The 228,410-nt window shown below is 48.6% G+C and overlaps 9 protein-coding genes and 1 long non-coding RNA gene across 38 annotated transcripts; 5 read left to right on the top strand and 5 right to left on the bottom strand.

Annotated features, from left to right (window-relative positions):
- The first annotated feature begins 13,564 nt into the window (after window positions 1-13,564).
- On the top strand, window positions 13,565-45,433 carry LOC120370368 (mucin-2-like). Its single transcript, XM_039484951.1, has 5 exons — window positions 13,565-13,781; window positions 33,922-34,383; window positions 35,998-36,303; window positions 36,522-36,688; window positions 42,923-45,433. Exons 1-5 carry the CDS (start codon window positions 13,703-13,705, stop codon window positions 42,965-42,967), a joined length of 1,059 nt encoding a protein of 352 aa, XP_039340885.1. The 5' UTR covers window positions 13,565-13,702; the 3' UTR covers window positions 42,968-45,433.
- A 6,838-nt stretch (window positions 45,434-52,271) lies between these two features.
- LOC120370021 (golgin subfamily A member 5-like) lies at window positions 52,272-79,648 on the bottom strand. Of its 14 annotated transcripts, none has more exons than XM_039484021.1 (12): window positions 79,372-79,648; window positions 68,269-68,359; window positions 66,273-66,303; window positions 65,646-65,806; window positions 63,764-63,845; window positions 63,026-63,206; window positions 62,863-62,930; window positions 61,073-61,149; window positions 59,320-59,420; window positions 56,052-56,146; window positions 55,107-55,241; window positions 52,272-52,481 (listed from the first exon to the last, which is right to left on the bottom strand). In XM_039484021.1, the coding sequence occupies exons 2-12, from the start codon at window positions 68,332-68,334 to the stop codon at window positions 52,345-52,347; spliced, it is 1,134 nt and encodes a 377-aa protein (XP_039339955.1). In that variant the 5' UTR covers window positions 68,335-68,359; window positions 79,372-79,648; the 3' UTR covers window positions 52,272-52,344. The 14 variants fall into 14 exon arrangements, with proteins under 14 accessions (XP_039339955.1, XP_039339956.1, XP_039339946.1 ...); XM_039484022.1 differs by lacking the exon at window positions 68,269-68,359 and adding an exon at window positions 78,362-78,393 and having other exon boundaries at window positions 66,273-66,306; window positions 79,372-79,647; XM_039484012.1 differs by having other exon boundaries at window positions 66,273-66,306; window positions 68,269-68,408; window positions 79,372-79,647.
- Window positions 72,126-86,306, top strand: MMACHC (metabolism of cobalamin associated C). Of its 2 annotated transcripts, none has more exons than XM_039484025.1 (4): window positions 72,126-72,411; window positions 80,812-81,006; window positions 84,595-84,747; window positions 85,505-86,306. In XM_039484025.1, the coding sequence occupies exons 1-4, from the start codon at window positions 72,322-72,324 to the stop codon at window positions 85,814-85,816; spliced, it is 750 nt and encodes a 249-aa protein (XP_039339959.1). In that variant the 5' UTR covers window positions 72,126-72,321; the 3' UTR covers window positions 85,817-86,306. The 2 variants fall into 2 exon arrangements, with proteins under 2 accessions (XP_039339959.1, XP_039339960.1); XM_039484026.1 differs by lacking the exon at window positions 72,126-72,411 and adding an exon at window positions 79,624-79,728.
- A 3,744-nt stretch (window positions 86,307-90,050) lies between these two features.
- LOC120371103 lies at window positions 90,051-94,837 on the top strand. The gene is made up of 3 exons (XR_005584141.1): window positions 90,051-90,220; window positions 93,248-93,390; window positions 93,650-94,837. It is a non-coding gene; the product is annotated as an uncharacterized LOC120371103 (long non-coding RNA).
- Window positions 91,624-114,311, bottom strand: LOC120371102 (HORMA domain-containing protein 1-like). Of its 6 annotated transcripts, none has more exons than XM_039486624.1 (13): window positions 114,070-114,311; window positions 105,158-105,244; window positions 104,443-104,587; window positions 103,623-103,686; window positions 103,252-103,288; window positions 102,264-102,284; window positions 100,986-101,012; window positions 100,340-100,407; window positions 99,751-99,902; window positions 98,787-99,025; window positions 97,076-97,109; window positions 95,636-95,685; window positions 91,624-91,914 (listed from the first exon to the last, which is right to left on the bottom strand). In XM_039486624.1, the coding sequence occupies exons 3-13, from the start codon at window positions 104,534-104,536 to the stop codon at window positions 91,855-91,857; spliced, it is 846 nt and encodes a 281-aa protein (XP_039342558.1). In that variant the 5' UTR covers window positions 104,537-104,587; window positions 105,158-105,244; window positions 114,070-114,311; the 3' UTR covers window positions 91,624-91,854. The 6 variants fall into 6 exon arrangements, with proteins under 6 accessions (XP_039342558.1, XP_039342554.1, XP_039342559.1 ...); XM_039486620.1 differs by having other exon boundaries at window positions 105,171-105,244; XM_039486625.1 differs by having other exon boundaries at window positions 104,443-104,567; window positions 105,171-105,244.
- Window positions 114,312-121,980: 7,669 nt separating this feature from the next.
- PRDX1 (peroxiredoxin 1) lies at window positions 121,981-129,829 on the bottom strand. 2 transcript variants are annotated; one of them, XM_039486279.1, is made up of 6 exons: window positions 129,681-129,829; window positions 126,942-127,058; window positions 125,927-126,080; window positions 125,445-125,567; window positions 124,223-124,353; window positions 121,981-122,395 (listed from the first exon to the last, which is right to left on the bottom strand). In XM_039486279.1, the coding sequence occupies exons 2-6, from the start codon at window positions 127,045-127,047 to the stop codon at window positions 122,310-122,312; spliced, it is 600 nt and encodes a 199-aa protein (XP_039342213.1). In that variant the 5' UTR covers window positions 127,048-127,058; window positions 129,681-129,829; the 3' UTR covers window positions 121,981-122,309. The 2 variants fall into 2 exon arrangements, with proteins under 2 accessions (XP_039342213.1, XP_039342214.1); XM_039486280.1 differs by having other exon boundaries at window positions 129,578-129,714.
- A 26-nt stretch (window positions 129,830-129,855) lies between these two features.
- AKR1A1 (aldo-keto reductase family 1 member A1) lies at window positions 129,856-168,094 on the top strand. Of its 4 annotated transcripts, none has more exons than XM_039486276.1 (10): window positions 129,857-130,040; window positions 144,937-145,032; window positions 154,537-154,656; window positions 157,277-157,428; window positions 160,279-160,474; window positions 162,190-162,389; window positions 163,268-163,340; window positions 164,906-164,992; window positions 167,805-167,919; window positions 167,989-168,094. In XM_039486276.1, the coding sequence occupies exons 1-9, from the start codon at window positions 130,008-130,010 to the stop codon at window positions 167,868-167,870; spliced, it is 1,023 nt and encodes a 340-aa protein (XP_039342210.1). In that variant the 5' UTR covers window positions 129,857-130,007; the 3' UTR covers window positions 167,871-167,919; window positions 167,989-168,094. The 4 variants fall into 4 exon arrangements, with proteins under 4 accessions (XP_039342212.1, XP_039342210.1, XP_039342209.1 ...); XM_039486277.1 differs by lacking the exon at window positions 167,989-168,094 and adding an exon at window positions 138,593-138,844 and having other exon boundaries at window positions 129,872-130,040; window positions 167,805-167,975; XM_039486275.1 differs by lacking the exon at window positions 167,989-168,094 and having other exon boundaries at window positions 167,805-167,975.
- A 4,794-nt stretch (window positions 168,095-172,888) lies between these two features.
- LOC120370926 (nuclear autoantigenic sperm protein) lies at window positions 172,889-189,808 on the top strand. Of its 6 annotated transcripts, none has more exons than XM_039486270.1 (15): window positions 172,889-173,036; window positions 175,724-175,780; window positions 176,621-176,731; window positions 177,369-177,449; window positions 178,306-178,415; window positions 179,170-180,141; window positions 182,736-182,818; window positions 184,709-184,794; window positions 184,955-185,028; window positions 186,221-186,409; window positions 186,615-186,781; window positions 187,723-187,779; window positions 187,883-187,954; window positions 188,972-189,100; window positions 189,639-189,808. In XM_039486270.1, exons 1-15 carry the CDS (start codon window positions 172,987-172,989, stop codon window positions 189,690-189,692), a joined length of 2,292 nt encoding a protein of 763 aa, XP_039342204.1. In that variant the 5' UTR covers window positions 172,889-172,986; the 3' UTR covers window positions 189,693-189,808. The 6 variants fall into 6 exon arrangements, with proteins under 6 accessions (XP_039342204.1, XP_039342205.1, XP_039342203.1 ...); XM_039486269.1 differs by lacking the exon at window positions 172,889-173,036 and adding an exon at window positions 173,275-173,410 and having other exon boundaries at window positions 184,718-184,794; XM_039486268.1 differs by lacking the exon at window positions 172,889-173,036 and adding an exon at window positions 173,275-173,410.
- An 87-nt stretch (window positions 189,809-189,895) lies between these two features.
- On the bottom strand, window positions 189,896-208,991 carry LOC120371031. Its single transcript, XM_039486472.1, has 17 exons — window positions 208,764-208,991; window positions 208,147-208,239; window positions 206,516-206,702; window positions 206,306-206,412; window positions 204,984-205,124; window positions 203,982-204,136; window positions 203,608-203,728; window positions 203,288-203,404; window positions 202,433-202,530; window positions 202,094-202,306; window positions 201,323-201,503; window positions 199,304-199,486; window positions 198,583-198,840; window positions 197,609-197,677; window positions 195,540-195,623; window positions 193,909-194,022; window positions 189,896-190,033 (listed from the first exon to the last, which is right to left on the bottom strand). The coding sequence occupies exons 1-17, from the start codon at window positions 208,989-208,991 to the stop codon at window positions 190,004-190,006; spliced, it is 2,379 nt and encodes a 792-aa protein (XP_039342406.1). The 3' UTR covers window positions 189,896-190,003.
- A 3,762-nt stretch (window positions 208,992-212,753) lies between these two features.
- Window positions 212,754-227,562, bottom strand: CCDC17 (coiled-coil domain containing 17). Its single transcript, XM_039486471.1, has 15 exons — window positions 227,356-227,562; window positions 223,406-223,558; window positions 222,408-222,470; window positions 221,530-221,659; window positions 220,943-221,099; window positions 219,934-220,056; window positions 218,914-219,047; window positions 218,476-218,607; window positions 217,160-217,273; window positions 216,649-216,866; window positions 215,661-215,743; window positions 214,883-215,098; window positions 213,933-214,155; window positions 213,479-213,589; window positions 212,754-212,915 (listed from the first exon to the last, which is right to left on the bottom strand). Exons 1-15 carry the CDS (start codon window positions 227,560-227,562, stop codon window positions 212,754-212,756), a joined length of 2,226 nt encoding a protein of 741 aa, XP_039342405.1.
- Between the last annotated feature and the right edge of the window lie 848 nt (window positions 227,563-228,410).

Below are 228,410 nucleotides of genomic sequence, written 5' to 3'. Positions count from 1 at the left end.
ATGAATGCATAAGCGGGTCGGGGTGGGGGGAGGAGAGAAGTGGGTATACTAAGCCGGAGTAGGGAAGTGTTATTACCGCTGTCTAAGTGAGACCATTACTGGAATATTGTGTTTGTTTCTGGTGTCCAGAATTCGTAAAGAATTTGACAAACTGGAAAGGGTTCTGAAAAGAGCAACAAGAAGGATCTGAGGTCTGGAAAATGTGCGTGAGAAATTTGTCTTGAGAAATAAAAGAAGTTTAACAAAACGAAGATTAAGAGCTGACTTGATCCCAGTACCTAAATGAGAAGAAAATTTCTGATAGTAAAGGACATTTTTCATCTAGCAGACGAAGGCAGAACAAGCTCCAATGGCCGGAAGCTGAAGTTAGACAAATGAAAGCAAGAGATAAGGTGCACTTTTTTAACAGTGAGGGAGTTAACCTTTGGAATAACTTACCTAGAGATGCGATGATGGATTTTCCGTCAGCTGAAATTTTTCATTAAAATTGGATGTCTTTCTAAAAAGATCAGTGCTAGCTCAACCAGAAGTGATGGGCATGATGTGGGAGCCACTGGGTTAGGATCTCTCATAGTGGTCCCTTCAGGCCTTGAAAATCTCTTAATTTAAGGAGGTCACTTCTGGTAATCATAACATCTACAGTCTGGGTATCCTGCACTGATACCACAACATCCTAATCACTGTAGACATGATCACAAACCCACTTGTGTTAAATGATGCTGCCAAGCCTGATCCAGCAAAGCTCTTAAGATGTGCTTGAAGTTAAACAGCTGCGTAAGTGCCTTGCTGGACAGGGGCCAGAGCACTCAGCATGTTGTAGGATCAAGTCTAGAATAAAGTGACTAATTATTATTATATTTGATTTGTATTATCGTAATACGCAGGAGCCACAGCTCTCCACTCCTGTCTTCTTGCACAAACGGCTCTAACACCTCTGGTTTGTAACCGCTCCTGGGTACTTTATCTGTGTTTTACCAACCACTCCCCTCTCACAGTCCCATTCAGCAAGTCTATTTACAGAGTCCTACAATCATCGTTACTTTTTGCCAGAGCCTGCTAGCGTCTCTCCTGCGTGGCCTTCCTGTGTCCCTTCTCTACTCTTCAGCTAACAGGCTAATTCTTTCCTTAGCTCTCCCCAGGTCAGGCTGATCTAACTAACCACCCTTCCTTCAATCAGGAGCTCCTGGAGAAACGAATTGGATTTTCAGTGACCAGTGTGCTTCAGCTGCTGGTTCTCAGTACTCTGTCACACAGCCCGTCATGGACCAGGACCCCAGCGTGCTAGATGCTGTACAAATCCCGAACACAAGGACAGTCTCTGCCCCAAAGAGCTGACAATATAAGTATAAGACAAGACAACAGATGGATACAGACAGACCAACAGGGGAGTAACAAGGAAACAATAAGTGTCTGTCAGAATTACTCTGTACTGGATAGGCTGGCTCAACTGTATTATAGATCCTATACTACTAACGGCTAATGCAGTTTTCCTTTAGCTCAAATGGTAGGGGTCTACACTGTTGTATTAGGAGACTCTGAGTTCTATTCCTGCTGTTGCCACAAAATCCCCAATGACCATAGTAGTAACTAGTCATCAGTAGCCATGCAGTTGTGAAGATAATGATTATTTTGCATTCATATAACACCTTTTATATAAATATCCGGAAGATATGACAAAGGTAGGTATGTATTCCCATTTTGCTGGTGGGGAAACTGAGTCACGAAGAGAGGCCGTGACTTACTATCCCACAGTCGAGGGGTGGCAGAGCTGGAAATAGAATCCAGGAGTGTTGACTCCCAGCCCCTGCTCTGGACATGAGACCACCTCAGCTCCCTTTGATCTCGAGTCTTACTTCAAAAACAGTGTCTCTGTAGCTACCTATATGATGGTAGTGACAGCTGAACCTAAAAGGTTGGAGGTTCTGTTTGGATAAATTTGGGTGCTTTGCCAGCCTCTCAGGTTTGCAAAGCCAGACCAGGATTCTTCCAAGGACACAGGATTTCCGCAGTGTTTCCTGGTTCCAGCTGGGCTGGAAATACCATGAGAACAAACCTGAGTCCGGGCATTTTGGACCTTCCAGTTCCCTGCAGATAGAGAAATCCCACCGTCCCTGCCCTGGTACCAAGAATTGGGGAGATGCACAAAAATGACAATGAATGATGTGAAAAGTTAAAAGGACGTTTTCAGATCCTGAAAAAGAGGAATGTTTGTCATGAAGGCAGGGGTGGGAGTGTCATATTTAATTTGAATTGGTTGCTTGAATGCTTCTCGTTCCGATTAAATTCTGCCATCACTCCTCAAAAATTAGGTGTCTGTTTACGTCTGACATAACTGCACCACTAGCTAGGGCTTATCTACATGGGAAAGTTTTACCAGTTTAACTGGTACAATTATACCATTATAGTTATACCAACATAGTTATACCAGTATAACTCCCTGTGTAGACATTTTAGTCCAGTTTAAGAGAGTTCTATTTTTTCAGTTTAGCTTGAACCAAAGCAACCTAAACTAAATTGAAAAAGGCTTGTAAATGTGAATAAGAATGTCTGCATGGAGACTTACACTTTAAATTCACACCCTACCTTATACTGGGATAACCTCCCCATGTAGACAAGCTAGAGTTACCTGTGGAATTTGTTCCTGGACTTCTCCACAGAAGGGGACAATATGGCACTCAGATGTCTCAGAAATTCCCCAGAAGCAAACAGGCCCAATTCAATGGAAAAATGTTAAACAGACATTGTAAAGTAATTTAGAACCAACATATATTGCTGTTTGGTATTTCTGTTTGGATAGGCTCTAAGGATCACAAATAGGGACCAGAGTCATTATACTAAGCAACTTAAAAATGTAATATTTATAAATTCTAATAAGACCAGACACATTTTAATGAAAATTGTTTCTTCCCCCCAATGGAAACATATTTTGGGGGAGAAAGAGGTTTTTAAATATCCCCATACCATGTTTGCAACCAGCACACCACAGCACTGTATTAGTGAATGTGCATCACAAAATGAAACTGACTAAAACCAGACTAATCTGGTTTCCATATGACCAAGATGAAGGAAGTATAAATAGCTAACAAAAGGTGAAAATCACCTTGTTCCTATGCAGAGACCTGTAGTGGGACATAAGTGGTGCAGAGGCATCACAGCCTTCAGTGATGAAAAATCAACATTTTTACATAATTTTATTATGGAATAATCTTCTGAGTAAGAAACACCATTAAGGAATATTTTGTTTTTAAATGTAATGGGCCAGACTCCACTCTTACTTACACCAATGTAAATCTGGAGTAATTAAATTGAAGCCAATAGATTTACACACAGATTTACACCTGTGAAGAATTTGGTCCCTGTTGTGTGTCGATCGTTTTGTTTTGTTTGTTTGTTTTCACATTGTCCTTTTACTATCTGCCGTCCTTGCTGAATATCAAATAGGACAGCATGTGGAATAAAGCCTCCAGGGTGTCAGCAACAGATCAAACTCTCAGGATTTGAAAAGGCTTCTTGATGAGCTCCTCTGGAAGATATTTTTATCTATTCCACATCCCTTGATGTGATTCCAGGTGGGCTTTTCAGATGAGATGAGATTTATTTGCAGACAAAAAAGAATTCCCACTCTGCTTTCAAGTGATAGAGCTAAGAGCTGATGCAACACGCGGTCCTCCTTCCCCTGCCTAGTTATCTCGATGTTTGCATGTTTCTAGCCACATGGACAATTCTGAGCATTGGCAGTTTGAGTTCTTTCCTCTGTGGGCCTTGTATAGACTTGGATTTACAGCTCTGATGATAGAGGGTGTTAGCTACCATTTGCTAATTGACATGTTTGAAAAGTCTAGTGTGGGGAAGGCAGCATAGCACATATTAAAGTCTAAGGGCGTATCTACACTTAAAACTAGTGTGCTCCAGTGAATGCTACCTATGCTGATGGGAGGGGTTCTCCCATTGGCATAGGTAATCCACCTCCACAAGAGGTGGTAGATAGGTTGATGGGAGAATTCTCCTGTCGATATAGCACTGTCTACACCAGGGGCTAGGTCATTTTAACTGCCTCACTCAGGGGTGTGGATTTTTCACATGCCTGAACCACGTATTTATAACAGCCTAATTTCCTAGTGTAGACCAGGCCTAAAGTAGACTTTATTTCAACTGGTTTAGCACATGTTAAAGGCAATGCACCTTGTCTACACTGGACTTTTCAAACATATTACTAGTTAGAACATATTCTAACAACACTCCTTTCCCCCTAGTCTAGACAAAGCCCAAGGCCTGGTCTGCATTAGAATTTACATCAATATAGCTACTTCTGTCAGGGGTATGAAAAATGCACACTCCCGAGAAATGTAGTTATACCGACCTAACCCTGGTGCAGACAGCAATAGGTCAATGGAAGAATTAATTCGTCAACCTCACAACCGCCTCTTGGGGAGGTAGATTACCCACACTGACATGAGAACCCCTCCTGTCAATATATGTAGTGTCTACACTCAAGGGCTACAGCGGTGCAGCTGGGCCTCTGTAGCATTTTTAGTGTAGACAAGCCCTAAGCGTACGTCTACAAAGCAAAAAAAACCCTTGCAGTAGCGAGTCTTGGAGCCCAGGTCAACTGACTTGGGCTCATGCTGTGGAGCTAAAAATAGCAGTGTAGACATTTGCCTGGGGCTGGCATCTGGGCTCTGAAACTCAGCGAGGGTGAGAGTCTCAGAGCCCAGACTCCAGCCCAAGCCCAGGCATCTACACTGGTATTTTTAGACCCGCAAGCCGCGTCAGTTGCAGACCTTCCCTGGGTAGCTAGAGGGTTGTTGCAGTGTGAGGAAAGCCTGGATTAGAAACAAATAAAGAACTAACTGAGCAGATAGATATTAATGGCTGGGCAGCTGGTGTGCTGTGAGCTCAGCTTTTTGCGCATTGTTCCCTGGTGTTCCCCCTGGGTGTTTTGTCAGACCCATCTGGTGTCTCTTGTCTTATACTGGCCTTGGCTTGTAAGGTCTTTGAGGCAGGGACCATCTGTGTGTGGAGTGCCTAGCACAAGGGCATTCTGGCATATGGGTGGGGTTCCTAGGAGTTACCACAATATAAATAATACATTAAAATGCAATAACATCCGCTGGGTTGAGACAATGTATTCTTGATAGGGGTTATAATCACTGTATTTCTCCCCCCCTCGCCTCCCGCCCCATTTTACGGGACATGTTCAGGTTAGAAGTCTGAAATTTTATTACCAATAACACCGAGATGATCTCGACTGAAAGAGTTTGAAAAGGCAGATGTCATTTTGCTCCACTTATGCGGTTTATTGTCCGCACTTTGCTCAGCTTGGGGCAGTGACACATCACCGCAGGGGAGTGATATCTGTGAGCCAGCTTCGGGGCAATCTCATGGTGTACATGAGGGCACCAAAAACCTCGCCCTCTCTTTTGAACTCCTGTTCAGGGGCAGCCAGAGTCCCAGAAACTCATGTGTTTGCTGACGCTTCCACTGTGAGCAGTGAAGGGAGGATGATGGCGGGGGGCATGGCCCCAACCCTCTCCATGAGCCTGCAGAAGAGGCCAGGCACAAGAGGAAGAGTTTTCTTCACCCTTCCCAAGGTGGACCTGCCATACCACGTTCACGCTCCAAGAGGAATTCTTGCTGACTCAAAGGGCAGAATCTTTGTCCAATGCAGGGGTCAAACTGGAAGGAAAACGGCAGCGGGACTTATCCAAGCTCAGAGAATCTTCCAGCAAGTGACCCGTGCCCCATGCTGCTCCTTGGGCTTGGCAGCGTTTTGGTTGGAGGAAAGACAATAAGGGCTGGTATCTCCCCAGTGCCACCTGGCACCAGGCTTAGAGGTGAGTCACAGTGCATGCTGCAGTCTGGGTGCCCGCTTCTCCTTTCCCACCCGCGGAATGAAATCATTAGCAGTGTTGACATTTAAACTCTCCTCAGAGATCAGCTGAATTAACACTTCTCTGAGATGAATGGGGCAGCTCACACCTCTCAGAGTTAGGGTTGTTGTCTGTAGACTCATGTCTGCTTTCCTTGCACTCTGTTCACATTCGTTACGTTTTCTTCGCAACCATAACAGCTAGAGACTTTTTTTTTTTCAGTTGAAAGCTGAGGTTCTTTAGAACAAGACAGCAGTTTGATAGAGGGGCCAGTAGGCCGCACTGCCACAAATCGCTCGAATCCAAACCCTGACCCTATGTTAGTTGCCTCAATCACGTTCAGTTGTTGTCTGTCTTTAGGGTCTGCTGCTGTTGGATTCCTCCCCCGATTCGTGGCAGTCCAGCCTACTGGCCCCTCTTTCAGACTGCTCTCTTGTTCTAAAGAACCTCAACAGCTGAGAAGGAAACACACCACACAGCGGTTCCTTAACTGAACTCCCCTGCTCTTCCTCCCAAAGGGTAGGGAGGAAAAGGAGACCCTGTCCTGTGGCTAAGCTCCCAGATTTAGTGCTCCCCCAGCCTGCCAGCTGTTTAGCCCAGTTCCAATCCCCTGAGTCATCAGAGCCACCATGCTTGTCATGTCTCCCCAAGTATAGCTCTGGAGCTATTCTGTCTGATCTCTTTTACTGAACTGCTTTTATCCTTTCTTCCTTTCCCCCTAGGTTACGTAGCAATGAAGAGTCCTTGTGGGGAAAAAGATGAATGAGGAGCGATAGACAGAGGGAGAACAAGAAGCCTCCAGCCTTGTAGCCAGGCTCACTGCTTGCGTCACAGTTATCAAAAATAGATTAATGGCATCTCTCTCCACATCGGAGGCAATGACAGAGGAGATGTAATAGCCTGGAAAAATGCAGAGCAAATGCTCCCTTTTGCTGCGCTGTTAGTGACCTGGAGGCATCTTCCCTTCTCTGACAAATTCCTCTCCCTGGGTTGTGATTTGCTGTTTATCAAAACTTGCTTGTCTTATGCACTGACCCTGAAAAAAATAATCCCCCGGGCTATCTTTTCTGCTTTTATTATTCTGCTGCCAGCAATGTTCCCCTTGGTAACAGAATCCCCCTTCTGCAAAGGGTTTATAACTTAGCCATAAAGAGTCCCACTTTTGAGTAGCACCCCAGGTTTAAAGCATCTCCAGAAGGGATATGTAGTGCACACAGTTTGGGTGCCACGTCGTTATGTCTGTCTGATCAAAGATGAATCCTGATTGCCACCAACCTTTCTGTGATCAGAATGGAGCTAGTAATTTTATCGAGGGCACATGAGGCAGAATAGAATCCCACTCGTTCGTCTACAGAGCTATAGGGCACAGCAAGATTAAGTGACTTGCCCCAGGTCATGCAGCAGGTCAGTGGCAGAGCCAATAATATACTCTAGATCTTCTAAATCCCAGTCTAGTGCTTGGAACTGCTGCTTCTTGCCAATGCACCAAATGCTCTCTCTCCCCACACTTCTCCCATGCAGCCTCCTATCCTGATCTTGTCCCTGACAATATCTGCATGACTGATGTCTGAACAGCTGTCGTGTGTGTTGTAGTGTGCAACCAATCTGTGGCCACCAAGGACTTCACAATTGTCATTATGTTGCACTCACTGACTGCTTGGAAGGTCACGACAGCAGTGGCAATAACACTCAGAGTCTTCAGCTCTGCTTGCGATGAAGGAAAATATTGTATAATTTTTAACTGTACGGGGCCTGTGAAACACAGCTGAGCCATTCCAATAGAGGCCAGTGTCACAATACTGAATTTATGTGTCTCTCCCATAGTTACAAGCTGGTAGGTTGTCTCTCTCCTGCTCTTTCTAATTCCCTTGTTTTCTCATGGTGTATCTGCTTCCTTGCATTAAATTACATCATCATAATTACAATCTCTGGTCTGGTTCATGCATTGGTTTTAAGCCAGAAACAAGCAGACAGAAGCTAAAGCACATTGCAAAACAGAACATGACTTTGGCAGAAGTCAATGCATTGATCATCGCGTGTGCAACTTTATTTCAGAAGCTGCTATGGATACCACATGGTATTTTTCGCTCTGTATTCATTGTTCTTCTACCTCCCTCAAGCTGTGAACTCCAAGTCTTCTGCTAAATGGAATGAAAGACTAGATTCACTGTAGCTTCTAAGTTCCTTTGTATCTTCCGCTGATTACTGTCCTGTTTTGTACATCCAATGATAATATTGAATCACAATAATTAACTCTGCACCAGTAATAGAATGAAAAATAGCTTTCTAGTGTTTCTCCAGTGATGGAAGAGCAGTGTCATCACAAAGGTGGTGTTACTTCTATACAGTAGCTTCCTGTGTACTTTCTGTATTCTACAGACGTGAACATACTGAGAGTGCTCAGTTATGTGCATTAATAATAATTAATAATGAGCAGAACTAACTCCACCAGAGTGGTCCTTTGGGGCCATCTGCCTTTCCCAAGTCAGGGTAAAGGAGGAGGGTTGGGTGTGGGGCTAGCAACCCCACCTTGTAAAAAATCAATTTGCTACAGAAACGCCAACAATAGAGATAACAGAGGCTTTTATCCTGGAAAAAGAAGGGTCTTCAACTCGAAGACGCATGACACTGGGTGGTGAAAGCCGCGAGGAAGCCACTAAGCCGATCACCCTTCTTGCAACTAGAAGGATTACCATCGGCACATGGAACGTGAGGACCATGTACGAGTCAGGAAAGATGGCGCAGGTTGCAGTAGAGATGAGGAGCAACAACCTGACCTTACTAGGTATTAGTGAGACAAGATGGACACAAGCTGGACAGAGGCGACTGTTGACAGGAGAGCTGTTGCTGTATTAAACACCTGGCAACGTGACCTTCAGGCTGATTGCACAAAAATGGGCTATACCTGGAACCAGTTAGAGCAAATGGCCCAGGATAGAGGACTCTGGAGATCTGTTGTTGGCGGCCCATACCCCGACTGGGGTGACGGGCATGAATGAATGAATGAGCAGAACTGGTAAACGATAGCAGTGACCTGTAGGGGGTTGCCTTTGCACATATTTTGCAGGTTATTTACTACCCGCCTCTAGGGCAGGGGTTCTCAAACTGGGGATTGCAACCCCTCAGGGGGTCTAGAGGTTATTACATGGGGGGGTCACAAGCTGTCAACCTCCACCTCAAACCCCGCTTTGCCTCCAGCATTTATAATGGCGTTAAATATATTTTAAAGTCTTTTTAATTTATAAGGGGGGGTCGCACTCAGAGGCTTGCTGTGTGAAAGGGGTCACCAGTACAAAAGTTTGAGAGCCACTGCTCTAGGGCATAGCAGCATGATGCTCTCCATAATCTTTATGCTGTTGAAAATATCTTGCATCAAGTGTCACTGCTTAACTAAAGCAAATGGACTGGTAACCTGGACAACTGAAGGCCTCTCTAGCCATAGGACAGCTGTAACATATATAGTTTCAGTGTCTCCAGAGACACCACTTTCCAGAGAAGTGAGGAGTTAGGAGCTTGCAAGAACTTGGCATGTATTTCAACAGGATATTAGAGACAGAAGAGCCAGTGGGTTATATACAGTCATCCTTAGCAGTGACTTCCTAGGAAAAATCTGCCCTTGAATCCATCTTAAATCTATCCACCTAGATGTCCTTATGTTGTACACCATGACCACTCAGAATACTGTGGTGGAAAAAACTCAGATGCTGTTATTCCAAAAGTACAAATGATCTGCCGGCAATAGAGGGTCTATGTACAACACAAAGTTGAGCAATTCTGATTACATCCAGTAGAGGGCAGTGGTGCACATACATGGTGTAACGGCAATTTCTTGTGATATCTTTGGGGGATCTTTCTGTCTGAAGTTTATGTATCATTGTGAGTCAGGGATGGTATGTGATTGCATGGGGGCGGAGAACCAGGGCTTCTCCAGAGACTAGAACCGTGGGAGGTGATTAGGCAAATTCACTCAGGCGGTAACGCCTCCAGCGAAGTCCCAGCACCTGGAAAGGCTCGCCTAGACTGGCTCCCACTGGATTATCCAGAGACCAACAGACAAAGAAAGGACTGTTGGATAAATAGCCTGAGTTTAAACTGCTCAGGGCCTTCTTTCTGATCCAGCCAACGGAAAAGACTTTCTGTCCAAGTTATCCCCCAATTCTTCCTGGAAAGGTCTTTTGCCTACAGCGGTCCCCTAAGACCAATGGGTGACCTCTGGTAAGCTTGTAGCATGCTTGCAGGAACTTGTATTGTTTTTTTAAAATATGTTTTCTGTATAATGCTTTTACCTCAGGAATAAATTGTGCTTTGTTAGAAAGGGCTGTGTGGGAACTTATAACAGCTGGCAACTTCGCTGTTCATGGGTTTGCAAAGAGAAAGCAAAGTGCAGATGCTGGCCTGTTTAGCCAGTCTGGCTTGCTGGGGATATCCCAGTGTAGGCAGGGAACTGTGCAGCCTGGGAAATCCCTGGTCAGGAGGGAGAGAGACATGGATCTCTACCCAAAGAGGTGACAGCTGAGGAGCTGAGTGCCTAGCATGGGTGCCTTTGGTGGACCACAAGGGGGAATACAGGTGCAGTTGCCCTGAACCGTGACACATGGTAGTGCAGTAGCACCTAGGAGCCCCGGTCACAGACTGGGACCCCACTGTGCTAGGACCTGTACAAACACAGAACTTGCCCCAACTAAAATATACACTCTCATGGCCACCTGACCCCAAATATGTTCTCTTGGTTGTTACAACTTTTTACCAGATTCTAACTATGATTTCTAAACAAGATTACCACCTAGTCACTGGGAAATTTAAAAAACAACAACAATTACTTCTGTTTTGCTCGGATCCATACAAATACCACTCCGTACTTCCGTCGGTGGCTCAGCAGCAACAAGGAGCTACCAAACATCTTTCCAAGAGTTCTGGTGATAGTCATTGGTGACAAAGTTGTTTGATAAGAGTCTATAATTTCAGCTGTTGTTAAACCCAAAGAGCCATGTTAATTTCAATCCCATTCATAACTCAGTAGAAGCAAATCTATCAACATTTGCCAGATGAATAAAGAAAGGCAAAACCATTTGGGGAAAAGTAGTTTTCAACCTTTTTTATTTGGGCCCTGTCTAGGTGTCAGATTGGAGAGTGAGGAAGGAAGAAATTGGAGGACTATACTCAGGCTTCATCCAGCCACAGTCCCAAACTCTGTCCATAATTCCAGGACAGGCGGCTGTTTCTGCTAAAGTGATTAGAAGTAAAGTAGTTTAGAATTAGGCTTCAGAGTTAAACCCCCCTGAGATGCAGTAGGGATTTTCATATCTCTTGGATCTGTTGCTTCAGGATGCCTGTCTGCAGACTCAGGCAGATAACTGCATTATGTCACATGGGTGAAGTTTTCCTCATAACCACAAGGGCTTGAAACTGAATTTATTTAAAAAATAAAATCTGAGTCTGCAAAAGCTGAGAGGGCATCAGAGAAGCTCTAGTTCTGCATGGCATGTGCCAGGTCAGTTCCACTCGTTGATGGAACTGGTGGCTAACAGGGAAAAATTACACTTTAGGCTGGAGAGCAATGTGAACCAAACTATGCTATGGCCAAGCCCACCTCAGCTAGCTGGCAGCATGGCTTTATAATGTTCCCTATTTTTAAATGTTGACTAGACAGGTGAGGCCAATTTTCAAAAGAGCTTAGGGACAGATTTTCAAGTACTCTGCATTCACACCTGCTGTTGGATCCAGCATCCACTGGGGTGCTTACTAAAGGCCGGATTTGCAAGAGCTTAGTGTCCAATATCCACAAGATGTTTAGAGCCCCTTTGAAAAAGATGCTCACTTATTTTGATGCTTCAATGGGAACTTGGATCCCCACTTGTAGGTGCTGAGCACTTTTGAAAATCTTGGCTGCAGATAACGAGGGTGTGGGAGAGATCTGTTCCAAAAAGATCAGTCTGATAGGATGGGAGATGGGGTGAAAAACCACCACCTTCTAAATCCTGGCCCCGGAGCAGCTAAATGTGTCTGTTGACCTGGGAAACAATCAGGGAATAAACAGGGCTAAGGGCATACATGACATGGAACCCTGTCAGCAGATGAAGATCTCTCCTAAGACATTGAGCATTCTGTCAAAATGTTGTGCAACAAGTATCCTTGTTCCTCTATCCCAAGAAAGGAAGGGGGTCATCAATGGGCCAAATATCAGAGCATAATAAGGCTCCTATCTCACCCCTTGGCTGCGTGTCCACCCCCCTCACCTTAGCCAAGCCTTATAATATATAACATAGTATGGACAATGGGGTAACTCCTAGGGCTCCCCCCCCCAAATAAAGGCAGCTCTGGCCAATGACAAAGAGCCCGGCCTGCCTGGGGTTAGAAAAGGTGATTGGTGGAACAGGAGGACATAAGCGGTGGTTGTGGGGTGAGGAGGGCAGATCAGGGGGGTGCCCCCTGGGAAGGCCCCAGCAGAGGAGGGAGGGGGAGGACAGCAGTGCAGTTCAAAGAGGGGAGCACCTGGGGGTGAGGGGCAGGTTAGAGAGAGGAGTCCAGGGCCATTGTATGTATATGGTGGGGTAACCCGGGGAGGGCACAGGGTGTGGGGCAGAGGATCATGGGTAGAGTGACCAGCTGTCCCGATTTTATAGGGACAGTCCTGATTTTTGGGTCTTTTTCTTATATAGGCTCCTATTACCCCCCCATTCCTCCTCCCCATTTTTTACACTTGCTGCCTGGTCACCCTAAGCATGGGGGAGGGGAGCAAGGGGGGCAGGGGCAAAGGGTCCTCCTGGGGGACAGGTGGCCGGGGGAGTCCCAGGGGAGGGAGCACAGTGGGGCTGACATGGGGAGGGGAGCATAGTGGGCAGGTAGGGGATGGGGTTCCCTGGAGCACAGGGGAAGGGGAGTCAGGGGTGTATGTGTGGGCTGGGCATAGGGAGGGGAGCACAGGGGATGGACAGGGAGGGGGCTTGATTGGGGGTTCAGAAGGCAGGGGTCCCAGGGGACAGTCAGGGGTGGGGAACACGGGGTTAGATGGGCGGGAGCACGGTGGGGGCTTGGGGATGGGGAGACAGTCCGGGAGGGGCAGTCAGGGGTGGGGAGCACCGGGGGTTAGATGGGCGGGAAGCATGGGGAGCTTGGGAGATGGACCGGGGGCATTCAGGGGTGGGGAGCACGGGGGTTAGATGGGCGGGAGCATGGGGGCTTGGGAGACGGACCGGGGGCATTCAGGGGTGGGGAGCACGGGGGTTAGATGGGCGGGGAGCATGGGGGCTTGGGGATGGGGAGACGGCCTGGGGAGGGGCAGTCAGGGGTGGGGAGCACGGGGGTTAGATGGGCGGGGAGCATGGGGGCTTGGGAGACGGACCGGGGGCATTCAGGGGTGGGGAGCACGGGGGTTAGATGGGCGGGAGCATGGTGGGGCTTGGGGATGGGGAGACGGCCCGGGAGGGGCAGTCAGGGGTGGGGAGCACGGGGGTTAGATGGGCGGGGAGCATGGGGGCTTGGGAGACGGACGGGGGCAGTCAGGAGGTGGGGAGCACGGGGTGGGGTTAGATGGGCGGGGAGCATGGGGGCTTGGGGATGGGGAGACGGCCCGGGGGCAGTCAGGGGTGGGGAGCACGGGGGTGGCTAGAGGGCGGGGACCACGGTGGGAGGGGCGGCCCGGGGGGCGGGGAGCACGGGGGGGCGGCCGGGGGGGACACGCCCAGCGTGTGGGGCACGAACCACGTGGCAGCAGCCGCCCGCCCCGACTCAGCGCCCGGCACCGAGACGCGACGGCTCCGAGCCCCCGCGGCCCCCGCCCGGGTCCTTGTCGCCCCGCGCCGCCCGCCGGAGCCCGCCGCCCCCAGCCCGGCATGGAGGGGCCCGGCCGCGCCCTGCTCCGCCTCGCCGCCGCCGCTTGCCTCCTCGCCGGGGTGCTGCTGCCGCTGCCAGGTACCGCCGCCGCCAGCCCGGCCCCCCCGCCCGTACCGGGGGGGCACCCAGCCAGCTCCCCCCCCTCCGCCTGTTCCCGGGGGGGCACCCAGCGAGCTCCCCCCCATCGCCGGTTCCCGGGGCACCCAGCCAGCTCAGCCAGCTCCCCCTCCGCCTGTTCCCGGGGGGGGCACCCCGCCAGCTCCCCCCTCCGGCTGGTCCCGGGGGGGCCCCCAGCGAGCTCCCCCCCCGCCCGTACCGGGGGGGCACCCAGCCAGCTCCCCCCCCCCCGCCCGTACCGGGGGGGCACCCAGCCAGCTCCCCCCCCCGTGCCCGGGGGGGGCACCCAGCCAGCTCCCCCCCTCCGCCTGTTCCCGGGGGGGCACCCAGCGAGCTCCCCCCCGCCCGTACCGGGGGGGCACCCAGCCAGCTCCCCCCCCTCCGCCTGTTCCCGGGGGGGCACCCAGCCAGCTCCCCCCCCTCCGCCTGTTCCCGGGGGGGCACCCAGCCAGCTCCCCCCCCTCCGCCCGTACCGGGGGGGCACCCAGCGAGCTCCCCCCCCGCCTGTTCCCGGGGCACCCAGCCAGCTCCCACCCCTCCGCCTGTTCCCGGGGGGGCACCCAGCCAGCTCCCACCCCTCCGCCTGTTCCCGGGGGGGCACCCAGTGAGCTCCCCCCCCTCCGCCTGTTCCCGGGGGGGCACCCAGCCAGCTCCCCCCTCCGTCCGTTCCCGGGGGGGGGCACCCAGCCAGCTCCTCCCTCCGCCCGTACCGGGGGGGCACCCAGCCAGCTCCCCCCCTCCGCCCGTACCGAGGGGCACCCAGCCAGCTCCCTGGTTCAGCCCGTGCCTGGGGGGGGGCACCCAGCCAGCTTCCTCCCTCTGCCCATTCCCCGGGGGAACCCTGGGGGGCCCACCCAGCTCCCTCCCTTGCCCATACCGGGGGGAGGCACCCAGCCAGCTTCCCCCCTCTGCCTGTGCCTGGGGGGGGGCAGCTAGCTTTCCCCCCTCCACCCGTGCCCAGGGGGGCACCCAGCCAGCTCCCCCCCTTTGCCCATACCGGGGTGGCACCCAGCCAGCCCCCCCTTCGCCCGTTCCCGGGGGGGCGCACTCACCCAGCTCCCTCCGCCCGGCTCCCCCCTTCTCTGCCCATACCCAGCCAGCTCCTCCCGGGGGGGGGCACCCGCCCAGCTCCCCCCTCCTCCGTCTGTGCCCGAGGGGGACCTGCCCAGCTCCCTCCTCCGTCTGTGCCCCAGGGGGCACCCGCCCAGCTACTCCTCCTGTGCCCTGGGGGGCACCCAGCCAGCTCCTCCCCTCTTCATCCGTGCCCAGGGGGGCACCCACCAGCTTCCCTCCACCCATGCCCCAGGGGGAGATCCACCCAGCTACTCCGCCCCCTCTCTGCCCATACCCAGGGGGGCACCCCGCCAGCTCCTCTCCCCCACCCATGCCAGGTGGGGAGCACCCTTCCCTCCCCTCCTCCCCTGCCAGTGGTAGTAACTGCGCATGGCCCCCAGGGGGCCAGCTGGGGTGTGGGGCCGGTGCATGGTGCCCTCACCACCTCCGTGGGTTGGAGCCCTAAGCACTGCCCCAGCTCCAGGCACTGCAGCCCGCCGCCCTCTGCACAGCTGGATGGGTGCCTGGCTGGCACCTGAGGTCTGCACCGGGCAGGGCCGGAGCTGGTCTTCCCCTCTGGTGAGGGGTGCGCATGGTGCCAGAGCAGAGTGCCTGGCGCTGGCTCTCCCATCGCCTGGGTCCGATCCCATCCCGCAACGCAGGCGTGTTGGAGGTACGCGGGTCACCTGGTGAACGCCACCAGGAGGCAGGGATAAGCTCCCTTGCCAGTGCTGTTCACCCAAGCTCCTGCTGGGAGGTTGGCCCAGTCAGAACCTGCAGTTAATGTCTCTCCACCTCTTACCCATCCTTTGAATAGACAGGTGGGATTCATCTAGATCAGTGGTTTTCAAAGTTCTTGGGCTCTGTACCCCCTTCCAAATAACGTAGTCTACAGCGTACCCCCGTCTGAGATAGGTGTATTGTTGTGACCCTGTGATTAGACTTGGCAATCTAATGGCAGTCCTCCATTACAGGATTTTACTCGCGTACTCCCCAAGAGCTTGTGTACCGCTAGGGATACGCGTACCCCAGTTTGAAAACCACTGATCTAGATCCTTCTGGGGCTGAGTCATGGATCTTCAAGCTATAGATTTTGCCGCTACTGCCTTCTGCCCCAGGGTGCTCACCCCCGCCTCTTGCACCTCTTTTAGACTTCTTACAACATACATCAGTGAGAGCCGAACAAGACACCGCTGCTCATGGTGCTGATTAGTGCCCTCGGATTGTTTCCTTGTACACCTGTTTGCTTATTCTTAGATTGTGCGCTCCTCGGGCAGGGGCTGTTTGTTCGGTGTTTGTACAGCTCCTAGCACAGTGGCATCCTGGTCCATGGATCAGGCTCTTAAGTGCTACAGTAAAATACAAATAAATTGTTTAAAGGGGATTAACAAAGCTAAGAAACCCTTCAGTATTTGATGCTGAATGCCTCCCAGAACGCAGCATGTGTCTCCCTTCAGTGCATTGGTAGGGGGGTTGCTGTTGCAGGTTGTGGGGTTAGGAGACCTGAGTTCTGTGTAGGTCCAGCGGGACCTATCTTGGGGGTGGGAAGCAGTGACTTTACAGGGCTGAGTCATTCGCCTTCACAAAGTGCTTTGAAGTCTGTGGATTGAACCTTCAGTAGAAGGGCCAAACAATTAACAGTAACTTAAGTACTTGCCTCTGCTTGCTGTGGTGCCAGCATGGACCCTTCATGAGATACCAAATCCACCATTTACCAGCACAGAGTTGGGGTGAAGTAAACCCGACACTTTGGAGAAGTGATCAGTGTCCTTCGCTCAGAGTTGTGTGTAGCTCTTATGCCTAGGGGATAAAAACAGGAATGCTAACTTTAAAAAAGTGCTCGAGTTGTATGAGTATTAGAGAGCATTCTTTCATTCTTGCAGTTTATACTAGGTACTCACAAAACTCACGGGGAATGAACAATCACTGTTAAAAGTCACATGCTACACATAAGTTGACCCCGTATCAATGAGACTAGTTAAGAGTTAGGGGAATGTTTCCATATTCCAGAAGGGGGACTAATTTTGTAAAGCACTATTTCAGTAGTGGGATTTGTCCTTGTCTGTTTGATCTAAGGATTTAGAGAACCTTGGTCGGAGCCCTGCCTGCGTGCGCGATAGTAATCAGTAGCGCACGCGCTAGGGGCTCACGCTGAGTGGGAGCTAAGGATTAGGGGGAAGCGTTAGGTCTCTGTGGGCCTTCTGAAAGAAGAAGTGGCAGAGATGGGGAAGTATGAGGGCCTGATCCTCAGCCCACTGAAGGCAGGGGAAAGTCTTCCATTGACGTCAGTGGGCTTTGGAGCTGGTCCTAAGCAATTAATGTGCTGAAATGACGGGTGGGGTATTTAGCACATAATACTAAAGGAGGGTATGGATGGGTTGACTCATCGCTGGAACCTCACCCCCGTACCCTGGCATGACAGACTCTCCCCCATCTGGTGCTCCCCACTGACAGCTGCTATGGCCCTGTAGTGGTCAGCCTCTTCTCATGCCAGCCCTCCAGCCAGCTCAGATTTGGACCTCTCTCTCCTGGGCCGATAAACGGAACTCAAACGTAACTGCTCCCCCTTAGCAGGGCTCGTTCCTTGGCAGACTCTTCAGGGCGCTAGTCTGCAGGGTCGGTCTCCTGGCCTGGTGCTGAGCAACACCTCCCAGGGCTTTCCCCCTGAAGCCCAGCTCCTAATTCAATAGTGCTTCTCTCTCCTTCCCCCCTCCTCCTAGTCAGGGTGTTTCTGCACCATCTTTCCCTGTGGTCAGCAGGGGAACCCAGGCCCTTCCTCTCCCCTGAGTTCCAGTCCAGGGACCCTGCAGCGAACAGCTCAGGTCTGCTTCTGCTGCCTCCCTTGACTTCTTCCTACTGTGGCCTTCCCCACAGCCCCCTCCTGGGCTTCTGTACATCTGCCTCCCGCTAGGCCCTTCCTGGAATCTCCAGCCACCACAGAGAGACTATAGGATCCTTTCCCCTCTGGGCTTCTTCCCTTTATGCTCATCACCCACCTCCTCCTGCAGCTGGGCCTCATCTTCAGATGGGCCTTCCCAGCCTTGGTGCCTTCATTAAGCTCTCTAGCTCCAGTTTAACCCTTTTAGGGCCAGTGTGGGGTAGATACCCCATCACATGAGGCTTCTTTCTTCCCTAGCCCCCTGGTAACCTGTTTCAAGGTATAAGTGGGTGATCAGCTGGGGATCAGAAAAATCTCCACTTCTGGGCTACAGCCAGGTACCGTCTGTGGCATTCTTCATTCTTTTGATTATTTGCTTTTGGCCACTGTTTGCCCCTCTGTCTGTTCTAATGTGGCAGTTTCTGTGTTCCTGGATCCTTAGCCAGAATCCGAGATGCAAATCTCTTGAACTTTGGGGAAGTTCTGGTTAGGATCCAAACTTCTTTGCAGGTTGGGCCCATCTTTACTTCAAGGGGCTGAGCCCTGACTGGTGCCAAGGGCCTTCAACCCCCAGAAGTCTTGGATGCTCCATTTGTTAGAGAAGAAGCTTGTCTCACAGGATCTGATGCCAGAAGGGATGTCACACTTTCTCCTACCTCACACTGGACCTACGTGAAAAGCTGTTTGTTACTTACCCCTGCCCAGAATGTGACTTGTGCAGCCCATGCCCCTGCCAAACTGCTTGTGCGCTGTGGCTGATGCGGGGTCGCTCAGAATCTAGGCTCCTGGGGAGGAGAAATCTACTGAGGATGACACTGGGTTGTGCCTTGCATGATGTGTAAGCAGTTGTCTGGGGGAGAACCCCCCCGTTTACTTTTCACTTATTGTAGAATTGCAGGGCTATCAGAAACTTGCATGTAGGAGCTGCCATGTTCAGTTGAGCCTTCTTTATCCTAGATCTGTGTAATTCTTCTTGTTGGTCCTCACTGCAGTGCCCCCAGACGCACATGGGCAGGCGCAGAGACGGAAGGACATAGTAACATGGTTGTGGCTTTGCAGTGGGAATATTCACTCCCGGCCTAAGCTAACCTGAGTGCTTGGACCAGGCTGCTGATCCATGTGGATTAATTGTGCAGTGCAGACATAGCCAGAGTGTGTAACTTGGTTGACTTAACACGTGATCCATGTTAACACCTGCCTCCTAACCACACTCCTAGCACAACACTTAGGCTGCATCCTGGTTCTAACAGCTTTGCTGCTTCTAGCAGTGCCTGGGTAGTGAGGTGAGACAGTCCTAGCTCTCTGTGCAGGGAGACAACCTGAAAAGAGTCCACCGTGGGAGACACCCGCAGGCCTCTGCCCTTGGCCCCAGCAGTTGAGGCAGTAAAGGAGAGCGGCCTGTGTTTTCCCAGAATGCACCAGCACAATTACACAGTGTGGTGGGTGTATGACCAATGCACAGTTGCACTGGGAAAAAATCCTGTGTGCATGCATTGACTCGTATCGGCTGTAACCACATCATAGTAGTGTGTCTGTATTTTGACTATGGTAAGATACCAAGCTCCTCTCACAATCCTAGGAATTGTCATATAGGTTTGGGACGGTGGCCATCTAGACCAGTATCTTGTCTGACAGTTGCCAGTTCCAGTTGTTTCAGAGGAACTGCAACACAATCTGTAGTGGACAGCTATGGAATAACCTGCCTGTACAGGAGGCTTTTTTCCTACTAGCTGCTTTCTCAGTTAGCCATTGGTCAGCTTATGACCTGGATAGGAAGGTTTATCATTACATCAGGCAGGATTTTTAGACAGCTTGTGAATGAGATAAAGGATGTTCCAGCAGTGAGGGAAACAGTTCAGTTCTTGCTCTGCCACTGATTTCCTGTGTGAGCTTGAAAGTCAGGCTTGGTCTACACATAAACGTTTTGCTGGCATAGCTGGGAATGTGAAAAAATATCACCACCTGAGGAACCGACACAGCTGTCCTTGCAAAAACCCCTAGTGTAGGCTCGGTTATATTACTAAAAACCCCTTTTGGCAGCATTGCTTATTTAGTTGCCCATGCAACCATAATTCAGTCCTCTTGTGTGCTTTATGATCCATTCTTTAACTACACAGTTGTGTGCTATTTTTTTCCATGGGACCTCTGCCTCCTTCACTGCGCAGAATAGACCTGTTCTGGGGTGGAGCAGGATTGTGCGCCAAGGAGGTTGTTGTTTATAGGATCCCTGCCTCATCTGTTGTGGAAGGTCTGTAGTGATGCGGCAGGGAATGCAGGAAGAGAAAGGATGGGGTCATGGTTAAGGCAGCGGAATGCTGCCCTGGAGAATTGGATTCTGTCCCTGCCGCTGTCACAGTGTGCCTGTGGGATGGTAGTCAAATCACCTTAAACCAAACTTTTCACAGGAGGTCACTAATTGTGTGTTCCTCATTTTCTGGGTAACTGACTTGAGACCCTGGGATCTGATTTGAAGAAGGACTAAGCAGTCGCAGCTGCAGTTGCAGTCGGTGGGAGCTGTGCTTTGAACACACAACGTGCTATATCATGCTAGGCATCTCAATTAATTGATATTTTTTGAATCTCTCCAATGGGGATAATCACATTTCCTCATCTCACAGGGGTTGGGAAATGTAATTGCAGTGTGTGAAGCACTCAGATACCCTACGGATGGGCACCACAGAAGAGCCCACGAGGAAATGAATAATGTCTTCAGAGCCGGGTTTGAATAACGTGCAGTAAATAAGACCCAGTGCAATACATTGAACAATATGGGGAAAACAATATTGAATAGCTGTTCATTGATTTTGCACCATCTGTCCTTTGCCCTAAATGAGGCTGAGGTCCTGTGGAAAAAATAATATCTGATCATCTAATTGACGATTGTGTCGTAATGCAGCTGCACAAGGAAGCTGGATTAAAGTTGCATGAGCAGCCTTAATTCTGACTTTGCCTAACATTGAAGTTCTTGGCTTTGCAGCGTTCATGTTCTTTTAATGTAGGTTTTTGTGTGTGTGTGTCATCTAGAACTCAGGATTTTTGGAACATCCTTTGACCCTCTTTGCTTCTGTGACCCCATTTCCACCAAGGAAACTTTCTAAAAATTGCCAGCGGTAGTCACCCTGCTGCAGCTCCACCAGCACTTGCAATGTTGGGATCCCTAGTGCAGGTGAGACTTTGGCAGGTGCTAAGTGCTGCCATTAGGGGTAAAACTTTCTAAAGTCCTTAATGCCCATTTATAGAAGTTACTCAGGCTCCTGACTTCCAGCCAGACTCTGGCTTGTCTAGTCACAAGAGTTTTACTGCTCTAACTATATCGCTACAAGCTTTAGTATGAGCAAAATTGTACTGGTATAAAAGTGCCTGTATGGAAAGGAGAATAAACTACTGGTGCAAGGCACTGCAATGCCCCTGTGACTGTGTCCACATTAGGGCTTGTACTGGTTTATGTATTTCAGTTAAGTCCCCTTCAACTGACATAGTTGAACCAATACGAAGTTTATGTAGACCAGGCCCTGGGAGCTTCTGTCACTTTGACCTTGTTCCCCTAGACCAAGCTGAGCAGGGCTGCATGGAATGGCTGGGGCAACAGCCCGCATGCCTATCCAAGGACTTCCAACGTTGCTAACACTTGGAGGAAAACTTGTACCTATCCGGTCCCATTGCTGCAGTCGGGCTGGAACTCTGGCAACGTCTGCCTGGTGATAGGTATTTAAAGTGCTAGAGACTTGCATGCACGCCCATTTAAAGACCTCTTTGTTTTGTTAAAAAAACCAAGGGACTTGGGAGGATCCCTCTGGAAATGTTCCGGCTGCTGCCGGCTGTTTGTTATAACTCGCCCGTTCACTCTCTGCTGAGAGAGCAAGGATTTGGCCTGTGTTAGCGTCTGTCAATAGTGTCTTTCTTTGCTGCCTTTGGAAATCCGCTTCCTTTGGCAGCATTGGGCTTGATTTTAAAAATAAATGTGTAGAGTATTTTGGTCCATGAAGCCAGCTTGTTCTCCCGGCCACCTTGGGCTGTGCTGGGGTTGCTTTGTTTGTTTTGCTCCCGGGATAGACGTCTCCACTCGCAGTCTGGGTAGGGGCAGCAGCAGTGCATAAAGCTTGGATTGTCACAGCTCCAGTTCCCTGCCATACGGTCTCATTGCTGCCCTGAGGAGAGAGATGCACAGAACAGTGGTCTGCACAGGAGTTAAGATGGAACTAGCTCACCTCGCCAGCTCTGCAAGGGAGGTGGAAGGCCTGTGATCTAAGAGAGCCGCATTTACAGCCCAGCCTAGACGGAGGAGCTTCTCTTGGAGGGCGGGAATGTGGCCCCTGAAGCTAGCACCACTTTGGAAGGGAAGAGAGTCCCGCTCTAAAAACTCCACTTGGGCCAGGTCACCGTTACAGGGTGAGGCTGCACTTCAGATCCTGTTAGCCCCCCTTGAGGGCACCCCCTTGCTGCCTTCCTCTCTCTCTGGGTGGAAACCACACGGTCCCACCACTCATAGGCTGGCTCTCTGGGCTCCAGCCCCTGGTTCACCAGCTGTCAAGCTGACAGGCCCAAGGGAGTTTGCACCTGCAAACCTTTTTTTCCCTCCAGGAGCCTGTGATAGCAGCTGATTAAAGGGACTCGAATAGCTTCTTCAGAACAAAGCCTTGTTCATTCATTCACCCCAGTGTGCATGGCAGTCAGAGGCAAGGCCGGTCCACCTGTTTCCCCTTAGGTAAGCCTTAGTCGTTCATTGCACACTTTAGAAAGTCCCATTCAGCCATTACTTGTCTCTCTAGGCTGCAGTTAGCGGAGCAGCTCCTGACAGCCCGTTGAAGGCTCCGTTCTTCCCTAGGCCAAGGGAAGGTTTGTGTAACCCCGCTGAGCCTAGCTTCGGGTCTGGGACGAATCAACCAGGCAGGGGACATTTCCCAGTTAATACCTGCCTCATTGTTTCTTCTGTGACCCTTCTTCTCTGGACTGTGCCGCATCTTTGTCATTGATTCGCTTCCTCCTCACGGCCTCCTTTAATTTAACTCCCTGCTGTCAAACAGGATAACCTCAGACAGGCAAACTGCGGCACGTCAGAGCTAATGCACAGAGCTCCCTCACTCTCCACAGGGAGCAGTAACCTAGCATGGCAGGAACGTTTCTGCAAGAGAGTCTCTCCAGAGAGGAGGATAGTAGAGGGGGCCTGTGATGGTGATGGATGGGAGAGGCGAGTGGCTCTGCTGTGACCCCTCTGCCATCCTTGAATCAATCCATCGCAATTTGTTATGAAGGGTGAACAGTGTTTCCTTTAACAGTGAAATGTGCTAGTGCTGTGAAGCTTTTGTTTTAAAACTAGTCAGCCCCCCCTCCTCCCCCGGCATATGTCTTAGTGAGGGAAGTGACCAGGATTGTCTGGGTGGCGAGCAGTGCCCAAAGATGGAAGAAAAAGGAGCTCAGAGTAAGGTGGGGGAGCAGGGATCCCACCCTGTGACACTGCAGGGCAAGCTGAGATGGGCTACAAGGGAGCAGGAGAATTTAAGGGGGGCACCGTGCTAGGTTGCAACAGACTTACTGTGTGATGTTGGGCGAGTCCCTTTACTTCCTGTGCCTCTGTTTGCCCATCTGTAAAAGGGGGCCGTGGACACTGTGAAGTGTGTGAAGATCTGTAGATGAGAAGGGCTGGGTGGCATTAGTGCCGAGGAGCAGACTGGTTCCTCTGCCTCCACGGCCCAGGAAATCGTTGGCCACCATTGCGGGAAACGCCAGCAGGGCTGCCAGTCGCGGGAGTGGTTTTTGTGATGTGGACACTTAGCCCCTTATGAAACCACCAGCTCATTTCACACCGGTACCCAAGCAGCCATCGGACGGTAGTGACCTCTGGTCCTTACTACCCATGGCTGGATTTGGAGCGGTAGGAAAGAAGGGACTGATGCTGTAATCCGTCCCCTAGCCCTCTGGATCATCCAATTCCCCTGGTGGGGTTTGGTTTTGTAGTGGGGACGTGGGTGAGACTTGTACTTGTTGTGCTGCTGGATAGAGAGTTATAGCTGGCTGGCCTCCCCGCTGATGCAGAGGGGCCCCATTGTGGCGGTTAGATTTCTGGTAACACTCCGAATGTTTTCTTGCTGGTGGCTCTGACTCTTGTATTTTAAGAATCAAGGCCAGGTTTCAGCTGGCGCCAAGTCTTCTGTCTACTTTTAGATTGATTAAGCTTGCAAGTTACAAGAAAGAACCAGCTTTGAAATCCCAGCTGGATGGGCACCCGGAGGGCAATCCCCGCAGTCCCTTGTGGGGAAGGGAGCCCATTCGCTATAGCTTGGCCTATGGACAGTACCCAGGTGTGAACTAAACAGGGGTGCAAGGCTTGGCAAGAGGAGATTCCCAGAACCCCTCTCCCAGCGGTGAGGAGCAGGGTGTCATGCTCTCACGGGATCTTTCACCGACTGGCAGCAAGGACGTCACTTAAACGAGAGCAGACCTGAGCCAGGCCTTCCCATCCTTCGCCTCAGCATTAGGTGTGGGGCCTCCCCTTGCTAAGCCGTTGCCTCCCCCTCTGAAGCGATACTTGTTGACCCTCCCACCTGTGCTCAGCATCACAAACAGCTTCTGAGCTTTGCACTTCCCATTACACCACCTCTGAGTGTCACCATACCCCGGGGGTGGCCAGCCTGCGGCTCTGGAGCCACATGCAGGCTCCTTGTATAGGCACCGACTCCAGGGCTGGAGTTACACGCACCAACGTTCCAATGTGCCGGGGGGTGCTCCCTGCTCAACCCCTGGCTCTGCCCCAAGCCCCAGCCCCCACTCCACTTCTTCCCCCAAGGCCCCCGCCCCTTCCCAAGTCTGCTGCACCCTTGCTCCTCCTCCTCCCCTCTCCCCCCAGCCTCCTGCACACCACAGAACAGCTGATCGTGGTGGGCGGGAGGCGCAGGGATGGAGGGTTAGGTGCTGCTGGCGGGTGGGAGACACTGGGAGCTGCTGACGTGTTACTGTGGCTCTTTGGCAATGCACATTGGTAAATTCTGGCTCCTGCTCAGGCTCAGGTTGGCCACCCCTGCCATACCTGATCAGACCGCTGGTGTCTCTAGGCTGGTCCCTGGCACCCCATTGGAAGGGCTTAGTGCAAGACACCTCCCCCAGACAGGGCTGAAATGCATGTGAGAGGGGGAATGGCTGTCCACTGGCACTCTGCTTCCTGTAGGTGCTGGCTAGGAAGTCAGACTCTCCTGCTGGCAAGCGTGCGGACATAGGGGCTGGAACTAGGGGCGCTGGGGGTGTGGTAGCACCCCGTGGCTTGAAATGGTTTCCATCAGATTGGTTCAATGGCTCTCAGCACCCCCCACAATACAAATTGTTCCTGCCCCCCCTGCACACTGTGACCCTTCCTGGGAGGGTGCGTTAGCACCCGGGAGCGGGGGGGGGGGGCAGTGGCGCTACCCTGCCATTGTCACAGGAGACAGTTCTTGGCTCTTCACTCTCAGCGGCTGTTGAGACTGTCACATCGCTATGTAAGCTGTCTCCCTCCCATGCCTCTTAGGCTTGCTCCTTCCTGGCTTGTCGTCAAGCCCAGGCACTGTGTCTGGTTCATTAGGACTCTGAGTAACTCATTAGCCTGGTCTTTATCTCATTTAAATATTTGCTTGGGTAATTTTAGTGCCCATGAACGGAAAGGGCTGGTGGCCTGGCTCTAGGGGTGTGCGGGTCTTTTCCTGATATGCAGCTCTCGGTGTGCCTGCATCCCAGCCCACACCACCCCCTGCTAGTCCAGTGCTGGGGCTCTGAGTAGAGACGGACACTTTTACCCTGTGCCTTTGGTTTTGGGGGGGTGGATTCTGGGGAAATGAGACCGGTTCCACTGAACTCCTCCCAGAGCAGGTCATGCAGCCTGAGGTGGTGCATTTCCCCATGGTGCCAGCTAGTGCCTTCCTGGCTGCAGGCTGCACACGTACACACGCAGGAAACCTTGTCTGGGCAAGTGTGGTCAGGTTCAGAAAGTGTCTTCAGAGCTGGCGTATAGGATGCCAGCTAGAGTTGTTTGAACGCTGACTTCCCTTGGTGGGGGGAGGGCGGGTTGGAGAGTGACTGCGTGTTCACTAGTTATATACGTAGCTGTATGTTTACCATGGGCTGCAGGAAGTGCAGGGTTAGTGATGCAGCCTTTAAGTAAAGCAGGATTCTCTGACAGAAGAGCCTTAATCCTAGGGCTGTGGCATAGACTCCTTGATCATTTTCTGATGGAGAAGGCTGTGAAACCCTGCACCTGCTGACACAGCCCCCAGCTGCCAACAGCTGCTATCTGCCTACCAGGGACTGGTCAAGCCTTCTCTGCCAACATCTCTGCACCCGCATCCTCAGTCCAGTACTCCCACCTGCAAACCCTCATCAGGAGCCCCACTTCCACAGCTCCTCCCCCAGACCGGGGTAGAGCTCCAAGTGGAAGGAGAAGCAGAGTTTGGGGGGGGGAGGGGGCAAAGAAGAGGCACAGAGACTTTCTGCCCCGTCTCCTTAATGCCCGCTGCTGATGCTCACAAACTCCTCCAGGACAGCTGCTGCCCGAGGGTTAACTTACTTATCTTGATGCTGAGTGATGGAGTTTCCGCAGAGCCAGCTGCTGTATTCCCACCTGTGCTACGGTGCAGGGGCTAGGTCTGTCCTGCTTCCTGGGCTCATGGGCAGGGGGCTAGCAGTGACCTGTTCTGATAGATTCCTAGGTTAGGCAGGGGAACGAGGACCTCGAGAAAGCACTGGATAGTCCTTTAATGACCACTGAGTATTAGCCGGGGTAGCCAGGAGCATATCAAGATGTGGGGTGGGGTGGGGAGGTGAGTTGCAATTGCTCTAAGTCTCGGAAGGGACTCAGTGCACGTGCTGCCTCCCCCTGTTGAAACCCTCCAGATCTAAACACCTCGATGCTGCAGATAAAAGAGAGGGCACATGCAGCCTTCGCGTAAGGCTGCCAATTCCAGTCCAGCCCAGGTCAGCAGTGCCTGAAAGCTTTCCCAAAGGTCCCCCAGATCAGGAGCTGCTGGGCAGGCCCATGCCTGGTGGGCAGGCGTCCCTTCTAACAACCCATCTCAGTTGGTACCGGTTGGCTTCCTGGGCAGAATCAGGTGCCACAATGTGAATGGGTCAAGGAGATTGATCTCCTCACGCATGGGCTTCCCAGGGCAGGGTTGAGGGGGAGCGTAGAGGCCCCTTGCCCTGCCGTTGTATGTGCTGTATCTGCTCGGTGGATAAAGAGGGGACAAGCGAGCACCTTTCCCCAGCGGTGATTCCAGTGGGGAGAACACAGAGAACAAGAGAAAGATGCACTCAGACTGCTCTATACTGAAGGTCCCATAAACCCATCAGACTAGTTAATGCAGTGCCAGACAGTCACCTGCCCCCTGTGTAAAAGATACGCGTCGGAGTCCCTCTGACCCTTGCTGTGCGTTTGATCAGGCTGTTGCTGCTTTATTGACTGGAGCTGGAAATATCTGCCTGAGCATCGGTTGAGATTTACTCCTGGCCCCTGGCCTTTGGAGGAAGATCCAAGTCCGTTGTCCATCACTTAGGGAGCTGGGAGGGCACAGGCCTTGCTCGGGGGTTGAAGGGTCACGTGGAGCTGCAAAGTGCTTGTCAGCAGAATGCTGGGCGTCCTGAGAGTCTATGACAGTGGTTGGGTTTAAATAGAAATCTGGTCTCTGCAGGCTGGAACCAGCTGTGCCTCCCACACAGCTCAATATCAAAGGGCTCACAGGGGGAACAAAGGACCCTGCTACCTCTGTCTTCTCAGCTGGGGAAAGGAGCCTGGGTCCAGGCCCAGCTGCTGCTGGCCACGCCCTAGTTTAATTCAGAGAGTGGCGCTTCCAGCTTTGGATCTGGATGGTGAATTGGTTCTGAAAGGGAGCACAGGGGCTCCTGGCTGGGATTCCAAGAGACAAGGCACATGGAACTGGGGGGCTCTGGTTCCTCAGGCAGACGGGAGGCCGTCTGTCCCTGTGTGAGGGGAACGCTCCTTGTCTCGGGGATGGCCTTGCAGACCTTGGCTCCGAGCGGAAGGCTGCCGGTGCTGGGAGATGGGGGGTGAAACACGCTTTACATTGGACTCTCCAGAAAAGCCCAGGCACAAAGCAGAAGCCTTCAGAACAAGGCCCAGCAGCAGCTCTGCTTGTGCCCCTGGTGCAGACGTCTCCAGCCCCACCAAGGAGGCAATTTAGATCTGGAGCTGGTTACAGATTCTTATGTGTTCATAAACCCCTCAATCGCTTCGCCTGGCGCACTGCAGCCGGATTGCTGGGGCACGGCTATGAAGTCTGAGCTAAGCCTTTGCACCTCATGCTCAACTGGCGTCCTTCTTTCTCCTGCTGTACTGTGGCACATTTATAGTGTATTAGCCTCAGAGCTGGTGTTAACTCAGGTTAACCCTGGAGATCTAGTACTGTAACAGCACTGCACCACAGAGCCGTCTGCAATACCTAGCTGGCTCTCGTCCTTAGCAGATAGCCCTCTCCTCTCACCACGGAGTAGGTGCATTTCCTACCAGTGTCTGCAACGGGGTGCATTTTTTCCCTCAAATGGTTACAACCCTCCTCCTCTAGGACTCCTCTTGGTCAGGAAACTATCCCCTCTGGTTCCCCAGCCGGAGGTCACTGCAAGGAGCTGCATCTTTGCTTGTGTTGGTGCGCTCTTTGCCTTCCCTGAAGTGCCGGTTTCCTCGACAGGAGAGGCTGAACCCAGTAGTTAGAGAAAGTGCTGGATCTTTGGGTGGGAGAAGGGCTCTACAACACATTTGGTATTCAACAGAAAATAGTTCACTGGTCATCATTAGGTTTCAGAGTTAATGTCCAGTGAGATGAGTGAGCAGCTGTTATGCTGCTGAGCTGTTGCTCCAAACTGATCAGAGGTGGTTTTTAAAAGTGATCACATGACAGTCAGAAATGCTGTAGTGTTGTGTGTCGTAGGTGGGTGCAGTCCCAGAGCACTGCCTTAGGGTCTGGAATGGTCCTGCAGGCACCCTGCCTCAGTTTCCCCTTGAATTCTGAGAATAACCCACTTATACCCACCTACATCCAGAGTACAATATTCCCCCTGCCTTGGGACTATTTTATTCAGATTAACCAGCTTCCCTCCCCCCAGAGCTCCCTTTTAGGGTATGTCTACACTGCAATGTAAGCCCAGAGTTTGAACTCATGCTCAAGCCTAACCCTCCTTCTGTCTACACACAAATCACTCTAACCCAGGGCTTGGATACAGGGTCCCAGGACCCCATGGGGGTAGAGGGTCTAAGCTTGGGTCAAGATGGGACCCAGGGCTCAAGCCCTTATTCCTTTGCAGTGTAGATGCAGCCCCACTGGACTCATGTTCTGGGAGTCCGCCAAGAGTATCCCACAGGCTGATTTTTCTTTATCCTCTGGACAGTCAAATTTGGTGGACAGTCAAGTTTTCACTTACGGCACCATGAACAAAGGGCTAGAGTGGCCACATCTTGGAAGGGTGCTAGGAAGTCCGGGACATGGGAAGTGGGACTTGGCTCACATAATGCAGTGTAGATGCTAGAGCCCTAGGTTAACAAACTCAGGGTCTGCTGCCTCAAATTATTGCTAGCCCTGGGCTTACACTGCAGTGTAGACATACCGGTAGATTCAGGGTTTCACAGCCCTCCTTTCTGGGTCTGTGCAGTTCCAGTCCTGGCCCTTCCTGTCCTGTAGACTCTCCCCATAGGTCCTAGCTGAGTTCTTCCTGTTGGTCTCAGGAGCTTCTTCCTTGGCTTCGCTTGGAGACTCCTTTTTTGGGTCACCCACTCAGCTAGTCAGGCTCTTGATGCTCTCCAGGTGGGTTTAATAGCCCCACTCCTGTTTGTGCTGGCTGGGAGAGAGGGGAGCCTTGCCCTGCCCTCTCCAAAGCACCTGGTGTCAGGCCCTTACGGGAACAATGATCTAGGATAGCCCTGTACCTTCCTTCTCCCAGATGCCAACTGCCTCCAGGACCATCTTCCTCTCTTCCAATAAACTACCTCCTCTGGCCTTAATGGCCACAGCATCCCATTAAAGGGTAAAGGCCGTGCTTTGCTCAGCCAACTATGAGCTGGCTGTAACCGTGTACTGGTTAGGAGCAGGACTGAGTGTTTCGCTGTCAGCGGTGCAAAGCCTCTCCTGTAGCTCAGAGCCCGAGGGTCTGCTTCTTGGAGCGACAGCTCAGAGTTCTGCTCTAGCTGCTCATGCGATGTTCCAAGTAGCCTCGGTGTGCACCACAGGCACAGCCAAACAGATCAGTGGCTCCAGCTACGCACAGCTGCTTTTAATACCTTCAAGTGCCCCTTTACGTGCTGCTTCCCTGTACCAGGCCCTCTAAACCACAGCTCCAAGGGCAGGTTTCCACTAACACCACGCAGCCCCTCAAAGACAGTTGCACTAAGATCCCTGCGGGCCACACACCTCAGTGATCTTGCTGGGGCAGCAAGAAGAGACAAAGCCCAGCCCATCTCACCCAGATCCCCCCGTGAGTTCCATATTCCCCCTCTCCCCTGCAGGAGGGAGACGAGAACCCCTCCAGCTTGTGTGTGTGTGTGTTGGTTGGGTATTGCTGAGAGCCATCTGCTCCCTCAGCACAGCCAGGCGGCTCTCTCCAGGCAGACAGACTCTGTAAGGCCTGTGCCTGGGGACAGCACAACCCCCAGCAGCGACAGGAGGGCCCTGCCTGCCGTGGGCGTGGGCAGGGGGTACACAGGGACAGATGAAGGGGTTTCTTGTACCCAGGGGTCTGTTGCACCATGAGACAGCAGAGACCAGCTCCCCCAAGCAATATAAATCTCCAAGAGCTCCCCCAGCCCAGCAGCAGCTAAAACCCGAAGGCTGTTCGCATAGACAAGCCCCTACCTGCACCCCCAACACCTGCTCACTCCCAGGAGCGCGGTCAGCCCCCGGTGCCAACTTCCCTACAGCGGGCTGAAGAGCAGGGAGAGGAGCTGGTATTTCAAGGGCCCCCAGTGCCTCTCCTTTCCCAGCATGCTTTGCCATGGAAAGCGCGAGAGTCAGGCCGTCCCTTTCCCTACTCCGAGAGGGCCTCAGCCAGCCTCACGTGGCTTAGGCCTTCCTCTAAGACGTAGAGCAGCAGCAGGGCTGCTCCGCACCATGCCCTGACTCCCTCCACCCATCCGGTCTGAGAGCAAAGCTGTTTCCTGGCCTCTGCCTCTCCCTGGAACCACAGCACCCCAGTCTAGCACTGGGGAACTCAGCCCCCAGGCCCGGGAGCTCAGCGCTTATGCAGCTTCGCACCTTCCTGTGTGAGGCCGGGCCAGTCCACCCAGCAGCGGCAATGGGGGCTGGAGATCGTGGGTTAACCCTGCACCCTGCTTTGGGCCAGGCTGGGTCTCTGAAGCTTGGACTCTAGGGGCACTTTGCTCTTCTGGCCTCTACCTGGGAGCCTGCCCTGTCCTTGGAAAGACGAAGCCGATCCTCCCCCCTCAGCTCCCCCTTCTCCAGCTAGCTGGCTGGGTGAGCATCTGCACGCATCTCTGAGCAGCTTCCAAACGGGGAACAGGCCTTGTGAGCCTGGGGCAGTGCTGGCCCCCCAGCCCCTCTCCTCTCGCACCCCCTCCTCCTGCCCCCAGACAAGTACTGCCTGTTTACAGGGTGTGTGTCTGTGTCTATCGGGAGAGAAGCGGGCGGGTGTGTATGATGGGAGGATCTATTTATTCCCAGGCTAGATGGCTGAGTGCGAGCGTGGCCTCAGGAGCTTCTGGCCTCTTACCAAGTGCTTGTGAGTAGGGCAGGGTAGTGGTAGGCACACAGCACTTCGCACCCAGCTTGATTCTTGTCAGAGGGCAGCTGGGCTGTCTTAGACCGTCACACAGCGTGAGCTTAGCGGGTCCATCTGCCAGTCCCTAAGCCCCTACTTACGCCTGTGTATTTTTCAACCCTGTTATTACTAGATCTTAGTCCTCTGCTGTATATTTCCCTTCAGATATTTATAGGGCTTTCACAATCCCATAAATACCATTTCCTTTAGCCTGTATAAATTTAGCTCCATCAGCCTCTCCCTTCTAAGGCCTCGGCTTGGTGCCTTTTGTTGGATACACACACACTCCCTCTCTCTCATGCCTTCTTAACGTGCAGCCTCCCTGCTGAGTCACCGGCTTCTCTCAGCTCTGTCAAGAGATCCCAACACGGTGCTGGCGGCGTTTCTCCACAGTGTTCCTTGGGAGCCAGATTTGTAAGGGAGACATGATGGGGGGGAGGGAGGGGTCTAAGCTCTTGAAACCAGCCTAAGCTGGACTGATGCAAATTGCAGCGAGCTTTACCTACACTAGGGGTTTGTACTGGTGCCAGGCCGCTGATGGCTGGAATCAGGGCAAGACCTATGTGAGTGTAACTTACACCGTCTGGCCTCTCACTATATATGGTGCACCACTTGGGCTCCCCTCTGTGGCCGCAATACTGCCAATACGTGCGTGCAGTTGGCATCGGTGGTATTATTAGGGTGACCAGATAGAAAGTGTGACAAATCAGGATGGGGTTGGGGGTAATAAGCACCTGTATAAGAAAAAGCCCAATATATCGGGACTGTCCCTATAAAATCGGGACATCTGGTCACCCTAGATATTATACATGTGCTTAAAGTTAAGCGCATGAATAAGTACTTGCAGTATTTTCAGAGTCACGGCTGTCCAGGATATTGTCCCGCATTTTGTAGGTATGGGGTGCATTCCTTGTTGCTAGATGTACAACTTCGCATTTGGCTGTATTAAAACACATTTTGTTTTCACAGACTAGCTTACTGAATCATCCAGATTCCTCTGTATGACTGCCCTGTCCTTCTCATTATTTGCCATTCGCCAGTCTTTGTGCCAGCTGCATATTTTATCAACAGTGAATTTATATTTACTTCCAAATCACCGATGAAAATATTGAATAGCATCAGGCCTAGTACCCTGCAGAACCCCGCTATAAACATCCCCATTCAATGATGGCTCCCCGGTGACAGCTGCCTTTTAAGATCTGTCAGTCAGCTCTCAGTCCATTTAACATGTGTTTTGATATTGCATAGTGCTAATATTTTAATCAGAGTGACGGGCTACATTGAATTAAATGCAGTACAAAACGTATTTATTACGTGTCTTTATCAACCAAATGTATAATCTCATCAAAGTGAAATCAGATTTGTTTTGATAAGACCTGTTTTCCTAAAACCATGTTGAATGGCATTAATTATATTCCCATTAGTTATTTATTGAATCCTGCATCAACTTTTCCATTATTTTGCCCAGGATAGATGTCAGGCTAACCAACGTATAGTAAACCGGCTCATCCTGCTTGCCCTTGTTGAATACAGTATTGGCCCAATATTAGCATTCTTCCAGACTTGAAATTTCCCTGCTATTCCAAGATTTATTAAAATTTAACATTAGTGGGCCAGAAATCTCAGTCAACTCTTGGAATTCTTGGATGCAAGGTATCTGGGCCTGCTGATTTTTTAAATGTCTATTTCTCGTAGATGCTGTCTAACATCATTCTCCTTCTTTACAGATACAGAACAGAAATATTTATGGAACATTTCTGTCTTTTCTACATCATTAACGATTTTACCATCTCCATCTAGTAATGAGCCTCTATCACTGTTAAGATTCCTTTTGTTTCTAATATATTTAGACACCTTTTTAATTTTTCACCCTCGTGTCCTTAGCTTCCCGTATCAATATTTTACCCTTCATAACCTCTGATTTATAATGATTGCTATCTACTTCCCCTTTTTGTCCTTTTGTTATGGTTTATTAAAATTTATTTTAAAATGGCACCTTCACTTCCCGATTGAACCAGGGTGGGCTTTTTTTTGCCGTCATCCTCTTTGTTGACTGTGGAATTGTGGCTCTTTGGCCTTCAGACACTCTTCTTACTGAACTCCCAGTATTGAGGGGAGTGTGGAGAGTTTCCAGTCACGTCCATCCTTTACAGTGCGATAGGAGTGGGAGGTTTGACGGTGGAGCTGATGTGGCTCCCTCTGATCAGGCATCCTGCCTTCGGTAGAGACCAGCGCCTGCTGCTCCAGAGGCAGGCTTGCTGCCCGGACCCCTTCTCTGGTCCCTGGTGTTTGTGCGATGCTGTATGCAGCACAGGCCAGCTGGGGATTGGTTCCTGCCCTCCCTCCCCAGCCCGCCTACACCCTGGGTCCCCTATCGTGTGGCATGGACATCACCCCTTTCAACGTTTCTCTCTTTCTTTCCTGCACTAGGAGATGGGCAGGAGACCCTGACTGACCAGGCGGTGTCACCAGCTCAGCCGAGCACTGGGCCAGGCTCACTTCCACTCAGTGAGGCTGGTGGCTTCAGCCCGGAGGCGACCACCCCTCCTGTGATTAGCGCCGATAAGGACGGGGCGGCCATACACCCCAGTATTAGCAGCCCCCGCGCTGTCGAGCTGGACGAGTCCATCCCACCCGATCCCAGCGGAACCACCACCAAGGGAGCCAGGCTGCAGACTCCTGCCCCAGCCGTCTCAGCGGATGCTACGATGGGGCTTCAGAATAAGAACCAGTCGGCCAACAGCAGCTCAGAGCTCCCCACTCCGGCTCTGGCTGCCAACACCTCAGATGCAAACCAGCTTGGCCAAAATGGAACAGAGCCCTCCAGCCCCACGGGGCCGACTGGCACCGCGACAATGGCTACAACACATCCACCACCACAGGACGCGCTGGGTGAGGCTTCTTGCTACCCCGCCGCTCACCCGTGCATAGGGGGCACTTTCTCCCACAGCACACCCAGCCTGGGGACTTAAGGCCTGGCCCCGTGTGGTGCTGAGTGCCTTTCTACCTTTATTGACTTTGCCTGGAGTCGGGGGCACTCAGCACCTCACAGGATTGGGCCCTTGGTAAGTGAAAGGGGGATCCTGACGCTAGGGCAAGTGGGAAAGGTTTGCGGCAGCTGCTGGTTCCTCTTTCATATGCAGATAGGGAACCTGCTCCCTAGCTTTTACCACATCAGCCAGCTGTCCTGGCAGGGGAAGAGTTATAAACCGTTGCTGCTAAAGGCCCTTACATCTTTCCTCAAAAGTACAGCAAATTAACCCTTTCCTTCCTAGGTACACGCACACTCACCCAGGGGCTGAATGCTGCTCTCCTTTGTACCCGCGTCACTCCAGAGCGGCTCTTGTGACTGTGGTGAGGTCACACCAGTATGAGAGCAGTACCTGGCCCGGCTGGATTTAAAGCAGGATTGCCCAGCTGGTATCTGGGGCTGGCAGCTTGCACACGCAACCCCTAACTTCTATAGCATGGGGTAGATAGAAGCTAACACCTCCCCCCCAATCATCAACGAGAAACTGTGAGGAAAATCCCAGCATGCAGTGCGGCTAGGTGGCTCTGAGCAACAGAGCGCATTGCATGCTGGGATCCTTACTGGCAGCAGGGCACAGCTGCCAGCCTAATCTCTCTTCTCTGGCCTGACGACGTTTCCAGAGAGGCTATTGCTGTCGATTTTAGGCCTTCTGTTAAAGGAGAGGGTGGTCAAGGGTGACCTGGTCTGCCACACTGCCCTAAAATCCCATTGGATGGCATGGGGACTCTCATTGACTTGGTTTTCTGGGCTTTGCTGCTGATTAGAGGGGGGTTCTTAGCTCAGAGACATGTTCCCTTCAACACGCCTGGGCTCTGAGGGGGGCTCTCTGACTCTGACAAGTTGTGAAATACTTACTGATTTGATGATTAATCTGTACGGCATTTGTTACTGAGAGAGGTGGGCAGGCTCTCCCCAGGCACGTCCGCAGGCTACTGGGGATCCCTGCTTTTCTGGGGCGTTGTCGTGGGGATTCATCTGCTAGGAGATGAGCACCATTTGGTGGCCACATGGAGGTGATGGGATGTAGCCATGGAGAGTTGTGGGGGAGGACGAGACAGAGTTAATGACCTTTTCAGAGTCTCTCAACCTCCAGAAGAAGTAAATTTTCAGTGGTGCTAAAGAATCTTCTTTGATGGGGGAATCGGCCTGCTAGCCTGGAGAGGCTTGAGATGCCCTCCCAAGCCTTGCCCACGTCCCACCCCACTCTGTTCTCCGGCACAGAGCCAGGGCTCCAGTTGGTGGCCCTCTGAATAGCTCGACACAGAACAGCAGGGGTCTCAGGGCCTCTCCACTGCCTCCCTGAGGATTCCAGGGGGAACCTGGAGCAGAGAGAGCTCTGGGCTCATGTCAGGGGCTGGGCATGGCCGGTAGGTGACAGCAGCGCTGCCTGCCGCCCATTCCAGGCCATGCAGGGTGGGGATGGGCAGACTCAGGATTTCACCTTGTAGATAACTGCCTCTTTTTCTTCTGTGCAGCAACAACGAGCAGCGCCCAGCTGGAGCCTTCTGCATTCAACACCTTGGGGCCCACGACAGGGAACCCTGAACCCACCCCACAAACAGCCCAAGAGAATGCCACAGAGGAGAGCACCGCAGGGCCCACCGTCCCTGCTGCCATGACAACAGGGAGCACACCTGCAGCTACCACCCCCAGCACCACCACGGCAACCCCCAGAGCTTCCTCCCCCAACAGGGCAGCCACAACAGCTGCAGGGCAGCCATCAGCCGATCCCGTGCACGAGAAGGCTTCTGTGTTGGATGTGGGCGACGATGATGGTCAAGGTAAATGCTCTCGAGGCCCCAGTGCTCCCATCTCTGCTCTCTCTAACTGGTTATTGAGAGCGCAGCAAGGGCAGGGGCATGGGAGAGGCATTTGACCTGTGGGTTTGAGCTGGGGGAGCCCTTGTGGTGCTGTAGGGCAGAGCCCAGGGGGAGACGGGGATTGGCTGCTCCAGCCCTGGGGACCTTACCCTCTTGGTACCATCTCCTCCTCTCTGCAGACCTGCCCAGCTCCGCTGTTGCCGGCAGAATGGGGGCCAACCCCCTGGTGATTGGTGTCATCTCCATGTTCGTTGTCATGGTGGGGATCCTGGCCCTGGTGGGTTTCCTGAGATACCGGCAGCGCCACAGCCGGATGGAGTTCCGGCGCCTGCAGGACCTGCCCATGGTGAGCAACGCCCCTGCCCTGCCAGCCATGTCCAGGGCCCTTGTGCCTTGAGCTCCTGGCTGGCTCCCAGCTGTGTGGCCAGGCCACGCTGCAGCTCCCCTTCCAGCCGTGACAGCAGTGATGGCGACAAGCTGCGCAGAGGGAATTCGGCTCATTCCTCATGCAAAGGAAGAGGTGCCAGTGACTGGGAGGGGTATGGGGCTTGGGGTGGGGTCTAGAGAGCCTCCTCCAAGGTTCATTGCCAGGATGTCAGGTGACAAGAGATTTAGCGACAGGATCCACCTTGCCAGCCCTGTTCCAGAAGACAGACAGACAGTGTGAAGGCAGCCTGACATCCTGTGCCATGGTTCCCCCATGGTTCCAAGTAGAGTCAGTGTTTTTCCTCACTCCTGCCCTGATGTGTTATGCAGTGTTCACTCTGTGTAGTCTCTGAGATACAAAGTTCTTCTTCGAGTAGATGCAGCCATGTATTCCAGTCAGGTGCATGCGCGCCCAGCACACTGAAGCCAGAGAAATTCGCCTAGGAGCACCCGTAGGGGGCAGTGTGCACGCCTCATGGCCACAGCCCCTCCCCTAGCTACATGAGGCAGCGCTGCTCTGAACTTCCCTCAGTTCCTTCTTATCACCCCTCGGCTGGAGTCAGAGCTTAAGGGTCTTAACCTCCCAATATCTCAGCGAGTTTAGTTTTTCCCTCCGCTAGATAGCCCTCACCAGGGTTTAAATATTGTCCTTTGCGTGGGGAGCGATCCCCACACACGGTGCCTGCTCTGTCTTGGCGAGACCCACATTAAAGAGCGTTGTGCGATCTGCACATCGTTCAAGGGACAGGCCCAAGGGGCTCAGGGCCTTCGCCTGACGCAGCACCTGCTTCAGTCCCAAGGCGCGCGTCGGGTTGGAGATCGCCTGCGGACTCCGAGCGCTGCCGCTTCACGTTCCCGAGCAGTTGCCTCCCCAAAGAAGCGGAGGAGCCCTTCCCTGTTGCCTCTGCCAAGGAAAAGGTTGCATAATACCACTCCGGACTGCTCCAGATCTCGGAGTGACTCTTCTGCCTCCCCAGGAAAAGCATGGACTGCCACGGAGTAGGTGCCGGCCTGGGGGATGGCACGAGTACCGCTAACCCTTCTGAGTAGGGAGCGTAGAAACCTTGTACCGTTGACTCCCGTTCTGGCCCCCGGGTGTCTGTTGAGTCTGGCACCAATGAGGGAGATGCCAGTACCGACTGTTTCCAGGTCAGTGGCATACCAGGCAGCTACAGACCTCCTTTGCCTTTTGGTCCTGACCTCTTCTTTGGTCCAGGGCTGTGTTGTCTGTAGCCTGGTCAGTCGACTGAACGAGCCACTGAACCCTCAGGTCTGTCTGCACCGCACCCCAGTGTGCAGAGCCAGTACCAGAATCGGTATAGGGGACCTCGGGAGTGGGATTCTGCCCAGCAAACGCTTCCATGGCGGCTTTCACCGCCCTCGACATAGGTACCGTCAAACACTCCCATGCTGCTGCTCCTGACTTTGGGATTGACACTGCTTCCGGCACCGGCATGCTCGCTGACGACAGTACCACTTCCATGGGCAACGCCTCGTTCTGGGCAACAGACGAATCGGTTACTCGCTTCTTCTGGTCTCACTCCACGCTTATCCCCAGGATCCCAAAGCTCCCCAACCTCTGAGTCGGAGCTGTCATCCTCCCACGCTCCATCCCCTGATCAGCACTGGGGACCGCTGACAGACTATTATGGATTGGCGTTCTTCTCCGGCTCGGTGTCTGCTGGCTACCAATGCCTTATCCGTGCCAGCGGCCTCCATGGAATCTGTGGGACGCTCCTCCTTTGCGGAGGTCCCACCCTGTCTTGCTTGAAGGCGAAATCACTGGCCAGGTCTGCAGTGGTGACTGTCAATCCGCTGCAGGCCCAAGCCTCCGTAGTTGTCCCATCCGGGTCCGTCAGCCCTTTAACAGGATCCAGCTTTGGTTCAGTTGAGGGCCTCGTCTCCGTCTCCAGACGATGCTGTGCTGCCTCACTCATTCTTGCCTTCGATACCGGAGGATTTTAAGGTGTGCTAAGACCTTTTGTGGCATGTAGCTGCTTCCCACAGTATCCAAGTGGAGTTCTTGCAAGAGAACACCCACGAATTGGTGGACATCCTGCAGCCGTCTGCCCCTGGGAGAGTCACCCTCCCTATCAGTGATACGCTCCTTGAACCGGCTACAGCCCTCTGGAGCATGCCGGCTTCGGTACCACCTGCGGCTAAGCAGAATTTGGGCATTGCCTCAATGTCCAGTAATCCATTGAGGATTTGGCCTTTGACGGCCAAACACTGTTCTTGGACAAAACTGACAAGATGCTGCGCTCCTTCAGGGACTCCAGGACTCCCCGGCAGTCTTTGGGGGCTGACCATGCAGAGACATGCAACAGCAGCAGCAGACTTTCACTCCTCCAAGGCACCGGGGCTACCCCAGAAAGGAGCATAGTTCCCACAGGAGGAAGCAGTCGGGCTCAGGGTTCGGCCAGTCCACATGCCCTCTCTGGAACTTCCAGTGGTTGCTCCTCCCTCCTCATCTCCCCACTTCGGGGACAGGCTGGCCCACTTTCACAATGCTTGGGGCTCGACTGCTACCGATAGCTGGGTCCTAAGCACCGTCATGTCGGGTTATGCTACCCAGTTCCTCCCCATCCCTCTTCAGGGACCCGTCTCATGAGATACTGCTCTTCGAGCAGGTCCATTTTCTGCTGGCTTTGGGAGCAGTGGAGGAGGTTCTGCTGGAATACCAGGGTCATGGCTTCTACTCCCAGTATTTCCTCGTATCCAAATCCATGAGAGGAGTAAGACCTGTCCTCGACCTTCACAGCCTCAACAAATATCAGGTACATGAGGTTCCGAATGGTCCCTATTGACTACTCTCCCTGCATGGTCTCAGAATGACTGGTTTGCTGCTCTCGATCTTCAAGATACCCACTTAAATGTGGCAATTTTGCCAAGCCACAGAAAGTTCCTTCGGTTTGTTGTGGCAAAACACCACTTTCAGTGCACAGTGCTTCCATTCAGCCTCTCTTCTGTCCCCTCCGGTTTTTATCAAATGCATGGTGGTTGTTACAGCATCTCTCGGGAAGAAGGGAATTCACATCTTCCTGTATCTGGACAGCTGGTTATGAAGGGGAAGTTCTTGTTCACATCGGCATCACAGTGCACTTGCTCAATCATCTGGGTCTCATTCTAAACACTGGAAAGTCAGCCTTGGCTCCCACTCAGAAAATAGAGGTCACTGGGGCCCTGTTAGATTCCACGACGTCGAACGTTTCTTCCAACTGACCATTGTCAGCCAATTTGCCACCATCTTTGCCTTAGTCTGCAGCCTCAGCCTCCCACAATAGTTCAGATGTGTCTGAGGCTCTAGGGCCCTGTGTCTGCTTGCATGCACATGGTCCGGTTTACAAGGTTGCGCTTTTGCCCCCTTCAGATGCGGCACAGGATGGTCTACAGTCTTACTCTTCGCCCTCTAGACAGTTTGGTTTGTCTTCATCCACTGGTCCTGGACTCCTTGCCGTGGTGGTTGTGTCCTGAGAACATTTGCCAAGGCGTTTCCTTTGTCTGGCCCTTGCCAACCAGGTTGGTTGTTACTGACGCGTCCCTGATGGGTTGGGTTGGCGCACCTGGGAGTGCTGACAGTACCGGGGCTGTGGTTGGAGTGGGCGGCTCGATATCAATGTGCTGGTGTTGCGGGCCATCCACAACGTATGCTGTGCCTATCACGAGATTCACACAGTTCCCACTGCCATGTATTATGCGAACAAACATACAAACAACTCCAGGTGGTTTTGCCCAGAGGTGATCAGGCTGTGGCAGCTCAGTGTTAAGGAGAACGATCCGATAGCCGTTCACCTGCCCAGGGTTCAGAATCATCGCGCGGACTGTCTCAGCAGGTGTTTTCCCCTGAGTCACAAGGGGTCCTCGAAGACTAGGTCATCTTCACAGCTTGGGGCATCTCGACAATCAAGCTGTTCGCTACAAGAGACGACAGGAAATGTCACCTGTTCTGCTCTCGGGGGTTCCCTGTCTGACTCTTTCCATCTAGCTGGTAGCGGGCTGTCCTGTATGCCTTTCCCATGATCTTGATCATCCCTCAGGTCATCCTGAAGTTCAAGGTGAATCAGGCCAAATTCATTCTCATTGCCCTGGCCTGGCCAAGACTGTGCTGGTTCTCCGACCTTCTCGCACTGTCTATTCAGCCTCCCATACCGCTGCCTCCTCATCCCAACTTACTCAGAACCAAGGCCACAACTCGCATCCTCTGCTCAGCTCCCTGGATCTCACAGTGTGGCTGCTGCATGGCTGAAGCGGGGGAAAGAGCAGCACTCGGCAGCTGTCCAAGTCCTCCTTAACAGTAGAAGACCCTCCACCAGGATGGCCTATTCAGTGAAATGGAAGCGATTTTTGGTGTGGTCATTAGCCCGCAGAATCCAACCGTGGCTGCCCCTTCAGTCACCGTGGCTTGTGTTTAGTTAATTGAAAGCACGTCTGGCAGCAGTATCAGCATTTCATCCCCCCATTCAGGGAAGATCTGTCTTCTCCAGTGCCATGGTAGCAAGATTCTTAAAACTGCTCCTTCGTCTACATCCCCCGGTCAGAGAGCTGGTTCCTCTGTGGGACTTTAACTCAGTCCTAGCGGCCTTAATGGGACCTCCATCTGAGCCCCTGGCATCTTGTCCCTTTCCACTTTTGTGTCAGAAAACTGCATTCCTGGTAGCAAGGACCTCCACAAGGAGAGCATAAGCATTGCAAGCTCTGATGGCAGAGCCTCTTTATACACAATTCTCCAAAGACAATGTGACTTTACGACCACATCCAAAATTTCTGTTTAAAGAGGCTTCTCAGTTTCATTGGAATTGGGCGGTACCTGTGTTCTTTCCTAAGCTGCATTCATCTCCGGAGCAACAACGTCTCCATACTGTAGATGTCGGGTGATGTCTAGTCTTCTGTCTGGACTGGACTAAACCGTTTCATGCTTCGTCTGCCTGTTTGTGTTATATGCAGATCAGATGAAGGGTCAAGTAATCTCTTCACAGGCGATCTCCAAATGGATAACACTCTGCATCAAGACACCATATGAAATAGCTTCAGCTATGCCCCCCAGGTGTGACTCACTCTACTCGGATGCAAGCAACGCCCATAGCCTTCCTCAGTGACTTTCCATATTGGATGTTGACAGGGCTGCTACATGGTCGTCGATACGTAGGTTCACACACCATAACTGCATCTTCCAGGGTGGAGGCAGGCTTTGGTAGGCTTAGGTAGACTCCGAGCCCTGCCTCCTGGGAGCGTGGGGGGAGGCACTGCTTGTGAATACGCATCCGCATCTACTCGAAGATGACAAAACGGTTACTTACTGTAACTGTGGTTCTTTCAGATGTGATGCAGGTGTGTTTTGCACAACCCACCCTCCATCCCCTGTGCATTGGGCTCTTGGGTCCTGGCATTCAGTGCAAAGGAAATGAAGGAGGGTAGCCAGGGGAGGGGCTATAGCCACAAGGCATGAGCGTCACCCCCTACGGGTACTGCTAGGCAAATTTCTCCAGCTATGGTGCGTTGGGCCTGCATGCACCTAAGTGGAACGCACGGCTGCATCACATCTCAAAGAACCACAGTTACGGTAAGTAACCATTTCATACCGGTCGTCCTGCGTAGTGACGCCACAGAGGAACAGCGATATATTCACCATCCTAGGCATGGTGTTTGCCTCGCGTCCTTCCACAGAGACCACCCATCTGTGTGATGAATCCTGCTGATGGGGGACCTCACTGGCCAGACTGGTGGTGGCCTTGAGGGGGGTGGGATGAGGGAAAGGGAGCCTGGTCCCAGCACACCTCCAGGGAGATACTGGGTCCAGGCCTCTCTCTGAGACTCTCCTCTGCCATCTGAGCTGCATGAGTGGGCCTGTGGGGGAGGGGAGTCTCCCAGCCGTGTTCCCACACCTGCCTCCTCCAGTCCCTTCCAAAGGCCATAGGAGGAAGGGAAGGTAGCTCCTCCAGACAGGGCGAGCCCTTGCCAGGGGCTAACGGAGGCACTGCTCGGGGAGCACAGGGGCTGGAAATGGCAAAGCAGCTACACTGTGAATGGAGGGGCTGTGCACCTGGCACTGGCTGGACCCCTCTTCCCAGATGCAGCAGTACCCCAGATCTGGACCACTCCTCCTCCATGCCATGACGTGACAGACACTGTGTGTCTTTCTCGCCTTTGCTCATAGGACGACATGATGGAGGATACGCCCCTCTCCCTCTACAGCTACTAGGCAGCGAGAAGAGGACCCTCCATCCAGGTTTGGGGGAGCGCTGGAGTTCCCTGAGCAGTAGGCGCCTGAGGATCTGGTCCAGGAAGATCCCCTGAGGATGGGGGGAAGGCGGCTCTGGTTTTGCACTTGACTGAAACACTCATTGCAGATGGGTGGGTTGGTTTGTTTGTTTTAAAAACTTTTGTAAAAGTTTGGTTTTAAAGTTTATTCTGAGAGCTGGAGCCAGTTAGAGCCCAGCACTGGCCCTTCCCTCTGCTCTCCGTACGCCGAGTGTCCTAACCCTCCTCAAAATGCTGAGGAGATGGGAGAGGGGCTTTTCACTTTGCATTTTAGCCTGGCGGTCAAGCTGATGTTTTGCTGACAATCTCTGGAGAGGACTCGCTTGGAAGGCTCAGAAGCTGCTGCTCTCAAAACGTGCCTTGTGTCAGGAGATGCAGGGTTGGTCCTCACAAGGCAAGCAAAGGAGAATGTTACTTCCCACTGGGAGACAAGGGCAGGGAGCAGACTGGCTTCCTCTTGCTTTGTGTTTTTTTGCACATGTTGTTCCTATTTGAACTTCAGCAGTGGGATCCACTCCTGAATTCCCAGAGAATCTAGCTGGACTGTGGTAAACTGCAGTCCTCTCCTTGCCCCCTGGCTGCGGGAGGAGACTGTGCCCCTAGGGATGGGCTGGAGGTTTTTCATCACGCTGCAGAGGGAGAGAACAAACGTAATTGGGGCTTGTGTGGCCTTGTCTTGGGTGGGACTCTCCTGTCTGTCTCAAAAGAAAACAAAATCCCTGGTTCTCTCCCTTGAGGCAGCAGCACAAGCCTAAACCATTCCCCGCAGGCAGGCTGGCCCGTGGTCACCTCAGCGTGTGAAGGGAACATGCAGGCTCTTCTCCTGGGTATCAGAGAGTCGCTTGTTGCACTTAGTACCTGCTCTGAGCTCTGGCGGCTGCCCTCCGTGGCCTGCGCCATGACTTCCCTCCCCAGTACTGCGAGCTGGGAGCTCCTTAGTTCACTATGGAAATAGCCTTGCCCAGGCTGCTTGGTGGCTCTCAAGGGCACTTCATGCCCCGCACCCCCGAACTAGCCTTTGCTATTGTTTTGTGCCTTGTCCCCCCCAGTGTGTTGGGTTTGGAGGTCAAGAAATGCTGCTTCTCTGCTTCTGAAGTCCCTTGAGCAGTCCCAGCGGCTGCCAGCTCTGCCCCTGCGTCTCCTGGGAGCCTTTGCAGCTGCATAATAAGCAAACAAACAGGAGCGGGTCTGGGGATAGCCAGCTGCCTTTGGGCTCCCTAGGGACAAACGTTAGCATGTTGGGCAGGATGCGTCTTGTCCGTGTGTGCAGCTGGAGAGAGGTTGTGTGGCTTTTTCTGTTCTGTGTTCCCACCTGTCCCCATTCTCCAACACACACACACACACACACTGGGGTTTCTCTCTTTCCAGACAGTGGCTCCTGCCTATTTCTACTTCCTATCTTGTTACGCCTTCTGAAGGCTCCTCTGGGTCCCGCTCGGCTGTGCCTGGGCAGTTACACTGTGGGCAGCGGTTGGCGAGGTCTCGCTGTTGAGAGTGATGCTGGGATAGTTGGTATAATACAAAAGCCTTGTTTTTCTCAGGTCTCAGCTTGTTGTCTTGGTTCGAAGGCAGCCAGTGCTCATGCTCCCTCAGGCCAGCAAAGTCTGGGGGAATTGTGGGCAGACAGCATCTCTTCCGGCAAGGCCCCTGCCCCGTGAAGTTGCACCATTTTCACAGCCATGCTATGCCCACATTAGCTTTCGGGAGGGCCTAGTCTCCCACCAGCAGGGCATAGATAAGTCCTATCATTGACTTTAATGGAGATTATTCGGGCCATGCAGCTGGAGAACTGGTCGTCTGGAACCAGGGCAGATGAGCTGGAGAAGGTGACTTCCCCACTCCCTGCATTGCTCGGTGGCTTTGGGAGTAGCTGGTGAAGAGATCATGCAGTAGTTAGGGTTTTCCTGTTGGCTGTAGAGTTTGATCTGTTCTCTGTTACCTGTGATGAAACACACCCAAAAGTAAATGCAGGAAGGAGTGTATTTGATTTCCACCACCCCACCACCCACTCTTGTTGTGTGAAAATTAGAGGGCAGTTTTCACAGGCATCAAACTCCCAAGTTGGAACCATAGAAATTTCACCTACGCTGCAGCCTTGTTTCCCCGGCTGGAGGGCAGGGTGCTGCCAATTTTTGGCACCAACAGATGCACAGACAGTGCTGATGGAAATAGCGGAACTTCCCCCTGGCTGAAACTGGCACAAGGGTGTCAGTGGAGCTGTTGTTGCCGGAACAAGCCGCTCTGCACACAGCTTGAAGGGAGAGGACTGACTGTCCCAGCCACGCCTGCACCTCTGCCCCCCAGGGGCGGGAGGGGGTGGGGAACAGAACTCGCCAAACACCAAAGTGCAACTTTCTTTGTAAAATATGTTAATAGTGGATTTTTCTGCAATAAAGTTACAAATGCTGAAGGCCTCACGTATGGTGATTGCACTTAGCTCCAGCAACTGGTCTGAGTCGATCATGTGCTGCACAGCAAACCCGGTGATGGTTAAATGACACCCTACCATATTTTTTTGGTTTGAAGATATGTTCTGCGAGTCAGAAATGCAGATCAGGAGATCTCCCAGCGCTTAACTGAAGAAACAAGGTGTTGAATCCTTAACAGGGAGAATTTCTCTCTCAAGCAACAAAGCACACTCAGTTTTAAACAGAAATATTCACACCCCATGCCCCCGTTCAATCTGATTTCCCTGCCAGGGCATACGTGATGTAATCCTATCAGTTCTCCAGGCAGCCATGCCATCTTCTAGGGCGGATTCATAGATTATAAAGCCACAAGGGACCACTGTGATCATCCACACTGACCCGCTGCATCACCACAGGTAAACACAGCCTGAACTACTAACCCCTTTCACAAAGGGAAATAAGAACACCCTTCTCTTGTTACAGCATCATAAGGACACAGAAGGAGCAGAATCACTCTTTCCCCCCTCCTTTACAGTTCACTTTTAAAACAAGGCTGGACAAAGCCCTGGTAACTGTTTTCAAATGTGTTAAGTGCTGTTATAAAGAGGAACTGAAGGCAGGACAAGAGGCAATGGGCTTAATCTGCAGCAAGGGAGATTCAGGTTAGATGTTAGGAAAAACTTTCTAACTCTAAGGAGCTAAGCTCTGGAACAGGCTTCCCAGGGAGGTTGGAATCCCATCACAGGAGGTTTCTAAGAACAGGTTGGACAAATACCCACCAGGGAAGGTCGAGGTTTACTTGGTCCTGTCTCAGCGCAGTGGGCAGGACTAAATGATCTCTTGAGGTCCCTTCCAGCCCTACTTTTCGATGAATAGACTGCAGGGAACAATCCTGCCCTGCTCAAGGATGGGAGTAGTGACCTAGTGCTGTTTATCTGCTAAATTATAATTAAAATATATTAAAATACAATTTTAATGCGTAGATTTGTCTAATACAATTCACAATTACATGGTTGTTTTCCATCTCCCATTTCTGGGTGCCTGTAACAGGGATATGATCACAGTGTATAGCTTATAAAACTCCTTCAGATGAAAAGTGATATAAATTCAGGCTCCTCAAGTAGCATCCCACTGGGTGCTCCACTTCAGGCACACGTATGCCTCTCAAGACCTGGGTTGGAGATTTTCTGTTAGCAGTGTGGGTCCTGCCCGCGCACACGCTCTATACAACCTCATGCTGCACACCAAGGGTATACAGAGCTGCATGGGCGAACAGCCCGCAGTTCCTTCTCTACAGCCTTGGCCTGAGATGGAGCCTTGTGGTGCCTGAGCGTGTTCTACACTTGTTCTTTTAGTTTCATGTTTCTAGTTCCCATTAGTTGTCCGTATTGGCGGGTAGTGATCGATCTATCGGGGATCGATTTATCGCATCTCCTCTAGATGCGGATAAATCGATCCCCGAACGTGCTCCCTGTTGACTCTGGAACTGCAGCTCACAAGAGGCGGAAGCGGAGTCGACGGGGGAGCGGCAGCGGTCGACTCGCCGCCGTCCGCACAGCCAGGTAAGTCGACCTAAGATACGCCAACTTCAGCTACGCGAAGTTGCATATCTTAGGTCAACACCCTCCCCCAGTGTAGACCGGGGATAAGCGTATCCGTTGCTTGGGAGAGTCTGATATCTAGCTGCTCTCAAATCTAGAGCACACAAGTACTGGGAGACCAAACTGAGGTTTCTGATGATGGCGTGCTCCCTTTGACCTGCTTCCGAGTCAGGAGACTCACTCCCCCGTATATCTGTCTCCAGACAGATCCAGTGCCCCTTCGACCTTGGCTCCGGTCTCCCCTAAAAGGGTGAAGACTTCAGAGGACTCAGGGAAAGCTCTGAAGAAGAGAAGCTTAGTCTCCCACCACCAGGAGATGGCTCCCAAAAGGCCTCGATCTCCCACTAAGTCTGTGCCGTCGGAGGCCTCGACTTCTTGGTTTGGTACTGTGAAGGCGAAGGATTCTTCCTCCGGTACCAGCAGGACCAGGAGATCCCAGACTGCTTTGGAGAAGCACAGCTGCAGCAGGCCCTGGTACCGTGTATGGAGGACAACGAGGTCCAGGACAGACATTTCTCTAAAACAGCACCATCTACATTAGACTTACCAGTGGTGCTTTCTCACTTGTCTCTGTCAGTACTGGGAAAAATTCAAGCACTAGACGCCTTCGGCCCCAGCATCTATGTGCTCCATGTTAACGGTACCATCCAACTCACCCGCTTCGTTGGTACCCACCGGAATTCTGTTGCACCAGAGACTCGTCAGGTTTAGACGAGCCAGAGTCCTCACTGCTTATGGATACCGAATGACTATTGGTACCAAGACCCCCGTCGCTGGATTACCATTGCTTCCCAGTACTGCAGGACTCTCCTCCTTTTTCTACTGGGGCCTCCCTGCTGGAGGACACTGAGGAAGATCTAAGATGACTCAACACATGTGCAAAGTTTCAGAAGTTCCGGGTGGTGATTCTGGCAGCTGTATTTCCTTCTCTAGAGGCAGAAGATTGGTTTTTGGCCCTCGACCTACAGTCCGTTTATTTCCATGTAGCGATTCACCCAGCACATAGGAAATAACTATGTTTTACCAGGGGACAGGCACATTTTCAATACTGAGTACTTCACTTCAGCCTCTCTTCAGCTCCAGAGGTGTTCTCAAAAGTTCTAGCAGTAGTGGCACTTACCTTCAGCAAGAGGCAATTTTAGCCTTTCCGTATCTCGACAACTGACTACTCGAGGGCTGATCTTACAAAGCAGTGCTGACCTCCACCCAGAAATCTCCTGCTTTCTCCTAGGACTGGGGTCTCCAGCTAAATGCAAAGTATCAGAGGTGTAGCCATGTTAGTCTGTAAAAAGTGACAAAGAGTCCTGTGGCACCTTATAGACTAACAGACGTATTGGAGCATAAGCTTTCGTGGGTGAATACCCACTTCGTCAGACACATGTGTAGAGTGTGTGTGTGTGTGGGGGGGGAATGGACACTGCTAACAAAAAATCTCTGATCGAGGGCTTGAGAGGCGCATGCACACCTTAAGTGGAGCTCCCGTAGGGGGAAATACCTCAGAGAACTGCAGTTACTGCACAAAGTGAGGAACCTCTTCTTTTTATTGTCCTGTGAGCAAATGTCACAAAGACATAGTCTTCCTCCTGTGAGCAGCAGCCACAGATCAATGCTGAAGGCCGAAGCTTTAAAAGGGTTTCTGCCCTATTTACCATGCACTGCTGTTTCAGGGAGCAGGAGCTCAAATCAGATCAAGAGGCAAAGTAGGAAATTTTCATTTTGTTGTTAGGTCCTATGAATTTGTGTGAAATGCAGGACTTTTTAATCATGCCACTAGCACAGTAGTGCTCTGGGCTCTTACTCCAGAGTTTTTCCCTTGGGCATGGAAAATTCCCAGCATTATTTCATATAACCCCACAAGGGAAATCTGGGGACAGCAGCCCTAAACTGTTCCCTTTTCCTGAACCCTCTACAAATGTGGGTTCAGGAAAAAAAGATTGCCCAACCTGTGTCAGTATTGCCCCATGTAATTGCCATAACTCTGATCAGTTGCAGCAGGGAATAAGAGGGTGCTCTTTCCCACGCCCCTTGTAAAACAGAAGGAATCCTTTGTTTATAATCTGTAAAAGAACTAAACCAGTGACCATGCTGACGTTCCAGCAAAGCTTAAAACAAAGATGGAGAAATGCAGTTGCCTAACAATGGGCCTGATCAGCACCAGGCCCCAACTCTCGTGCTGCATTCAGGGCTAGTTAATACTCACAGATCCTGATCAATGGGAATGGATTTTTTTTTTTTTTGCACTGAGCCATTTATGCTAGAGCTGCCCTCATGTCTCCAGCATTGAAGTGAAGAGTCCTGCCGCCCTGCCACTTTGCTGAGGAGGGCATGCTAGCTCCCACCTCAGCTCCAAGAATCAGCCATGTCTGGCAGCTAACTTTTAGAATGATCTGAGAAGATGGTTCAAGCACTTAGTCCTGTTCATTGTACAATAGGAATCCTGTTAATGTTGGTTGTGACACTTAGATTGTGATCAGGTCTCCTGCTACGTTGATTCTGCAACATCAAAGGCCCCCTTACTAGAAATAACCACATTTAAATAAGATGGGGATCAGCACCATTCTGATCTGAGCACAGACAGGTCCTTGGGCTAGTTGTTTCTCTCACTCACTCACTCACCACTCGCTCTCTCTAACAATTTTTAGCCTCAACCACAAATCCAGCATGATCACAGATGCCATAGCATTAGGGTGACCAGACAGCAAGTGTAAAAAATCGGGACGTGGGGTGGGGGTAATAGGCACCTATATATGACAAAGTTCCAAATATCGGGACTGTCCCTATAAAATCAGGACATCTGGTCACCCTAAATGGCAGTCGCAGCCATAAGGGATTAAAGACACTTTCTGCAGAGCCCCCAGTTCCTGACCTTGCTGTTGGATCCAGCCCAGCTCAGCTAAAGGAAGAGGTAAAGAAGTTACTCTGTACTTCCCCCGGCTGTAAACCAGCTCTCCCTGTTAGGAACTGCCCAGAATGAGTATGATCTTGCAGCACTGGCTTTCTGCCAACAGTCTTTCAACTGTAATGCAACATCTGTTGACTTAATCTCCCACAGGCTAATTTCCCCCTCCCCCACCACCTAATCCTCCCTTTCTGAAGCACTTTTACCCTGAAATTGGACACACTTCCCGTTCACACAGGCTTTCCCAGCAGCTGAAGGAAGGGAGATGAGTGCCATCAGCCCTACTTGATGTGTTCTTAACAACCTGTTGTGTCAGCACCACAAAGACTCCGGATGCTAAATGACAGGCTGTGCGTGGAACAAGACAAGGCTTGCGCACTCTGGAATGCATCCCTGAGTCGGTTTTAAGCCGTTAGTGTGACTCAGCGACTCATTAAACAGTGTTTTATTGGGCGCAGCTATAGACAATTGAAATTAGTGTGGGACTTCTAGGTTCTAATCTTAGTGCTGCCCCAACTCACTAGTAAATTACTCAGTGCCTCAGTTTCCCCATCTGTAAACTTCTTGCCTGCCGTGTGGCGCTTTCAGGGAAAATCACCTCATTCGTTTTCAGGCAGCCTAGTTGTCGTCCAGCTCGGAGACCATCCAGCCCAGGTGCTGGGCAATGCTCCATCATTCCCTTGGGCCTTGTCCAGTTTTAGTTTCTGGATTGCAGGGCCATGAGACAGCGCCAAGTCCCAACCGGGCTCCAGCAGAGTCTCACCTCCGTCCAGGCAGGCTCTGGTATCCCAGCTAGTGGCTGCCATTCACTCCCTGCAGTCCTCCCCAAGGAAGCGGAGCTGGGCAGTTGGGAAGCAGCTGCTCCCCATTTAGAAGGCGACTGCTCTCAGCCTAATCTCTAGAGTGGCTGCAGCTACCACCGTGAGAGGCACATTGTATTAGCACCTGAAACAATTCCTGTCTTTCCACCCCCCACCCATCGTCACTCGGCCAAGGCCTGTCTCATTAGCAGAGTTAACCTCTGCCCCTCCGTCATTTCCCTTGCTCCTCTCTGGCCTCCGACCAGGGTGGGAATGAAGTTCTGGCAAGGAGATGCCTAGCACTGCCCCCAGTATGGTGGCAGGGGTCATACCGCAGTTATTTAGAGAGGAAGCACTCACACCCTGCACCAGCCTTCTGGCAGCCCTCCCCCGTTGCAAGATCATACTAAACATGGCATCTACTCTCACCACAGCAGGTCTCTAGCAGGGGCACCGCTGCCCGGCTTTCCTGTCCCTTCCAGGATGGGAATTGTCATTATGCTTCCTCAAATATACAAACTAAATGGCACTGGAGCACTTTCTGCCTGTGTCTCTGCTCTGTTGGTCCTCGATGACTCAGCTGGCTGCTGCTACTCCCAGTTTAGCACCAACAATGAATTTCATTAATAGGCTATTTATTCCCCCGGCTGGCTGTTCAAACACTGAGCTCTACCACACTGCACTAAACAGTGTAACCCCCAAATCAGTGCCACCTCCCTTTGCTACCCACTTTTCAGGATGAGCAACACTGGTATCGGGGAAGGGTAGGAGGCAGGAAAAGGTTAGTGGCATCTCTGCATCCCTCCTGTTTCACAGCCCCTTAGACTCCTCCTCTCGCTCACTAATGCTGGACCTGGCATGTCAAGCACACCCACTCCTCGCACTCTGACTCTCACCTAACGCTCCCCCTTCCTTGCCGTTGCCCTCCCCCACCCCCGGCTATCAAGTAACTCCTGTAAAATCAGAGTAGTTACTTAGGAAAACTTTATTTAAAACACCCCAGACATGCAAGGCCTGAAGAATGGGAATGGCAGGATTTTAGGCCGCAGCCTCTCTCCATTTCAGCTGTCTTCTCCTTAAAGCAATTTTCCCTTTATGAATGACATGAAAACACTGTTCCAAGAATGGAGCTTTTAAAACCACTTCAATTACCTGCATGGGAAGGGATTTACCAGCACCTGGCAAACTCAGCTGCCACTTAGAGGCTTCTTGGCACTTACCTGAGTAAATGTATGGATCACCTACTAGGGCTCTGTTCCCCACCCATGCAGAGAGGGCAGAACAGGTCTCCATATACGTGCCCAGCACTTTAGCTAACAGAGTTAGAACAGATCTTACAACCTAAAGCTCAGGAATGCACAGCCCAATCGGTTTCTTCTGGAGAGTGCTTGAAAGTCAAAGTCAGTGGAGGTGCAGACTGCCTGACACCAGGCTGTGCCGAGCCCGTCTCCCCGCAAAGGGATCACTTTGGGCCACTGCAACATCCCTCCACCCCAGCCGCCCAAGTGGCTGACAGTTCAGAAGAGGAGCCTGTCCATTTTGAGACGCCAATTCCCTTTCCATCTTTAATTTTTCTTATTTGACAGAAGGGGGCTTTCTTTGGCTAAGCATTAAAGATCACTCAGATTAAGTTCAGGCAGACTGTCAAACAGGTCACTGCTGAGGTCCTCATCCGACATGCTTCCAGCCTCCTCCTTGGGGGTGCTGTCCTCCAGCTCCAGGCTTGGGGTGGAGAGGTCTTGGGATCCTACAGACACATCGCAGAGGAGTTAGCCATACTCCGGACTCTGAGGCTCAAGTCCTCATCATCAACCGAGAAAAATGGCCCCCGACCTCCCTGTAACTGCAGAGTGATGGCAAAGCTGATCTGCTGCTGGTTTGGAGTCACCAATGAACTCGAAGCAATGCCAATTCGGCATCTACTCAGGCAAATACAAACACAAGAAAACACATTGACAATGTGGGTTTGACTAATTTGTATCGGCAAATATTTTTTTAGTCATGGCCCCCTGCCTCCTAGCAGCCTTTGGGCACGCCACTAGGATATCAATATTTACTACCAATAAGATAGGATAACTAGCTTCCTCTTATGAAATGATGCCTGTTACCTGACCCAGGGCTTTGCTGATCAAATGTTAAACTCAGTCCCTGGCATGTGCCTGCAAGTAATGTTGGAGGAGGGAATTTAACCCCTTGATATGTCCTGGGGAGATTGCTTAGCGAACATCCCAACAGCAACTGGACGTGTTACAACTGCATCTGCAAAGCTGTTAATTGTAGCAGCTTTCCTAGTAAAGACTGACTCAGCGGGATCTGTACTTCGAAAAAACAGAACTCAAGACAATTTCATGTCCCTTAAAGCCCCCATTCACGAGAACCTTAAGCATCTTACTGAAGTAGGGCATGAATTTCCTCTAAAAGAACGTTAACCCCTTTGTTCCTGGAGCTGGGAATTCCCCCAAGGCTAAGTGTTAATGCAAACAAAAGGGTCTTTAACACCCTGAAGCAATGTTGAAATCCAAAGGGATATAGAGTGTGGAAGATGAGCCTTTCGAAAATCGCTGATTTTCACCTTCCTAACCTCATTGGCTGAGTGTCAGCACCAACCAAACATGGAGTGACATTAAAACCTGACCTCCTGGCACCCCTGGGGAATGCTAAGTATTATTATTATTGGTAGTATTATAACTGGCCCTCATACTGCAGCTTAACGTTACCCTGAAACAAGACTGGAAGGGAGGCTCAGACAACGGACACCATAGGGCACCACAGTTTAACCGTGATCCAAGTGCTTTGGATGCCAGTGTCACAGGTCCGGTCAAGCGCCCCTCTTGGCCACTCACCAGACTGTTGTAAGCCTCCAACGTCTGAACAGAACCCATGTACTGTCCCTATCTTGGGGGCCTCTAGGCTCACCCACAGGGTGCAGATCCACTATCTAGCACACCCTCCTGAGAGCCCCTGGGAACCAGTGGTGGCCACTCAGGTTTTTCTTCCTCTTCATCCTCCTCCAACCCCCTCAGCTGAAACACTTCCTCTCCCAGAACACCAGCCGGGGGGTGTTCTGGGTCTGTCGTTTACTTCTTCAAGGGGCGTGTTAGGAGCAACATGCAGCGCACAGACTCTTTGCAAAGGACTCTAGTACCACAGCTTGTTACTTAGCTGCACAAGAAATACACCGATAGATACAAACAATAAACTCTATTTGCATTTCCCTGCCTCAGTTTCCTCACTACCACTCAGCTTTCTAGGATCAGAGTCCTCTGGGGCCATCCAGGGTCCTGCTGCAGTGCCTAGATTGTGTTCTGAAACACGGAACCTTCTCTCCCCGCCTCATCTCTCTGACCCTGGCTGTTCTATCTCCTTACCCTCTCCTGCCCAAAACTCCTCGTGTGGCTCCCAGGGGCTGTTTAAACTCCCCCATTCTCACGCCTGTCTTTGACCTTTCCACTCTCTCCACTTCCCCCACTCCCTGCAGACAAGTTGGGGAAAGTATCTTCCGGCCTCAACTAACCCATTTTCATTCAGGTGTTTCCACCTGGATAGGCAGCCATTAAATTCTGGCCACCCACCCCTGTCCCTAGTCTGGACAGACCTGACACAAGCATGGTGGATACCATATATACAGAAAGACATTCCGTGATACAAACATTTCTTAACAACTTCACAACACTGATCAGTTCACAAGCTGTGTAGCTGGAGTCCCCAAATCATCACCGCCAGGATTCTAGATTGTCCTTGTCAGATAAGACGCTTTGGTAAAGGGGGAAAAGTGAAGTTCTCCAATGCAGACCACAAACAGTCTCGATCTTTAGTACACAACTTGGACAGACTAGATAGCAGCACGCAAAGGAAAGTCTCTGGGTCACTGCACGCTAGAAGATACTGTCCCTCCCTCCCTCCTCAGGGCTGCCACTCAAGAGTAAAGATGTGAGAGGCTGCAGTATGCTCTATTTTATGCAAAATCATACTTCTGTTTACACAGCACCTTCCACCTGATTAGGCCTGACACCAGACAGACAAGGAGCCCTGGAAAGTAAATCTTAAGTAGAGAGCTGGGATTAGAACCAAGAAGTCTGACTCCTAGTCCAATGCTCTGACCATTAGACCATACTGCCTCCCATAGTCAGATGCCAAACACACACACCTACATTGGGCACGGCCTTAGGGCTCTTGTCAAGTTGTGAGTTTGATCTTGGTTTGGGCATTACAAATACTGCAACACTTTTAGGGACACCAAACAGGGACTGGACATACAAAGAGATTCCCCTCTCCCCACAAGGCAGTCACACATCTAACATCCACATTCCCGCTGAAAACAACTCTACTCTTAGGGTATCAAGGGCTTCTAAGCCTGCCATACTTCTCTTACCTTCAGGCTCCTTAATCTCTGTGGCACTAGAAAGCTCGTCAGAGCTGACATCTGTGAGACTGAGCTCAGAGGCAGAATCATCACTCAGGGAGGAAGAAAATATCTCCTCTTCTCTCGACAAATCATTGCTTTCCACTAAGAGAAACACACCAACAAGCAGGATAAGTTAAGAGCTGAGCTCATGGTTAAAGAGCATAGGCCGGATTCCTCAGTCTTCATAAGCAATACAACCATTCTGGTTTCATAGCATCGTACTCCTACTCTGCACTGGTGTAAATAACTGAACAAAGGGATGGAGAGCCAGGCCCTGAATCCTGTAAATCGAGACTAGACGTGCACTGGACACGCACTGGGGGCAATGCCCCTGCAATGAACTCTCCCATCTCTGACTCTGTGACTAAAGACAAACCAAGCAGGATCACAGGAGAGATGAAGGAAACAGAGAAGCCAGCCAGATTCCTGGCTATCCCCGACCCGTAAACTACTCCTTGCCCTTGGGAAGTGATTGTCTGGAGAAGGAGTCCAATAAAGCAACATTACTAGAATTCTCAGGACTTCCAGGCTCTCTGCTGCAAGCCAGGGAGTCGAGCCCCCGTTAGAGCCAGGACTTCTGAGGCTTTCAGGCAGGGAGCCTGGAATCCCTGACATGGGAGGGCTGCCCAGTCACAGACCCAGGAAGCCCCCTGCTCCCTGGCCCCCAGGCAGTCCGCATGGTGGGGCTACCCCAGAACCATGGACCCTGGAAGCCCTGGGCTCCTCAGGAGCCCACCACCAAACCAGGCAGGTTTCCATTGGAACCCTGCCTGTGATTTGATGAAAGTTTGTCAAACCCAAGGATGTTTCCACTAAACATTTCAGGTTCAACAAACCAGCATTTGCCAACGAAACTCTATTTTGTGAGAAAATTCCCAACCAGGTCTACCAGAGAGGACTAGCATCACTTACTCCCATAAGCACTTTCCTTTCCTACGGGCTTAGTGTATGACTTCTCTTCCAAGGGCAGATTTTTCATTTGGTCTTTCAGGTCAGTGACCGTGGATCTGATTGAAACAAAACCAACAACGCTGATTAGCTCCAGGGACTGAAACAGCTGCCAGGAGAGAGACAAAATTCATTCTTGGGATTTTCTGCAATGAGCAATTTTGGTAAACTCATAGTTCAAGGTGGATTCAGCTCTGCTGAGCAACTCATTGTATGTGGGGTGTGGGGCATGGGGGGCAGGGAGACCTGAGGCTTTTACAGAAAGGGAAAGAGAATCAATACTTAATTACAGGAGAACTGCAATTAAATCTCATTATTGGAGATGACTCACTGAGTTAACATAACATCCTCCATGGTGGGTTATTATAGTACAGGAGGCAAGTTTGGTTTCTGATGTCAGAGCAAATTCATCAAGGAGATTCTAACAACAGAGTCATGCTGGACCATGGATGTTTTCACAGATGAATTTTCCACTAAGAACACTAATGGTTATTTATGGATTTTGGGGAGTAGGAGTGAATATAAGTGACTAACGGGGGTATCAGAAGAGAGAACAAGAAGTCAGGACACCTGGGTTCCAATCCCAGCTCTGGTACTGTAACCCTTCCCCATCTACCTCGCTGGGGTGATGGAGAGGAAGATTGTGAGAATGAACTGTGTCTGAAAAGGGCTTTGAGATCCTTGGCTGAAAAGCACTAGGGAATGCCTAATGTTTGTAGTATCATTCCTCATCAGTCTCCCTCAAGGAGAGACCTGGACACGGCTCCTTGCAGAGCCAGCCAGTGCTACATGTGCCCATCAGATGGGGCACTGCCGAGTGATGTGAAGGGCTCATGGCTGCAGGGGCCATGCATGCGTCTCCAGTGTCCCAGCTCAATTCTATTTGCAATACAGGAGAACCTCAGTGTTAGGAGCATCAGAGTTACAAACTGACCAGTCAACCACACGCTGCATTTAAGTACGCAATCAGGCAGCCGCAGAGACCCCAAAAAAGCAAATGCAGCACAGTGCTGCCTTAAACGTAAACTACTGAAAAAATAAAAGGAAAGTTTAAAAAAAAAAAAAAAGATTTGACAAGCTAAGGAAACTGTTTCTGTGCTTGTTTCATTTAAATTAGGATGGTTAAAAGCAGCATTTTTCTTCTGCACAGTAAAGTTTCAAAGCTGTATTAAGTCAATGTCCAGTTGTAAACTTTTGAAAGAACCAAAGTGTTTTGTTCAGTTATGAACAACCTCCATTCCCGAGGTGTCTGTAGCTCGGAGGTTCTACTGTAGTTATACTCTGCCTTCCTAGGCTCCTCCCACCCCATGCATTTTCAGGTGGATAATATATGCGTCACATCCTGCCCCAAACCCAGCCTTTTGCCACCCCTATTTTTTTGCCGCTAGGCACCAGCTTGTTTTGCTGGTGCCTAGAGCCGCCCCTGGCGTCACATCCTGCCCCAAACTGTTGTAAAGTGTTGCTGTTGGGTGGTAAAGAGCCTACCAGGTGCTACCCCAGTAGTGACGGCATTGCAGTGGTGGGTGTCACCACGTTGCACATTGTTTGAGATCCTTCAGGATGAACGGCTCTATGCGATACTGCTTGGCATTGACTTACCTGCTACATCTCTAGAGAACACAGGGATTCCAAATAAAGACCTTTCAGGAACAAATATTTAATAAATAGTCCCAGCTCTGCTGTATTGCAAAGGTCTTCAGTATCAGCCTGATGTTAATGAATGGACAGAGTGCTCCCCTAGGAAGGGAGGTCTGGGGCACACCATTGAGGGAACACTGCCTGCCAACTGAAGGGGTGGTTGGCATTCCTGTGACACGTTATCCCATTGTGGCACCTGGGTGTGTGGGAAAGAGAGTTAGAGACAGTGGCACACACAGAATCCCCAGATACCCCTGGGTCAGCTGGGTTGGAAAGACAAGGGCACAATTAAAGGAACAGTAGCACAGAGCTAAGAATCACTGAAGGGAAAGCTCTAATGTCACCTTCCTCTCCAGGGAAAAGGCCAGAGCCTGCAAGGCCCAGCTGTGTGGAGATCACAGCCAAAAGTAGAGTCAGTTTCCTTTCTCGGCACGGTCCATCATGGGAATGTGACAGCACAGGAAAGCAAGAGGAGAGCCGGGTCGTGCAGGGGTTTAAGGGACACAAGTGGGCGTCTCTTCAAGAGAAGAGGCCCCAGGCAGAAGGGAATTCCTGCTGAGCTGATAGAAAAGGAAAGAACTAAACAGGGGAATCACCACTTTCTGATCAGCGCCACGTGGGTTCACTCCGTGAGTGACAGAGAAGGAGCTTCAGAAGTCAGCCAGTGCCCGTGGTAGAGGGTTTGTGGAGGGGGAACATGAGCATGCTTGCTTACACAGTGTATAGCCACGTGGACTAGAGGGCACAGGAGGGCGGTGAGTAGATATGGAGCCTTTCATCTCCAGGCCAACAGTCTAGGGTCAGCCCAGAGTAGGAACAGCAAGAAGTCATTCACACTGAATGCTGCTGCTCTTTCCCTGTGTGAAGTGGGGTACTCAGTCTAGTTCAAGGTATAGGTATCTCCATCACAAACAGATACCATCACAACTGCTCCCCTAGTCTGCTGCCTCAGCAGAGAGATCAAAGACTGAATGGATCACAGAGCCTGAACTCTCCATCTTCCCCTAGCTGGGACTCCTCTCCTAGGCAGTGGGCAAGCTTGAACTGAGCTGCCCACGTTCTGGAACCTCCAGGGCTCGCAGTTCGGCACTTTATGTGTTTAAAAACCAGAATACCTCATTGGCCAAGGTGCTGGATTGCCAACCCTGGAGATGGATGTTATCTATCCACCAAGCAGGTACAGTGATGCCCTCCCCACACTGCCTCAATAAAAGGTCTCAATCGTGACCCGCAGAGACCCCCTCTAGAAGCAAGAGAGGAATTCAGCTCTGCCTTCTCTGAGGGTCAAGCAAAGAGTCTATTAGTGTTAGTTGTGATGTGGACACCTGCCTACTAGCAACTAAGCTGATATTACCCACAACTCCTTTCACACGGGGGCACTGAACAGTGGTCACACAGCAGCGTGCACACTTGTGCCACTCCCATGTGGTTTGTGGTGAAATATCTCTTGGATATACAAAGAGCTGCACTTGCAGCTGATGTGCCGAGCTCAGTAGGGTGAGGAATGCACCCCATCTTGCCAGCAATGCATGGTGTGTGCACACATGTGGTGCCACATGTCCCACAAGACCCGTGGAAGGTGCATGTCCCCTACCTGATGTGGCCGAGCTCCTGCTGGGTGCTCCGCGTCTCCAACCTGGCTTTGTCCAAGTCATCAGATTGAGTTTTGTGACTGTTCATCAAATCTTCCAGCATCTGTGGATGAGGGGGGACAGTCAGTCACTGCCAAAAGGGCACCCCACAGAGAGCCTCTGATTCTACACTGCAGTGCTGAGCCCAGCAGAACATGCATGTGTGACTTGCTCTCTGTACAGACCTGGAACAGCCTGGGGAAAGCACAGCTGACACAAAACATGCCATCCATGGCAACAAGCACTTCACCTTTCCAACACAGAAGGCGGTGGGCTTATGTTCCTTTACAGTTTGGTGTGCTCAGATCAAGATGGGGTACAGCATACTGGAACCTGTACCCCTTGACCCAGCCTCCTTAATGGAAATTAGGGCCACACTGTAGATCTCTGCTCTCCATGCTTGGCCCACTGACTGCATTTTGACCAACCATAATGTATAAAAACCACCAATCAGTTTGAGAATGTGCTGCCAGAGTCTCTTGGGCAGCAGGTTATGGGGGCTACTTGTCCAGAAGCGCTAGACAGCAGGTGGTTTCTAAAAGGGTTAGAGGGGCTGCAGCTAGCTGGGAAGTATAGCCAGGTCTGACTGTTAGCGCCAATGTATTTTAGGCCCTTCACAACTCTGCCCCTCCCTACTTGTCCATGTGTTTCCCACCGCATTATCTCTTCTCTCCCTCTGCTCTGCCAGCCTCAATCACAAATGTCTTCACGCCTTATGCATGGAATGCTCTCCCTGCTAAGTGACCCATAAGGGCACTGCCGTTGTTCCAAATCCTTCCAACTTCTGCAGTGACATCTACAAGAAATCAACCAAGTCCTGGTGGCTATGATGGGGCCAGTCAGAAACTTTTAGATATATATGCTGGCTTTTTTCTACGAACATGAACACTTGTATATATTTTGAATATGCTCTTCTCCCGAACCCTTCATATATCACTTGTCTTCTTACATTGTTAGCTCTTTGAGTCAAGGACTGCGTTTGTCATGGCACTACTGCAATACCAATACCAAATAAAAATAAGCCATCCTCTGCAGACTGTAACCATACTGATCTTAGTTTTCAGTATTGTCTGATAAACACTTACATTACATAGGAAAGAGAACTGCTACAGTTCGGCCTCACGATTGAGTCTCAGTGTTTAATTTAATTAATGTGGCCCCTTATGAACAGGGATTACAGTGACCCCTCCCCATAATTCCAGGTACACACAGGAGTTGGTTCTAGCCTAAGGAATAAATACTGAAATCAGAAGCACACTGGAAAACACAGTAATATCCTGGTGTTGATTAATGTAGCACCAATAAACCTTTTAGATTATGTTAACACAGGAAGCCTGAGAAATAACGGTTCCGCCATATGGGAACAGATCATCAAATCCATGATCTTTTCTCCAGCCTTCAGAGGAAGATATAAAACTCCCATAAATTTCCTGGATAGTTTTACAATACTATCCAAAGAGAAGATATACTTCCTGCCCCCAGCTGGTGATCAGTATACGCCAGAAGCATAAGGATCGACAGCCAATGTCATTTACTCTAGCCGCTTGCACTGCAGCTGCTATTCATACATGTGCCTAACCCCTCTTTTAAGAACTTTACTTATAATTTTCCTATCATCTGGAATCAGTGAGTTCCACAGGTTATCAAACTATCACATGCTTTAAAAATGCATGTAATGATTTTGCCTGGGGAAGGTGAACCTGTAAAGCTATGTACCTTGCAGTATCGACTTTGAGTTCTCTTCATTTCATCAGTTTCAGACATCTGATTGACTAGATCCTCCTCCTGTCGGTCTAAGAAGGAAAGCAATGTAACTTTACATAGTGAACTGGATTGGTTTTGGCCACAGAGCTGAGTCATAGCAGAATCTACTTCTATTCTGTGCCTGATTTTTAATAGTCACCTCAGCACTCACTTTTCTCTGTGCATATTCAGTCAAAAGCTCAGTGGGCGCCTCTCATGCCAGGACTACATTCTACTGAGGAACTCACGTGAACAGCAGGAGCAGCTGCCAGATCTCCATGGGACTCTCATACAATACCCAGATCTATTACTTTCACAGCTCTATAATAGCACAAATGGGAACGCTGTTATTGACACGGAGCCCTTTACGTACCGTTCGACTCTGACAAATGACTCTGAAAATGACATTGGTGGTTCCCCATTTATTGCCATTCAATGACTATATTTGATGTGCTCAGTTTATAGTAAGTAAAAAAGATGGTTATATTCCTTTCCCCTACTCTGTGTTTTGTTTATTCAGACTGTAAGCTCTTTGGGACAGGGACTGACTCTCACCATGTGTTTATACCGCACCTAGCACAATGGGGACCTGGAATGCAAACGAGCTGCTCCAGTAAACTCAGCTTGGCATCTGAGAGTCAAGCTAGGTTCCTTTTGTTTCATGTCATTACCAAAGATTCTGCACCTCAAATTCTGCCTTTGGTTACAGGTGGGACACTTAACTGCCTCCACAGAAGCTGCTGCAATATAGGGAGGGCAGAATTTAGCCCATAACTGGAGATTCTGTTTATGATTCAAGAGCCAGAATAGAACCCAGCTCCCTCTCCCATGGTTATGTCAGCTCTGCACCCCTAATTGGAGTGAAGTAGTTAAAACTTAGTTACTACAAACAGACGATCTGACTGAATGGTGCTTATGAGTATGAAGGGGTCACTTACACACATTCACTTTGAAGAGTAGAGAGACAGTTTGATAATCTAAAACCAAGGCATTTTCAGGACTGTCTCTGGTCTATGCCCAGTCAAGGTACACCTCTACCCTGATATAACGCCACCCGATATAACACGAATTCGGATATAACGTGGTAAAGCAGTGCCCCGGGGGGGAGGGGGGGCTGCGCTCTCTGGTGGATCAAAGCAAGTTCGATATAATGCAGTTTCATCTATAACGCGGTAAGATTTTTTGGCTCCCAAGGACAGCGTTATATCGAGGCAGAGGTGTACCTGACATCCCATAGCATCCTTGAGAAAGGCCCAATAATAATAATGGCAGCCAGCTCTCACATAGCACTTTTCAGCAGTAGATCTCAAAGCACTTTACAAAGGAAGTCAGTGTCATTGTCAATTCCCTCCCCCTCTTGCCTCTCTAAGGATAGGGCGAGGGTGAAGTTTGAAAAACAGCTGCAGAAGTGTATTGCAATGCACCAACCATTCATTGAATGGACCCCATCTCTCAGAGCGCCACAGTGCAACACACAGAGTCAGACAGAGTGGGGAGACCCAGTGCATGTTCCTCTCCCACCGCTCTGCCCATGCCCTGGTGGGAGTCTGACTGAGCTAGCAAGCCCTGTGCATGCTCCCACACTTCCCCTCCAACTCTGCCAATTCACCACAGCATCCCCTACTCTTCCATTCCTGAGCAAACTGTCCACTACAACAAACAACATGATGCTCCTAACTGCAGGCTGCTTCCCTCCCACTTCCAGTCATCTGTCAGGCCCACAGGGCAGGACCCGCACTGGGAGCAGTCCAGAGAACACTCACTGAGCTTGTGCTTCAGTTGCTCCACTTCTCTCCTCACACACTCATATTCTCGCCACAGGAGCTTTTTGCTAAAATAAAGGAGAGAGAGGGTTACCCCCTGGGGAAAGGAAGCAACAGCCTTAATTTCCTATGACTCACACGGCTATAAAGGCCCAGAGCTGACCTCTCATGCACCTCCTGCATGACGCTGGAGCTGGGATACAGATCCGGGGTGCAATCTCCATCCGGCTGGTGAAACACTTGCTGTCGCAAGTTACGAAGCTCGCTTTTCAGCCCTTCCATTCTCCGCCCCAGCAGGGACTCCAAGCCACTCTGAGGGCTGTTATGCAATCGACCAACCTCCTCTGCAACAATAAACAAAAGGACAGAAAATGATTAGGCTTCAGCTTGCAAGGGGAAAGGGTGGGTTGGATAATACACAGTACAATGGTCTTAAAAGTCAGTTCACTGCTGATGTAAGGCGCTGGACTGACCACACAGAGCACTGGGGGCCTCTGCTGATCCCCTGAAATGGTACAGCATAATCAGTACCAGTTCAAGAGCTCCCTTCACCACTCTGCCGGCACACTCCGGGGGCATAAGGGGAGTCCGGTCTTCATGGCATAGTCTGAACAAGTGATACTCTTGGGCAGAACACGTGAGAGATGCAAACCAAGTGTTGGGTTGTAGATGTAAAGGTTGAATTCCATAAGGGTTAGAGCAAAGGACTATGAGTTGGAACACCAGGTTTCTACTCTAGGTTTGAGCTCTATATATTCAACAGAGTAGGGAACGGGACTGGGCCCCATTGGGGAGCTGCACTCACAGCCTGTTGTCTCATCAACAGGACCCCAAACAGTCAGATGGGGAGCAATCGCTGAACATCCCAGAATGACCGCAAAGCCAAGGGACTCATCAGTACCTTCCAGATGATGGATCTGCTGCTGCTGGAGCTCCTTCTCCTGCTTCAGTCGATTTACCGACTGGGTGAGGGACTCAATGACCTGGGGGGAAAAGCAGAATGAGAACAAGTCTCACATGGAAATAATTTAGTGCAGGAAAGAACTCAGTTGCTTTGTGCAGTTTCAGAAGCTGGGAATGTTGTAGGGCACCTCGAGACTGACTCTAAAGCAACCATACTCGGCTGAGTAGGATAGAGGGGCTTCCAAGGAATCTCCTATGACCCTCCTTGTTGGAAGGATGAAGGCTGTGATGAGGGGCAGGGAGAAGATTCAGCACTCAAAGGGATACAGGGGACCTCCCAGAGAGGAAAGGAAAGTGAGTGCTCCTGGGAAGTTACTGTGACGGTACCTCCCATAAGGCTTGATGGAAATATGCTTAGAATGTGTTTTATGCTACATACCCCATGTAACATATCTCCGTAAAGGTTATGATCTACTGAATGTATTAATCCTATTTGTATGCATGTATCATTTTTGTATTTGAAGTTATGAATATTGACTCTGTACTGGCTTGATTTCTAAATAACCTTAGTAGAGCATTTGATCAGTTCCTGGAGAAAGAAATGTTGAAATTAAGTACCTAATCAAGAAACACTTAAAGGACAATGGATCTTGGAATGCTCCAATCCACATAAGAAGTCTACTTGAAGATGTTCAAGGTAGCATGTAAACAATGGATATTACCTGTAAAAACTGAGAGTCATGCATGGACATGTGACTTGCCCAGGTGACTCCTAAACTCCATCTTGGAGCTGGACTTTGCATAGGAAAGAGGAGGGGGTCTCCACCCACAAGAGAAAGTCTATTTAAACCCCTGGGAGACCCCTCCATTTTGTCTTCAGCTGGCTAAAGAGGGAGCCTCTCCATGCCCCAGGATACCGGAAAGAAACTGGAACAAAGGACAGTGTGCAAGGGGTGCGAGTGATTGCTGGACCCAGGCTAAAAGGAGATTAGTCTGTAAAAGGGAGCATTCTGGAACTAGTGAGGATCTTATCTGTATTCAGTTTGATTAGACATAGATTTATGCATTTTATTTTATTTTACGTGGTGACTTACTTTGTTCTGTTACTACTTGGAACCACTTACATCCTACTTTCTCTATTTAATAAATCACTTTTTACTTATTAATTAACTCAGAATATATATTAATACCTGGGGGAGCAAACAACTGTGCATCTCTCTCTATCAGTGTTATAGAGGGCGAAAAACGTATGAGTTTACCCTGTATAAGCTTTATACAGGGTAAAACGAATTTATTTGGGTTTAGACCCCACTGGGAGTTAGGCATCTGAGTGTTAAAGACAGGAACACTTCTGTGAGCTGCTTTCAGGTAAACCTGCAGCTTTGGGGCAAGTAATTCAGACCCTGGGTCTGGCTGGAGCAGATGGGCGTGTCTGGCTCAGCAGGACAGGGTGCTGGGGTCCTGAGCTGGCAGGGAAAGCAGGGGTAGAAGCAGTCTGGGCACATCAGGTGGGAGCTCCCAGGGGGTTTCCGTGATCCAACCCGTCACAGTTACTTTCCTTTAAAGGGCACATGAAGTGTCCCTGCAGCTTCAGCCATGTGCTGGCAGGAACTGGGAGTGCTGCAGAGGCAACACACTCTCAAGCAGGGTGATGGGGAGAGAAAGGAACACCTCAAATCTTCATGTGGAGACCTTTCAGCTGTCTCAAAGAGCAACATTCACTAGCTCAACAGGGAGAGACTTTTCCCATCGTGTGACAAAGAGAGGCTCTCCACAGTCCAGGGCATCCAGTGTAAGGAGTGTGTATTTTATGCTCGCTAGTTAAACCTGTCTCTTTCCCCTTAGTAGAGAGACTAATGTCATTAGCACTCTGGAGTTACCTTAGCTTGTGAATGCAGCTGACTGCTGATGGCTGCAAGCTCCTCTGTTGCCATCCTGCAGCGTGGAAGACTTAGGCAGGTAGGACACGGGTGCTGAGATCCAGCCAGAGACTCATCAAATGCAACTTTCTCAGTGTTTATTCTGTCAAGCAGCAAATCCACTAAGAGATCAAAAGTAACGGGAGTTACCAGGGCTGCAGGGAAGGGAACCCATTTGTTTACCACACTGTTAAACTTGCCTCAGTTAGTGCCTAAGTCAGGGAACTTGGAAAAGGTCAAATTGAAGTTTTAAAAAGCAGAAACTAGATTCTTTCTGATCTCTGCTTGAATTATACAATCACATGTAGAGTCATTAGAACAGGCAGGTCTGCACACCATGGAACCACTATATGGATAACCAATAAGAGGGGCTTGAAATGGCCATTGCTTTGCTACATGGGTACAGAAGTTACCTGGATTTTAAACCCAAGGCATCAACAGCTCTTACAAAATAAAAATAAAGGTATAATCATCCATTTGAGACACAGCAACAACACATGCTTGTACAATGCAATGGATATTCCTACAGAACCTCAATGCTATGGTAGCAAGTGCTTTTCGAAATGCTTGAGACAAACAGGTTGTTACCTTTGGAAGAGATGCTGGTTGTGTTCAGACGCTGCTGTAATAGAGAAAGAGAAACCAGATTAAGTGGTAAAGACAAAAGGACAGGGGAAAGTTACATACACAGGAAGGAGTGGTAGGGTACTTCACACTCCTTTCCACAGTGGATCTGTCTTCAAATCGAAGCATGTTAACAGCAGAGGACAGATTAGAAAGTGCCCTCATGTTCTCAATGGTGACTCCTCAAATCAACTAAATTGCAACAACAGTGATAGAGGAGTGGACAAAGGTACAGAAGGGGCAAATCCAGGAGGGAAACTAGTTGAAACAGGAATGAATTCAGGGAATTCATTCTATGGTCTGTGTTATACGGGAAGTCGGACTAGATTTCACAGTGGTCCCTTCTGACTTTTTAATCTATGAAAAATGTTTGCAGACATGTTTTTAATTATGTGAAACAATTACCGTATTAGGTACATCAGGATAGCCACAGAACTTGGCAAAATCTAACAGCATTCCTAGAGCTCTCTCTAGCCAGACTGAAACTGCAGTGCAAATGGGTCCCTTCCCCCATGGCTGATTACAGAGCCCAGGTCTACATTAGCGAGGGGGCGGTTTCAACCTAAGATATGCAACTTCAGCTGGCGTATCTTAGGTCGACTTACCTGGTCGTGAGGATGGCGGCGAGTCAACCGCTGCCGCTCCCCCATCGACTCCGCTTCCGCCTCTCGTGAGCTGGAGTTCCGGAGTTGACGGGGAGCGCGATCGGGGATCGATTTTATTGCGTCTACACTAGATGCGATAAATCGATCCCCGATAGATCGATCACTACCCGCCGGAAGACCTGCCCTTAGGAGTAGCACCAGTAGCTTAAAAACAATAGTGTACCTCTAGCACCCTCGATAGCCCATCAGCTCCCATTTTATAGATGGGGAGAACTGAGGCAGAGAATAGTTCATGGCTTGTCCAAACAGTAAATTGGGGCACAGGTTGGAACAGAACTCAGCAATCCCAAAGCACAGTTCCCCACTCTAAGCACTAGACCACTCTCCCCCTAATGTTATTGCTGCCTTCTCTATAACACAGCCATCTGTCCTGGCTCTAACGATAAAATAATACATCACAGAGCTGCATGTCATACTACCCACAAACTGGCTCCCTTTCATGTCAGTCCATGCTTTTATGGGGTGGATATCGCAGCAAGGCCTGACAAAACCCGAGGTGCTCATCTGCTGGTCTTTAAAGAAAACCACTTGCATGTATCCAAAAGGGCACACCCCTTCCTCTGAACTGTTGTATAATAAAGGTTCTGCAGGGCTGACACAATAATCCTGCTCAACAAAAGATCCAACTTTCTTGGGGAAGTCAAGAGAATCTCTCTTCACTGAAGGGACAACGAGCTGCACAGAGGACCTTGAGGACTTAATTTCCGTAAGTATCTGCAGTAAACACGGAGGTGGATTTTATTTTGGCAAAGAGGCCTGGATTGTGATGTTTGCAAAGAGTGGACACCCATCCAGTTCTAGAAGTTGCTTATTACACAGGAATTAGGTGCTTCCTCTCAGTCCAGTGCCCTATCCATGCTGCATTCCCATTTCATCCCTTTTCTCTTCTAGGGCCTTGGATCACCCTGAGAAATCGCTCCTTCCTCCTGGACATTTTTGTCCTTGAAATATTTGCAGAAGCATTTCCATTTTCATCCCTTCTAGGGACACTGGAAGCCTTGACTGCTCCAGTCTAGCACTGAAAAAGACCTGTGTGAAAGTAATTTTTCCTGAATCCAACTATTAGCATGAAACATTCAGCCAGTCTCTAGAGGGCAGGGAACTCTACAACAGTTACAATATGTGGAAGTGAAATACTAGCCAAAGCAGCTACAGAAACCAGTCCTGGTGACTTCATCTACAGCAATGTTACCAACATAGTTCAAGGAACCAAGGGATCCAGAACTTGTTTAAATAGGACTTTCCTGGAGTGAGTCTAAGCCACAAGAAAGAGATGACAATGCAGCTGAACTTGCCTTTATTTTAGCCACGTTGCTGTCTGTTGCAGTCAGTATGGAGTTGAGCTGTGTGTCCCAGTTCATGTGGCTGGTAGGCAGGTGCTTTTAACTGTTTACCAATGACAAAGTAATCTAGGATCAACCCTTGGTGTATAAAGCTGAGGGATGGAACAGAGGATGGTGAAGATAGTTGGATTGACCTGTAAAACCATCGGCAAAGAGATTTTTCTCCCTATACAGTCTATGCTCCTATTACAGTTAAAATAAATATACATGTATAGTAAGAGAAATAAATGGGAGGATATAAGACTGAGGACAAAGTGCAGGGTCTGAAAATCCTGAGACTCCCACATAATTCACACCCAGAATGGATTTCATAAGCTAGGCCTGATGGAGGCTCACTGGTACAGGGCCAGGGCAGTGCAGAAGCAGACTTCCATACAGACCATCTCCTAGGGCCAAGCACAGCACCCTGCCATAGCGCTGGCGATGCAGTAAAATACACACCATCCACTTTGTGTGAGCCTTAAACAAACGCTGGGGCAGGGCCATGCCCTGTCCTCAGAGTGGTGGAGGAGGCAGGGAAAGCCCAGGGCTCCCACCATCTGCACCACTACAGACACAGAAATCTGCCAGACGGTTTCAGGGTGTTGGCGGGGGGAGGGTCAGCCCCCCTGCCCCATGGGGTGTGAAATCTCAGAAGGGTCTGGGGAGGTGCCAGCGTGGGGGAGCGCCGGAGAGGCATATGGAGGGGCTGGCAGAGGGGCCTGGTGGATGGGTGGGGTGAGGTATCAAGGGAGTGGGGTGGGGAGCACGGCAGAGGGTCAGAGTGGGGTTCTCTGGGGAGGTGCTGGCAGAGCGGTGGGGAGGGAGGGCTGACAGAGGGGCTTGGCAGAAGGGTGGAGTGAGGGGGCTCTGGGGAGGTGTTTGGGGGCCTGGCAGATAGGCAGGGTGAGGGGGCTCTGGGGAGGTCTGGCAGATGGGTGGGGTTGGGAGGCTCTGGGGAGGTTTGGGGCTGGCAGATGGGCAGGGCTGGAGGGCTCTGGGGAGGTTGGGGGCTGGCAGATGGGCAGGGCTGGGGCTCTGGGGAGGCATTGGGGCTGGCAGATGGGCAGGGGCTTTGAGGAGGCATTAGGGGCTGGCAGATGGGCAGGGTTGGTGAGGCATGCGGGGCTGGCAGGGCTGGGGGCTCTGGGAGCTGGCAGACAGGCAGGGCTGGGGGCTCTGGGGAGGTTGGGGCTGGCAGATGGGAGGGAGGCATTGGTGGCCTGGCAGATGGAGAGTGGGGAGGCATGGGGCTGGCAGACGGGCAGGGTTGGGGGGCTCTGGGGAGGCCGGTGGGGCTGGTGGGCTCTGGGGAGGCATTGGGGGCTGGCAGATGGGGTGGGGAGGCGTGGGGGCTGGCAAACAGGCAGGGCTGGGGGCTCTGGGGAGGTTGGGGCGGGCAGATGGGCAGGGCTGGGGCGGGCAGATGGGCGGGGCCGTTGGGGAGGTTGGGCGGCTGGCAGACATTGGTGGCCTGGCAGATGGAGGGTGGGGAGGCTGGCAGACAGGCAGGGCTGGGGTTGGGGGCTGGCAGGTGGGCAGGGCTGGGGGTTCTGGGGAGCAGGCAGACGGGTGGGGCTGGGGCTCTGGGGAGGTTGGGGCGGGCAGGGCGGGGTGCTCTGGGAGGCGGGCAGGTGGGCGGGGGCTCTGGGGAGGTTGGGGGCAGACAGGCAGGGCTGGGGGCTCTGGGGAGGTTGGGGCGGGCGAGGGGCTCTGGGAGGCGGGCAGGGCGGGGGCTCTGGGGAGGTCTGGCAGATGGGTGGGGTTGGGAGGCTCTGGGGAGGTTTGGGGCTGGCAGATGGGCAGGGCGGGGCTCTGGGGAGGCGGGCAGGCGGGCGGGGATCTGGGGAGGTTGGGGTGGAGGTGAGGCGGGCAGGCTCTGGGATGGTGGGGCGGGCAGGCAGGCGGGGCCTCTGGGGAGGTTGGGGCGGGCAGGCAGGCGGGGCTGGGGGCTCGGGGAGCGGGCAGGCGGGGCTCTGGGCCAGACGGGCAGGGCGGGGGCTCTGGGCAGGTCGGGGCGGGCAGCTCTGGGAAGGTCGGGGGCAGGCAGGCGGGGCTGTGGGGCTCTGGGGAGGTTGGGGCGGGGGCTCTGGGGCGGGGCGAGGGGCTCTGGGGAGGTCGGGGCGGGCAGGCGGGGCTCTGGGGCAGACGGGCAGGGCTGGGGGCTCTGGGGAGGTCGGGGCGGGCAGGCGGGGCTCGGTGGGCGGGCAGGCGGGACGGGGGCTCTGGGGCAGACAGGCAGGGCTGGAGGGCTCTGGGGAGGTGGGGCGGGCAGGCGGGGCGGGGGCTCTGGGGCAGACGGGCAGGGCTGGGGCTCTGGGGAGGTGGGGGTGGGCAGGCGGGGCGGGGGCTCTGGGGCAGACAGGCAGGGCTGGGGGCTCTGGGAAGGTGGGGCGGGCAGGCGGGGCTCTGGGGCAGACAGGCAGGGCTGGGGGCTCTGGGAGGTCGGGGCGGGCAGGCGGGGCTCTGGGGCAGACGGGCAGGGCTGGGGGCTCTGGGGCGGGCAGGCAGGACGGGGGCTCTGGGGCAGACGGCAGGGCTGGGGCTCTGGGGAGGTTGGGGCGGGCAGACGGGACGGGGGCTCTGGGGCAGACGGGACGGGGGCTCTGGGGCAGACGGGCAGGGCTGGAGGGCTCTGGGGAGGTGGGGCGGGCAGGCGGGGCTGGGGGCTCTGGGGAGGTGGGGGCGGGCAGGCGGGGCGGGGGCTCTGGGGCAGACAGGCAGGGCTGGGGGCGGGCAGGCGGGGGCTCTGGGGGCAGGCAGACAGGCGGGGCTGGGGGCTCTGGGGCAGACGGGCAGGGCTGGGGGCGGGCAGACGGGCGGGGCTGGGGGCTCTGGGGAGGTTGGGGGCTGGCAGGCGGGACGGGGGCTCTGGGGCAGACGGGCGGGGCTGGGGCTCTGGGGAGGTTGGGGGCAGGCAGGCGGGACAGGGGGCTCTGGGGCAGACAGGCAGGGCTGGGGGCGGGCAGGCAGGCGGGGTGGGGGCTCTGGGGAGGTCGGGCGGGCAGGCGGGGCTCTGGGGCAGACAGGCAGGGCTGGGGGCTCTGGGGGCGGGCAGGCGGGACGGGGGCGCTCTGGGGCAGACGGGCAGGGCTGGAGGGCTCTGGGGAGGTGCAGGGGCGGGCAGGCGGGGCGGGGGCTCTGGGGCAGACGGGCAGGGCTGGGGGCGGGCAGGCAGGCGGGGTGGGGGCTCTGGGGAGGTCGGGGGCGGGCAGGCGGGGCTCTGGGGCAGACGGGCAGGGCTGGGGGCTCTGGGGGCGGGCAGGCGGGACGGGGGCGCTCTGGGGCAGACGGGCAGGGCTGGAGGGCTCTGGGGAGGTGCAGGGGCGGGCAGGCGGGGCGGGGGGGCTCTGGGGCAGACGGGGCGGGGGGGCTCTGGGGCAGACGGGCAGGGCTGGGGGGCGGGGCGGGGGGCCCGGGGCTCTGCGTCGGCCCCGCTGTCTCTGTGGGAACGAGGCCTAGGGCGGAAGCGGGGGGGTTTCGGGTCCCGGCGGCGATCCCGGGCTCGGGCCGAGCTGGGAGGCCCCGGGCGGGGAGAGGGTCCCTACTACCGGTGCCACAGGCTCCCGGACCTGGTGCGCGGCTCCGGCGCCCTCTGGGCCCCGCTTCTCTCCCTCCGAGGGTTTCAAAACGCGCACGGCCGCCGTCGCCGCGCCGCCCTGCCCGGGGGCTGCTGGGGGATGGAGTCCGCCCTGCGCGACCTGGGCCGGAGAGGAACGGCCTCAGGACTACACTTCCCAGCAGCCATGGCGCCATGGGCGCGGCCGGCCGCCCTGGTGCCGCCACCGCCCGCGGTGTCTCCTGGGAGACGCCGCCCTCTTTGCAGACGCCGCTGCCCTTCGGCGCAGGGCACGATGGGATATGAGGCCTCCCTGCCCGCGCCGCGCGCAGCCATAGCGCGGGAGCGGGAGGAGCCGAGCGTTGCCCGTGGGCAGCCGCGGGGTGCGGGAAGAACTCGCTTTCCCATGATACTCCGCGCGCAGCCATGGCGGACGGGAGACTACATCTCCCGTGAGCCCCCGCGCGATGGGCAGCATGGAGCCAAGTGTGGCTGCGCTGGAGAGGCGGGTCCGCGGTTGCCTGTGCGATTTCGGCTTCGAGGTTTCTCCCCTCAAGGTATGAGCCGCGTGGCTGGAGCGGGGGGCGGCTATGGCCGCCAGGCTGCCTCGGTGGTGCCCACGTGGCCTGTGACATCATGCAGCTAGCGCTGTGACATCACGTGGGCACGGTGACGTCATGCAGCCGCACTGTGACATTCCATCCCCACGCCGGCCAGTGTTCGTGGGGCAGCGGGTGGACGCGGTGTGTGGGGACGGCGGCCGCCAGGCCAGCCGTGAACTCAGGCTCTGGTCCCGGTCATATTGCAGACGTGGTGGTGTCATTGGCAGTTGCCAATGGGGAAAACGGTGGCTGTCCAGTGGATTTTAGAACATAAGAACAGCCGTACCGGGTCAGACCAAAGGTCCATCCTGCCCAGTATCTGTCTACTGACAGTGGCCAATGCCAGGTGCCCCAGAGTGAACCTAACAGGCAATGATCAAGTGATCTCTCTCCTGCCATCCATCTCCGTCCTCTGCCGAACAGAGGCTAGGGACACCATTCTTACCCATCCTGGCTAATAGCCATTTATGGACTTAACCACCATGAATTTATCCAGTTCCCTTTTAAACGCTGTTATAGTCCTAGCCTTCACAACATTTTGAGTCAACTGGGGCACAGTGGACCTGCACACTCTCTCTGCCCCCTGCAGGCTGTATCCCGAAGTATAGTATGTTGGTGACCCTGTATGGAAAGTACATGGTCTAATTACTTCTTCACTACGGCCAGGTGCTGGAAAAGGTGGCACTGAAGTGATGAGCAAGATGTTGTAGGTTTTCACCCAGACATCTTCATGTACTCCTGAGTCTGCAACTCTTCCTGAATTACATTTTGTTGGCCAGGACATCCAGGCATGAACTGAGTTTGCCCCATATCTTGCTGCTTTTTGTCCCTTCACTTATGCCCATTTTCATCTTATTTCCACTGTCATGCTGTTTAGACCACCAGGGAAGGTGAAGTGCACAGTCTCCTTCAAAACTGGCATGAGTGCCTTTCTATAAAGGGCTGATCCTGTGAGAAGCTGGGTGCCTCTTGAAAGCTGTGTAGGTCCTTTGACTCCCAATGATATCGGTCCTACCATAGTGTAGTAGCAACCTGTCCTCTGGAAAAGCAGCAAAGAGTCCTGTGGGACCTTATAGACTAACAGACATATTGGAGCATGAGCTTTCGTGGGTGAATACCCACTTCGTCCTGTCCCCTGGAGGATGTCTGAGAGCTCCGAAGTGTATTGCATCTCCATCCTTTCAGATTATTTCCAAAACTGCCATGTTGTTCTTCAGAGTGCATCATGGGACAGCATTTTATTTGCGGCAGTTGATACTAGGGGGCTTCTGAGAAAGGCCAAGTATAATTTTTAAAATGTGTGGGAGGAAAAAATTCTCCATGTATGTTGTGAAAGGCGTAATCTTGTTGAAAGTACAAGGAAAGAAACGGAAACTAGCAGCTGAAAAAGTCAGAGAAGTTGGCTGGAGAACAGCAAGAGCAGGAGATAAAAGTGGAGGAAAGTGTGAGAAGGGATTGCATGACTTCACAGATGAGCTGCACAAAATGATACTAAACAGATAATTGACTTCTGTTGAGATTAACATCAAACTATATTGTCTTGAAAGTTAAATATTGACAATAGTCAGGTAACTGACTACTGTAGAAGTAAAGTTTTTTTATTGACCTGAGAATTAAATATTAACCCAGGCAAAGGTGAAACTAAGATTTGCCACCAAGGTCAGTGAATGTTGATCTTCACAGAGAGACAAAGTCATTATGTGCCAAGGTACGTACATTCTGAAAGCCTTCATCAGGAATCTCCCTATTGAAACTGTGAATTTCTTAAATGAAGCTTTTTTGTAAACTAACATTTTAGGAGAGATGAAGTTAGGTGACTGACAAATGAGACTATTGACGACTGCTGACAAACCAATCTGTTAGGAAAAAGAACAAGGATTACTTGTGGCACCTTAGAGACTAACAAATTTATTTGGGCCAAAACCCACGTCATCAGATGCATAAAGTGGAAAATACAGTAGAAAGATATATATATAGAGAGAGAGAGAGAACATGAAAAGATGGGGGTTGCCTTAACAACTCTAACAAGACAAGTCAATTAAAGTGTGCTATTATCAGCAGGAGGAAAAATCACTTTTGTAGTAATAATCAGGATGCCCCATTTCAGACAGTTGACAAGAAGGTGTGAGTAACAGTATGGGGGAAAATTAGCATGGGGAAATAGTTTTTAGTTTGTGTAATGACCCATCCACTCCCAGTCTTTATTCAGGCCTAATTTGATGGTGTCCAGTTTGCAAATTAATTCCAGTTCTGCAGTTTCTTATTGGAGTCTGTTTTTGAAGTTTTTTTTGTTGACGAATTGCCACTTTTAGGTCTGTAATTGAGTGTCCAGAGTGGTTGAAGTGTTCTCTGACTGGTTTTTGAATGTTATTATTCTTGACATCTGATTTGTGTCCATTTATTCTTTTGCGTAAAGACTGTCCAGTTTAGCCAATGTACATGGCAGAGGGGCATTGCTGGCACATGATGGCATATATCACATTGGTAGATGTGCAGGTGAATGAGCCCCTGATGGCGTGGCTGATGTGATTAGGTCCTATGATGGTGTCACTTGAATAGATATGTGGACAGAATTGGCAATGGACTTTGTTGCAAGGATAGGTTCCTGGGTTAGTGTTTTTGTTGTGTGGTGTGTGGTTGCTGGTGAGTACTTGCTTCAGGTTGGGGGGCTGTCTGTAAGCTTGGACTGTCTATCTCCCAAGGTCTCTGAGAGTGAGGGATCGTCCTTCAGGATAGGTTGTAGATCCTTGATGATGCACTGGAGAGGTTTTAGTTTGGGGCTGAAGGTGACTGCTAGTGACTCCCAGAAGCAGTGGCATGTCCCCCCTCTGGCTCCTATGGTAGGGGCAGCCAAGTGGCTCCACATGCTGCTCCTGACCCAAGCGCAGTCCCCGCAGCTCCCATTGACTGGGAACCGTGACCAACGGGAGCTGCAGGGGCAGCGCCTGCAGACGGGGCAGTGCACAGCGGTGCCTGGCTGTGCCTCCACGTAGGAGCCAGAGGGGGGACATACCTCAAGCAGATCCCAGAAGCAGCGGCAAGTGCTGCCTGGAGCCTGCACCCTGACCCCCTCCTGCATCCCAACCCTGATCCCCCTCTAAACCAGGGGTCCCTAACGTGGTTTCCGCAGGCGCCATGGCGCCTCCGGGGGCATCTTAATGCGCCTGCGTCCTGGCCCCCGGGAGAGCACCCGCCGAAATGCCGCCGAATTTTGGCAGGGACGCCTCTCGATGATGTCACTTGTCGACAGCAAGCGGCGTCATTGGGAGGCGTCGCCACCGAAATTCGGCGGCATTTCGGTGGGTCCTTCGTCTGGTGCCAGCCAGACGAAAAGGTTGGGGACCACTGCTCTAAACCTTCCTGTACCCCCACCCCTCATCCCCAGTCCCAGCCCAGAGCCCTCACCCACAGCTGGAGGCCCCCTTCCACCCCACTGCCCCAGCCCAGAGCCTACTCTCACAACCCAAACTCCTCATTTCTGGCCCCACCCCGGATCCCGCACCCCCAGCCGGAGTCCTCACCCCCTCCCGTACTCCAACCCCCAATTTCATGAGCATTCATGACCTGCCATACAATTTCCATACCCAAATGTGATCCTTGGGCCAAAAAGTTTGCCCACCCCTGATTTAAGGGCACCTCCTAAAATGTGCTGAGTGCTTTTTGAGAGGGTCCTTCACGTCCTTAGCTTGCACTGGCTTCAGCAGGATGACTAAACATGGACCCAGTCCCGCTTTCAGTAAAGCCAATGGAAGGAATCCTCAGTGGGCATTGGAGCCTGTCTGTGGGAATACTGATGCGGGCCCATAGCTATGAAGAGACAGTAGATGGCGCCGCCTCACCAAGGTTTTAGCACTGAGCAGAAGAAATAGCTCTTTCTATAGGGTCAGAGGGACTTCTCCTGTAGATAAAGCTCATCATATGTTTGCCAGGTCCTGGGCCTGACAGAATGCAGGAAATTGCACCTGGTATATCACAGTATTTCTAGGGAACTTGGAGACTTTCCTTTGACAGAAAATAAATCCATACCCGTCCCTATCCCCACAGCCTTTTGCTTGGCACCTGCCCAGGAGTAATGATCTGTACATTGGAACCTACAGAGAAGCATACTGCATGGCTAATAATGCAGTTTTAATTTATTATTAATTATTATTATTGTTTTATTGTTTATTTTATTATTGTAAAAACCCAAACATACAAGATATCTGTGTGTGGGATGGTCCCCATTGCTCTTCCCTGGTGAAAACCCCCACATAGTATTTAAAAAAGATAGTCCTTCAAAAAGGATATTGAGGGACAGTAAGAATACATTCATCCAGGGCTTTGGAGCGGAGCTGGAGCAGGGAGCAGCTCCGGAGCAGTGGAGCTGCAGGTTTTTGCCTGGAGCCAGAACACAGCTCCAAAGCCCTGCATTCATCATACCATGTTATTTCTATACTAGTAGTTAAACTGGATCATGACAAATAACATGTGCAACCTCTTTTCAACACTGTGTAATAACGTGCAGACCAACTAATTATTTAAACCAGTGGTTCTCAACCGCGGTTACACATACCCCTGGGGTACGCAGAGGTCTTCCAAGGGTACATCAACCCATCTAGATACTTGCTTAGTTTTACAACAGGCGACGTAAAAAGCACTAGCAAAGTCAGTTCAAACTAAAATTTCATACAGACACTGACTTGTTTATACTGCTCTATATACTATAAGCTGAAATGTAAGTACAATATTTATATTCCAATTGATTTTATAGTTATATGGTAAAAATAAAAAAGTAAGCAATTTTTCAGTAATAGTGGTTGTGACACTTTGTATGTTTGATTTTTTGTAAGCAAGTAGTTTGTGAGGTGAAACTTGGGGGTGTGCAAGACAAATCAGACCCTGAAAGGGGTACAGTTGTCTGGAAGGGTTGAGAGCCACTGATTTAAACAAAGGCCAAAACAAAACTGATCTCCATTTTACTGGTGTCAGTCCTGAGTCCATTGAAATCAATAGTTACTCCAGATCAGTGGTTCTCAATTTATTACGGCCCACAATGTGTTACCTGGGCTGCAGGGGCCTTGTGGCATGGACCCCTGCTGAGCGGGGCCGGCCAGCTGCCTGCCCTAACCACCCCTCCATGTTTGTAATTGGTTTCTAAAATATAAAACCTAAATATGGAACCATCTAGATATTTAAGAGCAATCTCCATTACCCATTACAAAATTAAATGCTCAGTAACACTGCTGAAGCCGGCTGCCCTCACTCTGCTTCCCCCCCACCCCCCACAGGCAGGGGTCGAGAGGTTATTGATTGTCTTGTTTCACCCACATAGTAGTTGTTGGGGGCATTTGATGCACTGGATGAGGGACACCACCTGTTGTAAGATAGGCATATGTAGGACACATGGATCTTGAAAGGTGTGTTATGGGGGGTATTTCTGAGCAGTAGAGATATGTCTGCAGGTTTTGCATGTCTCAGGGTCTGGTGCCGGTGCTGCTTTGAGTTGGTGTGTCCTGGTCTCACACAGACTCTGGTTTCATGACTCATTACAACAATCTGTAACCTACCAACCCTCCTTTGTCCTATAACTTCACGCTGTTAATTACCCAGGTCATTTTAAGGCAACTCCCGTCTTTACATGCTTGCTGTATTTTTCACTCCATGCATCTGATGAAGTGGGTTATCTCCCACGAAAGCTTATGCCCAAATACATTTTTTAGTCTCTAAGGTGCTACAAGGACGACTCATTGTTTTTACTTCATTTTACGTAGTTTCTTGCGTTACGTGTTAACCCCTTATGCTTAACAGCCTGTCCCACCTTGTGTTTAGTTGTGATACCCTGGCTTCCTTTTCCAGACCTGAAAAAGGGTCTGTGAAGCTTTCCACTAACAGAAATTGGTTCAGTAAAAGATATTACCTCACCTACCTTGTCTTGCTCATATCCTGGGGCCGGCATGGCTACAACAACATTGCAAACGTACATCAAATATTGATTATTTCAGCCAGCCCAGATAGATGTTGGATCAATAGAAAAAGAACTACTGGGATGTTAATTGCCCTTATTCTGTTTGTTTTTAATTGTTAATTATCAGGATAAAAAATTAAAGCATAATTTCTCTTTTGGATCTGATATTCCTGAGAGCACCGTACAGGAGTATAACCTCAGCTATGACCTGATATAATAGAGGAAGCAAGAACTGTTTTTTGACCGTTTGTAGTAGGCTATGTTAATTCTGGAACAACAAGAGCTTTATATGTAGCAAATGAAATATTGAGGCCTTTCCTAGCTAATCTCAGGATACAATACTGGTCTGATGGCCCAAAGGAAACAAGGTCTTGTTAGAAGTGATTCTTCTAGCATTTGGAGCAGGATCTGATACCTTCCCATTTCCACAGAAAGACGAAGCAGAGTGAATGGAAGAAACGGGGAACAAAAAACGCTCTAGCTACCAAATGAAAGAATGGTTGCATTGTATCTCCTTTCAGATACAGTTCTCATATTTCTAGTGGCATCTTATTTCTTGGTCTCAGCTGCAAAATCAACAATCTTTAGATTCAATTATTTCTTCTGATTTTTCTGAAGTCTCAGTACAGCATCTTAAACTGACCCAATTTCTAATTAAACAGTGGGACTGACTTTGTAAGGCAGCTAATTTTACTGTAAATTTCATTTTCTTTCTGGATCCTGATCCTGTGTGGTGCTGTGTACCTCCTACTCTCATTAGAGTCACTTGCACTCGTATTTAAAGCTGCTCAGCACCTTACAGTTTCTAAAACCACTACCCTCCTTTTTAAATATTAGCCATGGCCTTTATGACCTCCTAAGGGGCAAAACTGCAAGAAGCTAATAGAGTCACAGGGTCCTATGTGAAAGAATAAACTTGCTATGTGTAATACGTTGTTTGTGTATTATGCTAGTATTTTTAGATTTATTACCTGGCTGTGCTTAGCTCTCCTGGGGCCGAGTCTCTGTTCTCCTGCTCATGTCTCCCTGCCTTCTTGGCTTAATCTGCCCCCTCATTTCTAATACTGTCAGCTGGGCTGCATTATGACCCATCCAGCCACGAAGGTAACTCTTGAAATCTGGGAGCATCATAATGTGTGTGATGCACCTGATGTTCCGCTGAGGGATTATTGTGCTCTTGGGAGCATCATGTCATTTACCTTCACAAATAACGGTTTATGCCTGGAGAAGTAAAGCATGTGGCCTGTCGTGATTGAACAGAAGTATCGATTTCTTTCCAGCAGCCTGTCATGGCCCTTATGACATCACAAGGGGCAGGGCAGCTGTGTGTGAGCATGCTTATTTGATCCTTGGGTTTTGTTTTTTTTTTAAAAAGGCCACCCCCTCAACAAAAGGGATGGGCCACAGAAAACAAGGATCAGCCAAACAATGGAGGACAAATAACAAAACACAAAACAAAAACAAAACAAAATCCCACACCCAGCTAGGAACAGGAGTGAGATCACTGGGTCAAAATAAAGGATCCAGCGGGGACACCAGTCAGAGAATCCCAGATAGTGTCGACCACCTACGGCTCCAAGAGAGAATCGAGAGGGGCAGTGGATTCCACTCAGAACGAACTCTGTCCCAGTGTGTGAATGGTGAAGTGCCGGGAAATATGCTCCACAGTCACTGACAATACCCCCATCCAGCCTCCCCCTGTGTTAGCAAGAATGATGTCAGAGAAGCATTTCTCATTATTTCTAGTAAACTGGCTTGTGGCAGAAATGGGATGTGAACTCTTCAGCTCAGTGCTGTAATTTGTAATTTCTCTGCCTCAGTTTCCCTATCTATAAAATAGTGATACTGATGCTCACCAGCCTCAGTGGGGGCCTTGTGAGGCTGAATTAATTGACACTTATAAAGCGTTTTGAGATCTTTAGAAGGAAAGTGCTACTGAAGGGCCAAGCATTATTATCATTCAATTATATAGATGCAGTAAGCTGCTGGACCCTTGTCTTGAGTGATGAATAACTGTGGGAAGGAGGGGAACAGAGAAGACATGATAACCAGGCATTTATTTCAAGGATCTGATTTGCATTGGCAGGTCTGGCTGGTGAGATTTTTAATGCACCCGTTTCTATGGCAGGGCTGGCCAGTATAGGGCTCAGTGCCACATAAGGCCATCCTTTTTTTTTTTTTTTTTTCCATGTGGAGGTGACCATAGACAGTAAACCCCGACATGCAATGCTCCCTCTTGATTTGAATGGAAGGCCGTGCATTCTGGGATCTGTAGCCGGGGCAGGCTGCACATCCGCATTACATATGAAGATAGCCACAGTCTCTTTCATGTTATGAAATTCTGCGAAGCCACAGTAGGACAAAATCTAGGGGTCTTTGTTCTAATGGATGTTTGTCTTTATTTGCTGAAGGTTGGGTGGTACAATGCTGTTCTTCAGCCGTCCTTTCACCTCCGATACTCCGAGGACACACTGGCATTCATTGTCCTCAGCACCCCCTCAATGTTTGACAGAGCCTTTAAACCCTTTGTGGACAAACAGCTGCTGAAAAAACTCAATGACCCAGTGGATCAGTGTGTTTCTTATCATCTGTCACTTGTGAAGAAGGTAAGAACCTTTGAAAACAGTGTCCTCTTGCTATTGAGAGTGCAGCCTAGTGGCTAGAGTGGGAGACTGGGAGTCAGAACCCTTGGGTTTATTTCTGTTTCCTGGCTGTGTTCGTCACCATGGGAAGTCACTTATCCTGCCCGTGCCTCGGTTTCTCAATCTGTAAAATGGCAATAATGATATTGGCCTATTTTATGGGCGGAGAGTTTGTGACTGAGGTTTTTTTAAGTGCTTTTTCATGCTGCCAGGCTCACGGTTAGAGTACCCAGCAGGGTGTCGATTTCCTTTTCTCTCACACGCAGCCTCTTTTATCATTATATCCTTGGTATGTACATGGTGCTCTATGGGCATGGAGTAAAAACACAAAGCTGTTGTTGGATGGGTTCAGGGGTTGGGGTGATGGTGTTCACCAGGTCATACAGAAAGAAGGTCAATGTGGGTCTGCCCCACCATAAGGGAAATGGGCCTGAAGGAGTGAAAGATGTCTGACTCCTGCTTTGAGGCTGAGAGGGGAAGATATGGCTGACAACTGACACAAGCCTCGATCTGTGCTTTGGTGGAGGCTGCACCTCAGTGTTGGAGCTGAGTCGTGGGGCTGGATGCCCTTGTGGTACCAGAATCCAGCAGGACGTTTGGGGCCTGATCCAAAGCCCATTGGAAGTCTTTCCACTGACAGGAGGCGGATTAAGGTTTCCTGGGGCCTTGGCCCAGAGCAAGTGGGGTCCCCACAGCCCCACCCTTTTCTGCTCCTTCCCCGGGGCCTGCCCCTGTTCCACCCAGGGTCCCCCCCCATTCCACCCTCCGCCCTGCAGCCCACAACCCCTTTTGCTCCTTTCTGCCCCCTCCCCCGCAGTGCGGCCCCAAGACCAGAGAAGCTCTGTCCCTGTGCCACGGCCCCGGGATCACAGTGACTCCAGTCCTAGGGCCGCAGTGGGGGTCCGGGTCCTGGAGCTTCCCCTACCACCCCCCGTGCTTCTGTGGGGGACTAGGGTCGGGGTGCTGGGGCTTCTCCCACCCCGCCCACCTGGCGCTTCTGCCTGAGAGCAGGGTCGGTTGTGGGGGCTTGCTCTGCTGCCCTGCAGCTTCTGCCAGGGACGGGTGGGGTGGGGGCTGCTGGGGGTGGGTTTCCCCTACCCCACGGTTTCTGCTGGGGACAGGTGGGGGCCACTGGGGGGGCTTTCCCCATCCTGTAGTTTGGGGCGGGGTCCTTCCCCTGCTCTGCTGCTGGGGAGTGGGATCAGGGCATGGGGACTTCCCCCGCCCAGCCCTGCTGCTCAGTGGGGTTGAGGCAAGGGGGCATTCACTTGCCTGGTAGCCAGGGCTCTGGGCTTCTTTCCCTGGGCACAGGCCTTGTCTTCTCAGTGGCTAATCCACCACTGCCACCGACTGCACTGAACTTTGGAACAAACCCTTAGAGGAGATTGTCCTGCTGAACAGATCATGCAAGCATGTATATAACTAAATGTTTCACTAAATACAGAAAGGAACTTGCTGACAGAGGAGTCATCAGAGCCTTTATTTCTACTTCTATGACCACTGCAAACCTGAATCGAGACACTGTAAATCAAGGATGGACAAACTACGGCCCGCGGGCCAGATCCAGTCCACCAGCCATTTTAATTCAGCCCTCGAGCTCCCGCTGGGGAGTGGAGTCTGGGGCTTGTCCCACTCCGGTGCTCCAGCCGGGGAGCGGGGTTGGGGGCTGCTCCACACGGTTCCCAGAAGCAGCGGAATGTCCCCTCTCCGGCTCCTATGTGTAGGGGCAGCCAGGGGGCTCCACACACTGCCCCTGCCCCAAGTGCTGCCCCTGCAGCTCCCGTTGGCCGGAAACTGTGGCCAATGGGAGCCGCAGAGGCGTCACCTGCGGACAGGGCAGCGCAAAGCAGAGCCGCCATGGGGGAGACATGCCGCTGCTTCCAGGAGCCGCTTGAGATCAGCACTGCCCAGAACCTGCATCCCTGAGCTACCCCTTTGCGCCCTGCCCCAGCCCTGATCCCCCTCTGAACTCCTCAGTCCCAGCCCAGAGCACCCTCCTGCACCCCAAACCCCTCAACCCCAGCCCCACGCCAGAGCCCGCACCCCCAGCCAAAGCCCTCAACCCCTCCTGCACCCCAACCCTGATTTCATGCGCATTTATGGCCCGCCATACAATTTCTATACCCAGATGTGGCCCTCAGGCCAAAACGTTTGCCCACTCGTGCTGTAAATCCTCAAAACTGCATAGGAGTTTTTGGTAGTGGTGATACCCCATGTTACGACTTTAGAGCTCATGGTGTGACAGAAGATTTCAGAATGGAGACTTACAAAAAAAAATTAAAACTTTCTCGCTGAATATCTCCATTAATCAGGCTGCGTTGGCTGTTCACTGGTATCTTTAAATGTAATTCAGTGATACAGTGCTGGAAGATTGCAAGGCTTACTATCTAATCTTTGGGTCTCCTTAATCCTCTATTTCTGGGTGGTTAGCATCTCCCCTGTGGGAGCTGACTTCCTTTCAGGTGAACCCAGGGATTTAGGTTGTAGTTCTGCCTGCAATTCACTGTGATCACCTTAGCAAGTCCAACTTTAGTCCAGCACCTGCAGACCTGTTCTCTGAGGGCAATGACCGTGTTAATCAGTGACCAGCCAGCCTCAGTAAAGTACAGTAGTTGTTCATAACAAAAGCATTACAGAGAAAATATATGATAGAACAAATGGCTTGTACACATGCTTACCAGGTATCTACCATGTAAGACCTTGCTAGGTTTCAAAGTACTAAGTTCAAACCTTTCTGCAGGATCTGTCCTTTGTCATATGTCTGTTCTTGGATGTAGTCAGAGTGACCCCTCAGGCTGGTCATATTATACAATTCTCATGTCTTTGTTTGCTAGCCGACTTCAATCAGTTAAACCAGGATATGCCATTCCCCAGGTGGGTGGGTCCTCTCTAGATTTGTTTCCCTGTCCAAGGATTTGCATTAATTACCCTCCAGTGATTTTAGTTCCTGTAGGAAACTCCAGTGATTTAAGTTCCTGTAGGAGAAACCAGCCCTGCAAGTACGTATTTATAAAGCTAATACAGTCTTTGAGTGTTCTGATTCTATAGCTCAGTTCACAGGTTGATAGTTCACTCGTGCTTATGTGATGTCCCCCCACCCATTACTGCGTGGCTTGTCCTGTTTTAAAGAAGACATTAATCCCATCGTGCCGGCTGGTTACAATACAAGGTCAGAGGGGAAACCGAGACACAGATATCTTTTCATTAAAATAAATCAGAAGTTTCCCAGTTCTCCAGTGTCCACTAGATGTGCTGAGTTCTATCTTGGGAAAGGAGGAGAGGAGGGACATGCCAAAAAACTCCCTTATAAGGGGATGAAACTCATTCATAATGCACCTTTCACTGTAGGGTCAAGGCGCTTAGTATCTGGAAACTAAGGATCACTCAGAAGTCATGTATGGAACAGGGCCTGATCCTGCAAGCCCGTTGATTAGAAAGAGGGAGTTCAGTAGCCAGCTGAGGGAGGGAGCTTCAAACCCATTCCCCGTATCTCCAATGTGCCTGTAGCCAACACTTTTCAGTACTTCTGAGCTGATGCTTTTCTTCCTCCAGAGTCTCCCTGACCAGAGGGTGGACATCATTTATGATTATGAGATCCTGCCAAACCGGAAGCCCAAGTTTCTGGCCCAGACAGCTGCCCATGTGGCTGGAGCAGCATATTACTACCAGAGGAAGGATGTGAGGTGTGATCCCTGGGGAGAAAAGGTGAGCTACAAACCATAGCCCAAGAGTCCCTCGGGAGCAACTGAATGTAAAACTTTCGTTGGTTCACTGATTCTGTCTTCAGGGAACTCATGAGGTGTAAATGTGACAGTTATTTGAAGTGTGTCTGCCATGGAGTCCGGAATTCTTTGGAGTGGTACAATGGGCATAACTAGGTGAGGAGAGATAAAATTGAGCAGAGGGAAATGTAGGCTAAATAGGAGGGGAAATGTCCTGATCAATGAGATTTATTAACTTCTAAGGGAAGAGGTGGAAGACCAACTGCCTGGGACATCTAAATCTAGCCTAGACAAAAGCACAGACAAATGTAGCGTAGGGAGAAATCCTGGCTGAGGACAGGCGAAATGGGCTAGAGAACCAAATAGGCCTTTTCCATTTCTCTGGGCCAAATCCTGCGATCCTTACTCAGGGAAAACTTGCATCGTATTCAGTTTTTATTTTGGAATTTTAACAAGAGGCTCCTGAGATCCCCCTTCCAGCATATCATATTTGGGGGTGTGAGGGAGAGGGGTGCATGTGCATGCAGGTGTGTGAACCAGATAAGGGGAATCTAATATAATAATGTTTCAGAGTCTAAGGTCAGGAGGGAATTCCTCTTTCTTCTCGGACAGCACTGCATCACTTGGCCATGTGCATTAGAGGTTCTCTCAAAGGCCCAGAGACTAGGCACTGCTAGCGGCAAGACCAGCCCTTAGATATAGAGCAGCACGCCTATACCAGTCCTCTTTCTTCTTTTCAGAAGATCTATGGTGTTTGTATCCATCCCCGGTACGGAGGCTGGTTTGCTATCCGAGGTCTCCTCATATTCCCAGATGTTCAGGTGCCATTCCTGGAGCAGGTTGCCCCTGTTGATTGTGTGGCCTCGGAGGAGAAGCGAATAGAGCTGCTGGAGAAATTCAATTTCCACTGGCGGGACTGGAGCTATAGGGACATCATTGAAGTGAAGGAACGGTACTCGGAGGAGCAGAAAGCCTACTTTGCAGCTCCTCCAGCAGAGAGATTCAAATGGCTAGAGCTGCAAGGAGTTGTGCAGAGAAGCGCGTACTGCTGAGTAACACGGTTCTGAGTGTGGGGCAGGGAATGAACAGAGTGCTGCTCACAGACGCCCGCATCCTCCATAGCCATTACGAAGGGGTATGTGACGGTTCAGCGGTGGCAGATCCCACATGAATCAGTACTGGGTTTACAATGGCACCATGGTGCCGGGGCCCCAGCTTGGCACAGCCTGCTCCACTTTTGCTGTGCCTGAAGCAGCTGGCTTCTCTCTACTCCCCCCTCAGCTGCCCCTTCTCCACTGCTCACTCCTCTTGGCCCACTGAGGGGTCCTCTCTGCCTCCGTCACAGCAGGCGACTGTCTTGGGAAGTTCGAGGCTCCCTCTCTCCCCCACCCATGCAAGGAAATGCCTCCTCCACCACAAGCACCATCAGTGCCAGGTGGGTAGGGCTGGGTGGGGCCTCGGGGGACAGGGGCCGCTCTGTGCTCCTGAGCTTCAGTGGTCCCGCCCCCTTGCACTGTGCTGGGAGGGGAGGATCCCTGCTCTGCACTGGCTCAGCAGGGTCTTGGGGGCAGGGTGTGGGGGAGTGGGTCGGTGGGGGGGATACTGGGATGTGAGGTGGTGGGAGGTGCTGGGCAGTGGGGGAGTTTTGTGTATTTTGGGGTGCTAGGCAGTGGGTCTGTTGGGGGGTGTTGTGGTGGTGGGGCTGTGGGGAAGGGTACTGAGCAGTGGGAGTGACGTGTGTGTTGGGGTGCTGGACAGTGGATGGTCTGTGTGGGGTACTGGGCAGTTGCGGTGGGGCTGAGGGCAGGGGGGTGCTGAGCAGAGGTGGTGGTCAGGATGCTGTGCATTTGTGTGGGGGGTGGGTGCTGGGCATAGTGGTTCCAAGGGGTACTGGGGTGGGCTGCGTGGCACTGCATGGACCCACCCCCACAGGGAAGGGGCACACTGGCAGCACAGGGCTGGGCGGGCCAGTGTGCGTCTAGCGACTGCCAGTTTGTAAACAGTGCCCTTGCACTGTGCGGAGCAGGACTGCCCCTGCCGTGCCATGCCCCATTGCCCCGGCCAGCCCCTTGCTCCAAGGACTGACCTTCCCGTGCCATGCTCCATTGCCCCTAGAGGAGCCCACAAATGCTTGGAGCCGAGCCCGCAAAAAGTTAATCCGGCCTGCATGCTCCATCTCAATCTAGACGCCTGCCTCTTGGATCAAGATGGAGTATTGCATGCTGGGGTTTGTGGTCTGGCCCCATCTTGTAGAGGAAGGTGGCTGCAGTCTGCTCCGTGTTCTAGCTAATTAGGACTGGATTCCTCTGGCTCCTGGTAAGTTACCATTTGCCCTTCAGTTGGGCAAAGTTCAGGCGCCCGTGAGGCTGGGAAATCCAGGCTGCTCTTTAGAAACACCGATTATTTGTGTTCTAATAGGACTTATTTTTTTAAAAAGCTTAGTTGTTATTTTTATTCTATTTAATAATAAGGATTTACTGAATTGTCTGCAACTGAATTGTGAAATCACTTGCCTCTTTGTATGACCTCAGAGGGGAGATTTTTCAAACATATCTAGCACCTTTTATTCTGTGATGCAGTCTCTCAGCGGAGTGAATGTTTTAAAGGACACTGTCACTTTCAAATCTAGTCTTCTTCACTCAGACTAGGAAAAGGAGCTGGTTTAACTTGATTGAAAACCCCTCTTACTACCACCACCCCAAAATCACAAACTGACAAAACATTTAACACTGATGTGGACACAGTTCAACACATTTAGTTCAATTTTAGGATCCTGCTTCAGCTGTAACTTCACATGGTAGAATGATGTGAAAGCAGTTGCACTGTGTCTATGCAGGTGCAAAGTGGGCTTTTCAATCAAGATCAAGCTTGGTTAGCGGAAAAAAATTTTTTTCTTCTGGTCTTAGATAAGACCCGCGTTGAAGTTTTTCAAGTACTTCACTTGCCACAGCCACATTGTGTGTGGGGAGGGGGGGGCTCAATACGAAAATGGGAAAGCTTCCTAATTGAATAACTAGGGGTATCCACAAAGCTTACCATATGTGAAATGCTGCCAAATGTAAACAGGCTGAAAAAAGAGAGAGACTTTGATTGATCTGTCTGTTACAGTGATCAGAGGTGTTACGATATCTTACCCAGTGATGCAAGTCAGATGGACTGTGTCTTTTTATGTTCACTGACCTCAAAGGAGCACTGGAAGTCAGGGATTTATTTATTTAGAAGCCATTTGTGAGGCCAGAACCTTGTATGATAAACTGACAATTAATGGTGAAATTTGAAAGGCTGCTTACTTCTTGGGCTCAATCCTGCAAGGTGCTGAACTCCTTCTCTTTTCCTTGACATCAGCAGGAATGTGGAGGGTGCTCTGCACCTAGGTTGTAATTTGTGCTATGGTTCTGCATTGTTTGTTGTTTGGTACCCAGACCCTAAGCTGTCCTTCAGTAGAAGACTTTGCCATAGGTCAAAATGAGTTTTGCTCTAAATAGAGCAGTCGGTTTGCTCACCAGCTGGGTTGCTTGGTTCAAAAAGTCTTCTGTCTTTGCAGCTCATCCTGCTTCTGTGTTACTTTTCTTCCTGAGACCCTCCCCCCCAGCTCATGCACAGCTGATATTATTTAATGTATTCTGTCATGGTCTGTGCTCAGCCTCGGTCCTCTTGCAGCAGGGCTACAAGCTTCAGTGCCTTTCTGCCCTTCTTCACACAGCCTAGGAGTTGGAGCGTTCCAGTTCCCAACAGCATCTGCTTTATAAATCACTTGCATTCAGTCACTGTGAGCTCTGCCTACTGCCACCCTATAGCAAAGCAAACCCTTGCTCACGTTGGAGGTGAAGGTGTGTCCATGGCATAGACGTCATGAGGAGCCCTGCCAATTTCAGGGCTCAGATTGAACAGCCCAAGTGAACAAAGTATGGGGCTGGGAGACAGGGACTCCCAAGTCCTAATCATAGCTCAGCCATCAGCTCTCTTCCACACCTTCAGACAGGTCACTTTACCTGCCTGTACCTGACTTCCCCAGCTGTAAATTTGGGGAATATCCCAGGCTCTTCCAAACGGGAGTGATAATCTTCATCGCTGGTTTTTGAAATGGTATTAACCTTATTACAAGGTAACATTTGACACAGTAACATACTGAGGCACATCGTTTAGCAGTGCCCTTAAGTGGATACTGTTACAATAATTTGCTTTATGGGCTTTTATTACAACACTAATTTCTATAAAGTTTATAAGGCAAGATTGGAATTTCAGATAACAAGTTCTTAGTCAGTTTTTTGCATACTCGGTTTAGGCCGAGATTGCGTAAACTATCGTTTGCCTTGGACCTTTCACTACTTTAGCTTTCTAAAGAAGAACACACACAGGTGGCTGTAGTTGATCGTTACAAAGTAATTGTGAATATACTTTCTGGTGAGCTTCAGGAGACACTAGAAGCAGCTTGGAATCATTCTGCATATTTGGGGTTATTGTTACATTAATAGATTTGCATGTGTCAGAGAGCAATTTGGCTATGACTAATCATTGTGTGGTTGTTGGATTATGAGTATTTAAATTCTAAATTTCTGACTTCAGAATTACTTCTGGTTGAACTGTTACAAATGGTCCTTCTATTTGTTGATTGGAATGCAACTGACTTGGAATATAATAATGGCACATATTAAAGGAACCATATTAGTATGCGAATCACCCTCCCAGAATATAAAATGGAATTCGATACATTTACCACTTGTGATCAAACTTTGGTTTATTGTTTGAGTTGTTATCCGTTTGCCCATGTTGAACTCTTTGTGTTGAAATTAATTCAATAAATAGTAATGCTATCATATTCATCAGTAGTTTACTTTAACTTATTTACCTCTATTTTATTTTGGTTAATGAAACTTAGAAATATCTAAATAGTTCTGAGTACTGAGTGTACTTTTGCATAAGCAACATAATACTCAGTGAATTTGTTTGGGAGCTTGAGATGCTCAGCCAAGAACTAACCGTTATGTTTTTAACACACTGAAAATGTTTACACCCCTGAGACATAGAAGCAAATAGTTTCTGAATGAGAGAAAGTAGGAGTTGAGATCAGGCAAGGTATGACAACAGGCACAGTCAGAGTTTTTAGAAAAAAAAGTTTGTTCAGGAGTATAGTGAGGCAGACTGGCCTCCCTCTGAACTCAAGGGAGCACTACACTCCCCTGGTGGGCGAAGCCAGCCCAGCCCCACCTCCCATCAGAAGCAAAGGGGTGTGACGGGAGGTATAAAAAGCAGGTCCTGCAGCTCAGTTGGGCTGGAGTCGCCGGAGGAGACAAACACCTCCTGCCCACTGCTGGGGCTGGAGCCTCAGGAGGGCCCCTGCTGCATTGAGGACCTGCCTGAGCTGCCAGAGCCACCAGATGACGGGCACCGAAGAGCTCCCAGGACTGCCAGTAGCAGAGTACCCCATGGAGATGGAAGATGACTCCGAGCCACAGGTACACCACGAAGAGAACGTGGGAAGGTGTCCTGGGACACTAGACTGTAGTTTTGTTGTGTTGTTGCCTGAACCCCGATCAGTGTGTTTTGGGTGGATCCCCGCTGATCCAGTGGGGCGGAACACACCATCACTGTTAGGGTCCTGGGCCGGGACCTGGTGGAGTAGGGTGGACCCAGGTCCCCCTGCAGCTGCCCCACCCCTGGGGTGGCTACCTCCCCTCACCTTAGGCCAAGAGGCCTGCGTTTGTCTGCTATCTGCCTGATTTAAGACGACAGGCGAGAGACTGTTTGGTGTTCCATCCTGCCTGAGGGCCTGAGCCCTGTGGACTGTTTGTTTGCTGGCTGCCTTAGCTGAGAGGCCTTGGCAAAAGCCTGCTCTGCGCTCTGCCTGCCAGAGTGCCAGAGCCATAGGCTGTTTATTTGCCAGACGCAGCAACACAGAGTGGCCTCCCTCTGAACTTGAGCCTGAGGGACCACTACAAGGGGTAAATCTACTTTATTTGTGAGTACCTTACCAGATCACTTGTATAACAAGAAACTAATATATCAGTGCGCACCACAGGAGGATTTAATTTTTTTTTAGATCTTGTAATAATTTAGAGTTAATAATAATCCATGAAAGCCTCTAGTACTCAGCAAGATATCATTGATAGTTAGTAACTTTTCTTCAGTAGCTCAGCTGTAATGCTGGAGTCCTGCAAATCTGATCAATAATTATTGGAATTCTAATTTGCTAAAGCTAACCCTGTTCATCTTTGTTATATCTGTCCTGATGCTTTGATTACAGCATAGGAATAAATCCTTGGAAGTGCTGAGAACCTAGAACTCCCTTTGATTTAAGTAGGATTGGTAAATGCTCTCCATCTTTCAGGAATTGTCCCTTCAATGTTCTAGCATATCAAAAACCTGACTAGGAGAGCTGCATCAGAGTGCATGCTCCTTGTGCTTGTGGTACTCATCCAATTCCATGGAGCTCTAGAGGAGACCGACACAATTCTCTAATCATGAATTACTCAATTCAACTCTGGTTGACTTCAAAGGGAATTGGATTGTATCTTTTATGCCTTTTAATAACCAACTTACAGAGCCTCACTGTTGCAGGCGGTCACTTTCCCTTCCTGCTAGATGGAGGTACAACACCAAGACAGTCTTACAGAAGTAAATAAAAGTTCAATATATCTAGGAGATTAAAGGGAACCCCTACTGTGAAACTTTAAGAACTGTAGGGCGGAGTCTGACCTGTTGGGGCAAGGTGAGGAATGAATCATTCTTGGATTCTGGGATACCACCATGAAAATGTATTTAGCTGATTTCAAATGTCAAATTAATGGAAGCACTTAAAATTCAGTAATGAAAAACACCAAGCCTAGCTGTTCGGTCATTGTATTTTGTAGACAAATTATTTTTTCATAACACCTTTTATTTATAAATGTTCAGTAAAATAAGTTACTTTTTCCCTTTAAAAACAGTCTGAGTATATTAGAATTGGAGACTGAAAAGATTTAAAAACAGCTGCTTGAACTAAATTCCTTCTTCAGTTTGAAAATAAAAATCTCTTCAGTATATTTCAAGCAACGAAAATACTTCTTGTGGGCTTAGCTGAATTCAAAGTACTTGCACATGCATACATTCCTTATTTATTCTTCTTTTTCTTCTTTGATAGCTTCCTCTTTCTTGTAGCTTCATCATTGACCTTAAAAGGGAAAAATGCAGGTTTTTATATAAGGATTGAATAAATGGTGGTAACTATTGATTAGACAGGTGCCTGTTATAAGATGAACACCAAGAAATATGGAAGAAGATAACTGAGGGCCTAATCTTTCTCCCACTAAAGTCAACCAGAGTTTTGCCACTGACTTCATTTGTGGAAAAGTAGGCCCTTATTTTATGGATATAGACCAGGGGGCTGGAGATTTCCTGGAGAACTCCCTATTCTCCACTTCCTTACTCCTCCTTGTTGCAGCAACCCTCCCTCTGAGTGAAAATGGCTCTATACCGTAGATGCCACTGTGTGTGTCAGCCAAAAGTGTTCACTTGAGGCAATCGCTGCCTGTAGGGGCTGAGCACTCTCTTTCTACACTGCTGGATCATGGGACCAGAGTCTGGATCCACATGGTAGTTTGACTGGCTTGTCACCCTTTGCCAGAAGCATATTTTTTCTTGTTTACAATATTGTATAAGTGGACTCCTTATTATGGTGGCTAGAAACTTTGGTGGCTATTAAACATGCGCTAAATCCTGGAAAATGTTCACTGACTTCAAAGGGAGTTTGAGCAAACACTGAGTGAGGACTTCTGTGTTTGGTTGTTAACAGATTTCATGGCACTTATGAGTATTTTGTTTGTCCCGCCCCATGCAAAGAGTAGCATTAAGAATAATATGACTGATAGCTGACTTTACAGACTATGGTTCCAAATCTGCTTCCTTTTAAATCAAAGGGAGTTCTGCCATTAACTCCAGTGAAAGCCAGCCCTAATCCTGCAACCTTTACTCTCTCACAAATCCTCTTGCTGAAGTCATAGTGAGTTCTTACATGATTGGGTTTTGCAGGAGCCAGTCCTTTAAAGCGTGCTGAAATTTTACAGCATGAAGAAATTTTCTATATATATTTAAAATAACAACCCAAGAGAATAGATATGCTTTTAGCACAGGGATTGGCAACCTCTGGCACATGGCTCGCCAGGGTAAGCACCCTGGTGGGCCAGGCCATTTTGTTTATCTGCCGCATTGGCAGGTTCGGCCGATCATGGCTCCCACTGGCCGCGGTTCCCCGTCCCAGGCCAATGGGGGCAGCGGGAAGCCATGGCCAGCACATCCCTTGCCCACGCCGCTTTCTGCTGCCCCCATTGGCCTGGGAGGGGAACCGCAGCCAGTGGGAGCCGCAATCAGCCAAACCTGCCAACGCGGCAGGTAAACAAACTGGCCCGGCCCACCAGGGTGCTTACCCTGGCAAGCCGCGTGCCAGAGGTTGCCGACCCCTGTTTTAGCACAACATGGCAGGAGTGAGTGTTTTTTCCATGTGGGAGACCCAAATACAGGAGGGGCAGCAGGAATCCAACTTTGCCCAGCAGCGAAGCTTGCATACATCACACAGAGAGAGAGCTGTTCCAGAAGGGCATAGAGTTTACTGCTATATGGGAACAGCAGAAAACACTCTTTAGAGGATTTGGTAAGTACATTGATTTCAGTTGTCTTCAGTTTTGCCACCTTATCCTAACTTGCTTAAATTCAAAAAGCATGTATTTACTTGAAAGATTTATGATTTATAGAAGTAAATTTTCGAAGGCACAGAAGTTACATGCACAAATCATGTAATTTATTAATGGTAATTTTGTTTACAACTTCCGTGCTCAGTTGTTAAAGTGATTCCTTCATGAAATCTTTAAGAAATGTCTGTGGAGACCAGCATAATCTATTTCTATTCACAGCGCTGTGATTTTTGACTGGGGCTGGAGCCATGCCTGCAAAAGCTTGGGAATTTCAGTCCAGTCTGAGGAAAAATCCCCTATGATTGTCTGCCTTGTCCACTTTTCAGCCTCTGGGGAAGAGCCTCCAATCAGAACAATTACAAGAAGCATCCAAGAACTTTTTGAGGAGTGGAGAGGGAGCTGGCAACACCACTCTTATAGGAGGGAGTAGGGAGCAGACAGACCCCAGCAACTCAGGGAGGCCTGGCTCTCTGGGCCTCCTTCCATGCTGTGAACAATAGATCAGTCTGTTCTCTGTTATACCCCCTCCTCTTTTCATCCCTGTCACACCAAGCTTGAGAAGGGGATGAAGAGCCTCTGAAGCCCCTTGTGGGTGGACAGGCTGTGTTCAAAAATCAAAAGGCAGTCAAAAACCACAGCATAACCTTTTTCTAAATGTCCTTATTTTGGGGATGATCTCGTGATTTTTTTGGTGTCTGACCCATGATTTTTGAACTTGTGGGAGAGGCATTACTGCATACAGGGCATTTGGAACTGAAAGTGACAACACAAACTTTACTACAAAAGGTAACATAGTCTTAGGGTTAGAGCCTCGCTCCCACTCCAGCCCCTTTACACTGGGAAAAAGGGCCAGGGTGGCATAAAGGGCTCTAAAAGCCTTGAATCCAGTGGAGGGAGGATTGCCCAAGTACTGGAACTGTGGAAGGCAGCTAAAAGGCTGACTTCTGACAACTCAGCAGCTGGGCTGGAGCAGGAGGGAGCACTAAGGAGATTGTAGGAAGGACTTCTACCCATGTGTCATGGAGTCATGGGGTATGGTTGATGCCCCAGCCTGTAACCAGTAGTTTGCCAGGAGTGGACCTGAGGACCCACACAGTTCCAGAAGGGCAGGCCTGTGGCCTCCATGACTCCTGAGACTGGTCCTTTAGCACCAGTGATCCCTGTGTCTTTCTGTGGCTCCCTGCAGCAAATCCAGCCAAGCCAGAGTCCTGCAAGAGCTTGCACTGTGTCCCTTCAGGGTGCAATGCTCTCAGTGAGAAGCCTTGATGATATAATATAAGTGATAGAAATGAAGTTACAAAAGAATACAAACGTCAGACAAATAGGATTATTCTGCTCAGTTTTTACTATACAACTGATTTCACAATGACTAGAAAACAGTAAAGGCTAAATTCTGTGCTGGTGACCAGGGGCGGCTCTAGGAATTTCGCCGCCCCAAGCACGGCGGCACGCCGTGGGGGGCCTGCTGGCGGTCGCCGGTCCCGCGGCTCGGGACCTCCTCCCAGGCACGCCTGTGTGGAGGGTCCTGCTCCGCCTCCAGTGGAGCATCTGCAGCGCTGCGTCTGCGGGAGAGGGGCACAGCGACAGGACAGGAGACCCTCGCCAGGTCAGGTCGTCCAGAGGGTCCACCAGGGAGCCCAGCGGACCAGACGCGCCGCGCTGCCTGCCCAGGGACACCGGACCTGCCTGCCCCCCCCTCCGCAAAAAATGCCGCTGCGCGCACGCGCTGTCTGGAGCCAGCCCTGCTGGTGACCAAGGGAAGAGAGGGGTCAGGCAGTCAAACTATATGACCACTCAAGTCTCACTAATCCCCCCCAGTGGCCTCTGATATACATGGCCATGGGAAATCTTGCCAGGAAAATTGTAGGCTTATGTACACAATCCCCCATGATTGCATACCCATAATGAGTGAAGTTTCAATTACAAGAGTCAGGTTTGGCCTAAAGTCCAGTCCAGTGAGAGAGTACCCTATCAGGTATAAGCCAGCACTGCGTACTATGCATACACTGGGCCTTTAAGAAGTAGCAGCAAACCACACCTTACAGCATAATGAGCAAGCCCCGTGTTGACAACCCATTCTCTTGCAGTGGGATGACTATGCTATTATGACTGTGTACTTTACAGCATGTTTGATTACACAGAGCGTTTGTGCTTTGGCTTGTATGGGGCCACCAGGATTTGGCTCTAAATAGACTATGAACATACCTTGTGGTATTTATCAATAAATTCCTCTTCAGATCCTGGTGGTTCATATTCTAAAAAAGACATTTATAAAAATACATTTATCTTTTACCCCACTGAGATTTTATTCTACTTTGTACACTAAAAGTTCTGCTATTTAGAAGATTTTTATAAAAATTATTTGTATGTGTTTATATTCATGGACATTATGCTCATCACTAGTACTTCAGCACTTTTAAACAATTTTTATATTGCTACCCTTAGTCCTGTGAGGTAGGTAGGTATATTATCTCCATTTTACATGTGGATAAACTCAGACACAGAGAGGTAAAATGATTAAGCTCACATATTAAATTTGTCGCAGAGCGAGAAACAAAAATCAGGTCTCCTGACTCCCAATCCTATGCCCTACACACAAGACCTTTTTTTCCTATGTGAAATGCTCTGATATTAAAAATAAATACTGAATTTAGCAAGTCCTTTCAATCAAGAAGACTTCACCAGGATTTTTCTAAACAGGCAAATGGAATGATATATAATTTGTGATGGTGACCTAGTGGTTGAAAGGTCTTTATTTTTGATTCAGTTTTAAGATCATCCTTTTTGTTCTGTATTTAAAGATGACATCTTCATTATCAGCAAGACAGCAGTTCTTTATTACACCATAATTATGATTTCCTGGTTTAATATTCAGATTGTGCTTCCCTTTAGACTACATATATTAAAATATTCAGAATACAGGTGCCATGAATTGTTGAGTGGGGAAATATAGGAAAAAGTGGTCTTAATGCAACTTCTCCATTGGTGCTGAAGCGTCTCATGGCGTTCTCTAACAACCGTGTATGAGTTTGGCCTGTTGCATCACGTCACTACCACTACTGTTTCTCCTTCATATGGGTGCTCCATCCACTGGTGAAAGTGGCAGTATTTGTTATATTTTTTTTCTAAGGGCATCATTACACATTTATTCAAATTGTATCATTTGATGTGAAAACAGAAGAATCAATGAAAAATTAAAATATGAAATAAGCTTATATTTCAAACTGTAAATATGGTAAAACTGTGTCCAGCAAGGACTCAGTTGTAATGATGGATTTACATTTTCAGTAGCTTGTGTGTATGATGTTTACATGATGATCGGTCACAGCCATAAAGGTAAAATAAATGGTGCAAAAAATTACATATGGTTCTATTCTATTCCCATTGAAATAAACAGCAAAACTCTCTGACTTCAAAGGGAGCAAGAGTAGGCTTTAAATCTAAATATCAGCTAAAAACTAGTGTAATCTTAAAACAAGAGAAAGAAGAAATGCCTTTTTAAAATGTAAAATAAACACCATTACAAGTCTCGACTGTACATTCAAATGTAGCACAGAGATTAAAAAGTAATTGATAAATACTTAAATGCATTGTGCAAATTGTAAATACATGTATTTAGATCTAAACAAAGAACATGAAGCCTACCTGTATTAATGTATTCTCCTAAAGTGTCCCGCCTCTTTAAAGGAAACAAGTACAAATAGACTTTTATTAAAATTCAATATTTGACATAAACCAGGATTAAAACAGATATCACCATACCTTGTAATTTGAAACCTATTATACATTAGTGGCTCTCAAACTTTTTTACTGGTGACCCCTTTCACCCAGCAAGCCTCTGAACGTGACCTCTCCTTATAAATTAAAAACGCTTTTAAATATATTTAACACTATTATAAATGCTGGAGGCAAAGCGGAGTTTGAGGTGGAGGTTGACAGCTTGCGACCCCCTCATGTAATAACCTCGTGACCCCCTTAGGGGTCCCAACCCCCAGTTTGAGAACCCCTGTTATACATGGTATGAACCTAAGAAGTCCAACAGGAGCTGACATCACTATATTGAGAGTATGAAACCCATTTAGCTGAAGGAGGGAGGGGAAGCAATTTAAAACTTTTTTGATTTGTATTTGCTAATACCTATTTAACTTAAATACCCTATAAATGTTTGAGAGAAAAAATCTGTGTATTTAAATTAAGCATCCCTGCTTCTTCAGTTAAGAGCTGAGAAAGCTCACAATAGATGGTTGAGACCTCTGAGTAGTCCTCCAACAAAAACAAAAAAGATAAGGCTTGACATTTCTGAGATTAGAAACACAACAAACCTTTTTTAAATGTGTAAAAAAAAATTCTGGCTTTCTTTACACATCATAAAGAAAAAAAGGCACAAATGATATAATCAAAGGTTTTTATGCAGATTTAGTAGTTGGGTTGAAATGTATTTGTAACAAGAAATGAGCCAGAAATGTTGTATTAAAAGTACAGGTGAAAAATGGCATTAAAGGTAAAACAATTAAGTAGTTTAAATTTTAAGATGAATAATTCTATATACAATAGCTAATTATTTATATTACCCTCATCATTGTGCTTATATCAGGCTAGTCTACTTATATATTGGACATAAAATCCTCTAGGAGACTAAGGCCATATTCTCTTTTACATTAAGTCCTCTTCATGCTACTCTGGCAGTGTGAACAGGCCTCAAAGTAGGGGTAAACCTTTTACATTGCCAGAGTACTGTAAAGGCGCCTTAATGTAAAGAGGAATCTGGCCGACAGTTGTGATGTGCAGTACTGGTTGTTGTATACTGTATATCTACCTAGGATTGCCAACTTTCTAATTGCACAAAACAGAACACTCTTGCCTGGCCCCACGGCCCTGCCCCTTCTGTGAGGCCCTGCCTCCACCCACTCCAGCCCCCCTCCCTCTGTCGCTCACTCTCCCCCATCCTCATTCACTTTCACTGGGCAGGGGCAGGGGATTGGGGTGTGGGAGGGGATGAGGGCTCCAGCTGGCAGTGTGGGCTCTGGGGTGGGGCTGGGAGTGAGGGGTTTGGGGTGCAGGAGGGGGCTCAGGACTGGGGCAGGAGGTTGGGGTGTGTGAGGGGATGTGGGGTGTGTGCTCTGGGAGGAGGCTTGGGGTTGGTATGCGGGAGGGGGTTTGGGCACTGGGAGGGAATTTGTTGAGTGCGGGAGGGGATTCCTACCTGGGGCATGGGGTTGGGGTATGGATGGGGGTTGTGCAGTCTGGGAGGGAGCTAGAGTGAGGGAGGGGGTTCTGACCTGGGGTAGGGAGTTCGGGGTGTGGGGAAATATAGTGATGATAAAAAGGAACATGAATTTTTGCTAGGTATTTATACCTGTTCCTTTTCTCTTTCTGCATCTTCTCTACATTCTTTCAGGATACCATGTATATCCATTGAATCTATCCTCTCCTCTCTTTTAAGAATCTTCAGCTTTAACATATGGAAAGATGTTTCTATTTCTCCCACCTTCACATGCACAGGAATGCCTTCGAATAAGATAAACTCTGACTCTCCCTCTTTAAAGCCAGGAGGCTGGTATTCTGGAGGGGTCACTATTAAAAACAAACACACACCTGAAAGAATCCTCTTGCTCATAAATGCACTACATTAATAATAATTCATCATTATTATAATTAATAGTAGTAATAGCGGCTCATTTCTAAAAGTGGGCAATTCTATTTGTATGAACATGAGTCCTTAATTCCTTTAAATACCAATAAGAAACAGGTACATATTTAAAAAAAACCTGTGGTTTTCAAATATTTACAATTTAGTTGTCATTTTATTGTGGCATTATGGAGACTGATCAGATGTTTACTTTAAGTACATGTTATGTAACTAAGGACAAAATGTGGAGTATGAAGATCTATGATGATAAAAATTGAAGGTCATTCCCACGCCTGAAGACTCACTCTCTGATATCTCAAGGAAAATTTAAAACTAATTTTATTAGAGAGAGTTCTGCTTTTCATATCATACTTATTATTTATTTATAATACAGTAGTGCCTAGAGGCCCCAGCTGGAATTGGTGTATCCTTCTGTTGGCACTGTGCAAACACAGATAGAGCTGGTCCCTGCATGGAAGTACTGTATTTACAATATAAATACACAAGAGACAAAAGGTGGGAGAAAGCAATGTAAAATATAGGCAAAGTGATAACTGGTACATGTCATGTTAATTTTACTTTATTTTTTGTCTTTTTTCTCTTTTTGTGTAAAAATGTATGTGTTCCATTCTATTCAGATTTTTTGTTTGTTTGTTTAAATAAAGTTTTACAAATAAATCCTAATACTTGCCATCTGCATAATAAAATAGCTTCATAGTGAGAGAGACATCATTAGGAAGGGAAACAATATTTTCCATCAGAAAATAGAGGTTATTAATTAGAAGAAGACAGGTCCTCTTTATGTCTTCTGTTGCATCATTTGTTAAATTAGTTTTCTTATTGCTAGGGGAAAAATAAGTAAGGAGTTGTAAGGATTTATCTGAAATTTAAAATTCTTTATATACAGGTTAAAGTAAAACATTTTAGAATACATATACATATTTTATCATACAGAAGATCACTATTTGCAAGAAGTCAGGTGTTTCAGTCTTCCTTGAACTGGTGAAATCAAAACATTTTGTCACTTGTGATAACTTTAGAAAGGAGAACTAAATAAGTTTACAGTGTATGCTATAGGTCAACAGTATGGAATATTGGTATCATTCTAACATTTGTGCTCAATTCTTTCTTACAAATCACTTAAAAAAATACGTTCAATTTGTGTGCACAAATGCTGCTGAATAAAGCACAGATTAATTGTTCAGTGGATCACATCTTAAGAGATTATTTTCCTTTTTTAATGTTTTGTCTTTCATAGAATTAATTCTATAGCTATTCACCTGAATACATCCATCTGTGGTCCCTTTGATGTATATCTGAATTTAAATTGATAAGATTCTATCAAGTTCTAAATATGAACAAAAATACAAAAGATACTAATTACAAAAGGGAGACATGATTCCTTCATAGTAGTGTCAGTTATGATCAAGGAGCATTTGCTAACCATTATAAGGTACCTTTAGTGTAATGTAAATCTTAAGCAGCAGTCAACAGGTTTATTTTTCTAATTTAAAACATAAAAATTTTTAAACTGGTTGAACAGAACTTTTTACAGTCTAGACTTTTTAAAAATCAATGTTAAAATAAGATTACTTTATTTCATAGCAAATTCTTGATTCATAAAACTAGCTGCATAAGCAAATTGATGAGGATCACTGAATATTTCAAAGTAAATGGTTGAAGCTATGTTACTTGAGACATTTAAAAATTTACTGGCCAAAGATCTAAAAAATATACTGCAGGGCACAATCCTGCATTGGCAGGTGAATGGACTAGATGACAGTGTATTTTTCCCCCACCACTACAATCTTAACTACACTAGTAAGCACTAATATAATCTATTTGTATTGTATTCTTAGTGTAAGTAACACGTCACTCTGATTTTTACTGTTATTTGACTAGATTCATATATTCATAGAGCCTTACATTTGGGTTAGCTGTGTCCTTCTGTACCTGCAGGACATTAAGAGGATACAGCATTTTAAGGAGCAGAGGAGGACAAAAACACATTTTTGTTCTTCATTTTTATTTAATTTTAATATTTAATCATAATTTTGTTGATACTGATATAAAAAAATCAATAAAATATATACATACACTTTTAAGTCTCCAGCAGCTCTACTGGGTTGATAAATTAATTTATCTAAGTGCTTTGTACATGTGGCTCTAATCTTTCAAGCATAGAAATTCTGATCTGGCAGCACAGCACACCTTTACATTAGCATCCATTCTTTGATCCAACCTCCACTTTGTAGAAAAAACTCTAACCTGAGGTCAGGAAAACTTAATAGGTTGCTCCCACAAAGACAATGGCACAAAGCTCTACATAGACTTTTTAAATTGGCACATCTTGGAGGAAATAGAAGCATGCCAGTAACATGATTATCATTGGCTTGAATACATTGTGCTAGCAGGTTCTCCCTTTTATTTCATACATTGCATAAATAACTATATTAAGCTGAAAGCAATTTATTTTGCAGTCACAGTAGAGCAGGGGCAAAGTCTGATGTCAAGAAAGAGCCACATAATGGAAAATTTGTTAAAGCACAGTGGTTTTCACATTTTTTTCACATTGTGGACATTTCCCCTCCCAGCCTCCACATTCTAATTTCATGGCATTCCTGTTGCCATTCCTAGTTAAATTAGAAAACAAGATAATCAACTAAAAGTAGTAATTCATATTATCTGCAGTAGTATATATTATACAAATGTATAACTTCCCTTTGACAAGTTCTTTAAGAGATTTTGCAGTAAAAAACAGTAACCGATAAAGTGAAAACCATACTTTGAGTCCTTACATAACAATAACCAAACAGGGTCTCTCCTCACTATCTTTCTGATATGGTAGAAACCTGTTAAACAGATAGAACCTGATCCTCCGCCCATTAAAATAAACAGGAGTGGGATATGGCCCATGAACATATTGCCTCAAACTTCTGTTATTTTAAGTGGATTCCTTTTACAGGTTTTCACCTAAGTGAACTGTTGTTTTATGAACTATATTTTTGTATAATACGTTGAAACTGGATTTAGAGAAATTAGAAGAGTAAGAGAAACATCTAGTTGCAATATTTTTTGCTTCCTGAGCCAAATTAAAAAGCAAAGTTAAACTTTTACAATAAAAGCACAAACTATAGAAAACAATTAGGAAGGAAGTTACAAATAAAATCATAACATGCTGTAGACATATATATACATACTTACTCCGAGAATCATCATTTGCAGCTATTAAAAAAAGAAAAGAAATGCAATTTAAGGTAACTACACAGTTTTTAAATGTAAGTAGAGATAAAGAACAATTATTTACAAATAACCCTTACATGCCCATTATGATGATGTATGGTATTACTGTAAATGCAAGGAGGCAATGGGATTTTTATAAACAGATTATTTTCTAACTGAAGTGCATAATTTCTCAATCTCTGATCTATTTACACTGTTTGATAATTGTAATGCATTGATTTGTAGGGCATGGTGCATGTATTACAAAAGCTTAAAGGCATTCTGAATAGAGAGGAGTGGGGGATAAAGCAGTAGTTAGGGGAATAAAGCAAATTTTTAATCTGGTGAATTTGTTAAAGTGGAAAAATCTTCTTATAATGTAGAGTTTTTTTGTTTGTTTTTATAATAATGAACACTTCATCTCAAATCCAGGGTGGCAGCAGCACACTGGCCAGCAGAAGAACCGGACAAATTACTCTGTTCTGTGTGGGTGCGGTACACAGGAATTGTTCTGAAGCAAACCCAGCCCTGTACAGACCCTCCCATAATCCCCCTTGGCCCTACTGCAACCTTCTCCTAGTGTGCTGCTGTGCAGGTCCTCACAGAACTGAATTTAGCTCTCTGCCACACAATGGATGTGCACCTTCTGCTTTTCTCTCTGGAATCTTGCCCCATCCAAAAATTTTCCACCACTTCCACTACATGGGACTCTCCACTGATCTGAGGATCTGATTTACCTACTTTACTGTAGCAAAAAAGGGCCTGTCTTCACCCAGGAATTGGCCACTATACCTCACTTCATGCCCTGCCATTGCCTGGTGCATTGGCACTTATGGTTGAGACTTCAGAGTGTGTATACACTAAGAAAATTTGTAATAGCTTTTCAGCACCAGCATGCCCCACACCACCACCAAAAAAAACCCCGCAGCTATAACTATATAGCTATATAGCTGTAACAAGACTGACTTACATATTTTTTTTCTAGTGCCTCAAAGCATCCTTTCATCCTGGAGGAGGAAATAGTTTTAAATGTTTAGATGAAAATGAGCACATTCCTAATATAACAGTGAGCCTGATCCGAAGCCCTTGCTAAAGATTGTTTTCCCTCAAAAACTTGTTTTATAAAAAATAAATTAAATTGTTTGGACAGCAAGTGATTTAGTTTAAAACAGTGTATATACTAAATTTAGAAGGGGGCAATACAAAATTGTGTAAAAAGTACAAAAACACTAGGAAAGGTGAGACTACAGGTGGAAAAATGTTGAAAATTTTATTTAATAAATATATGATGAACATGTGTATAAAAAGGAAATATGGTGTGCTGTTTAACTGTGTACATACCATTTAACAATTTTGGATACTCTTGGATAGATGCTGTCTTCTCGCAAAACTTTAACACACAGATCTGTCGCAAAAACAGAAGAGAAATATTCTTCATTTATAATAAGAGAAACAGATGAAAAACATAATATGTGGAAGAATTATTTCCCCCTACTTTTACATCCGCTCCAATCAAGTTATTATAAACTCACTTTAGTTAAATTGGTGTAACCCCCTAGTGTGGAGCTGTTAACGTTGATATTATCAGAACAATCCATACATATAAAAATCCAATGATATTAATATAACTGAGTCCACTCTAGGAGGTTATGCCAATTTAATTAAATCAGTGCAAAACTATATGTAGAGGAGACCTTGGGAACAGGGACACAAATTAACCACTAAACAGCCAATTTCACTAAAATATTCATGATAGGTGAATACTAATAAATTTATTTCATTTCCAGTGGCATTCTGCCTTAGAGAGGGATGAAATATTATATTTTATAATTTGTAAAAGTTACATGCTGATATTTAAACCATTCAAAATTTTATTTTTGCATGCCATATTTAGATAATATTTTTTAATACTGTGAAACCCATGATTTAGTAAAATAGTAAGCCGGTTACATACAAGCTCATATACTATGGTAATGATAATGAGTAGATAAAATACATATATACTTATATTTCTTCTTCTGATTATACCATACAAGATATTTTGAAGAAATAAATATTTAAAATAAGTACCACTGATTAAAATCAGTTTTACAAGCATGCAAATTAGAAAAACATATGCAAACACATAAAAAACAAGATTTAGAAATCATTATCTTTGTACCTTCTAAATAATGGGTGCTGTATGCATCTTCAGGGAAAATTCCACGTAAGTAAGTAATACCTGATACTGCAACAGCCATTATTCTCTTCACCATAACTAGAGATTGCTGATGTGTTTTTATCTCTCTGGGAAATAAGGTAGCCCACTCATTTTGAAAACAAAAACAGTAACATTAATTGCAATAGATATGTATCTTGGCACATGAAAAATATTATTTAATTAATATAGAGTTCAAAGTAAGTTAAACCACAGAGGTAGTGTATTACTAGCATGTCACAATGCTGAAATTAGAGATGGATCTGAACTAAATCTTGGTATGAACATCAAGGGAATTTTAGGGAAATTCAGAACCAGATCTGGATCCATACTGGGCTTAAATACAACCCCAGATCTGATTGCTTTTGAACTGTGGGAAAGATCAGGTCTGGGAATGGGCAACAGGGGATGGATCACTTGATAATTACCAGTTCTGTTCATTCCCTCAAGCACCTGGCATTGGCCACTGTCAGAAGACAGGATACTGGGTTAGATGGACCTTTGGTCTGACCCAATACGGCCATTCTTATGAATACCAATTGCCAAGCATTATGCTCTCATGTGGTTTTACCACACTGTAAACAGCCACATTAGTCTCGCACACTGCCAAAAATGGGTGAATTGGGCACAATGTAGTTCAATTAATTCCCACAATAATTAATTTGATACAAACACATACATTTAGTTCTTACCCCACAAGTATCTTGTTTCTTGGCTGTTCTGAATTTCTGTATTGTAGCCATTCACAAATATGCTATTAGGGTGTCTAAACATATATAGTTATTGTAATTGGTTAATTTGTCAACTATAAAAAAATCACTCATCTCTTTTTTTAATCAATTCAAGATTTTGATATTGCTTCCAGTAAGTAACTAGGTACCAAGACTAACAATATACCAAAAAACAGTAATCAGCAGATAATTATATATTCTTCTTCGAGTGATTGCTCCTATCCCCCATCATTGTAGGTGTGCGGCGCACAGCGCGGCGGCTCTTTTTTTTTTAGCAACTCCAACGGGCGCGGCGCGGCTGGGCGCGCCGGCGGGCGCGGCATGGCCAGCGTATATACCCCAGCTCAGTTCCTTGCTCTCAGTTTCCTTCTTCCTTCCCGCCGTGACGGTGTAGGTAGGAACAGACAGTCTCCCTCCCTCTCCTCCCCTAGCTATAGCTGTTTATCCTATTTACTAAATATAGTTATGTTTTTGTTTTTGTTTAGTAATAGTTAGTTAGTGGCATATTTCATTAGGGAGTCTTCTTCTTTAGCCCTTCTTTTCTCTTGGCGCGGGCTTGGCGGCGACCGGGACCTTCGCCCGGCCCGCTTGCTTGCCAGCTCGCCCGGAGTCGCCCCCACGCGCCGCCTGCGCCCGCTCGCGGAGTCACCGGCGGGACGGACAACCCATTTGCCTGCGCCGCGCGCCTGCCTAGAAGCGCGGGAAGGAAGGAAGAGCTCGCGTGCGCTGACCGGCCCTCTCGCCTCTCACCTCCACACCAGCGCCGCCAAGACTGAGGACGACGCGCGCGCGCCCCGCGCTGCGCGCGCCGCCGGCCGCAGCGCCGGCACCGGCACGAGGCAACACACGCACGCACCGCTTCAAAGCCGCCTCCGAGTGCGCGCTCAAAAGAAGGCGACAGCCGGGAGACGGGCCCGCAAAGAGACCGTGCCGCCCGCCCGCCGTGAGTGCTGAGTGCAGCGTGCACCGTCGCGCACCGCGCACCGTCGCCGTCGCGACGCCGCCCGACGCGCCCGAGCGAGTGACACCCACACGAGCCCGAGCTGAGGGCCGAGCCAGCGGCGACTGCGCCCACCGCAAGACATTCGCGACGGCAAGACATTCAGCGGGTGCAGCCGTGATGCCGGCAAGTCGCAGCGCTACAAGTCCATTGGGAAGCCACTTCAAGCGCCGTCGCCCCCGCCGCGACGCGCCGCCCGCCCGCCGCCGCCGCGGTCCCGCCGCCGCCGCCGCGCGCTCGGATCGCACCACACCCTCACGATCACGGCCGCACGACATCGCGCGCCGCCGGGTCGCGCGCTCGCCGTCGCGCTCCCCGCCGGCCGACGTCGCGTCGCAAGCGAGCCGGTCCGTCGCGGCCGCCGTCGTCGCGGGCGCCGGCACCGCACCGCGCAGTCGCTTTCGCGTAAGGCACGCCGACAGGCGCCGAACGCCGTCGCCGCGGCCGCGGCGCACGTGCTCGGCAGTCTGCCACGCCTGCCGCACGATCCCGCGATCGCCGCCGGTCGACCCCGAGCTCCGGGGGCCGGGTCGAGGCTCCGGGGCCGCGGTCGAGCTCCCGGGCGCCCGGTCGCCGACGGGCCGGCGCCCGGTCGAGCTCGGGCCGGCGGTCGGGCCGGCACCGCGCGCGCCGGCGGCGCGCCCGCCCGGCACGGCGCCTCCGGGCCCCACCGCCCCTCGCCCCCCCCGCCACCACTCCCTCCTCGGCGCGCTCAAGAGCCTCCTTCGCGTCGCTCCCCGGGGGAGTCCACCACCCAGCCGCCTCCCCACCCTCCCTGGGGCACATGGACAGCAGCAGGGGGATTCCGGCCGGCCCATGGACCAGCCGTGGGGCCCCAGGCCCCGCCCCCACCAACCAGGCTCCCCGCACCCACAGCCACCATAAGCAGCCGCACTCCCCAGCTCACCTCAGCTCGCACACGGCTTAGGTGGACGCTCGGACGCCGCCGGCACGGGGTCCACAGGTGGCCTCCAGGCGGGGCGGCCGGGTCCGGTCCTCCCCCCTCCCCGGTGGGATCGGCCCGACCGCCGACAAGACCCTGGTAGGACCTCCGAGAAGGTAACAGACCTTTGGCGAGGACCTTCCTGACGCCATCAACTTACCCATGGAAGACCCCATGAGGTCGAGGGGAGGGAGGACGACCCCATCACGGTCCCGGACGGCAGGGCACCCCAAGAAACTCCGCCTTCATCCGCCGAGTCCGCTCAAACAGTCTCCTCCGATCGGCCTTCCTCCTCCGGAGCCCGAGCGAGCGGGTAGTGAGAGATACCACCGGGGTCCGGACTCGGACTAATACCTGTATGTTCTCTAGCGGTCCAATCTGTCAATGACAGAGCGACACGGCGCGCCGCGGGCCAGCCCAAAAGCGCAGCCCAAAGCGGAGTCCCAGCGCATGGCGACAAAAACTACTCAGCGGGCGGCTCCAAAGATATACATTCAACATAATGGCTCTTGGGCTACATTGCTCACATCTTGATTTGCCTATTCAAATTGCAGGTTTTCGCAGCACTGGAGGAAGGAATTCTCGGCACGCCGAACCTGGAGAGAGCTGGAGCCCGGCAGCAGGCTTCACGGGGCAAGGCGGGCAGGTAGCGGGGGACCACTCAGGGCCAGGACCATAGAGGCACCTCTCGACTGCCGCAGCACAATCCTCCACTTCCAGCCTCTGTCCGGGTCTGAGACTACGCACCAGGACAGGAGACGCAGATTTCATTTTTCCTGGCGTTCAGAGGCGTCCCCGCATTCAAACAAAGAATGCAGCCCCACATCGATCCGCACATTAGACGCCCATCAAAGGCCACCCAAAGGCGCTCCCTTATCGCCCGCCTTATCAACAGGCCCGCCCAGGCCAACCCCGGCCGCGCCCCTCGCCCGCAGACCATCAGCCGGACTCAGGAACCAAAGACGCCCAAAGCAATTCCCCTCAGGCCGCTTCTCGCCGGGCCACGGGGGCTCGGGAGTCGGCCCGCCTTTCTCCTTCGATCAGGATCCACCCCTCCTGTTTTCGCTTTTTCAGATCGCTTTCCACCCGGTTCAGCTCCGATCGCTAACTTGGCTTTCAGTACAGTTCAACACGCTCCCACTCCCAACCGCCCCCCTCCTCAGCCCCCCCTCTCTCCCACCTCTCTCTCTCCTCCCTCTCACGAGCCTCTCCTCTTGCAGGAGCCCCTCGGAGGTCCCTCCCACTGAGGCAGGGAGGTCTATTCCAGATCTTCCTCAGCAGGCAGGGATTCTCTTCCATCCACCCATCTTCCTCTTCCGTCAGATCTTATACCTCCCATCTTAGACTCTCCCTCCAGCCTCGCTCAAGACCCAGGCAAGCCCGCTCTTCCTGGGATTGGTGACCTCCCCTTCCTCAACAGATACCTGTGCAAGACTGGTTTCGATGCCCTCACTTTCATGTGCCTATCTACCCCCCCTGGCGCTTCCTGCCGTTCCGGCTGCCTGCCGCTTCAGATGCCCGCGCGCGCGTGTCACCAACTCTCCCTCGGCCTCCCGCTGCGCCAGGTGCCAGGCTGGCCCGTCGCCGCCCGTGTCCTCGGCCGTCGCTCTCCACGCGCCGCCGCTGACTGCTGACTGATTGGGCGCTTCCTCGCCTGGTGGCGAATCGGCCGCAGATTTCACTGCATCTGTTCCGGTCTCTCGGCTCTCTCCTTGTGGTAGACACCAAACCGAAAGTTCCCCTAGAAGAGTCGAGTAGATCTGAGTTCCGGTCCCAATCTCCACAGAGCGTGGCCCGTTTCTGGTCCTGCCGGAGCTCGACAGCCTCTCAGCGCGATCCTGCCGGGCCCTCCAGACACAACGGGCACCGCTGCCGCTCGCCTCCCTCGGTCACATGGCAGCTCCCACATCTCCCTGCGCGCTGAGACGACACCATCGCCCAAATCCAAATGTGGCTGGCGCCGGCCCGCGCGCGTGCCTGCTCCGCCCTAGGGTAGCTGGTCGCCTATCTCATTTCCAAATGTGGCTGGCGCGGTGGTGCGCCGACTCGGTCCACGAGTAGTTCGACGCGCCGCCGTGCCCCCCCCGCCGCCTGACGACGGGGCGCCTCCCGCCTCGGCTTGCACGAGGAGGGCACCAACTCGCCGCCCCGCGCCGGTCTCCTCACACCTCTCGATATCAACGTCCGAGAGCTGGCCGAGAGCAGGAGGCTAGCCCACCTCACAACCTCACCTCACCTGCCAGCTCCTCTACAAGGCCAACACTACAGCCACCCTTTAGCTCAACAGGCAGGGCTTGTCTCGGCATGGCCTCTCTCCTCCCATTACACGAGGGCGCTCTCTTGGCCTCCTGTCTCCGGCCCATCTTTTATGTCTGGCGTTTCTCTCGGCTCGCGCCAGAACTCAGCGCAGGCACGCTCTCAGCTGGTCACTCGCCTCCACTTCTGAGCCTTCGCCCCCCGCCCTTCCCAGAGGGCTTTCCCCCTCTAGCCCCAGTTGCTTCAGACCTCTTTCCTTCCCTTCACCTCTTCGGTTCCTCCACAGGCAAGAGCAGGATCCATCTCAGCAGCTGCCTTTCCAAGATCGCGTTTCTTTCCTCTCAGCGGCCTGCTCCTCCACGCCGTCTCCCAGTGTTCCTCAAGATCCGCAGTGTCATCTCCAGCTCAGGAGAGAGCGCCGGACGCCCTCGTCAGACCGAGCCCGCTTCAACTGGCCCTGAGGTCGGCTCCGAGAGCTCCCCCTCCCGGAGTCCCGAACCCGCACCTGTGGCGCTCGGCATAACGGACCTCCACTCCTCCCCCCCGCGAACCTCCACACCGAGGCTCTCATCGCTTGATCTCTGCAGCTGGTTCACCCAGTGGTTGACCGACCTGCAGACATTGCATCTTGCCGCCTGAAAGCAGACTGCTTTCAAGAAAAACTCTTCTTTGGAAGCTACCAGGCCCCGCCGAGACGAGAACTTTGCTCTCTATCAACCACTCCGAGATAGACTCCCTTTCAATTCCCTTTGTCTTGGTCTCTCTCAAGCCCCTCAGTACCTCTCCTCCAAATCTCACCCTCCGACTCGCCTCAGGTGGTTCTCCAAGCTCCAAGGCGATGGTCTTTCCATTCCCCTTAAGGTGCCCGGGATGCTTACGTCTTTACCCTGGTTCTCCGGTCGACCCTTCTTAACCTGCATGTTTCGAGACCGCAGCGACCGCCTCTGGCTCCAACCCTTGCTGCTGAGCCCTCGCCCTCATCTCATCCCCAGCTCTCCTGCCCACCCTCCTTCAGGCTTTGGGCCCACCTCCCATGCTCTACGGAGGGCCCTCTCCCCCTGCGCCCAGTCCAGACACTCCTCGCCCCTCACACACTCGCCTGGGGGCCTCCACGCTCGGCCTTCTCCCTCAGGCCCCCAGCCCCCCCCCTTCCGCCCACAAGGTGCAGCGGTCTTCTTCAGCCTCACCGCCTCCTCACTCGAACTTCGCTTCCATGCCTTCCCCCGGCGCCCTGCTCGCCGCTCTTCTCAGCCGCGCCGATCGCCTCCCGTCTTGCGTACATACCCTTTACGCGCGCTGAGCGCGAGCCCACCTCCTCCTGCGAAGGCCTCCGGTGACTCCTTGCGCCAGCCGTTCTCGCAGCTCGCCGTCCCGCTCCTGCCTCAGTCTCCCACTTCCACGAGGGCCCACTGCCCTCTCCGCGCTCAACTGCCTTGCCATGCATCCCCCACATCTGTAGGCCACCACTGCGGCTTCACCCACCATCCACAGCCTCACCAGCCGCTCTGGTGCTCAGTGCCACGCAGTTGAGACAGCAGTCTGGGCGGGCACTCCACGCCATTCAGTCCCCCGCCTCCGCGCTACTGCCGCACCTGCTGGATGGGAGCCCCCACCCTCTTATAGGGAGTGGGAATATTTAACACCTACATGGAATGGATTATCACCGAACTCGAAGTTCTCGATCCATTTATCAACCTCCGCCCTCCCCCCTAGATGTGTTGATCCTTGTCGGAATCTAACCCAAGAAGGAACTGACACGCCGGACGGGCGGGTGGGGTGCCATATGGCCGCCAGGCTGGCGGCGCAGCGGCTGCCATGCCCGAGGCCCCGGTAGGGCCGGGCTAGCCCGGTTCTCAGGAGCTAAGCGCCACAGCGCGCGTGCTATGGAACATGGACTGGAGGGAGTGGACTAACATCACACAGATCACGTTTAAAGCCATTACTGTAGGACAATTTAAAAATATGGAACCTAATGTCAAATAGGGAAAATATTGTTTACTCATAGACCTTAAGGTCAGAAGGGACCACCATGATCATATAGTCTGACCTCCTGCACATTGCAGGCCACACAATCTCACCCATCCACTTCTGTAATAGACCCCTAATCTCTGGCTGAGTTACTGAAGTCCTCAAATCATGATTTAAAGACTTCAAGTTACAGAGACTCAACCATTTACACTGGTTTAAACCTGCAAGTGACCCCATGCTGCAGAGAAAGGCAACCCCCGCCCCACCTCCAGGCCTCTGCCAATCTAACCTGGGGAAAAATTCCTTCCTGACCCCAAATATGGTGATCAGTTAGACCCTGAGCATATGGGCAAGACCCAGCAGCCAGACACCTGGGAAAGAATTCTCTGTAGTTAACACCAAGCACTCCCCATCTAGTGTCCCATCACCAGCCATTGCAGATATTTGCTGCTAGCATTGCCAGATCGGTGACATGCCATTGTAGAAAGTGTCATCATACCATCACCTCCATAAACTTATCAAGCTCAGTCTTGAAGCCAGTTAGGTTTCTTCCCCCCACTGCTCCCCTTGAAAGGCTGTTCCAGAACTTCACTCCTTTGATGATTAAAAAACCTTCATCTAATTTCAAGCCTAAACTCGTTGATGGCCAGTACACATATTTTATGTATAAAAAGTTATAGATTACAAATAGAGTTATGTATAGGAAAGATTTTTGTCTGTTAATTGCTAATCAGACACTGGAGTAAATTTGACCAGTTAGTTAAGCCCCCCTATATAAAAAACTAAATTTCCCTACAGCCAACATTAGGATAAAAGGATTTAATTAATTTTAATTCAAATGTTTTGGGGGTGGAGGAAACGGGGAGACCACCATAAGAACGGCCATACTGGATCAGACCAAAGGTCCATCTAGCCCAGTATCCTGTCCTCAGTCAGTGGCCAATGCCAGGTGCACCAAAGGGAATGAACAGAACAGGGAATCATCAAGTGATCCATCCCCTGTTGCCCATTCCCAGCTTCTGGCAAACAGAGGCTAGGGACACCATCGCTGCCCATCCTGGCTAATAGCCATTGATGGACCTATCTTCCATAAACATATCTAGTTATTTTTCGAGACCTGTTATAGTCTCGGCCTTCACAACATCCTCTGACAAGGAGTTCCACATCATTTATTTTATTTGATGCTTGAAATCCCACATTATCTGAAAATCTAATTCAGGATGTACTTTGTTCCATTTTTTAGCAACAGCGATGCAAAGGATCACGTGCAGTGACAAATGGTTGTTTTTCTGGGTTTTTTTTTACTGTGTATAATTTTGTATTACCAATAAAACATGAGAGAAGTATGGAAGTCCTTTTTGTCTTGTATATTTCAAACTATTCACCTTGGGAAACTGAACACTTTATACAAGCCTTTAGAGAAACCTCAAATCTACACCAAATTTTCTGCTGCATTGGGATTTTTTTTTTAACTTTTTGAGTAGTTAATACCTGGTCCACCCTTGGCTACACTTACAAATTTGCAGCGCTGCAGCAGGGTGTGAAAACACACCCTCTCCAGCGCTGCAAATTGCGGCGCTGCAAAGCGCCAGTGTGGTCAAAGCCCCAGCGCTGGGAGCGCAGCTCCCAGCGCTGTCCGTTATTCCCCACAGGGAGGTGGAGTACGGACAGCGCTGGGAGAGCTCTCTCCTAGCGCTGGCGCTTTGACTACACTTAGCGCTTCAAAGCGCTGCCGCGGCTAAGTGTAGTGCTAAGTGTAGCCACAGGTGGGGCACAGTATTAAAACATCTGTTGACAAGAGAAAGGTTTTAAAGAACTATTTCAACAAAGTGATGCCTGGTCCATAGTGTGGGTAAAAAAGCAGTGTCTATGTGGCATTTGGGGTTTCTTTAAAGGCTTGTATGGGGGTTATTTAGACTTTTAAACTGGCCTTCACGCTCTATAATATAGAGTCTATACTGTCTTACCATACATTATCAAGTCAAGTTCAAGGTTTCAATTCTTATTTTAAAGGCATTCCACTCAGTGGCCTCGGCCCAGCATAGCTAAAACATCACCTAAAGCTTTGGGGCAAAATTGTGGAAAACAATGCTGCTCCTCAGGTACAAAGGAACTTTTTACCATATGGGTAAAAGGCATGTCTGTGCTTTCTTAGGGTCCAGACCCCAACACTGACCGTGGAACAAACTGCCACAGGAACTAAGGACCAACATAAACTTCACCACCATCCACTCCCAAGTGCCAGGCACATTTCTTTAGCCTAACTTCTCTTCACACAAAGCAGCATAGACACTTAAAAAACCCCAGCAACCCTATGAAAACAAATCACTGCACTGTGCATGCAATTCTCCCCCTGGGGCCAGGATGAAAGAACCACACATAAGTACTGGAAGGTGCTCAGATATTACAGTGATGGTAAGGGCAGTAAAACATATATGGCAAAGAAACAATCGCTTTCATGTGGGAATCAGTGCCATTTACATCTCTAAAACCAGAGTGAAATTGAATTAAATCCTGCCCCCCGCAAATATTGGGAAATTCACCCAATTTAATGGGGGGAAGATGTAAAGTTATAACTGAGGTTACCAACGTCTGAGCATCTGAGTGAGATGTAACATAACGAAGCCACAGGCCAAATTAAACTACAACCCCACGTGACCTTTTCTAAATGCCTCATTGACAGACAGACACACCCTAGCTGTGAGGAGCAGTTTGGAAGATGCTTTTTAAACGGGGAGCCCAGGAGTTATACACGGCCTCCTGATAGATAACGAGCTGGAATTGTGTACAACCCTGCAACGTGCCCCCAGGGCGGTGAGCTGCGAACGTTATGCGGCTGCCCCCAGAGAGACGCGGGGGGGACTAAGGGTCAGCAGCGCGGCAGAGGCGCTAGGAGGGGCGCGCGCGCCTCCCTGCCTTTCCCTAGGCGCTGCAAGGCGCGCGCCCCCGAGCCCCTTCCAACGGCTCTTTAACTGCTGCCGGCCGGGGCTGAGAGCGGCTCGCGCCGCAGCGAAAGCGCGGGAAGAAGCGGAGGTTCTTCTCTCCCTCCCTCGCAACGTGAGGGGAGCTTCCCCCGGCCCTCAGCCTGGCTGCCGCTGGTCGAGCCCACGAGACGCCTGCAATTTCCTGTCAAGGAAGAAAATAAAACAAGCAAACCCAGAGACTTGCAACCAAAATTGATTAAAAATAAATCTCTTAATTAGCAGAGGCAGAGCTGCTTGGGGTCAGAGTGAGGCTCTTCCGCTCCAAGGGGGAAGGGGAGGAGGCGTAGAGGCCTCCCCCCGTGTGCAGTGCACCCCTAAAGCCCTTCTCCCGCATCTGTCGTCTAGAATAGTGGTTCTCAACCTTTCCAGAGGACTGTAACCCATTCAGGAGTTTGATGTGTCTTGCTTACCCCGTCCCCCCAATGTTTCACCTAATTTAAAAACAACTTGTTTACAAAATCAGACATAACAATACAAACATGTCATAGCACGCTGTCATTGAAAAATTGCTGATTTCCCCATTTTTACCATCTAATTATAAAATAATTTGAATAGAAATAGTGTGCTTATATTTCAGTGTATCGTGTATATCAGGGGTCCCCAACGCGGTGCCTGTGGGTGCCATGGCGCCTGCCAGGGCGTCTAAGTGCGCCCGCGTACTAGCCGGTGGACAAGCATCCGTTGAAATGCTGCTGAAATTCGGCGGCGATGCCTCTGGATGACGCCGCTTGTCGGCAGCATTTCAGCGGATGCTCGTCCGCCGCCACGGTCATCTGGCTTGTCGTCGTGCCCGCCAGACTAAAAAGGTTGGGGACCACTGGTGTATATAGAGCAGTATAAACAAGTCAGTGTCTGTATGAAATTTTAGTTTGTACTGACTTTGCTAGTGCTTTTTACGAGGCCTGTTGCAAAACTAGGCAAATATCTATATGAATTGATGTACCCCCTGGAAGACCTCTGTGTACCCCCAGAGATAACTGGTTTAGACCCACTGCTCTAAGTCAGGAGAAGGGTGCATGTGGGCCTGTGGGGTGATCCTTAGAGAGCTTGAAAGAGGGAGGAGAGATGATTCTTAAGGAATTCCTTTCATCTTCCCCCTACAGGGCAGACCCTAGGGTCAGATTGAGGGATGGAGCTTTTGAGCGGGCATGAGGTGTCCTGTTACATATGTGGGGGAAGACTTTATGACCTCTGTATCTCATCTGCCCACTTTAGGGAGAGATTCTCAAGGAGACTGATTGAGAGAGCTAGGTGAGAAACAAAGGCTCTTAAGCAAAGTAAGCTGTCATGGGATAAGAGGGTGTATGAGCCTTAAGGGTATGCCTTCAGAGATGGGTATTGTACATTACAATATTGGGATATGATCATCAAGGAAAATACACCAACTTTTACTCCACTAGGACTTCACCATGTTACAGTAAAAATTGGCACGTGCTGCTCTGTCTGCAAGATCAGGCCCTGATATACACATATGCTATCAAAAGTTGGCACAACTTCTATAGGAGGCTGACCAGACACCAAGTGTGAAAAATCAGGACAGCGGGTGGGGGGTAATAGGAGCCTATATAAGAAAAAGCTCCAAATATCGGGACTGTCCCTATAAAATCGGGACATCTGGTCTCCCTATTCTATAGTAACTAACAGAAGCAACAGGGCACATGGGACGGTTTGCAAGAGTGGGCCTTTATGAAGGGTGTACACACAAAACCATAAATTGGCACAAGTCTCATTGATTTCACTGAGACCCTATGTAAATATAAGGGTACACGTGTTCTGATTGTAGGATCAGGTCATTAAGTCACATACATAGAAAAATCCAATATCTTTGGAAGAACTTCCTTTAGGTTTATACATTTATTTCTTTAACGTTTTTGGGCCAAATTCAGCCCTGATGGATGTAGGCACAACTTATTTTAATTTCCATAGGAGTTGCACTAGTTGCATTTGGTACTATGTTTTTACAGAACAGATCAATATCTCATACGTGTATATTTCATACATTCCTGATTTCAAGCAGATTAGCCCAATTTAAAATTCTTGCTAACCCAACTAAAGCTATGAGAGCCTCATTTACTGAATTCAAATAAATGTGAAGATATATATGCCCCTAAACACTGGAATGGATTAATGATTAATTTTCTTTATACCATTAAGCCATTTAAAAAAAAAAAAGTCATGAACACTCTGTCACAAGCATTCACATCAAACATACAAATATTTCCCCAAGTAACCCTTCAGGATATTCCAGTCTCCACTCCAGCTATCTGATTCTAGAAAGTTATTTATTAAGCACCATTGTCTCTTTAAAATCAGGAATCACTGCTTTGGTTTTATAAGTGATAAGCAAATTTAGATATCACTCATCCATCTTCACGTATTTGATGCTACTTCTACAGAGTTAAAAGAAATGATAATCTGATTCTACAAAGGATTTCCCATAAAAATTTACCCTATTTTCTTGAAATAAGGAGCAAGTTTCTAAAGACGCTTTTCTGAAAAATATATATAGGCTGTGATTTTTCAGATGTGTTGAGCACTTGCAGCTCCTATTTACTACAGTAGGATTTGTGTGTGCTTAGAACCTCTGATATTAATTCATTTTAGGTAGTTCTAAGTCATAATTCCATCTGCTTCAGCAGTGATATAACTTGTTCTACTGCTTGAAGATCTAAAGCGTTACACAGTAAGCTCTTCAGATCAGGGACTGTCTCTTCATAGATGTTTGTACAGCCAGGAGCACCGCCAGCTTTTTTGGTGCCCTAGGCAGCAGAAGGTCTCGCCCCTGAAATACCGCCCCCGACAGAGGCGTCAGAAGGTCCCGCCCCTGAAATACCACCAATGACTGGGGCGGCCGAAGATCCGGCCACCGCGGTCGCCGTCCTAGGCGGTCGCCTAATGGGTTGCGCTGGCCCTGTGTACAGCAAGCACTAAGCATACCAGGGCCCTTAATCCCAAATGGCAGATCTGCAAACTACTGTCAACACAAAACAAAGCTTATTTTATTGACAAGTTGACTACCAACAGCTTTTATCCAAAAAAATGTGCACAGGTTAGACTTGCTCTGGGCATCAGTCAGGACTGCATAGTGAAGGAGGCTGTTGTCTACAGGACAGTCTGGGCTCCCCTGCCCAGGCTGAAAGTGTGATATAGGGACATCCTGAAACTGGAGAGATTAGCTCCTCCTTTAAAGGAAGTATATTCATTTTAGTTTTCTCCATTAATCCATAGTAGGGAGTTGCTGCATCCTCCTGACCTCACCACCAATTCCTCACTCTGGATGTCTTACTGAGACTCACAGGGATTCCAAGGACTACCCTTACAGCTAACTGCACAGGGCACAGATTATATAGGGAGCATTCCTCTTCCAGTGGCTCCTAGTTCCCTATCTTTATAATTTTCAGATTGTCCCTACTGTACCCCTTGGGAAGTGCAGACTCACTCTTGTAAACCATTGTCCATAGTTCCACTTTCCAGGGCTAGATGCTCTCCCAACTCAGAGAGGGCAACTGGTACAATCTCACAATCAGGACCAGCATATGGGAGAAAGAGAGAGGAGAAACAACAAGCTGATATAGAGGAACAATTGATTCCAACTGAAATATCTTTCTCCTTCCCTGATGAGGCTGTCAGTCCACCAACATCTTGCCTGTCAGACTATTTAAAAAATCTCCAAGGCCTCAAGACATATGGCTGAGACATCCGACATCCCACTGGAGATGGTTAATAAGTCTCAAATCGTTTGATATTTTAAACCCCTCTGCACCCAGAAGACTCACTATGCTGATCAACAAGGGATATTGGAACTAGCTAAGTATTTGGGGCAGACCCCAAGCTACATCTAAAAGAGCTGATAGAGGATACTAAGACCTGGTCTATAGTACAAAGCTATGTCAACATAAGATGCCTAGAGTTGACTGAGCTGTGCACATGTCTACACTTAATTTGTCTCCCACCAAAGTAAGCGGGCCTGTTATGCCAATGTAATAAACACCATCTCCCCAACTGGGGTTTGAACCATGGTTGATGTATATAGGTTGACACAGAGCGTGTCTAGATACCATGTTATCTATGTTGACCCTAACGGTCCTGCAGCAGCTGTTTCACAATGCCCCAAAGTGACCGCTCACCATTGTGAACTCCACTGTCCAGGGAGTCGCGGAGACTGGAACACGCATCCCCTGCCTCTTTAAAGCCCCACAAGTTTTTGAAATTCCTTTTCCTGATTGCCCAGCTTGGCCAGCATACCTAGCAGCTCTCCATTGTTGAGTGCAACAGCCCAGCTGACCATGCTGGCTACAAGCTCCAGATGCACTCCAGCCTGGAGTAAACAAGAGAGATTGGACATCCTGAGCCTGTGGGGAGAAAAGGCTGTGCAGGAACAGCTCTGAACCAGCCATAGAAACATCAACATGTTCAGCAGATGTAGAACTGCTACAACAGCATTGCCATGTGAAAGCCAAGGAGCTGTGGCAGGAATACCAGAAGGCCAACAACTGATCCAGTGCCAAGCTGCAGGCCTGCCACTTTTACAATGAGCTGCATGCCATGGTCAGCGGAGACACCACCACCATCCTGCACACCACCATGGATACCTTCAAGGAACCCAAGTCACAGGCTCCTGCCCTGAAGAGCAAGAAGGAGGAGGTGATCAGGGAAGAGGAGGATAGGGGACAGCCAACTGGGGGATCCAACTGTGAGTGAACCTAGACTTCTTTTTGACTCCATTGCTGTCCAGCCAGTTCCACCAATCAATGCAGAAGGAACCTCATGTAAGTGTACACAAGCTTTCCATTACAAGATCCCCTCCCCCCAAAAAAGCATGACAGTATTTGACTTTTAATTAATGTACTCATGCTAGAAGAGGCAGTGGTACAACCAAGAGAGGTAATGTTGGTATTGCTTTTCAGTCCCCTTGAGTTAGGTGAGGTGGATGGGGAGGGGAGGGGTACATGTGCCATGCATAGCAGTTTGTTTATGTACAGTGGGATGTCTGTTGAATCCTCCTGAAATATCTTGATGAAACTTTCTTGGAAATCCTCTGCCAAAGGTTTCTAGGGATGGCTGCCTTATTTCTTCCTCTGTGGTAGGACAATTTCCTATGACAGTCAGAGATAACTTCAGCAGACACCATTGTAATACCCAGGCTAGCAGCATATGGGGTCTGGGTGGCTTTGGGATACCATCAGCAGCTGTGCTCTTTGCTCTATGTCTATCTTACCTAGAGCCTTAGTATCCTGTCATTATAGGGCAGGCAAGCCTGGCTTCTTCAAACAGAGGAGACTGTTCCCTCCAGCAGGTGCCTGTTCCCCCTCCTCTCCAATAACAGGAGTTAGAGACTTCTGTCTGGAGTTCTAACTCTTTCTAGTCCTTTTGACTCAGTAGTTGTAAGCCAAGTTTTGTAACTGACTGGAACCCAGAGGTAGGCTCCTTACAGCAAAAGGTTATGGCAGTACCCAAAATTTTAAGTCAGAGGTGAGCAAACTACAGCCCGTGGGCCATATCTGGCCCACAGGATCCTCCTCCCTGACCCCTGAGCTCCTGGCCTGGGAGACTAGCCTCCTGTTCCCCCTCCCCTGCAGCCTCAGCTCGCTCTGCTACTGGTGCAATGCTCTGGGTGGTGGGGCTGTGAGCTTCTGGCGCAATGCAGCTGCAGAGCCCAGCCTGAACCAGTGTGCTGGCAATGGTGTGCCAGACAGCACAGTAAGTGGGCAGGAGGGGTTGGCTAGAGGGCAGGGGAGTTTGGGGTGGTGGTCAGGGGTGTGGATAAGGGTTGGGGCAGTCAGAGGGTGGGGAATGGGTTAAATGGGGGCAGAGGTCCCTGGGGGACAGTCAGGAAGGGGGGGTTGGATGGTGGGGGCAGTTAGGGGACAGGGGTGTGTGGATGGGGCAGAGATCTCAGGGGGGCATCAGGGAATGGGGGAAGGGTGTTGGATGGTGCAGGAGTCCCAGGGCAGGGCCTGGGCCACAACCCCCTCCCCTAACTGGCCCTCCATACAATTTCCAAAACCTGATGCAGCCCTTGGGCCAAAAAGTTTGCCTGCCCCTGCTTTAAGTAGTTAAAAGATGTCATCTTATCTGGAGCCATTATTGTGTTTTCCTGAAAGCCAGTTGATTTAACACAGTATCAATACTGTATACATCATATACACGCCTCTACCCCAACATAACACGAATATGATATAATTAGTAGCCTTCTCAGTTCAAAGATAGGGGAGATTCAGGCCTTCATGCCAGGTGCCCCTTATACAGAGTTTCTTATGAACTCATTTCAAGTTCCTGCCCATAAGACTTTCAGAATGCCACATGAACCTCCTAACTTTCTTACAAACCTAATTTCACACACTTCTCTTAAATAGAACAAAGCAATTTAGAAACACCTGGATTGTAGCCTTGAGGTTAAATGTCAGTGATATTTACACATGTGAATTAGCCAGATCAGATACTAGTGGAATGAGCTCTAATGCTTAAGTGTATTCAGGGACATTTGTCAAACAGCAGCTGAGGCTGCATATTTCTAAAGTTTGTAAGGCAGCTATGTGAAGCTCAGTCCACTTTTACTAGACACTATTCTTTAATAGAGGCTTCCAGATCAGATGTCTTCTTTAGAAAGAATCTTACTACCCATCTCCAAACAAGGAGTGGTCTGAGAGAGAGGGATCCATGAAGACACATGTGGATTGTTACATGACCAGCAGACACTAGTTCTTGGAGGTTTGTCTATATGGATCCCACAACCTCCCCTGTGCATTTCCTGCTCAGAGTCCTACAACATTGGGATAATACTGTATTGGCAAAGAAATAATTGGGATTACTTTTTTTTTATATAAATACCCTCAGGTGATGAACACAAGGACATCTAGGATGTAGGCCCCAACAGACACTGCTGTCCAAAAAGGATCTCTTCTCATGTGCACCAGATGTGCTATGTGTGGACAACACATTGAGGAATCAGTTACTGTAAGATAAATTAACTGTTCTTTCCACTCCTGGCTCTGGAGGGGAAGTGTGCTTACTGGACAGAGACTTGGCTGGGTAAGGGGACTGAAGGTAATAAAGGTAATAATTGGAGATATACCAATCTTCTAGAACTGGAAGGGACCTTGAAAGGTCATCTAGTCCAGCCCCCTGCCTTCACTAGCAGGACCAATTTTTGCCCCAGATGGCCTCCTCAAGGATTGAACTCACAACCCTGGGTTTAGCAGGCCAATGCTCAAACCACTGAGCTATCCCTCCCCCAACTGAAATGAAACCTATAGAGAGAGGACTGGCTAGGTGCAGAGACTGGGATGAGGAGCCAGGAATGGGGAACAGATAGGATTGGGATAGAGACAGGGATGATGTCCCTAGCCTGTTTACCAGAAGCTGGGAATGGTGGACAGGGGATGGATCGCTTGATTCCCTTTGTTCCATTCCCTCTGGGGCATCTGGCATTGGCTGCTATTGGAAGACAGGATACTGGGCTAGATGGACCTTTAGTCTGACCCAGTAGGGCCATTCTTATGAGACAATTTAAAGAACCTGAATGTTCATTTGCACAATGGACCAAAGGAAAGGTGTTATTTTCAGAGTTGCTTCACATCCCTAAGTCACTGCTGGAATTCTTAGAGAAACAATAGACTGTTCCAGTTTCTATGAGTTTAATAGTTACAAAATATCAGATACATCTGGTCTACATGCAACACTGACCCAACCACTTACACTGCATTGGTCATTGAAGTCAACAGGGCATGATACACAAGTATTGATCATTAGGATTCTATATCAAGGTATTGTCAGTAAGACTAGTAAAAAGGATTGTTGACTCCTACAGACGAGACTTCTCTTGACTCACAGTATACAATCTTTAAATAGTCAGAAAACTCAACAAAAAAAAAACTTTATGCTCTTGTTCTTTTCCAGAAGGCAGTCTGAGGATACTAGTCTAACACAGTTGAGCACAGATAGCAAGTTTACTTCTGCTTGGAGAAGAATTCTTTGCTTTTCTGAACATCAGGTTTGATTGTTTCACTCCCAGGTTTCCAACCAGCTGGGCAAACTGAAAGAGAAGAAGTTTTATTAACGGCTTGTAAAAACCATATCTTACAGGAACTTCTACAAGAGATCAGAGCATGCCAGCAATTCAAAAAGATGACTGCAAATACACAATATGATTGCAGCAATAAGTAATTGTTACTGCCATTCACCTTTGACACTTCATCCTGTTTTAATTTTATTTTGTGCTTCAGTTATCAGTGACCAAGGAAGTGAGAGAGAGAACTTTAATTCTGGCATTTCCCAACTTTTAAATGCTTTTACAGCTATTTGCTGACTGAGGAATCCTAGAGGGGAAATGTACTCTAGTGGTTTAAAGCCTTCTGCCCCAGTTTGTCCCTGTCCTTCCCCACCTCCAAAACTCCAGCCAGGCTGCTTCTTACTTCACTGCCTGGGCACCACCAGGTGACAACCGAGTACACAAGACAGTCTCCCTGCTCAGTTCGTGTCTAGCACCAGTGGCCGGCAGCAGCTAAAAGGAGCAAGTGTAGGGAAAGTATTACTCAGTCTCTAGAGATGGCATACACCCAGCCTGGTCAGCACAAAAAAAAAACCTGTGCTGCAATGGCACAGGCCTAGTACAGGCATAATGTTTGGAGACTTCAACAGTAAGCTTGGAGCATGTGCCAACTTGTTTTTCAGAGGCTTCTAACTTGGACAGCAATCCACTCAAAATTTGACCTACTGGAAAGACAAGCACATCCTTTAATCCAGGGCAGAAACACCAGCAAATTGAGTCTGCCCTAAAGCATGGAGGGACTAGTGCTTAACAAAATGGTTGGAAGAATTTACTGTGGGCAACAACAGTATTTTGCCCTAGTTTTGTTCTGACCCATTTAGGAGACTAAGATAGAAAGATTCAGCCTGAGGGAGACACCTGGAATGAAAATAAAAATCGCTCAATGGGTAGTTGAAGTTCAGCAATTACAGTCTTTAAGCAGTGAGCAATTGTTTGGTTAGAAATAATTGCACTGATTCATCTGCTTTTAATTATGGACATAATTAACAGTGTTAGCTACCAGAATGGCAAGTTCTCATTAGAGGTTCTTTAATGGGTTTGTTTCAACACAGATTCCAACCTCCAGCACCACAGAATATACGGACAGAATGCAAGAGGGAGGCTTGAGCCACTGGCCAGTTGCTCTTCTGCCCTTCCTAATTTGATTTGCCCCATGACTACAGGGAGAGGTGAGATGCAGACATGGACAGCTGCCATGCCCATCTGCCCAAGCCTTCCCATAGGGTGCTTTATCAAGCCTGGGGAGAGATGCAGCCTGCCCAGGAATTTACTAGGGAGCCACTGTAATATTACCCAAGTCTTGCATAGTGCTTTTCATCCATAGATCTTTTCAGTTGCATCTAGTCCATCCCTGGAGGGCACAAGGTAGTACAGCCACTGGTTAAGAGTACATTTGTTCTTCAAAATGTTGGAGGGTATAAGCCACTGAACTAGATCAAGCAATGTAAGCAGGTAGCAGTTGCTTGATGTTACTGAATAAGTGCCCAATACCAGAATTGGTCATATTTCTAAGTGATGTTTGTACATTAGTTGAAGCAATGCTGAGAGATGAACTAAAATAGAGGTAAAACAGGATTGTGTTGCATTTTTACAGATAAGAAAAATATATAAGACAAGTTTGCTCTTTGTTTTTTGGGTGCATTTTGAAGTTACTTCCAACTAAGTAAGTTTTTGCAAAAACATGCAAGTGCCTTGAGTTTACCAAGGCCCTGGCTATGTGGCATAATCTTACCAACTGGAAAAGCAATTTCCCTTTACAAGAGGAAAAGGGGTACTTTTAAATACTTCAAGCAAACTAATGCAAGAGCTTACCTTCTCCATGTTTATCTGTGAACTGGAAAGCCTGGACTAATCTGAGAGTTTCATCAACTGAGCGGCCAACAGGGAGATCATTGATGGTGATTTGACGCAAGATTCCCTTATCATCAATAATGAACAGGCCTCTGCAGAAAAGCACATAAGTAGTTTTGGACACAAGTAAAACAAAGAACAGACTTTGAAAAAGAAGAGTTTTTTTTATTAAGTGTGATACTAAGTTACTGAACTTTTCAAAAAAAAGTCAGGCTGCACAACAATATTATCTCTTTATGTAAAACACTGAAAAGTGTTTGTTCCACACTACTACATTGCATGCTTATCCTCAACACAAGCTAGAGGTGCCAGGAGAACAAATTCTCATCTGGAGACCATTTATAACTCCCATTGCAATAGGAAACACCCAGGAGGAGAGCCTTCCATGCATATGAATCAATGTGGAAAAACACAGAACAGAGGAGGAAGGTAGCAAGGGCAAGGACAGGGAAGCTCCTTTCACATGGATGAATGGAACACTCATGTCAGAGACCAAATGAAGCCTCCTTTCAAAAGCAATATTGAAAATTAGCAGGTATTTGGTTGCAGTAGGTTACTTCAGTGGCCTCACCTCAAGATTAGAGTTTAAGCTCTGAATGGCAGGCCACAAAAGATTTGGTGGTCTTCCAGACCTACCATATAATCTGAACTCGATATTCAAAGCTGTGTTATGAGATGTTCAGTTCCTTAGACTAAAATAGCAGTCATTAGGCAGGAATATACAGGAAGCTCACACACCCAGCTTGATATTTCTTTAATTAGGCTAGCATTTAAATTTCTATAGTTCACTGCAAATCTTGTGTGCTTTGCAGACTACACAGTGCATCACTATGGAAACAGTGATTTGAGTGAAGAGTGGCAACTAGCTAGTATGCTGTCCAATAGTGACATGGGTTAGGAAAAAGGAAGGCAACTTCAGCTAAAGAAACCAAGGTGTGAGCAAGTGCCTTTGGCATCCAAGCTCACCAGGCATATTTGAGAAAGCTTAGAGAATTTTAATTTGAGCAGGGAAGCAAGCAAGCTAAAGATGCAAGCTAAAGTTGTTCAAGATTTCCCAAGTACCTGCAAGTTTTAGGGTTTATTTTGGTAAAGACACTCCAGAAGTTCCCCCTCCACACACACTTCTATTTGACGTGATCTGTTGATCACAACAGTTATGAGGATACCCTGCCAGCAGCCTTACCTGTACGCAATACCTTCATCGTCTTTTAATACTCCGTAATCTTTAGCAATTATGCGTTTTGTATCTGAAACCAGTGGAATGTTCATGTTACCCAATCCACCCTGCTTCTTAGGAGTATTGACCCTGAAGAGGAAGATGAGAATGTCAGGAAGGAGAGGACATAGCAGTTCAGGAAACTACAGGAGTACAGTGTACCTGTGCTGGAATACCTATACTTTTTGCAGAATTAATATTGCAATTAACTGCATAGTTAATGTCTTGGGGAAAGGTGGTAACTGCAGTAGTTAAGCAATATTCTTAGGTCAGAAGCCATTTCTATTAATTGTTATTGATCTCAACAAACACTATTATACAATTGCTGCTTGCTAGCTTCGCTGTAGATTTGAGTACAGCAGAGAAATTAAGATAGATCATTTCTTTTTTAGTATACTCTGTACAGGAAAACTAGTATAAGTCACAAGCATTAAAAGATGGATGCTTACCAGGCAAGGTGACAGAAGTGAGAGTCAACAGAAGCTCCAATTACTTGACAGTTAAGTTTCTTAAATTCATCAGCCCTGTCACTGAATGCAATAATCTCAGTTGGACAAACAAAGGTGAAGTCAAGGGGATAGAAGAAGAACACAATGTATTTTCCTAGGGGAAAAAAATAATCACAAAATTGGTCCTTTGGGTAAGTTACACTTCCTTAGACAGTTACAGTAGTCTCAAAAGCACAAGCATACAAAGACAGACCATGTGTATTCCAATTAACAATTTGGTCAGGACTGTTTCTGCTTTAGGATACCTAGAGCAGAGGACCTCCTGTTCTTCTGTCCATACAGAAGCTGCATATTTGGCTACAAAATGTTCAATTCCACTGTAGTACATACTATAACAATACACCAAGAACATTAGAGACCAAGGACTGAAGTGTTTCATGATTTTGTGTGTATGTGTTTAAACAAAAAACAAAAAAACCACACAAGTCTTGCTCTATTTCCCCCGCCCCCAAGGCAGCCAGTTTTCTAGTGCTATAGAAGAATACTGCTTCCAGCTAGCTAATTAAGATGGGAAAGCACTACAATAGTTCCATTTTAAAACTATTGTTTTGACTGTTCCAAATATTTGAGATATTGGATCAGCTCTTTTTCTGGAGTGATAAGCAAGCCAAACAGGTCTGATCCAATACATTTTAGTGTAAATTAAGCTCTCATTAAAGTTTAGGATTCACATTTGCTACCACCAAGCATAACATGGGCAAATATTGCCAGATTCCTCACACAGCTTTGCAAGTGAAGACTGATGTATACTTGTAATAACCCTACCATGCTAGCTCTGGCCTTCTCAGATCAAATCACTGCACAAGTTACATTCCAAAGGGGTAATTTAAAGGATTACTGCTAACCCTGACTTTTGAATCAATCCAAGTCACCAGAACTGAAATGCAATACACATGTAGCCTTGTGGAAGAGGGAAGTAAGGAATCTACAAGTGCAACTGTATACTGTTACTTACCTTTATAGTCAGAGAGGGTGATGTCTTTGAACTGCCCATCTGGCATCACAGCTGTGGCTTTGAAGTCAGGGGCTGGTTTCCCAATAAATGCATTTCCTGCAGACATCTTGATATGGGCTAGAATATTAGAAACATGTTAGACAATGTAGCTTTCTAGGCACTGTCAACCCAAGGAGCAACATGCAGTTCTGTCATAATAATCCAGTGGGTTTTTTTTAAAGATTGGAAACTTCTGTCATTTATATTGACCATGAGTTCAGTGAGTAAATTTAGTTCGCCAAAGCCTCTGGTGCCTAGGTATCATGTAGCTATACTAAGTAGGATTTTTTATTTATTTATTTTAAGAAACCTCTGTATTGACTGACATGACAGGTAGTGGCTATTGCCATCAATTTTACACACACTATGTCTGTTTAGGAAGAGGAAACAAATCCAATCCAGGTATCAAGACCAAACCACTTGAGACACTACCAAACTGAGTTCATACAACCTTAATAAGATTCCATGGACTAGAGTTGTTCCTCTTCTGCCCTCTGCCACATGTAATTTAAAATGCATCATGCACACAGTTAACATATGAACTTTGAGTTCACCTACAGTCCCACTACAAAATTCAAGATCTGAAAAGAAAGAAGCTGGCCTGCCATTATACTAGTACTGTATGCAGCATGACTCAGAGACAGAGTTAACAGATCCAACCCACACAAGGAAGCTTGTCTGTTCCATGTTCAGAATAGATACATGCAGTGCAAGACCTTGACCATTCCACCACACTATTGGTTTGATAACCATCTTCCTAGGCATACTGTACTGGCAAAGCTTATGTCCTTCCTCCAGTTAGAGTACACCAAAGATTGTTATAGCATAAGGTTAAAAGCTTCCATTTTATTTGTTAGTGAAAAGGGAGCTGTGTGTGCATGTAAAAAAGCCACACAAACTGGAAAAATTTAGGAATGCAAGCATTTTACAACATGATGGATCACTGTATACTATGATTGTTTATTAATTCAGACTTAAGCTGTTTGTACTAGTTCTACCAAGTTAATTATTTTATTGTAGTGCTGAATTAGCAAGTTTGTGATTACAAGTGCTTTCTCAACACTACAGAGCATTTACTTCTTAGAGGTTATTTAAGATTGTGCAAGGGCAACAATGTCTCTTTTGTTCAGTCTAAGGGAGGTGGATGTGTTGCAGGATTGTCAGACTCCACTTTAGTTATTTCAGAAGTTAACAAAATGCTTCTGGTGTCTTTTCTGCTTTTAAGAGCTTCATGCCTGTCTAAGGGTAAACATATTTAAAGCCCTATGCACAGTATCAAGCTGCTTTAGTTTCAGTAAAGTTACGTTAGAATACATCTTTAAGAAAATGACAAGTTTTGTATGAAATTTGTTAAGCAACATTGTTGTTAAGAATTAACACTCAAGTGAGAAGATTGCATTATGATTCCCCACAGCATAATTTCTACTTTGTTTGGAGTCTCTGCCATGGTATGGTATTATCACAGCACATGGCAACTAACCACAGAAAACTATCTGCCATACTCTATGTTCAGGAAATGCTGTTAAAATTTAGCTAGTGTGGTGAAGACACCCAATGCTCAATATTATGTTATTTCCTTTCAATTTATACACCATTAAAAGCAGCTGAGCTTTGCTCCAAGCACTGTTAGTGATTTAAAATGACATCAAATATAGTTTTTAAATCAGCTCATCCTAAATCTTCAGCATCCCTACAGCATCAAAGGCCAGCTGAAACAATTGAGTCCTGCAGCATCCTCTAAAGACAAGTTCAGGTTATGTGAACCAGGGGCGGGAGGGGATTCCAGAAGACACCCTGCCAGCGGCCCCCCTAATGGAAGTAGAGATGCTGATACCAGTCACAATTGTGGTACTATCCCTTTTACATAGATAAAACGTCTGTTCTACCATGGCTAGAACGAGGACACAGTTGTGCAGTTTTGAGACCATTGAACTAGCTTCGCTAAACATGGCTGGCTGAACCTTGCTCCGGAGCCAGCTCACCCGCGCCGAGGAACTCCAGCCACAGAAACCAAGCCGGGCATTAGTCCTAGCGCTAGATAAGGCTGGTTCCCTCCACGCTCCCCAACTTCGAGAGAGCCTCCATCCAAACCAGATTTCCCGGAAGCTGGAACCCGAAGGGGCCAAACCAGATTTATTCGCTAAACTTCTGCCATTCAAGGATTAAATAGCCTGCTAGGCCAGTGGTGTATCCAGCCAAGAGAAAGCGCTTCATTTCGGGATTATAACATGCCATTTCAGGGCCGCTTGAAGAGCATTTGTTTCCCCTACTCCCGGGGAGAAGCTACCCTAGAGCCAGTATCACAATCCTCTGATGGCGATTGGGAGAGCGCTCCCGAAGTTGGTTCCCCTAACACTCCTGCGCTTTGCTCCTAGAAAAAAAGCGCCGCATTAGGAGCGCCATTCGTTTCAAGGAGCCAGATTCGTTACGAAGGCGATGGAGAGTTATTCAAGATTCATCCCCGCAGGCTACGCTAACAACAGCTTTTCAGATTGTTCTAGCTAGAGTCTCTTCCCCCCTCCTCCTTAAAGGGGAAAGGGAGCGGGAGCTTGTAGGCTTCAACAGATTTGGTGTTCCTGGCAGAAAAATTAGCTCACCATGCGCTGCTCTTCAGCTCCCCCAGGTGCGGCACAGAACAGACAAAACCTGTTACACCAGAATTTAAATTTTGCTGCAGGCAGATAACTGAAGGACACTTACATAAAGGAAAGGCGGGCTCCTTAAACGCCACTTAACACGCGCTGAGACCAGATCCACAGGCTAACTACACTGCCTGCACTCAAGCGCTGTACCTGTGATTTTATAGCCTCCCGGATCTCGCGAGGAAACAGGGCAGGGTGGCGAGGGGGAAAGGATAAAGGAAACTCACCCAGCCCCTCCCCTCTCCCTTCTCCAGACGCTATGGCTGCAGCGCCAGCATGACTTTGCAGATTTACACAGCTTCCCTGAGTGTTTCGTTAAGGGAGGACGTGCATGAGGTTATGTAGAGACGGAAGCAGCCTTAGTATCCCTGGCGTTGCAAACTGAATGAGTGGAGATTTCAGTCTAGATACTACAGTGGTATGTGCTTTAGAAATGTGCAGTATAACAGTAATAAATGTTTGATCAATTTATGGGAAGGTGGTTTCAAATGGCTCTTAGAAATCCGTTGTGAGCTTCCATTGCAAGAGGAAGAGATCATTAAAAACCGTTTAAATTTAATTTATAGTCTAGTTAGCTAGCAGTGCTTTACCACTTGTGACAGGAAATATTTTAGACTTTGGGGGAAAGTAAGGTTGATGGGGTTTAACCTGTACCAGTGAGGTCAGTGGAAATTTTGCAATTGACTTATTTAAAAAATAGAATTGGGCCTATATTGGCATTATAGTATATAAAATGTTATATATAAATATATATATATATAGGACTAAATAAATCATTCTCACTATATTATTGCAAGCAGTCCCACTAGCTGTATCTGTGCTAGCCTTTTGCTCCTAATATTTCTTGCCTGTGTTCTCACTGGTACAGTTCCATCAGTGGAAGCATTTGGGGTAGGGGTAAAACTGAAAACAAAATTAAAGGTGATCTCAGAGCTCTGACCGGGACACAGAGCAGCCCTCTGCTGGAAAAAGCTAAATCTTCCCTTGGATGGGGTTTGATCCTTTAATTGAAATCAGTTGAAAGAGTGTTACAGAGTTCAATGGACTTTGCATCAGGCCTGTGGAGCAGCTATTCTGAAGGACAGGCAGAGGAAATTCCAGGACTAAATGGCCTGTGTGAACGTCTACAACAAGTGTTGTGAAACTTTGGATCCAAGAATATATCAAACCGACCTTCTGTTTGGTTTAGGCACACAATGTTAAAATTAGGGCTGTCAAGCGATTAAAAAATTAATTGTGATTGATTGTGTGATTTAAAAAAAAAGTGATTAATCATGCTGTTAAACAACAATAGAATACCATTTATTTTAAATTCATTTGGATGTTTACTACATTTTTAAATATATTAATTTTAATTACAACACAGAATACAAGGTGTACAGTGCTCACTTTATATTTATTTTTATTACAAATATTTGCACTGTAAAAACAAATTTTATTTTTCAATTCACCTCATACAAGTATTATAGTGCAGTCATGAAAGTTGAACTTACAAATATAGAATTATGTACAAAAATAATTGCATTAAAAATAATGTAAAATTTTAGAGCCTACAAGTTCACTCAGTCTACTTGGCCAGCCAATCACTCAGGCAAACAAGGTTGGTTACAATTTGCAAGAGAGAATGCTGCCTGCTTCTTGTTTACAATGTCACCTGAAAGTGAGACCAGATGTTCACATGGCACTGTTGTAGCTGGTGTTGCAAGATATTTACATGCCAGATGCACTAAAGATTCATATGTCCCTTCATGCTTCAACCACCATTCCAGAAGACAGGCTGATGATGGGTTCTGCTTAATAATGATCCAAAGCAGTGTGAACAGATGCATGTTCATTTTCATCATCTGAGTCAGATGTCACTAGCAGAAGGTTCATTTTCTTTTTTGGTGGTTTGGGTTCTGTAGTTTCCGCATCGTAGTGTTGCTCTTTTAAGAATTCTAAAAGCATGCTCCACACCTTGTCCCCCTCAGATTTTGGAGGGCACTTCAGATTCATAAACCTTGGGATGAGTGTTGTAGCTATTTTTAGAAATCTCACATCCCTTCCTTCTTTGTGTTTTGTCAAATCTGCTGTGAAAGTGTTCTGAAAACGAACATGTGCTGGGTCATCATCCGAGACTGCTATAACATGAAATATGTGCAGAATGTGGGTAAAACAGGAGAGGAGACATACAATTCTCCCTCCTAGGAGAACGGTCACAAATTTAATTGACACATTTATTTTTTTAATGAGCATCATCATCATGGAAGCATGTCCTTTGGAATGGTGGCCGAAGCATGGAAGGGGCATATGAATGTGTAGCATATCTGGCATGTAAATACCTTGCAATGCCGGCTACAAAAGTGCCATGCAAATGCCTGTTCTCACTTTCAGGTGACGTAAATAATAAGCAGGTAGCAGTATCTCCCATCACTGTAAACAAACATGTTTGTCTTAGCGATTGGCAGAATAAGATGTGGGACTGAGTGGACTTGTAGGCTCTAAAGTTTTACACTGTTTTGTTTTTGAGTGCAGTTATGTAACCAAAAAAAAAATCTGCATTTGTAAGCTACACTTTCTCGATAAAGAGATGGCACTTCAGTACTTGTATGAGGTGAATTGAAAAATACTATTTCTTTTGTTTATCATTTTTACAGGGCATATATTTGTAATCAAAATTAATAATATAACGTGAGCACTGTGCACTTCTTATTCTGTGTTGTAATTGAAATCAATATTGAAAATGTAGAAAAACATCCAAAAATATTTAATAAATTTCCATTGGTATTCTATTGTTATAAGTACGATTAATTGTGATTAATTTTTTTAATGGCAATTAATATTTTTTAGTGAACTGCGTGAGTTAACTGTGATTGACATGTCACAGATAAAACCTCAGCAATTACAGTGCTTACTTTAATTATAGTGCTAAATCCAGCTAGCAGAAACGTTTGTTCCTTGTCTGCACTACAATTTACAATCATATTAGCTAGCTCCTTAAAACAGAAATTCCTACCTAGAGTAACCCAAAGAGGTTAACAGCAGCGCTGCCTGCCAGAGCAGCCTGGAGCGTTGCTCCAGAGAAATCCAGGACCCAGTGAAGCTTTGGCACTGCAGATATAATGTCACTGGTTCAGCCAGCCTCCTCCCCCTGAAAGAGGAGCCAGGAGAGACTGGTTCCTCTCTGGTACCACCGCTGGAGCAGCCCAAACACTAGGGCTGTGTCTGCACTACATAGTTTTAGTGATGCAAGTTACATCGGCATACAGCCACCGCAGTTAGTATATTGCTTGTGTGCATGCAGACTTCGCTCTTTGCATCAGTGCTGTGTGCTCTCACCAGGGGTGCTTGGATTGATGCACAGTGGAGTCTACCATGGGCAGGTATCTCAGTGAGCAACTTGCCACTGTTCAGCAAGCTGTCTTTTGGGTGGTTTTGGCAAAGCATGGTGGGGGCATAAATGTTCAACTTCCCATAATTCAATGTTCTCCATCCCATAATATCATTTCTATCCCATAGTTTTCACATCTATTTTCAATTTCCCACACACCCGCACTGGACTTATTTCTGTCTGCCATCTCTTACAGAAACATAGAGCCTCTGCAGCTTTGTACTATTGCAATGAGCATAGCAAGCACAGGATCTATTTGCAGAGAACATGATGATTTCTTTGAGGACAGACTACTGTGTGACATAGTGCAAACCAATTCAGGGTTGTTGGCATTCACAGAGCAGCTACAGATGGTGGAACACCATTTCTGGGCCCGAGAAGCAAGCACTGACTGGTGGGATAGCATCTTAATGCAGGTTTGGGGTGATGCGCAGTTGCTCCAGAACTTTCAGATGCGCAAGGCCACATTCTTGGATCTGTGTGCTGAGCTCGCCTCAGCCATCCAATGCAAGGACAACAAACAGAGCTGCATTGACAGTGCAGAAGTGAGTGGCAACCATAGGCGCCGACTCTGTGGGTGCTCCATGGCTGGAGCACCCATGGGGAAAAAATGGTACGTGGTGAGCACCCACTGGCAACCCCCCTATCAGCAACCCCCCAATCTCCTAGTATTTGCTGCCTGCTGGCAGGTCCCACTAATCAGCACCTCCTCTTCCTTCCCTGCACCTCTCCATTGTAGTCAGCTGTTTTGTGGTGTGCAGGAGGCTTTGGGAGTGAGGGGGAGGAGCGAGGGCATGGCACACTGGGGGGAGGGGGCAGCAAGGAGCAGGGCTTTGGAGGAAGGGGTGGAGTGGGGGCAGGGCCTGGGGCAGAGCTGGGGGTTGAGCATCCCCCGGCACATTAGAAAATCGGCACCTGTGGTGGCAACCACACTGTGGAAACTTGCAATGCCATATTGCTACCAGTCAAGCGATTGACTGGTATAGGAAGTCACCATAGGAAGACACCATAGGAAGTCATTTTGGAGCTGGAAAATTCACTGTTGGTGCTGTAGTCATGCAAGTGTGCTGGGACATTAGTTGTCTCTTGCAGTGCAGGACTCTGACTCTTAGCAATGTGCAGGACTTAGTGGATGGCTTTACAGTTATGGGGTTCCCAAACTGCAGTGGAGCAATAGATGGCACGCACATCCCTATTGTGGCACCAGAGCACCTTGCCACAGAGTACATCAACAGAACGGGCTACTTTTCCATGGTTATGCAAGCACTTGAGGATCACCAGCAGTGCTTCATTGACATGAGTATTGGCTGGTCAAGGAGCGTGCATGATGCTCACATCTTTAAGAACACAAGACTGTTCAGAAAGCTAAAATCAGGGACCTTCTTTTCTGACCAACAGATTTCCTTTGGAAATGTTGAAATGCTTGGGGGATCCTGCCCATACACCGGGCACCTTGACAGAACCAAGGAGAGATTCAGTTACAGTTTTGGCAGGTGCAGAATGCCCGTTGAATGTGCTTTTGGCAAATTGAAAGGGTGCCAGCATTGTTTACTCGCCAGATTGGATCTCAGTGCAAAAAATATTCCAGTGGTTATAGCTACCTGTTATGTCCTGCATAATATTTATGAAGCAAAGGCTGAGAAGTTGCCTCAGGAGTAAAGGTAGAGGGGCTGTCTGCTGAATTTGAACAGCTGGACACAAGGACTATCGGACGAGCTCAAAGCAGAGCTCTATGGCTTAGGGAGGCTTTAAAAGAGCATGTTAACAGTGAGCCACAGTCATGTGCTGTGGTGTACTGTGCTCATCCTGGCACTGCAGTTTGGGGGCCTGTTTGGTGCTTGCTGCACATCTGTGTGTATGTGCAGCTAAGAAAATGTTGAGTTGCTTGGGGTACATGTATGACTACACTGTTTGCCACTGATCCTCTGGGTAGTGAGCATACAAGCCCATTATTTTCTCTGCCAGCAGGCATTATGCACCATGTGTTGTAAACTAATAAAGATGAATCACTTTCAAAATAAGAACTTTATTCAGTTATGAAAACAGCACCTAACAAACAATCTGAAGGACATAATAGTAAATAGATTTTTAACTTAAAATTCAGAACCTTAATAAACAAACAAGGGACAGGAATAGGATGACCAGATAGCAAGTGTGAAAAATCGGGATGGGGGTGGGGGATAATAGGAGCCCATATAAAAGCCCCAAATATCTGGACTGTCCCTATAAAATCAGGACATCTGGTCACCCTAGACAGGAACATTGATGTCCATTGTAGCTACACATACATCAGCTGTGGCTCTTGCGGGTCAGTGCATGCGAAGCTGTGGTTATCCATGCTTTCCACCAGTGTGGAATGGTAGGGGTAAACGTGCTGGCTCTGAGGCCACGCTGAATGGTGAGGCGGGTGTAGGGAGGCACTATGCTGCAGCACTCCACCAACTGCAATGGCAGTCAAGCCTGGGATTGTTGAACCTAGAGGTCCACAAGAGTCTGCAGATCTGTGTGTAATAATGGAGAAGCTCCATTATGTCCTGGTGCGGCTCCCTCTCCTGTTTCTGCTGGGACTCCTGGGCATTTCTCCTGTCCACTCTTTTCTTCTCCATATAGTCTGCGATATTCATCTCTAGTCCCTCTGTTCAAGGTCTGATGCAGCACCATCTTGCAGGATCTCACAGAACATGTGTTCCTGTGTCCTCTTTTTTTCTCCTCTTTATCTGGGTCAGTCCTTTGACTGGTGTGGAGGGGAAACACCTTAAGGCCTCAATGGAGGCAGCTACAGATAAGACATGCAAAGATACCATTGTCAGTATAGTATGTACAAAAAGCAAAACTGAAGATTTATAAATCCCCCCTTCCCTTGCTCACCTAACATGTTAAACAAGATATGCTTCTGAGTACTTGTTCACAGCACTACTAACAGTTCCAGCCATGGTGAGTATGACCTGCCCAGGGTGAGGGAAACAAGGAGGGAACTGCTTGGTAGCATGAAACTATGAGTATAGGGCACTGGCAGTGAATACTGGCAACATTTTACACAGGTGGTGGTTTTAGCTGATATCTCACTCCTGAGGGTAACAAAGACAGAGAAAGCACAGCTGAAGTTGCCTGTATGCTGCTAACCTGCCAAAATTATTGCCCAATAGTGTGGGAAAATGTCCTACCAAGAAGGAAGAAATAAGGTTGACATCCCTAGAAACCTTTAGAAGCAGATTGCGGTGTACCTCCATAAAAGTTTCATTGAGATATGTGAGGAGGATTCAATGGACATCCCGATGTACATAAACAAACTGCTCCCCACAGCTCTCCCTGACTAACTGTACAGGGGAATGAAAAGCAGGTAACAACTCTGCCTCTCCTTGTTTCTTTACCTCTTTTAGTATGAGTAAATTAATTAAAATCAACAGCTATGTCCTGATAAGTTTGGGGAGTCATACTGTAATGGAAAATTTATTTACACACTTACCTGAGGTTCCTTCCCTGTTTCAGGCTTACCTGTGCTCAACTGTAGGTGCTGGCTGGACTCAAAAACAGGTCCAGGCTCCCTGCATAGCTGGACCCCCCTGGTTGCCTGCCCCATCCTCCTCCTTTTCCTCACTGTTCATGGCAAGGGCCTGTGACTCAGGCTCCTTGGAAGTATCCATAGTAGTGTATTGGGTCATGGTAAAGTCTCTGCCAAGTATGACATGCAGTTCTTTGTAAGACCAACAGGTCTGCAGCTCTGCACCCAATTGATTGTTGGCCTCCCTGGCATGCCAGAATGCATACTGTTCCTTGGCTTTCATCACATTGCGCTGCTGCTGGCCACTGTCGTGCCCTTTCTCCTGTATCCCCCTGCCTTAGCAATCTGCTTCTAGATGGCAACATTTTTGTGGCCGGCTCGGAGCTGTGCCTGTACATCCTCTTCTCCCTACTAGTCTCAGAAGGTCATAGAATATCAGGATTGGAAGGGACTTCAGGAGGTCATCTAGTCCAACCCCCTGCTCAAAGCAGAACCAGTCCCCAACTCAATCACCAAATCCCTTAATGGCCCTCAAGGTTTAAACTCACAACCCTGGGTTTAGTAGGACAATGCTCAAACCACTGAGCTATCCCTGCCCCCAGCCCAAGGCCAATATTTCCTTTCTACTGCAAGCAGGAGCATGTCTGGAATATGTAGCTGGTATGGTCAGCAGCACAGTTGCACACAACAATGTACCATTACTGGATTAATAAGAGAAAACTCCCAGCCTACCTGTAGAGATGTTAAGGTAACAAAGGTGAAAAAAAATCATCATATGTTGTCATAGTCTCAGTCTAATAGGCATTTAGCTACCATTGATGGGCTTCAGAATCAGTTAGGTCTAGTAATATTACCTTTTCAAGCTTTTTGAGAAACTGAGCTCTGAAATTCAGTTTGGGCAATCACATAATATACGCTTATGTGTACTTTTTTCTGCTTTAGCTCAAAATGATAGATGTTTGATTTTTAAGTTAGATCAGAATGTCTAGTGCCCCTTTTCCTGTTTTGCAAGTATGCTTTTCAACTGGCAAATGTTATGTCTGTCTGAATGGATCATTACCTCCCTTTTTTTGACACAAATTTTAATATATTTTCTTCCATTCTCTTGTCTACTCCCTTTTTAGTTACTGGGCATTTACTTCAGTGGACTAGGCCTCAGGAGACCTGGGTTCTAGTCCCAACTCAGCCACTGGCTTGCTGGATAACCTTGGGCAAATCACTTCACCTCCCTGTGCCTGAGTCCCCTATCTTTAAAATGGGGATAATGATGCTCACCTCCTTTGTCAAGTGCTTTGAAATCTTCTGATGGAAAGTGCTATATAAGAGCTAGCTGGTATTATATATTTGTTGCAGTTTTCATACTTAAGGCCACATTATTTAAGCAGCCTCTGCCCCCTTAACTTTGTCATGTTCTTGGCAGTGACTATTAATAGTTTCTAGAAGGACAGGAACTTTCATTACCTTCTCTTCTTGCACTTTACTCTTTCCTTTTTTTGCTCCTTTATTCTGTTTGGTAGTGACAGGATGCACCATGGAGAAGTGTGATTGTGTGAGTGGCCAAAGGTGATTTTCCTATATCCCTGATCCTTCCGGGTTTGAACCAACTGAGTACAGCAAAGATGAAAGAGACTGTAGCAGAATGGCATTTTGGTAGACAATAACAGCTACACCAAAGTCCATGTTGCAGCTATCACTCTGTATTTCCATTCTAACTCTACCTTACTTCCTCAAGCTTTTCCAAGGTGGTTGTAAAAATGGAAACCTGGAGTACAAAGTCACAGCTGAATGTGATTTTCCTCAGTCATGGCCATTTTTAGTTCAGGCTATGTACATCGGCCAAACTGGACAGTCTCTAAGGAAAAGGATAAATGGACACAAATCAGACATTAGGAATTTAAAAAACCAAACTCCTCCTTTACAAGAGAGAATAGCTTTAAATGCAAAATCCTCCCTCACAAAATTCTACATGCAAAACCCGCGGTGGCAAGAGAAAAGCTACTTTAATTTTAAGTCCAGAATAATGGGAATCTTCCTTTCAAAAGAGAATAAATCCTTGCAGGATATTGCCACTTAGAGGCTCTTCCTTTGTCAATTTCAGTGCCACCTTCTCCATGCAACACCCTCAGCAAGCTTGCAAAGGCTGCCGTGGAAGTTGTGCTGCACTAAGGACTTTGCAAAGCAGAGGAAATACGGTAGCACATCTGCATTCTTCAGCCCCACGTGGAAGGGGAAATCTGCTGGCTCTGACAGGGGGGTGAAAGATCAAACCCGGAAACGGAAGTGTAGAGTGGAGAGTTTTTGTATTTTGAACTCTCGTTGGGAATAGAGAAGGGAGAGTAACGGGTGTGCGGTGAGTTTCCCGATGTGATTTCCTAAAGCTGTTTTAATTCCCGTTTCTGTTTAATCCGATTTGCATGAGACTGGTCTGTGTATTCCCCCGGGGAGGGGGGCGATTTGCAAAAGCGGTGGCTGTCTTGGACTAAATGTCCCATTTCCATTAGCTTTTGTCGCTGAAGTTGGTGGGATGATCGCTTCATTGAGTCTATAAAAGGAAGGGGAGAGGGATGCGTTTGTGCTGCCCGGTTTGTGCATGTGGGTATCTGAGGTTAAACTTGGTTCAAAGAGATTATTGTAGAGTTTAAACTACAGTAATGGAAAAACTGGAGCGCTAACCTCTGAGCTGTGGAGCAAGAGTGACCGAGTGCTACAAAACGATGGCACCTTTGATTTGTGTTTGTAATCAGATTAGTGCACTTCCCGCCGGCCCCAAGAAGAAGTGAGATTTAAAGGGAGGGCTGATAAATTCGTGTAATTTACATCTCTCGCTATTAGCCATTATAGAACCCCCCGCCCAAAGCTATTCATGTTACTTTCACATCATCTTTGACTCTCACACCATTGAGTTCAGGTTTTCTTCCCCCGGCCCCACACACATGCACAGAGAAATGAACCGTGCTTTTCATACCCAGGTTTAACCGTGATTGCTTAATTATATATTAACTTATTGACAGACTCTGTCTCTTTCATTTTTGGCTTCACTGCTACAAAAACGGTCCCACATTTTTATTGCAAAAATAACTGCAGGGCTGCTGAACCTCTTTATGAGTTTCTTTACAAATGATCCTGACTTCAAAGCAAATAATGTGAAGGGAGACATCTGGACAGAAAAATATTAGACTTTAGCTTATGCCTTTCCCCCACTTCCAGACTTTCTAGTTCTGCCACCTCTGCACCATGCAGTGTTAATATAAAACTGTATTTATGTGGAGTAGGATAATTTTGTACTTGTGTGCTATCAACAGTTACTGATTAGGTATGCATACCTTGCCCTCTGGGTTAAAGTTCTGAGTTCAGGGTGAATGTGAATTGTATTTATTAAAATACAGCTCAACTAGCATGTTCTTATGCTGCCTGCCAACACTGTTAAAATTACACACAACTGTAATTATACTTGGGTGTAAATAGACCTGTCTTTTTTTTATGTATTTAGGTGATTAAAACCAAGTTCTGCCATTCAGTTCCCATTTACTCTGAGCTGTAGATATATAAAGACGAAGTCCAAGGAGCAGGACCTAGCAAAACATACCTTCCTTCATCAGTGCCCCGTCCCAACACGAAGGGTTCTACGTAGGGAAACTAACTGGAACAGCTATTGCAGAATAGCCACTGTTGAATTTCCCCATGTAGATGAGTCTTGAGCTGATACAACTTTTAGATAATGTTTTCACCTCTTAGCTCACTGTTCATGGATCTTTACAAGTAGATTATCTAGTGTGGGTATAATGCAGTATTGTTGAAGCTGTGTCAGTCCCGGGATATTAGAGAGACAAGGTGGGTGAGGTAATATCTTTTATTGGACCAACCTCTGTTGGTGACAGAGCTCATCTCTCTAGTGTGGGTAGAACTTAATTCAGGAAGCAGCACTGTGAAACCAAGCTAAATAGCTGATCCCAACAAAAGCTGAGGAAGTTAGCAGGCTTTGGAATGCATCCTGAAACATGATTTCCTTTAACAGTTCAACCATAAGAACAACCATTAGGACATGTTGCAAGACCTTCCTCTTTGATACAAAATTTCCACCATCAGCAACATGCTATTTATGTGCCTCCTTTCCCTGCCCCTAAATCAAAGTTTCCTATAACCAGAAATTGTAGAAGAGCAGAAAGACTCCGCAAAGTCCACTAGGAATTTTGCTATGCCAAACGTATACCCTCGGAAGTGCTTGGATACTATAGTGTAGAGCACGAAAGATAATCCTAAAATCTCTGTCCCTCCTAAATCAAAAACACATCTTGCGCAATTGTTCCTCTTTCTCCAGCAACAGAAGACTACTACTCCTATATGAAGCTGTGCTAAATCGGGCCTCTGGCCCTGTCTACACTGACACTAATAGGTCCTGCATGTAAAGTACAGATGCAAGGTGTTGTATCTAATCACCAAACTTTTATTTCCAATAAAGCATGTTACAATTCGGCTTTCGGTGGGGTGAGCCACTCCTCCTTGAATTTTAAGGAACTGTGTCCTTTTCATTGGATCTCTGCTGGTCACTACAAAAATTGTATAGAAAGAACAGCTGAAAGAAAAATATATTTGTAATAATAAAATAACAGAAGTGTGTTAAGGAACTGCTGGGTTTTAACTCCAGTTTGCGTATTGTTTTACATTGTTCTATGTTGCATAGTTATTAAAAATGCATAGCTCTGCCTGCCTAACTTGTAAAACTCCTCATTGTCTTGCTCTGTCCATTGAGATGAGTTTTTCTAGATTCCATATTTCTGAAGAGTCTCCTCCCTGTCGCCCGCCTCCGCAGCAAAGGAGGTATAAAACACTACCAGTCTGATGTGGTAGAGTTTTATGCTTACTCTGCATGGGTGCAAATAGCAACAGCTGGTACAAGTTGCAGGGCAATGGTAAATTGGAACCTAAAAGTTTCAGCACTGGGTCTGTGGGACACCTTACTGAATAAGTTTGGATAACAAGATATGGCTCTGCTATCATGCTGGTGAAAATCGGGAATACCTCCATTGAACTCAATGTGGTTATCAATACCACTGTGAAATCAAAATTGTATTCTCTGCTTTGGATAGAATGATGAGACTAATTATGCATCTAACTGGGTTTGCACACTCTGCATCCTGCCCAGGTTTCTTCATCTCTCTCTCTCCTGCACACACTTACTCTTAACACCCTATGACCCCAAAGTTTTCCTCCCAGGGTGCACAAAGGGGAAAAGGGAAGGCATGATGTGGGTGGGCCTCCTTGTGTCTGTTCTGGTACCCAAACCACAGCCTGGAGTAGGTAATTTGGACAAGATCAGTTACCCCTCCCCAAATGCAGCAGGTATGCACCTGGACCAGTTGGTGGCAAGCTGTTAAAGCAGTAGAACTACAAGCTCCTTGGGTGCATAACTTCATCTTCTGAGTAGGTGAAATGCCATATTTTTTGCTGCTGTAGGATTTGGCATAAACCCTGCAGAAGCACTCTGTATTTAAGCTTGAAAAATGGCTCTCTAGTTTCCTTCTACCCTTACTATTCTTACTACTAATTTCTGGGATGTTATGGAATCTCTCGTCACCTGAGCTTGTACTTGGTATAGGTGGCTCCAGGTTGCTGTGTTGTGTACTCCGACACCCTAGGAAATCTGAAACATGATGTGTTGGAGCTTAAAGATGTGCATTCAGTTTTTTCTTTTGAATGCATGAAAGTGGCAAATACACTATAACTTTCCATTTGAGGGCCTCTACTTAAAAAGACACCATGAGCAAATTTATGGCCAAAACTGTACACTGCTATAAACACTGATGTAATAAGAAAAGTCCTCCCGTGGGGAGAGGGGGATAAATCTTTTCCAGTAAAATCCTCCTTTATAGGACAGTAAATCCCTTCTTGCCTGTGTAGTGGCAGTGCATTTCTCTGTCTGTATCAACATACAGTGCAATACACATTGTTTCCTTGCTGTCCTTTACTTCCCTGACATGTGAGTTAAGTGCTTTTAGCAACTTGCAGGATTGGGCCTTTGATCATTTGGGAGGTCATAGAAAACATCCCCCAGTTAGTCTGCATGCAATGTTGTTAGGCCTCTGCTTGTCTGGGGTATGTGAGACAGGAACCATATTTCTTGGATGGGCTGAATTCATGTTTTTTAAAGCAGTATAATAGCTTTATAAATTATGGACCCAGTTCTGTAAGCCTTTACTCATGTGAGTAGTCCCACTGAGTTCATTGGGATTGATTATGTGAGGAAGGGTTTTCAGGATGAGACCTGTAATGTACATTATCTATCTATCTATCTATCTATCTATCTATCTATCATAGCCAGGAGATTAATCTTATGTGCGCAGGAGCGCCGGCAGCGTTTTTGGCGCCCTAGGTGGTAGAAGGTCCCACCCCCAAAATGGCGCCCCCGACAGAGGCGGCGGAAGGTCCCGCACCCGAAATACCGACGACGACCGCGGCGGCTGGATGTGCGGCTGCCACGGTTGCCACTTCCCAAATGTCAGCGCCCTAGGAGACTGCCTAGGTCTCCTAATGGGTTGCGCCGGCCCTGTATGTGCGCTGAGATATTCATTGCCAAAGGTGATGGTCTCCCTGAAGAATATAGTGTAATAGAGAATAAATCTTTTGACTTATACCACTATAGTTCTTAAGTTATATAATTTTTGCAGCTCTATAGCTGCCCAACAGATGTAAATCACATTGAGGAGAGAGGACAACAACAGGGAAAGGATATTATTTTATTTTCCCTAGACCCTTTGGGAAAGATTTTTTGATCTGCATTATGTGAGTATACCTGTGCTGGACTCAGTGGTGTTATTCATGATTTACACTATTGTATGCATAGAGTTTAAGGCCAGAAGGGACCACTAGATCATCTAGTCTGACCTCCTGTAGATCGCAGGCCACCACCACTACCAGCACCCATACACTAAATCCAGCAACCAAAAATAGAACTAAGAATGAGAGTCCACAGGAGACTAAGCTATTATAAGAATGGCCATACTGGGTTAGACCAATGGTCCATCTAGCTCAGTATCCTGTCTTCCGACAGTGGCCAATGCTGAGGTGCTTCAGAGGGAATGAACAGAACAGGGAATCATCAAGTGATCGATCCCCTGTCATCCACTCCCAGCTTCTGGCAGTCAGAGACAAGGGACACCCAGAGTGTGGGGTTGCATCCCTGACCATCCTGGCTAATAGCCATTGATGGACAGTTTTGGCCTTCACAACTTTCTGTGGCAACGAGTTCCACAGGTTGATTGTGCATTGTGTGAAGAAGTACTTTCTTTTCTTTGTTTTAAACCTGCAACTTATTTATTTTATTGGGTGACCCTTGGTTCTTGTGTTACGTGAAGGAGTAAATAACACTTTCCTATTCACTTTCTCTGCACCAGTCATGATTTTATAGACCTCTATCATATCCTTAGACGTCTCTTTTCTAAACTGAAAAGCCCTAGTCTTTTAAATCTCTCCTCATATGGAAACTGTTCCATACCCCTAATAATTTTTGTTGCCCTTCTCTGGACTTTTTTTCAATGTTAATATATCCCTGTGAGATCCCTGTGTAACTCTTTGCAGTCTGCTTTGGACTTAACTGTCTTGAGTAATTTTCTATCATCTATCAATTTTGCCACCTCACTGTTTACCTCTTTTTCCAGATAATTTATGAATGTGTTGAACTGGTCCAGTACAGACCTTTGGGGAACACCACGATTTACTTCTCTCCATTCTGAAAACTGACCATTTATTCCTACCCTTGTTTCCTGTCTTTTAACCAGTTACTGATCCATGAGAGGACCTTCCCTCTTATTCCATGACTGCTTACTTTGCTTAAGAGTCTTTGGTGAGGGAGCTTGTCAAAGATTTTCTGAAAGTCCAAATACACGATATCCAATGGATCACCTTTGTCCACATGTTTGACCCCCCTTAAAGAATTTGAATAGATTGGGGAGGTATGATTTCCCTTTACAAAAGCCATGTTGACTCTTCCCCTCCAACAAATTGCATTAAACTATGTGTCTGATCATTCTGTTCTTCACTATAATTTCAGCCAATTTGGCTGGTGATACTGATGTTAGGTTTACTGGCCTATAATTGCCAGGATCACCTTTGGAGCCTTTTTTAAATTGGTGTCACGTTAGCTATCCTCCAGTCATCTGGTACAGAAGCTGATTTAAATGGTAGGTTACATACCATAGTCAGTAATTCTGCAATTTTACATTTGAGTTCCTTCAGAACTTTTGGGTAAACACCATCTGGTCCTGGCGACTTATTACTGTTAAATTAATCAATTTATACATGTGCCACATGTAGAGAATAGGTGGGATGGAGACGTACACTGGTGCAACATGAGAGCAGAATTGGGACTTTTGTGGGTTTTTTTGCGTAGAAAACGTAAGTTGCTGCAACTTTGTAGTTATAATGAAAAAATAACTTTTGCTTTAGGTAAAAATGTCTTCTACGTGTGACTTTGTTGTGCTCCACACTGGGCAGAAGATGCCTCTTATAGGACTGGGCACCTGGAAAAGTGAACCCGGCCAGGTAAGGCTTGCACTTGCTATAAACTAGTGCTATGATTTCAATCTGTATTATGCCTTATGCGCACATGAAGCACTTTGATTTGAAGATCTTTCATGAGTACTTCAGTCACACAATGTATATGTAGATTTTTAGGCCCCAATCTTTGACATATGTATGTGCTTAACTTTATGCAACTGGAACTACTTGCGTATGTGCAAAGCAGGTATGAATTGGGGCATGAGGTCACAATTTGGCACTCCCTCCCGAATTTGATTAATTCACATTGATGTCAATGTACGAAAGTTTTTGATAATTTCAATGGAACTTCTGCATGTGCTTTAAGAGTCTCCTGAACTGGGGGTTAGAGAAGAAGGGTGGTTATTGGCTGACGTGCAATACTCAGGAGATCTGGCATCAATTCCATGTACTGCTACAGACTCCCTTTGTGAGTTTAGGCAAACCACTAACTTTCTGCCCTGAGTTTCACACCTGTAAAATGGCTAAAAAGTTTCCAGTGGTGAAAAATCCACAGCCTTTGGCAAGTTGTTCCAATAGTTAATTACCCTCACTGTTCAAAATGTGCCTTATTTCTAGTCTGAATTTGTTTAGCTTCAACTTCCAGCCATTGGATTTTGTCAGACATTTGCCTGCTGAATTGAAGAGCCCTCTGTCAGGTTTCTATTCCCACAGCATGTAGTCAAGTATCAGAGGGGTAGCCGTGTTAGTCTGGTTCTGTAGAAGCAGCAAAGAATCCTGTGGCACCTTATAGACTAACAGATGTTTTGCAGCATGAGCTTTCGTGGGTGAATACCCACTTCTTCGGATGTGAAGAAGTGGGTATTCACCCACGAAAGCTCATGCTGCAGAACGTCTGTTAGTCTATAAGGTGCCACAGGATTCTTTGCTGCTTCCACAGCATGTAAGCACTTGTAGACCAGGGTGGTCAAACTGTGGCTCATGAGCCACATGCGGCTCTTTTACAGTTAAAGTGCGGCTCGCAGAGCCCCCCAGACCCTCCCAATTCTCTGCCTACCAGACTGTGGGGATGGGGAGCTCAGGGCGTCTGCCCTGCTGTGGGGTGATGAGGCTAGTGGCTTCTGCCAGAGGCAACTGTTGTCTGCTGAGGGAGGGGGGCACAATGTAAAGGTTCACTCCCCCAACAGCTGGAGTCATGCCCCCCTGGCACACCCCCCTTCTTGCCCTAGGTGCCCCCCCCTGCAGCTCCCAGGTGTTAGCTCTTGGTGGAGAGGCAGCAGCAAAAGCAGTGGCTCTCCCTGCAGCTCCCAGCTGTTTGCCACTGGAGCGCCCAGCTTGCAGGCTCCAGCAGTGCAGGGAGAGGACCTGGTGGCACCATGTGACTGAGCAGGGCCAGTAAACTCTGGCAAAAGGACACGCACCATCACTCCCCCCCCCCCCCCGCGTTGCCTCTGGCTTCTGCCCAGTGGGGAGGGCTCTTGGGGCTTCAGCACCACAGGACATGTCTGCTGCAGCTCAGAGCTTCAGCAGGAATGGGGCTGAAGCCCTGAAACTACACTCCCCACAGGAATCTTTATATCAATTTCTCCATGTTTTAAAACCTTTTTTGCTTCCTTATCTGCCATTTCATTGCCAGGCTTCCCACCATTTGTTGGGATCCATGCTAGGGTACATCTAAGCATACTATTTCTGTTGCCAAAAACAATATTTCCTTTAGAATCACTCCTGCTTTCTGAGGTGTCCCTTTTAGTTGCCACTGTATCTGATAATGAAGATGAAAAGAATACAGCTGTGGTAGGCCGTACATCCGTTATCCAGTTTAATGCTATCATTTATTCCCATCGATTCAGCTGTCGTAATAGAGATCCCTTTTAGATTTCTTAACTCCAATCTCAGGGATGCAAAAGGCTTCTCCCATGTCTCCCTGTTCTGATAGAAGAAACAGAATTAGGGTGACCAGACAACAAGTGTAAAAAATCGGGATGGGGGTGGAGGGTAATAGGCGCCTATATAAGAAAAAGCCCCAAATATTGGGACTGTCCCTATACGATTGGGACATCTGGTCACCCTAAGCAGAATATGTACAACCCTCTTTCCCAGAGCAGGTCCTAGTTGGTTAGGAGAGAGAGGAGCCTTGCCCTGCCCTCTCTGTAAGGCTTCTGGTCCCAGGCTCATAGGGGAATAGTAGAACAGGTTTTCCTCAGACAGAAACCATTTCCCCAGGACTGCTTCCTCTCTCCCCATATCTGCCTCTGCCATTTTCCTAGTACATCAAAACTCCAAAACCTTAAAAGAGCCATGCTACAGAACGGGGTTGTCTCTCACCCGCCGAAGCCCCACTACCCTTAAAGGGACAGTCCACCCCTGTTACTTATACAATATCTCTTTGTCTGAAGAGCTCAAACTGCTTTACAGCAGTCTTGTCCAGTCCAGTAGCATTTTAGTCATTTTACAGACTGATAAAGTGACAGCACAGAGACTTGCTCATGGCCACATAACATCTCCATTGCAAAGCTGTGAATCAAACTCTGTTTTCCTGGCTTCCTGTTTTATGATCTAACCACTAGACTCTACTCATCCCATGACAGATATAAGAAATTTAGCAAAGTACTTTGAAAATTTGGGCATCCCAATCTTGGCTGTATCTCTCTAAAGAAACTAGGATTATTTTTGGATTGTAAACTTTATCTGGTGGTGCTTTACCCAAAGTAACACCATCCTATTAAACCTTTCAGTACGTTTCAAGTACAGATTTCTTGTGATCCCAGCTCTGATAATCTTTCTAGTCCTTTCATTCCTATTCATCGCACGCTGGCCCTGTACCAGCCGTGTGGTTTTTCATAGCTAAATCTTAGTTGTACAAATGAAAATGCTGCAGCATCTCCGTAGTGAAGCTGTAATATATAGTTCTTAGCTTTTCCTGAGCTTGTTTACTATTTTTCAGTCTGGTTTTTAAATTCTTTGTTTAAAAATGCAAAACGTGTTGCTTCTCTTACCTACACAGCCAAACATTGGTGGAGAATTTGGTGTTTTGTGATGTTACCTTAGGAACGAGATGAAGAGATATTTGAGCGGAAGGGAACACGACACAGTAGTGTCTTATGAAATTACAACAGGAATGAGATCAAAGATAGGTCTGTTCACCCAGTAGCATCTATCACTAAGAACATGAATAGCATGGATTTTAATATGAATGCCTGGGTAGCATTAACCATTTCCTACCTCACTATAGTCTTTTTTTTTTTTTCCTTTGGCATACAGTTCTGAATGCTGCTGCAGGTGTTGATGAAGTCTGGATGTGTGCATATTTGATATATTTGTCCAGGATAGTATTAGAAGAGGTCTCTCTTTTCCATCACAGATGTCAGAAGGGCACACTGCATTGGCAGACAACTGACAGTGGATGAGGCTTGGTAGGGAGAATGGATCCCGGAATGAAAGGGGTCAGCAAAATCTTGAGGCTCCTGGAGGAAAGACTTCTTTGCACAAATGATAGCCACTTAAAATTGATTTTTAAATTGTTTCCTTAGCTTTGAGCTAGGCAAAGCTTTCAACCAGCAGCATTCTGTCCCAGCAAAAGAACAGACCAACCCGCAACTGGAAATTCTAGTCACCCAAACAAGCAGTTCCTCCCAGTTAAAGTGTGTGTTAACTGTGGCAGAAGGGGGAAGGATTTGAATTAAATCAATTTATGTATAGGAGACAAATCTTTGTTCTTTTGAGGTGTTCTATGTTGCCACCCCTAGTTGGAGCTCTTAGGGTACGTCTACACAGCAATTAAACACCGGCGCTTGGGCTGCAGGGCTATAAAGCTGCTGTATAGATGTTCAGGCTTGGGCTGGAGCCCGAGCTCCGGGACCTCATGAAGGGGGAGGATCCCAGAGCCCAGGCTCCAGCCCTAACATGAACGTCTACGTGACAATTTTGAAGCCTGAGCCCGAATCAGCCATGGGTCTTGTATTCTGGTGAACAGGTAACCTTAGTTTTCTCATCTGCAACAAATGGAGGAGCTCTGATGTAGTAATGCAGTGTGTCCAGAAGCCTGCATCTGACAATCATGTGGTGTTCACAGTCAATTTCTCCTTCCATTTCCCATCTGTGAGGAAGCTCAAACTTCTGGATTGCAGCAACCCTCCCCGGATACAGAGAGACTGCCATAGCTTCCTCTAGAATCCGTCATCTCCTTTCTGAGCATGGGTCCAATGGGGTGGCTGCACGGTGGTGTGATATTACAGGAAAACATTGGACAGCCCTTTCATGATGGCTTGGAGCAGTGCAGATGCCTGGCTACCACTATGATGGGGATATATAAATACCTACATAGATTTCGCCTTGCAGTGGGCTGAATGGAACTGGTGAATTGCAGTTAAGACAATGGATCCTGTAACAAGTCTGGACTCCTGAGTTCTGTTCCCAGATCTTCCACTGAGTTACTATGTGACCTTGAACAAATCACTTAACTGCTCTGTCTTAGTTTACCCGTTGCAAAATGGGTTTAATAATATTTACTCATCTCCCTAGTGGTATGGATGGGTTTTTGAGATCCTTGAGAACGTAAGAACGGCCATAGTGGGTCAGATCAATAGTCTATCTAGCCAGAATCCTGTCTTCTGACAGTGGCCAATGATAGATGTTTCAGAGGGAATAAACAACAGGTAATCATCAAGTAATCTATCCACTGTTGTCCATTACCAGCTTTTGACAAACAGAAGCTAGGGACATTTCAGAGCATGGTTTTGCATCCCTGCCTATCCTGGCTAATAGCCATTGATAGACCTATCCTCCATGAACCTGCTAGTTCTTTTTTCAACCCTGTTATAGTCCTGGCCTTCACAACATCCTCTGGCAAGAGTTCCACAGGTTGTGCATTGGGTGAAGAAATACTTCCTTTTGTTTGTTTTAAACCTGCCACCTATTAATTTCATTGGGTGACCCCTAGTTCTTGTGTTATGAGGAGGAATAAATAACACTTCCTTGTTTACTTTCTCCACACTAGTCATGATTTTATAGACCTCCTATCATATCCCCCCGCTTAGTTGTCTCTTTTCTCAAGCTGAAAAGTCCCAGTCTTATTAATCTCTCCTCATATGGAAGCTGTTCTATACCTCTAATCATTTTGTTGCTTCCTGCAGCAAGGGGAGGTACTCAGAGGTGGGTCTGATCTCCCCCTGAGGGTAGCTGTGCATGGGAAGAGTAAGTTCTGTCCCTCCCCAGCCTGGGGACTAGCAGCTGGAGCACAGGGAACAGTAGGAGCCCCTGGCTGGGGGGTCCCCAGTCGTCTCCCCACCCCAATAGCTAGATTTCAAAGGGGAGGGCTTATTTCACTATCCATGACACGTTTTTCACAGTCATAAATTTGGTAGGGCCCTACTTATTATCTATCCCTTTCCTAATGTTTCCCAACATTCTGTTAGCTTTTTTGACTGCCGCTGCACATTGTGGATAGTTCTCTGAAAACATCCACTCAGTGACTCAGATCTCATTTTTGAGTGGTAACGGCTAATTTAGACCCCATCATTTCATATGTATAGTTGGGATTATGTTTTCCAATGTGCATCACTTTGCATTTATCAACAATGAATTTCATCTGCCATTTTGTTGTCCAGTTTTGGTCCTTGGGCAAATAGCTACCTCTACTGCAACAGGCAGCCCATAGTTACACGGTATTTGACCCTCTAAATACTCCTGTCAGACCTGTTTCCCTGGAATGCTTGTTACTCTGCCAAAATGAGAACTAATCCTGTTAACCAGTTTTTCAATCAGATTAGTTTGTTAATATTTGTACAGGGCTTTGAAAATATAAAGCACTCTGTGGAGGCAGTGTGGCCTGATAGATAGACTGTTGGACTAGGACTTGTCAGAGCCAGGAATAGAGCCCAGGTCTCAGACTGGCCTACTGGATGACAGCAGGCAAGTCACTTCACCTTCCTGCACTGTACTTTCCCCACCTGTAAAATGGGGGTGCTGCTGCTTACTTTGTCGGTAAAGCACTTTGAGATTTACAGTTGTAAAGCTGTATAACATCTAGGAATTAATACTACTACTAAGTACTATTCTTATTCTCAAACCTTGTTTTCAGGTTAGAAGTATCTTTGCTCTCGGATTCTTTCAATAAACCTCTTTAGCAGATCTGGAAACCTGATTAGGATGTTTGCCTTTGTGTGGAACAGTGACTCTCACAGTTCAAACTGGAAAACTTTGGTAGCTCTCAGGACAGGAAAGACGCATGCAAATATCTTGACTAAATCTATAAGCCTTGTGAAATGATCAGTCCGGGTTTCCCAGTATTGGAAATTTAACTTGCACATGTAGGTGGGAGACGGCACCCCCATGTTTAAGCTGTCTTGTAAAGGCATGGCCAGAGCTTTTTGTCCTTAGGCACTGCCTAAGAAATCACTTTGTCTGTGGGGTTCATGTGCTGGTTTGGATGTGACTGTCACAGTTTCAGGGTTAACTGCATCTTTGACAATTCCTTCCTCCTGGTTCTTCCTCAAGGGCATCCACTTTTAAGGTTTCAGGCTCCCAGGTGTTACCTCTCTTGGGCAGAGACCCACATCTCTCTCCCTCTAGACCAGGGATTTAGGCTTGTAGGCCTGCACCTCACTGTGATTTCCCCGGGAGGTCTGATCTTGGTCCAGTGCCTGTGGTTAACCGTTCTCCAGGGACTACAACAATATAGAGAGAGCCCGGCACGGATACAATATTTGGATCCATATCCATTCGCAATCCACAGACATGGTCTGCAGATATCTGCAGATTTGCAGGGTTCTAAACACATATCAGTTTCCAACCAGCCTTCACAGAGCAAAACACATTTATTCTTAGGGTACAAGCATTACAGAGAAAACATATAAATGTTCCCATATGCAGGCTAAAAGCTTACCAGAGGTTACCCATCCGTTTTATGGGATCCTCGTAGGCCAAAGTCTTTCCAACCCTTCAGCAAGATTGGGGCCCCGTGGACAAAAGTTTTGCTTGTTTGCAGGATCAGAAAGAAAGCCCTGTGTCAGTTTAAGCTCAGCCTCATTATATCAAAAGGGCTCTCTTTGTCTGATCCCAGAAAACCCAGTTTGAACCTGTATATGAAAGCCTCCCCGGGGGTGGTACCTCTGTGGGGTTGTTTAGACTGTCATTAACTTGCCTTAATCACCTCCTCCTTCCCCTGTTGTTTTTAGTTCCTGGAGGAGCTGTTGTAACCTTGGCAGATGGAGTAGGACACAATCAATGGCCCACGATTATATGCAAACTTAATGCAATATGGTCTCCAAAGATACTGCACGCAGTTGGAATATCTGTCAGTGGCACTTTTGCAGAGAGCTTTCAAAATCAAGCCCTCTGTATCCTCATTCTCCTGAACAATTACTGACACACATCTATCTTCCTGCTCTTTATCCTTCCATCTTAATAGACACCATTGCCCATGGGGAGGGAATGGATTGGAGCTGTACTATGGAACATGTTTAAGTTTCTTCTCGGAGCAGATGCTTCTGCTCCATGGCTTTCTATAATTAATAAGTCATTATTGTTCTGTTCTCTTTGGGGGTGATTGGACTGCATAAAACATTAACATATTGAGTGATTTCATAACCCAGGCACTGTTTGTAGTAACCATTTCAACAGAAAAGTATGTGTCATAGTGAAAGTAAAGCCTATAAATCCTGGCTGTGTTGAAGAAGGAAAAACTTTTTTTTTTTTTTTTTGGTCATAGTGACTAAGGGAAATTTGCTCTTCAATGCATATATTGTCTTAGCACACCAAAGAACCTCATCAAAATATCCTGCATGTAGCTTCCCCTTTCCTTTCAACAACTACAAGAAATAAAATCTAGCAGGAACCAATAGATCTACTCCATACTTGATTTATCTTTTAAATCTATCTTGTAAACCAGAACATTTTATTGTCTTTCCTCAGTATTAATTATTCCACTGGCTTTGAAATGGAAAATGCAGGTGCTTTTGATAAATTAGTTAAAAGATCATTTGTTTAATCTTTAACTGTCTCTGAATCCTGTGGAAATTCTGTTTTTTCTCTTCTTACAGGAATGCCACATGAGAATATTTTTGTTATTTGTATTATGGTAGCACTGGGAGTATGTCTACACAGCAAGTGCAAGAGTGCTTCCCAGTGTGGGGAGCCAGACATGGGCCAGTTCTGCTTGAACTAGGATGCTAAAAATAGCAGCGTGGCCTTGGCAGCACAGGTCAGTCACCCGAGTACAATCCTGCCCGACCCTCTGGGTATGTACTTGGGTGGCTAGCCCATGCCACCGTGACCACACTGCTATTTTTAGCATGCTAGCTCAAGTAGAACTAGCCTGCGTCTGTTTACCTGCACTGGAAAGCACCCTCCCAGCTGCTGTGTAGACCTTCCAGTGAGCACTGAACAGATATCAGGACCCCATGTGCTAGACTCTATACAAATGCCTTGCAAGAGACAGTCTCTGCCATGAAAAGTTTACCATCTGCACAGACAAGGTTGCAAAATAACAATACAGTGTGGGAAGAGATTAACCTCCTCTGTTTCCATGGGTGGAAGCATATCACAGCCACAAAAGCCTGTGCTAGCTCAGGAGGCTAACTCTTCCCACACTGATAAAATAGACTCAGTGTTTAGGTCTAGATCGTCCTAAAAGAGACTATATAACTACTGGCCAAATGGTCCCCAGTGGGCAGCTAAGAGAAAAGATGACTCTGTATAGGCCTTACCTTCTCTGCCCATGGCCGGGGCCATCATTATTTGTAGCAGTCTCTTGCTGCTTATTGAATAATGGGGTTTGAATTTTTATTTTTTCTTCCCCAAAAGCAGCCTGAGAAGTCTGGAGAGTGCACTCTACTAGTTTGTCTCTAGGCTTACTACACTCCTAAGGCATGCCCTGCAGGGGGGTGAGTGCTTCAGTGCGGAGACTTTGTTATTGCAGTGGCTTTCATTGTTGTGGAGTGGAGGAGAACATAGGAAGCGAACAAAACCAGAGGAGATCCTGGTACGTGCATTGGAGCAGATTACATCCCAATAAAGTAACCTTACATTTCAGAAATGCAGTGTGAGGAATTTAACAAAACCCTGTACTCTAATAATCTTGGAAGCCCTGTAAGCTAGTAATTTTGGAATTTAAAACCTAACTCTTTCTCCATGGATTGTGCTTCCAGGCACTAGCTGTAAGGTGGCTGGGAATATACCAGTAGGAGCTCCTAGAGCTTCTTGGCACATAGGGAGAATATGGCAGCTGTGCCATTCCTTGAGAGTAACCTTATCTTTGGCCAGCGAGCTCTACATGCCTGCATGGAGGATCAATGCTTTCCTGTTCCCTTTGGAGTACTTAACAGTGCTTGCCTAGCATAGTCCTGGTACTCAGACGAACACAAGGGCTGCAGAAGGCTCCTTGAGTACTTCTCAGCTTGTCCTGTTCTTGCATCGAGGCACATCTAGTTCTTTTAAAAAAAAACAAAAAATGCTCATTATGGATCTACAATAGCTTTTTCTTCAAAATAAACCAGACCTTCCCTTCCCAGTGGTTATGCTGAGTTAATCTGTATTTGTTTGTGATTACAGGTGAAGGAGGCAGTGAAGTATGCTCTCGGTGCAGGTTATCGTCACGTTGACTGTGCTACAGTTTACAGCAATGAAGCAGAGATAGGTGAAGCCTTCCAGGAGAGCGTCGGGCCAGATAAGGTGAAAAAGGAACGGTGATTGTAAACTGGATTGTAAATTGCAGCTCTACCCTGAAAAATGACTCTGTAAAAATGGCATTGCAGAGTTCTGCATATTAATGTATCCTAGTTATTTCTAGGTTAGGTAGAATTTTCTCTTCCAGATCTATGCTAGTTTTGCAGGCCAGATTTTAGTGAAATCTTTTCTCACTACGACAGATGATTGCTCAGAATGCAAACAGGGAACCTGAAGAGTAAGAAGGAGCCTTTTTCGCTCTGCAGTTGCTTTTCAGGGACCCCCCCTTTAAGATGTCCCAATTTAGGCACCCAAAAATAAACGTGCCCCAAATCACTAGTTACTTTTGAAAATCTTAGTCATAGTTTTCAAAAATTCACTTGAGCTCATCAGCCTAAATGCAACACAACATGGGGGGAATCTATGTGTGAGGCCTGGTCTACACTATTCAGATAGGTCAATCCAGCTACATCAGTCAGTGGTGTGAAAAATCCACACCACTGAGTAACATAGTGTAAGCTGACCACCTAACCCCCTGCGGTAGACCGTGCTAGATCAAGTCGATCTAGCTACTGTCTTTCAGGGAGGTATATGACCTACGCCAGTGGGAGAACCCCTCCCATTTCAGGTGGAGACAAGCCCTGAGTCCAGGGCTGAAAGTAAATTAAAGGACTTACTGGTATGCTGGAGTCCTGAGCAGGGGCGTGGCCTCAACTGGAAGAGATGGGGGCCCTGGGCCCTTTAAATCACCACTACCTGGAAGCCCCGGGGCTCAGGGGCGTTTTAAAGGGCCTGGGGCTCTGGCCACCGCTACCGCAGCGGAGCTCTGGGCCCTTTAAATCGCTGACGGAGCCCTGTCGCTGCTACCCCGGGGATCTGGCAGCTGGGCTCGGGTGCTGATTTAAAGGGCTCAGGGCTCTGGCCGCTGCGGGGAGCCCCTGGCCCTTTAAAACGCCGCCCGAGCCCTGCTGCTGGAGTCCTGAGGTTGCGGCAGCAGGGCTCCTGTAGGGATTTAAAGGGCATGGGGCTCTGGCTGCTGCGGGGAGTCCCGGGCCCTTTAAAGCGCCGCCTGAGCCCTGCTGCTGGAGCCCCGGGGTAGCAGTGGCAAGGGGCGGGGCTCCCCGTAGTGGCAGGAGCCCCAGAACCTTTAAATCACTGCTGGAGCCCTGCCCCCGCTATCCAGAGCACCGGCAGCAAGGCTCCTAAGGTGATTTTAAAGGGCCCTGGGCTCCAGCTGCTGCGGGGAGCCCTGGGCCCTTTAAATTGCCAGCCTGGGGAAGATGGTCTGGTCTGGTCTGGCACCATATCGGACTGGACCGGCTTACTTTCACCTCTGCCTGAGTCTTAAACTCAGCACCTCACTTCTGGAGCCAAGAGGAGCTGGGGAGGGCCTATTAAAAAAAGTGTGCTCAGCCTCTATGGGGGAAGGAGCTCCTCCATGCTTTTTTGGGCAACCTCTCTGAAGCATTGATTTAAGTGTTTTCAGTCCACTTCAGCTGTCCGCTCCAACTTTTCTTCCCCAGATTGCACCATCCCTCCTGGTGCAAGATAGGCAGGAATAATCAATACAGGAGAGGATAGGACCGTCTACTAGCCAGACTGCATCCAGTGATACTTTAAAAAATGCCAGAGTGGTTTATAATGAGTACTTTAAAAAAAATAATATTTTTTTTAGATTTTCTCTGAACACCGTAGGTCAAGCACAAAAATAACAGTGAAATCGATATGGAAAAAACAAACTAAGAAAATTATAGTTATTGCTCCGATGTATCAGTTTCCTATTCAGAGACTGCTGAAATCCTGGTTCCGTTGAAGTCAGTGGCAAAACTTCCACTGACTTCAATGAGGCCAGGATTTCACCCTTTGTATATAGTATGTAACATACACATTTTCTATTTATTTATAAATATCAAGCTGCTTAACCTTATAACTGTTTCATATGCTGGGCTTTAAGCAGCTGGGCAGAGTATGTGAAACACATTTCTTGCACTTGCCAAAAAAAAGTCCAAGTAGGAAGATTTATTGGGTTATTTTTATTTTTGTTCTTTCCATGAGTAGCACTCTTGGTAAATAGTGTCATGAGCTCAGCAAGTTACAGAAGCTAGTTGGGTCTGTCTCATGGGCATGATTCATAAAACAGAAATATAAATAAATAAATAATTTACATCTGCGTAAATGGAACAGTCTGTCCACTTTGGCCATGTGTAGTTCAGTAATGGCTAATCAGATCAATTTGCGTGTGGGAATAATTTTTGTTGAAATTAGTTTAGATTAGTGATGGGAGAACTTGGAGAAATGTTTGTGGTTTTGCAAAACTTCCATTAAGTTTCAAAAAGTATCTGGAGGTAGGAAGGGAGGCTGTGAGATATTTTAGAACTTTACTTTTCAATATAAAACCCTTTTTCTCTTTCCATTCTGCATCCCATACATTTCTAAAAAAATTCATTCATAGGTTCTAAATTACTCTCTTCTTTATTTGAATTACACTCTGGTGGTTGTTTGCCTTAGGAGTTGGCTAAGGAGTCACTGGCCATTCCTCTTCTGACTAGTGCCTTTGATGTATTCAGATAAGCCTTTGATGTGAACCTGTGCCAATATGTTTTTTTTTCCCCTCTGTCTCTAAAAGCCTGTTAAGAGGGAGGAGCTATTTGTGACATCAAAACTATGGAATACCAAGCACCACCCAGAAGATGTGGAGCCAGCCTTAAAGAAATCTCTGAAAGATCTGAAACTGGATTACCTGGATCTGTATCTCATGCACTGGCCACATGCCTTCGAGTGAGTTCTGCATGGGAGGAGAGCAGGAAGTATAAAAGTAGTGCAGACTATCAGTTTATAACTGGAGGCTAGTTACTGTGCATCTGTGAATTTCTTGCCAGAGATATTGCCTGCAAGGTATTTCCTGATGTTGTTAGTATGGTGAGCTTGAAATGTCTAATCTGGGCCCCCACTGCTGTCCCTCCAAACGTGCATATGCATTTTGCCTAAGAACAGACAGACAAAGAATGTTTCCCGTTCATCCCAGTTCTTTGCATTTGAAATGAGTTTTAGCATTAGTAAAATCTGGAAACCGTCTACAAGGAAGATGGATATCTCCTGATAATTGTTCTCATTAGTTTGCAATTATAAAGCTATAAATAGTGGATTTAAACTTGAAATTAAGTCTTATCTGATTTTTAAACTGCACTAAATGTGGTTTAATAGTCAGAGCAATTAGGGAGCAGAACCAGTTTTCAGAGAGGCAGTGGAATCCTCATCATTACTAGATATGTACTGTCACAGTTCCCGAGATAACTGAACCTCTGACCTCTGCATTGCCTCTAGGAGGGCACCCCCATTTAAGTTTCAGGCCTCACCTTTTTTGGGATGACTCCCAGACAGGGGATTTGCAATTCCTCTTGCAATTCCCTGTGATCACCTTAGCAGATCTGACTGCAGTTCAGCGCCAGCAGTCCTGTTCTTTCAGGGGCAATGCCAGGGTTAACCACTGATCAGCCAGCCTTCATAAAGCAAAGTATTATTTATTCAGAACAAAAGCATTACAGAGAAAACATGATAAAAACAGTAAATGCAGGTTTTGGTTTACCAGACAGACATCCATCTTCCACATGGAGATCATGATAGGAACAAAGTACTTCAAAGCCTTCCCACAGGGCCTGTCCCTTCTGGTCACAGTGTCATGTCAGTTTTTTTGTCTAGGAATTTGTATTAATTATCTCCCAGTGATTTTAGTTATTGCAAGAAATTTCTGTAACTCCCCTATGGAGCTAAACAAATTCTTGGCCCATACAGATTACATATAATATTTATAAAGTTTATAAAATAGCCTTTGAATATTCCATGTGTCCATAATATGCCATCTCCCAAATCACAGCACTAGGTGGCCTTGGGATCTGAGTGAGTTAGCTAGAAGTGGCTTAACTAGGCATAACAGGATTAATGAAACACATCTCTGGTGTTGTAAACTGGTGTAGTTACATTGACTTAAATGGAGTTATGTCAGTTTACACCAGCTGAGAATCTGACCTGTTACGAAGGAAAAATCTTCCCGAAGGTAAGATCTATTAGCGTGGAATAGTCTCCCAGGGGAATGGTGAAGTCCCATCAGGCTTAAGCTTGGGCTTGAGTGATTTAATACTGGACTGGGTAAAACACTTAAGTATACACTGTAAGGGCCAATCCTATAGCTGTAGAAGGATGGACTAAATGTGACCTGCTATTACTTAAGTATGAGCCTCTGTCAGATCAGTTACACAGGAGATCCTCTCAACAGGCCAGCTCTCTCTCAGATTCAGAGGAACTCAAATTCTTGCCTCCTGGGAGCTCTCAAAGAGGCGTTTCCATTTTTTAGAAGTGTTATGTGACCCAAACTGGATGAGTACCACATTGTGAGTGATACAAGAAAAGACTGTTCAGCACTAAATATATCCCTTTAGGTAGCTTAGTGAGGCAATGCATTAAAGGTTCCAGTCTCTGAATGATCAGATGTAAAACAAAACCTGCTGTATGGGGAAGTTGAGCTGAACGGTTGTACTTAAATGGGAACTGATGCTTTCAGTTAGAACCACAGTGTCCATGGGTCTTGAGGATGAATCCTCTCACCTCAATACACAAAAAGCTAGAAGTGAAACCATGTTTCAGGGGCATTTCTGTTGACATGTGATGCTGTTTTCCCCCTACAGCAGCTCATAAGGCTGTATTCTAAATTATATTTGGTGCTCAGTCTATCCATGCACTGAGCAAGAACCCTCCCACTCAGTCTGATGCCCCTGATCCCTCACTCCCAACTCCTGCCACTTTCGCAATCCCAACATTTTCCTTTCAACTGGGGGAGCATAGGAAAGTGTGTGTGTCTCTCCAAAGACTGAGGCAGCAGTGCAGCTGGGCAGAGATGCTCCTTAAGTAGCTTGGTCAGCCCCTGTCCCATCTTGCTTTCCTCAGAATCCAGTTGTATCCCTCCCACAATGCACTGTTGTGTCACCAGGCCAGCCAGATTCTGTGTGTGTTGTATGTGTTGCTGTGGCTAATTGGAACACTCCTAACCCAGGAGCAGGAAGGTGTGATTTTTATTTTTTTAAGACCTATTCCCACTGGGAGCTGAGCTCATATCCACTGCTGACATTGCAGTACAGTGCCAGGGAAAGGGAATATTGGACTATTCCAAGCGCCCTCTTCTGGATGACTGTAAAATCAAAGTCCCTTCGGTAGCAGGTTGGCTCCAGATGGAAGTTTAAAATTCCTGTAGGAATCCTCAAAAACTCTGAAGGGATTACCTCTGTCCTGGCAAACATTCTTCTTTTCAATCCAATATTTTCTAAGGTCAGAGTCTGTGGGTGAAGTGTTGCTTGAGTGTATAATGACGGCCATGTTCTCATATAGTCACTGCATTATAGGTAGATAGCTTTTGAGTACTCTACAGTAAGTTACTTTGACTAGGAAAGACACCATATACCAACCAGTTTTCCGTATGGTAAATAAGCATATTGGAATCTAAAGGAGATGTAAGCTTATCTCACATGGTGCCTTGTAAAGCATGTATTGGACTTTTACGAGTATTTTAAAGAATATTTCTTTTACTGGACATTTACTATAATAAAAATCTCCGTGCTGTTTTTTGCAATGTTGTAGACGAGGAGATACTCTTTTCCCAAAGAACCCTGATGGCATGATGCGTTTTGACTACACTGACTACAAGGAAACTTGGAAAGCTATGGAGAAGCTGGTGGAGAAAGGTCTGGTGAAGGCCATTGGACTGTCCAACTTCAACAGCCGTCAGATTGATGACATCCTCAACATGGCTGCTATCAAACCAGCTGTACTACAGGTGAGACAAACGCAGGCAAGTGGGAATGGGCCTCTGTGTGAAAGGGCAAAGTCTGTGCAGGAAAGGTACATTAGTGTCGACTCTTCTTTATGCAGATCCTATCCATAGTGAGCTCCTCTGACCACTATTCGTTGAGCACAAATAATGTGCATGGTGGTGTATGACCATAGGAGCAGAGTTAGCCCTGCACTGGAGCAGGCACCAGTGCAGGGACAGGCCTGGCTCCCACCCTATTTGTGTGTTTGGGTGAATGGGTTTCACCCTGCATGCAGGCTAGTGCAGCCCTGAGGGCTGCCCTCACTTGTGTAGTCACCATGAGGCTTTGCAGGAGTGCAGAATACTTGGAGTGCAAGAATGCCTGGTCATGCCTCCTCCCATCCCCTATCTGCTCCTTACCTTCCCTAGATTGACCCCTGTAGCCAACACTCCTGCAGAGATGGCACAGATCTGTGCCAGGCCCAGGAATCCCTTGTGCTGGGGCAATTCCCTGGGGGATGGGTTTATGCCTGTCCTGCAACCCTTTATGCTAGCCTTGCCAAATAAAGTTAATAGAAGAAAAGTTTGCCTTCAAGGATTTCTTGGTCTAATTTGTACGGCTTCAGCTGAAGCACTTCCATTAATCACAGCTGAAGTGGCAAGGACCATGGAGAAAGTCCCTTCCTCAGGTAGGAAAGTTCCAGAACATTTAGGTCTTTTTAGGCCAGAATGAATACCTTTAAACTCAGCCTTGAAGCCAATAAGCAGCCAGGGCAGAACGTGAACACTGGTGTCAAGCATTCATGATGAGAAACTCCACTAAGCATACAGGCTGTTGCGTTCCGGACCAGCATTACTCTGAGTGGCGTTATGGCGAGAGTGCGTTGCAGTAGCTTAATCTTGCAGTGACAAAGGCACGGATTGTAGCAGCAAGAGCCTCACCTGGGGGCGGGGAAGGTCACAGCATCCTAGAGAGACATAGATTTCAAATCAGCCATCATGGCCATTGCGAACAGCTGGGGAATCGGCAATTTTCTGATTGTGATCACTCTGTAACAAGTAGCCATCACACCCTCACAATTCAAGGGGTAAATACAATCCTGCGGGTGCTATCTAGGAGATGGGAATGAAGCCATGGAATGGCAATCTTACCTACTCCTGGTAGGGTGTGTGGGCAAGTCAACATTGCTTCAGAATCAATACTACTAAAGGCAGCTGATCTAAGAAAATGGGAACATTATTCTAAAAATCTGTTTACAACACTAACCCAACATGGATTAAGCTGACCAGCTGCATTCCCTTATACTGAGTGCTGTGTAAACAGGCTTGCTCAATAAATGCATTTTAGGGCCTGATGGGAGGTCTTAGTGGATCGAGTAGTTTCTCAGGCTAAGGCAAGAAGTTTGCCATTCAGCTAAAAAAGTATTTCCAATTGGTCAAATCCTCTGTTACATGTTGTACCAGGATACAGGTTGTGGGGACGCTGAGTCTGTCTGAATTCAAGTTCACATCTTGCACAGAGAATTCTAGTATCTTCATACAAGGTAGGTGAGGATAACTTGTAGAAATCCCCGCCCGCAGCTACCTCCCCTTAGTTAGCTATGCAGCCTAATTCCTTTGCCGTAACCTGCAAGGTGACTTCTCATTCCTGCTAGCAGTAAACTATTGTATCATGGGAATCCCAACAACCGAAACAGACTTCAGTCCTGTTTTTGTTCTGTTGTGTGTTGCTTTAACAGGTGGAATGTCATCCCTACCTTGCTCAGAATGAGCTAATAGCTCATTGTAATAAGCGAGGGCTGGTAGTAACAGCATACAGTCCCCTTGGCTCTCCTGATCGAATGTGGAAGCACCCCGATGAACCAGTACTTCTAGAAGAATCTGGGATCAAAAAACTGGCAGAAAAATATGGGAAATCACCTGCTCAAATCCTCCTCAGGTACTGAACAGTTCTGAGAAAGGGTGGTATTCATCACTGGCCCTATTGACGCAAGTGGCACGCAGTTAAAGGGGTTCTGACTGAGACAGTAGTTTTATTGTCAATAGAGTGTTATAGCCATGAAGAACCCTAAAATAAAATTGCCTACTAGTTCATCTCTCTTCCACTTGACAAACCATTATTTTCTCCTCTATTTCTGATGCAGCACAATCCAGCCTAGGATTTTGATCCTATACAGCACTGAGGACTTTCTAAGAGTCATGGTAGTTGTCAATGGGAGGCAAGGGGCCTCAGCAACATCTAGGACAGAGGTGGGCAAACTATGGCCCGTGGGACACATCTGGCCTGTGGGACACTCCTGCCTGGCCCCTGAACTCCTTTGTCACACTCATCTTCAGTCACAACAGCACAAATTTGGAGTTGGTTAGTCAGCTAGTAGAAGGTGGATGAGAGGAAGAATGATATTCTGCTCAAGGGACTAGAGAGAACAGGAGTGTCTTCTTGGTTTACCTTATGGAAGTTAGTGGGGCCAAAATTTTCTAAAGGGTTTTGCAGTCCAGCTTGAGACATCTTGATCTTGTTTCAGTTTTTTCAAAACTGATCAGCTGCAGCTCTCAATGAAGTAGTCTAGTAACCATTCTGTCTTGCTCAAGATTGTTGTTGGTCGGTTCTAAGGTAAACCCTTGTCCAGCTCACCTCACAGCCATCAAGTGCCCAGAAAAGGGGTTCAAGGTGCAAGGAGTAAATATATGTAAAATGCATACACCGCCAAGTGAAAGAGGGAATTGTTTGCTTGGAACAGATGTTTCTGTGTCTCTCCCCACCCCTTGGGTTGTATGTGTAGAAGTTGAGGTTTTTCTTCCTTCCCTGTGTAATAGGTGGCAAGTGCAGCGTAAGGTGGTTTCCATTCCCAAGAGTGTCACTCCGGCCCGCATTCTGCAAAATCTCCAGGTAAGAGCTCTTCCCCAAAAAGGAGCACTTCTATTAGCAATGCAAATACTTAATGTCTTTCCTTAGAGGGAAAAAATGTTAGTAACTGCACACCACAAAAAACAGGGTACTCATCCCAAGACTCGTTACCAGCTCCCCAGTTACATACAGGTCTGTAGATGCAGATGGGCGGAAAGAATTTTTGGAAAAAAACTCATTTAAGTTTCGAGTGACAGAAGGGTTTGATCACCCACTCCTTGTTTTTAAATGAAAACCCCTTGTCTTTCTTAATTTAGCACTGGAGTTTGCCCTTATCTTAGATAAGTAAACAGTAATTTGTCTTAAAATGGTATTGGCAAAACAGTTTTTGGAAAGAACTGCCACTCTTTTTTATTATTCCCATTCAATGACTGGGGTGTCTGGAATCAGCTGCTGTTCCGATTATACTCCTTAGCAGGAATAGGATTAGTGAGGGTAGAATTTTAAAGAAACTCTTTCCTGAGCTACAGTTGAGCCAGTTCACTTCACTTTAGAAGTCCCTGGAAACCAAAGTTTTAAAGTTATTTTGAGGTAAGTCTGTCTGGGTCAGATCTTGAGATCTTTACTCAGCCTAACTTACTCAGGCAAAATTTCTTGGGAGTTTGGCTGGATAAGATTAAAATCTTGGGTGTAATTCTGCAACTCTTACTTGTATTAAGCCTAATTCTGCCATCCGTTACACTGGTATAAATCTTGAGTAATACCATCGAGTTTAATGGCATGACACTAATGTAGACACAGAGTAACTGAGAACAGAATTTGGCCCATTGAGTAGCGCTTATTCACAGGAACAGTCCCACTGATTTCTATGGAACTGCACCTGTTCAGTGTGAGCAAGAGCTGTAGTATCAGGCCCTGAGTAAAGACCTCCAGATTTAGCCAGCCCTGTATCTCATTTTTTGTCAAATTGCTTCAACCCCTGTTAATGAACAAATGTAAAAAAGACGGGACCAATCCTGACTCGGTTCTTAGTCTGAGTTTTGCTTGAGTACAAACTAAGTAGAAACTTCAGGATTTGGCCTGTTTAGAGAGATTTTCCTTTAATCTCTAATGTTCAGTGCTTCCCAGTGGAAAATGAAATCTCTGCATCAGGAGGCTGTCAAGACTACAGCTTCCAGTATGATAGTTAATTCTTTTGTAATACTGTTTCAAACACAGTGTTTAATCATTTACCCTTTTTAAATTTAAATACAGTTATTAGAATTTCTAATATTGCAGTGAGTTTTTCCTTTAAAGTCCAGACAAAAGCATTCTGTAATTACATTTTAAATTATTCCAGTCTATTGTTCCTTTGTGTATGTATTGGTAATGTTGCAAGGCCCCAGGTTGATGCTTTTAGATGTTACTATTTCATTCTGTGTCTTGGTATACTGAGGCATGCAGGTGCAAACCATGCCCCTCGTTTGTTGGGTCTCTGAAGGAGATCAGGTTAGAGGGAGGTGGGCTGTAATTGTTACAAAGGGAACAAGACAGGGTGGCAAGGTTCGGGAACTACGGAGACTGGCAACCACAGTCCAAGAATAAAGCTTTAATTTTTTTTGTTTTAGGTGTTTGACTTTAATCTCACAGGAGAAGAGATGGATCACATTGGAACCCTGAATAAAAACTGGCGATACATTGTGCCAATGGTTACAGTAAGTTTCTCTGGCTGGGTCAGGGGGAGAAAGTGTGCATGCCTGTGTGTTTTTTGTCTCAGTGCTCTTCCTTTCATTATCCCCTGCCAGAGCTATTGGTGGACAAAACATTGCATCTTATTAGGGTAATGAAGCTGGAGATAAACGTTTCATAAAAGATTGGTGAGGGAATTGTAGATGAGGTATGTGGGGGTACTGGATGGCTAGGTTAGTGGCTGTGTCGATATATTAAAGCACCGTTAGCTTGTCTCAGAATGCTCAAAGCCCAGGCACAGTCAGCTGGCTTAAGAGGATGGGATGCTGTTCTCTGCAACTAATGCCCAGAGAGGGATTGTTGAAGAAATGCTCCCTGCTTCCCCACCCTCCCTATCAGCATCATGGTGATTCACTAAGCAGATGAGACAAGAGAGGCTAGTTCAAAGTGCTAGCTCATCCTGCTGGGAAGAGGCTAAATGCTGTGCAGCTGGGCTTCAAAGATGCAAATGAAACAGGAAAAAATGAGACCGGAAGTATTTTAAATAGGAATCTAGTGCCCCGTCTGAGTGGGACCCTCCACAAGTACTCCTGTTCTTTTTGAAGATACAGACTAACACGGCTGCTACTCTGAAACCTTATTTTAAAAAAAAATGCTTTAAAAACAAGAGTACTTGTGGCACTTTAGAGACTAACAAATTTATTTCAGTATAAGCTTTTGTGGGCTACAGCCCACTTCACTGGATGCATAGAATGGAACACACAGAAAAGATATTTATACATACAGAGAACATGAAAAGGTGGAAGTAGCCATACCAACTGTAAGAGGCCAATCAATTGAGATGAGCTATCATCAGCAGGAGAAAAAAAAACCTTTTGAAGTGATAATCGAGATGACCCATAGAAGGTGTGAGGAGAACTTAATATGGGGAAATAGATTCAATTAGTGTAATGACCTAACCATTCCCAGTCTCTGTTTAAACCTAAGTTAATTGTATCTAATTTGCATATTAATTTGAGTTCAGCAGTCTCTCTTTGGAGTCTGTTTTTGAAGTTTTTTTGTAGCAAAATTGCCACCTTCAGCTCTGTCACTGAGTGGTTAGAGAGGTTTGTACATGGAGAGTTCAGAGGATCTGACTCAGCAGTTGGTCACACTTTTATGTATTTATAATACGCTTTTATATCTGAAGATTAATCACATGTAAAACTTTTAACATGTTTCCATGTGCTGGTTAATCCTCTGCTTTTTAATCACTGTTTCCAGTGCCCCCTAGTGAAGAACAAAATGTACCACACTGTAAATAATTCATTGGGGACCCAAGGTGTTGGTTTCAAAAGAGTAGGTGGAATATTTACTAGTAGAAAAAAATCCCTGAGATGTTTTTTTGTGCAGCAATCCTAATCTGTCTCCTTCTAACATCAGCTGCGTATGACTGGTAGTGAGCTTCACAGAAGGAAGCGTTGGCTGACTGGCAGGAGCTTGGCACCTTGAAAAGTGCATCTCCTCTCTATGGAAGCTTTCTGGTGCCATGCTTAAATGCCACCCCCTCAAAAGTCTATATTCAAGTAGAGGACATGGATGATATCCTGCTCCTAATGAAGCCAAATGGGAGTTTTGCCAAGACTTAGCTGGAACCAGGATTTCCAACTATGTGTTTAGTGGCTAGGTGTCAGGACTCCTCAACCCTGCCACTGCCTCACTGTGTGACTTTGAGCAAGTTACTTAACTTCTCTGCCTCAATGTATTCATCTGTCAATCTGGCATAACCACACTTTTCTCTATGGTATCTCACAGGAGTGTTGAGAGTCAGACCAATAATGAATATTTTAAGTGCTTTGCAAAGTACACACATTATAGCAATTACAGGGAAACCCCGCTATAATGCGCCCCGCAATAACGCAAATTCGGCTATAACGCGATTGTGCGGTGGCTCCAGCCGCACCAGGTCAAAAAAAAAAAAAAAGGCTGGAGCGCCGCGGAAGCACAAAAAAGAAAAAGAAAAAAACAGTCAGAGTGCTGCCGAAGTGTGCAATAAATAAATAAATAAATAAAGTGGCCGGAGCACCGCGGATGCGCAAAAGAGAAAAAAGAAAAAACCTGGCAGAGCACTGCTGAAGCGCCAAAAAAAAAAACATGGCCGGAGCGGCGCCGAAGCGCAAAAAAGAAAAAAAAGAGGCTGGAGCGCCCCCGAAGGAAAACAAAAAATGGAATGTGCCTTCCCCACCGCCTACCCCCGCTTACCCTTTTGGTGAGAAGAGCCATTCTCCTCCCCAGCTGCTCCTCGCTCTTCCTCTGCCCCTTGCACGTCTCCCCTGCTCTCCCCAAGTGTTTCCCTCTCTCACTGCATGGCTGAGAGCCCCTGCTGCTGGAGCTGCACCCTTTCAGTTACTGCTATGGGCAGTTCACAAATGAAAGTAGTTTTCTGCCCAAGAGAAATCGACAGGCTTGAAACTGACCAGCTTGAAATGGTAAACCCCACTATACCGCGACCCCGCATTTAGCACAATCCAATTTTTTGGACCCCGATCATCGTGTTATAGCGGGGTTTCACTGTATTAGGTAAATGTTGCAAATAAGGAGCCCTAATTGTTTTTAATCCAATTCCTCAAGTCCTAACCACTGTAAGTTATATTTGTTGCAGGCTACAGAGAATTCTCTTGGAAAAAGATTTTCTAGTAATACTATGCCTTGGGGAGAAGGGGGAGCAGTGATTGTTAAAGATATCCTTGCTAAGGACTGGGAAGTAACGGAAACTAGATTCTGCATGGTTCAGTTTTTAATTTCAAGCAAGAACTGGATTTTCATCTTTCTGACTCAGATTGTCTTTTTATTTCACAGGTGAATGGAAAACTAGTAGCAAGAGATGCTGGACACCCCCTTTATCCTTTCAATGACCCCTATTAACTACAGTAGATTGGGTGTTAGAATAGGACTCTGTGCACTCGTTCCCCAAGTAAAAAGAACAAGAGTACTTGTGGCCCCTTAGAGACAAATAAATTCGTTACTCTCTAAGATGCCACAAGTACTCCTGTTCTTTTTGCAGATACGCAGCTGCTACTCAGAAACCTGTTCCTAACCTAGTTGTTGCCATTGTTTATCAAAAATCTTTCCAAATAAAATCTGATGTTCTAAATATTAGGCTTCTGTGGGTTTTCTTGTAGCATAGTATATTATGTATAATGCATCCTCTTCCTCCAGATGATGTAATACCTACATCAGTGCTCATGAGGCTTATTATAATACACTGCATGCTCGCTGCTATGAGGAAATGTATGATGTCCATGGGAGCAGGCAAGGGAATCGATATCATGAAAGATGTACAGACTCTGAAAATATAAAACTAGGATAATATACTAGTTTTGAATGGGGATATGTGCATAAAACAATTCTGAAGTCTTTCACAAGTGTGTGGATTAAAACTGAAATAATGGGGTTTAGTTCATATAATTATTTGATTTCTTTGGGGCTAGACAGGGGTCTGTAAGATTACTCTTCCTTCCCTGGCTTTATTTGCCTGTTACGGAAAAATAAATGCACAGCATGGCTCTAGTTCATCCCCATTCCTACTTGACACTCAGTTTCAAATCTAACAAGTTTCAGTTGTCCTGTCCTGAAAGCGTCCCACCTTGGCAGCTTCTGAAGGAACGTTTCTGGAAGCTTTGCCTATCTTTTCACCTAACCCAGACTCAGCAGCAGCTATCCAATTCAGATTTTGGGAGGATCCTGGATTAGTTCCTAATGATACCACAGGTGCAGCTAGGGCCTGTTACAAGATCCCTTCCAGCTTCTTTACTGAGTAGCCGGCATGGTCTAATCTAGCAGATGCTGGACTGGGAGTCAGAAAAGCTAGGTTCTATTCCTGGCTCTGCCATTGTCCTCTAGCATGACCTTGGGTAAGTCACTTCCTCTCTATGCCTTGTTGCTTTTTTTGTCCGTCCCCCCGTTTGCCTTGCCTTGCCTGTTAGCTCTTCAGGGTAGGAACTATCTATCTTAGCATGATGGGACCTGAAACAAATCTCCCCCTCCCAGAGCACCCACTCCTGCCAAAACATAGTATGGTCACCACTCTATCTAGTTTGATTTCTTCCCCTCTGGTTCACCAGTGCTGATACTGAGCCTTACATCCTGTTTAATGCTTTTTCTTCAGGTCCCCTTGTTGTTCACAATAAACCAAGGAGGCTCTGCTGCCTCCTTTAGGCTTTACATGGTATATAGCATATAATTCCCCTTCAGTCCAGGGTTCACAATCTAGATAGTTATTCAGTTCCGCTCCACTCCTGAGATGTGAGATACAGGCTTTACAGTGTCTCTAACAAATAATTCCCCTTCCCATCAGGGATCAGGTTTCTGTTCTCCCTTTTCTCATTCAGTCTAGGGACCCCTGCAAGAATTCACTCCTTTAATCTCTGTGCCAGCACTACTGAATGCTGCTCAAGCCTCCCTAGTCCCCGGAAGGGCCTGCAGAACTTTCCACCCTTGTAGCTTTGCCCTGAAACTGAATAGGGATCTTCCTTTTAAGACTGTCCCTGGAAGTCTACTTCCTTCTTCAGATGTTTCATTTTGGGCTGATTATCCTATTTCTCCCTTCCTAGCTCCCAAGCCTGATTTGTCTCCTCACTCCAGCTGCTATCCTACTCCTAACCAGGCCAAGCATCCCTTGTTAGGTCATAGAACTGAGAACTACTTCCTTTAAAAGAGCTCAGTTGCTATAGACAGGACATCTAGGAACTAACCAGACATTTAGTTTTGTTCCTTATTATTTGTAAGCAGGAGCATGGTCTTACGAAGTAAGCATGGGACTTGTATGCAGTAATCCTTTACTCTCTAATACCATCGGACACTGATTCCTTCTGTAGCCATGGTGCAGTCATTTAACATCCCTATTTAGTTTCGCCACCTGCAAAATGGAGTTAATTTACAATGCTGGAGACAGGGCATTATAAAGGGACATGTTGGCCTGGATTGTCAGACTTAAAACAAAGGGCTGCCTTAAATTTTTGAGCTTGCCACTTGGACACTGTCATGAGCTGTAAGGAAAAAAATAATTTAACTGCTAGTAGGTAAAAAGTAATTAATTTATTTTTCCATAGTACTGGACAAAGAAAATGAGAAGTGAAAGTGTGATTCTGTGTATAAAAATGGTAAAAAGATAACGCTGGGTTTAACAAATTTTGGCATCACACAAATTCATAGATTTTTAGGCCAGAAAGGACCATTATGATCATGTAGTCTGACCTTCTGCATAACAGAGGCCATTAAAGTTTCATCCAATGATTCCTGCACTGAGCCTAACAGTTTGTGTTTGAACTGGAACCTATCTCTTAGAAAGACATCCAATCTTTATTTGAACTGTAAAGGATGGAGAATTTTCACTATCCCTTGGTAACATATTCCACAGTACGTAAATTATAGTGCTTTCCCGCATTAATGTAATTGCTAAGCAACCAGACATTTTCTTTAGCAAACAATTGTAGAAGTTGAAGATGAAGCCATACTATTCCTGTTCTGTGTAGTCTTGACTTCAAGAATCTCTGTTTTAATTACTGTTCTAGGTTAATCAAACATGGATAACTATTAGAATGTGTTCTCATTGCTGATTGGTAAAGTACTAGTTTCTTTTATTGATTCTTCTCTTTGCAGATATTATAGTTGAAAGTACTATGTATACTGTTCTTTAAACACTAACATCTTTCCAAGGAAAATGATTTAATCTACATGTATTCTTTCCCCTTTTTTGGTAATTGTATGCTTATAAAGAATTTGCTCAGTGTTTATGGCTTGACCTAGATGTAGAAAATTGCAAATACCAGAAACCTAATTAAAGTATCTTTAAAAAGCTATTATTATCCCAACCAGTACCAGGTACTTCATTGGAAAATGCAAGGAACACCATATTAGATAACTAAGGAATAAGCAGCCTGTAGCCAATTTTCTTCCTAACCCACAGTTTATACTCCGCAGCAGGAAGGCTTGTATTGACTGATAAATATCTGTGAACTCTGTTCTTTTTTTGAATTGTACTAAATTGTTGACATAAATTATACCTTGAGGCATTGAGTTCCACATATTAATTATGGATTGTTTGTGTTTAATTTTTTCCCTTTGTATTGGGTTTAAATTTGTTGCCCTTCAATGGAATTGTTCTTGGATTATGCAAAAGGATAAGAGTGTGTCTAGCTCCTCATCTCTATCATGTCTCCTCTTAGGCACCTATGCTTTTGCCTCTAATTGTCTCCTTGCACCTAAAAACTCCCAACCATTCCACTCTCTTAGTCTTCTCATAGAGAAGTCAATGCCTCTAACCCTTTCTGTTGCCTGTCTCTTATTTCTGCACTATCCCTTTTGAGATAGGATGACCTGAACTGGACACAGCATTTCAGGGAAAGGTATAGCATTGACTTATATCAGGGGTGGGTAAACTTTTTGGCCCAAGGGCCACATCAGAAGTTGCAAAACTGTATGGAGGGCCAGGTAGGGAAAGCTGTCCACCCCCTCCCACTTCCCGTCCACTGACTGCCTCCCTCAGAATCTCTGACCTATCCAAGCCACCTTGCTCCTTGTCCCCTGACTGCCCCCTCCTGGGACCCCTGCCTCTAACCGTGCCCTGGGACCCAACCCCCTATCGAACCCTCCCTGTGCCGACTGCCCCAACCCCTATCCACACCCCTGCCCCCTGGGACTCCCATGCTTATCCAACCCCCCCAGTCCCCTGACTCCCCCCCTCCCCACAATCCAACCGCTCCCTGTCCCTGGTCTTCTCCCTGGGAGTCCCTGCTCCTTATCCATCCTCCCCGCCCCTTACCATGCTGCTCGGAGCAGCAGGAGCTTGCAGCCCTGCCGCCTGGCCAGAGCCAGCCACACCACTACACTGCTTGGCAGGAGCCGCAGGCCAGAGCGCTGACAGTGTGGCGAGCTTAGGCTGCAGCATAGGGGGGACAGCAGGGGAACGGCTGGGGGTTAGCCTCCCTGGCCAGGAGCTCAAGGGCTGGGCAGGATGGTCCTGCAGGACGTGGTTTGCCCACCTCTGATTTATATGATGGGATTTTTTTAATGTTCACCTCCATTCTTTATGCGTTTTAGAACATTGTTTACTTTTTATGACTGCTGTTGCCTGTTGAGCAAAATATTATTGGTCTGGGGTAGCAGGAGGGCTCTTCAGCTTGGGAAAGGAGGTGTCGTACACTTTGGCTAAAGGGCACCCCCACCACTCCTGGTGCTATCCCTGGGTGGAGTTAACACCCCCTTAGGCTGGGTAGCACCACTCATCTATTTGAGCACGTTTTAACTGCACACACCTCACTTTCATGTTAAAGGAGTGTGGGAAGTGCCTTGGCACATGCTCCCTCGGCCGGTGGGGCCCATCAGAGGCAGATGTTCCCGGGAAGTGCCATGGGGCGCACACAGTGGCAGCAGCAGATCCAGTGAAAGGGGCTGGGCAGAGTGGGCGCGAGTCCTGCCACAGGGGTTGTGTTGGAGGAAAGTGCACAGGGCAGGGCCCAGGAGCAGGGCTGGGTGGGCTGCACCAGGGGCCTGGGCTGCAGGCTTTCCGTAGGGATTGGGCCTGCACCGTGCACCGCAAGGACTCTGAGGCTGGAGGCCGCGGGGAAGATGGCGGCGGCCGCAGCCCCTCTCATTTCATCGGCCATCCCCACAGCGGGCCAGCTCCTGCAGAGTACCCCCCCCCCGACTACGTTTCCCAGCAGGCTCTGCGGATCGCGTCACCAGCGGCTCCGCGGAACTACATTTCCCAGCAAGCAGCGCGGCCGTCTCTAGACTACCTTTCCCAGCAGGCCGTGCGTCGTTCACGCGGAGGCGCGCCTTGGGGACTACGTTTCCCAGCATTGCCGTGCAGCCCCAGGATCGGAGGGGGCCGCGCTCGAGGGCCGCGAAGGACGCTGGGAGCAGCAGTCCGCGGGGCTTGCGCGCGCCGCGAGGCGGGTCCGGGGCGTGTCCTCAGGGTATATAGGCAGCCGGAGGGGCCGGGGGCTGCACTCTGCCGTCGTCGCCCCTGTCAGACTCCATGAAATCTGCTGCCGCCCGTGCTGAGCTCGCGCCAGGCCCCGCGCCTAGGTACCGCGGCACGGGCTGGGCGGGGCGGCCCTGCTTCGCGGGCGGGGGCGGGGGGGGAGCTGGTGGGGGCGGTAGCGCGACGCGACCCGACCCGACCAGCAGGGCCGTGGCTCCGCGGCGCCGGGGCGAGGCGTGATGGGGGGGCTGGGAAGGGCTGGGCTCGGAGACCCGAGCTCCGGCCCGATGCCCCGCTTGGCGGGTCGTGCTGCCCCTTCCTCCGACCCCGGCGGGGGCCCGTTCGGAACGCTGGGGGATCCCACGTGACTCGGCCCCGGCTCCGCCATGTTTGTTGGGGGCAGAGAAGCCCGACAAGGCAAACCTGCCGCGCCGAGGGGGGCGGAGCTATCAGCGTCACGTGTCCTCGGCCGCTGCCTGTGAGCGGCCACCGTTGGGATTTGGCGCCAAACGGGGGGCGGGGTTGGAGAGGGGAAAGGCGGGAAAAGGGTCCATTGTCTCCGTGAGGGGCGGCGCCTTCTGAGGGAGCGAGACCCCGCCCCGAGCCTAGGGTGTGTGGTGGGGGGAGCAGTCACCCCTCCAGCCCCCCAAGCGCTGGGGGGGGGGACGGTTACTCACTCACCCCCCCCCTGAAATCCGAGGGGGGGGGAGGTGCCTGCAGTGTGTGTCACATACACTCTCTTTTCTCTTCCCCTCCCCCCCCCCCAAAGTGCTGGAGGGAGGGGGCCATGGTGCTGATTTCCCCTTGCTCGGGGATCGTGCTGTCTCCTCGCACAGGTTGGGTAGGAAGCCCCACTCTACCTACATCGTGTAAACGTAGCACTGGCCTTGGCTATGGGATGCTTGGTCTCTGGCCCTATGGCTTCCACTCCTGCGCCAGGCCTGGCTTTGATAGGAGCCTGGCTTTGTGACCTGCTCATTGTGAAGGTGCCTCCGTGCTTGGCATAGCCAGGCAAAGTGGGGGCATGGGGGGCTGTATGAGTGATTAACACCAATGGGCTGAGTCTCAGATCCCCCTTTATGTGGGGTACCTATGATCCGTTTTCTTGAAGTCAGGAGTTCTGAAGGGCAGACTTTAAAAGCTTACCCAAGGCTGGGGCAGAGTAGGATTTGGAGTTCAGGGGTGTAGGTACCATACCCATAGGCCACACACATATCTCTGTACTTGCAGCCCCAGATACGGCTGTAGTTCTCTACAAAATAACTTCCCTAACTTGTACAGCAAGGGTTAGGAAGGCTGGTTTAGTGGGTGAGGCACCGGAGAGCTGAGTTCAGTCTCATCTCCCCTACAAATTTCCCAACTGACCATGTACGAGTGAATGTGCTCTGTGTTTTCATTCCCTACCTGGAGTACTACTTCCTTGTCTCTGTTGGGATTATAAAGTCCATTAATAACTGACATACTGTGGCAATGAGAGCTGTATAAGTACCTAGATAGTATCCTGTGTCACTGAATGAGTTGTCTACATACAAATGTGTATGTAATCTGAATTGGTTTCCTAAAACCAAATTGGTTATTTTGATGCAACTCTGTTTAGATGCTCTTCCTTTGTTTGAACCCTGTGAGTGTCAAACCACAAAACTGCACTAATTGCTTTAACTACCCTGGGTTTTAAATTGTGCAGGTAGGTAAAAGTAAACATGCAATATTATGCAGCCAGGCCTAAAGAGAGTCTCTGAGCCTAACTGGACTGTGTATACAAAGCAGCATGCCTTGTTAGCAAATACCCACTTAGCAAGTGCTGTCCCCTCTCCTTAAGACATACTCCAATGTAGCTCCTCTGGCTATCAGCTCCATGTGGTCCTGCTGGGTGATGGTTCATAGTAAAGGGCACATTTTGTAATCCCATCTTTGAGCCAGAGGTAGGAAACAGGCTGCATTGGCTACCTCAACTACTGTGACCTCTTTTAAGGGCCATTGTCGCATTCTTCTGACAAAAAACTCAGATTATTTAAAGCAAAAAGCGCTTTAAAAAAAAATCTATTCACAATCTATACTGCTACACTTGATGTAGTTTGGGAGGGGAAGTGAACTTTCAAAGTGAGAATGGTACTTGAGTGCACTCTAAGAAGATGCATGGGAAAACTTAGTGCCTTTTTTTTATTTTTTAAGCACTAGATGAGATGTTTCCTAAACTCCAGAATAGTGGTCCTGTGGGCTAGAGCTAGCTACATGTATGATGCTGGCTTCCTATTTCCAGCTACAAAGCTGCCTTAAGATAGGTAAAATGTATTCATTATTTCCCATGTAAGCAGCTGTTGTGATTGACATGGGTGTTATGCAGTTGATTCTGAGTGGGATGGGAGGTGTTCATGAATGGTTGAGCTAGCCAGTAGTCCAAGACTACCTCTTCTTAAAATTAGGGCTGATCAAAATCTTTGTCAACTTCTTTCGACAGAAAATTGGGTTTTTAACTAAAGAAAAACTTATGTGAAAAGGGTCTGGTTCGCCTTACTTACCTTCTTATTAGAAAATCAGCAATTTTTGTTTGGGAGGGGAAAACTTAAGTGTTGGTTATTGATAAGTTAATTTTCTACATACATTTTTGATCTGCTATAATTAGTAAACAAGCTTGCAGATACCTATTCTGGAAAGTCAGAAGTCTGAAATTGTGCACTAGATTTCTCATATTACTGATTCTGGAAATGTGAACTTCTAGTCACTTTGTCACCATTTGGTAACACCATGTACAACACTGCAAATCCATTCTAATTGCTTGTTGAATCTTCAGTTGTAGAATGGAAGAGGAATTGGCTGCTCCCTCCACTTCTGCAGACAAAACTGATAGGTAAGGGATTTGAGTTAGCAGGCTAAAGCTGGAAAACAAAAAAAAAAAAATATAGGGTAATAGTGGATCTTATTTCAAATTAATATTTAAATCTGACATTGTGCTTAGCTCTAGATATTAAAGGTTATAGATGTCTCATGTTGCCGCACAAGAAACCACAGTTTAGGAATACTCTTCTGTTTTCCCCCTTTCTGGGCTAACACCGGTTAAGTCCTTATTCCAGAGAAACACTGTATTAACAGCCTTTCACAAAAGTTTGCTCTAGGCATGGCTGCGTGACAAATGTGTGGTTTTTTTTTTAATGGGCGATAATAGCCAATGTTCCACTCTTATGCAGGTGAGCTTGTGTCTTCATGAACTGTCCCCTTCTTTCTGCAGGACTTCATATGGTTTTCTGTCACATTCTCAATGTAAACAACTCTTCTCATATTGGAGTGTTGTATATAAGCCTCTGACTTAGCGGAAGACTGAAAGTTGGCTATTGCATTAAGCAGTCTTTGATCTGCTTCTGGGATCTGCTTCTTGCAGTTAAGGGTTAAATTTATTCTAATGTGAGAAATGGAAAAATCTTTGTCCCCTTAGTGCTGGTGCACATGAAAGTTCTCCAGCAGTAACTGAATAATCATGGTGGGGGCTCACTATTTAGCACTTCTATACACATTGCTGGTTGATGTTTGACTCTTGATAGGAAGAGTTTGAAGGCTGGATTTAAAGATTCTAGGAAATGGAAGCGTGTGACTGAACAGAAGGGGGCTACAAACATTCCTCCGGTTTGTACACGTAGAGATGTTCTCACAACTGTACAGTGACTAACCCAGCCTGTGTTCTATAACTTTACAGTATGGATGTGGATGGAGAAGCCAAGAAACTACTGGGCTTAGGACAGAAACACTTGGTATTGGGAAATATTCCAGCAGCTGTTAATGCATTCCAGGAAGCTGCTAGTGTATTGTAAGTAACTGAACACACTTGGATTCTCATTTTGGGCACATCACTGAAGTGAATCAAGCTGAAATGTAGATACTTAACTCAGGCCTAGATAAGCTGTGTTTATAGGCAGTTTGCAAGTATCTGAATATAATTACTTGGAAAACTGAGGATTGTACCATGTCTGTGTAGATTTCTTTTGAAATAATGCATTATTTGTGCTGCTTAGACACTTAACTTTTGGAGTAGTGACCTCCAATGCCTCAGAAATCAACATATCAAGAAACCAAACCAGTCCATACATTGCAAAATAAGGAATTTTCTGCAATGCAAATCTCCTTAGTCTAACCACTAGAGAAACATAATCTATAAATTGCAAGCAAAGCAGAGACAAATTGCTTAGCCTCTAGAGGAAAAGAGCATTTAGAACAGAAGGCGGTCTTGAAAACCCACTACAACCAGAACTTTCAGTAAAAACCATTCCAGTTATCAGAAGGGAGAGAACTGCCATTTGCCTAAGGGTGAAGGTCGTGTGGGAGGTAACAGCTTGGAAATTGACTTTCCCACCCAGAAAAGATTTAAATGTTGCATATCTGGTAATGTAAAGCTATTTCAAAACATGGTGCAAATAAGCTGTATTAACTTCTTTCTTACTTTATAGGGGTAAAAAGTATGGTGAGACAGCAGATCAATGTGCAGAAGCTTTTTTTTACTATGGAAAATCTCTCCTGGAGTTAGCAAGGTATACTAACAAAGACACTCTAGTTGGCTTGTCAGTCCTCTGAATACATAGTATACCTCCTTCCTGGATTTTGACGTCTTAAGATGGTATTTTAATTTCTTTATAAAGGGGATACAAATGGGGGAGTACTTTGATAGTAGCAACTGAAAATTTTAGTTTGGAGCCTTTTGGATGAAACACCAGTTAAATGTAATTGCTTCTCTTAAAAATAAAAATTTAAAGTAGGTAGCTGTACCTTACAGGTGGGGAATGGGCATTAGAATAAGGGAGTAGGTTATTGATAGAACGCTTGAACTCAAGGAAAAATAGGAGAAATATAATCTGCAGGACGGGCCAGGCAAAAGGGAACTGTTCTTACCTAGATCACTAGCAAAAGTGTAACTGGAGTCACTGGGCACCAGTCCATCTATCCTAAATATTTTTAGAGCATCATCACCATGTTCTCTTGCCGCACAAGTATGGCACGATGCTCAAGATCTACTGAAATCAAGAGTCTAGCCTGGAATAAGAGGCTTTTGCAGTCTAGAACAGGGGTACAGTAGAATAAGAATATAACATAAGAACGGCCGTACCGGGTCAGACCAAAGGTCCATCTAGCCCAATATCCTGTCTACCGACAGTGGCCAATGCCAGGTGCCCCAGAGGGAGTGAACCTAACAGGCAATGATCAAGTGATCTCTCTCCTGCCATCCATCTCCATCCTCTGACAAACAGAGAGGCTAGGGACACCATTCCTTACCCATCCTGGCTGTAGGTGGGAGAGGTGCTAGCATTTGACTGCTCTACCTATGTTCCTTTGTGCACAAAATGTATTCCTTGGTGCTTGTGTGCTGCTGACTTGCTTCTATTTTTCTAGAATGGAGAATGGTGTATTGGGAAATGCCTTGGAAGGAGTGCAAGTGGAAGAGGAGGAAGAAGAAAAAGCAGATGACGACTCAATGGTAGAAAATGCTGATAATATAGATGGTATGTAGAACTGTCTAACATGCCATAGAGATGCCAAGCTGTATTGCCTTGTGTAAATATCGGACCTGGATTCTTTACTTTGCTGCCCTAGATGATCTGAAACTTTGTACCAAAACTTTTAGCAGGTGGAAGAGTCTTGTTCTATAAATTTCCCAAACCTAGCTAAAAGATATTTTTATTTTGCAAGAAACTCTTCTTTCACACTAGTTTTGAGTCAAGGGGTCACAAAATTTGTCAATTGTGAAGCATTACACTCAAACTTCCTTTCCTGTTCTAAGCTTTCAGCCAGCTAGGACTGCTTTGTGCACTTGCAGCAGTACAGTGGCATGTGGTGTCATTCATTTAAGTTGGTAATAAGGGGAGAATTTATTTTGTGTCAGACTCACCAAACTGTCCTGTCTGTAAAAGTTCAAGGGCAGTTTTCATTCTATAGTACATTGCAGAGGATTATTGCACGAGGAGGTTTTTATCCATCTAGACAAATGGATTAACTTGGCGTCTCTTGCTCAGCTGTGACTAAAAATGCTACTGCATAAAACTGTATATTGCTTGAGTGGTCATTTACAAGACTGTAGTATCTCCCAGAGTTTGTTGCTTGGGACCCAGCTTCTTTAGATTTTAAAAAAGAATCAAGTTTAGGAACGTGCTATACACACACATTGGAGGGTCTGAGGGTGGTATTTTCAATTTCCATTAATGCTTTTATCACTAAACTCGAAGAAATGTTTATGCTTCATCTTCCTTAACTATGTAGAAGAAGCAAGGGAGGAGTTGAGAGAGCAGGTATATAACGCCATGGGGGAAAAGGAAGAATCCAAAAAATCTGCAGAAGAGTCTCCAGTACTGAGTGAAGCTGGGAAGGAAACAGGAGGAGAGAATGTGGAGATGGGAGGAAAAACAAGAGAAGAAGAAGCAATTGCTGACATAGAGACAAAGCTTAAAGAGAAGGTAGAAGAGCAGGTAGAGGCAGATATGCAGAAGACAGTGTCAGAAGAACAAGTGGCAGAAGCTATAGGAGAGCAGGCAGAGGTGGCTGTGGAAAAGGAGGCATTGGCAGAAGAGCAGGTGACAGAAGCAGCAGAAAAGCAAGCTGAGGCAGCTGTGGAAGAGAAGGCAGTGGCAGAAGCCACGGAAGAGAGGGTAGAGGAGGCAGTAGCAGAAGCAGCAGAAAAGCAAGTTGAGGCAGCTACAGAAGAGAAGGCAGAAGCCACGGAAGAGCGGTTAAAGGCAGCTGTGGAAGAGAAGGCAGTGGCAGAAGCCACAGTAGAGGCAGCTGTGGAAGAGAAGGCCGTGGCAGAAGCCACAGTAGAGGCAGCTGTGGAAGAGAAGGCCGTAGCAGAAGCCACAGAAGACCAGGTAGAGGCAGCTGTGGAAGAGAAGGCCGTGGCAGAAGCCAGGGTAGAGGCATCTGTGGAAGAGAAGGCAGTGGCAGAAGCCACGGAAGAGCAGGTAGAGGTAGCTGAGGAAGAGAAGGCAGTGGCAGAAGCCACAGAAGAGAAGCTAAACAAGTCAGAAGAGGCACTGGCCTCAAAAGAAACACTGTTTGCAGATGGAAATGCCACTACATCTGCAGAGGGCAAAGAGCCAGCTAATGAAATGCAAACTGAAGAAAAAGTTGAAGTAGCTGTTAAGGTAGAAAAAGAGAGAGATCATCTGATGGAAGAGGGAGATGGTGCTAAGGTAGAAAAAGAAGAGGAGAAAGATGACCTGATGGAAGAGGGTGAAGGTAACAGGGATAGGACAAGTACTTGTGGGTGGATTACTTGATGGATTTGACTTGCTAACCAGGGGTAAAAGTTACTTTTCCATTCAGAATTTTCTGTTTGCCATAGACTAATGGAAGGTCTCAAACAAGAGGCACTTGGGTATAAAGTCCTCCAAGTAACTGGCTTCAGTTAAGTTTCAAGGAGCAATGAATAGTTTTAGTTTCCGTCTAATGCTTAACTAACTGCAAAGCAAAATCTTTATGTGGCTATCATTTTGGGGGCTGTGGCTAGCTTCAGTGGTAATTTTTGGAAAGCAATAACTAGGCTGGTAGAGAATACTGAATGGATGTCCACTTGCATGTATCTGGGTTTATTGCACTAACCTTCAAATAATTTGAACCACAAGTTGCCTCTGGTCCTAATCTCCAATTCTAGACCATGGGGCAGTAAAGTAGAATCCACTGAATTGATACATAAAATAGAAATCTCCTTGTTATGAGAATTGGAACTCTTCTGTGGAATCTCAGTGACTGAAGAATGAACTTCATTGTGAAACTTAAATTTAATATCTGATAGGCTTTAAAATTCCATTGTAAATAGGTGCTAGCTAGTACAGGTTTCTTCCTATGTAGTTTTTCATATCATTCTGCTTCCCTGCTTCATTTAGCTGCTTAACTATTCTAACAAACCAGAAAACAAACTCCATATGCTTTCCAAAATAACATACACTTGAAGAGGCTACAAATCATCACATGGTATCTTGATATTCCGACAATCAATCAGAATGACTGCATGCTTGTGCCAGTTGAACTATTCGCAGCCTTACTTAATAGTGACCAAATATCCGTGCAGTTTCTTAATTTCCTTAGCAATCTCTGGACAATATTAAAGGCATCTCTCATGTCGAACATCACAGTGGAACTGTCTGTACCAGTCACAAAGGATGTAATATAGCTACACTGTAAAGCAGTGGCTCTCAACCCTTCCAGACTATTGTACGCCTTTCTGCAGTCTGATCTGAATATAAATATTATACTTACATTTTAATGTATAGCATATAGAGCAGTATAAACAAGTCATAGTCTGTATGCAATTTTAGTTTGTACTGACTTCGCTAAAGCTTTTTATGTTGCCTGTCATAAAACTAGGCAAATATCAAGATGAGTTGATGTACCCATTACCCCTGGGGGTATGTAGAGGTCATGCGTACCCCTGGTTGAGAACCACTGCTCTAAAATATCTTACCATATATTGTGCAGATAGACCCTTGTATTCTTTCTCTTGCCTCAAACTCAGTCTGTACCCACAAGAAAAATAGTTCTTAACTTTTATTTCCCAGATAAGGAAAAAAGCACACTGACATCCATTTACTAACTTTGGGAGTGCTTATTTGACAACCACATCGTGGTCTAATAAATGTCTTCTCCTCCAGCCTCAAGTTTTAGTCACGTTTGCAGAGGTACATTATCTAAAAGTGTCTTATTAGGAAGCTAAGCACCTAGCATCTTTCTTCTCACTCTAATCAATTACGTCTCTTACATAGAAACTTGGTCTGCCTTTGTAGCAGGTACGCCATTGCCAATATGGCTGTTACCACAGTTGACCTCCCACACCCATGTTCTTTTTGTCAAAAGTAACTGGCTTCCTCAAGAAAAGTAAAATTTGACCAGCTCACAAGCCTGTTTCAGCTTCCGAACATAAGAGCCTTCTTTTTCCAGTTATACACCTCTACCCCTATATAACGCTGTCCTCGGGAGCCAAAAAATCTTACCACGTTATTGGTGAAACCGCATTGTATCGAACTTGCTTTGATCCACCAGAGTGCGCAGTCCATTTCCACCCCCTCCCCCGGCACCGCTTTACCGTGTTATATCCAAATTTGTTCGTCTTATATCGGGTCGTGTTATATGGGGGTAGAGGTGTATAGTAGATTGCCAAGCTTGTATAGGATACTAATTGTGTATAGCAAGGTTTCCCATCCACTTATGTATCAGATAGCTTGTGCGCAAAAGTAAATGCTGGCCGCCATCCATTCCCCTTCCCCCTCCCACTCTCTTTCCCCTGGCTTCCCATTGCTAGGATTAATTATGTAACTCTACGTTTAGAGCACTTTGCTGCCCCATAAATTCACAAGCTGAACTGGTACTGCAAAATAGCAAGTTGCCTGATAAAAATCTTCTAGTTGTCTGAAATCATAAGCAGTTTGCATTTGAGTTTTAGACACTGCTACCACACGTGGGATCAGAAATACTATCTTGCTGAAAACATTTGTGACTTGTAGGATGACATACCACTCACTGGGTGTCTGTTTACAACTCCATTGACTTCACTGGGAGCTCCCAGGGAATATGTCCAAATTTACCCCAAAATAAACTTCCAGTCTAGGCAGTACTAAGTCAGAAAATTTTAATGTTAAACTGCTGCTGTAGAACTACAGTAACTAATGTTTTTAGCAAGGTGGGTAGTGCAAAAGCTGCAGTGTCACTTTGAGTGTTCTAAAGTTGCACATAATATTCACTGTGAGACAGAGGAAGATGCTTACTTTAATTTAAAAAAAAAAGTCTAACTATGTATAGCAAATATCCTCATTCTCCTCCACAAACTTTCCTTGCAGAAACAGAAGGATCAGATGAGGAAGATAAAGAAAATGACAAAACTGAAGATGATAAAGAAAATGACTCGACCGTTGAAGATAAGGTGAGCTTTTTTTGACTTAGATTGATGATGTGTTCTTCCACATTAACTGAGAACTAATGCTTATGGCTCAATGGCATTGGTTAGATCCAGGCACCGAAGTGTTCTGTTCCTTACTTTGGGTCCTCCTCATATTCTGGTAATCCTGACACCTTTGCAGACACTTCACAGTGAAAATATTACAATAGGCATATTTCTAGTAGTCTTGGGTTCAAATTATTGTCACTTGTGAACTAATGCCCCCAAGATGATGGTATTACACTTTGCCTTCTTGGTCCTTGCCTGACTAATACCTTTGCGAAGTGGTGGTGGTGCTGTTACACATTTTCTCTGGACCAATAACTGCACTCTGGCAGCCAGTGCAGGTACAGATTGTACCAGACTGCAGTAGTCTCTCAATGACCATACTTCAGCATCACCGTTCGCAATACACCGCTTGTAACACCCATCTGATTCTCCACTAATCTGTTAGGAGTATATTCCCCCTCTTTACTTCCACACCTCAATGATTTAGGGTAAGGTGGATTTGACAGGGTTGGGAAGGAAGGAAGTAGTTCTGGCAGCTCATGGATGAGCCTCTTTGGGGCAGTTGCAGCCAGTCAGCACAGGGATATGCATAATCACTAGCTCATGGGGACTGTGTGGCTCTCCTGCGTATCAGTGCAGGGATTGCATCATTCTGAATTTTAACTATGGTGCTGTAGCAATTCAGCACACCTATGCCCTGACTTAAAGGACTTGCTTAACATGGGGTTTCTCAGCCCATGGGTTGAAACGCAAAAATTGGGTCAGCAGAATGTGTCAGTGTCACAGAACTGGCTGGGCTCAGCTCTCCGCACTAGGTGTTGTGGTCTGGTGCGCTGGGTTCCAGCATCACTCAAGTTTGGTCCCTCTGTCACAGTGACAAGGTTGGACCAAACCTGAGCAAAGTTGTGACTGCCTAGAGTGGGGAGCAGAGCCCAATCAGTCCCACAGGACACAAGTTGAGAGGGAATGGTTGGTGTCATGTTCACCAGTAATACCGTCTGCCCATGGGTGTGCACTTCTTTTTGGAGAGTTATTGGCTCACCACACCTTTACCCTCGGGTTCCTTCTCCAGACCCACTAACTCCTTCACTGAACCCCTAGGCCCTCTGATCTCTGCCCCTCATGGACCATGTGGGAGCTGTGTTATGGCAGAGATGTCTTGGTTTTCTTTACCTGTTGGTGGGGGTTTTTGCCAGTTCGCATCTGGCCAGAGCATCTGGAATTTTAGCACTGAGCCCCCTGCCAGATGAACCCCTGTGGGGAGGTAGGGCCAGTATAGAGTCTGGGGGCATCTTAGGATGTGGTAGTGGTGTCTCTGGGTTGTGACAGGTCATCAGGGTTCACAAATGGGTCCTGACCCAAAAAGGTTGAGATCATCTGGTTTAATATACACCATATTTTAGCAGGCCACTGCACAACTGCTTTAAATAGAATTTCTTTACCCGGTTGTGTTGGTATTGCCATTTGCGTCTAATGGATTACCTTGCTTTAACAACCTTATTGAGGTTTCGCTTTAGCTCCTTTTATCTTCTAATTCCTCGTCCTCTTACTTAGTAGTATCTTAAAATTAAACAGAGTTCCAAGGTAATGTTGGCAGAGGTTTTCAGTAGTATTCAAATGACTGTAAATAAACTGGAGATGTAGTCTTAAACAGAAACTAAGATCAAGAACTCATCTTGAGTCTCAACTAACTTGAAAATAGAGTACTGCATCAGCTTGGGACCGTCTCTAGCTGCAGTGACAAACGAAACAACTTACTGTGGTTTTAAACCTTAAATTTCTGATGAGGACCTTTGCTACATTGTTGCACGTTGCTTCACTGAGACAAGTCTTCATTTTTAATATAAAATTAGAATATAATTCTAGTCTTTTCAGGAAAGTGAAGAGGATGAAGTTGGAAATCTGGAGCTGGCCTGGGATATGCTGGAGTTGGCAAAACTAATCTATAAAAGGTAAAACTTGATCTGAGTCTTTATTTAAAAAATAAAATAAAATAAAGGAACTTACAGGAAACCACTGGGGAGTTGGCATAATAGAGGTACACTAGATAAAGAGGTAGAAGCCTCTGATCAGGGTTTTTATAGCAAACTAACTAAAGTTTTCTTGATTTAGACAGGAAACAAAAGAAGCTCAGCTCCACGCTGCTCAGGCTCACCTGAAACTAGGAGAAGTTAGCGTTGAATCCGGTAAATTGTCTGTCTGAAATCTGATTGTACATAAAGTGCTGCACTATTAAACTGGCTTAACTTCTTGCTAACTTTCACCCTATCTCACCCACCACATACTTATTTAAAATGGTCAGAGGTGATTCAGATTGCTGGAGAGATCAGAGAAACTTCAGACCACATGGGGGGAAATGCCCACAAGTTTGAATAGTCTTGGGACAGATCTGGGAATAAGCCAATTACCTGCCTACTAAATTCTTGAGCAAAGTGGGGGAAGGCCATGTTGAGCCTCAACTTGCTTTCATTTCTGGAATAGAAATAGCAGTGGCTTGAAAATAGGCTTGTACACAACAGCTGATCTCGAATGTGGCTCCAGCAACTCTAGGATATGGAGAACTTTTTCACCTTCAGTAGTAGGCCAGAAGGCAAACACACCAAACCGCTGTCAGAATGAGATGGGGAAAATACAAATTGAGAACATGTTGGGTTCTAGAAATGGGCAGACTCCCCAAAACACTCAAGTTGGCTTCTTGGTGGTAGAGAATACAGTTGCTTAATCCTGAGACTTTTGCCTCAGCTTGAAGTCTGCCTCTCCCCTTGAAACAATGTAGTTCTTTATCATCTTTGCCCTTTGGCTAGAAAGTGGTTTCAGACTGAATTCATCTGGAAAGGTTCTGTGGGTTAGGACTGCAAAACTAAGGTTGTGCATATGCCACCTCAGTAATATCACTGGGGGAATTGCCATTTGAGGGTGGAATTATCCTTGAGCAGCTTTATTTCTTAATGTTAAAAGGTGCACTCTTGGCCAATAGTCTATCAATGGTAGGTTAAAATCAGAGTGATATAATTTAGAGTAAACAACTGAACACAAATACCTAGTCTGCTTTTGTCACACTTTCCCTGCTTTACTTGTATAGTATTCTTTCCATGCTTGTGTAGGAAAGAGGAAACGCACTTTTAAAGTAACTGTCTAAATTGCTGCTGAAATGTGGGGAGAGGATTGGGCAGGGAAGTGTAACACTATATGAAACTGACTAACCCAAGTTGTGTCCCTTTAATTGTTAGCATCCCTCAGTGAGGCAACTGCTTTCAGTTCATGCAGAATCTAAGAGCAGTCTATGGAATAAATTAGATGGGGGGAGAGTCTGGTAACTTTGTTTGTTTGGCTTGATACTTATTGTATTTGTAAAGGTTTATGGCTTTTCTGTTGTAGAAAACTATGCACAAGCTATAGAAGAATTTCAGGCATGCCTTGCCTTACAGCAGAAGTACCTCGAGGCCCATGACCGCCTGCTAGCAGAGTCACACTACCAGCTGGCACTGGCATATCACTACAACAGCCAGTTTGATGAAGCAATTCTGCAGTTCAGTAAATCAGTAGAAGTCATTGACAAAAGAATGGGTGAGTAGACTTGCTAAAAACTTAACTAGCAAACTGGTTAACTGTCATAGGAAAGCTGGATTGAGCTGAGGTTAGTAACATGGAAGCACACTACTCTCCACAGTTCTCTGAATGGTCTCTAATGAAAGCAGAGTAGCTCAAGTGCCCTTGCCTTTACATTGTTGGTTTAATAAACTGCTGACAACTTAAACCTGTATTCCTCTAGTGATGCTGACTGAACGAATAAAGAAAGCAGAAGGAGGATCTACTGAAGATGAGAAGGAGATCGAAGAATTAAAGGGACTACTTCCTGAAATTAAGGAAAAGATAGAGGATTCAAAGGAGTCTCAAAAGAGTGCAAGAGTAGCTGAACTGGCTTTGAAAGCAACTCTGGTTAGCTTTTAGCTTAATTACTTTTCTAGTAAGTTGGCATTAACTAATGGTATAGCTGAAGGAGAGCAGAAGTGCCCACAACAGCAGGGTTGGCCGTACTGGTCTAGAATTGGTGATTGTCTGCAAATGACTTACCTTCCCATGACCAGAAGCTGTTAAATCACTCAGAATGAAATATGGCTCTCTTCCCTTTGCCTTTGAGGGGGGAAAAGCATTGGACTATCATGTCACCACTTTGCTTTTCTCTCTTGATAAAGCTACCTCTTATTGGACAATCAGCTGGCCCTCAACAAAGGGGCTAGAGGAGACCGTGACATCACATGTCGGCTGTTTTGTTTAGCACTAAATAACCATAAGGGCAATGCTCTTTGGCAAGGGTTTGGGTTTTTGGCCAGATGTCAGTAAACTAGACCTGCAGAGATTCCTGGGTACAAAGATACAGCCTAGTTTGAGAGTCCTAAATTTGGTTTAAATCTGGTTCAGCATCTGGTGGTGGCATATATCCTGAATAGTTGTATAGTGTAGCCAGCCTTTCTGAAGGCACTTCTACATTGAAGACCTTTTTAAGGTACCTCGTAAGCAGGGGAACAATTAAGTTCTGCCTATCTAACTGATAGGCAACCTGTTTGTCACGGTGACATATTAATTTGTTGGGTTGGTATAAATGTCTACAAGTTGGGTACTTGGTAGAAGAAACAAAATAACCAAAACTGAAAATTAAGTACTTCTGACTGTAAAATTATGAATTGCATTGGTTAATGCAGATATAATAAAACGCCACATCATAGAGAGAAACTTAACAAACCTATTAAACCATAACTTACTTCATGGTACAGTAGGAACCATGGATTTGTAGTGTAAAGTCCCGGCATGCTGTGGGAGCTCAGAAATACAACTGGAAGCCAGTACTTTGTTAATCACTATGGTTTCTTTCATTTTAGGTTGGAGGAGCTACCTCCAGTTTTACACAGAGTGAAGAAAGCTGTTCTGTTTCCACAGTAAGTGAATTAAATCTGAGTTCAGACAGGCATTTAAATACTACTAAATTGGAAGGTTTTAATGTTTGATGTCACTTACATTACAACCTCTATCTTGTAATAGATTCCTGTAAGAAAACCAGCTGATGGAGCATCCCAGTGTGTTACAGACATCTCTCATCTTGTCAGAAAAAAGGTGTGTCCAGCTATATAGCTATTTGGACAAACTACTACAAAACTACCACTGGCTTGCACTGTGTATCGTTTGATTTCTTGGCTAAACAAAGCCTTTAACTATCACTGTTACACACAGAACAAATTCTGAAAAGTAGGAATACTGCATAAAACTCCTTTCCACTGGGAGCCAATCAGTCTTCCTGGAGAGTAGCTTTTGATGGTTCCTTGTATGCTTTACAGCACTCGCCTGATCCACATTAGTTTAACTTCAAAGCTGAATTGTGTGGGTCCTGCAGGCACTCTTTAAATAAGTGCTCCACTATGCTGAGGCCCTGCATGAAAGAGCAGGGCAGGCCAGGCCATAGATATTATAAAGGCAAACAACCAGGCTGAGTTGGGTTCCCTTATTTCCAAGTGGAAATGGAGCATTGGACTTAAATAATAAAGTAGCAAAGCCAGTCTAAATGTGTAGTATTCTTACTACTAGTAAAATCTAACTTCTTGGAGTAATGAAATATGGGCAACCTTAAGGGAAACCAGTGTTTGGTTGTAGTGGTTTTGTTTTGTTTTTTTAACACTGAAGTGTGTTCATTAGTATTTTCCTAATCTAAATCAAATTTCACAGTATTTTTCATTTGCCTACTGTATGTACTGTTACGACACACCATGGCTGTCTGCATTTTGTCACACCAGCATCTTTCAGTCCATCTCTCAGAGCAAGTTTGAAACATCTGCCATCAGCTCTGAAGCTTAGATCAGATGTCATGGGTACTAAAAACAAATTTAATCTAGAACTAGGATGCTTTCCTGCCAATCATAATTAAGGATGGCAAAAATGAAGATAGTATCAGAATTCTTACTGTAACTGAACTCTTACACCAAAAGCTTAAAGCTTCAACTGAATCCTAACTCCTGACTATTTGGTGTGACCCCTCGGAACTAGGAGTTGAGTAGTTAATGCACAATGACATCTAGACACTAATTTTCTTAAGTCTTAAATTTGTACATAGTGAAGACTAAACAATTTTGTCTTCAGAGGAAACCAGAGGAGGAGACTCAACAGGGAGACAATGAAGCTAAGAAATCTAAACCAGAACCGGCTGTCAATGGTGGTGGTGATGCTGCCCCCAGTGGAAATGAGGTTGCAGAAAAAATGGAAGAGGAGGTGGGCAGTTGAGTCAGGAGTCTGTGCCATGCATATTTCCTTCTCTGTTCAGGCATATCTTTCATGCCTGGTAGATCTAATGCTTTATTGCCTGCTGGTTGCCTTCCTAAGGCTGCTATAGAAGGAGCTGGGGAATTTGCCCAATTCAGCGGAGTGCATGTTACACACAAGATGTCTGGCCCTTAGTCATTTGGAAAGTAAACTGGCCCTGTAGCATTACCCACTTGGGAGACAGCAACTTGGAGTTCAGTGTATTAAATTACAGCTGAGCTAAAACACAAGATTCTCCTTTCTCCTAAAGCCCTGGTGTGCAATGGAATAGAAGTCTGTTGTACTTAAAATCAAAGGGGACTCAAGCTATGAAACTATCTACATATATATTTTAGAGTTGTGCTTGGTTTCCGTAACTACTGGTGAAGCGTAGGTAACCAGTCAATGCAATTCTCCAAGCTACTAACACTTTCCCAGCTGGTGCATGAATTAACTGATGTGGAACATATAATACTGTCTCTGAACAAAATTCATTCCTCTCTTTCAGACAGAGAAAAGGCCACAAGTGGAATCAGGGGCTACAGTTGAAAGTACAGTATGATAGGTCTTGAGTGTGGACCGGACCACTCCTCTCCTCTCAAGGAGAATGGTTTTGTATATAGTGTATTTTTTCACTTTGGCAACTTTTGTATGACTTCAATAAAGATTGTAAGCAAATGTTTCAGTTTTTTCCTCACTAGGGGTGAGACATAGTCCTGGTACAACAGTACAGATGAATAAATTCTCATCTCTGAACAAAATGTGCCAAGGATCTTGACCCAGCTACTTAGAGTCTGCAATGAAGTAAATGGCATGTCAGAGTTGTCTTGCTTAGTTGACTTTCTAGATCAGCCATCTTCTTCCTGTGGACCACTAGATGTGATCTAGAATTAACAGCCGGGCCTGAAATAAGGAGAAAACTGAGGCAATAATTCTGTTAACAAAGAGAGAGGAGTTAGACAAAACATAACTTTTTTAAAAGGCATAGGATGCCTCTAGAGTTGGGTTCTTTACTACCAGAAGGGATAAGAATTGGAATATGTTTGCTTCTCCTATGTTAGAAAATGGTGAATGAGGCCTTTATTTGGATGGAAACGGAAATTAAAAATGCACAGAAACCCCCTTCTAAAATGGTATTTTTATTATTTAAAGAAGCTTTAACTATGCATGATACTTAAGGTCTTTTCAATGTTTTTTATATTAACCCAATTTATTAAACTAACCAAAGGCAGCATTAGCTGTAATTACTGAATTGAGCTGGTGGTTCTCTAAAATCATTCTCTTTTTATTCGTAGACTAAAAAGAGAAAACAAGCTTCCAGGTTGCATTTCTCCCCCGCCCCCCCCTCCCCTCACTGATTTCTTAACTTTGAATGAACTAACTAGTCACTGAAACTATTCTCTCTGCACTTGCTGAAGAGGCTACTGCTGTCTCAAACTGGTTATTGCACTTCAACAAATCCTGGTTCCAGGAGCTTTTACCAGTTCAGTGTTCTGACTTTCTTTAAAACAGGGTAGCAAATGCATAGTATATTTTTAATTTAATTTTAAATCCTTGGGTCCTGATATTAAATATTAGCAGTGCACTTCATATCTTGTCCTCTTTTGTGAAAGGCACCCAACTTGTAAATTATTCATAGGAACTCATAGTGGGGAAACCCCTGGTGCAGATTGTGAGTGGGTGTGAAAAGGGGGGAGGCTGTCTCCATTCTGCAAGAGAATGTGATGTTACTGACAAATGTAGCTTTGGGTTTGTCAGTTAATAAAACCATAGGGTGAGGAGGACCACAAATTATGTAACTCTACCTCTAGTCTACCCCCTGCCAAGATGGATGGTTGTGACAACACCTCCTACAGGATAGATGGCTATCCAGCATCTTGGTGAAAATTGCCACTGATGGAGCGTCTCCAACTTCCCTAAGGCAGTTTGTTCCATTGTCTTGCTGTTTGAACCCACTGCCTCTTGTCCTGCCCTCTGTGGCAAGAGAACACTTATTCTCCAGCTGTATGGCAGCCTTTCAAGTAGTTGAAGACAGTAATATACTTTTCCCCCTTATTCCAAACTAAACCTCCCTAGGCAACTTGTTCCAGTGCAGATCCAGCCTGACAGGAAATTTGTCCTAATGTCCAACCTAAATTTCCCTTCTTGCAATTAAGTCCATTCTTCCCGTCTCTTGTAACAACCTTTTATCTACTTAAACTGTTATGTCCCCTCAGTCTTTTCTGGACTAAACAAACCCAATTTTTTCCAGTACCCTCATAGGTCATGTTTTCTAGACCTTTAATCAGTTTTGTTGCTGTGCTGTGGACATTCTCTAATTTGTCCCCATCTTTTCAGAAATGTGTTCCGTTCTGGGCGCCACAATAGTCCAGTTGAAGCCTAATCAGCACAGAGTAGAGGAATTACTTCTCATGCCTTGCTTTCCCCACTCCAGCTAATAACATCCCAGAATGTTTTTTTTTTGTTTGTTTTTTTCCCCCCTCCCCAACAGTGTTGACTCATATTTACCTTGTGCTCAACAATGATGCCCCGCTCCCTTTCCACAGTATACTCCTTCCTAGGCAGTCATTTCCCATTTTGTATGTGTGCAACTGATTGTTCCTTCCCAAGTGGAGCACTTTGCATTTGTTCACGGTGAATTTGAGCCTGTGTACTTCAGACCATTTGTCCAGCTCATTTTAAATTATAATCGTGTCCTCCAAAGCACTTGCAACCCCTCCCAGCTTGGTATCATCCAGAAACTCATAAGTGTACTCTCTACATTATTATTTAAATAATTGATGAAGATATTGAACAGAACCAGACCCAGAACTGATCCCTGTGGGACCCCACTCATTATGTCCTTCCAGCATGACTGAACCACCGATTACTCTCCAGGAAGGGTTTTGCACCAACCTTATAGTAGCTCCATCGAGGTTGCTTATGAGAAGGTCGGGTGAGACAGTCTCAAAAGCTTTACTAAAGCCAAGATCAGTGAGGAATTACTGTAAGGTTGTAGTTATGGTCCTGAAAATGCAACTTTAAGCGAGACAATGTTAAGCGAATCCAATTCTCCCAAAATAATTAATGTAAAGGGGGGTTTAGGTTCTAGGGAATTTTTTTTCCACCAGACAAAAGACTGCACATACGCGTGCACACTCTACATTTTAAACAATTTAATACAGGTACACAGTGATAATTGTGAAGCTTGGTTGAGGTGGGATATTTCCCTTACTGCTAAATGATGAACTAGCAGGTGGCTGAGCCCTCAAGGGTTAACTGACTCTGCAAGGCAGCAGGAATGGAGGGAGATATGCACATTTCCCCTTTAAGTACACTGCCTTGTTAATTGGATCATCTTGCTGAGACCACAGCTACTACAAGCTCCCTCTGTCCTGAGCCCTGCTCTATGGAAGATGGGGTAAGTGGGGTGCAGGGGGACACCCTGACATTAGCCCCCCTCTTCCCTCTCCCCCGGCACAGCAAGCAGGAGTCTCGGGGAGCAGCACATGGGCAGTGGGGGGAGAGACACAGTTGAACTGCAGGCAGCTGCTGCACAGGAAACTTGGGGGGCGGGGAGCTGACTGGGGGCTGCCAGTCCACCCTGGTTCCACGCCCCCCCACCAGCTAGCTGCAACAGGCTGCTCTTCCTGCAAGCAGTAAAAAAGCAGGCGGCTGTCAAACAATGTTAGAAGGCAGCATTACAGAACTTTAAACGAGCATGTTCCCTAATTGATCAGCAACGAAACAAAGTTAACTGGGACGACTTTAAGTGAGGAATTACTGTATACCCCATTTACTGCTTTCCCCCACCCCATCCACAAAGCTTGTTACCCTGTCAAAGAAAGCTGGCGGAGTGGTATGACACAATTTGTTCTTGACAAAGCCACGCTGTTATTTATCACCTTATTCTAAATGTTTGCAAATTTGATTGCTTAATTATTTGCTCTACTATCTTTCCAGGTACAGAAGTTAAGCTGACTGGTCTGTAATTCCCCAGGTTGTCCGTATTATAGATTGACACTATATTTGCCTTTTTCCACTCGTCTGGAATCTCTCCCGTCTTCCATGACTTTTCAAAGATAATTGCTAATAGTTCAGATAGCTCCTCGAGTATTCTAGGATGCATTTAATCAGACCCTGGTGATTTGATGACATCTAACTTGTTTAAGTAATTTTTAACTTGTGCGTTTCCTATTTTACTGGCATTCACTATGTGAGAGGTCCAATCACCACCAACCTTGGTGAAAACCGAAACAAATAAGTCATTAAGCACCTCTGCCATTTCCACATAGTCTGTATTTGTGCATTTGGTTTTTCTCACCTAAGTGTAGCCCCTTACATTTGTCTTTGAGGAATGTCATTTTGTTGGCTATAGCCTCATTCTCCAAATTTATCAAGATCTCTTTGAATTTTAGCTATATCCTCCAAAGGGTTTGTAACCCTCCAACTCTGTCATCTGCAATTGTAATCAGTATGGTCTCTATTACCATGTTCAGAGCATTAATAAAAATGTTACCGCCACCAAACAGATTCACGTGGAACACCACTTGTGACCGCTTTCCAATCTGACATCATTCCACTAATACTTATTCTTTCTTTGTGGTTGTTTAACCAATTATGTATCAATTTAATGTAGTTCTACCAAGCGTGCATTTCTCCAGCTTGCTTATGAGCGTATCGGGGGAGTGTGTCAAAAGCCTTGCTAATGTCCAGGTATTACATCCACTGCCTTCCCCCATCCACCAAACCAATTAGATTGTCAAAGAAGGTTAATACAATTAACATAGCTTTCTTACCTCTTGCTGGGTTTCTGCCTTCTCCTGTGGCATCAGATCTGTAACTTTAGCACCACCAGGCTCCTTCTTGTAAAACTCTATGCCTTCCTTGGGGAGGTAGGACTGATTGATACCCTGAGGATAAAAAAATGGAAGGGTAACAGAGTGGGGAAACTTAAAAGATAGCTTCAATTGTGCAGTGTTTTTTAACATTTTTGATACCAGGGACCAGCTTGCTTTCTAAACTGTCAGGGAGATCGTAAGCACCAGCACCGCTCCAGTGACCAGTTGTTTAGAAACACTGCTCGGGTACATGTAAAACATCCGAAGAAGTGGGTATTCACCCACGAAAGCTCATGCTGCAAAACATCTGTTAGTCTATAAGGTGCCACAGGATTCTTTGTTGCTTTTATGTAAAACAATGTCTTACTGGGGTAGTGATGAGGTGCCTATAACCTTGTTAATCTAGGAGTCCCAAACATTCAGTGGTGCTGGATCTCAAAGGTTTTGTCTTGGAAACTAAGGTTCAGTGTTTACTTCTAGACCAGGTAACTAGAAAGCTCTAGCTGGACAGATGTGTATGTATATAACCTCATTAAATTATTTAAATAGGAATACAGGAAGACATTCCCTCGCTTCATAACCCTTTGCAGGAAGTCTGATTTTTCTTCCAGGCCATTGTCAATAAACTCTGCCCTCCAGAACCCTGCTGATGGTGACTAGTCAAGTTAAGTACCAAGCATAATACAGCAAGAAATTCTTCCAATTTATGCTTTAATTTCACCCTCCATTTAGTGATATATATAGAAATACCCAAAATCCCTCTACCTCCCTATTGCTGATTGAAGGGGAGAAGGGATAATCAGACCTCAAGTGATTTTTAAGGTCATAGTGTGACAGTAAAACTTGGGTGTTCAGGCTCCCAGGTTATATGCACTTTAACCACCGTCCTCTTTCCCTCCTTTAGGTGAAAGCAGAGGTAATTACTACACATCCTGTAATGTTCGAAGGGTAAACAATCTTGTGGAAGTTCCCTTCCATCTATTTTTTTTCCCCTCTGCTATTGACACTCCCTATAGATGTCCTGTAATAACTGGTACTTCTGGCTGTTGTAGCAAGTATCTTCCATTGCAGTCAGATATTTGAAGTAGTGGGGTCTATTCCTTCATGTGCAAGCCACTGCCATTAGTAGTGGTGAGTTGTGGCTGTCTGCTTAGAATCTGCATTGTGAATAACTTTGGTACTAGTGTGGGAACCCACCTGTACTCCCTCTTCAAGAAAATCCACGACTTAGCCCCTCCATCAATGTTCCCAGGCTGGTGCTGATTCTCTAAGCACTGCTCTTCGTGCAAGTACTGAGCAATTAGAGCAATGCTACTGGGCAGTGACGTGTTGTTAGTAATTCTGTTCTTTAGCTAACACCTAAAATGGGTTTCCTGACCACCTCCTGAGCATTAAATATTGCATGGCACATGCTCCCAAAGTGGTGGCACCCTGGTTTCCTGGACAAATTTCTACACAAGTGGGGGCTGTCTCCTTATGTTAATTGGTAGTATCAAGGGTGAGGAAACCCTATGGCCAAGTGCCAATTCAGTTCAAAGGAGGACACCTGCTGCACCTTGCTACTGACACCGACGCATCAAAATGCTCACCTGTTTGGGGGGCAGGCTAAGCTCTTCATCCCGCCTACCATCTGCTATACGGACAACCACAGATGCCCCTTTTACCAACTGAATCTGTGAGATGGAGAACACCTGTCAGCCTGGTGTTTGGGGATAACTGAACAGCACCCACAATTGGAGTCAGATTTTAAAAACCCCCCTTGGCTCCTAGCTGATCACACTGAGACACTGCCCAGGGGGATGACTGGGCCGGGTTATGGATTCTGCACTCTCAAAAATCTCTTTGCACTCCTGCTAGTTACAAGCGCTGTACTGTGTTGGCCTGGACAGACACTGTAGCCTAATACTTTAGGCTCTGCGCCAAAGCGTGCGCACTTGGGGAGATCCATTTTAATTGGCTAAAGGAGGTTACTATCCTTGTGCAAAGTAGGTATAAAATGGCACTCAATCAGCATTCTCCAGGCAGCCCACGGACAGCACTTTGCACAGCTGTGACTGAGATGAAGTGGAAGGCAGGGGAGCTCTGGCATGTGACTGACTCCAGGCCCAGCTGTATAGTATGCAGGACTTTAAGAAGGATGTCTATGCTCAACTCACTGGTACCTCTTAAACTGCAGCACCAGACTTTTTGTATGTAATATAGTCGGCTTCGGAGACAGTGTTTCTCTATAGACAGGAGGCATAAAAAGCATTCAAATTTGGGACAAGCCTAGAAGCATTTGGTCTGAGACTGACATGTATCTGTGTTGTACTTGCAAACAGATTGGCGCATCACTAGACATCAGACCAGACTAAAGTTCAGTGTTGGAGGACAGATTAAAGGGAAACTGCTTCTGAGCTACTGAAGAAATAATTTTTTTTTTACACTTTGCCAAAGGTGCTAACCAGTGTAATACATTACAATCCACCCAGCACCCTCTTACATTTCAAACAACTAAAACCAGCTGGAAGGGCTAATGGGCCTTTGATTCCTCCAAGACCACGAGCAGTTTGAAAAGAATCCTCGTGTCTCAGGGTGAGGGCTCTGCAGGATGGGTGAGGTCACATTTAGTCTGGATGATTTCACTTTAGAGGGCTTGTGTCAAGACCCAGGAAAGAGAGGTAACAGCGGCCCGGGAGAGGGCTGTGGCAGGGGAAAGCTGGGCTGATTGGGGGAGCAGCCGCAGCTGTGGCCAGCTCAATCAGGGCCCAGCTGGCCCTTATAGGAAGGCAGTGGGCCAGGAGCTAAGACTCTCTCTCTAGCTTTCAGAGAGAGAAGGACCGGGCTGCCTGGGAAGCCGAGGAGGGTACCTAGGGTGGAGCAGGGCTGGGGAAGGGCAGAGGGAGCTGGGGAGCTCCAGCCTCACAAAGCCCCAGGCTGAGTTAAGGCCCCCCAAGAGGGTACTGGGGTTGCAGGGGGCAGCCCAGAGATAGGCAGCGGCAGCTGGTCCAACCCCCCTTGCCGATGATGAGTGGTTTATAGACTGCCGTCCGCCCCAGGGAACGGGGGCTAGATGATGACTGGCGGTAGGGGAGGATAGAGGGTTGGGGGCTCCCCTAGGTGGAGTGACCCAGATTGTGGGATGCTGCTAGGGGGCGGAACCCTGATGTAAAGGGCACCAGGGTCTGGGAGGGACACGGGCACCAGCAGCAGGTGAGACACCGGCTTGCAGAGGGCGCTCCAGAGGCTGGAAGAGCTAATTCCCAGGACAACCAGCAGGAGGCGCTGCACTGGTGAGTCGTCACCCTGCCACAGGGCTAGAGATGAGTTTTCTACTTGTCTGCGCTACAAAATTCAACCTTGAACTGAGCACAGATGGGTCTGTTCTGCCTGTCCCCTGGGGAACAGTTGTATTGTGCAGCTGGCACATACAGGACAGTGCTGAGGCCTGAAGCAGAAAAGAAGCTCCATTAGCTCTGCAGGGCTAACAAGATTTTGACTCCTTTAAGGCCCTAGTTCTGACCCAATTGGCATCAAGGGGAATTTGACCATGCAGTGAGGTGGGTCAGGAGGAGTCATTTTTACAGGTCATTTTTCATCCCAGCCTTAACACGTAGACTCGTCTCACTATTGCACAGTGATTAAAAACACAGTGCAGTGGCACGGCACGATTACTCACCGCTTTCCTGTCCACCAGCCCCTGCGTAACGCTGGCACACGTTCCTTGGGAGAAGGAGATCACAATGTTCTGTTGGAACACGAGCAATTCTCACCCTTAGCTGAAGAACTAGTCTGCACACCCAACAGCAACTGCAATGTGTCGCCTCCCGCCCCACCCCCACCGTTCTCCCCAATGGCGGCACAAGATGAGTCCCGTGGAGAGGAGCAGCTGCAGAAGCAGCCAAAGATGGGACCTTTTGCCAGTCAGAGAACTCCTGAGATGGGACTTTCTCTGCCCTGTGCTGATCGGCTGTTTCTCCATCCCTCAGAAGCATTTCACCTCAGTGTCACGCCCACACGTGACCCACCTGCCCTGTCCCCTTCACTTAATGTCCCTCTCCCGTCACGTCTCTTTCCATTTAGCTGATCTCCTCCAAATTAACCCCTGGCCCCTCACTCCAAAACCCTGTGGCACTAACATGCCCTTTGCTGCCCTCACTCTGTTTGCTCTGCATATGTGTTACCCTAGTAGCCAACACAGGGAGGGGGAAGGGGAGTATGTCGACACCGGGATAAAAATCCACAGCTGGCCCCGGTCAGCTGGCCTGGAAAATTGTTGTGTAGACGTTTGGGTGCCCGAGCTTTGGGGCCCTGTGAGGCAGGGACCCTGCCAGCTGTGGGTTTTTCATCCCTGTGTAAATGTATCCTTAGAGCGTAAGCTCTTCAGGACAGTGACTGCTGCTTTGTCCGTACAATGCTCTTGGCTGGTCCTGGGGCGCTACCGTAGCAAACATGACATCATAATCCTTAAAGACTAGGGCACCTGAGACGACGATGCTGAGTACTAAGGGACCTGACTAGCAAGGGAAGGGGAAAGGAACCTTCTCTCCGTGCAGCACTTTTCATCCCAAAGGTGCCACAGAAAAGTGTGAAGGCACGCGGGAGAGCTGCATTTGACCACCAAGGGGATCCCTGATGAGAACGGGTCTGTACCTGGCTCGGAGCTCCCTGGTACAGAGGCAGCTGATAAACATCAGTGTTGCAGTAGCCACTAGAGAACACTTGGAGAACAGCCCACGCTTCCCTCCCCAGGACGTAGCGCAGCCGTTCGCCCGCTTTCCTCATGATTCCTCTCGGCACAGGCCTGGTGGCTGCCTCTTTGCCCGGAGCATCTGGCTCAGGGTTCACCAGGACTTCGTACAGGTGGATAATCACCGTTAGATACTCATTGTAAATCCTCTGGGGAAAGGACTGGAAGGAAAGAAAACATTAACCGTGGAAAACGAGAAACTGATCAAGAAACTGGAGACCATTTCATGGGCAGAGGTGGAAGCTCTGTTCCTTAAAACAAAACACTTCAATGCATAACCTAATGGACCAGTGGCTTGAGCAGCTGGCAGCCTGGGTTCTGACTCACTACATGACTGCTGAGCTTCCGTTTGTCCTATCTGCAAAATCAGGATCCTCTGACCCTGCTTTGGAGTTCACACCATGCCTCTTGGTCTGACAGGGCCCGAGTCTGGTGCCCTTCAAAGCCTATATCTCCAGGTTCTCTCTGCGAGCAAGGCAGGGTTTTAACGTTTTAACGTTGAGTTGCAGGTGTGCTTAGAGCCTCATCAGATGCATCGCATCAGGACAACCAACTATCTTAACCCACTCGATTTTCTTCCTTTATGTTCCTATGTAAATGAGAAGCACCTGCAGAAAGCATTACCTTGAATCCATCCAGCCACACAGGCCATCGCTGGTAGCTGTCAAGGTCAAGCTCCTCCACAAAGACAGGACGATCGTATTTTAGCCAGGGTCTCCCAAAATAAAAGGCCCCAGGGGGATTGAAGCAGAAATGAGCCACTGTCAAACCAGACCAGGGTAGATTCTTGGCACCATCCACTGCAAACTGGAACAACCAAGAGCAAAGAGATCAACAGCCAGGGACATTTGTAATCCAGAGACCGTAGGTGGATGGACTAATACCAGCTGCACACCACGAATGGGTGGTCAGAACTGCCCCACAAAACCAGGAGTCTGACGGGGGAAAGGGAAAGGGAAACGCCTCTCAAATTGTACTGTCAATTCCAAAACAGTTGGCTGGTTCTGCGACAGTGACCAGAAGTGGACTAGTTAACGACCGACATTTTTTAAGTCATTGGCAGAGTTTAGCATTGACGTGAGGGCAGTGCGCCTCTGACTCCTGCTTCCAGACTCCGTGTCTCTGCATCTCAGCCAGATAACCCCGGCCTGTTTTCCTTTGCAACCACAAAGGGTGGAAACCTTTTTTTTTTTTTTTTGGGTGGTGGTGGTGAGAATAAAATCTTAAATTCTCTAGAAAGCGGCAGGGCCCCAAAGCAGGATGCGTGCAGTGTGTGTCTGCGGATCACCTGGGACCAGCTCCATCCTAGCCCCATGGGGAACCTACACAAACGCAGCAAGTGTGTGGGACGAAACCCTTTGCACTGACAGTGGTCTTGGACACTCTCCCCTGGTGCCAGGAGAACAATCAGATTATTGAAGCAAGCCAATAGTACAGTCATTCCATTACCTATGTGGGGCCCAACAGCTGTTCTCTGACTGAGAAACACGCTCCTTGAATCACCTGCCAGACAATCCTGACCTCCGCACCAACCTCTCTCTTTATAAGCCCAATTCCAGTGTCCACCAGGACACAATACAATCATTTAAGACTATGATTTGCAATTGGACCTGCAGGGGATTCAGGCAGGCAGCTTACCCCTCTCATCTTGCAAAATTGCCATGGGCTCTAACTCTCCCAAGCGATCAGCACGCTGGTTTTACATCTTATCCAAAAGACAGGGCTGATCACTTCTGGCAGCTCTCACAAGCTAAGCAGAACCAGGTCAGTACTCGGATGGGAGAGTGAGTGTCCCTAAGTAGCAGCACTAAATCAATGCACTCGCATGGGGCAATGTCTACTGATGGACTGGTAGGTCCGCTGCAGGATAAGGAAAATACATGGCCAGTTCCTCAGTTTGTCTGAGGCTCAAATCCTTCCACTCAGGCAGTAACTGGGGAGCGCAGAGGGATGGCATCCGACTGCGAAACATTTAGTGCTGCCTCAGGTGCTATATTTTTAAGTCACAGCCACAGCAGAACCTCAGAGTCACGAACACCAGAGCTACAAACTGACCGATCGACCACACCCTCATTTGGAACCGGAAGTGCACAATCAGGCAGCAGCAGAGACCAACCACCCCACCCCCCAAACGACTAATACAGCACAGTGCTGTGTTAAAAAGTAAACTACTAAAAAATAAGGGGAAAGTTTAAAAAAAAGATTTGACAAGCTAAGGAAACTCTCTCTGGGCTTGTTTCATTTAAATTAAGATGGTTCAAAGCAGCATTTTCCTTCTGGATGGTAAAGTTTCAAAGCTGTATTAAGTCAATCTTCAGCTGTAAACTTTAGAAACAACCAGAACGTTTTGTTCAGGGTTACGAACAACCTCCATCCCCGAGGTGTCCGTAACTCTGAGGTTCTACTGTACGTACTATTGCTCCAAATCTGTGGCCAGCTAGGACTTCACGGCAACAGTAGAGGTAGAACTCAGACCCTCTTGCTCAAGGACACTGGCCTTTATGATAAAGGAAGGTCTCTGCTATCCATGAGCAGTATAGGGTCAGTGATACACAGCCAAGTATTTCTTATTTCACCCGGAAGAGGACTGGCCCACACACAGGCATTAGTCAGTACATTTCACTCTACCCGTTTGCTGTTCACCTTAATGCCGTACGTAGGGAGGTATCGAGAGACATAGGTAAGGTTGAAAGGCTGAGGGCTGCTGTCTGTCATCCTGGTCAGTTTCTCTTTGATCCAAGCAGCGATCTCCTCATCTGCATTCAGCTCCAGGCCTTCGTTTCCTGCAAGCTGAGGGACAATCTCCCGAACCAGCACTGCAGACCTGAGCACAGCAGGGAGGGAACAGGAAGCCACGACACTGAACAGAGGCATAAAGTCAGGAAAGGCTGCAGAGAGAAGTGCTCCATCCATCTCAAAGCCACACCCCGCACCTCGCACTCAGGCCCAGAGAGAAGCGCTGGGAGACAGACGTTGCCTGGCTGGAACCATCCATGGGGGTGACCAAAGATTACATACAGTCTGCTGAGACGGGAACTGCAGAGGGCGCTGTAGGTCAGGACCGAGGCACTGGCTGAGCTGTAGCGGGCTGCAGGTCCACAACAGACCGGGAGAGCTGGTGGGAGCGTCTCAGGACTGAAATAACGGAGGGGAGGCTGCGGGTCAGGCCTGAGATGCCTTGGTGGAGCTGAGTGGGGGAGCCCAGGGTAGCAGGGGCTGCAGATCAGGATTGAGGGGCACTGGCAGAGCAGCAGGTGGGGCACCTTCTTGCATTCGAGCTGGTGGCACACAGTGCTAGCAATGCTATGCCGGTGCCCCTGCTGTCCCTGTCCTTTCAGGGGCAGCAAATTCACCCACACGATTAAGCCCAAAGAAGAAAAGCTAATTTTTCTCAGGCCCCCGGCACCAGCTCACCTGTTGCCCATGGCGCTGTAGAGGCACCTCTCTCCGGCGGTGGGCACGACCGAGTCTGAATAATAGACCCCGTCTGAATAGTCAGGCCTGGGCTGGAAGAGGCCGAGTCTGACCCAGTCCGCCTGGGGAGCCAGGCTTCTCTGCAGGGTTTGATGGCTGGAGTCCACGGGGGCTTTGAGCAGCCTGACTAGCAGGCTGGCACATGGGACGTACCTGTGGGGAGAGGAGCGGCACAGGGGTGAGAGGCTGCACAGTCCACAGCAAAGCGCGGGACGTTACAGAGGCAAGACACACACAAGAGGGGAGTGAGCCGGCCGGGAGCCGGGTGCGAGGGGTTACCGTCCTGCGGAGGTGAGGGCACCGACAGAGAAGGGCTGGTCCGTGGCAGGGCCACTGTGGTACAGGCGAAGCTGGTGGGCCCCCTCGTTCAGAGAGACCTAATCAAAGCAAAAGCTACAGGTCACTCGATCCACTCTCCACTGCTAGCCACAGCTTCCCCCTCCGGAGGGGCAGGAATCGCTCTGCGAACCCACGGCTGCCCCCAACACTTTCCTGGACAGACCCTGCTGGGCAGGGACGAGCTGCCTCCTAAGCACGTTCCAAGCCTACAGCTGATCTCCAGCCTTGGCCTGGGAAGCCCCTGATCCCCTCCCTCTGCCTCGCCCCGCCCCAGAGCACGGGGGAGCTCGCCTGGATCCCCCCCCCCGCCTCGCCCTGCCCCAGAGCACGGGGGAGCTCGCCCGGATCCCCCGCCGCCTCGCCCTGCCCCAGAGCACGGGGGAGCTCGCCCGGATCCCCCGCCGCCTCGCCCTGCCCCAGAGCACGGGGAGCTGCCCGATCCCCACGCCTCGCCCGCCCCAGAGCACGGGGGAGCTCGCCCGGATCCCCTGCCTCGCCCCGCCCCAGAGCACGGGGGAGCTCGCCCAGATCCCCCGCCGCCTCGCCCCGCCCCAGAGCACAGGGGAGCTCTCCCTGCCTCGCCCCACCCCAGAGCACGGGGGAGCTCGGCCAGATCCCCCCCCGCTCACCCCGCCCCAGAGCACGGGGGAACTTGCCCGGATCCCCCCCGCCACAGAGCACAGGGGAGATCACCCAGATCCCCTCACCACAGAGTATGGGGTACTTTCCCAGCCCCCGCCACCTGCCCTGCCCCAGAGCCCACTGCCCTGTCCCCAAAGCATGGGGGGGGCTCACCTGGATCCCCTGGGAATCTGCAGCAGGGGCTCTGTGCGTCCCAGATTCCACAAAGAGATTGAGAGCTGCCCAGCCAATTAGGACGAGCTTGGAACTGAACCGATCCAGGGAGTAGAGCTGTAAGAATCAAAGGCAACTCGGTGTCAAGTCAGAGCTCCCCAGGGGAGACCCTGCACCTGCATTTAGACACAGCTGGGCCAGCACCTTGCAGTTGACACCTCACAAACTCATTACAGTCCCGTTACTCGCAGGGGAAGAGCAGCTCCCCTCTCCCGCCCCACACAGCAATGGCTTGTCATCTCCCCGGGCGCAGCACAGACCTTTAGCAAGAGCGTAGCGGAAGGCGGCACTGCTGGATTCCGGATCTCCACGCTATAGCTGTAGAGTGGCTCGAAGATATTGCTGCTCAAATCAATGCCGGTGGAAATGTCTGGCCCGATTCTGAAAGGAAAAGGCAGGGAAGAGAACATAAACCAAAGATCAGTGTCTCCCGGGAGAGAAGTCTGGGGCCGTTCCACTGTTCTCCGAGCTCAGACTGCGGGGGGTCTCGACATGCTGCACTAGGATCACTTCAACCCTTAGATCCATCTTGCACCGGTTAGACAAGCTGGACCCAACAGCTCTAGATGACATATTGAGAGAGAAGAGGAAGCCTCGCCCTCCTGGTAACAGCCCGTGAATCACTCCTCCTTACTGGTGGTAGCTGCTGTCAAAGATCCGGCCAGTGACCCTAGTGACGGTGACGGCATCGGGCAGGAACCGGGCCCCGTCGATGTACAGGTCGAAGCCGTCTGCGGCGCTGAAGGGCTCCGAGGCGGGCATCTCCCTGATGTGATGGATGAACGCTGCCTGCAAAGACATCACCGGATCTCATTGCAGAGCCCTGTCGGTCACCAGCTGGGGCGTGGGGGTGGGTCCCGTTCTTCGGGCAGGGAATGAGATGGGGCCGTCGCTGCTGATTACAAGACCCTGCCTCTTGGTGGGAGGTTAGACGAGACGATCCTTCTGGGTCCGTGGTTCTATGAGGACAGGTGGGGATGCTCTGAGCTCAGTGAACCTAACAAGCCCCACATCTCCTGTGCGTGGGCACTACACGAAGTGAAACACGGGCAGCATCATGAGGCACTGTAGTGAAGGCTGCGCTGGCCCACACGGGAGAGGGGGACACGAAGCCACTTCACTCCTCCCCTGGCTGAACTGACGGGACCCCCAGAGTCAGGACAGAGGGACGCCCCACCCAGGGCTGAGCATGCTGGCTCCGATGCAGATCCAAGCAGGCCAGCCCTGTTCACAAGTGAATGCTCCATTCCCAGTGCGTCTGCCTACCCCCGCGACGTGCCGGGGGGGTTGCTGGATCGGGGCTGAAAGCGCCTCGCACTCAGAGCCAAGCCCTTGGGAAAAGGAGGAAGCCCAAGTCCGGAGGCGTATCAGAAGCCAGTGGGCTGAAGGCTGCCACGTGCTGAGCCCCCAGTGGTCTCTCCCCCGCTCAGCGGACTGGGGGTGCGGCAGTGACACACGCAGAACGTGGGAGTCTCAGACCAGGTCACGAGAGAGACGTCTAACCCAGCAATCATGCCAAGGGCAAGACTCTGCCTGTCTCCCTGGCCTGGCTCTGCCTTGAACCCCTCTGTGGGCAGGAGCCTCAGCCCTCCTGCTTTGCTTGGAGATCCCAGGGCCTGGGCACGGGGGCACTCACCCAGGGCCAGTCCCGCGGCTGGCTGAGAGGGACTGGCGACTCGGGGGGGAAAGGCTGCTCCGGCTTCTGGTCGCTGAACAGGTGCAGCCTGATGCTGGCACTGCCGTATGGCTCGAAGCTCTTGTGCTGCCGCTCCTCGGGCTGAGACGGGCACCGTGCCGCACCCACGGAGACAAGGCAGGGCGGGGGGGGACGGGACATCAGTCAGGGTGCGATGCTGGCTGTGCCCTGAGAGGAGGGGTCTGTGCTGGTGCTGAGCAAGGGGATCAGGATGTGCCTTCATCACAGCCCTGGCTGGGACGTGAACAGGAGCCCTCCAGCCACTCTTCCGCTAGCTCCTTCCACAAACACGCCGAGCCAGGTCCTGAGCCCCTGCCGTGGGACTAGCCCTGGGCAAAACACCCCTCCTCTCGCCATCAGAGCCCGGCGCAAACCTTCCTACGTTTGCACAGACTCAGGCCCAGCCAGTCAGACCATGAGCTTTCCCACATCCGGGTGACACGGTAACAGGCCCCCAGTGAGTGGGGGATAATGGAATCTTATGAGGGTCAACCAGGGCTGGAGACAGAAATCCAGGACATCATAAAGAAATAAACTTCCAGGCCGTATTTCCAGCACTGTTCCTGTTCTCTCAACTCCCTGCTTAACTAACCCTCCAAAATGCCAAAAGGTGATGCTGTAACTCAAGGTATTGCAACACCTCCGTGCTGCTGCCCTCGGAAGAGCTGGGAGCAGCATTGCCAAGCCTGCCCTGCCAAGGACTGCAGCCCAAAAAGACATTCCTACGTTTGTTTCCATGCCATAGTGTTTGCTCCCCAACAGCAACCAGGGAACAACCTGGAAACTTTGTTCTCCTGGCAAATTTCAACCCTGAACGGGATGGAATGGAAAACTGGAGAAATGCATTAATTAACGGCGCTTAGAACTGCCTGTTCAAGGGGCCTGGATTCGGATCAACAACATAATGAGAAAAAAAATAATCAGGGAATCAAGGAGGGAACATTTTTGTGCCAGGCGAAAGCCTCCGCACACCTGCTGTGCTTTCCCACGGCAGGAACCAGCGTGGTGGTGCAGAACGTGCATTGCCCATGGAGGTCCCATAGACATCACTTTATAGCTCCCCTGTAGACTGCCACTGTTCACACAGGCCCTGCTCATGCAGTCCTTACTCAGGCAAGTCAATGGGAGTTTTGCCAGAATTAGGACAGCAGGCTCGGGCCCTCAGCTGCCTGCCTTGCGTGTCCCATTATTACCCTCCAGTGGGGTTAACCCCAGGGCCATCACGTCGGCTTCTGTTGGCCCAGTGACGGGGACAGACTTACCAGGACTGAGAGCGTATGGGCAGGAGGCACAGGGCCATGATACAGGGTCAGATCATGGGGCCCCGTGTTCCAGGTCACTGCTCCTAGGCCCCCTTTCCTCACCACATCTGCAAGGAGAAGATGTAAAGAAACTAACGTCACCGTCTCTCGCTGGGAACGGAGCCCCCAAGCCTCAGGCTGGCTGGGACGCCATATGCACCGACGGCTTACCAGATCCAGCAGGCTTGGTCAGTCTGAGGACGGCCCAGGCAGCCAACCACGCGTCAGTTCCCAGCAGCAGCTGCTGCCTGCCTGACCCCTGGTCCCACGGGGTGGTGGCCACCCCTCCACTGGGCCAGTGGTAAAAGCGGACAATCAGGATCATGTCCTCCTGCGGCAGCAGGTCCAGGAAAGTCATCTGGGGGAGAGAGAGAGAGGGGCTGCGTTTACAGAAACCTCCCTTGAGCGGGCCAGGAGTCTGTGCCCGTCTAGCGTAGCTGCTTACACAGCTGTGTCTGAGTGCTGCACAATCACTAATGGACTTCCCCTCACACGCCCCTGCGAGGCAGGGCAGGGCGGTTCCTGCCATTGTACAGCAGGGCTCCTGCCACACAGAGAGATGAAGGATCTGGCCCGGGGTCATGCAGGGAGTCCATGGCAGAGGCAGGATTTGAACCCAGAGCTCCTGAGCCCCAGGCCGGTGTCTTAACCACAGAGCCTTGCCCCCTCCCTAGCCACTGCCCTGTCCACGCTGCTCACCCAGGAGCTGGTGTTCTCCAGCCTTCCCAAAGAGGAAGCGCGTCTCCTGGGCCAGCCCCTGCATGGTTCTCAGAACGCTCCCTTCTGCAGGCTACCCGGGAAGGCTCCGTCCCCCACCCGCCACCCTGCTCGCTGAAACGTCCCAGGGGCGTGCTGGGCTCTGCACGGCCCTCACGCCTCAGAGGGAGGGACCTGCCACCTTCCTGCTTGTGCCCTGCTGGGCCTAGCGGAGGGCAATTCGATGTCACGGCCCCCATGGCACAGCGACCTAACCTCCCGACGCCATGGTTCTAGCATCCCACCCAAAGCTGCCCTTAGGGGCTGGGGAGAAGCGTGTTCCACATGCCAGAGCCCACCGTGTGGGTGCCACCCAGAAGGAATGGGCTTGTGGCAGAGGAAGCAGATGTCTGTCCCCCTGTTGCAAATACACCCCAACCTCCTGCAGGAACCAGACCTCAGGACCAGGTGTCGTATTTTTTGTTCGTCATTAGACCTAGTAACTCCAGTGCGCACGGCTGGGTCTCTCTGCACCCTGCGTCGGGGATCATGCGGTGTGCTACGGGGCATTGAGGGGAGACTGCAAGCACCCTGGCGTTTATGGGCATGATGGAATATGCAATGGAATAGGGCAAAATTGCCAGTAGTCTGGCGGGGTTAGGCATTCGGGGACTGTGGGCAGGCCAGGGCAATGGGTCAGACAGGTGCATTGTGGGTACTAGGCCTGGGGAATTAGGGGTGTATTGTGAGCAGGCTGGGGCAGCAATCAGGATGTGCACGTTTCCTTTTGCTGGCTACACCCATCGGGGTGCCGTCCCGTGGAACAGGCTGCCCGTGTGCAGCTCAGACGGAACTCAGGCTCCCAGACACCCCACACGCTGGGGCCGACTGCTGCAGTCAGGGAAGGCAAACAGAGCTGGACCGAACTCTCCCCAGCTGCTCTTCAGCTTGCGGAGGGGTCGGGGGGTCATTTTAACTTGTGTCACTGATTCTGGACCAGGGCTCCCCTGCTCTCTTTCTGTGGCCAAGGACTCAGGGCAACCATGTGAAAGCCTCAGTTTGGGGATCCCCCCCTTAAGTGACACCCCAAAGTTTTGTCAAGCTACCTCCTGCTCCCCGAATATGAAGTAGCCGAGTTTAATGTTGGATCTCACAGGGGTAGTGTAGCAGGTCATCCCGGCGTTCCTGGTGCTGATCACCTGGACAGACACAGACACACAAACCTATCAACAAGGGGAAGCCATAAAGTCCTGAGTGATACTCCAGACTGTGGAGCAGGTTTTCATTGCAGAGCAGCAACAGGGATCGATTAAGCAATAGCCTCCTGCAAGTGATCTGCTCCCATCTGAATGGTGGAGGGACCAGAGCAGGGATGAAATGGGGCTGGGGGTTCTGGTTCTTGTGGGGGGTGGAACTGCTGTCCCCTCTATGCCCTATGGTGGCAAACGGGCCACTCTCCCCTCTTAGGAAGGCCTAGAGCTAGCAAAGTGCGGGATACCCCTGAATGGCCCCATCTGACATGGAAATAATCCCTCTCTCCAGCACCTTCCCCTCTAGCCCTGGCCCAGGGGGTGCAGTCAAATTCAGACTCACCGTTCCCCAGGCACAACAGCGTCGGCTCCTGGTGGGAGTCCTTCACCAGCTGCTCCAGGGGGTTAGGGATCTGGCAGCTGGTGCATTCACCCTAGCAGTGACCACGTACAGATGCAGAGGTGAGCCCTACCTGCCCTGTTTTCTGGTGATAGCCAGTCAGCCTGAGGACCCCGTCTCCCAGCGGGGCGCCTTTCACCCGGTCTATGACGAACCCCAACCTCTTCCCTGCATTGTCATCATTCCTGGGATCTCCCTGCTGGGGCTGTGTCCTGCGTTCCTGGGCCTCCGTCAACTTCCCGCCCCGAAGGGCTGCTCCACCATGCCTGGAAGGGTTCGGCCTGATTACTGATTGCTGCATGCTGGGCCCTGCTGCAGCCTCACGAGGGGAGGGTTGGCTCAGCAGCGGGACCCTCCAAGAGCCAGGAGGGCACAGATGGAGCAGAGGCCTAGTGGTGAAAGGCCCCAGCCCCCTTCCCTGTCTCACTTCAGGGCTGGAGAGCTCAGTGGCCACCCTTATGCTCTGGGCCACCTCCCCTTACCCAAACGGGACCGGCACAGGCCAGTGCGAGAGACGCTGGCCTCGCGGCCTGCAGCTGTGTGACCTGGATCCTGCGAATGCCAAACCAGGGGAAAGGGCGGCCAGCAGCCAGCCTTCTCATTATCACTCCAGGGATGTATTTGGGGTCACCTGTCGAACAACAGGGGCAGGGGGCTGGCTGTGTATGGGGCTCAGCTCTGAGCAGCAGCAGCCCCACAGAACGACCATGCTACGGCACGGCCCGCTACTGTCCCCAGCCCCACAGCTACTGCTGCGACACCCACAGCCCAGAGAAGGACAGGCGGCCAACGGGAAGAACCAGACAATCCAACCGTCTTTACCTGCGAGGGCCTTGGAGTGGTCTCTGATCCCTGAGCTTCTGGGGTCCTGCCAGGACCCAAAAGTGAGAGTGCGGGTGAGGGGGAGGAAAGGGGGATGGGAAGAAGGGAGCGGCCAAGCTGGCTGCAGTACAGTGTCCAGGATACGCGGGGCCCGCAGGGGTATGTGCTGGTGTCAGGGCGCCTGGTGCTGTCCTGTGCTTCCCTCCCTGAGTCAGCAGCTCGTAGGTGGTGGCGGGGACACGAAAGAGAAAGCCTGGGACGTGCTGCTGGCACGGCATGGCCCATCGGGACGGCACTGACCCCTTGGCCTGCTGAGGGCCAGCGCTATGGGGCAGACTCGGAACAAGGGATACGCTGCAGGCTGCTCTGCAGAACGCGGGGCTCATTGAATTAGCACCGGCACGTTTCTGGCATCATCACGTGGTGGCTATTTATACAGCCCCTTCCATCCCAGGCAGGACAGAAGGGTAACCGGGAGGTTCCTTACGGAGCCAGGAAAGGGCTGCCCCTGCCAATGTAGGTGGGAAGGACAGGGCAGCTAATGTGACCCAGCCCACGTGCGCTTGGAAGGACAGGGCACTAGCTGCTAACCTACAAAGAAGACCTGGGAGAAGGCATGCAGCAAAGGCGGGGATGCTTGCAGTACGGGGATGCTGAGATCAGTGTCAGAGACAGGGTCACCCCCAGCAGAGAGCCCAGGGAGGAGAAATTAGCAGGTCAGCGTCAGACAGAGCGAGACCTCGGAGAATCAGAGACAGCTTTTGTTAAGCAGTGACAGCCGGGGCCAAAACCACCAAAGGTGAGAAAGAGGAGCTGGACTCTCCCCAGGCTGGGATCCCACAAACCCGGGACCCCTCGTTACTGGTGTTATTCACACGCCCATCAGAACATGCCTGGAGGCCCACATGGAAAATCTACGCACACAGCCAACGGGTAGGGTCGATCTTAACCTAATGTCAAAGTGACCCCCATAACACCAAGCCCCTACCTTCAGCTCCGCTATCCCCAGGGGAAAGCCTTGGGGGCTTCACCGTGTGCTGGGAAGGCCCATGAACCTGAGCACTGTCAGAGCTAGCGAGGGGAGCATATTCCAAAGCCTGGGTGGGGGAAGGGTCTACCCCACCAGAGGAAAATGCACAGCTGCTCAGAGCCAGGAACTATGCAGATTGCTAATGCACACCAGCTGAGGATCTTGCTGCTGCTGCTTACCGCTCAGAACAGAAAAGCAGCCTGAACTTGGGAGAAAAAACAGTCTGCAGCATTCGCAAGCTGGTAATGAATCTACGGCTCCTTCTTTAAGCACGGCTGCCCCAGGCCAGGCGTCGTGCATTGGCAAGCACGGCTTAGTATGCACGGTCACAGAACCACAGAAATGCAGGGCTGGACGGGCCCCTGAGAGGACATCTAGTCCAGCCCCCTGTGCTGAGACAGGACCAAATAAACCTAGACAGGCATTTGCACATGCAAATTACAGAAGCTACCCATCATGCCATGTGCTAATCCTGTCGGAGCACAGAATCCGGGCCTGACCCACAGTTTGTACTCAAGCAAAGTTGCCAGTCGTGGGTGTTTTGCCTGCAGTCGTGAGTGCTGGGTTTTAGCCTCTGTCATTTACACGTGCAAATGGCTGGATTTAAAGGCCTTTAAAGAAAAAAAATTGGTCCTTTAAAAACAAAAACTCAGTGTGACCCCAAAAGGGACATATTCAAACCATTCACAGAACACACAGTCCAAAGGCCCAGAACCTGCTGCCACTGCATTCAAAGGCAAAACTCTCATTGATGTCAATGGCAGCTGGATTGAGCCGGGAATCCTAAAAAATTACACTAATTACCCTGCAAATACAAACAGACTCGTGGTACAAAGAGTCTCAATGTTACAGGCGGAAGGATACGAAAAGTAGTCCTCCCTGAAATGCTGGCTGAAATGTGTCTAACATTCCTGCCCTTTCGCCTCCTTCACCTGCACTCTGCCCCCTCCCCAGCACTTCCGCTCAACATTTACAAAACCAACCCACCAGAGAGGCGTTTCCCTCTCCTGCCTCAAATGTAGAAACACCTCTCTCCTCCCACCCAAAAATTCCCCCTGCCTGAGGCCCAGGCAGGGCAACATTTAGCTCCACCCCAGGGACACCTTCTGCAGCCAAACAACACCACGGCTTTAATGTCGGCTATCTGGGGCCAGGCAGGCTGGAAATGGGGGCTTGCTTCTGCTGGGAAAGGCAGGTTTCCCCTCTGAGGGACCCAGCACTAGCTGCAAGCCCTGGAAGGGCCTGAGGTATCCTGTTTTAAACCCCTGGAGCACTGTTCAGGGGTGTTTGAGATTTACTAACTTTCATTATTCGCTCCCCTCAAGCCCTGCGCACAGGGAGTTGTGGTAACGAAGGGCATGTCTACACAGCAAAGGCGCTCAGAGATCGGGTCAACTGACCCGAGCTCACGCCGCCGGGCTAAAAATAGCAGTGTAGACATTTGGGCTCAGACGGGACCCCAAGATCCTTCCTCCTACCTGGGTTTCAGAGCCCGGGCTCCAGCCCCAGCCCAAACATCTGCACTGCTATTTTTAGCCCCACAGCGCAAGCCCAAGTCAGCTGACCTGGGCTCTTGCTACCAAGGGGTCTTTTTTGCTGCGTAGACGTATCCTCTGCGGCGCCTGACTTTTTAAGTAGAGGGGTACAAGAAGAAGTCCCATTACAATTCCTAAAACAGTTTTTCTGCAACATGTGAGGCAGGCACAGAACACAGAGAAGCGTGACATGGGCCAGTACCTCCTGCCCTTTGTCCGTCTCTGTCTATTTGGATTATAAGCTCTTTGGCCAGGGAACTCTTTTTGGATACATCTGCACAGCACCTGGCACAACAGGGCTCCAATTGCCTGGGGCCCGTGGACCTGACCGTAATACAAATACTCATTTCTATTACTAGAACGTGTTTGGGTTGGTCCCATAACTCACAGATGAGCGTGTCACCTATGAGTAATGCAGCCACCCCAAAGGAGCGCTGATAAAACCCTTTCACCACCCCGTAGTGCCATGTATTAATTATACAAACCCACATATGCGCATTTACACACACACACACACACACACACACACGACTCTTGGGCTGTGTTTATGCGTCTTTCCATCCCTTTTTAATACTACATTTTGATCATTTTCCTGACTCAGGGTAAGGGGAAGGGAAATCCCATTCCCGGAGGGCCACTCCTGGAATGGGGGGGAAGGGCTGGAACATCCCCTTTCTCACCTTTGACTAGTTTTGTGCTGGACGGGCTGCTCCTGAATAGGAGGCGGGTCAACAAAGCCAGTGTAAGGAGGAGCAGAAAGGTACAGGCCGGTGGGGGCAGGGTGGGAAGGGCGTTGGGTTGGAAGGCTGCCTGCAGGGGGCGCTGTGCGACTGGACACCTGTAATCAAGAGAAGAAAGCACATTAATTACAGAAAGCAGCCAGGATGGAGGGGCCACTCCTGCTGCAGAAATAACTGTCTATTGGCGATGCCACACGGACAGGATGGGGGGACATGATGCTGTCAGAGGAGTCACTGGGCAGGCAGGGTTGAATCTCCGAGCCCTGGATCTGAAAACAGGAGCGGAGCAGAAAGACCCTGCCGGGAGACAGAGCACCTCGCTGTACCTCAAATAGCAGGAGGCTTTGCGCAGAATCTACCCTCCGACACCTGCCTGGGAGCGAACCCCGAGGCACACGTACACAGGGTGGAGTCCGTGCTGCTAGCCGAGCGCCTCTCAGAAATGGGCAGCGCGTGGGCAGAGCTGGGGAATGAAATCCAGGAGGAAGATGTGCCATTGCAGGCCGGCAACAAACCCTGTGACCAGAGCACTTCTTACACTTCAAGGAACCCAGCCTGAGGAGACGAGCCCTCATAGGTATGCGTTAGCTTCCTGCTCTAGGCTAAGCAGGGTGCTGTCCAGGCCAATGCTGGCATCAAACGCACGAGGGCTCCTGCTCACCGTGGGAGGGTACTGGTACATGGCGGCGTTGCCAGGGTCGATCTCGGCCATCGACTGCATGTCGGCGTCTCTCGCATTCACCACCCGAAGGTAAAGCTCCGTCTTGCCAGCCTGCGGGAGGAGCCAGAGGTCAGGTCTCTGGAGGGCGGGTCTGGGACTGGAGAGGTATCATCACTTGGCTTTGGACAATGCAAGGCCTGGAGGAGCCAGGTTGTTCTGCATTTCAGACCTCCACCATTTTTTGCTCTAGCCCAGTCTTAAAAACAGGGCTACTGTTTGTTTTTTCCGCACTTGCCGAGCCCAGTAAGGGCTGCAGGGGTTTTGCTGAAGCTTTAAGCGAATAACTAACTGACCTCGAAGGCAACAGCATGAGAGCCTCGCCCCAGAATGAGGAGGGAATGACCCAGAGAGGGGGAAGGGCAGGTGTCCTGGATCTCAGGAAGGCCCTACACACCTGAGGGATCCCGTTCAGCTGTTCTGTTGTGAGGCCCGGCTGCACCGGAAGCAACCGCACCGGAATCTTCCATCGCCCGCTGATCAGCTGGTGGAGCTGGTCAAAAAGGTGGATTTTGGCCCATCCCCGGGAGGCCAGGCGCTGGATCTCCTGCCCGTAGGCGTCGAAGCCCCCAGAGGCCTGCAGCTCCATCACCAGAGCGATGGAGGTTGAGGGCCGGACTCTGGAAGGCAGGGACGAGGGAAGCCATTATGGACAGAGGTGTCACAGAAGCAGGAAGATCTTCCCTCCTCACCGCAGCCGCTTCACAGCCTCCCCTCATTGAGCTGCTCTCTGTGCATTGCCTGGTTCAGAGCATAAGCTCTTCAGGGCAGGGACTGGGGCTGGTTATTAAAGCACCACACACATTTACCATGCAGGGGGAATGGTTTCTGGGTAACGGTAATCGATAGCCTCTCGCGTGTTCACAACATCCCAAACAGCACTAATCAGTTCACTTCACACCTGGCGGGGGCTCTCAAACAGGGACTGAAATCCACCCCCCACCCCACCCCTCAGGTCAGCAAAGGCATTCTAGCAGCTCTGCCTAGGAATGCTAACCTAGCCAACCATCGGAGCGGCAGTGCCCAGTGGGACGAAGCTCGGGCACCCTTGCTGTAGCAACGCTGCACAAAAGAACATAGGATCTGTTGTCGCAGATCAAACCACGGCCCCACCCAGTCTGGGGTGCTTTTTCCAACAGTGACCAACACCAGATGCCTCAAGGGAAGGGAAAGCAGATGACACCCAGCTGATTTTGCAAGGCTGTCCATGGAGGGAAAGTGTTCCTTGGCCAGCTGTTCCCAAGCACCAGTTAAAGAGACACCCGGTGTAGCAGGGCAGGAAGAAGAGGGTCAATTCATTCCATACATTCAGGAAGAAAGCGGCAGGAGTTTGCCAATGCAGCTCACCTTGGCACCGGCTGTTTAGCCGATAGGATTGCACTGTTGCCTCTCTGCCCATCTACTACATACGGTGGGGACTGGCCCATTTGGCAGTAAGCGACAGGGAGAGGGGTTGGCTTGCCCATCTCCTGCCCATTACGGTAAAGCCCAGCCACCAGGCAAACCTGGGAGAAGGTAGGGTCCAAGGCCAGCAGGAAATCGTAGAATATCACAAAGCCGGCCCTGTGAGGGAGGGAGAGGAGGCAGAGAGACAGGTGAGGAGAACCCTCTGCACTGCACAAGCATCCCTGGATGGGGAAACTGAGGCACAGAGCGGAGCAGTGACTTGGTGATAAAACCAAGTAGTCCCGATATCCAGAGCTCTGCTCTAGCTACTAGGCCACACTCCGGAAGGCAGATGTTAACTGCAGTGAAAAGCTCCTGGGTATCTGGGGGAAGCTCCCCCTGCTAGTGCGGGTCATTTGCCAGCACCAGCCTTTGAAGAGAGAGTGTTGCAATGACCCTACTACACAGAGGAAGCATTTGATGCCCGGCTTCCTCCAGAGGTGGAGAGCAGCAGCTGCAGTTTTACAACAGGGATTGTTAACAGTTATTGCTGGAGAGACACGAACCAGCTCTCTCGTGCCCTGTTGCCTTTTCCTGCTGAAGCAGGCTGGTCAGCATGTTCTCAACCCGCCGGGCAACTCATGATGGCCAGTTCCCGATGCCTCCTACAAAACAGAGTGGGAATTGCAGCAAAGGATTATGGGATGTAGGGCTGGCTGGCCAATGACAAGACACGTACGCTGGGTCATACGGAGCCGGTCCCAGGGCGTCGGGAGGGTCCAGCAAGTGTCTGCTGAGATGGGTCTGAGGTCCCATTCGGTCCTGCAACAGGCAGAAATAGCATGAAGAGCTTCCAGACTGGTCCCCTGTGCATCACAAACAGCAGCGCAGATCAGCCAGACGCCGGGCCGTGACTGCTAGAACTCACCTGCTGCCCACAGAGCCCCAGCCCTGCCAGAGGGCAAATCGGGGTCAGAGAAGGAAAAGGCTGGTTAAGTATGTGATCTAGTGGGATCATTCCTCGTACATTCTCCAGTTTAGTTTTTAAATGCCTCTACTCACCTGCTGAACATGAAGCCCATGATTAAGTGCTGACTTGAGGCCACCGTGACAAAAATGACACGTGGAAGTGGTCAGGGATGCGCAGGGAGCAGGCAGGGTGGATGGGACAATGACACCGTCACATTTCTGGCTATGCAGATGTTAACCTGCCATGTGGAGACCTGGAGACAAGTGGCATGCTGTGCACACGTGGGGTTCGGGTGTAGCTGTCAGTGTCAGGACAGACACACACCTGGGGATCTACAGCTAACCATCCACCAGGTGCTCTGAACCCACAGTCACACCAGCTTCCTGTGAGGGATTCTGGATCCTGCTGCCCAGGCAGTATTTCCTGTAGTGAGCAGGACTGTAATTACAGCTACCACTATAGGGCACTCAAAGCACCATGGGAACTATTAGCACGTGCCGGGTCTGGGCACTTGGGAGCCACAGAAGACCCGGTACACCAGGATGGGGCTGGGGGGTTATGTTCTTCAGGAAGCCAGAGCAGAAACAACCTGGGAGCTGGTCTGCACACGAGCTTTCCTTCAGTCAGGAACTGGAACACCAGGAGGGGCCAGATCCTGGATTGTTTCAGCCCCATAAATGGCTCCCGGAGAGATTAAAAGTCAGCTACCAAGGCAACAGGAGACCTTGTGGGCCCCATCCCCGGGGAAAGGACTCACCATGAAGGGGAGCTCCCGCAGGCCTGGCAGAGGCAGGGGCGGGGGAGGTGGCAGGGGCGGGGCCACCGGCGGCGGGAGCATGGGTGGCGACCTCCTCCCAGCCCGTCGTGGCTGCATCCTCTCTGCCTCACGTCTCAGCATCCCGACCTCGGCGTGCAGCTGAGCCATCTCCATCGTGTGCGCCCGCTGCTGCTCCGCCAGCTCTTTGTCCAGAGCGCCTGGGGGAAGGGAGCCAGAAAGGAGAGAGGAGGTGCACTGCCTGAACACAGGGTGCCATCGTGGGTCCTGGGCCACAGAGGGAGGGAGGGAGGGAGAGGAGCAAGCAGCCCAGATGCCCTGCTCACTGCGCTGGCTCTCCATTCATCTTCACTGGGTGTGACTGGATGGATCCCTGCTCCCCCCACACTGCCCCGCAAACCCAGCATGCCCGGCACCCAGGAGAACGCTCACACAGCTGGGCACAAGGAGCTCTTGGGGAAGAGCTCCCAGCTGCCGATCAGGAGCACGGCACGAGGCTCATCTCTTGGCATCCGTCTTTCCTTGACGGAGGAGGCAGCAACTCTCTGGCCAGCAAGTCCTTCCTCCGCTTCGTTCTCTCCACCGAAGGGCAGGGCCATGTATGAAACTGAGCAGAGGGCGCAAGGAAAGGGACCTACGAGGATGTCACTGACCCTTCATGTCCTCGTGCCCAGTGAGCAGATGTCACAGTGACGGGGTGGGCAGGGACAGGGAAAGATAAACACTAATAGATGTGCAGGGACACCCACCCCAGCCAAGCACCTGCCCTACTGCACATGCCTGCAGCTTCCCACAAGCTGGTGCCCTGTCATGGCATCTGGGGTGATGGGCAGGAGACAGGAGAGCACAGCACATACTGCAACCAGTATCAGCTCCCTCCCCTGGTGCTGGACAGGGCCATCGGGCCAGCAGCTCCCGCGACAGGGCTGCTGTTAATTAACATAGTGCTTGGCTGGTGTTTTACGAGACTGTAACTGGAAAACATCTGAGCTACACTATATGCACAGCAGGCCGGGGGTCTCCCGCCAGCAGCTGTGTGCAATAATTAGCATGGCTTATTTAATGCCCCCACACACACCATGGGTCATTGGCAAGGACTGACCCTCCGACCTTCAGCCCTGAAGCACAGGCCTCCACCACTAGAGTGACACCAATAACTGGCAGCAGTAGTAGGTTCTTTCCCTCTGTGTGGCGTCCGCAGAAGACACCACATGCATCTCAGGATGCATTAACAGCCTCCTCTCCCAGCACGTTGTGCTATCAAAGCATCAACACAGGCACCACACAAGGAACACACCAGCACTGACCAGAACACCCTCGCTCAGCCGGGTGCTGAATCCTGGGGCCCTGGCAAGGGGCGGGTTGGTGTCATGTTCACAGTGATGGCTAGTGTATTTACACATTTACCCGCAGCCAGCAAGGGAGGGGGACACAGACCACACCGGGCCAAGTCCCGGCAGGTGTCAGAACGGTGCAGAGGGATGGCTGACAGCCCAGGGGAAAGGGCAGCACATTTCCAGGACACCCTGGGATTGGTACTGTCATGGAAACGGAGCCAAACTAGGAGATCCCTCTAGCTGTGCAGCCTGCTGTGGCCTCCGGATGGAGGCTAAGATGCGGCGTCAGCTGGCAGCTCTTGGCCACAATATCACGGAGGCGACGGGTGCATTCTCCCAAAGGTACCCCACACCCCACTGCGCTGCAGCCGCTGTGATGCCACCAACAGCCAGCCCCATTCAGGCTCTCATGGGGATCCCTCTGCACCACCTGCTCCGTGCTGCGGAGAGAAGCTGGCCATGCCCTGCCTACCGTCATCCGCCCTCCTCTTATCCCTCTGCATCTTCAGCTTAAAGAGCTCATCCTCCAGCCGCTGATTCTCCAGCTCCACAGCCAGCAGCTCTGCGTCCAGGCCCCGGGGGCCAGCGCCGGCAGCCTGGTGTTCTGCAATCACAGCAAGGGGAGGCGCTCAGAGTTACTCACGGGAAGAGCTGTGCCGGGGGCGGTGAGAGAGCACGAGGGACTTACATCTTCCACTGCCAGGCACCGGCTGGGAGGATTCAAACTCAGACCCGAGTCCTTGGCTTCATGGGGCCTGTTGCATGCTGGGTAGAAGTGCGGCGGCCGCTGGGGTTAGTGCTTTGCAGCTGCTCAGGTGCACAGCGACATTAATGCTGCACCTGAGTGCGCTAATCCCAGGCTCCAAGACACCTGGAACAACCCCCACCCCAAGGGGCGGGAGGGACTTACTGTTCTTCCGCTCCTTGTGTTCCTGCCTCCCAGCCGCCCTCTCCAGCGCCGTGGCCTCCACCTGCAGGTCGTACATCTGTGCCAGAACGGCAGGGTCGCTCCCTCCGCCCTGCAGGTAGGCCAGGTGCAGGGCTCTGAGGGGAAGCAGAACGGAGTCAGGCTCCTGGCAGCCTGCATCTGAGGGAGCCTCTCTCAGCCCGGGGTGACATGCTCTGACTAACTGAGCGCAGCCCAGCCCGAGCCTCAGTAGGTACAAAATACCCCGGCCCAGCCCCAGCCCCAGCCCCGCAAATGCAAAGCTGGCAGCGTTCAGACACAAACTGAATCACCTCCCCACAGCAGGCAGGCAGGCACAGACAGACACACAAGCAGAGGAGCCAGGCAGGCAGACATACAGACAGGCCCCAGCAGTTAGACAGACAGAGGGAGGTGGGGACAGACAGAGAGCAGAGACAGCGCACACAGGTACACAGAGACTTATTAACCTCTTAGCTGCTGCGTTCCAGTGCCCTGTCGTGAGGCCCAGAGGTATTCAGGCCGCGAACGGCCCTTGATTTCAATGCTCCGAAGGCAGTTCCATGCAGCCGTGGGCGTGTGCCGAAGGGTGGCTGTCCCCCACCCATGGTGGGGACACTGAGGCACTGTTCAGGGCAGTTCACTGTTGCTTGTCCTCACTGCAGCATTGTGTGCGTGGCCATAGGGGCCCCAGAGGTCCCTCCGTCTATGTCTCCCCCCTCACAGGCACCCAAGCTGTGCCCCACGTCGTGCACCCCCACCCCAGACCCAACACAGTCCTAGTGGAGAGCTGTTAAGCTGGAGGCTCTAAGAGCCAATCCGGCCTGGCCCCCAGATGCTGGGCTAGACGGGACCTCGAAGGCCATCTCCATCTCTCCCTCCCGAGATCCACAGCAGGAGCGGCCCCATGTAACTGCACCAGGGACTCCCCAGTTACAGAAGGGCTGTGTCAGCCTGGGCCCCCGCTGCTTCGGTGGAGACGCTGGCAGCTGGGCTTGTGCGCACCTGATTTCCGAGGAGAGGGGCCCGGCAGCCGGAGGGAATGGGATGAGACTGATGGAGACCTTCCCGCCCGCCTTCTCCGCGGCCCCGGCTGCGTTGGTACGGCTGTCTGGCTCCAATCTGCTTCTGAAAACAAAACCAAAGCAGGGCGGGGGGAGAGATCTACCTGGGTCGCTGCTTGCCACCGGCATGTCCCCTCTGGCCCCGTCTCCTAAATCAAACCCACGGCAGGAGCTGCCCTGAGACAGGAAACACTGAGGAGCCCAAAGGTCCCTTGGATTATCTCTGAGTCTTTGGCGGACAGGAGAGAGAAAACCAGCATGGCCTAGAGACACCTCCCTTCCCATCTATATCATTAGCTTTGACCTCACTTGGCACCGGCCTCCGGCCGTCTCCTCCACAGCTCCCACTGCCTGGAGCAGCCCCTGTGTGTTCCTCTCCATGTATTTTAAGATCCCAACTGGAAGGTGAGGCCCCTCCCCCTCTGCATTCAGCCTTGTGCCTGAGAGCTCCCCTCATTCGCCATGGAGAGCCCCTGACTTCAGATCCAGGCTCAGATCGACACCTCACACAGCAATTCAGGAGCCTCAGGGCCCAGGGAGCGTCCAGGATCGGGGCACCCACCATCAGCACCCAAGTCTGGAGTCTGGGCCCATGAGGTCCACGCGCCTGCTTCCTGGAACGGAGTTCTACTTGTGACCATCTCTTCTCCAGCACTGCTTAACTCTATGGAGCATCCTGGGGCCCGGTCAGCTCCTAGGGGGCCTGTGTGCGAGACTGTGCTATAGGGAATCATGATGCTGAAGGCTGACAGATCACAGCATCAGCCCCACTCCCCTTCCCTTCACGTGGTAGCAACACAAGCTCTTCCTTCCACCTAGAAGTGAGAGACTCCTCCTGCCAGGCCAGGGGATCAAGAGACCAAAGAGCACGGGGTGGTGGGGGGCTCCCCCAGCTCCCCAGCAGAGTCATACTGCCCCCACACTAGGCTGGGGGGTTGCTGGGTTCTCACCTCGTGTCTGCAGCCTGCATGAGCCCAATCTGGTCTCTCAGAGCATCCAGCGCCAGCTGGTTCTTCGCCTCCTGGGCCTTCAGCTCCAGCAGCAGCTGCTCGATGTGCGCGCTGGAAGAGTTGCTGGCTGCCAGCTCCAACAGGCGCCTGCGGATTTCTGCAGGACACACAGGGATAGCCTCACCGCACGAGACTCCAGTCAGTCCAGCAGGATCCCCACCTCTCTGCCAGGCCACATCACAAACACAGTTTGGTCTCCCTGCCTCCCACCTGATTGGATCTAGATCTCGCTCCAGCACATCCCTGGATGCTGAAGGCGGGTCTGGTTGCTGGAGACCCAGCAGGGGTGTGAGACCCTACCCGGTGGGTGTGGGGTTCTCCCATCCATTTAGTGACATCCCCCTCTTCTCTGGGATGCCCGGGCCAATGGAACCATGTGTCAGCCCACATACAGTGTCAAGGCTGCCTGTCTGCATTCGCCTGCTTCCGGGGATGCTCCAGGCTCGCTGCCCCACTGCTACGTGGGAACAAGTATGAAGGGGAGAGAATTCAGCGTAGGGGCAACGTGCATGCTCCCCTCCTCCTACCCTCTCCCTGCTGCTCCAGATGCTTGTTCCTGGCCTGGATATCAGCCATCTGGTGCTCGTGCGCCTTTGCTATCTCCTGCAGCCGCTCCCTGTACCCCTGCCGGTGGGAAATCCGACGGCTGGCATCCTCCTGGAGGACAAGCAAAGCCCACAGGAGCAGAAGGCACAACACCACAAGAGCCAGTTCAAGTCAACCTCCAGGCAAGGGTGGAGGAGCCCATGGGGTGCTGGAGATGACCCCATTCTGGACGAGCTCAGCCAGGGAGGGGCGACAGAATGCTGCCTGCCCAGTTCACAGGCAGCACAGAGTTAAGGGCCCAGATTTAAACAGGAGGAGGCTGGGAGCAAGGTTGGGGGGGTGTCCCTAGCTCTGGAACCTGCTCTCCACGCTGAGCCAGTAGAATCAGGGTTTAGCATGAGGCTCATCACTTCAGCTAACAAGGACGCACTGGGGCAGTTCTAGCTACCTGTGGGTCTCGTTAAGTTTGCAGAGTTGCCAACTCTCACGACCCGGGGATTTTCTTAAAGCCGAAAATCCTGCCCTGCCAATAACCTCCTCTCTCTCACACCCTGGAGTGGCTTCAGCACCATCCACTGAGAGAAGGATGTTGGGTCCACAAACCCCGGGTCTATGCTACGTGTTTGTGAGCCACATCTGCTGCCCCCCAACTTTTAACTAGGTACATATGTAACCAGTCGCTCTAATGACAGGAGTGACTTCAGGCCTCTGCAGACCTGGGCAGGATCTGAACAGTGACCAAAAGCCTCCTCTGTATCCCAATGTCCGAGGCATTCCACCCTCCTCTGCATGGGTTCTAATTGCCTCCCCTTCCCTGCATATTTTCCAAGTCACAGAGTTGCCGCATGCTTGGGTTTACCTCTGGCTTCAAGGGCTGGAGAGTAGGGACAGAGTCCTCCAGAGACATCCTCAGTTTGTGGAACTGTTAAAAGAAACAGAAGTGATCATGTCCTGACAGACGTTCCCTCCTTTTGTATCAGCACAATATAAAAGCTGGGATAGGGACCCAGAGGTAGCTAGGGGCTGCTGATGCATTAAACCCCTTCAAAGGTGCTGGTGACAGAAATAACTCAGCTAACCCTGAAGACCCTTTAAAGGTACAAAACGAATGACTGAATCTCGAACCACACACACACACCACTGTTATCTCATGTCCCTAGAAATGTCATGGGTCTTTTGCTAGCTTTTCAAATCCCCCCATGATTTTCCCGGAACCCCAAAATACATCAGCCAAGAACCCAGGGCCACACTTATGGACACAAAGTGTAGCAACCTGCATGGAACTCCGAGGGAGGAGCACAGGTTACAGGAAGGAAGAGTTTGGAGAAAACACCAGGCCGTTAGTCTGTGTGCCCATGGCTGGAATACACTTTGCTGCAGTAGCAGCACCTCTGTAAATAGTGCTCTTAATAAAGAGCTAATTTAGTTTTACACGCATGGAGTCCTTTCATGATATTACCTGGCACACAGTACATGAAACACAAAGGGTCACTCCCCCATCCACCCAGTGCTGTGGCGTGCAAAGCAGCACTGGTGACTCCTGGGTTCGTGCCAGGTGGAGTGAGACCCTCCCCTCAATGCGCTGCTTTTTAACAGCCCTTGAAGTCCACAGGACTCAGATTTGCATCCCAGGAGTGTGTGGAAAGGGGCAGCAGTCTCCCTCATCCATACAGGATGTTCAGTTGCCAGAAGCATCCATATCCCATCCCCCGATTCTGTCTATGGGCCCTTGGAATGGGGATCTATGGGATGCATGGAGGAGCCGTGGTTGGGAACAGCGGAGGGTGAGGACCCAATGTAGAGAAGCAGAGAGCTCCAAATTCCAGCCCAACCGTCACCACCGCTTGCACTCAGTACCTCCTCAGTCAGCTTCCTCAAGGCCCGGCTGTCTGAGGGGCTCCCTTTAGGCTCATAGCCTCCGAGAAGGTTCCTCTCGCGGTCGCTCAGGAAGTCCCGTGGCTGCTGTCCCAGACGGACTCTCCTCACCTGTGGGTCACTCAGCTGCCGCCGCTGGAGCAGAAAGCAAACGAGCCCAGCACAGGTGAGCGACAAACGCACGGGCCCATTAACGTGTGTGTGTGGGGAGGGGGAGGGGTGGCTACGTTGCCTGGAGCAGCAGGTCTCAGACTAAGACCTGGGAAACCCTGCACTGGGTCTACCATGTCCAAGATTTGGATCCGGGCAGCTGTAATGGATTCTTACTGACCCTGTACTTTAAACCAGGGGTTCTCACCCTTTCTCTTTCTGAGCCCCGCTCCAAATGCTATAAAAACTCCACAGTCTACCTGTGCCACAACAACTGTTTATCTGTATTTATGCAGCCCCGGCCAGCGGGGGGGGTAGCAAGGGGGGCAAGCCCCAGGCCCCACCCCAGGGGGGCCCCCCCACCCAGGCTTGCCTTCAGCTTCTCTCAGCTCCCCCCTTAGTGGCTCCCCCTCGCAGCTGGCCTGGGGCCCCCCCCCTGGCTGGGCCCCCTGCTGCTTGAAACCTCACCTAAAACCATTCCTCATGTCACCTGGCTGGCTGGGGCCCTGGCCCCAGTGAGGGGGGAGTTTTGCCACTTCAAGTTTTGCCACTGTGATGCCAGGGGCAGGGGGAGGGGGAAGGGGATTGGGCACCGGGGGGTCTGAAATCTCGGCCTTAAAATCCATGTGTCCAGCCGTCCAGCTGCATGTTAGGATGATCCCTGTTCTCACCTAAAGGGGCCATTGCTTTAGCCCAGAGATGGGGCAAAATAGCTAAATCTGATTACCTGCCCCACCCCTCAGCCAGGCCTCCTCCCAGAAATGCAACACACCAGGTGAATCTCCCTCTGAAATATCTATATGCCCCCAGGAGGCCCTTCAGGACTAGGGACGGGCTGAATCTCCAAGTGACAGCCACATGTCCTCCTGCGCTAGGATACACTGTTAGCAGCAGGAAGTGGAAGCTGTATGGAGAAAGCCCTGGCGATGGTAGTCGGCGGCAGGGCTGAGGTGCTGGGAAGCCTGTGAAATGGGCTCAGCCTCTCATAAGAGCAGCATAGAGCCCAGTATAGCATCTTCCAAGCCCCCTTTGAACGTTCATCAATTCTCAATGCCCCACAGTGAGGTGGGCAACTGCCATTATCCCTGCCTCACAGGTGGGGAAACTGAGGCATGGAGCGGGTAAGTGAGTCATCCAAGTCCACAGAGCCAGTCAGTGTCAGAGCCAGGATTAGAATTTAAGAAGCATCCAATTCCCATAGCGATGGGCACCAGTATAAAAACCCAGTGAGACAGACACGTCTATAGGAGCTCACGGCTCCCAGGTCAACACTCAGACCACTAGACCCAGCTACTTCTCTACCAGCACCTCTCAGCCTGTGGGGCTGTAACCAGCAATTATCTGGGGAATGGACGTGGTAATTCTACAGCTTGTTTAAGTTCTTATATCGTGCCTACCCAGCAAGGTACCCGAACACCCATTTGTTTTAAGATCAGTGAGAAACATCTTTTGCAGACAATCTAAGAGCTGTGACGAGCTCTGGTGCTGTCTGCCCGGCCTCAACGTTATAGACCCCATGGGGTACCCGCTGCAGTGAGAACAGTGTCTGGAGAGGAGTGTTGAATTTTGGCAGCATGTACTATTTGGCCACCACTCGCCACTCCAGAGGTGGCTGCATTTTCCACAGAGCTATAGAGCACTTCAGGGTGGACAGCCCTGTAGAAATATAAGCTATGATAACAGAATCAGAGGGAGGATTTGAATCTGGATCCCTTCTGGAGTCTGTCCTGCTTATTTGCACCCAGCCCGCAGAATTCAAATGCAGGAGGCTTTGGGGAATGGACTGGGAGGGGGCAGGGCTGGATTACCCACTTGTTTGCCTACATGCCACCATCTCCTAGCAACTCAGCAGACAAGCCTGGTGCAACAATAGGTTTCCCTTGGGGAGCGAACGGCTCTTTCCAAGGCTGGTTCATGCCAGGGTTCACATCCACTGCCAAGTGCTGAGCTGAGGAGAGTGCAGGTCTAGCAGAGACAGCTTCTCTCTTTTCCCAACGGAAGAGTGCAACACAGGGTCTCCACAGGCTGCCTGCTGGTGAATGCACTGTCCCCTCAGCAGGGGAGGGAACACACACACGGAGGGGATGGGAGGAAACCCTCTCCCAGAGGTCTCATGCCCATTGTGCTAGGGGCTGTACATACACACAGTGAGGCAGCCCCTGATTACATTAAGAACATCAGAACAGCCATACTGGGTCAGACCAAAGGTCCATCTAGCCCAGTATCCCGTCTTCCAATAGTGGCCCGTGCCAGATGCCCCAGAGGGAATGGACAGAACAGGGAATCACCAAGTGATCCATCCCGTTGCCCATTCCCAGCTTCTGGCAAACAGAGCTTAAGGACACCATCCCTGCCCATCCTGGCCCATTGATGGACCTATCCTCCATGAACTTATCTAGTCCTGTTATAGTCTTGGCCTTCACAACATCCTCTGGCAAAGAGTTCCACAGGTTGACTGTGCGTTGTGTGAAGAAATACTTCCTTTGGTTTGTTTTAAACCTGCTGCCTATTAATTCATTTGGTGACCCCTAATTCTTGTGTTATGGGAAGGAGTAAATAACACTTCCTTATTTACTTTCTCTACACAAGTCATGATTTTGTAGACCTCAATCATATGCCCCCTTAGTCATCTCTTTTCCAAGCTGAGAAGTCCCAGTCTTATTAATCTCTCCTCATATGGAAGCTGCTCCATACCCCTAATCCTTTTTGTTGCCCTTTTATGAATCTTTTTCAATTCCAGTATATCTTTTTTGAGATAGTGCGACTAGATCTGCACACAGTATTCAAGATGTGGGCGTACTTGGGATTCCTATAGAGGCAACATGATATTTTCTGTCTTATCATCCCTTTCTTAATGACTCCCAACAGTCCATTCGCTTTTTTGACTGCCGCTGCACATTGAGTGGAGGTTTTCAGAGCACAATCCACAATGACTCCAAGATCTCTTTCTTGAGTGGTAGCCCCTAATTGAGACCCCATCATTTTGTGGCTATAGTTGGGACTCTAAACAGATGAGAGAAACCAATGCTCCAGAACTGTTAGAACTAAATCAAGATGAAAAATTACCTGAAAAAACAACTGAGTTTGTGCCCTTTTTTGGTTCATGATGATTTATTGCCAAGGTTTGGGGGTTTGTTCCCTAATGTATGAAGGTCCCACCCCCACCCAGAAGAGTGTGCTTTTTCCTGCTTGCTTTGTACATTAGAATTTCAGGTCTCTTCTGCCCTGGAAAACTCTATGGCTGACTGGAAAGGGTTTATGACAGCACAAGTTCTGAGAAAGGAGAACCTGGCAGAGGGCGAGTGGGTTTTAGCCAGATGGTTTCATACTCTTTGGTTTTGTTAACACCTTTTGAACTAAAAAATCTAGCGGACAAAAGTCTCTTTGCTAAGGATTCGGCACCTCCTGTCTTTCGGGTTAGGGCTGAGAGAGTTCCCAGTGCAGTAAGCGAAGTCTATGATGAAGAAGCCCAGCCCAGCCGGGTGCACCATGCTGAGAAAGGGAATTGGGAACCTTCCCTCTTTTCATGCTTCGGGCCTGCTCCAAAGACATTTCTCACGCTGCATGCTGGGAAGAAAACCTCCCCACACTCCCTCCAAGGCATTTCTTTGCCATATTTCTGAGGTCTAGCTACCAGTGGGGAGGCAATGGGCAGCACTGCTGGCAGGACAACCCAGTGTTCCCACACCAGGCAGCATCCAGAGTCTGCCCTAGCAGTAGCTGCCTGGTTAGCTGCACATCTCTGTAGACCAGCCCTTGATACAGGAAAAGGCTTTGATTACCGTGTGGTCTGGAGTCTCTGTGTTCCTGGGCATCTTCTTCCCTTGCAGGCCCTGCTGCTCCCGGTGTCTGGCATTGAGAGCAAAGGAGTCGCCTGCTGCCTGACGGCCAATGCAGAACTTCTCCACATGCTTGTCCAGCAGGTGCTTGGAGCGGAAGCCCATGTCGCAACTCGGGCAGCGGAAAATCCTCAGGGCCATCTGCTGCATGGGAACAGGGGCCTCAAAGTGCCTGGTTCTCCTAGGGGGGCTTTCCCCCAGGTCCGCTGGTCACAGCTGCTCCGAATACCTAACCCAGGAGCAGAGTCAGATAAACAGATGATGAGCGTTTCCATCCTCAAGGTAACTTGCTAACCCTCCCCAACATGAGGCAGCTCAGCATCATCATAATTTCCCAACCAGCTCTAATTATTATCCCCATTTTACTGATGGGGAAATAGAGGCACAGAGAAACCAAGGGACCACAACAGGAGCTGGTGTTAGCGCTGGGATTAGAGCTTGGCTCCTAGCCCCAAGCTCAGTCCACTAGACCTCCATGCCTGAGACAGGGGGGCACCGGGCTGGAAAGAGAGACCCTAAGGAGACAGACACACACCAGGACAAAACAGAAATAAAGTTACTAGGGACACTCCCTGCTTTGCGGGTTGGGGAGAGACCAAGCTTCCTTCTTCCCAGTTAGATGCTGCAGCCATGTCCTTGCCCGGGATGCTCCAGCAACTGGGGCAAGTGAACTTTTGTAGGGCTTCAGGTTTCCTAGGTGTCTAATGAATTCCTGCTGCCCCATTCCCTGTGGGTGGGGAAGGAATGGGATAACTACCCCCTTCCCCCTTATTTTTTGGTCTTGCCTGCATCAGGCTGGGAGTGGGGGAGGCCAGCCCATTCTTGCCCTGGCATGGGGGCACAGCTGCCTGCCAATGCCATCTACCAAGCCTCCAAGTTATTCATAGAATATCAGGGCTGGAAGGGACCTCAGGAGGTCTCTAGTCCAACCCCCTGCTCAAAGCAGGACCAATCCCCAAATGGCCCCCTCAAGGATTGAACTCACAACCCTGCGTTTA

This window comes from Mauremys reevesii, linkage group 8 (assembly GCF_016161935.1).
Source record: "Mauremys reevesii isolate NIE-2019 linkage group 8, ASM1616193v1, whole genome shotgun sequence".
NCBI classification, from domain to species: domain Eukaryota; kingdom Metazoa; phylum Chordata; order Testudines; family Geoemydidae; genus Mauremys; species Mauremys reevesii.
Note: the sequence above shows the minus strand (reverse complement) of the source record. Positions and strands in the feature narration are given on the sequence as shown.

Bases quoted from the DNA above. Each gene is read 5' to 3' on its own strand.
- LOC120370368 (XM_039484951.1), top strand. From the start codon at position 13,703: ATGGAGGGGCCCGGCCGCGCCCTGCTCCGCCTCGCCGCCGCCGCTTGC. The intron at 13,782-33,921 runs GTACCGCCGCCG...TTCCTGCACTAG, and splicing joins GGTGCTGCTGCCGCTGCCAG to GAGATGGGCAGGAGACCCTG. The intron at 34,384-35,997 runs GTGAGGCTTCTT...TCTTCTGTGCAG, and splicing joins ACCACCACAGGACGCGCTGG to CAACAACGAGCAGCGCCCAG.
- LOC120370021 (XM_039484012.1), bottom strand. From the start codon at position 68,334: ATGAACTGGGACACACAGCTCAACTCCATACTGACTGCAACAGACAGC. The intron at 63,207-63,763 runs GTACTGATGAGT...TTATTGTTGCAG, and splicing joins GCAGATCCATCATCTGGAAG to AGGAGGTTGGTCGATTGCAT. The intron at 62,931-63,025 runs GTCAGCTCTGGG...CCTTTATTTTAG, and splicing joins ATGCAGGAGGTGCATGAGAG to CAAAAAGCTCCTGTGGCGAG.
- MMACHC (XM_039484025.1), top strand. From the start codon at position 72,322: ATGGGCAGCATGGAGCCAAGTGTGGCTGCGCTGGAGAGGCGGGTCCGC. The intron at 72,412-80,811 runs GTATGAGCCGCG...TATTTGCTGAAG, and splicing joins TCGAGGTTTCTCCCCTCAAG to GTTGGGTGGTACAATGCTGT. The intron at 84,748-85,504 runs GTGAGCTACAAA...TCTTCTTTTCAG, and splicing joins GTGATCCCTGGGGAGAAAAG to AAGATCTATGGTGTTTGTAT.
- LOC120371102 (XM_039486620.1), bottom strand. From the start codon at position 105,221: ATGGCTACAATACAGAAATTCAGAACAGCCAAGAAACAAGATACTTGT. The intron at 97,110-98,786 runs GTATAAATACCT...TTTCCTTTAAAG, and splicing joins CAGAAAGAGAAAAGGAACAG to AGGCGGGACACTTTAGGAGA. The intron at 95,686-97,075 runs GTAGGCTTCATG...TGTCTTTTTTAG, and splicing joins AGGAGAATACATTAATACAG to AATATGAACCACCAGGATCT.
- PRDX1 (XM_039486279.1), bottom strand. From the start codon at position 127,047: ATGTCTGCAGGAAATGCATTTATTGGGAAACCAGCCCCTGACTTCAAA. The intron at 125,568-125,926 runs GTAAGCATCCAT...CTTCCTCTTCAG, and splicing joins CACTTCTGTCACCTTGCCTG to GGTCAATACTCCTAAGAAGC. The intron at 122,396-124,222 runs GTAAGCTCTTGC...CTTCTCTTTCAG, and splicing joins CACAGATAAACATGGAGAAG to TTTGCCCAGCTGGTTGGAAA.
- AKR1A1 (XM_039486276.1), top strand. From the start codon at position 130,008: ATGAGTGGAGATTTCAGTCTAGATACTACAGTG. The intron at 130,041-144,936 runs GTATGTGCTTTA...CTTTTGCTTTAG, and splicing joins TCAGTCTAGATACTACAGTG to GTAAAAATGTCTTCTACGTG. The intron at 163,341-164,905 runs GTAAGAGCTCTT...TTTTTGTTTTAG, and splicing joins GCATTCTGCAAAATCTCCAG to GTGTTTGACTTTAATCTCAC.
- LOC120370926 (XM_039486268.1), top strand. From the start codon at position 173,319: ATGTTTGTTGGGGGCAGAGAAGCCCGACAAGGCAAACCTGCCGCGCCG. The intron at 182,819-184,708 runs GTGAGCTTTTTT...ATATAATTCTAG, and splicing joins ACTCGACCGTTGAAGATAAG to TCTTTTCAGGAAAGTGAAGA. The intron at 186,410-186,614 runs GTGAGTAGACTT...GTATTCCTCTAG, and splicing joins AGTCATTGACAAAAGAATGG to TGATGCTGACTGAACGAATA.
- LOC120371031 (XM_039486472.1), bottom strand. From the start codon at position 208,991: ATGCAGCAATCAGTAATCAGGCCGAACCCTTCCAGGCATGGTGGAGCA. The intron at 206,413-206,515 runs GTAAGCCGTCGG...TTCTCCTTGCAG, and splicing joins GACCAAGCCTGCTGGATCTG to ATGTGGTGAGGAAAGGGGGC. The intron at 205,125-206,305 runs GTAAGTCTGTCC...TGCCCGTCTCAG, and splicing joins CCCATACGCTCTCAGTCCTG to CCCGAGGAGCGGCAGCACAA.
- CCDC17 (XM_039486471.1), bottom strand. From the start codon at position 227,562: ATGCAGCAGATGGCCCTGAGGATTTTCCGCTGCCCGAGTTGCGACATG. The intron at 222,471-223,405 runs GTACTGAGTGCA...TTCTTTTAACAG, and splicing joins TGAGGAAGCTGACTGAGGAG to TTCCACAAACTGAGGATGTC. The intron at 219,048-219,933 runs GTGCGCACAAGC...GCTTCCCCTCAG, and splicing joins CCCCTCTCCTCGGAAATCAG to AGCCCTGCACCTGGCCTACC.